General features: G+C 39.7%; 22 protein-coding genes and 2 long non-coding RNA genes across 54 annotated transcripts; 15 read left to right on the forward strand and 9 right to left on the reverse strand.

Annotated features, from left to right (window-relative positions):
- The first annotated feature begins 1,660 nt into the window (after positions 1-1,660).
- Positions 1,661-5,371, forward strand: nac (GDP-fucose transporter nac). Its single transcript, XM_065494902.1, has 6 exons — positions 1,661-1,888; positions 1,944-2,148; positions 3,088-3,226; positions 3,294-3,380; positions 3,755-4,047; positions 4,876-5,371. Exons 1-6 carry the CDS (start codon positions 1,758-1,760, stop codon positions 5,092-5,094), a joined length of 1,074 nt encoding a protein of 357 aa, XP_065350974.1. The 5' UTR covers positions 1,661-1,757; the 3' UTR covers positions 5,095-5,371.
- A 5,319-nt stretch (positions 5,372-10,690) lies between these two features.
- LOC135945000 (FGGY carbohydrate kinase domain-containing protein) lies at positions 10,691-15,585 on the forward strand. Its single transcript, XM_065492328.1, has 9 exons — positions 10,691-11,057; positions 11,133-11,244; positions 12,566-12,806; positions 12,860-13,167; positions 14,334-14,532; positions 14,591-14,735; positions 14,828-14,902; positions 14,960-15,237; positions 15,296-15,585. The coding sequence occupies exons 1-9, from the start codon at positions 10,869-10,871 to the stop codon at positions 15,372-15,374; spliced, it is 1,626 nt and encodes a 541-aa protein (XP_065348400.1). The 5' UTR covers positions 10,691-10,868; the 3' UTR covers positions 15,375-15,585.
- Positions 15,387-29,836, reverse strand: LOC135944998 (F-BAR domain only protein 2). Of its 9 annotated transcripts, none has more exons than XM_065492318.1 (20): positions 29,641-29,836; positions 28,807-28,898; positions 28,537-28,753; positions 27,098-27,355; positions 26,947-27,045; positions 26,788-26,884; positions 24,599-24,838; positions 23,413-23,523; positions 22,790-22,840; positions 22,483-22,588; positions 21,876-22,021; positions 21,684-21,817; positions 21,560-21,630; positions 20,294-20,481; positions 20,103-20,227; positions 18,352-18,728; positions 18,142-18,274; positions 17,884-18,086; positions 17,597-17,826; positions 15,387-16,623 (listed from the first exon to the last, which is right to left on the reverse strand). In XM_065492318.1, exons 1-20 carry the CDS (start codon positions 29,668-29,670, stop codon positions 16,550-16,552), a joined length of 2,982 nt encoding a protein of 993 aa, XP_065348390.1. In that variant the 5' UTR covers positions 29,671-29,836; the 3' UTR covers positions 15,387-16,549. The 9 variants fall into 9 exon arrangements, with proteins under 9 accessions (XP_065348390.1, XP_065348394.1, XP_065348393.1 ...); XM_065492322.1 differs by having other exon boundaries at positions 24,689-24,838; positions 29,641-29,835; XM_065492321.1 differs by having other exon boundaries at positions 20,294-20,409; positions 29,641-29,835.
- Positions 29,837-30,590: 754 nt separating this feature from the next.
- On the reverse strand, positions 30,591-107,016 carry LOC135945003 (proteoglycan 4-like). Of its 13 annotated transcripts, none has more exons than XM_065492334.1 (19): positions 106,772-107,015; positions 90,081-90,171; positions 82,207-82,275; positions 62,805-62,938; positions 51,487-51,687; positions 49,028-49,244; positions 47,845-47,953; positions 46,889-47,108; positions 42,458-42,588; positions 41,691-41,805; positions 41,224-41,314; positions 40,946-41,068; positions 39,746-39,880; positions 39,452-39,529; positions 38,412-38,591; positions 37,131-37,445; positions 36,630-36,659; positions 34,769-34,873; positions 30,591-34,076 (listed from the first exon to the last, which is right to left on the reverse strand). In XM_065492334.1, exons 1-19 carry the CDS (start codon positions 106,826-106,828, stop codon positions 33,670-33,672), a joined length of 2,808 nt encoding a protein of 935 aa, XP_065348406.1. In that variant the 5' UTR covers positions 106,829-107,015; the 3' UTR covers positions 30,591-33,669. The 13 variants fall into 13 exon arrangements, with proteins under 13 accessions (XP_065348406.1, XP_065348405.1, XP_065348408.1 ...); XM_065492333.1 differs by having other exon boundaries at positions 40,946-41,071; XM_065492336.1 differs by having other exon boundaries at positions 40,946-41,071; positions 49,028-49,175; positions 106,772-107,014.
- Positions 107,017-108,268: 1,252 nt separating this feature from the next.
- On the forward strand, positions 108,269-109,734 carry LOC135946219 (cell death-inducing p53-target protein 1-like). Its single transcript, XM_065494345.1, has 3 exons — positions 108,269-108,548; positions 109,354-109,480; positions 109,563-109,734. Exons 1-3 carry the CDS (start codon positions 108,302-108,304, stop codon positions 109,669-109,671), a joined length of 483 nt encoding a protein of 160 aa, XP_065350417.1. The 5' UTR covers positions 108,269-108,301; the 3' UTR covers positions 109,672-109,734.
- A 1,730-nt stretch (positions 109,735-111,464) lies between these two features.
- LOC135946507 (cell death-inducing p53-target protein 1-like) lies at positions 111,465-112,956 on the forward strand. The gene is made up of 3 exons (XM_065494735.1): positions 111,465-111,767; positions 112,597-112,723; positions 112,806-112,956. Exons 1-3 carry the CDS (start codon positions 111,512-111,514, stop codon positions 112,912-112,914), a joined length of 492 nt encoding a protein of 163 aa, XP_065350807.1. The 5' UTR covers positions 111,465-111,511; the 3' UTR covers positions 112,915-112,956.
- Positions 112,957-114,761: 1,805 nt separating this feature from the next.
- LOC135947155 (cell death-inducing p53-target protein 1-like) lies at positions 114,762-116,278 on the forward strand. The gene is made up of 3 exons (XM_065495791.1): positions 114,762-115,041; positions 115,462-115,588; positions 115,671-116,278. Exons 1-3 carry the CDS (start codon positions 114,840-114,842, stop codon positions 115,777-115,779), a joined length of 438 nt encoding a protein of 145 aa, XP_065351863.1. The 5' UTR covers positions 114,762-114,839; the 3' UTR covers positions 115,780-116,278.
- Positions 116,279-117,171: 893 nt separating this feature from the next.
- On the forward strand, positions 117,172-118,798 carry LOC135945010 (lipopolysaccharide-induced tumor necrosis factor-alpha factor homolog). Its single transcript, XM_065492353.1, has 3 exons — positions 117,172-117,497; positions 118,349-118,475; positions 118,562-118,798. The coding sequence occupies exons 1-3, from the start codon at positions 117,209-117,211 to the stop codon at positions 118,668-118,670; spliced, it is 525 nt and encodes a 174-aa protein (XP_065348425.1). The 5' UTR covers positions 117,172-117,208; the 3' UTR covers positions 118,671-118,798.
- On the reverse strand, positions 118,786-129,068 carry LOC135945002 (terminal uridylyltransferase 4-like). 3 transcript variants are annotated; one of them, XM_065492330.1, is made up of 19 exons: positions 128,926-129,068; positions 128,458-128,816; positions 128,279-128,395; positions 127,892-128,069; positions 127,687-127,837; positions 127,439-127,625; positions 126,781-126,904; positions 126,561-126,734; positions 125,107-125,546; positions 124,825-124,972; positions 124,582-124,769; positions 124,308-124,526; positions 123,547-123,693; positions 123,420-123,497; positions 123,142-123,367; positions 122,990-123,087; positions 122,089-122,455; positions 121,355-121,698; positions 118,786-119,702 (listed from the first exon to the last, which is right to left on the reverse strand). In XM_065492330.1, exons 2-19 carry the CDS (start codon positions 128,752-128,754, stop codon positions 119,589-119,591), a joined length of 3,597 nt encoding a protein of 1,198 aa, XP_065348402.1. In that variant the 5' UTR covers positions 128,755-128,816; positions 128,926-129,068; the 3' UTR covers positions 118,786-119,588. The 3 variants fall into 3 exon arrangements, with proteins under 3 accessions (XP_065348402.1, XP_065348403.1, XP_065348404.1); XM_065492331.1 differs by having other exon boundaries at positions 128,458-128,830; positions 128,926-129,033; XM_065492332.1 differs by having other exon boundaries at positions 128,981-128,999.
- Positions 129,069-129,702: 634 nt separating this feature from the next.
- Positions 129,703-145,211, forward strand: LOC135945009 (E3 ubiquitin-protein ligase ZNRF2). Its single transcript, XM_065492352.1, has 5 exons — positions 129,703-129,972; positions 130,183-130,428; positions 141,219-141,314; positions 141,367-141,472; positions 142,690-145,211. Exons 1-5 carry the CDS (start codon positions 129,843-129,845, stop codon positions 142,745-142,747), a joined length of 636 nt encoding a protein of 211 aa, XP_065348424.1. The 5' UTR covers positions 129,703-129,842; the 3' UTR covers positions 142,748-145,211.
- A 453-nt stretch (positions 145,212-145,664) lies between these two features.
- On the forward strand, positions 145,665-147,224 carry LOC135945011 (uncharacterized). Its single transcript, XR_010575387.1, has 2 exons — positions 145,665-146,033; positions 146,540-147,224. It is a non-coding gene; the product is annotated as an uncharacterized LOC135945011 (long non-coding RNA).
- rngo (DNA damage inducible 1 homolog rngo) lies at positions 146,570-151,246 on the reverse strand. Its single transcript, XM_065492349.1, has 5 exons — positions 150,807-151,246; positions 150,527-150,748; positions 149,178-149,432; positions 148,830-149,062; positions 146,570-147,178 (listed from the first exon to the last, which is right to left on the reverse strand). Exons 1-5 carry the CDS (start codon positions 151,069-151,071, stop codon positions 146,768-146,770), a joined length of 1,386 nt encoding a protein of 461 aa, XP_065348421.1. The 5' UTR covers positions 151,072-151,246; the 3' UTR covers positions 146,570-146,767.
- Positions 151,247-152,062: 816 nt separating this feature from the next.
- olf186-M (Ki-ras-induced actin-interacting protein-IP3R-interacting domain olf186-M) lies at positions 152,063-173,501 on the forward strand. Of its 3 annotated transcripts, none has more exons than XM_065492348.1 (13): positions 152,063-152,201; positions 157,858-158,018; positions 158,805-158,974; positions 160,050-160,108; positions 160,308-160,353; positions 161,637-161,898; positions 164,120-164,213; positions 166,117-166,263; positions 166,316-166,416; positions 167,558-167,940; positions 170,443-170,878; positions 172,934-173,053; positions 173,116-173,501. In XM_065492348.1, the coding sequence occupies exons 2-13, from the start codon at positions 157,986-157,988 to the stop codon at positions 173,176-173,178; spliced, it is 1,914 nt and encodes a 637-aa protein (XP_065348420.1). In that variant the 5' UTR covers positions 152,063-152,201; positions 157,858-157,985; the 3' UTR covers positions 173,179-173,501. The 3 variants fall into 3 exon arrangements, with proteins under 3 accessions (XP_065348420.1, XP_065348418.1, XP_065348419.1); XM_065492346.1 differs by lacking the exon at positions 152,063-152,201 and adding an exon at positions 152,490-152,517; XM_065492347.1 differs by lacking the exons at positions 152,063-152,201; positions 160,050-160,108; positions 160,308-160,353 and adding an exon at positions 152,500-152,517.
- Positions 173,502-173,602: 101 nt separating this feature from the next.
- LOC135945008 (leukocyte elastase inhibitor-like) lies at positions 173,603-183,693 on the forward strand. The gene is made up of 6 exons (XM_065492351.1): positions 173,603-173,745; positions 176,567-176,812; positions 177,145-177,358; positions 177,420-177,579; positions 177,688-177,970; positions 178,518-183,693. Exons 1-6 carry the CDS (start codon positions 173,740-173,742, stop codon positions 178,977-178,979), a joined length of 1,371 nt encoding a protein of 456 aa, XP_065348423.1. The 5' UTR covers positions 173,603-173,739; the 3' UTR covers positions 178,980-183,693.
- Positions 179,260-185,904, reverse strand: LOC135945001 (vitellogenin-1-like). Its single transcript, XM_065492329.1, has 10 exons — positions 185,804-185,904; positions 185,024-185,745; positions 184,202-184,963; positions 183,750-184,136; positions 183,071-183,693; positions 182,803-183,019; positions 181,737-182,745; positions 180,683-181,681; positions 179,599-180,617; positions 179,260-179,536 (listed from the first exon to the last, which is right to left on the reverse strand). Exons 1-10 carry the CDS (start codon positions 185,832-185,834, stop codon positions 179,396-179,398), a joined length of 5,910 nt encoding a protein of 1,969 aa, XP_065348401.1. The 5' UTR covers positions 185,835-185,904; the 3' UTR covers positions 179,260-179,395.
- Positions 185,905-201,597: 15,693 nt separating this feature from the next.
- Positions 201,598-235,332, forward strand: LOC135947435 (frizzled-2-like). 2 transcript variants are annotated; one of them, XM_065496303.1, is made up of 6 exons: positions 201,598-201,756; positions 225,631-225,827; positions 226,996-227,541; positions 229,635-229,994; positions 231,682-232,235; positions 233,974-235,332. In XM_065496303.1, exons 2-6 carry the CDS (start codon positions 225,663-225,665, stop codon positions 234,092-234,094), a joined length of 1,746 nt encoding a protein of 581 aa, XP_065352375.1. In that variant the 5' UTR covers positions 201,598-201,756; positions 225,631-225,662; the 3' UTR covers positions 234,095-235,332. The 2 variants fall into 2 exon arrangements, with proteins under 2 accessions (XP_065352375.1, XP_065352376.1); XM_065496304.1 differs by lacking the exon at positions 201,598-201,756 and adding an exon at positions 216,788-216,916.
- LOC135947152 (uncharacterized) lies at positions 207,395-208,302 on the reverse strand. Its single transcript, XR_010575593.1, has 3 exons — positions 208,128-208,302; positions 207,783-207,984; positions 207,395-207,658 (listed from the first exon to the last, which is right to left on the reverse strand). It is a non-coding gene; the product is annotated as an uncharacterized LOC135947152 (long non-coding RNA).
- LOC135946361 (mucin-2-like) lies at positions 212,905-215,017 on the forward strand. The gene is made up of 4 exons (XM_065494571.1): positions 212,905-212,926; positions 212,990-213,040; positions 213,106-214,334; positions 214,955-215,017. The coding sequence occupies exons 1-4, from the start codon at positions 212,905-212,907 to the stop codon at positions 215,015-215,017; spliced, it is 1,365 nt and encodes a 454-aa protein (XP_065350643.1).
- A 1,164-nt stretch (positions 235,333-236,496) lies between the features above and the next one.
- On the reverse strand, positions 236,497-237,501 carry LOC135945621 (UPF0587 protein CG4646). The gene is made up of 5 exons (XM_065493424.1): positions 237,373-237,501; positions 237,130-237,216; positions 236,933-237,071; positions 236,762-236,871; positions 236,497-236,699 (listed from the first exon to the last, which is right to left on the reverse strand). The coding sequence occupies exons 1-5, from the start codon at positions 237,373-237,375 to the stop codon at positions 236,550-236,552; spliced, it is 489 nt and encodes a 162-aa protein (XP_065349496.1). The 5' UTR covers positions 237,376-237,501; the 3' UTR covers positions 236,497-236,549.
- A 4,025-nt stretch (positions 237,502-241,526) lies between these two features.
- On the forward strand, positions 241,527-250,561 carry LOC135946345 (uncharacterized). Its single transcript, XM_065494556.1, has 6 exons — positions 241,527-241,722; positions 246,066-246,225; positions 246,676-247,209; positions 247,272-247,374; positions 247,789-248,195; positions 249,969-250,561. Exons 2-6 carry the CDS (start codon positions 246,082-246,084, stop codon positions 250,272-250,274), a joined length of 1,494 nt encoding a protein of 497 aa, XP_065350628.1. The 5' UTR covers positions 241,527-241,722; positions 246,066-246,081; the 3' UTR covers positions 250,275-250,561.
- A 998-nt stretch (positions 250,562-251,559) lies between these two features.
- Ugalt (UDP-galactose transporter) lies at positions 251,560-256,338 on the forward strand. Of its 5 annotated transcripts, XM_065496310.1 has the most exons (9): positions 251,575-251,687; positions 252,223-252,313; positions 252,369-252,489; positions 252,566-252,626; positions 253,363-253,389; positions 253,449-253,568; positions 253,891-254,105; positions 254,417-254,805; positions 255,679-256,338. In XM_065496310.1, exons 3-9 carry the CDS (start codon positions 252,397-252,399, stop codon positions 255,890-255,892), a joined length of 1,119 nt encoding a protein of 372 aa, XP_065352382.1. In that variant the 5' UTR covers positions 251,575-251,687; positions 252,223-252,313; positions 252,369-252,396; the 3' UTR covers positions 255,893-256,338. The 5 variants fall into 5 exon arrangements, with proteins under 5 accessions (XP_065352385.1, XP_065352386.1, XP_065352382.1 ...); XM_065496313.1 differs by lacking the exon at positions 252,369-252,489 and having other exon boundaries at positions 251,560-251,687; XM_065496311.1 differs by lacking the exon at positions 251,575-251,687 and having other exon boundaries at positions 252,376-252,489.
- A 30-nt stretch (positions 256,339-256,368) lies between these two features.
- Positions 256,369-261,498, reverse strand: Kap-alpha1 (karyopherin alpha1). The gene is made up of 9 exons (XM_065496306.1): positions 261,341-261,498; positions 260,845-261,030; positions 260,253-260,465; positions 259,979-260,199; positions 258,781-259,044; positions 258,427-258,631; positions 258,220-258,363; positions 257,600-257,756; positions 256,369-257,119 (listed from the first exon to the last, which is right to left on the reverse strand). Exons 2-9 carry the CDS (start codon positions 261,028-261,030, stop codon positions 256,935-256,937), a joined length of 1,575 nt encoding a protein of 524 aa, XP_065352378.1. The 5' UTR covers positions 261,341-261,498; the 3' UTR covers positions 256,369-256,934.
- Positions 261,499-265,317: 3,819 nt separating this feature from the next.
- Positions 265,318-270,410, forward strand: LOC135947438 (S-adenosylmethionine synthase-like). Of its 2 annotated transcripts, none has more exons than XM_065496308.1 (10): positions 265,318-265,470; positions 265,933-266,029; positions 266,298-266,375; positions 266,519-266,641; positions 266,747-266,859; positions 268,313-268,456; positions 268,512-268,730; positions 269,498-269,680; positions 269,735-269,868; positions 270,210-270,410. In XM_065496308.1, exons 1-10 carry the CDS (start codon positions 265,357-265,359, stop codon positions 270,310-270,312), a joined length of 1,308 nt encoding a protein of 435 aa, XP_065352380.1. In that variant the 5' UTR covers positions 265,318-265,356; the 3' UTR covers positions 270,313-270,410. The 2 variants fall into 2 exon arrangements, with proteins under 2 accessions (XP_065352380.1, XP_065352381.1); XM_065496309.1 differs by lacking the exon at positions 266,747-266,859 and adding an exon at positions 266,977-267,089.
- A 36-nt stretch (positions 270,411-270,446) lies between these two features.
- Positions 270,447-272,656, reverse strand: LOC135947437 (rRNA N6-adenosine-methyltransferase ZCCHC4). The gene is made up of 8 exons (XM_065496307.1): positions 272,219-272,656; positions 271,831-272,035; positions 271,728-271,781; positions 271,578-271,671; positions 271,344-271,526; positions 270,932-271,292; positions 270,705-270,874; positions 270,447-270,646 (listed from the first exon to the last, which is right to left on the reverse strand). Exons 1-8 carry the CDS (start codon positions 272,286-272,288, stop codon positions 270,473-270,475), a joined length of 1,311 nt encoding a protein of 436 aa, XP_065352379.1. The 5' UTR covers positions 272,289-272,656; the 3' UTR covers positions 270,447-270,472.
- Between the last annotated feature and the right edge of the window lie 8,507 nt (positions 272,657-281,163).

A 281,163-nucleotide genomic window follows, 5' to 3' on the forward strand; every position in this document is an offset into this window, starting at 1 on the left:
AATTATATTATTTTATTATTTGTAGCGGTGAAAAAGACATAGGATTTTTATTCTTACCCAAAAAATATTTTTATATAGAGATCTTGATTTTTAAAATCATTTAATTTAAAAATCATAAATGGCAACAATTTTTCTATTATTTTATTTTAATGGATTACGCGTTTTGGGGTGGCTATTCTGGAAGAAATGAACCTTCTCATGACAATGGTCAGACTGTAATTTATTTCACAATACGCATACCAGATTAAACATAGAAAATATCCTTTAAAATGAACAATAGAGACACCATGATGAACATTTTTATTCTTCTAAAATTTAAATTTTACAATTACAAACTCAAAATAAATTTCAATTATTTCCCAGGAATTTCTTTCACATTACCAATAGTAAAGGAACAAATAAATAAATAATTAAATAATGCATAATATATAGCAAAATATTTTTGCGATTTTTGCAGAAAATTAAATTTAAAAAAATATTTGTATGTAATTATATCCTTTACAAAGAAAACATCAAATAGATATTCGCATTAATCATTTTACGCGTTTGTTCAGATTTATATAAAATTACTAACTAGATCCAGTTTCACATTTAACAGAATTGAGAGAATTTGGGGCACTTATAATAAATGCAACTTCAAGATATTAACATTATGGATGGTTGTGAGGAACGTAAAGCCTCTGTCAAGTCGAGGAAACGAGGATGGCTCCGAATCTTATTAAAAATAAAAACTTGGAAATTTGTGAAAGTAACTTTTCTTTAACTTGAAATCGTCCTGCGGTAGGGAGAAAAACTAGAGCGGATTCCAAGGCAGGGAATGGAAACAGGAAACAATAATTCTTGCATTTTCCTAGAATTCCGGCAGGACATGGAGATATTTTTCAGGAACAGGACAAGAAAGTAATTTTGTTTCAAAACAATTACAATCTTGGTCTCTATAATGATCTCATTAATATCGGGAAAAAACATTTTAGAATTAAAATAAAATAGCTTTTCAACACTGTTTTACGACTTTATTTTCTTCAATGGGCCTACATTTTTAGCTTAAAGTGTTCACGTACAAAATTTTCATCAAAAATATTGTTGTTTTTAAATCATAACCCTAGAAGCAATTACTATTGAAAAATTGCTAAGACCATTTTGCCCATTTTGTAAGATGTATGGAATTGAATTAAAAATCTTAAAAATAAAGAATTCAAATCAGAAAAAACAGGAATATTGACGGAACAGGACAAGACAGTAAAAATTTCAGACTGAACAGAAAATTTGTTTCCAGAACAGAACAGGAATAATTTTTTTTAAATTTACGATCTATGTATTTAAAACTGTTCCTCAGCATATACTGATTTCATTATTGCGCATTATAGAAAACTGTTGCTAAATTCCCACAAGCAATAAGCTCAATGAATTACTTTGCTATAGCCAACAATGCAAAATGTTCTTATTAACTGTTGGCCCGTGTTGGCCTGTAAATCTCTGCTTGATTCTTTTCATATCAAAAGTTGACACAAAACATGCAATCTCGGAGCAAGCAGCGAGCATAAGCTTTTCCCGGGCAACGGGCAACCTCCTCTCCTCTCGCCCCTCTCGTTTCCATTCCCCCGACGGTTACGCCCCCTTTTTGATAACAATTTGTTTACATCTGTTTCCCTACCTGTCTGCAGTTTTGACGTATAGTGCTGCGTGTTACGTGCATACCGGTGACACTCGACTGCCACGACCGTGGGCGAGATAAAAAGAGGAGTCAGTATGCTCGAATGACTGACGAGGAGGAACGCGAACCTCTGGCAACTCGTGAAGCGTCCGCCCCTAAAATGGGCTACGACGGGCCCAAAAACTCGCTGCTGGCCAGCTACGTCAACATCGCACTCGCCGTCTCCGCCTATTGGTACATAATAATTGGACATTATTTTAACACACTTTTCCTGATTATTTTATCTTAGGGTCGTGTCAATTCTGACGGTGTTCGTGAACAAGGCCCTGCTGAGCGGCGAGACGGTCGACCTGAAGGCACCGCTCTTCATCACCTGGTTCCAGTGCGTCGTGTCCACCTTCATCTGCTTCGTGCTCAGCAGCCTGTCCAAAATCTTTCCGCAGCATGTCACTTTCCCTGAAGGCTCGCCGTGGGATACTTCCATCATGTGGAAGGTTGGTATTAAATTATAGTCTCATTTCTTTTTTAAATTTTTAAATAAAGCTTATTTGTGAATAATAATTTTTTGCCTCTGAAATGAGACTTAAGCTAAATTTTTCCCTGGTTGCCATTTAAAATTTTTGAGAAAATCGGCTTGCACGTTTTAATCAAGCATTAATTATGTCTCTCTACTGTAAGACCACGATTTATTTCAGAATTGAGGGGAAATTCAGCTCAAAATTCTCATTCTACCAGATTTATCGCGATGAGTAACTTAAATTTGGGTATTCTGATTTTTCCCAAAACATTTTAAAGGTTCTCCAACTTCCAGTTGAAATTTTCAGTCGAATTTTGCGAAAATAACAAATTTGAGACGATTTTGTTCAATGGGGAAAAACTGGAAATTTAATCAGCAAACAATTTTTGACGCTAATATCAACTGGTCAATTTTATTAAGATCAAACAAAAACCATCCCTTTAAAATAATTAAAAAATAACTTTCAAGACTAAAAAGTACTATTTTTCATCTTCTCACTTTTAAATTTTCATAATTTTTCTCCGCCCGGAAGCAATTAATTTCCTTTTCTAAAAAAGAGGGCGTAACTTTCGGGGCACTTTTGGTCAGAAGTGTATGCAAAAAATATGACGAACTTTTCAGAAATCATTTTTTTATTAAAAAAATCACTGTTATTACACTTTAATTATTTGCCTGTAAAGCAAAGCAAAAATCAATCAAATCTTAAAATATGTAGTTTCAAGTGGTGCGACACGACTTCAATAAAAAATTTCTGTGCCTCTTATTGTTAGTGATAAAAATAATTATCTAATCAAGAACAAGGAAAGACGTTTTAACAGGAGAATAATAATCGGTTTACAATGGTGCACTAAAAATAAATTAGATAACAATTATTATTACAAATTGTGATTTTTTTCATTCAACGTCATTTTTGCAGATGCTGCCGCTTTCGATTTTATTCACAGCCATGATTTCGTTCAACAATCTGTGCTTAATGTACGTCGGCGTGGCGTTTTACTACATTGGACGCTCTCTCACAACTGTGTTCAACGTCATCCTGACTTATCTAGTCTTAGGTAAACCGAAAAACGTTTGTTTTGTTTCTCATCAAATAAAAGCGACTTTTTTATTCACAAACTGCAGGCCAGAAAACATCGACGAATGCGGTCATGTGCTGCCTGGTCATTGTCATGGGCTTCTGGCTCGGAGTTGATCAGGAAAATGTTGTTGGTGAGTTCTCATTTTAAAATATGCAGCTGTTTTTTTTTAATTTTAACTAGTTTCTTGCAGGAAATGTTTGCACCTCAGTTTAAAATTATTTTCTCATGAATCTGACTTGAAAAATTGTCAGAGAAATTTTTGTAGAAGCAGAAAATGGCAATTTAAAAGAAAAAAACTGCCCAGTAGAGGAAATTTTGGCCACTCCGACCGCAAATTTTAGATTTTCACAGGGAAAAATGGAATAAATTGATTTCTTGCGTTTCTCTCGCAATAAATTGAGGGGTAAAAACCAGTGGTGAAATTAATTCTACCCTGGAAGATTATTATTAAGTTTTTTTCAATCCATTTCTGCTTTTGAACATTATTTGTTATCGAAATTCTAGGCTCGCTGTCAGTGATCGGAACGATTTTCGGCGTGCTGGGCTCCCTGGCGCTGTCGATGTACTCGATTCACACAAAGCGGGTGTTGCCTTACGTGCGGCAGGAGATCTGGCTGCTCTCTTACTACAACAACTTCTACTCGTGCTTCCTATTCTTGCCGCTGATTGCCATTGACGGGGAATACCACGCGATCGTCAACTACCCAAAACTCTTCACCGCCTATTTTTGGTTCCTCATGACTATTGGTGGCGTCTGCGGATTCGCCATCGGATACGTCACAGCCCTGCAAATTAAGGTACCAAAAATTTTAAGTTTTATGGCGCTGACTAAATGAAGAAAAATTTAATATCAAAAATAAATTTGAATTTACTTGAAACACCGATTTGCTCGAGTTGTCAAGGAAATGGGATGATTTTGGATCTATCACTGCTCCCCAATGTCAGAGATGGCAAAAGGTGGTTATTCAAGTGACTTAAAAAGCTCAAAGAGCTCAAGGGGCTGGTTTTCGCACCTTTCCAGCGGCTTTAGGGATGTTTTAAAGGAAATAGCTTGATGCGGGGAAGCGAATATATGGCCACGCACCTCTGCGACCACTCTGGGAAGTTAATAATAATAATAGAAATATCAAAAAGAGACCGACTGAAGACTGAAGCCACGTTTTCGGATGTTCCAATTGATTCCTGACGGTCAAATATTGCTTATGACGTGTGAGCAGAGGCGCAAAACAATTTTTGGTCAGAAAGATGTTTACCCCACCTATTTCGACCCCCAGGAATCAATTCTAATATACGAAAAGTTTGGTTTTAGCTGATCTTTAAATGTATATTGAATTTTTTAAATGTAATATCATGAGATACAGATCGAATTTACCAGAATTCGTATATTTAAAATGTGATAATCTCGCCAAAAAATAAAACGTTTAATCCTAAGAGTTTTGTTTCTGAAGTAAAGTAACTGCAGGGTCGAACAGTTCCTCTTGACAATTTTGTTAGCCTCTCCATATTATTCGCCTTTATGGGAGTGACAAAATATTATATAATAAGTTCAAGTCCTTGCCGTTAAGAGAAAAATATTTTTTGTCTTTCTGAAGGTGCTTCACTTGTTTGTGGACGTCTGTTTTCAGGTTACGTCGCCTCTGACGCACAACATTTCAGGGACAGCGAAGGCGTGCGCCCAGACCGTGTTGGCCACTTACTGGTTCCAGGAAACGAAACCGTTCCTGTGGTGGGCGTCCAACTACGTGGTGCTCTTCGGCAGCGGTGCCTACGCCAGGGTCAAGCAGAAGGAGATGGAGGAGAATCACAGGAGCAGTCTGCTCAGAAACCAAGAAAAGCCAGTCTGAGGACGACATTTTTGTAGGAAACGATACTTTGTCTGGAATTAGCAATGTTCATAGTTGCTCAAATTGGTTAAACTTCATTTTAGAGGTTGTTTAATAAAAGTCATTCCAAAGAATTTGCTATCTTGTCTGACAGTAATGTATTTATTAAAACTTTCCTGCGCTCGGAGAGCCTTGTATTTTTATAATGCGTGTGTTTTGTTGTGCAACCTGCGCACTTGAGACTATTATATACATGTTTGTTTTCTTACAGTTGTGAATAAACACGAAAGCCACAGCAGCAGTCTGGCGTGTCATTTGAATTGGAAATGCCACCGCGCTGTACACTTCTTGTGTATGCAGACAGTCTGTGAACCATTAAAATGCGATTGTGTACAAGATACCCTCTCAATTTGTGCAAATCGAGGTCGACACTCTCAATTTCCTGACAAAATGGATTTCATTAATTAGCATTGAAGAGGAGTGACACTGCTTATTTCAGGAAATTCTTGTTCTCTCGATCATTAGTTTGAAGCTAGATTCACACGAATAGCTCGGATAATTTACGGCAGTATTTTCTGGGAATTTTCATATCCATAATAAAAATCACCCAGACTTTCGAATAAGATGAATCGAAATTGGTCGTGAATATAAGGCTAGTAATATTCCAGAAGAAATTCAGCCAAGCAGGGCATAGGCATAAAGAACTAAAATCATTGAGGAATGTGCGTATTTGAGAAAAAAATATTTCCAGGAATTAATACAATTACAAAACGGTTTGGAGAATATTGGCAACATTTTGTGAGCTGTTCAAACAACACGGAATTCATCCTTACAAGAGGAATACGCAACTATTAAATCTGAAAAAGGTGCATTTTCGCTACAATTTCATAAAAGATGACAATTTTACAGTGAAATAAAATAAGCTCCCGTTATTTTTGGATTGCTAAATCCACACCAATTTGAGTCAAATTTTTATATAAAAAAAATTAAACTACCATGATGATTTTACGAAATGTTGTCGGATTTAAAAAATAATTGACATTATTTTGGAATACACTCGGCGTGTAAGTTGCTGATTGTTCCACAACTTCTGAAACAAAAGTGCTCTTGGAAAATTGAATGCAGAAAAATAACGGCTTGTTGTAGAGCTTAAATTTTTTCCAAGTTAATTGTCACAAAACCAAGCTTTATTTTGGCCATTTCAATTTTTTTTTTGCATTTAGGTTAGTTTAAATCAACTGTTCGTAATACTTACGTACCTGGGAAATGGGGCAGAGGAAAATATTTTTCTGCAAATTTCATCCGCTTTCCGACTTTGCAGAGATTTTTTATGTAGCTAAATTATAGAGTACCCCTTATAATTCGTCAATATATTTTAAATTTCAAAAGTCCTTACATCTGAAGAAAATTTTCAAGCCCCGATTCTTTGCCACGGACGGAAACCAATTAAGAAAAAGCTTTATTGCGCAAACACTTTGGAAATAAAATTAGATATCTAATTTTTTTGATTTTTGATTCACTCTTATCTTCCTCCAATTTGATTTAAATTGGACAGGCTTTATGATGTTAAAATGTCAGCCAAATCGATTGCTCTTTGAAGCCTATAATGAATTGGGCTGTGAATTATAGATGCGATCAGCTATTTTTTATCCCCAATCGTTGCGGGATAATCAAATAAATATACTAAAAAAATTTTGTTTCGCACGCTCAGGTATAACGCTTGGTGTTTATATACTGTATTAGCGGAGTTTTTCAGTCCAACAAATTCTTTGATCATTTTTTAGTGACGAAAGTGATTTTTGCAATAATGCCGACAGAACTGTCCTTGTTTCGGTGTTATATTTTTTTTAGACAGTTTTTCATTTCCATTTTCAAATCATTATTTTCTTTCTGTTATTTTTTAAAGTTCGTGGATTTAGTACAGTTCCTCCTTAAAAATAATGCCCAATTAAAGGAAAAAATTTCAATAAAAGTGCCAGAAAACAACGTGTCATGTTTCAAAAACCCATCTGATGCCCGGAAACCATTTAAAAGAACAATCAGATATGTTTGTAAATTAAGCAGTTTTAAAGTGGAATGATACTGGGCAACAATTGAAAATTATTTAAATTGTTGGATGCCTTAAACAATTGACCGATAAACAATTTTTTCAACAATATGCAATAATAAAAAATGACCTTCCTACAATAAAAATTCAAATTTTGCCAATTTTCTCCAAAATTTACAGTGCTCGAAAACATTTTCTTGGCATATTCCGATTCCTCTCGTCGAGATCTGTCCAACGGTGTATGCCACTTATTGGGGAAACTCTTGGTTTTGAAATTAAATCGGATTTCAAGTAAGGAGACAGCCTTTACCATTTGAAAAGCACGGTAACTTTCCAGCCAATTTTCTCAAAAAAATTACAGTGCTTCTTAGGTAAATTTAGGCTTAAACTGAATCGTAAGGGACGAGTTTATGCATTGGCTACAAGCATTTTCCAGGCTTTTGCAGTATCATTCCTCTTTAAAGAGGATCGATACAGTGCGACAATGAGAAATTATTTGAATTGTTGAATGCACTAAGCAGTTCTGTTGCTCGAGAAACAATGTTCAATAAAAAAAAGTACTGTAAAAATTCAAATTTTTCGATTTTTCTCCAAAATTACCAGTGCTTGACCACATTTTCGTGGCAGATTTCGATTCCTCTCGTTGATATCTGTCCAACAGCGTGTGAAAACTTTCAGGGAAACTCTTTGTTGTAAAAAACAATTAGGATTTCAAGTTAAAAGGAGACAGTCGCTCACCATTTACTAACTAACGCTGCTAATTTTGACTTCAAATGATTTCTAAGGGACGAGTTCTTGCATAGGCAACAAGCATTTTCCAGGATTTTCCAAAAATAACCAGCCCTACTTGAAAAAAATGGCCTCGTACCATTCCACTTTAAACTTTACAAATGTTATTTATGACATTCGGAAATCATGAATAAGCCACAGGACCAAATTTTAACAAATTTGGAACGCTCGAACGCTGGGCTCGAGCGAGAATAATCATTTGAGCAGACGCAGATTTAAATACATATTTAGAAGGGCTAATTTGTGATGCGCATCGACACACATCTCGCAGAGGCGAACCAAATTATGGAAAGCGCGGCGGCGATGCGAGGGGCAGATAAACGCGCCCGCCTTTGCATAACATATATTTATCTCGCATATACGCGACACAAAAGGTGTCAACGAGATTCTGCAGCTGCCTGGCGATTCGACGGCCGAATTAGCATGTGGTGGTCGGCATTTACATTTCAAATGCGCGTCCGCGGCGGCTCCGCGTCCGCGGCCGCTCATCTCCGCCCGGTCAGTCCGCGCCGTGCCGTTGCCTGCCGCGGGTGTCCGCTCCTTCCGGTGGTTTAGGTGTTCTCTGGGTGTTGGCTTGGCCTCTCGCAGTCGCACCCTGAGTACACTCTGACTGCCTGAGGTTACCTTGCCCTGCCTACCTGCGCGCCGCCTCCGCAGAGGTCTGCACTAGGTAAATGGCTCGATATAGCACTGGCTTTCGGAAAATCTTTCAAAGGTGCATATCTACCATTTCCTAGTGGAGGTCTCTACTTCCGTAACACCTCGTCTCTCAAGGACCACCAACATATTCAGCAAATATTTTTCTCAGGGTTGCATTATTTGCTTAACACCCGTTTTTACCACTCAATTTCTTGCGCAAGAATTGCAGGAAATTAATTTATTTCATTTTCCCATGTGAAAATCTAAAATTTGCGGTCGGAGTGGTCAAAATTTCCTCCGCTGTACAGATATTTTATTTTTAATTGCCTGTATTTCTCCAAAAATTTATCTCTGACAATTTTTCAAGACTAGGTTTTAAGTTAATTGACCAGTTGCATAAACCCTTAGTTATTAAAGCCACCAACAGATGGCGCAACCACAGACTTTCTTAACAATTTTGTTTTAAGGCATTTCCGCTGCGATTTCAGACTCAATCTAGCTATTTTACTTTCTTTAATTAATTTGCTTTTTTTGACGTGCTGAAAACCAAAATCGGTTCAGCCATTCGCCGTAGAAACGTAGGAAAAGATTTTTTTATTTCAAAAAATAGTTTTTCACGATTCTACGGCGATTGGCTGAACCGATTTTGGTTTTCAGCACGTCAAAAAATGGCAAATTAATTGAAGAATGCACAGTAGCTAGATTGAGTCTGAAATCGCAGCGGAAGTGCCTTAAAATCGAAAGTCTACGGTGGCGCCATCTGTTGGCGGCTTCAAACACTTAGGGTTTATGCAACTGGTGAATTATTGAAAAATAAGATAAAAACATTGCCTGCAAGAAACTGCCTTTTTTTGCCACTGCCCAGCATTTTTTTTTAAAAATGCAGATTTTTTGCAACCCTGATTTTTTTACGTTTTTCTTTTTTGATTATTTTTGTTCCTATCGTTTAATTAAGAAGGAATTGATAAAAACAAATTGTACCTCTTGCTTTTATGATTTTGACTTGGAAACATATTTATTGGACTTCTCCTCATTGACTGAAAGTTGAGCCGCACTCAATTTTCAAAAAACAAGGGCAAGTACGTTTTTTAAATTTCATGATTTTTATTTGGACAGTTTTTAATGTATTTCAATTTCTGCAATTGTCCTTTATAAGAATAGCAATGATTTAAAATTTTAAATCGATAGGAGGGCATTTTCTGATGATAGAGAATTTGTCCTCGTTTGTTGAAAGTTGAGATTTTTATTTTTCTCAACGGGTTTCGGCTCCAACTGGCACCTATATTCATAATAAAATTATAATAAATAATCTCACCCTCAACCAACGAGGACAAATTAATTAATTGATTAATTTTGTAATTTTCTCCTATTGAAATTTATTGTGAAATAAACAACTCATTATTGAAATTAAGAAACCTTTTGACATATTGTGTGAAATTTTTATAAAAAATTTTGCAAGCTCTAACATTACAAAATTCCAAAAAATGCGTGTTTGTAGAGTTAGTACACCTGCTGTTATTTATTTCTCAGTTTGACCTGTAAATTTAATCCAAAAGGAATTCTAATAATAGCGAAACAAATACTTCCAAACAGTTATTGGAAATTTAAATTACATTTTATTTAACAACCTCCCCGTTCTTCAGAGGAAATAATAACCAAATAAACCCCGGTACACAATTTTAGCATTTTATTTTAATTTAACACCTTCAAAATATCATCACCCCGTCCATAAATTTCCTTTCCGATACAATTGGAAATTTTTAGCTTAAAATTAACAATGTGTATCACACGATCCTGTTAGAAAATTTATAAAAAATGTGACCGTGTATTTAATCTGTAATTGGCCTGCTAAAGATTAAACGACTCGAGGAATTGTATATGATCGAATATAACATTAAATGATGTCTCTGTTTATCTGAATTTAAGATATAAATAAAAGATTAAAAACAAGAAAACTTCAAAACCAAAGCAAAAATAAAATCGAACCAAGACATTTTTTATTCTATCACTTTCGTTTCGTCTGTATCGTGTGTGACCTCCTTCCCCTTAGTTTTTTACAACACACATCTGCTTAAGAAGATTCTCCCTCTGCTGCTCTCTCCTTATCAATTGAGATCGCCGCCGGTTCACTTGTGTGTACTCTCTCTCCGTCTCTCCTCGCCTTGGGTGCGCGCTCAGCTCACACTCACCACTTGTTTTGAGTTGGACTTTCTTGCTTTCTATCTTTCTTTCGCCGCGGCAGCAAAACAACATTTTCAAGCAGCCTGCTTTCGACTTATTGACAGTTTGCGGCACAACTCATTGTCAGGAGGAATTAGGCATGTCCGCGCAAGAAGACCTGTTCGTCGGTGTGGACGTGGGCACCGGCAGCGCCAGGGCCGCGCTTGTGACCTGCGGAGGCGAGGTGTTGTCCGTCGCCACCAAATCCATCCAAATTTGGTACCCGGAGCCGCATTTTGCCGAGCAGTCGTCGGAGGATATCTGGACGGCCGTTTGCCAAGTCACAAAGGTTTTTAATTTTTTTTTCTGCTGGAAGATTAATTTTTAAATGAATGGAAAAACTTATTTAATGGTGTTTTAATAGGAAGTCATTGCTCGCTTTGATATCAACAGAATTAAAGGAATTGGTTTTGATGCCACGTGCTCGCTGGTGGCTATCGACAAACAGGGAAACCCTCTCAGTGTCAGCCCATCAGGTACAAACTAATTTTTATTGGAAATTGAGTGCTGTTTCTTCAAATTAGAGCAAGAGATGTAGATCATTCTGTATATTTAGATCATGTTAATTTAGTTTTTACCACAGGTTGTTGTCCTAAAAGTCATAAAACATGATTTAGTTATATTAAGAAATTTCCATCACACAAAAATTCCCTGTCAACAACGATTGGTATTATTGTAAAATTAAATTGCTTTTATGGTCTTAGTTAAACTAAATAATTTGTATTTTGAAAGAAAAACAGCTGTGTTGGAGTTACGTATCCTGCCTAAAGAACTGCTGACATTGAAAAAATGGGTGGTCGACTTTCAAAGGCGCTCATTCCCAGTCACTCCCTTGCCGGTTCGAAATATTAATGGCTCTGACCCTTGCTGTGCCTTCTTTTTGTCGCTTCCTAGAAGTTGAAGCTGCTCAAATTGGGAGGTCTGTCGGCCTTGAAATGTTTATTCACCAGCCTTTCCCAAACTATATGCTAGCCTATTCGGTTTGCTTCCCAGGGTGGCGGTCGCACGGGTTTGAAGGACCACAAAACTCCCAAGAAAGGGGATTATGTATTTTTTTTAAAGAAAAGATTTATTTACGGAAACTGCAAAGGTCCATTCCCCTTTCTTGGAAGTTTTTTTTCTTTGGAAGCGTGTATTTATTCAGTTTTTACTCTCATTACTATTACAAAGGAGAAAAGTAATTTTTCAAAGCTATTGTGAATATATCCATTTATTTAATCTAAGACAGAATTAAACTCTGCAAAGTCAAGGTCAAGGGATTATGTTGTTGTAAAATTATAGTTTACAGTAGAGGCTACAACTGGTAGTTGAGCAGGAAATTTGTGTAGAAATTCGGTAAAATATATACAGCACTCGTAAAAGTTGCTATATTTAAAGAGGATTGATACCGCAAAATTCTGGAAAATCCTTATTGCCAAATGCATGAACTCATCGATCCCTTAGAATTCACTATGGGCCAAAATTAACCAAAATACAGGTGTACTTTTTTTTAAAAGAGGCTGCAAAACTGTCTCCTTACTTCAAATCCTATTTTATTTCACAAAAAATAGTTACCCTAAAAGGTTTCATACGCTGTTTGATAGATCTCGACGATGAGGGATCGAAATCTGCCAAGAAAATGTGGTCAAGCGATGCAAATTTCGGAGTAAATTGGAAAAATATGAATTTTTTTATCATTCAACCAAATTTTCGATTATTTCCCAGTATCAATCCACTTTACTCTCCTTTTTCATTAGCATCTACCAAGAAACAACGTAACTATACACATATTTTATATTTTCCTCTTTTGACCTTCAGGCAAACATGAGCAGAATATCATTATGTGGATGGACCACAGAGCTGAGTCTGAGGTCAAACGGGTGAACGACACGAAACATAGAGTGCTCGACTTCGTCGGCGGCAAAATATCCCTGGAAATGCAGATTCCGAAACTGCTGTGGCTGAAAAACAACATTGGTGCCGACTATTTCGAACGCGCTGGCCACTTTTTCGACCTGCCCGACTTCCTCACTTGGAAGGCAACAGGCGCCACTTCCAGGTAATTTTTCCAAAATTTTCACAAACATTATTATTATTCTTATATCCGTGCAGGTCTCTGTGCTCTTTGGTGTGCAAATGGACGTACCTGGTGGAGGAAGGCGGTCAGGGACGAGGCCACTGGCCGCGCGATTTTTTCCAGCAAATTGGTCTTTCCGACCTGCGCGACGAGCAAATCGGGACGGACGTGCGTATGCCGGGATCTCTGGTGGGAAAACTGAGCACGGACGCTGCCACACAGTTGGGACTGCACCCTGAGGTCAGGGTGGGCACCTCGCTGATCGACGCGCACGCCGGAACCCTTGGCATGATCGGCTGCAATGCTGCAGAAGGCGCTTCCCGGAATTTCACGGAGAGACTCGGTGAGCGCAGGCTTCGCAAAAACCCGCATTTTCCCCAAAATTACGAAAACATTTTTTTTATTCATAAAGAAACATTAATTTGTGATAATACAAAATATAATTATGTAATTATATAGTGGTTCACGACCAAGAAAATAGTTTAAAGTGGAATGATACTGGGCAACAATTGAAAATTATTTAAATTGTTGGATGCCTTAAACAATTGACCGATAAACAATTTGTTCAACAATTTGCAATAATAAAAAATGATCTTCCTACAATAAAAATCCAAATTTGGCCAATTTTCTCCAAAATTTTGAGTGCTCGAACATATTTTCTTGGCATATTCCGATTCCTCTCGTCGAGATCTGTCCAATTGTGTATGCCACTTATTGGGGAAACTCTTGGTTTTGAAATTAAATCGGATTTCAAGTAAGGAGACAGCCATTGCCATTTGAAAAGCACGGTAACTTTGCAGCCAATTTTCTCAAAAAATTACAGCGCTTCTTATTGTTAGGTCAATTTAGGCTTTAACTGAATCCTAAGGGATGAGTTTATGCACTGGCAACAAGCATTTTCCAGGCTTTTCCAGTGTCATTCCTCTTTAAAAATAAATTTTAGTACAAAAAATTGATTTTTTTAACAGTGGCGAATTTTTGCGCATAAAAATATTGAAGTAGAGCTTTACAGACCAACAATTTTGAACATTTTGGATTGTTGGCTATAGCAAGTAGTTCACCGAGTTAATTCTTTGTGGAAATTAGCAACAGTTAATCTCTAAAAAGTGGAATTATGAAATCAGGACTGAGAAATATGTAGTTAATTTCCAGATTTAGCCAAATTTCTCTGAATATTAATTATTTTTTCACTTCATTTGGATCCCTTTCGTAGCAATCTATCTAATTCTCTACGAATTTTGAGGAAAATCCGCTAAATTGTGGAATAAATCGTGATTTTACAGCAGGGAGACAATTTTTGATTACCATGCAAGCTTTTTAACCGATTTTCTCAAAAATTGAAACGGCGCTAGTGGGAAATTTTGAACTTTTTCCCTTATTTTTAGATTAAATTGCAAGTAGAGTTAAAAAAGCGATTGTTCACAAAGCTTAAACTTAAAGATTGCTCACAAATTTAACGCTTTCATTAAAGTTGAATTGATTTTCACACTGTCTAAATTTAAATCCAAGGCCTGATTTGCGGCACTTCTTCCTGCCACATGGCCGTCAGCGAGGACAGCCTTTTCGTGCCCGGTGTTTGGGGTCCGTATTTCAGCGCCGTCCTGCCCAACATGTGGCTGTCCGAGGGCGGTCAGAGCGCGTCGGGACGCCTCCTGGACCACATCATCCTATCCCATCCGGCAAAAGAGCTCTTCAAAGACAAATCATTGTAAGGCAGAAATCCAGTTAAGATTTTTTAACGTGATAATGTTTAACTCTTTTTGCAGACCCGAAATAACTAAAGAGCTGAACGATATTGTGGCAAATCTGGGCGCTGGAATGGATATGATAAATTTAACTAGAGATGTGCACGTCATTCCTGATTTCCATGGAAACCGTTCGCCGCTGGCGGATTCAGAGAGGAGTGGAATGGTGAGCGATCTGCATCGATTTGCACTCTAATACAGAAAGAAAAGCAACACACGTTTCTGTTAAGGATTAAATTTAAAATTAAAATTGTTTAGATTACAGGCCTTACTCTCGACACCTCGAAGAAAAATCTAGCCATTTTATATTTGGCCACAGTGCAAGCGATTGCGGTAAATAAATCCGAAATTATTGGAAATTCTAATTTACAAAACGAAATTTTGTCGTAGTATGGCACGAAACACATTTTGGACGCGATGCAGTCGCACGGCCACAATTTCAGCTGCGCCCTGATCTGCGGCGGGCTGGCCAAAAACGCTCTTTTCGTGCAGACCACCAGCGACGTGCTGGGCATTCCCGTTCTGCTTCCTCAAGAGCTGGAGTCTGTGCTGCTCGGGGCGGCCATCCTCGGCGCGACGGCCGCTGGGGCCTACCCCAGCGTCCAGGAGGCGGCCACCAAAATGTGCGGCGGTGCGGCCAGGATTGAACCGACAACTGGCTCCCAAGAGTGAGAGAAAAATCCTCAAAATATATCAAATTGACTAATTTTATAAAAATTGTCGTAGATTCCACAGACGAAAATACGCGGTCTTTCTGAAAATGCTGGACGACCAAATAGAGTACAAGAAAATCATGGAAAAATAAACGCTTGTCACGATATTTTACCTTCAGATATTTATTCGTGGGATAAAATAATAACCCTTCTATAGAGTGACAATAATAGAATGCTTATACAATGAACATGAGGCGCGTGTGTATGCATTGTGAAACATTTTTACAAGGTAGCAGCCGTGAATATACATCGAAACGAGTGGACCTCCCATGCCACGCTGAATAAAATCAAAGTAATCATAGACGCTATAAACTACTAATTTACAACTTACAAGGTCTAAAAAGTAACGAAACAGCCTGATTAATAACGATTTCGCTAACTGAGATGCGCAAGAAACTTGAGAAATTAATGTGTAACAAATTAATATTCCAGTTCCGGCTTAAAATTACATCAAATGTGGGCGATAAAAACTTTTCCAGTAGAAAAAGGCGCGGTTAGAGCCTTGACAAGGAAACATAGTCTAGAATAGATAACTATAGTTTTTGTTGAATTCACTTTCTCCTCCAGTATCACAGAAAACGATTTCTTTTTACCAGCTTGTGAGTCGCGGCGCTCGCAGCCGACAAGAAAGTAACATTGGCACACACGCTGAGGATGGATATATTTAAATGCCCTTGCCGAGGAATCCTGCTCGGGGTGCGAGCCGCGACCGCTCTCCACAAAATTACAAACACGGAATGCACAACAAATTTTGTGAATTCGCAATAATTGAAAGATCCTAGCAGCATTAGTAAAACGTGATTCTGGCAGTCTTCTCTTGTATTTCTCTCTGGACACATTCAAATTAATCCGCCGACTGCATCCAAAATTCCAAACAGGTGCCCATCCAAAAGGATCGTGCCCGATCAAGAATCTTTAGTTTTTATTTTTCTACAAGTCAGTCTTGCCAACCTCAACCGTCCAAATTTTGAAAAGGGCGCAGTCTAAGAATGTTTTGGACACAGTCAGCACTAAAGTGCTTTGAAACCCGTGTGCTTTTTTTCCCGTTCAACAAACCCAAAAGCTTTAATTTCGATCTTATTAATTTCGACTTGATCTGCACTGCAGAAGAAACATTATTTTTAACCTCAGTGAATTCTCAATTTTGCGGGGGCTCGTCAAATCACATTTCAGGCCAAACCGAGAGGAGCAGAGAGGCGGTGGCCAAAGCGGCCACCAGCACCATGCAGACGCCCAAGCAAGAGCCCTCCTCGACGCAGGCCAGATGCTAGCAGGCCGTCGGACCCGGCGGCGCCGCGTAACGGTACCTCGAGTCGAAATCTCCATCACAAATGTATTTCCCTGAAAGATTAAAAATAGGAATTTGTTAGTCAGGGTGCTTCCTGGGGGGTCATACAGGGATATCATAATAAAAAATTGGATTCCGCCTGCTAGACCCTTGGGGCCTTCAGACAGGCGCTTTGCGCCAGCCCTTCGTCGAGGCGGGGAAATTGACCAAAAGACGGCGCAGGCAAAACCACAAAAATAAAGGTCGCGCGCCCTGAGAAAGGTCGGTGACAAGCAAGAATGAAAAATCGCCACCGAGTATCACAAAATGCGCTCGAAAGTACTGAAAAAGCATGTAAAAATAGCCTAGGAAGGGATCTCAGGTCAGGGTACCCTGAAAAAGGTCGTCTGAGAACCGCAGGTCAAAGCCCTTCCCGAGACCTATCCGTTGAGGGTTCGCAGTCGACGATCGGACAAACGGCCGAATTTTTATAAAAATAAAACCATTTTTTAACTCCGGCTTTTTCGAAAATTCGGCCGAAAAAATCGTAGTAATTCGAAAAATGGTCCGATTTTGGAAAACCAAACACAGGCGGATGTGCCCAACCGAGGGGCATCGACTGGTGCCGGAATAAGCGTTGTCCGTCGCACAGGGCCCCGCATGGGCCCCGAAAACGAAAGGTTAAAATGTCACAAATCGCGTTTTATTTACTTTAAAAATTGATAATTCTGCTGATATGGGCCGTATAGTGGAAATCCAAACTTTTTCAGACTTGCCGTGAAATTCTGCGTCTTTTAAATTATATTGCCGCCGCCCGCCCCCAAAATCTGCGCTATTTTAAATTCAGCAACTGGCCAAAATCGGTTTCTGAATTGAAAATACGCCTAAATTTCTTGGGTTTTGCGCTGAAAACTAGTGTTTGTTGGACTCGCAGTGAAATTATGCGTCAAATAGGCCCAGAAGTGGCAGTAGTACATGAGAATAAATAATATTTATTTCATCAATATTTTAATCGCAGGTAAGATAATTAAAAAAAAGATTACTCACCAGAGACGAATCTTCTCTTGACAAGCGACAGTCTGTATCCAGCGCCAGTAAGCTCAAACTCGGCTCCGGAAAGGGTAGTGCCCTCGCAATTGAACTGGGCGGCGATTGTACCCTGGGAACCGGGTCCATTGCTCAGCTCGAAAATCGCTCGCAGAGATCCGACTCCATGGTTTTCGCTGTGCTGCGACAACTCGGTGAACTTCCACATTGCTCGGTTGCTTTCCGGCACCCTTTGATTACCAGATTTAAATTATTATTCGATTGGGGGCAATTATTTTGAGACTGACCAGAGCCCACTGGGTTTGGATTGCATTGATAAGACACCGCCATCAACAGGGACGGCCACAGTGAGGTTGAGCAAGGATGAGGGTGATGCCATGGCGTGGCTGTTGTACTTGTAGTCGACCTTCAGGCCAGTTTGGTTGTCATCACACTTCCAGTAGGCGACCAATTGGAACGGGCACGAAGAGGCACCACTTTTTGATTTTATCTGATTCCACCCACCGATCGGATTAGATGCTCGTTACAAAGAGTTTAATGCTTACTTGGTATTTCAAAATATCCACATTAAAATAAGAGGCAGTAGGGTTTTGATCATATTGTCTCCTCAAAAGCGCGGTCAGCGCACCCATGTTGAATTCGTACGATGAAACTTCTGTCGTTGTTTGAGACGCGTCCCTGAAAAATATCATGCCAATCGTTCAAATCTCTCAACAACAACAACGCACAACCAGGTCTTTTATTGTTCAACTCACAGTGTGATGAGCTGCCGGTTGGGGACAACATTTTCCAGGCGATGAGAGTTCTTGACTTTGAAGGAGAGCTGCGCTGGCGACGGATTGTTGGCCAGGATGGTCACGATGCCCGCCGGGAAGGAGAGCATCATGTCGCCAGACATCTTGACCTGGCAGCGGGTCTCGTCCGAGCCTCGGAAGTAGGCGTGAATGATTTCGTGGAAGGCGACGGCCAGGGGAACCGTGTCCGCCATGCCGATCGTCAGTGGGGACGGGCCCCGCGACGAATTCAGCACGCCAGTCGAGCGGAACTCGAGGCTGTTGGTGCTGTCGGCGCGCGCGATGTTCGTCGGCGCTGGACTCGCCGGACTGATGCGACCGCGCAGTTGTGGAGTGCCCTGAAAGGGAAGGTTACAACTTTATTAGAAATCAGGGCCCTTCGGGTAAACTGTCCCTCAAGGCAGCGAAATTGACCAAAAGACTTAAATATAAGCGACGGCTAAATCGCCACAATGTCCTCAGGTCGCGTGACCTGAGGAAGGTCGGTGATAGGCAAGGGTAAAAAAAATCGTCGACGAGTATTGTAAAATGTACTCAAAATTACTGAAAAAGCATTAAAAACCAGTCTAGGATCGGATCTCAGGTCGGGGTACCCTGAAAAAGGTCACTACGGTACCACAGGACGAAAGCCTCGTCCGAGACCTGTCCGATGAGGGGCCGTGGTCGACGATCGGACGAACGGCAGAATTTTAACAAAAATAAAACTATTTTTGCCTGCGAACACTTATGAAGCCGAAAAACAGTAAAAAATTAATTTTTATTTTTCTATGGGCGCGAAAAATCTGGAAATTGGTTTACAGACTGGCGGCAGTTCTTTGCGTGCGATAGATTCGGTAAAACTCTTTTAAGTTTGCCCCATATGGAAAAAACGCGGATTTCGGATTTCCGTTGTTACCCTTATGGAAAAAGTGCAAAAATCACGTTTTTCAAACTTCAAAATCTATTAAGTCCTAGGATTTTGATCGGATCAGCTCGTATTTGGTCTCAAAACGTTCCCAGATGAATTTCGCGTCGGTTAATCGGGTGGTGTGTCGAATTTTTCCCCAATCACGAGATATGGTGACCAGAAGCCGGAAATTGTCGTAAATATTTTTTGATTAAATAAATAAATTATCCAACGATGTTGATAAAACTTTCACTCAACTTGCTCAGTCTAATGCCTAGCTCAGATGGCTAGGCGAAATAATATCTGGGAAAATCCGTATCAAGGTTTTTTTTAAATTGTGACTTTCCCGAAATTTTGGCAGTAATTATAATTTTAAAAATCGAAAAATGGTCCAATTTTTGGAAACCGCACACAGGCAGACGCGCCTCACCAAGCGGCATCGATTGGTACCTAAATCAGCGCCGTCCGGCCCATAGGGCCCCACCTGGGCCCAAAAACAACAATTTGCAAGTGTCAGAAATTGTTTTTTCGAATTTAAAAACTTAAAACTCGGCTCCTACGTTTCGTAGAGTAAAAAAACAAAGTTGGTTAGACTCGCCGTGAAATTTCGCGTCGAGTGGACCCAAAAGACGCCACTGCCCGACTGAATTTTAGTTTACAGAATCACCTCCCCGCGATGAAACGTATCGATTGCTCCGGCTTTGCACCGAAATGCGCAACTTTTCCGATTTTTTTTTTACAAAGAAAGATAAAGAACCAGCATAAGGCGTCCCCGACTCGAAAAAGTGTACACCCTGTGGTAGATAGTAAATAAAAATAGCGTTACCTCTCCCCTTCTGGAAGGCGGTCTTGGAATGGCAATTGAACCTGCAGTAGGAGTCGGTGTCTGTCGCTGCTTCGGCGGAAGGGCTGGCTGCATCTCGCCGACCTCAGCAAAAATATCGCCCAGATCTGCGCAGGGAAATAGATCAAGATTTGCTGCTTGGCGCGCATTTCGCATATCGGTGTGCAACAAACCTGCGTATCTGGTTGTCTGAGCCTCGAGTTGCGGCATGGCGGGACTGCCTCTGGGGCTGGGCAGCGCTGGCGGACTCTGCAGCTGCGAGTATTGGCCTGCAGACACGTTGGCACCACTAGGCGTGGATGCCACAGAGCTTGAGGGACTTTGAAACAGTGTCAAGCCTAACAAGTCACTACTAGGCTTCCTATCAAGCAGAACACAAAAGAAACATTCATTGCGGCTACTGCACATGCACATTAACATTGATTTGAAGTGGAATGATGTTTTTTTTTTAATTTAAAAAATTGTATTACAGGAAAGTGAAGCCAAACTGAATAATTTTTTCAAATAATTCTAAAAGTGCCCCAATTTTTCGAATTTTACCGGTTACGTCCTCAATTTAGAGCAAAGGAATTTAATTGCTTTCGGGCTGAGAAAAAATTATGAAAATTTAATAGTGAGAAGATAAAAAATACTTTAGTTATTTTTTTTAAATTGCGCATTTACGAAAGGGATCTGTGTTTGGCCTCATTAAAAATCACCAGTTGATAATAGCGTAAAAAACTGACTATATTCAGAAAGCTGATTGAATTTCCTGTTTTTTATAGAGCAAATTTTTCTAAAATTTACGATTTTCGCGATTTTCGCATAAAATTAGTCTGAAAATTTCAACTGGCCGTTAGAGCCTTTATTTATATTTATTTATTGGGGGGGGGGGGGATACCCAAAATTATGTTTTTATTTAATAATCATCTCGGAAAAATTGATTTTTTTTCGTTTAAATAATTTCTATGATATTCAGAGCTAAAAGGATTTAGCGGGAAATTTACTATCATTCCTCTTTAAAAGGTGTGCTAAAACAAACACGGCTGGACTTTCATCCACCTCCCTTTTTCTCCAAATCCTTAAGTTAATTCAGAGTGAAAAGTTGCGATTCAAGCATTTGGCGTGACTAGCTAAGAGCATAAATTGCGAGGAGCTACAGGAAACTGAGATTATTGCATTACAAATTCTAAGTTGAGGTTAATTGCAGTATGCTTACAAGGAAACTCTTGGATTTCAACGTTTTAATTCTCGGCAATACCATTGAATTCCTGAGATATCTCTTTAACACGATTTCAATTATTTCGCCAAGCCCTACAACTTCAAATCCTAAGGTTTCCTTGCTAAGCACCGGTTGTCTACATGTCTACTAGGTCGAGATATGCAAAAACATTGCGGCAAAGCCTCACAACCAAATTAATAATGATAAGCTTTAGGCTCGAAAGTGTGGAGTTAAATACCCTCCAAGCTGCTGGGACACTGATTGGCTCCGTTTCATCCCGTCGTTGTCCACGCTGGAGCCTCTCCTTCCCTGTTAGCAAATTTGTAGCAAAACATTCGATACATTTCAGCAGGTAAATTTACAATCATTTGGCCGACAGACGAAAGATTCATATTCTCAACCGTGGCTCTCAGCTCGTCGACACTCGCGCTCATGACTGTCGAGCCGTTGATTTGCGGCTTGATTTGAACGTGAATTTTCCTTTCCCGGTCGTCCTCTATTGAAAGGAGAGAAAAATTAACATTTTTCAAGGCAAGAATATAAATTTTCAGTGCCTGTATCTGTGTCCGAGCTTGAGTAAAAGTTGTTTTTTTCGTTTTCCCACGTGTCAACCTTAGGCCGAATTCGATAACCCTCGTCGTCCACTTCCGGCGGGGGAGGAGACCCGGATTTCCTACTTGAACCGTCATCCTTGTCCTCTCTGTTTACATAATCAACAATTAAAACAAAAAAACACAGGTTGTACGAGCCTTTAGTGTTTGAAGCCGCCAACAGATGGCGCCATCATTATACTTCTGTAATAAATTTATTTTTTACGAACTTCCACTGCGATTTCAGACTCAATCCTGCCAGTGTGGGTTCTTCACTTTGAATGCTTTCTTTTGACGTCCTGAAAACCAAAATCAGTCAAGCCATTCGCCGTAGAAACGTTGGAAGAGATTTTATATTTAAAAAAATAGCTTTTCACGATTCAACGGCGATTGGCTTAACCAATTTCGGTTTTCAGCACGTTAAAAGAAAACAAATTAAGTGAAGAATTCACAGCAGCAGGATTGAGTCTGAAATCACAGCGAAATTGTCTTAAAATTAAATTTATTATGAAAGTATACGGTGGCGCCATCTGTTGGCGGCTTCCGCAAGTGGTGAATTCGAGAAACATACCCATCAGATTTATCCTCCTTATTGCTGTTGTTGTCCTGCGAGTCTTTCTTCGAGTTCTTTTTCGCCTTTTTCTCTTTTTTCTTTTCGCGCCTACTTCTCAAAAATCCTGTAAAATTCCCGCTTGTTTAGTCGCAGAGCTAATTCGCAGGTTTGTGATCTCTACAACTAGACAGATAGAAATAAATCTAGTACAGAATACTGACTCGGCCGCGCTGACTTTCTACTGGCCGAGCCAGGGTAGAGAAAAACATACAGTGAGTGTTCGGTACAAAATTCATTCGATCTAGAGTTGAAATAACAGAGGAACCTGTTGTCCAAGTGGAGATACTAGTGTAAGGGGAGCGAGGTGGTGAGTCCTCTGATCCATCAAGAGAGTCAGCAAAAGAGACAGAAAATAAATCAGTAGTCAAAATATGACAGTGAGTGAGCGAGAAAATGATTGGATGGATGGCGACTTGAATGCTTCCAAATCAAAGTGAGATGAGACATTCCTCTAGTCTATTCTATGTCAATAAAAATTGATTCTGATATCAGTGAGAGATGCAATAAATGCAACTGCAAATCATCCCGCCTGCAATGATTCAAACTTTAAATTAATTTTGACTATAAACGGGCCGTGAACATTTATTGTGCTGGAATTTTCCTCCACCACAGGAAACAAGACATTAGTTAGTCACCAGGGTTAGTAAATGAATGTCTTACGTTCTTGCTCACCAATACCTAAAAGAAATTTGGCCGTGTTACTTTAGTAGAGAAACCCAAAGAGAGCTGGTTGTAAGGAAGTTAAATAGGCGGAGTTGCAGCCATTCTTGATGCAGAGCATGCAGTCAAATTACTCAAGACAAGGGATGCATTCATGAGTTGGTTTTTTTTTTGTTTCTTTCTGACATTAAATGAATTGACTATAAATATAAAGTTTTGTTTGTATACTCTGTGTTCCACGCAACGGATTCCGAACTAGAGAGGCGGCGTTGGTGGTTGCGTTATTGGGCCCGGTGGGACTGGTGGGCGCCGAGCTCGTCTCGCCGCTTTCTTTCACTCCTGCAAGCACAACACAACTCTAACCCCTGAACTCGAGACAACTCGAGCTCTACTCTCGTGCCACCGGGTGACAAATAAACATAATCCTTCTTTTCGTTTTTTTAATATTGTTAATAGTGTTGATTTGTCACAAGGTTATTTACACCAATGGCACGATACGTGTTAAATTGCTACAAAAAGTGGTGTTTTCACACAAATAAATACATTGTGTTCCAAGCGAGTAAGCCCACAGTAATGTGAAGCGAAGAGAAAGCAAAATTGAAAATTTAGGCATATGTTGAAATTTTTTTAATTGATAGAGGTCTCAGCCAGCCACGCCAGCCGTCAAAAATTAAAAAGTGCAGGAGAAAAAAATTTCTTTCAGCCCTTTAGGCCATTAAAATGGAATGATAGCGATTTTTTATTTAAAAAAATGATATAACATGAAAAGTTAAATCCAAAATCAACCAATTTTTTCCATACTCTGCCCCAAAATCAAAATTTTTTAATTTTCATTAATTGCTGGTGAGAAAATTTAAAAGAGAAAAGTAAAAAATTTAATTTCATTTTTTTAAATTGCAGATTTTTGAAAGGGGTCTTTGTTTGGCCTTATTAAAATTCACCAGTTGATAGAAGCGTCAAAAACTGTAAATATTATGTAAAACTACTGTTTTTTTTAACTATGAATGATCCTTAGGACCAAAATCCGTAAGCGTGTTAAAGGATTTGGCGGGGAAATTCACTATCATTCCTCTTTAAAATCTCACGGCTGAGTCCTCTATTAATTATTGATCTTTGAAATGGACAAAACTTTGCTTTCCTTGCCGGGATGCTACACAACAAACCAACAACAGGGAGAACAAACTACTAACACCATGCAAAACAAAAATCTTTACAAGACACCAACCCCGTAAATAAAAAATCTTATTTTTCAGTCGATCAGACCCACGCCTTACCAATTCCCAAAACTAAAATAGCCCATCAATTTGAGAGAAGGTGCTGTACACGAATCAAAAGTGAGTCTGTCAATCAAACTTTAGTCTAATAATAAAAATACCAGCACGATAAATAATCGAGACGTCGACGACGGACATACCCTGGGAGTTAGGCATGAAGAGATTGAGAAGGGAAGTTGTGCGGCGGGATGGTTTGCTTTGTTTTGTCGGCCTGCCTGCCTCTAGATTACCTGCTGCAGATTCTTTTTTCACCGGCTTATCGCCACCTCCGTTGGATTTCTCGTCCTTCAGCGAGGACACATCCCCACCTTGCCCACCCCCCATGCTGCCGCTCGAGACTGCCCCGCCAGACACGCTCACTTCCTCAAAGTCGATTTGCTCTGGAAGTTGAAAGAAAATTGTATGTTAGAACAATATAGTCGTAAAAGTCTTGGTTGACGCAAGTATATGCTTCTGTAAAATAGTGACGTCAACTTAAGGCAGCTAGTAAACTGCATAACATAAAAAGCTAAATTGGCTGATGCAATTCAAGTTAAATCTCTTATTGATGAGAATTGAGACCACTTAACAAACATCTCAGCCTCGAGTCGACTGGAATATTAATGTAAAGAGAAAAAATCGGACATTTCTAGTTGAAGAGTCTTTTTTTATTTTTTTGGCGACCCTCTGATTACGAACTAGCGGAGACTTAAAACTTTCACAAACGATGGTTCGGCGGCATATCCGGAAAAACTCCTGGTCACATGAAAAAAAAAATGAAAATTTAGATTTTTTCGGAAATCTGACCGAAAAAAATCGTATTAATTCGAAATATGGTTCCATTTTGGAAAACTGCACACGGGAGGAAGCGCTTTACCAAGGGGCATCGATTGGTAACAAAATCGGTGCCATCGGGCCTCGTAAACTACAGTTGGCAGTGTCACAAATAATCGCGTTTTATCGACTTTAAAAATTAATAACTCGGCTCCTATGGGTGTTAGAGTAGAGCCAAAGGACCAGCTCTTGTTCCTGCCCCCGCAGCAGGGTAATTTGTTGAAATGCTAGACATTCGTCCCGTGAAGTAAATTACCGCCCGCTGGAAAGATGCAAATAAGGGAACAGGCAAGTAGCGAGTTGGAAAGATTTCGCAATCCTCCCAAATCCGAATGGACTCGTCATTGAAATGCAAAAGGAGTCAAAAGTAGACGCAAATCAGCCTGCACTCAACCCCAAATATACTTCAAATTCCGAATTGAATTCATGAATAAAAAGATTATTATTTTCAACGAGGAAAGACCGATATTTTTGTTACGACATAAAATAATATTATCAAACGCTCTTTCAATGGAATGTTCATTTTAAAAAAAATATAGTTACTTCTCTGTCAATTACTCGATGCAATTTTGAATCGCACTAGCGGCTAGAAACCAAATTCGATGCTATCGTGAGGATTTAAACACAAATATATTTATGTTGCTTCAGAGTGCATCCGAAAATGTCTGACTGCATTCCAAAGAGTTCTTTTGAAAGAAGCGCAACTTTTTAAGGAATTTCATTAAAAAAATTCCAGCTCAGTAAGTTTTCCAGCTATTTCTCAAGGAGATATGACCAACAAAGGATGCGTTTAACGTCCATAAAAATTCTTAATTAGCTTATTAAATAATAATGTTGACAAGAAAAAATTGCTTTTTCTGTGTATCCACTTTGGTTAACAAGTGGTCACGGAGGAAAATTTAATTGTGTAAAAGGCTTTTGTATTTTGTATCTCATACAGTACAACTGATAAAAAAAATTAATAAAATAATGCTCCGGTGATAAAACTTTTGCCCCTAATGCCTTCCTATGTCCGATGAAAAATAAATCAGGAGATAGTGAGTTGTTCATGTTGTAAATAAGACTGACCGCAGCAGTTTGTTAAAGAGGCAATAAAATAAATCTTATTTAATTTAATATGCTCTCAACCAGCAATGGAAGTTTAGTTTCATTTTTCACGTGAAATAGATCCAATTTCTAAAATTAATCCTTTTTAAAAAGTTTAAGGGATAAAATAAGATATCAAGGCACTTCGCCATTTAAATCCCTTATTTTTCCCTTCTAGAATTTTTCCGTGACGTTCGGAGTATTTTTAATTTTTTGAATATAGCTCAATTAATTACAAAGAGGGGATTTTTTGTGAGAAGAAATTTCTATCGCAGGAAAATTCAAGTTGCGGCGGGAGTTTAGATTCAAAATTCTCTGCATCTTTGGAAGTGTCATTGTGAAATAGTGTTGACTTTGAAGATAACATAAAAACGTCACCAACACTTGCTAATTTATCAAAACTGTTGAAAAAAAAAACACGACACTTTACCTGGTTTTTCCAATCCAGTATATTTGTTAAGAACAAACTGCTCCAAAAGCTTGTCGACTGTCATATCAAGGCAAGACCGTTTGAACTCCATGTGCACCTGGTTTATTGAGTCAAATTAAAAATTTATCACCAAATGTACCGTCATCAAAGAAAGCTAACCTGTCCGATTTGATCGTGATTGTTGAGAATATCGTCGGCGTACGTGTTGAGAAACTCTTTCATTTGCCTTACGTGCGCCTCCTCCACATCTTGGAAGTGCTGCGAGCCATTATTTGTTAAAACGCCTGCATTATTTGATAGTGACACTCACCTTGCACGCGATGTACATTTTCTTTTCAAAGTCCTCCTTGGTGCTGGCGTACTTTTCCACCAGGGCCTTGTACTCCTCCTGCGCCTTACGCACCTTCACTTCCGACTTTTCAATGTCCTTGGCCGAGCCGTTCTCTTTTCTCAACTTGTCTAGCTCCAAGCTGCGCTGGGTGTAAGTGTCCTTGGCCTTCTGCACGGCCAAGGTCGTCGTCTGTATCGACTGGACCACCTCCAGTGTTACAGACTCTTCCTCCTTGACCTGATTTCAAGAGAGGCAGGGATGAGTAAAAGCGGGATTTGCAAAAACTCGCATTTTTTTCCGAAAAAAGCTGCATTGCAAAATTTTTTGCTAAAATTTTGCGCATTTTTAAGAAACACATGCATTTTTTGGGAAGATTAAAAATTCTTGTGAAAGATGACCAAAACCTGGGATTTTTGGCGCGAAATATACGACATTTTCAGAGTAAAATTCGGACAAATGCGGACAAATCCAAAACAGGCGTTTTTTACAGCTGGTGAATTTTTGCGCATTGCAAATTTGGTACACCCTGAGTGAGAGTCACATTGTGGATTACTAGAATTAAATACTTTGGACGTGGAAAGAGGATGAATAAAATTTAAAGGAAAGTAAAGGCATTAAAAAATTCATCGACAAAAAACAAGTGATTTAAGTTGCCATCAAATAACAATGTAGCAAAAAGAATGAAATAAAAATGTATTATTCTGCTTGTTTTTTTTTGCACCAAACTAATAGAACTCAATTTCTAATTTTAGTAGAGTTGTAATAAAAACAATTATATTTATTTACAGGGTTCAGGGCAGCAAAATAGCCGCATTTAAAAGAAATGCAGTGCAGTGGTAAAAAGCGTTTTTCTTTCAATTTTGGAGAAATTGAGGCAGCAAAATGGCAATTTAAAAAGAAAAAACACGCACAGAAGAAATTATTGACTATACCGACCGCAAAATTTAGAATTTCGCAGGGAAAATATGAAATAAATTCATATCTTGCATTTCTTGAGCTAGAAATTGGTAAAAATTGAGTGGTAAAACCGTTGGAAAACAAGTGGTGAAAAAACAGGGTTGTCAGGGTTGCATTTGTTTACCACCCGGTTTTTTCACCACTGGTTTTTCTTGCGCAAGAAATGTAAGAAATGAATTTATTCAATTTTCCCTTGTGAAAATCTAAAATTTGCGGCCAGAGCGGTCAAATTTTCCTCTAATGTGCAGATTTTTCTTTTAACATTGACATTTTTTGCCTCAATTTCTCCAAAATAATTTTTTTCTGCGATCACACGTTTGTTCTTGCACGGATCACTTAAAATTTTTTAACATGTGCAAGAAACTGTTTTCCTCGACTGCCTTATCAATAAGTTCCAAAGTACAACAACTTTATGTGCTAATGGAAACCAGCAAGACAATAACAATGCATTATTAATTAACCGTTTTGTGCTTCTTGTGAAGCTCTTCCGAGTATTTGGTCACGTCTTTGACCAGCTCCGAGATTTTCTGAAACATCTGTCCATGTAAACTGGACAGTTTTTCAGACGAGTTCCTGAGCAGGGTCCACAGAGGAGAAAAGGTGCCATGGGAAGTGGTGCCGCTGGCCGTTTTCGCATGCTTCGTCAGCAGTTTGCAAATGTTTTCCTCGATAATGGCCCTGGAGCAACATTTTCCTAATTATGTCCTGGTCACCCTGTTTCAAATTCGAACCTTTCTCTCAGGTATTCGGACAACTCCTTGCTGGCGATGACGCCATGCTTCATGTTATGGTACAACACATCGAACCCGCTGTTTTTCTCGCCCTGAAACACGAAAATCACTCATCAGAGGTCAAAGTTCAATCAATTGCCGTGTGCGTGGATTGCGGAATGAGACGGGGAGCGATTGGTCGGACAATCAGGGCATTCATAATAGACTCTCTGGGTCTGGAATTTGACCGAGCGAGCGCCTTTTTAATTGGCGCGTTGCGTCACGTTCAGCGCTCGAGCTGTTTATCTGGAGGATGTGCACAAATAGGCAACCAGTCGGGCTTTCATGCAAACACCAACGGCGGCAGCTGCTCTCTTATCTGCAAATTAGTTTGCCCCAAAACGAAAACGCACTTTACATACTTGTTCCACACCGATGCCTGTGCAAACAAAATAAGCACTCTGAACATACGTACGTAATTAGCGAAACCGGCGCTAACAGTAAACACACGAATGAAAATTAGAGGCCCGAATCAACGGAATCAACACAGATTTGGAGATTTGGGCTGCGAATTATCCACGCTGAAGGATTTCAGTTCAAAACACTAGAGACCTGAAGCGAACAACACAACACACACGTCATAAACACGATGCGAGAGTCCATCTGGCGGTTTGACCGGCCCGAAATTGCTCAGGAAGCACGGCCAGCTCCTCAGGGTGGCCTACCTTGCGGCGGGACAACATTCGCGGGGCCCGACTGGGGCCGCGGGCGGCCCAATTATACGCCTCGAGGGAACTAAACCCTGCGAGAGGGGTGTGTCTGGTTGGTGGAGAGGCGAAAGCAAGCGTCGCGTACCCAAAAATAATCGCTGAAGTCGACCGTCATGATGTCGTCAGAGGTGCAGAGTTGGCGGCACCCGCTGCATCGCCTCTGCAATTATTTTTGGCTTGGCCACCGACGCCGACGTCCGCGTAGCTTGTCCTCCTGAATGAGTTCGCAAACGCAATCGCCACAGTCGCCTGACGAATCAGCTGCGTTGTCGCGAAACACACTCCCAACTCCCAAACCGTCCGCCAGGGGCATCGATCTCCGATATCCCATTCGATTATAACGCCGTTGTTTCCCTCCAAAACGTGCTGCGGCCTGCTAAATGTACGGTTTAATTGGAAGAATTCTTGAATTTTCACAATTTAACTTTAAGATTTGTAAATCGTCTCATTAATATTAATATTTAAACAATCATCGCTCATTTATCGATACGCCCATTTTTTCAGTGATGATAAATTGACCACGTGATGGCGCATGAGTCAACGCTTCCGCCAATCAGAGAAGAGGAATTGTGGCGCCAATCGGACGTGAGTCTGAAAGTTTACTTTAATAATCCAAGACGAAATTACCTCTGCAGTCCTCCTCGTAGACAGTTGAAATAGGCTATTACATCGGTAATGAGGACTTTATTGCCAGACAAAATTGATGGAAATAAGTATTCTCTCGCTCATATGCCTCGAATTGAAGCAATCCATATAATATTGAGCCTGTTAGACGAAAGGGATAAAAATACACATAGCTGGTTTGTGACTGGATTTTTTTAAGAAGAACGTTACTTGCATAAAAATTATATCTATTTAGGCAATTTAATTCAAATGTGGTTTTATTAAATTAAAACCAGAATAATTAAAATCACAATCAAGGCCACAGGCCGAAGTTTTTCAATCTGTGATTTTAGCAAAATTATTTTACGTTGATTCTTCCATTTTTACAGGTTTATTTTTATACAGGTGGATAGTTTCAATTAAAGTCAAAAGTTTATGAAGCTGTAATATTTTATTTAATCAGAATAAAATAATGGCAATGAAAAGATCGAGATATATCATAATCAATCGTCAACTATTATCATCGTCAGTTTTCCAAATACATATTTTTTTCAATTGATAGTATTAGTCGTCAGACTGCATCACACCATTTTCTTTGGATTCTTAATCAATTAATTTCAATTGTAACAGCATCACCAATTTCCCATATATATATAAGTATTTTCTTAAGAATTAAAATGCAATTCACAATACCGGCTCACAAAACACGAATATCGTGTGCGTGAGAATATCACACACAAAATACCTCGCGCTGGACTTTTCCCGAGGAAAAATCCACCATTGAAATTTCTCTCCTATACACATACAAAAATGAGTTTTTATTATTTCTTTTTTTTTCTTCGTAATATTCGATCGGAAAACCAGCGTGAAAAATGGCCAGCAGGAAAGCACAGTAATTATAATAATTTAATTAACACAGCGAGTGTGAGTACGCGTGAGTGTGTCTACGAAAACGAAAACATTGGAGATGGAAGGGTGTGTGTCGTATCTTATTTTTTAATGCGGGGCGGTGGGAACAAAAGCAGAAATGAGTCGCTGCCGCGCTGTGCAAATTGTGCAACACAAACAGGACAAGGACAGAGATGGCCTCTGGAAGCAGACGGACCCTGATTTCGCCCTTAGAAAAGCAGTCACAGTGGATTTAAATGTTTTAGACGTTCGTCAAAGGTCTAGAAATAGCGACTTTTTCTTTTTTTATGCATCCAGATGGAGCAAATGTATAATAATTTTGCTGATTTGCCATTAAAAGGATTTTAAATTGGATTAGAAGCGTCTCAAACCTAAAAACCAATAGTGATGCCATCTTTTAACAGTTTCCTGTTGGAAATTAGGAAATAACTCGTGCAAAAAGCGATTTTTAAACGACATACACGGGTGGTGTGTGGATTTTTTATTTATTCAGGGTCCGTCATAAGTTAAAAAAAATCAGGCAGTTTTTTTTACAAATATACTCAACGTCTCACGTGGAAATTCATTGTGTGCGCGCAAAAACGCTACGATTTTGTCAGGGCGAGGCACAAGGATTCTCTCTTACATCTTTTAATATTCACACACTCTCTTTCTCTCTCAGCTAAAACGTCCCGAAAACCAAGATTTTAGCAACTATAAATGCGGCTTTTAGAATTTAAACATAAAAACGTTGACGGCGCGGGTGATATGGACGTCATATTTCCAAAAACGCTCACGTGTTAAAAATTCTGTAATAATCATTTATAAATATGCACCTTATTTGTGTTACTTTCAAAAGCGCAGGACGAAATGTTCACCTTTCTGACTGAATAAATATGATGCGATTATATGCGAGAAAATAATTTAAATAAAAATGTCCTTCAGCGCCTCAAGCAGAGTTCCATTTTCGTTTTTGGTGCACTGCTGAACCTCTCGGAAAGGAGCATTATTTTTTTTTTAATTTTAACACATTTTGATACGCGCGGCGAGAAAGATTATAATATGAATGAAATGAACGTTAAGCGCGAAACACGTTCCTTTTCATCTGAACTAACGCAATGCGCTGCATGTTAATATCGTGTGTGTGAGAGGACGCAGTTTCTTCCTTGAAGAATAAATATAGATTAGCGTGATCGCGCTGCGTGTGTGTGTGTGTGTGTGAGTGTGTTTTCTCAGTTATCTCTCTGCCCTTAGTTAACATCGTAGGCCTAAATCTAAGACTTAATCAATTATACCTTTTTAATCGAGTTTATTACATCGCGTCGTTCTCTCGCGCCCGCTCCCGAATTTTTGGAAAAATTCAAACCCTCGTCAGCACATATGGATATCACGGATTATGGATCCTGTCTGTTTCATCGTCTTCGTATATAATTAGCTCTACACCGAAAAACAATTATCATATAAATATATATACGCTTGATTTTACACATTTATTCCGCGCGGAGATTTCAATTCGAAACGGAACGAGATGAGTGTGTGTGTGTGTAATTTATTTTTTGTCTGCATCCTAAAACATCATTTTTATCCGCTGCCGAAAGGTTTATATGCACGGTAAAGACACGGAAAGCGGCACGGAAAGGCTAAAAACTAATTTTCCATTACACAAGGTTGCGTGGTACGTGGCAAAGTAAAAATCTGAACTCTCATCTGCTATACTTGACGATTGCGCCAAGTCAAACTGGCGTTCGCGTCTCTCTCGTTTTTGAATGAATCAAATTTTAGGCTGATTTCTCAATTCAGTGCAGTGGTGTATGTATATATTATCTCGTAAAAGTAGGATTTCACATCGTCTCCCTCAACTCGGGCAAGAAAAGCATCAACCAAACTATTTTACATAAAACGGTGCAATTAATAATTATTTCAAAAGCATCACACGAGATTTCTGTCTACTTTTTTTAGGTTCCGTCTCGGAAAACTCGACTCGTTGCCACAGCAGATTTTGAAGGTTAAGCTCATTCCCTGAACCTAATTACTTACTTCGTTAATTATCTCAGAACTGCCTGCACCATGTTAACTCTATTTCTCCAGACTCGTCTGTCGGATTAAGGAACTTATAGTGGGTCTGGGGTGGGGAATTTTCGCAAACAAGCATCAAGGTCGAAAGTACGGGGCACATTACACGTAGAAGAAAGGGTCGCCTGGTACAGAGTACTGTTTAGTTTAATAAGCACCATCAGGATCAGGAATTTCCTATCTTATTTAGTCAGTTTAAGAGGCTTGATACCTTTTGCAACCCCTCTCGTGAGTCGGATTAAACAGAAACTTTCAGAATTTAAAGTATCAAACAACTCAAAACCAACCAAATTCGTCTGATTCGTTATTACAGAGGGAGAGCAAGTTAGAGCCGAGTAAATTTCATCGATCCTCCCTGAGAAAATCGGACAAACCAATTGAAATTCTCTTTCTGATAATATTTATTCTTTTGCGCTGATTTGACCGCTACTGAAACTCTACGTTTTCATATTATGAAGGGCTGTCTCTCTTCGGAGTAGCAAGAGGGTGGTAGTCGCAGGAGGGGAGGGGGGAGGCGGTCGTGGTGTTGCGGTGTTCAGGGGAGGGGCCTCTACAACTTGTTGGCATCCTTGGTTCCCCAGAACTTGTCGAACCGGTTGCGCGCTTTCTCGAGCACGTCCGAGGCGACCGAGCGGGCCGAGGGGGCTTCGAGGGGCTCCGGGGCTTCCAGGATCCGGTAGCCGGAGGGCCTGGCAGGTGCGGCGGGCGCCTCGGGGGCCTCCAGCACCGTGTACGGGCCGGAGGAGGAGGTGGAGGTGGAGGGGGCGGGCGGGGGCTCCAGGTCGGGATCGTCGAGCCGCTTCAGCGTGGTGCCGGCCACGGACGGCGGCTCGGCGGCCGCCTCAGGGGCCTCCGCGGCCTCCGCCGGCGGCGCCACGGTGCTCTTCTGCGTCGGCGGCGTGGCCTCCGAGTGGTCCGAGCTGTCTTCGCCGTTGACCACCACCGCCGGGGCCGCGTCTGGGGCGCACAGAACGGGCGGGGGTCAGCAGCCGCACATTTCGCCGGATTTGCAGCTTCTTCTTAATTTGTTTCGTGCTTAATTTAATGCCAATCGTGGATGCTTTTAGAAAACTGCAAATCCTGTGTATGGTTCACATAGTATCTCGGTCAAACGTTTTTATTATCTGAGGGCAGGGGGTGGGTGGAAAAAGCGAGAAAGAGGGCGATCCCAAGCAGTTTCTGAGCACACAAGCGAAGAATAATGCAAACAAATGAGATTACATAATAGGAACTAAAGGGAGCGAGGCCAATCTTCCAAAAAATCAAATTCATGACTTCTCGCCAGTGCGAATTTTGTGCAAAAAGCCAGCATAGGAAATGTTCAAGTTACTTCCGTTAGCGAAAAGCTGGTTTAATATAATATACATTTTGACAAAGTGTCTTCCAGTTCCAATTTGTTTTCTATAAAATAATATAAACTCCATCCATGGGGACGTCTGCAAAAATCAAAACAAGGCTAAAAATCATACAAGAACTTAGAATTTTGCGTCAGTACAACATATTCGCAGCGTTTTTTTTTCTGCCAAAAACAACGGATACATCAGCAAAAAGTATTTTTTTTTGGACTCGTGGTTATACCAAACCGAAAAAGCAAATTTGAAAATCAGCGCCCGTCGCTCGCAGATGCAATAGTTTCCTTTAGGATGTACCTGCAACTCCAATCTCTTGCGGCCCTTCGAACACCGCGTCCAGGGAGGAGGAGGCGGGGGCGCCCCAGTGCCTCGAGGACTCGCCATGGGGTCTGCTCAGTTCACCTGCAATCACCGAAATTTCGGATCACAAAACTTCGTCTAGCATTCCAGGCCCAATATAACACAGAAGAAACAAATTAATTGAAGCTGACGCAGTTTCAGAGGTATTCGTGACAAAAACCAGTATTTTATTTTTAAAGACAGTCTTGGACGACGTTTCTGAGCACACCACTCGATTCTTGAGGGTCGAATTTGGTAACGTGGATATTTTTGTCCAGTCAAAAAGTCGAGCGTGACTTGCGTAGCACAAGAACTTTTTTTACCGCTAATTCAATAATGAACCTATATGCGAGAAATGCGCATGCGTCAAGCTGGTTTGAGCACTTGCAGAGCCTGTGCGAATGACTTCTTTGTCAGCTCTGACGCATGCGCAGCTCTAGCATTTATTGATTTGCCTGTAAAAAAGTTCTACTCGTTGCGCTCGACTTTTTGCTCGGAAAAAATATCCAATTTATTTAATTCGACCCTCAAGAATCGACTGATGTCCTCAGAAACCTCGTCAAAGACGGTCTTTAATTTTCATTGTCAATATATTTGATTTTTTTTATAATTTGGTAACCTGGTTTTTTTCTAAATACCCTGAAATTTGGATACAAGTGATATAGTAGAAAGTGGTGGTTAAATAAATCGCAAAAGAACGAGATATGAATGAGAGAGTACAAATCAATCGTAATCAGCTGAAATATAAATATAGCAGCAAGATAACATGCGGAAGTGTTTATTGAAACTTTCATATATAAGCTTTTTATTAAATTCTGAGAAATGAGCGCTAACTAATAGAAACGAAGTGTCAGTTTTATAATATTTCCCAACAACTGCTGCAAGGGTATAAGCACATGGTTTAATGGGACAGAAGCCTCCAGCGAATTTCCGACAAATAATACGTTTTGTTCGAGCCCCGTGTGTTGTCAGAGCTAGGAAGTCTGGCACAAAAAGCAACAGAGTGTGAGGCAGTAAATTCCGTCTGCACAGCGATAGAATGGTGAATGGATAACAGTGGGTGTTTTATTGCCAGAAGTGATAAGCGCCTCTGAAAGGGAGGAGCCACCCGGGCAGGATATGAGAACGCGTCTCGTCGGTGCGCGTTTTAAAAAAGTTATATATGCACATATACTAGATCACGTTGCGCGCTCCAGAGCAGGAAATCAATTTTGATATCGCTCTTGGGGGTGTATTTCTCCGATACAGTCGCGTAACATTCGAGACATTTTTCTAAATACACTAAATACTGGATTTAAAAAAAGAATAAATCATTTTAGAGGCCAAATGACAATTTTTCAGCTTCAGGCAACTTCGATTATTTCAATAAAACAGTTCAATTATTAAATAAAAAATAGAGTCTAAAAAGAACCACAATTATCTTCAGCCTTAAATTAAAATCAAAGCACCCTGAAACATAAAATTTGAAATTTGCCTCATCCCATGTCGACTTTCAGCAAAATTTGCACAGAATAAGTTTTATAGGAAAAGATATAGTGTTAGTTTTTGTCCATTATCAAAACGAACCACAATAAGCAGCGAAAGAGTTCCATGCAAAGCTGTGGTGGGAATGAGTGAGTGTTGATTTAGTTCATATTAGTAAAATTCCTAATCTTTCGATTTTGAATGCAGCACTCTGATTTTTCGTCAGATGGCTGCTCCTTTTACAGAATAAGAAAATTTTGAGTATTATAGTTTTTAGTAGAGACAGAGATTTAGGCTCCATCTAGGGATCAGCGTGAAACACCAACAACACTATTTACGCAGAGATTTGCCATACCTCGGGCTGCCTTGCTCGCTTGCGGCACAGCTACGAGGATAAAGAGAACACACAAAATGTGAAATAGTTGATTGGATGAGACGGTAGGACGCGTTGAAAATTTTTTGATTCGTTTCAAAAATTAATTAGTTTTTTTTAATAATTTTACACCGCGGTGATTTGGCAAGAAAAAGGAAAGGATGGTTATTTTAAAAGGCCAGATCCTGGTTCTACGTAGGCACAAGAGCTGATTAATAAAATTCTGGTATTTATTTTTTTTTTAATTCAGCACTCCCGTTGAACTGATAGAAAAAATATCATAGAATTTATAGAGATTCCAGAACCTTTTAAATATTTTTTGGGTCAAATTAAATTGCTCTAATCAGAACCAGAAACGGCTGAAATATGGCGGAACGAATCTAGCGTTACGCATTCCTGATGAGGAGAATTTGGTCTGATAATTTAATCAAGAAACCTTATTTCGAGTCTTTGAGAAAGGATCGGAAGAAATGTCCAACTCACCTTCGCGGACGTTCTGCGTGACGGTGAAGGTCTTGCCGGTGTCGAGGGGCACCGTCCAGTTGACGGGCTCCGGAGAACGCATGATGATCTGCTCAGGGGACTTGACCCTGGTGGGCTCTGGCGGCGACTTGACCAGCGGCTCGTCGTCGATCAGAGACACCGTGTTGTTGGTGTCGGGGCTGAGCAGCTCCTCCGGGGGCGGCAGCTCCTTGGTTTCGGAGCCGCCTGCCGACGGCGGCGTCGGCTTTTGCGTGTGCACCGCCGGCAGGTCCTGTTGGGCGACGGCGCCACCGTCGCACGTGTCGCCGCCGGAAGCTGCCAAAGACACCAGAGTGAGCGCGGGTTGGTGCGAAATCGGTGGATGCCGTCGGACGCTTTCTGCCATTTTTGCCGGGTTTTGAAATAACTTTTTGATATATTTGACTGCATATTTTATTTTATAACACAGTAGGTTTTGGTCACATTTATGAATATATTATTTTTTGTCAGCTTTTGCGTGCAAAAAAGTCACAAATCTAGGCTTTTTTCATAAAGCTTTTGTACTCTGCTCAACAAAACGTGCTTGAAAAGAAGCAGGTCTAGTTCGATATCGGATTCAGTTCCTCCATCTCGGCTTGGCGATTTTTTCGACCGGTTTCTGCTGCGGTTGACTGACTTTTTGTCTGCTACAACTACTGGCGGCTGAGCCGACTCTTAAAGTATTTGGTCGCGGTGGGACCGAGAATGGCCGAGTTTTCGCGGCTGAAATCAGTTCAACTGGAATTTAGTCCTAAACTTTGGAGTATATATATGTAAATAGGTTTCCTAGTTAAATATATGTATGTATAGATAGGCACACCACGGCAAAAATAACAGCAATCACTGCGGCATCCACTGCATGTACAGAGAAAAAGGCGGGATTATTGAGTGTCGCCAAATTTAGTACGGTTTTGATTTGCACATCAAAAGCCGCTCTTCAGAAAGTCTGAGAGAGTAAAATAAGTATATAGTCCTTTTATTAAATCTATTAAAAAGCTTGGAAACGAAAATTGGCTCCACCACCATGCAGAGATTGGAAAAAGTATTATTTTACTCTCCGAGTGGGATGATTTTAGGGATGAGAATGATGATTGTGAAGTAAGAGATGAGAAAGAGAGAGACACCAACCAATGTATTATTTTTTCTCTACGTCGACTCTAGTTTTTCTACCTCTCAAAAGTGAAAAGAGGACATGCGAAGGAAAAGTGCTGCTACTATGTAACACTACCGGCTTTCCGACAACAAGCATCCAAGGGTACTCACTTTTCTCGTCGTCTTTCTTTGGCTGCGTCAGCTGCTTTTTGGCCGGCTCTGCTTTTTTGGTTTTTGCACCGCTTTGAGCGGCGCCTTTGGCAGACTTGCCTAACGCTTTGTCCTCGCTAGAGTTTCTCATAGCAACTGAACTACTTTTGGAACGGGTTGCAGATGAAGTATTGAGGGATGCTAAAAGAAAAAACAGCGCCGGTCATACCAACTGTGGCTATAATAATTAGGGTTGCGTTGCTTTTAATTTTTTGCGCATTTTGAAATTTCTCCAACCCCAATTACTACGATTTCTAAAGGTGGGGGTGACTACTGCTCTACGAAACGGTTTTGAGATTGGAAATTCCTCGCAAGTCCAAGCCATTCTTGATGGTTCTTTCGAACTACAAAGAGATGGTGTAGCAACTTTTCGGTGGTAAAAATCAGTGAGAGAGACTTTTCCTCGCTTTTCAGTTGGCACCTCATGAGGAATGTCGGGGGGTGTGTGTGTGTCATATGTGTGTGGTGTGTGAAAATGAGTGGAAAAGCAGCGGGTCATCACCAGTCCAGCAAACAGACAGGGAGAAAAGGGCGGGGGCGGGCAGTGAACATCCAGTCACAATGAAACATTTATCAGAACTCCGGCCGGTCAGCTCGGGACAACCAAAGCATCAGAAAAACGACACCGCAGTAATAGAGAGCGTGTGAGAAAAATCTGTGTGGCGATTTTGGTCTCGAAAATGGTCTACTCTGCTTCTATTGGACAGTTAGAAAAGTGATGCATAATATGATGAAACAACATCTAAAGCTGTGTGGGAAAAAATGAATCTATACAACGTAGTTCTAAAACTGCCGCACATTTCCATAACGTGTCCGATAATCGGCTAGCTGACAGTTCGTTCAACTCGGTCACGCGCAGGCAGGAGGATTTGGGGTACTAATCTCGGCACTCTAGTCATGGCCATCATCGCAGCCGAAAAACACGGAAGAGAAAGAGAGAGAGAGAGGAAATTCAAATGAGAGAGACAAAAGATAGAGAGGAAACACGAAAGTGCCTTTACTTGCTGACGACTGGTTGCAGATTGATTGGAAGACGGCCCTTTTGAGCAGGGGGCTGCTCTCCTCCGAACCCCCAACCGCTAGAAAATCACCCACCAGAGGTTAAATTCGTCCGTCCGAGCAACGGCAATTAGTTTACTGGTGAGCGGAGCAGTTTTGAAATCTGCCTTTTTTTCTCACAGCAGATTTCAAGACTCTGAATTTGTCTTTTTGCGAGCTAGGTGATGACGCGCGTGCTTTTTCATTCCGACAGAGGTGAGAGCGCTACGTTTGTGCGAAAGCAAGGGTGCACTTACTGGGACGAGGGCGTCGTTCGGCGGGGGCGGTCACTTTGGGCGCGGCGGAGGCGCTCGAGGTGGAGGCGGGCGTGCGTGGCTGCCGCTTCGGCGATCGGTTTTCAGACGCTGCTGGACCGACCGACTGCGAACGAGCTGAAATTTTAGAGACTATTTTAGTTATCTAACATGCTGTTTATGAGGAAAATTGAAACTTGTCCAGTAAATTTCAATTAAAAGAGTGTCCAACAATTTTAAAAGGAAATCAAACATTTTGGAATGTACTTAAACTTTAATAAATTGCTGAAAAGGTGAAGTAATTTCATTTGAACGAAGAGAAATTTAAATTAAATTAATATATACGAATAAATAAAAAATGGAGGCAATCGTGCACCTCAGGGAACTTTAAACTTTGTTATAAACCCTTTAAAAGGATTTAAAATATTAGTTTAAAGATTATCTTTTCCAACTCGGTATTTAATTTAACCATTTTGTTGGCTATGTAAAATACCAGTTCTAATAGCAAAATACAAACAGTAGTCTTCAGAAATCACATTTAAAACGGGTTTGGAAACCCGAAGATTTTATAAAATTTAATTCAAAAAGACAAGCGTGCACAAACTTTTCACAATTCAAACGCTGTAGAAAATGTTTTTATAAAAAAATGCAGCCGAAATGGTGTTTTCTGAACAGGGTTCGCCAACTTTGCAATGCGTAAACATGCACAACTGTTTGTTTTTGCGCAAAAACAGCTGGAAAAACCACCAGTTCAGGGTTTTCCGCATTTAAAAGGTCACATTTTGAGCCAAAAAATCTGCAAATTTGGAAAATTACTTTGGTCTCTTGATGAAACAATTTGTAATTAATCCATTCATTAGAATTTTTGATCATGTTCGTCGGGAAAATGCGCAAAATTGCAGAAAAATCCACAACAAACAGTTTTTTACAATCCAGTGATTTTTGTGGTAAAAAGCGTATTTTTACGAACCCTGTTTCTGAATGAACAAAAGCGCCGAAATAATGAAATGCAGAACGGTCATGCCGGTTGCATACTTAGTGATTTTGCAGGCGTTCTATCAAAGCATCACGAAAAATTGCAGCATGAATTTTCTGGCTTTATTTGATTTTAAAAATGGACCGCAATTCAACAATATGAGAATATCCTGCTGATCATCTAGTTAATGCATTTCTGGCGCTAGTTTAGTTAATTCAACCATGTACCTGATCTGGGGCTGCTTTTGGGGCTGCATTTGGAGGGACTTTTGTTGCTCGAGTCCTCCTCCTTGCGGCGTGGCACGGCGGGCTCCAGTTTTTCACGAGTCGGCGACACAAGAAGAGAGCCATCTTCTTTAAAGTACAACCACAATTTCACTTAAATGTGGATGTTTCTTTGAACAAATCATAAAACCGGGAAAACCAGGAAAACCAGGGAAACAGGCAAACTCTGACTAAGATCTAGTTCGACATTTACAGCGAGAGAGTAAAAGGCGAAAAATTACCAGCTCCTGTGGTTCGCTCGAGGTGGTGCCTCACCAGGAACTCCTTCCGCGAGCGGGGCTCCCTCTTGTCGTCAACGGCCCCTTTGTCGACCTGCGAACGGAAAAGGCTGGCGTGAGAATCGGCTCTGGCAGGGTGACGACGAGTTCAGAAGCAGCCTGCGTTCTTTGCATTGCAATAACTCGGTTTTATCGCATTTCGTCAGTCAGACAGAACAGATTAAAGTGCGCACGCAAACAACGAGAATAGAAGCGGACACTAGAGAAGCGAGATGTGGAGGGTTGCGAAACGAAAGGCCACTCACCTGGGCGTACGCTTTAATAATACTTTTGCTCTAAAACACAAAACTGCACGAGAGAGAGAGAGAAAGAGGAGAGATAGACAGAACTGAATCTCGGAATGAGCGGGCCGAACGGCCGTTAAGAGTCGCGATTCGGCTCCGCCGTTCTGAAATGCCTGCTTTTCCCACCTGAGCGCGCAAAACGCCGTCGACGCGGTCGGCGCGGCCCGGAACCCGAGCCAAGCCCTTCGTTGGTGAACTCTTTTTATTGTTCTCCTTCTCCTTTTCTTCTTTTGTGATTGCCCTGAAAAAGGAAAGAAAATCGGTAAAAATGTTCATTCATTAATTTAAAAAAGTCTTAACCTCTGCACATAAATGCGGAGTAGACAAAATACACGGAAAATATGTTTTAATAATCAAATACCCCAAAATTAAAATGATATTTTAATATTAGAAACACATTCTTTAAAGCTGTTACTTGTATATACAGTTTTAAATCTCTATTGGGTTCCAGGATTCCAAATAAATTAGTTTGATTTTTTGGGTTAATGAAGACCAAAGTCATTTTTAAATATTTAGTTTGATTTGAGACATTGTTACTTGCTTTTTAATGAGATTTATAACTTATTATGTAGTGCAAATAAAATAAATTGTTTGCTTTTGGCATAAAATCATGTTTTATTTGTGTATTAATAAAGTTTTAGACCGACGTGAAGCATATTTTACTCAAGAAATTACGAATTTTCGAGCTAAAATTCAAATAAATAAAAAGGTTCGTACATTTACGACTTTAATTTATTTATTTAACTCCATTTTTCACGTATTTGGAAGTTAAAAGCTCTTTGAGAGATATATAAATAACATTTTTCAGCGCATCTAATTAATTTTACAGTCTAATTTTTATTGATATTCTCGTTACCAAAATAAAAACATAATTCAGTTAATTTCTTTATTACCTTGGTGATGCAGAAGCGAGGGAAAGAGCCGAGAGCGAACTCCTGCGCGAAACCTGTTCCCACAGCACGACCTGCTTGCCGTAGATGTCAGCCAAGTGTTCAGGCACGAGCTCTGTGCCCCATCCTCGGTGCTGCAAAGAAACCAAAGTCAGCACAACTCTTATCATTGGGCGTGGCGATTCAATTAAGAAAAAAAAATTTGTGGATCGATCCTGTGACAAATTCTCGTCTTTTGGCAGAGAAAGGCACACTATTTTGCACCCCCGCCTCGCTCGTTGGGACGTAAAGTCGTAAACACACCATTTGGGCCAAATTCCGTGCATTCTAATCGATAAAGTGACTCACCGGTCATTAATCACAAAGACCACCACCACTGCGGTTCGTTGTGCATGTGGAATTCAACGGTCTTTTGTTGCCACTGCACGGAATTAGACCATTCGTTTCGAAACGATCAGTCGCCAAACGCGATTCATAATTCATGCCGAGAGGGGTGCGAGCCGAAGCCATGCAAAGTTCCTTAGAAGGGGCTTTCACACTTTCAAAGAATGCGGTTTGGTTGCTTAACAAAAATTAATAAAGTGACTTCTGCATGGTTGGTGGTGGATTTATTCCGAACAAAATGTGTAAAACAAACGGTTCAATATGCGCATAAATTAATTTTCAATGCATGTTTTCCTTGAAACCCTCACACGAATGCAATTAATACTTTTAACATGCCATGAAATTTTATTATTTCGCATTATTAAAGTAAACAGAAAATTTGTGAAAAATCATTTTTAGCTTTTCTCGAAATACGATCTAAAAATTAGGAAGGAGGAAATCGGCTCAAAAGTTTGCACACTAATCAAGCGGAGAGCACTCTCTCCTTATTGGAAATCATGATGTATTACGCTATAAGAGAAATTGACCTCATAATTCGCACGCCATTGGATAAATTGTGACAAAAGAGATAGAAATCAAGAGAAAAAAATCATTGACAAACCGAGAAAATCGGCAAAAACTGTTGCTAAATTCCCAAAAACAATAAACGCAAAGAACTATGTACTACTTGTTACAGTCAACAAGGAAAATGTTCTTAATTGTTGGCCACTAAAGCTCTACTTTAATGCTGTCTGGCTGGCACCGAGTTTACTCGTTTCCTCTTTTCGATTGTTGCTCATAAACTAGAGAACACTCTACGTTTTCAACTAACGCTGATTCTCTGCAGCTTATAAATAAATTATGAACTTTGTTTCCGAGGAAAAGAACTGCACTGCTTACGCCTGAGGGACAGAAAAAGCCGCTGTACAGAGAGAAATCGTGTTTGTGTATATAATATTTTCCTCACAATATTTCTCTCTAGCCTGCGAAAACCCACGCAGAGTAAATTGAAATCAGTCCAACGATTTTGTAAAGCATTTGAAAAAACCACCGAACGATTTTAAACAAAGATTTATTCGTGTGATGACTTTTATCTCAAAAATGCAAAAATATAAGCATCTGCTTTTCTTTTTCTGTAATTCTCGATGATGCCGTATCAGAAGATCTCATCAACTTTCTTACAAAAATTGTAACAATTTGCAGATGGCTTTTCCTCATGGTCGTGGAAAGCGATTGGCCGTGGCTGCACTCAGATACTGAGAATCAAAGCAATCAAATAGAGAACAAGTGAAGAATTCCACTGGCTCTGCTGCTCTTACAAAATTCATTAACTTGGTTGCTTTCTACACATCAGCTCGAATAAGACGCCATTTTTCTTTTCCCACGCATTTCGAACATTGTCGTCCTGTGTCTGCGACATCCTGGACGTTACGAAAAGTTTCTAATCGAATCTAAAAATCACTTAACCTCCTCCGCCAATTGAGCAGAATTGGATAATCCGTCCGACAGCTGGAGCCCAAAATGTGCGGTTGAAAGTTGGTTGGAACAGCATCCGGCGGCATTATTTGTGGATCGTGGGGGTACATTTGCCCAAGTAGCAGCTAGCCGTGAGCCGTGAGAGAGCGTGTCGTGACGGCATGCAAGACTCGTTTCAAACATTTTATTATTATTCTTATTAGTGGCGGTGGCGAGTGCCGGAGAGGCGGCGAGCGCCTTGTTCTTATCTCTCGCTGATGGTTGGGCGGAATAATATTGATCTGGCGACGCTCGCTTTTGCCCTCCTCTCGCCCAGCTGACTCCTCCAAAGTGAGTTAGAGACTCGTTCTCGCACCCCGCAAACAGCCCAATGCACGGACAAAAATAGGTGACACGATATATTCCACAAGAAAATAGTCACAATGAAAACAGAATGCTATTTATTTTCTGTTTACTTGTATGAATTTAGTTCATCTGAGAGTAAATTTTGTGTTTTTGCAGACTGAAAAACTAGAAAAAGGAACAAATTTCCAAGCACTCCCGAGATTTTAGAGAGTTAAATTGTTGATATATCGTTTACGGAGGACAAAATTGGCATGCAATTTAGCAAACGATACGAAATCTTATTAGTAGGTTACGTCATAGAAATAAATCGTCAAAATATTCGTTTTTACGGGTTTCATGATTTTGGAAAACTTTGAGACCTCTCAGTATCTCATCTTTCTAGGGTGAAATTTCAAGAATAGTATTTGCTTTGCATTCCTCTAGCCAAGCTCAATCGAACTAACGCCAAATTTGAAGTTAAAGTTCAATAATGTTAATTTTAAACTAAAATTAAAATTTGGGAAAATAATTCCAGTTTTTGGGAATTTGAAAATTTGCTTAAAGTTGTCTTATGATATGTGTAAACTTTTTGTAAAATTTCTTAATGGCGTTATTTTTTGTTTTCGAGTAATTGCACTTCAAAACTCGAAAAACATGAATTTTTTCGACATTTTGTGTTTTGCAAATATTTTATACCCCAAATCTCAAGTTCTAACTGTCAGAATTGCAAAAACTATCCACCGTTAGACTCGTCTCGACCTCTCCTGACTAGCTGAAAGGTGCCCACCCTCTACCCCTTTCAACCCCGTCCTAAAATAAAAATGCACGTTTCCTCATAACTTGAAAATACAGTATTTTAAATTATCAAAAACACTGATATAGCAATTGAGGGTGGAGGGTGAGCATCCCTAAACCCTTCAGCTGGCCAGGGTACGTCGAGACGAGTCTAACGGGGGGTAGTTTCTGCAATTCTGTTGGTCAGAATCCGAGATTTGGAGTAGAAAAAAATCGCAAGACGAAAAAATCATGTTTTTTATGTTCAATTTCTCGTAAACAATAAAAAACACACACGACTCTGAAATTTCCTCTCACGTTCAAACAAATTATGTAACAACTTTCAGGCACATTTTAAAAATTCCAAAATCCAGAATATAAACGAATAGGAGACAATTTCAAATTTAATCAAAAAGGAATTTCATACATTTTCAGTTCTATCAATTTAGGTCAGGGATGATTTTTACGCGTTAAACACGTATGTGCGTTTGTCGAGTGGGTGGGTGGAAAATCGCCCATCCACCCCCGAGCGATCGACCCACTGAGTGAGCAAGCCACCCCTATCTACTAGCAGCTTTTATTAATGGCTACCACGCCCTTATTACATTTCTCGTTGGCAATCGCACTACTTGCCGAATATATATTTGATCGCGAAATTTACATCGTCTGGAAGTTACTGTAACAGGTGCGTTCTTTGCTACTTTTCCGCTGCACGCGCGCACTCACGCACGCACCGCCCCGGCCCAAAATGGTAATTGGAGCGGCGCCAAATTGAATAATCAGCATACGCGGAAAGACGCGGCAGCGGCAGCTAAACAAACTTGGGATTAACCAGCGTGCGAAAGCGTTTTAAGATCATAAATTCGTCGGAAAAGAGCGGCAAAAGCTTTTAGGACCTCGTGGGAGGTGCTTTTATTATCGCGTCGTAAAATTTTTAAAAATATTGCACTTCTTACGCACTTGAATTTGTTTGGCTTAAGTGTGTTTTTCCAGGGGGACGAGAGTAGAGAGTAAACAGCTGTTTATCTTGCACGACTAACAATTTCACGGCGTGGATACTCATCTCAAGAGTTACGGTTCGATATAAATCAGCCGGCTGACGGCTAGATTTCACTTTACGCACGGTTAAGACGTTTATATTTATTGCTTTTTTCCAAAATCTTTACGACGTACGAGCTCTCATGCCACTTTAAATGATTGAAGGGCAGTAAAACCAGTATGAATTTTTTATTCACATTATTATTGGAGGAAAACCAACTGTAGATTTTAATATATTTTATTTTCAAATAATTAAAGGAATTAAAACATCAGTGTACGAGTTGCGTAGACATCCAACAATTCTGATTCATTAAAATATAAACCCAAAGCCCCAATCAAACCGCTTTTTTAAGTTAATTTCTTGATATATTGTCAGCTTGGCTTTTCAGATATTTATTTTTTCCCCCAATTAAAAGCTCTAGTCCAAATTTCCCACGAAAATGTTTTTTTTTAGCTTACCTTGTATTCTCCGGCCTTTTTCCTGAGTTCAATGACCTCGTTGTACCAGGGGTCATTGCTGGGGGTGCCTATCTCAGGCGCAGGCACTGGACTGTCGCGGGCAACGGGCTCCGGGACCAAGAGGTCGGCCTCGTGCTTTCGCTTGATGAAGCCTCCATCCACGTATTCGTATTGGGAAAACGGGCGGAAACGCTTCTTGTACTCGGTTTTGAACTCCTTCCTGCGAATCGAACACGGAAATTAGCTTTACTTCACAAGGAGTTTCGGGAAATAAAAATAAAACTCTAGATTTGATTTGTTAGTCTTGTTATTGGAGTTTTGATCTTTCTATACTATAGCTTTGTGCGTCTTTGGGGAGATGCGTCCGCGGCCCAATTTGTCGAGAGGCAGCCGCCGATCGATTTCACTGCCCACCTGGCTGACGTGCACTCACCCGATATTAATAGCCCGAATAATGCACCCCAATAATTTTTCCTCTAGTCAGCCTTTCCATTCGTTCAATCGGCGACTGGCCCGCATGCCATTGCGCAAAAACAAACAATCAATTCTGGGCTCGCTGGGCGAATAGCCACTGAAAGACCATCAATTTTAATTGAAGATAAAAGAATCACGAACGGGGCTGGGGTGGTTACATCCGATGGCTATCGGGCTAAAAAGGGCCGATTAGTCTAGATAACAACAGAAACACACGCGAAATAAAACACAACAGGTTCGAAATAATTTATTTTGAAAGATTAATGAGATGAACTGATGCGAAATTTTATTTTTAGTGGTAATGTCCGCCCAAAAAAATTAGAGTCTGGCAACCAGCTTTAATTTTGCAAATAGTGCGGTTTCATTAATGTAATATTCGTGCCAGGAAAATGAAATGCTTTAAATTTTGCGAGGTCGCGGTTTCACTGGCTAATCCCGCACGTTTCGTGTCGGATTTTCATGCAAGGTTTGTGCCTGCTTGCCTCTTTTTAGGCTTCTCGAGGGTCTCTTCGAGGATTTTGTCTTCGTTCCCGGCGTCGAGGACGTCAGCGTGCTGTGCGTCGACCAGGGGCTCAAGCTCGGAAGCGGCCGCTGCAACAAAAAACCAGTCACCGGCTTTGCTCAGCCATTTTTCTCGCCGCTCCTGGCGAAATTCGCGCGCGGCTCCGTGCCGCCGCCGTTGGCTTTCGGGGGAAAAACACTGACTTTCATCTTGAGCGATTTTTCTGCCCTATTTTTGCCCGGCAGACGTTGGACACCGTCCAACAGCAGCAAAATGTGAATGTGAGGAACTAAACGAACCGACCGACGTGACTGCTCAGTGCACACAAAATCACTGGCAATTTGTTCGCTGTGACGTGATCGTTTCTGGCATGGCTGCTTTTGGAAGCAGAGTTTCATATTTTTGTATGTACTAAAAAATGTGAAATATTGTCAACACAAAGCGGCAAAAACTGTCGTTGAGATGGCATGATAACCTTGTAGTCTTTATTGATTGAGTCGTCATGAAAGAGTTTTTAAAAAGATATGAGGAAATCTACTCAAATATAAGAGAGTTGGAAAAAACAAACTCTAGTGCGCACGCCTCTCCTGGATGCCACGTTACGTTTTCGATCGAAACACAAACACAATTCAAATTCGTAAACAACTTCAGTTAATCGTTTCATAATTTATGGTTAGTGTTTAGGATGTTTTAAAGGCAAAATTAAATTGAATTTTATATAATTAAAAAGGAGAAAGTGCATAAAAAATTTGCATTCTGATCTAGCTGGGAAGGAAAATTATTCATATATGAATTCACAGGTCAGGTCAGGTCAGGGTCTGCTGCTTAGTAGGAAAAAGGGGGAATTTTTAAGAGTGCAGCAAATCCAACCTTTGAATTATTCACTTAAAATCTGACCATTTTTTATTTAAGGCCTAATCTTCTGCGTACTAATGCCAATCCCGGTAAATCAATGGGGAATCCAGGTGGATTCAATGTTCTTTCTCCCTGTGCCGCGGTGGATTGGCACCTGGGGCTAAAATTCCCCAATTAAAAAACCAAATTTATTTCAAGCCCAAAGATTTAGAATTTTTAGGAAAACAGGAATTATACCGTCGAGCTCATTGTCAGAGGGTTTTCCCGCCAAAAGAACAAGAGTGGTTGGTGGTGGCTGCGATACTGACCTCGGTGCTCGTCGAAACGCCTGGCCTTTTGGGGTGCGGCGGCGTGGTGGACGGGGACGGGCGCGTGGGCCCTGAGGGCGCCCATCGAGAGCGACTTTCTCGGCGGCTGGGGGGCCTCCTTGGGCGGCGGGGGCTTGGGCCAGGCGAACTGCAACCGGTATTCGGTGCTGATTCGAGAAGAGGCGGGTCTAAAGGGCGGCGGGAAACTCGAAGTCATCTTTGGCAGGGCCCAGCAGAGAGGTAATAGCGATCAGAAACGACAAGCATGACTGGCATGCGGCTGGCTCACAACAGCTAGGGTGCGATCGAGGGCTGCGCGCCCTCTGACCACCGCAACCCCCTGCGCGCGAGGGGGTGGTGGGAGCGGTGGGGGCCCGGCCGCGCTTGCTTGCTTGCTCGCTCGCTCGCTCGCTGGCTGGCGGCTGCGGCGACGAGCGGGGCGCATTGATTGTGTGCAGCCCCGCGCGTCTGGGGGTGGGATTCGGGGGGTGATTGGCACACTGACATGCAACACACGCGTACGTGAGGCGAAGGTGCACTGGGGCGGGTCGATCGCAGCCGCGCGCCGTTTAATTGCAATTCGCTGGAAAAGCAGCGGCACGTGAGAGCGGCTCACGCGCCGGCCGATCGTCCGACAGCGAGTTTTTGTTATTACGAGCCTAATCTTTTCGCAATCTATGAGTCGGGAGGGAGGATTCTATAGTCCGGGAGCAACTGTACATTCTATAATATCAGGGAAAGCAGCTCGCTCTCATGGTTTTGGGTCTGCGACGGAAGCGACGCCCTTGTTGACAACTCAGGAAATAAGTTATGGCGAGCAACCAACGTGCAAGTTGTCTCTTCCAAACTTTCTTTCCATCCTCGTAACAGGAAAGTCTCTTGAGAAAAGGTCAAAAGTTACGTGCGTTTGTGTGTGTGTGTTTTATTCCCGACACGGAGGTGTATCGGAAAACGTCGATGGTGCTTGATCGATTCCGCTCATCACCGCCAAACGCACCGACAGCCTTGCGATTCGACCTTGACGCTGTCGGGCACATTCTATTTTTATGTTACTGCTAAATTGCATCTTTTATTATGGCAATTCGCGTTTAAAGACGCCAGCAGATGGCGCCACGATTCACTTACAATTTAAGGACACTTCTGCAACAATTTCAGATTCAATCCTGCTACTGTGTGACTTGAATGCAATAAAGTTTTTACCCTGTAATAAAAAATATAATAATTCTGTCAGGGTCAAAAGGGCACAGACCGACAAGACATCTCGTTTTGCTCCTTGATCGGTCCCAACAATATTTTTAGTGGTTAAAAGGGTGCCAGTCTCATTTCCTTACGAAAAATGTCATATAACCACAATTTTGATCCATTTTTTTTAAGAATTGAATGATTATTCTCTTATAAATTTATGGGAAATGTGTTTAATTTTATATTTTCCAAAAGGGATGAAATTGTCATATATCTATATTTTTTAGCTGTCTATACATTTTAAATCTCATTTTGGAGATTTTCTAAGAATGTTAATTTTTTTATCTGAAGTATTTTTAAAATTTTCCACAAGATCTTTGAATAGTTACATAGTTTATTGAGGTAAATCAAAAGCAACCTAGCCAAAAAGTTCAACAGATAATATAATTAGTTTGAGGACACCGTTAAAAAGTTGAGGGAGGTAAAAAACTATGTAAGCCAAATCTTAACACTGTTTTTAATCGTAATTTAATTTATCGTATGAATTATTTTCTGAGATATTCAGTTGGATTTGTTATCTGTAGGATATTTAATAATTTTCGTTCCGGACATTGTCATTAGGAACCCGTTAAAAGTATGCAAATCTCTCATTTTATACAGAAAAAAAACCAAATTTGTCTTCTTTCACCAAATTAGAGGAAAATTATTTTCATTTACGTCTTGAGCACGCAGAGAAGTATAAGATTAAATCTGAAACCTACCTAAAGTGCCATAAAATTGCAACTGAAAGGTGGTGCCATCATCTGTTGGCATTTTACACCACACATTGTAAGGATTATTTAATCAAAATGACCGATTTTTGTAGCTTTTAAACAACCAAACCCAAAACCATGAAACAGCTGCATTGGTTGTATATATAAATAGAAGGGTCACGTGCATCAAACACATCAATCACAATAAAAAGTGACTCTCTTTGGCTCTAAAAGAGACAGACAAAGAACACGACAGACAAATGTGAGACAGACAGGTGGCGACACCGACCGACTATCATTGCCTACAACTACGGCCGGCGCAGACAGCTCTGCGCCGGCCAGGGGACGGACTAATCTGCGGTCTCACGAGACACGAGAGTGCGAACGAGAAAGATAGATAGAGATAGAGAGAGAGAGAAATAGAGAGTGCCAGGCTCGTCTGCTCTGTCTGACCGCCACGAAATTTTTTGTTTTCGCTCGAGGGCGAGACAGACATCGGCGGCTATAGTGGTATTGGACGGATACCGTGTCGGCGTTCTCCTGCTGCGGCTGTTGTTGCTGCTGCTGCTGCTGCTGCTGCCTGGCGGCCATTATCTTGCTGTACTGCAGCCGGTACTCGGACTGGAAGGCGTCGACCGAGTCGGAGCCACCGCCGTAGCGCGTCGGCGGGCCCTCCGACTTGCTCCTCCGCGACGGCCGCATCCGCCGGCCCGTCCGCTCCTCAGACTGAAACACACGCCGGCACTCGGCTCTAAATACCGATCCGACAGCCACTCGCATGCACTGCGTCTAGTCGAGAAGAGAGGGAGATGCAAAAGTAGAATCCAAACAATTCACTCTAACGGCAAAATGTGTGCTTATCTACATGTCTGCGTATATAAGATAGTGTCCGCAGGTTTTTCTTTTCGCGCCCTGTGAAGCTTGCTTGACCTTTTTATTTAATTCGGAGTAGAATTCGTTGTTAGAATCGACAATTTAAATTTTGAACTGTTCAAAAGTGCTGCTTTTTTCGACATTTTTAGGAGCAAAATTAGCAAATTGTTTTAAGCTCACGATGCAACCGTTAATTCGTTGGTATTTATTGTATTTCATTTGCGGATTTTCTTTGTGTAATATGGAGTTTCTGATAAGGGTCCGAGTTTACCTTTGAAAATCATAGAAATTATTAAAATGAAAAAATCTCGGTTGATTCTCGAATAAATTAACTTAATTTTGGGTATTTTTATTTTTCCCTCAAAATTTTAAAGGTTTTTTAACGGCCAGTTGAAATGTTCAGACGAATTTTGTGCGAAAATGGCAAATTCGAGATGATTTATTCAGTAGGAAAAAACTGGATATTTAATCAGCTTTCTGAATGTAGTCATTTTTGGACGCCACTATCAACTGGTGAATTTTAATGAGGCCAAACACAGTCCCCTTTCGAAAATCTGCAAATTTTGAAAAAATAAAAAATAGCTCTCAAGACTCAAAAGTTTCTATTGTTTATCTTCTCATTGTTAAATTTTCTTCATTGTTTTCACCCCGGAAGCAATTAAAGTGGAATGATACTGGGCAACAATTGAAAATTATTTAAATTGTTGGATGCCATAAACAATTGATCGATTAACAATTTGCAATAATAAAAAAATGGACCTTTCCACAATAAAAATTCAAATTTTGCCAATTTTCTCCCAAATTTTATATTTTCTTGGCATATTTCGGTTCCTCTCGTCGAGATGTGTCCAACGGTGTATGCCACTTATTGGGGAAACTCTTGGTTTTGAAATTAAATCGGATTTCAAGTAAGGAGACAGCCATTGCCATTTGAAAAGCACGCTAACTTTCCAGGCAATTTTCTCAAAAAATTAAAGCGCTCCTTAGGTCAATTTAGGCTTTAACTGAATCCTAAGGGATGAGTTTATGCATTGGCAACAAGCATTTTCCAGGCTTTTCCAGTATCATTTCCTTTTGCTAAAAAAGAGGGCGTAGCCGGTAAATTCGAAAAATTGGATTTTGGGCCCCTTTTGGTCAGAGGTGGTCGGTCTGGGATAATTTTTTTAAATAAAAAATCCCTATCATTCCATCAGATGGTACAGTTGAGCAATTAAGGGAAATTTTAAACGAATAACATATTTCGTTTAATTTAAATAAAACATTTTTTGCACGTTCCAACATTGAAGTTCTATTTAAAGCAAACAAAATTGTTTGTCCACTCGAAGATAAGAGGAAATCCAAGACCGTGAGGATATAGGATGTCGTGCGAAACTAATAGGGTCAAACCCACACCCTTTGCAAGCAAGCATCTTTTCAAGGTCCATGTAACTTTTTCTGCGAGCCCTTACGGAAGATTTAAAAACCATTGCAACCATCGTTATGTCTGTCCTAATGCGATGCTCTCGGCCATTCCTCTCCCGACAAACCCCTGCAGGAATTGAGGGTATGCAATCCGCCGAGCAACCGAGACGTGCGGGTTGCAGAAATTCAATCCCTTTTTTGCTCTTTCATCTGATTATTAGATACTGCTATATTGGCGCACTTGAGATGCAAAAAAAGAGTGTTTACAATTCTATTCTGTTTGTATCGAGTGCGAAACCCGGCGGGAGGCGCTGGCAACACAATCTCGATCAAATGTACGTGGCTGCGAGGCGAAAAGGCTGGAGAGGGTGCGGCTCTACTCCAGATTAAAAGCCACGTCGACAAAGATGGATCGCCAATAAGGAGGAGGAAGATATAAACAAATAATGAGAATTTGTCGGGGGCTAACCAGTTGGGAAAATCGATTGAGGAATGACCCATATTAAAATGCAAACTCGCGCGCCGGAAAGTAAATATACACGGCGGAAAATGTTTATCTTTTTTGGAGTGAATCCAGTTTGCTCGCTCGGTGGTGTTAAAATAAATTGCCGCTGCTTCTGGCGTACTCCTCCACCTGCCTCGATTTTGCAGCTTTACGGGCGACACCGCCTTTCTGGGTTTTTTTAGTTCGTGTATAGTTTATGACGCCCTCGCTGCGAAATAAGTTCTAAGCGTCTCTGTAATAAAATTTTCAGAGCAGTGAGCCTAATGTTTTCGAGAGAGCAAAACCAAAAACTTCTTAAACTTAATTGAAATAACTTTTGATTCTTCAAATTGATATTTATTTCTCACGAGTTTTACACTGTTAAATAAATTTAGTAGGACAAAATTTCACTTTCCTTGCGGGTTTACCGCCATCGCATTAATCTCTTTTTTTAACCTGCATCAACAAAAAGCAGCGTGAAAAAGGTTGAACGCTCGCTTATCGTCTGCTGGATTTCTGTACACGCAACTGTGAAAAAACATGCTGCAGAGACTGAAAGCTAAAAATGTGTGTCGCTAAAATACCAACGCTACGTAAAGAGCAAATAGAGAAAAATGACAGATTAGCTCTGCCTGGCAATTTGTACTAGGGCCGCATGCTGAAGAGAGAGAGAGAAAAAAACGGACATATTCGCATGCTCAGAATGGAGGAAATAATTAAAAATCATGTCCCCTTCTTCTGATCGTTGTTGTGTGCACTGGTAAAAAGCGTGCCACGAAATAATAAGAGGAGTGGATGATGGGAGCCGTGTTGGGAATGCTCGCTTTTTATCCGCTTTTTCTTTCACGTCAAAAGGAAGGACGTGCGCGAAACAAATGATAAAATATATTCGCTTCTCACGACGGGCACTGTAGTGCACGGACGGAGACGACGACGGCTAGCCCCTTTGGCGGACACATTATGTGGGTTACACAAGCGGCACTGCGGCTTTCTTTGTCCCCCAATAAAATTTGTCAGGAATTTATATATCTCTCTGCTTCCATTCGATTGCGTATGGATAGGCACAATAAATACAGCAATTTATGCTCTGACGTCAACACAAAAAGCTCATGGTTACTAATTTGTTTTTATTTTATTTCTGCGGGAGTCCTGATTTAATTTTCAATGCCAAAAAGTAAAAAGCAAAATTTTAAGACTCATTTATTTCTTAAATATTCTTTTGATACACACTTTATTTAGAGTTTATTTAGTTTTAAAATAACTCCAATTTAACCACAAAGTAATTTATTTAATTAATAAAAAGATTTAAAACTTAAAGATAAATATAAAGATTTTATAAATACACAATCTGGTATGAATTTAAAAAGTTATGGTTCTGTACAAACAATTCTGGGGGTGTATAGAAATGGTATAATTTTAAATTAATTCATGGCAAAGTAATAGAAGAACACATTTTATGTAATCAGTAATTCGTAGGGATTGGGGAGCGGTGCACCAACTGCAGTAAAATATTTTCAATTATGTTTCATACCGCAGCAACTGCATGTCTGTCCATGTATTATTACCGCATGGAAGCGTATCCTGAGAGGCACGGAATAATACCAAGGCCGACTTGATAAATACATTTTTAAATTGATTACATCTCGAGCAAGACCGATTTAATTTATTATACGAATTTTAATATGATTATGCATTTTCCATAATGATATAAAAAATATTTAAAATAGAAAAAAGATGCCGCAAAGTTAGCATGGGTTTCAAATGGAATAGGACTGTCTCCCTTTTTGAAATCTTATTTAATTTGAGATTCTCCAAAATAATGCCTTAAATCTCGACAAGAGAAGTCAAAATCTGCCAATTATGCTGTACATTTTTGGAGAAAATTGGCAAAATGTTAACTTGTATAAAATGTAGTAGGTTCAGCTGCTTATTTTAGCCAACAATTCTATTAATTTTGATTGTTTCCCAGCATAAACCCACTTTAAAAACAAATTCAATAAGAAACTGTAAGCTGATCGAAGCTTACAATTTAATTCCCAATTTAAAGTTTATTAAATTTATAAAAATTAAAATACTATTTAGATTTAAACTAGAGCGTCTGTCGGGATTATTTTTCTATCCCAAGTTTGCCTTTTCCCGGGGTATGACCTGGTCCCAGAAATTTTCTTATTTTTTTTTTGGGAAAGCCCGAAATGTGGGAAATGTCTCAAAAATTTTACAAGATGTCAAAAATTGAATAAAAAATAATCATTTTTCTCTTGGTTCCTTTCCCTCATCGGGATTCCTGCATGTCCCGAAAAAAACACACCCGATACGTTTCTCATAAAACCGCATCTACTTCCGCTCGGGAATTCCCGGGGTGCCTGAGTATTTCCCAGCCCGATGGACGCTCTAATTTAACAGTTGCTAAAAGCGTCCTTTTTTTTCACACGTTTTCCCCTCAAAATTTGCGAGTCACGGCGGCCAATCCCGATAAAAGGTCAAACCCGCGCGCAAATTCGGAACAAATAATCGATCGTCGGAGGTGCCAGTGTGCCGCACGGCACCCTCTGTTTGTTGTGGCCTACATTGCGAGCGGCCAACAATTATTACGGCAATATGTGGTCCCCGGCCGGCCGGCCGGACAATCGCACGTACCAGAAAGCCGAGCAGAGCCATCCTCGTCGTCGCACGCCGCGGACAGATGGACAAGGTGTGCGCACTGCAGCAATTTGCCTTCGGAACTGACTCGGACTTATCGTGGAAACCTGTGCGGCGGCGGCGGCAGCGGAGGCACTCACTCACACACACACGCTGCGTTTTATCTGCGCCCTCCCCTGCGCCGGCTCATTTGCATTCGAAAGCACGACGCTTGGCTAACTTTCTTCGCCGGCTAATCAGATCGGCCAGTCGTCTTAAGGGCTGCGCTAATTGAGCCTTGAAAGCGCTCAATTTGCAGCCCTTATTCTCAGTTTTTTTTTTGTTTGCAGAGAGGATTTCCATCGCTTCAACGCCTTGTTAATTTGGACCGAAATTAGCGAGGCAATCAATCACTCTCCAATTTTGTGTCTAAATTATTTATGTTTCAAATATTTAAATTTAAATTAAGTGTTCATTGAGATAAAAATTTGAGCAAAGAAATTTATTAAAAAAATTTAGGATTAAACTCATTGTCGGGTGGATGTTTTCTAATTTTAATTTAATTTGTTACTTGTTTCCTGATTAGTGTATAAAATGGTGAGTAAATATAATTTTTAATTGTATGTTGCGTTTACTTTGCGTGAGAGGAATTGGGTGTGGTCATGTTATCCGAAAAATGCTAAATTCATCAATCAACGGGTTTCAAGTAGACCTTTACCGTGAAAATATTAGCTTCCTAAAAATACGGTTTGATGAAAGGGAAGTTTTTCACACCCAACAATTATTATAAAGCTTATATTTGCATATTTGATCACCTTTTGTCCTCCTTCAAGTCCAAACAAATTTAATGTTCTAAAAATATGTTCTCTCTAGCTAGAAACCTCGACATTTTTTTCTCAACGGCAATTGAAATTTCCTAAACTAATCAAATTTAAATATAACATTTTTAAGAGTTAGTCTCTCTACTCTTTGTGAGTTACAAACATGAATAGCTGTTAAATGTTAAAAATGCGAGGAGAAAATTGATTTTGCACGCCCGTATTCTCGACAACAGCTTTTTTGGTCCCTTCAGAGCAAAAAAAAATCCGCAACACATAATTAACTGCAGAGAGCTCATAATTACTGGCTGTTGAGAGCGCGAAAAACAATTTTTAACCATCAGGAAAGGTGAGAAATTGAACCCTGCGGCGTTAGCCCTCAAGTGATCGATATCATTGAATTCCTAAAATTAATTCAAGCATTTTACTGACGCCGACAGGCTCTAAATTTGTAAAATCAGCCCACCGTTAGAATGGGCAAGTCGAGAGCTTTCAGAAAATGGGCAATTCAACCTTTTGGAAGTCATCAGGGTGCAGGGTTTCATTTTCTTTTACCACCCGGCTATTTTCACCACTGCTTTTTACCAATTTCTTGCACAAGAAATGCAAGAAAAAACGAATTTATTCCATATTTCCCCTGTGAAAATCTAAAATTTGCGGTCGGAGTGGCCAAAATGTCCTCTACTGTGCAGTTTTTTCTTTTAAATTGCCATTTGCTGCCTCAATTTCTTCAAATATTTCTCTCTGACAATTTTTCAAGTCGAGTTTGTGAGAAAATAATTGGCAAATTATTAAAAACTGAGGTACAAACATTGTCTGCAATAAACTGCTTAAAAAGTAAAATAAAAACTGCTTTTTACCTCTGCACTGCATTTTATTTTTAAAATGCGGGCTTCTTGCAACCCTATCAGGGTGCCTAGAAACGAAATTATAAGCATATACTAGGTATAAGAGAAGATTTGTAGACAAAAAATGCAAATAATTGAATGTCATAAATGCGTGGGAGCTATTTGTTTGTTCCAAAGCGTTTGTAATGCAACTCGCACAGCATCCTGACCTAATTCCTCGATAATTTAATACATTCAGCGAAGTTATCCAGTAAACAGAAGCCTTTCCATTCATTCTATCAAATATCAAAATCCAATTACACTCTTGGAATGAAAGAAAGAAAGAAAGAAAGAAAGCTTGGCCGGCCGGAGTGGAATCTGCGGAGCAATTCATCCGCTAAAACGGCCAATCTGCCAAAGTCGCCAGACGCCGTGCAGCCGACCTTTGGGCAGGCTCTCAACACGTCGTAAAACGATCCGAGGGAGCAAAGAACTTTTCTCCGTGGGGAAGAAGGCTCGAGGAGATTATGCAACTCGGCCGGCATCTGCGTACGTGGAGCGGCTTGCAGAAATGCCGCCGCGATCGATTTGATCCAATTTCACTCGGCTTTCCGCGCCGACGACCGAATCAAACTTTCATTTAAACGCTCTCTGTGCCGCGAATTGAGAGAGAGGGAGGATGAAAAGCAGTCTGCTCGTTAACTCCCGCGGATGCCACTCCAGTTCCGAGCTGTTCATTTGGGCTGATTGACGCGAGAGCTGTTCTCTTATTTACGAATGCTTCGCCAGACTTTCAAGCTACAGTATTGGAAAAGGTAGAATTTTTACAGAAATAATTTTGAACTCAAAGGGTTGAGAACTTAACTCAAACGATTGGTCTAATTTACTTTTACACGTCAAATGAGGAAAACTCTTGAGAAAAAGTTTTCGCCCGAGAGGATATTGAATATCAAGACTTCTTCATCCTCGTTGATTAAACTCGGTGGCATACCAATGAAAGAGGGCGGACAGGATTCGCAGAAACTGGCCGAGCTTAATTAAATATTTCTGAACTCTACTGGATGAAGTTTTGTTATTCAATTTTCTCTCAAGATATATCCAATTATTTCGGGAGCTGAAAACCCATCCATATCGTTTCAGAAGGCAGAAACCCTCTTGAGAGATTGAATTGAAGAGGTGTGGGGGAAAATCATGATTGAGTGGCTTTTCAATCGAAATCTGTCTCATAATATGCGCTAGAAATGTCAATTTTATGTTTAGAATTTTACATCCACTGATAAAAAAAGACGAAGACATTCGAAAGTGTTAAAATCTGATCCTAAAGCTCCTTTTAGAAGCTTATACTTAGTAATTAATTTACCTTAAGCTTCTAAAAATAAGCTTCGAAATAAATTAATTGAACAAAAAAAACCCCTACAAAACTCTTTCATTCAATCTTTTTAAGATGTCATCTGGCTTCTGAAGCGATTTGAACGAGTTTAAAATGGATTATTTGGCAGTTTCCAGAATAATTTGATATTTCTGGAGTGAAAATCGAATAACAAGATTTCAGCCAAGTTGATTTCAGAATTACTTGCAAAAAAAATGGTCAAAATTTCACATCTCTACATTATCCAGCATTTTTTTCTTTCTAGGGGGGCAAAAATTGTAAACTTTGAGAGCTATTTATCAGCTATTTATTATTTTTGTCAACGAAACGAAAATCATCTCCAATTGGGGTGATTTTTGCAAATAAATTGGTGTTTAGGTACCATTTTAAGACGTTAATGAATAAGGTTAAATTTCCCACGTTTAATGTGATATCATTTTCTCAGCGGTTAATTGAATATTTCACCTTTTCATCTGCAGAGTAATTAAGCTAATTGGTAGTTTATTAATAGACTCTGATCAATACTGCTCAGTAACCAATCAGGCTGTTTCTATCAGCAGGAAAATATTGATATTAAATTAGTTTTTCCTTATGAATCAGTAAAATTTTTGAATTATCCACATTTATTCCAATTTTGTCCCAATAATTAATATTTCGAGGATTTTGGCACGACGTTTTTTTTTAATCAATGAATATGAGCCGATAGACAATATTAAAAAAAACCTGGTCAAGCAAACTTTGGGCCTTTTAGGCTCTCGCGATAATTTACAATTTGAGACGGAATCGTTGCGAGTCGGCGTGCCCCATTTTCTGATCCGCAGCGTCTGGAGGAGGCGGAGGCGGGTACCTGATGCCGCTGCTGCTGGTGGATCCTGCGGAGGCAGAGCAGCAAGTGGCCCTCGGCCGAGAACTGCTGGGCCAGCGGCGGCCGCCAGCCCCACGTGGCCGCCGTCTGGCCGTTGTCGTTCTCCGAGTCCTCCTCGGCACTGCTGCTGGTGTTGTTGTTGCTGTTGTGGCCGCCGATGACGCCCGAGTTGCTGTTGTTGTTGACCAGGTCGGCCGACAGCAGGATGCTGTTGAGGTTGCTGGCGTTGCGGTAGTGCAGGTCCATCGCGCGCGGCAGATGAGACTGGGATGCTGGAGAACGCGAGACTGGCTGCGACGGCGGTGGCGGCGGCGGCAGCGGCGGCGGCGGCTCCAGGATCGATGCCTCCTCGCTCTCGTCGCCGGCACAATCACGCGCACTCGCCGCCCCGGACGACGCCCCCCGCTCGCCCACTCAATGGGCCCCCCCACTCGGCCGGTGAGCCCCCTCTTGTGCCGACCCGACGTGCATATACGTGCTCTAATTTATTGTTGCTGCAAAATGGACGACGCATGCAAATTGTGTCGTCGTCTTCGCCCCCCACGCTGCTGTTTCGTCTTGATCACTTCATCCAGGTGTGTACACAGCCGATGGGATGGAGAGATTAAAGCAGCCACCCTCGCTTTCTGCTGCGTGTGCGGCATATGGCCAATTTATTCCATCATGCCACATTGTCCTCAATAAGGAGAAAACTTTATATTATATGGTCTTGAACAGGAGATGCGGATTGAAACTTTAAAATTAGTAAAGATGAAAAATACTATACACAATTTTACTAGCCATTTGTGTAATCTATTCAAAGGCTCCACCGCCACCGCCATTCATTTTTAATTTTTATGGCCCAGTTTCTTTGAATGAGTCGGCTTGGTTATTTAAGACGGTAGACTGTTTTGCTGTGCATTCCATCAAGTGAGCACTGTACAGAAACAATTTAGAGCAAAAGAACTATCCAAAAAAATATTAGAAATCATCAAAAACGATTTACAAGTATGGAACATACCATAAAAACGCACAAATCTTGAAGTTTTTTAAGACAAATTATATTTTGTAAGATTTGAAATATTTTTCCTAGTCTCTTTGGCCGCTTCTAGTTTTGAATGCAACATTCAAAATCGAAAACCAAAATTAATCCTGAACAATAAAATTTGCACGGTTGCAAAAAATACCTTTTTTGACAAAACATTGCAGTGTAGTGGTAAAAAGGGCTACTTTTTCAATTTTAAAACCAGTTTCTTGCATTTTCTCATGACCTCGACTTGAAAAATTGTCAGAGAGAATTTTTTGAAGAAATCGAGGCAAGACCTGGCAATTTAAAAGAAATAATTTGCATAGTAGAGGAAATTTTGACCACTCTAACCGCAAATTTTAGATTTTTCACATGGAAATATGGAATAATTTCCTGCATTTATTGCGCAAGAAATTGGTAAAAACCTGGTGGAAATGCAACCGTGAAAATTTTAAAATTAATTCCAAGGGAAATTTTTCCACACAGACTTTTCTCTTGTTGAGCATTGGAGTTTTGGAGCGTGAAAAACTCTTGTTAATAGAAAATAATTCTACTCGAATTTGACCTTTAGGCCATTTTTAAAATGTGAATAAATTTGCAATCCCCAAAATAGGGTGTAATATCAAAATAATAGGATGAAATTGGTTAAAAAACCCTTATAATTTTCGCCAAAGTGCTTGAAAAAAACCTTTCAGCTCTTTTTAATAAGGAAGGCGCTGATTCCACTTCAATTTCAGATTCTAGACAGAAATGTTTGTCATTTAAAAAAAAACATAAATCAGTGTTAGAGTAAATTGCCAAATAAACTACCGGTGGAGCCATGTTTAATCGGATTTGAACTAGAATTTCATGCAAATGGCCAAAAAATGGAGTATATCATATCATCAAGTTCTCCTTTTCCAAACAAAAAGGAAAAGAAACACTTCATCGCTTCCTTTTCCCTTCCATTTTTTTTTTCACAAACAAATTATTTATAGTTTACGGAGTGAATAAAAAGCTCGTGGCAGTTCACTCTGTTCCCAGCGTGATTCAACAGAAGAAGAGACGAGTTTCCACATGACAGCGTGAAAAATGATGCGAGCAGTCGCACACGGCCAGTGAAGACGCACGGCGGCGGATTTGTAGCGATGCGCAGATTCATTGGGCGTGGAGGCAGCAGTAAATCGCGTTTGCATAATTCAGTCGGCTAACAAGTTGCTGGGCCAAATCGGGAACGACAAGAGGACGACGCCGACCAAGAGACGACCCATTAAAAATTCACCTATTCGCACTTTAGAAACAAAAGAGAGCCAATTTTTCACGAGGGTGGGACGAGAACTTGATATATAAATAAATAATTTGGTGTGTATAACATATTTGATGCAGCAGCCGAAAAATAAATAACCAAAATACGCATTCCTATATATGAATATGGATGTACAGGTGGGCCCGAAACTACTAACTACAGGGGTTGCTCTGCCAGCTAGGGGTTGGGGTCGTCATGCGCGCAGCGGGGTGCTAGCGTAATTAATTAGGTTGTTAAGATGAACGGTTTGCAAGAAAAAGTGGGGTTGCAGTCATAATCCGTGTCGAGGTACTCACCCTGGCGCGGTCAAAACCCACGGTTGAGTCGAGTGAGTCGTCTGAGCCCTCGGACATGATGAACTCATGAGTCCTGTAGGCCAGCTCAGGGTGTTTCTTTTTGCGGGATAGGTGCGGCTCCCACGGGGAAATCGCTGAAAACAGAACAGAATTGCGGTTGTCAAATGCGAGAACTCCTGAAAACCTATGGGATGGACTACGAAAACGTCAAATTTTATTCTAGTCCTAAATATCCATCCCCGGGGGCTTCACCCCCAACTGCCACGTCTAAAATAATTACTATGAACCAAGTTGCGATCAAATTTGACCGTAATTTACTTGAACCGTGGTTCCCCGTCACTCTCGGGAGCCAAAAATTTCACGTTTTTCCGACTTCGAGTATCTAAAAAATTACAAAAAAAGGTTTATCGCCATTTTTCGTATTTAAATTATACGCGCAGTTCCAACGCCAGTCTGGAAATCTATTTGCAGATTTTTCGCGTTGAAACAAAAATTAAAATTAATTTTTTACCGTTTTTTCGCTTTGCGCAACTCGTAACGTTCATTCGAAAATAGTTTTATTTTTGTTAAAATTCGACCGCTCGTCCGATCGTCGACTACAAACCCCCATCGGACAGATCTTAAACGGGTCTTTGTCCTGCGGTACCCTAACAACCTTTTTCAGGGTACCCTGACCTGAGATCTGCTCCCATACTTTTTCCCGCCTTAATAATATGAATGCGAGAGTGCGCATGCGTCAGAGCTGGTTTGAACACTTGCAGAGAGACCGCCTGTACGAATGACTTCTTTGTCAGATCCAGCCAGCTCTGACGCATGCGCAGTTCTCGCATTCATATTGTTTTGGCGGTAAAAAAGTTATACTAGTGCTACGCACGTCACGCTCGACTTTTTGGACGGAAACAATATCCACTTTACCTAATTCAACCCTCAAGAATCGATTGGTGTGCTTAGAAAATTCGTCAAAGACGGTCTTTAAGAAATTTATGATTCATGAAAAAGAAAAGAGTAGAAAATTCCCCCGTCTAAACATGTATTTGCGATGAGCTTCGAGCAATTGAAACACCCGCATCCGAGTGACACCGTTTTCCGTCACTCGCGGGTAACTAGGCTTGATAAATATTTTTGCAGCTTGTTTGTAAATCATTAGGCCGAGTATGTGTGTCTTTCTGTCGTTTGCACCCGAGCCCGGATCTTTCTCTCTCCGTACTCTTTTTTTTCTATGTCGGCCGACGAGTCAGCAGCGCTGAGTCTGCAGCCAGATCATCTTTATTTCAAAAGGCAATTAAGAAACAAAGGAGCTAATGAAAGAGGCGCGCAGACTGCTCCATTTTTGAGCACCTATCCGCGCGCCGGCAGCGCTTCTTCGCCTCGGCTGCCATTTTGCCAGGAACACACGTTCGGCAGCAATTATCGCCCGCCGGCCGTCGTCTTCGAGTTTGCGAAAACAGCGAAGATGCGCGTCCTTCCTGCCTGGAATTGCATGACGCCCCGCGTGCAAATAGGACAATTAAATTGTAATTGTGTGTTTGATCGCAGGGCGGAACCTCGATGGAGGTGTTGGTCGTTAATTCTTATCTCTGCAATGAACGTCGCGAATTTCATTTTATGGAACGGCTTTGGCGGAGCAGAGCGGTGTAAATGCACAATTCATTGTTGTTTTGATGATTAATAAGTCTTTTGGTAGCGGGATTTTTGTAACAACTAAATGCGAATTTCTTTGTTGCAAGAAAAGGGCAACAATTCATTTCGGAAATGAAAATTTAAGTGTTTCTTGAGCGATACGCAATTTACCAGGACGATAACATGGTTCTTGCTTCATCTTATTTACATAAAAAATTAAATATTTGTAAATAGGTTTGGCTGGTGAGGCGTTTCTTATTAAAATATTCTAGAAATAATTGGGAATTTTCTATTTTTTCTCACAATAACATTAAGTGTGGTCGAAATAATCTCATTTTTCATGAAAATCAGAGCGCCATTGGAATTTTTTGAATTGGCCGCCAGGTTAGCCGTCAAGAGCTAAGAGATTAAATTGTGACGTCATCACTGCTTAGGGTGGTAAAAATAAGGATGCGTCAATTTTTAAAGGAATTTTGTTGAACTTCGTGTTGGATTTTCCTTTATTTCGTATGCTTTTTAAACCAAATAAAACAAATCGATTCGGAAACAACAGAAGTGGCATAATTCCAATCATCAGCGGCCTGTACATGTACACTGATGACGTCACAATATGAACTGGCTTCTCTCTTTGTCAAGCGTGGCAGCCGTTTCAAAAAATTCGGCCTTTTGATTTTCAGATTTTTTAGCTTAAAATATCAAATAATATTTTGGACAGACACGTACGTGTCCTACAATCCCCGTTTTCAACGGCAGGCAATTTAGAATCTAAAATGCAGTGATGGGTGTTATTTGTGAAAAATACTTCTTGGTACTTTAATCACAGTCGAATAATTGATTATTGGTGGGGTATATTTAGTTTGATATCACTCATGCCCGATTGTTTGTAATTGTTATCTTCATTCACTCATCTGAACATTAAAAAATCCCCCGTTACTCTTTAAAATGGATTTAAAAGCAATATTTCTGATAACAATTCAGTTGATTGCCTTTGAAACAAACTTTTACCCGTTCCAATATACAAAAATTGAGGTATGTTTTAGCGTCTGCAAGAATTTTGGTGCGAATTTTTCATGAGCGGCAGTAACGACCTTTTGGTGAAGTGCGTTGCTCGAAATCCACCGCATAAATCGCATTTTAATAACAGCTCGGCGCGGCAGCAAGCAGATATAATTTTTCCTGTCGCGTACTGCATGTACAGACCGTGAATTCGGCCACGTAACGCGAGAATGAATTCGCTCGTTTCGCCCGGACGAGTTAATTTGTTAGACACATACACTCTCATTCGCGAGGAGAGTCACACGAACACTTTCGGACAACCAGATGAAATGGCGCTGAGCCGGAACGAGCGAAAAGAGCGAAAAACGAAAGCCCCTTTCGAAGCCAGGCGCGTGAAAACGTGATTTCTGTAGAAGAGACATTCGTGCGGCACTTGATACGAAGCGTCTGATAAAAACTTTATAAATGCCAAGTTGGAGGCAGTTAAAAGCTGAAAACATTTTTAAAAGAAAAATGTTATACGTCTAGAAATGTTGTCACAGTCCATTCAATAAAGGGATAGAGAGGATTAATTTTGTCACCGGAAAAATATGAGGCTGTTTTCCCGGAAATCAAGGTGAAATCTACCCCAGTCAGAAATCCCGATGGATCTAGGTGGATTCCTGGTGGATTCAATGTTAATTCTCCCTATCCCGCGGTGGATTGGCCTTTGGGGTAGGTAAATCAGACTCTTGGAGTTTAAAATATTGAGATTATCTCAAGTTAGAACATCAAAATTTGCGCCAATTTTCCTATTTGGACGGCAAACAACTTGGAAACATTTAAACCACATTTTTGAATTTTTAAAATTTTGAATGAATTTTTTAATGTTTCAGAAATGGCCAGTTTTTTTAAGAATGGGATGTAATATTGCCCCAAGGGAATGCAACATGTTAATCAATTTCCAGGGTAGTGAAACTTTAGGTTTTCAAGATATAGATTGTCAGAGGTTGAAAAAAGGTGGATTATTAGAGTTTAGATGAGAAAATCAAAATTGAAAGATCTGTTGATTTAAAATGTTTGAAGTCACCTCTGATAAGACCATCAGAACAGGTGAGAAATGGTACCCTGGCGTCAGGAAATCCCTCCAGGATTGATTTAATTATATAAATTCCCATTATTTGTATCTAATTAAACGACGCCTGACGGGCTCTGTATTGGTTCGATTTGCAAAATTTACACACCGTTGGATTCACCAAGTCAAGAACTTTCAGAATTAGTGCAATTTAACCCTTTGGAAGCCCTCAAGGTGCTCAGGCAAGGCCCTGATGTGCCCATAATACATTTTCCATTATTACTCTAAAAATAAAATTGAGTGAAACAGTTATTTTATGTTTTATGCATAATTAATCAAGAAAAACAGGGAATTAAATTAATAAAAACGATGATGACGTTTGTTTCTAATTCTGATTTTGAAAGGGAACGTTCCAGTAGCGATTCTCCCAGAAATATGATACAGAAAAGAAAAGTGAGTGTGCACAGTGATGATAATTATTGCGTGTGCCAAAGTCACCTGATACCTGTGTGCGTTCGCTCTGCTATCTAATTAAAAGACGAACTCTCATCGTCGGTCTTCTCGTTGCAACACAGATCAAAGTGTATAATACGAGAATCCGCGATTCCAAAGAGCGGAAATCGCCAATTACACAGCCCCTCCTCACTTTTCCACTCAATTACCTCGCCGAGTGAGAAAGAGAAAATCACGCAAAATTTCGAAAAGCGTCCAACCTGTGCGGAAAATTGGGTCGAATTCCTTTGTCTGGCGTCGGATCCGGTGGGAATTCACGGGGAAAAGCTGTACAGCAGAGCCGGTCGCGTCGGGCGCACAGTTTGCTGTCGACTATTGCTCTCAATGAGGCGCGCTGCCGCTGCACTCTCTCGCAAACACACACACGGCGCGGACACGGAGAGAGGGAGATGAGGCAAGCGAAGCAAATCGGAGCTTTGTGAAGCCTCGTCAGTACTCAGTGACGAGCAGCGTTCATAGCGGTAGTCGCGGCCGATCTCATTCGACCGAAATTAGCAAAAAATCGACTCTCCATACACACGCTGGATAAAGAAAGACTTCACTCACTTACTCACTGGAAAATTGATGCTTTTTATTATTGAATTTTGCCGGATGTTGCGTTAAAATGAAAAAGATCTGTGGTATAGACCGAATTATTGTTCAATGAGTAAAGAATCATTTTTAAAAATTTCCTTTAAGAGGATTGCACTGGAAAATCCTAAAAATGCTTGTTGAAAATACCTTTAGGATTCAGTTTAGAGCCAAAATTGTTAATTTAATTTAATCCTATTTTATTTGACAACAAAGAGTTTGTTTCCCTTAAAAGATTTCCTACGCTGTTGGACAGATCTCGAACTTCTGCCAAGAAAATGTGGTAAGCTCTGGAAATTTTGGAGATTTTTTAAAGGTCCTTTTTTATTATTGCAATTTTTAGAACAAATTCTTTATTGAGTAACTGCTTAATCCATTCAACAATTCAAATAATTTCCTATTCGCACTACTTTAATTTAAAATGTTTATTACATTGCAGACCTTGGGCTTCGTATCCGATGTTAATTTTATTATGATAGCAGTGTTTCAGGTTTTTTGTACTTTTAGAGAATTATTTCAAAAGAATTTAAATTAATTTAAATTCTTAAAAGAAATAATATTATTTTTATGTTGAATACATTATTAATTAGGATAAATATAATTATTTAATCTTGATTTTCTGCTGCAAATTTATGAGTAAAAATGGTCAAAAGACAAGTCGATTCGGTAAGTTAGCTAAATCCACCGCAAACTTCTTAATTGTAATTAATTTTTAGTGCAAGATTAAGAACAACCTTGTATTTGACATACCATTTCAATTTACATAATACTAGCACTAAAAATAAATTTAGGAGGAGTACTCCGTTAAAGTTTAAGCCACCCTGCTCGACCATAGTTCACTAAGTTCTCTTACATTTCAATTGTATGCTAATTTTCCCATTTTAAATTTGCATGAAAATTTAATGCGTAATTTTACGTCCTGAAGTTCAATTTTGTTCCAGAACGTAATTCGCAAAAGAGCCGGTTGAAGCAGACACATGAATTGCTTTTTACGAACAATGCGTCAGGCAAGCGAGGTAAATTAATGACATAACAGATACGAAACCGAGATAACGAGATAATTAGAACAGATAAAAAATGCGCTGCAAAGTATATTAATGTTGCTCATAAAAATAGCCTCTCATTTTCATGCCTGAAAAAAGAAGCAATATAATATTACATTTTTTCGGATTAAAAATATGTTTTATCCGAGAACTCTGGAATAAAAACGATAATTTTACTGTTACAAATATTTTTAATGGGTCGAGGAAGAAAAGAAGACAATCCAAGCTTCCTTGTTTGTTTTCCTGTCCTCACACTGCTTTCACGATTATAATTTTAGAATCGGTGAAGAGTGAATTTCGAAGAAAGACCAAATTAAGCCGAGCACGAAAGGCAAGCACTTTGTGAGTGGGCCATTGCGTTATTTCGTTTTCAGCTGATTATTTGTTTTGTCGGCCGACACTCGGTTTTTACACACTGGAGTATATTGTAGTCGTGGTTTGCAGCCGATCTCGGCTCGCGATAAGGTGGCTGAGCAGCTGAAACGGTTTATCGCCGAGCCAGGAATCAGTCATGGGTGGCAGAGCGCGCCGATTTTGCTTCTCCCGCGAGAAGTGCATCTTCCGCTGAGGTCCCGGCCCAACACAAATCAAAGCCTATTATGCTGACTATGAAGACTGAAAAAATGCATTATTTAAAAGAAAGCCCGGCCGCGACAATCATCACGACAACTCGGGTAATCACGCCCAAGCACATCCTGTCATCGGTTAATTAAGCTGAACGTTCTTTCACAAGGGTTTTTGGCTCTTTAACCTTGATAATTTACTTACAATTAGGAATTTGCTGTAAGGATAATATGTACAGATGATTAGTATCTGTTATTGTCGGTTTTACTTTTTTATAGGAAATTCTCTAATTGTACCAAAGCAACAAATGACGACTCTCTCTTCATGAGGTTTCAGAGAATGGGAATTTCTATATACTCTACTTTTCTTTATCTGCCACATGCTTAGGAAACCACTAAAATGATATAGTATTTTTTTAAAATTTATATTTGATCTGTGCAGAAAAATTATGAAAAATCATTTCTGAGATTGTTTTCTAAAAATTCCCCTTTGATCAATTACTGAGAATTTCGCATGCTAATGAAGCGGTGAGCATAAATTTGTCTCCTGATTTATTTCCCGATTTAGGGAATTTTTCCTCGAACCATTGAATAGATCGCGACGAGAGGAACATAACTCATGCGAATAATCATTTAAAGTGGAATGATACTGGGCAACAATTGAAAATTATTTAAATTGTTGGATGCCATAAACAATTGATCGATAAACAGTTTGTTCAACAATTTGCAATAATAAAAAGGACCTTCCTACAGTGAAAATTCAAATTTTGCCAATTTTCTCCAAAATTTACAGTGCTCAAACTATTTTCTTGGCATAATTCGATTCCTCTCGTCGAGATCTGTTCAACGGTGTATGCCACTTATTGGGCAAACTCTTGGTTTTGAAATTAAATCGGATTTCAAGTAAGGACCATTTGAAAAGCACGGTAACTTTCCAGCCGATTTACTCAAAAAATTACAGCGTTTCTTAGGTCTATTAAGGGTTTAACTGAATCCTAAGGGACGAGTTTATGCATTGGCAACAAGTATTTTCCAGGCTTTTGCAGTATCATTCCTCTTTAATTTTTCGAGAAACTTAAATCTGAAATCCGTCTTGGTGCCGTAAATGTTTCGAGCAGCTCAACAAACACCTAAATTTTCATTGTCGATTTGATTGTTGCCCCATTCTTGCAACAAGGAAAATCGCGTTTGGCTGTTTAGCTATATATATGCAATTTTTACAGCACGCCAGGATGAATATAACTGTTACGTGGACCTGATTTTATTTTTTCACATTGTAGAGACTAATTGTTGCTAAATTCCACAAACAATGAATTCAATGGGTGTCTTGTCAGAGCTAGAAATACAAAGTTTGATCATTGTTGCCCTGTAAACAAATCTGAAAAATAAATTTTAGAGAAAATGAATAAATAATATGCTACGAAATTTAGATAAATAATTCATTTTCATTGATGCTTTGAACCCGTCTTTGTGCATTTGAGCTTAAAAGCTAGAACTTACCCAAGTAGCACCGTTCTTTTTTTTCTAGAAATTTGGCTAAGTTTCTGAAATTTTCTTACAGTATAGCAATTTATGAATTATTTTATTTTTTAACGCCAATAGAAAAGATGGATTTAAAATCAGTCATAGGGATTTTACAGATTGCAATAAAATATAAGTGATTACAGGGATTGGCAACGAGGTTATTTCGGTGGTTTTCAATATTAATCATCTTAAAAATACAATAATAACTTTGAATCTAATTTCTTTGGCGTGCAGGACCTCGCCTTTGTTTGCATTAACGTTCAAAGTGTCGATTGTTTTTTAATTAATTTTGCCGTGCAAATTTTATGATTTGCTTTTTAAAATAATCAAATCAACCGACTTGCATGTACCAACTATTTTTAAGCCCTCTTTTGTAATGTAATTTTGGGTTTGGAATTAATTATAATTAAATTTTAATACAATTGCAAAGCAAATTTTCATTTCGCAAGATATTTTCGAATTGATTTCAACCTCCGATAAAGGAGGAAAAATGGCAAGAAAGGCTTGAACTTAATTTTATTGATAGGCAGGCTAATTCAGTTGATATGAAAAGAGTAAAAAATATATAATTTTTTCATAAGAATTATGAAATAAGTTGTAATTCTATATATATTCGAAATCTTTAAGTGAATCACAATTTATAATTTATTTTATTGAAATCAAATGTGCCCTCTTGTAACTGTATTTTTAGGCAATAAACAAAATGTCTTTGGTTTCCCCACAGTCAATTATCTCGATAATCTCACATATGTCGAGTATATATCATTATTTTAATGCCGCTATCGAAGTTGAGAACGCGGCTGCCATCTGTGTCGGTTGCGCGGAAAATAGAGAGCCGGCCGGGAAAGTTCAGCTCCACCACGCTGTGCGGCGGGTCTGTCTACTCGACTGGGGCTGCGGGGTAGTTGCCGGCGCCGTGGTGCTCGCGTGAAATTGCAGTAATGAAATATTTAGCCAGCCGGCGAAAAGAGATTCTGGCGAGAGAGAGAGATCCATCGAGAGCTCGCGCCGCCCCGTAATGGCGATATTCCCTGACGCTTTCTTTTCAAATATTTACCACTCTATTTCGAGAGGACCGCCTCATCGTGCGTGTAAATTGTTGAATTTTTAAAAGAAATCACCTCTTGAAATGAAATGACCTTTTACCAGATTTAAAATTTAGGATGGCGAAAATTTAACTCTCATTTCTTGATGATCTCGAAATTGTACAAATTTTAAAATGTAAAAAATTGCTGAGCCAAAAGGAAGACATTTTGAGCAGATTTTTCAACCTCGACGAAAGTAGACATAAAAGTTTAATTAATCTTCAACATGATATTTAAAAAAAAATATCTTAACGGTGTCTTAAAAGTTATGAATTTTCCAAAGTTACCGGCGAGGAATTTCCACGACATAGATTTGAATTTTTGTGTCAGGTTTATTCTTGGTTGAATTTTGCTTTATTATTTTATTTAGAACTTGCTTATTTGAAATAAATCAAATGTATTTTACTTCCACAACAAAAAAATCTGATTGAATAACAGAAAATCACATGAATAAAAGATGTGGATTTGCATCTGCCAATTACGATCTGGAGAACATTCGCCGCGCGGTTGAAGACGATTCCATCGCTTTGAAAAGCAAAAAGGGATGCACATCAGCAGCAGCACAAAAGCCCATTGAAGACCGAGCAGGCATAAAGAGGCTAATTAACTTATGATAGAGTCGAGATTAATGTCACAGTCGCCGCTCAATCCGACAACCGGCACTTCTTGCGACAGTGGAGTGGATCACGTTAATGCAGAAAAAAAGCGCTCGCCATATTTCATTGGCTGCTTTGAAAATACGCATTGATCACGTTCCTGAAAGAAAGAAAAAGAAAAAAAGACACTCATTGCTCCAATGTTTGTCTTTTAAAGAGGATAGGAGTTCTGTTCTCTGTTATTTGCTTCTCTTTATTAAAGGGGAAAATTAAAGGAGCGCATATAAATTACAAAAAAAATGTTTCGGTGTTAATTAGTAGATTAAATTTTAATCTACGCAGGTGGTGTAAAGAATTTTAAAGTCGTGCATTAAGAGAATTATTTTTGTTCAAACAAAATTTTGTTTTTTAAGTATGATTTATGCAAACCGACCGAAATTAAAAGCTATTTAATTTTATCATCAGACTTTCGTGATATTATGAGAAAATGATTAATCAAAAGTTTTGATCTAAAGCATCATGGTGAATAATTGAGGCAAACCTTAATAGTATGGGATTTCCGTGTTAATTTTTGAAAATTAGTGAATTTTTGTTCAATCATTGTGAAATTTGGTATGCAGACTCTCCTTTACAAGACAAATTGATCGATATATCATATTAGTAATTTTTACTATTTCTAGATTTTTACGAATTTTATAATATTTTTGTATTTCTTTAATTTTAATTACGTTTTATTGTTACAAAGTGACCTTAATGGGAAAATTAAATGGTTTTTAAGAAATTAAAAGTGAGACTCGCCAATAGGATTGAATTTGAACCAGCCCGTTGGCTCGCATTGTTAAGGCACTCTCAGGAGTGTCAAAGCAATGAGAGGTATTTGAGCAGTTCGGAGATCTAATACTGGCTACCCAATGTCAGAAATGGCAAAAAGTGGTTAGTTTAGTGACTCCTCGAATTGCTCAAATTGCTCGACGGGCTGGGAGGCGCACCGGCGCCGACTCGCTACTTGCTGGTTTGCACCTTTCCAGCATGCGTGATTTGGCTTCACGGGACAAATGTCTAGCGTTTCAATGTAGTCCTCGGTGCGGAGGCAAGTGGCCCTTGAGTGGGCTGGGTCCCTGTGCGGCCTGGTGCGCCCATGTTATCCGTTCAAGGTGTTATTGGGACCCGGGTTTCAGCATTCGTGCTAGTGCAGTGCGCGCCCTTCCCGGTCCTCCGGTCCTCGGACAGGGATAAAAAGAGCAAAAAAAAAGAATCGACAAAACAAAAATCACCTTGATTGAACATTAATTAAATATATAAATGTATTTTAAAGTTAAAAAAAATTTCCTGTAACTCGAAAACAATGCTAGAGAGAGCAAAAAAAATTTACTGGTGGGGTTCATGTTTGCATCACATAAGAAAACACGTTTAATAAAAAAAATAGAAGTCAGGCGCGGTCATAGCGTGAGATTTCCTTTTAGCAGATTAATTAAAAAATATTAAATTATTGAATACTACATTTATTCTAAATTTAAATGAACCTGCTTTTAAAGTGGAATGATACTGGGCAACAATTGAAAATTATTTAAATTGTTGGATGCCTTAAACAATTGACCGATAAACAATTTGTTCAACAATTTGCAATAATAAAAAATGACCTTCCTACAGTAAAAATTCTGATTTTGCCAATTTTCTCCAAAATTTACAGTGCTTGAACATATTTTCTTGGCATATTCCGATTCCTCTCGTCGAGATCTGTCCAATTGTGTATGCCACTTATTGGGGAAACTCTTGGTTTTGAAATTAAATCGGATTTCAAGAAAGGAGACAACCATTGCCATTTGAAAAGCACGGTAACTTTCAAGCCAATTTTCTCAAAAAATTACAGCGCTCCTTAGGTCAATTTAGGCTTTAACTGAATCCTAAGGGATGAGTTTATGCATTGGCAACAAGCATTTTCCAGGCTTTTCCAGTATCATTCCTCTTTAAGTTAATCAATTGTAATTAATTTGAATTGTTGAAATTCATTGACACTTGATCAAATTGTTATTTTGGAAATTATCTCGACAATACACATATTAATCATTAATCAAATTTGAACCAGGCAACAGTAAAATTGTACAATTGGCCAAATTTGTCGTGAAACTAAATTGAATTTCGATTCCTCTCGTTAAATTTCCCTCCTGACAAAATAAATCCTGATTTTGTATAATGAGACAGTGTAAACCGCGTGATTAGTGTGCAAACTTTACAGCTAATTTTCTTAGAAACTTTTAAACGGCAACCTGGGAGAACAAGAGCTTGTCCCAATTATACTGCGTTTTTTCTGCATTGTGTTTCATGAAAAACTTGAAATGTTGAATGTATTATTTTCTATTTTATAAGGAGGGAGAAGGGAACTTGAAGAAGAATGATACCGGAAAAGCCTGGAAAATGCTTGTTGCCAATACATAAACTCGTCCCTTAGGATTCAGTTAAAGCCTAAATTGACATAAGGAGCGCTGTAATTTTTTGAGAAAATTGGCTGGAAAGTTACCGTGCTTTTCAAATGGTAAGGGCTGTCTCCTTACTTGAAATCCGATTTAATTTCAAAACCAAGAGTTTCCCCAATAAGTGGCATACACCGTTGAACAGATCTCGACGAGAGGAATCGAATTATGCCAAGAAAATATGTTCGAGCACTGTAAATTTTGGAGAAAATTGGCAAAAATTGAATTTTTACTGTAGGAAGGGCCGTTTTTTATTATTGCAAATTGTTGAACAAATTGTTTATCGATCAATTGTTTTTGGCATCCAACAATTCAAATAATTTTCAATTGTTGCCCAGTTTCATTCCACTTTAATAGAACAATTCACTTGCATGAATAGAAAAATATAGAATTGTCGCTTTTCAACCATTTAAAAGCATTGAATCTGCAGATCGCTCCATTTGCTGCATAGATGAAAGACCGCGACTGTGGCAGCTAGCAGACGAGCCAAACACAATAAAAGACCGACACACCATGCGATAATATAAAAGCAGATTGTGCAGAGAACCCGCTCGAGTCGGCGCAAATGCGGAATTGTTGCGGCAGTGAGTGACAATGCACGGCTTACAGCCAATCGTGGGTGGGTGGATGGATGTGCAACAATAATAATTGCGCCCGAGGCATGAAAAACTAACTCGCGTCGCCACAATGCGGGCCAGAGACGAGTGTGAGCGAGAGTCAGTCGAGTGTTTGCACTTAAAGGGGATGTTTTGGGGACAAATAACACACACACATCCAACCAGACACAATCGATATAATGGGCTCTCTCTCTCTCTCTCTCTCTCGCGGATGAAGTCCAATAGCACCGCGTGGCAAACAAAGGACATGGCCAATATAATTATTTCAACGGGCATAACAACCGCTTAGTTACGCGCCAAAATGCGTGTTTTGTGTCTGCATTTTTAATCATGACTTTAATGCAAAGGTGAATGGACCGTTATGATGGCGGTGCCAAGCCAAACGCTGCGGCTTGATCGTCAGACAACTATTTTACGGCCGTGTAAATGCCAAAGTTGATCTTGTTTGCGATTCACAGGTTTCCCTCGGGGTATTTGTCGTGGTGATTAACTCAAAGTGCATGTTTGTCTTCATACGCCATATAATTCCTGCGGTCAGAAACAGACCCTCCAGCTCTGTGCATAATGGTTCGTTGGGTCAGAAAGGGTGTCACATAAAGAAATGGTTGCCATGGACAAAATTGGCCGTCAAATTCACATCGGCTGGCAGACGACGCGTGAAACTCTCGTGAAACGGCTCTGACAGAAGCAAATCACTGCTGCTTCATTATCCCTGAAAACCCTTTCATGCCGTTTCACAAACGTGGCTGGCAAGTCCGGAATGAATAGTGAGAGCCTCTCGAGTTCTGGATAAATAAAGTCATATTTTATGCAGATTTCTTTGGCTTTTCAAGAGGATACTGCAAAATCCTTGATATGCATTTGCATGAACTCATCCCTAAGGATTCAGTTGAAGCCAAAATTGAGCTGAAGTAGCAGTGTAAATTTTTTAGAAAAGTGGCTCAAAAGCTTAGCATGCGTTTCAAATGTCTTCTTATTTGAAATCCTATTTTATTTCTCAACAAAGAGTTTCCTTAAAAGGAATCGAAATCTGCCCACCGGGGGCCGGATTCACGCGACGCGCGGATATGGCGTCGGTTACAGTATGGCGGGAAAGTGACAAATGTAATTTGAAATTGGCTTGGAAAATATATCATGAAAATACCTTCAGCACGAAGAATAATTGTACTGTTATTTATTTACTAACAGCTGATTAGCCCCGGTAATTGGCTAATCGACCGTTAGATGGCACATCAGGTTAATGGAAATGTAACAAAATACGCGGGAATGAAATTATTAGGTCGGCACGCCTCTTTTTCGACGCTTCTGATTGGCCGCTTGACTGTCTCCTGATTGGCCTCCATTATTTTGACGCCATATTGACTTCTGACCGGCAGGAACCAACACAGATCGCAACCTGGCTGGTGAATCTGCCAAGAAAATGTGGTCAAGCGCTTGAAATTTAGGAGAAAATTCCAAAAATTGAAATTTTTGCTTTACAGCAAGGTCCTTTAATTTTATTCTCTAAATTATATTACAAATTGTTTATCGATGCATGTTTTTGCGTCCAAAAATTCAAACAATATTCAATTTTCAACCTTTAAAATCTCCATAGGAAACAACAAGGATCATTTTCCTTTTTTTAATTCAGTTAAAACAACCTGCCATGAAATGCAATGCATCCTGCTCGAATTGCATTGATCTGTGAAATAGCTAATCAGCTGTACCATGCAATTACAGCTTCATCGCGATGCAATCGAAGCCTGCATTAACCCATCCGCCGGGCGGGTTGAGTATTTGCCAACGAGTGCTCAAGCGGCCGCAAACACCAATCAATTATCTCGCGTGCAAATCATTTATCGAGCAGGTCATCAAACAGGACGTTGCTGCAGCTGTGAGCACCGTGCGTCTGCGTATCGACCGCACAGAGGCAGCCGTTTGTTCGTTCGTTCGTTCGTACGTTGTGCTAACTGCTCAACACACACATCATCATATCCGAGGAGGAATCGATTCGGCCATACACCAGCAGCCGAAGCCATTCTCGCCCGCCGATATACACACACACATATTCTCTGCGACGAGCAACAAAATTTGCACACACAGCAGCGCAGTGCGAATTTGATCAGCACCCTATCTTCCCATTAGCGATGGTTCGCCGCGTTCTCCAAAGTTTCTGCCCGCCGCGATCAAAGCTGATAGCGTAGTTCCCATGCCGCGAAAGTGGTTTTCTCGATCGCGATGCGGTAGTAGCTCCGTTGCTGATTTATGCAAGAGATAGTTGAACGATACTTCTCTGTTAATAATTTAATGCTTGTTTGAGAGCACGTGATTCATCTACTGCATATATTTATATCTTTATTAATACCAACGGGGGCCGGATTGCGATCCTGGGTTGATTCCCGCCGGTCAATATGGCGTCGAAATAGTGGAGGCCAATCAGGAGACAGTCCCATGCAGCGGCCAATCAGAAGCGTCGAAAAAGAGGCGTGCCGAAATAATAATTTCGTTCCTGCGTATTTGGTTACATTTCCATTAACCTGATGTGCCATCTAATGGTCGATTCACCAATTACTGGGCTAATCAGCTGTTAGTAAAGAAATAACAACAATTATTGTGCTTTTCATGGTAAATTTTCCGAGCCAATTTCATTTTATACGTTTTTAACTTTCCCGCCGTACTATACCAGACGCCATATCTGCGCGTCGCGTGAATCCGGCCCCCGGTGTGATTAATATTGAATATTTGTAATGTTTTCCCTGTATTCTCAATCAATACTTGACATTTTTATCACTAGTCGATTTAATTAACAGTCAGTTAAAAAGCCTAGTTGACGAAAGAGCAGCAAATATTTAAAACGGGTAAAACGCTAATTTTATAAAATCTAAATTTTAAAATGGTTCTTGGTCCTTAATAATATTTTTCCCTGCAGACTTTAGTTCCTATAAATGGACAGAAAAAATCCTACGCGAGCAGTCATGATCACAGCGTCATTGACAAATAATTCAAAAATTAACAAACCAGTGAGCCACACTTGGAACCAAAAATATTTTATAAAAGTGTAGACATTTTAAGAAATTGAGCCACCAGGCATATTCAAATGAAAGCTGCAATATAGAAATTGCGGCACAGCCACGGGGTCTAGTCAGTCGGACCCTGCTCAAAAATTATCTTTATTTAATAATTGAAAATTGAAGTATTTTATATTGCAATTTTTTATTTTAAACATTATTTAATTTAATAAGTTGATTTTAATATGAAAATTAAAGTCACCATGATTAATTTTATTAAATTTGATTTAAATGCAGTAAAACTGGTATTTTTACGTTAAAATATTGTTTTTTTAGTTTGGCATTAACTGATCTTAATCAATATAATTTTTCTAATGCAATCTTCATAATGCAATATCTGTACCTTTAGAATGGATGAAATACACTGTACATAAAGAGATCTTAGGTATCAGTTAAAATTTAAATTTTTAACATAAAGAATAAAAAATGATTAGAAACAGCAAAAAATTTTTGTTTTCATGGAAGAATTACTAAAAAAATATTGTCGATATGGCCTGAGGCTGAATATTTCTTGTTTACCTGGCTCCAAAACAAAAACCTCATTAAAATTAAAATTCCTTCTGATTTATTCCATCTTGTGCAATTGGTAGACTTAAATTTGTCAAAACATCCACAGCAGCTTGAACTCTCAAAACATTGTCCTCGTTCCCAAGAAAGTGCGTTATTCATCCAAGTATTTTATAGCACTTTTGATCCCTCCCCCGTGTTTCCAACCTTTCCAAGACAATTAGATATCCCCCAGAATGTTCTTAAGGTTAAACCATCCAGCTGTTCCATCCAAGTTTAATGCAACGGTGCACGCCATTGGAGCAATGCGATTTGCATGCATGCCATCGGGAACAAGTCGATAAAGTTTCACTGCAGCGCGGCAGTTTCCGTCGCGGGATTTGTTTGTTCGGAAAAGCAGCAGCAGCAGCAGCCGCCGCTCCTTTAATCTAGGCCTGCATGAATTCCCGTCCTCTTCCAAACAGCTCGTGTTGCATGTTTCATTATTGTGTTTGTCCTGCTTTCGTGGCGCCGACATCAAGCCCACATGCATATTTATCTGCTTTCAACACCAAGTGCTCCAAGGACATGAATTGAAATAAATAAGATGCATTTTTCATTCTCGTTTTGTTGTTTATGGTATTGGCTTTTGTTATTTAGTATACTAGAGGGTATTAAGTTTTGAATCTTGAATTATTATCCTGCTTTATTTTCAATAATCAAATCAAATGCAGGATGCAGGTAATTATTGTCCACACCAGGTTTTAATATTTTACATTTGTTTGCCTTCATTTTAATTAATACTTTTTACAAGTTAGTTAAAATCAATTTCTTTTCCATTTTAAAATATGCTCTTACTTAGCCTCAAATGATACCATTTTCAAAATTTTAATGTTTTTTCTAAATATTTTGGTTAAAATACCGCGTTATTCCTTTTTTACCGCCAAAACTATATGAACCTATGTTGCGAGAAGTATACGCATGCGTCAGAGCTGGCTGGATCGGACACAGAAGTCATTCGAAGAGGCGGTCTCTCTGCAAGTGCTCAAAACAGCTCTGACACATGCGCACTTCTCGCATTCATATTGTTTTGGCGGGATATAAAGTTCGCGCGTCGCGCTGGATATTTTAGTCGGAAAAAATTCTAATTTAACAAAAGAATCGATTGGTGTGCTCAGAAACTTCGTCAAGGACGGTCTTTAAAACAAACTCGAACTGTCATTTTGTGATTATAAAAGTTCCACCTGACAGTCTTTAGTAATTTTTAATATTTCAAGCCAATCTCAAACTTTCTCGTGGAGACTCTGGAAGCGGCCACCATGCGCGGCTCAGATTGGTGACGGCGCATGGGCTAAAATTATATCTTTAGGATCTAACCGGATACTAGTAAAAAACAGCCGGACAGAAAAACTGCCAACTCTGACTAAAAGCAATTCCCTTAAAAAATAAATCAGCTTCAGATCTGTCAGATAAATAATAAATATCAGCTATAGAGCATCTAAACACATTGATTTTGAGCAAGTGCCGATCTTGATATGATCCTGCACAGCACACGTGACAAAACCAAATTCAATTAGGCGTGCGCTAATAAATTCCGAGTTTGGGCTGATTAAGAACGTGTCGTCGCCTGCGGGAACGAGATTGCGTGTTTTCCGTCTGGTGGTTCGCGCCCGCAAACAGCGCAGAACACAGCAATAAAGCAGAAAGTAGTATAGTATTCTCGCTGCGTGTTGTGTTTTCTGCTGTGTAATGTACACAGCACAATGTCCCATAAATTTCGAGAGGGAAACTGTAACTGGAAAATTCAAAATGGATATATAACCGTCTCTTCTATAAGAGACATTGCTGTTCAAAGTGTGTTTTTGGGATAGGATTTTTTTTTGTTTGGAAAATTTTGTTTGAAGACCGTCTTTGACGAAGTATCTGAGCACATCAATCGATTCTTGAGGGTCGAATTAGGTAAAGTGGATATTTTTTCCGATCAAAAAGTCCAGCGCACAGTAAGAACTTTTTTTCCCGCCAAAACAATATGAATGCGAGAACTGCGCATGCGTCAGAGCTGGTTTGAGCACTAATTGCAGAGAGACCACCCGTACGAATGGCTTCTTTCTCAGATCCAGCCAGCTCTGACGCATGCGCAGTTCTCGCAATAATATTGTTTTGGCGGGAAAAAAAGTTCGCACGTCTCGCTGGTCTATTTGGTCGGAAAAAATGTCCATTTTACCTAATTTGACCCTCAAGAATCGATTGGTGTGCTCAGAAACTTCGTCAAAGGTGGTCTTTATATATCCTAGCATACATTTTTGTGTTTTAATAATTTAAAAAAATAAAACCCTTCGACATTTCGAGCCCTTTTGTTTTTATTTTGTAATGTCCCATTCAGCAATATTGATCGCTTTCAGAGTAAACGGTTTTTCTCATTTCAGGGCAGTCTGTCCGGATGATATGTGCTCTTTAATTAGTCAGACACGGGTCGGAAGAGGAGTGGCGACAGAAAGCGATTTTAAAGGGCAAGCAGGGTGCACTGCTGGAGAAAGGGCAAGCAACGTAAGGAAGAAACACGAGCGAGTGAGCGACGCCGGAAAATCGATCGGATAATCATGAGGTGCGGCTCGTGCGCTTATTTCGCCGACGGAAGCCTAATTTTCCGGTCAGCTCGTGCATCGAAACGATCCAGCTGAAAATGTACGGCGTGGCAGAAGGAACAGCAGCAAGCCGACAACCCTGTTTTTATTATTGACAAGTGCACAAAATGAAAATAAAACCCAAATGTCGCAATGCGGTAGTGGGATAATTGATCTTTTTCCTTTGTTTTAGGAAATTTCTGGGTTTAGCGTTAATATTAAGCTTTTTGTCAGTAAAATAAATTATTTAAAAAAATGCAACTGACCTATAAAACTAATTTTAATCTTTTGTAACTGCCATGTCTGAAAGCAAATCAGTTGTAGAGCATGTTTCCCCTGTTTTTCTATTTAAATCCCTTCATTCAGCGTCCTCGTGATCATTTCAGTTAAGCTCTCGTTAGTACCGCATGTGAGAGCATAATGAAGTTAAGAGTTAAGCATCCGGCATTCCTCACGTGTTGCGCCGGTTGCATAATCAGGATAAAGGGAAATGTCGGAGGCAAGCTTTCTCCGCAAATGAAACAATATCGATCTCGCAACTCGGATATATAATCAAGTTTCTGCTGCTTGAATTGAATATCTCAAGGACTCACAGGCGCCGTTGGTGTTGCTGACCGGAGCAGCTTCTTCTTCCGACCCGGCCTGCGCATTCTGGTTGCCTCCTGGAACACCAAACAAACACTATAGAGATTAGCTTTTTCATGGTTCGTGCCGGAAGATAAATATAAAAGTTTATGAAGAAGACTTGAAGGGGGAATAAGCTCATCTCTTCTTCATTCTGTGCGAAGTATATTAAATAAATTTTATTTCTTAATTGGTTAGACTTTGTCTGGATAGTTGTGGGTTTTAGTTAATTTGATACTTGCACAAACCAGTGAGTTACACTTCTTCTATGCTAAATTAATGATTGAAAGTGTACAAATTTTAAGAGAGAATGAGCCACCAGGCAAATTCAACTAATAGCTGCAATTTTTGAATTGCGGCACAGCCGCGGATCTATAGTTCTACAGACCCTGCTCAATGATTATGTATTTAATAATTGAAAACGCAAGAAATTTATGTTCCATTTTTAAAATTTAAACAGCTAATTAAATTGTTTATTTTATAAGTTGATTTTAAGATAAAAATCAAGTAAAAATTATTCATATTACTGAATTTGATTTAAATACGCTAAAACTGGTATTTTTCTCGTTTGGTAAGTATATTAAATAAATAATGCTATTTTTTAATTGGTTAGACTTTTCTGGATGGTTGTGGGTTTTAATTAATTTGATACTTGCATATACTTAGAAAGGGATACTCAAGCAACCACAAACAAATATGAGAAATTTACTAGAGGCATGAATTTTACATGATCTTAAAATCGTCTAAAACCGCCTCAAATTGCCAGTAACATCTAAACGTGTTTTAACATTTCTAAAGCCATTTGAATTGGCTAGAAATCGAAAAATCTATATTTTTCCTTCTCGCACTCGGAAATTTTTCTCATGGTTTCGTTTTAAGCGGATATATTTCGTACAGTAATTTCCTTTTTCCTTATAATTTTTTATAGTCTTCATATTTGAAAGTAGGTTAAATCTGTACAAAAACAGTCTGAATTGTCCTCATTTTAGTTCCAATATTTTTAGAAGGTTTTCAATTCCACTTTCCAGCTAATATAAGAATAAGCAATCGTTCACACGTCCTTGCAACGTGGAAAATTCACTTCTCGTTCGTTTCGGGGGTTAAAAAAAGCCTAATTAATTTTCAGGTATGATTAAAATTGGGGTCAAAACATTCGCGAAAAATATGGATAGCAATTTCTTGATTCAAATGATTTTTCTGCATTTTTAAGTTCATACATTTGGCAAATTTCGCCTTAAATATGGTAAGTGTCTTTAAATTTTGGACAAAAATGTGCAATTGTTCAGCAAAAACACATGGGCTGAAACGATACCTTGAAACACCGTCTAAAACTGACTAAATCGCTACAAAAATCAGGCATAAAAGTCGAATATTTCGGCAGAAATAAAAAAGAGTTTAAAAAACCACCTTAGAAATTACAATACTTGAAAAAACCCTAATGAACCTTTAACACGCGCAACGCATGAACCTTTTTGTCCTTACTGCGCAGGCGTCATCCCTCTGACGTCACAGCCATGCTTCGTGCTTGGCATTGACAGCTGAGAGAGCTGTGACGTCAGAGGGATGACGCATGCGCAGTAGCGACAAAAAGGTTCAAGCGTTGCGTACTTTGCGCGTCTGCTCTCACGTCACATAATAATTTTCGATCGAAAAATTATTTTTCCCACCTATTTTGACCCTCAGGAATCGAATAAAACATGATGTGTAAATTTGGTTTCAGTGCTGGGTCTTTAAAAAAGCATGCAAATGAATGAATAAGAAATATATTGATTTTCTTTAGTTAGTTTCTAACTATCTCGTAATGTTTTTACAAGGAAATATCCATTTCTAATGTTCTCCAGGAAAAGAGAAATAATTCCTCTCGATTGGCCACGCAGACTGTTACAATCAAAACAGACGAATTATTTGTCTGCTTGTAAGAAATTATTTCGGTCCTAAGCCTGGTAATTCAACAACTCTCCTTTTATAATTCTGTTTTGCGTTCTGATGAAACAAACTAATCTTGAAATGGAAATAATAAGAAGTGTGTAGCCAGTTTGTGTGCAAAATTCTCCGCCTGTGCGAAAAAGGGTTGGTCGAGTAATCCTACCCTACACCATGAATACATTTAGGCCGGCGCGCAGCTCGGCGCTTAATGGACTTTCCAATGAGAAGGTAAGCTCCACTCCTTTTGTTTTTCGGCACCTTTCGCGCAACCGAAATCCGTACAAGCTTACTTTAGCCGCAGTGGCAGCGAGAAAATCGAGCGAACAAAAGCGCGGCCATTCGTTTTTTTTTCTCTCTCTTTCTCGCAACGTACCTTGGCGCGCGGACGGCGAGCAGAAAGAACTTTTTGGCAATTGATATTTGGTTCGTCGAATGGCTTGTCTGAAAGCGGCGAAATTTATTTACCTCTTGGTGTTTGTTTGCTTTGAACTGTTGACGAAGATGAAAAAGCGATCCCTGCATTATTCATGCCGGCGTATTATTTCTCAAAAGTGAGAGGCTCACCCGTTCTCTCGGTGCAAATCAAAGATTGCAATCAACACCTCCTCTGGGAGATGAAAATTTCTCAAAGAAAGGGCAAAGGAAAATGGAGCTTCCTACTTTATGTCGAGACCTTCTTTCACGTCAGTTAGAATTTCACGCAAAAAATCGTTTTTTTAGAGGATATAAAATAAACTGAGAACATTAAATTGCGTACATTTTTCTCCAAGTTGTTCTCAAAGGTAAAGAGAGAAAATTTCAGACTAATTTTGTGCGAAAATAGAAAATTTGAGAAAAATTTGCTCAGTTGGAAAAAAACGGGAAATTAAATCAGCTTTCTGAATTTAAGCAGTTTTTGACGCTACTATCAACTGGTGAATTTTAACTAGACCCCTTTCGAAAATCTGAAATTTTTGAAACTGATGAAAAAGCGCAGTTTTAAAGCTTTTAAAGCAATTTATATTATTCTGGAAACGAAAAATTAAGATATTTATTCAAGCAAGTTCCTCTTTGTCAGTTTTGAAAAAAAATCAGCAGAACTCTCAAGACTCAAACGTACTATTTTTTATCTTATTACAATTAAATTTTCATAATTTTTCTCATCCCGGAAGTAATTAATTAATTTCCTTTGCTCAAAAAAGAGGGCGTAACCAGTAAAATTGAAAAAAGGTCGGTTATAGGGTTAACCTTTCATGTTGTAAAATTTTTTTAATCAATATTCATCATCATCCCACTGATCTAAACCAATAACCAAATAAGTCAACAAAAATTTATAATCTGCATTAAAATTCTGATTTCAATCTCAAGCTTTGTTCAGACCAGTTAATATCAAAATCTTTAATTTTTTACTTTAAAAACGGATGAAACTAAGAAGAACTCATGATTTATTCAGAGAAGTAATATAGAAAAAATAATTGAATTAGCTCAATTTTCGTTTGTATGGTTTTTTTAAGAAACATTATACATTTTGCACCATCTGGGAGTGAGTTTTTTAACCAAAAACGCAAATTAGCACAAAGTTCCCAGGAATTAAAAAGTCTCTGCTCCAGTTTTTTTCGAGTCAAACTTCTTTCATGACAACCTAAATAATTGCCTTGTAACAAGCAGGGACGTTATTGCAAAAACAGCTTCCATTCTCCTTTTTATTCTTGGTTGGTACCCCTAAAAAGAGTGAGTATCATAACGAAATCCCTCAGCAGAAGCATTTCGCACGCCATCTCGGCTTCCACACGAGCTTTTTGCCCCAGTATAAAGGGTTGAAAGCCTTTTCACTGGCGAGAATTCTGGGAAGGCAAAAATCATCCTCGGGCTCTTTTCATGCCGATTTCTTTCGCCTCGCAACTTGAATGAAAATTGGTCCGTCCTCTCGCGGCGGCGGATCAATGCTTTGCGCCGGAAATTCGGTTCGGTCACGAAATATCGAATCCGCGTCGGTAATTTTTCCACGAGCGCTCGTGGAAAAAGCGCCGTCAAATTGCGCGCTGTCATTGACCTTTCCCCTCTCCCGAATTTATGAACAAGTTTGTGTGCGCGCAACAGACTCACATAATAATGCATGCATGCGGGCTTTGTTTTCGGCGTCCAAGTGGCTGTGGGCAAGGCAAACAATAGAGTTGTTGGCGAAAGTTGCTGCGATTGTCAACGCTCTGATAAACTTCGGCTCTTAGCATTGTATACGCTCTCTCATAAAGAGTTTATCCAATATGGGTTGTTTCTAATGTGATTTATACCTTCACGAGACAATAGAAATCGCTGGTGAAACACTAACAACCAGTTTATCGATTGAAAATTGTAATATACTTGGAAAATTGTAATTCCTCGGGTTAAAAGAGTTAAAAACGCACGAATTTGATTAATTTTCCATTGCTCTTCACCTCAACTGGAAGGAGACGGTATCCACAGACAGAAATTTGGGTTAAATCAAAAGGATTAGAGGAATTATTCCATTCCTTTTGAAGGCTCCCAAGCACAGAGAAGAAACATATAAAAAATCACTAAAAAATATAATAATTCTTGCATAGAAACCGGCTCAAAATATTCGGGATGGTAAGAAAATTTAACCAAATTATTTTAGCCTCAAGCAGTCAGTCTAAGACATTAGACAATCGATTAGAAAAAAAAAACATAACAGTGGATTTAGAATTCAAAACTTACTTTTTAAATGATGTCAAATTACTAAAAGGTTTTCTGTCCTTTCAAAATTCTTCAATTCAATTAAAAGTAGAAATTTCTCATCCTGTTGAGTAAGTTATTGCCGACTTCCAAAAGATTTTGAACCAAGAAAAATCGTTTTTGAAGAATATATTCACCTGAATTTAACCTCTAAGCTCTTATGAGCACAATTTTGTCCGTCCGGGGTGAAAAACCAGGTTTTTCAAAATGATAGATGTGTTGTTTGATTTTTTTCCAAAATCCATTACAATTAACTGATGAAAAAGCGCCGTTTTAAGGTTTTTAAAGCAATTTATATTATTCTGGAAACGGAAAATTAAAATATTTATTCAAGCAAGTTCATCTTTGTTGATTTGAAAAAATCAGCAGTGAAAATCTCGAGCTGTAAAAGAAAACAATTTACGCGCCTGAGAACAACACCCTTTCTCAACGTTAATTGATTTATAGAACAAAAAATAAAACCCTGTGTACAAAAACTCGGTATATAAATCCTGTGGATTTTTATTCATGTTAGTTTTACCATTTGGGATCCTTGTGTAGAAAACAGGATGCTAAAAATTAAAATATAAGTTAGAAGGGTTGTAAAATTGTGGATTTTCCTATTTTTAACGTTTTAGGAACGGTCGATTAATTTCCGTAAAAAATCTCTGGAGAGTTTGTTAGAAATAATTATTTTTTTAGCTATGGACGGACACTAGGTCAAGGTCAAGTGTCACTCTTCTGTTAATTTTGATTTCTTATTAAATTTTTGGAAATGAGCACAGGGAGCCAGGTTGCAATATGTGTTTGTTCCCGCCGGTCAGAAGTCAATATGGCGTCGATATAATGGAGGCCAGTCAGGAGACAGTATCCAGCAGCCAATCAGAAGCGTAAAAAAAGAGGCGCGCCGACCGAATAATTTCATTCCCGCGTATTTAGTTACATTTCCTTTGGCCTGATGTGTCATCTAACGGTTGATTCACCAATTACCGGGCTATTTAGCTGTTGGTAAATAAATAATAACAAAAATATTAATTGTGCTGACAGTATTTTCTTGATAATTTTCCAAGCCAATTTCAATTTAGTCTGTAACTTTTCCGCCGTGCTCTACCAGACGCCATATTTGCGCGTCGCGTGAATCCGGCCCCCGGTGCCAAATACACTTTAAAACTGGGATCATTTCCGTTGAAAAATTCCCAACCCTACAAATTAAGTTACACCAAAAACTAGACATTCAAATTGAAGTGTTTTTATGGATTAATTCGCCAGCCACAAACACATTTAAAAACTATATTCTGGCGTTGCTCGGTGCCGGTGCAGCCAGTTGAGTGCAATTACCGCTCGGACCAAAACCACATTACTTTAAACTCATAGCGCACAGAGCACAAATAATGTAAAGGCGGTTAAAAGCCTGTTCGCAAGCCCTTTACACGGTTCGCCTCGCCTCGCCGAGAGCAAAGGCCGACGTTTACAACAAGCATTGCAAAACAAATCGGGCCGTGGGCGTTTATGTTGCCTGGCTGCCGAGCGCGCGTGTTACGCATTTCCGCTCGAAGAGTGCAACAATTTTCACCAGGCCTGCACCAACCGACCGCCGGCCATTTGCCCGCCGCAAATAATTTTCGCCGCTGCCAACGAGTGAGCAGCGTTTGCAGTCGGCGCCTCGTCCTCTCGCTGCCGGCGGCAGCGGCGGCGGACACATATTCAATGTCCACCTCTTACATCTGCCTTCTCTCTCCTTGAAAAAGAAGAAAAAAATCTACTCCGCATGTCAAAACAGGCGCGTTGGAACAAATTTAAAAGCGACGCCGGCGCAAACATTAATTTCCTGCCAACTTTTCGCTGGCGACACGAGAGTTTGTAATTAATTTTTACGCCTCGCCTTCTCGTTAATTGTGCTTTTTCGCCCTGCGGGGGATTTACGTGTACAAAATAATTATTTCCCTGCGAGTTACATTCAGTGGTTTACTTTATTTTTGCAACTTTAATTAGCGCAGATTGTATTTTCTACCAGGAAAGTGAAAAGGGTTATTAAAAAATGATTATCATTCGCTGATCAAAGAGAAATATCATACCTTTATGTACTTGGCTGTTATTTTTTGACGGTTTTAGTCAGTATAGAAAGTTTTCAACTATTAAAAGTGCGTAATTTGCTAAAATATAATTTATGGGAAAAATTATTTTCAAGTCTGTGCGTCTATAGTTGGTTAGGAAGAGTGTAGAATATTATTTTCTATGATTGGGATTTATTTTAAGGGTTTGCAAAACCCGTGTTTTTCCGGGATACCCACTGCATTGGAAAAAAACTGTTTTTAGAGTTTATTTTGCAATTTTGCGCATATTTTTACTGAAGATAATTAGGGATTTTTACAAAATCGGAATAGTAGCCACTGGTTTCACCAAAAGACCAAAAAATGTAACACTCATTTCCGATTTTTTCGGCGTGAAATGTGTCTTTTTCGGAATAAATGCGGAAAAACCACAAAACTGGTGGTTTTTACCAGCTGTTTTTTTTTGCACAAAATACCAGTGGTACATTTTTGCATCATTGCAAAATTGTTGTTCATTTGCATTTTAAATAAAAATTATCAAAAATCCAAATTTCCATTTTTTGCCAACATTGGGATCGCCAAAACTCGGGTTTGAGCCATCGGAATTACAAAAACTGCACACCGTTCGACTCATCTCAACCTCCCCTAAATAGACGATGGGTTTTAAAGGTGATCTGATCGCCCATAAACCCCAAATTCTTCAATTAAAAATTGATTTGTAAAAAAAATGCGATGGAATTTCTGGTTTTGCTATTTATATTTTTATTTTTAACCTTTTCACTATTTATAAAAGGTAAGAGATGGTAGTTTGGGGAAAATTTTAATTATTAATTTAAGAGATTTGTCAACAATAGAGCTATATTCTTTCCTTTAGGTCCAATTTTCTCATTTTGTTTAACACCTGAAAAAAATCCACTTTCAGAAGAAGACGTTTCTTGCTTTATTATGCGCCCTCGGGCATATTATTCCGTCTCTTCTGTACACCATTAATATTGATCAAATCTTGAGATGAAACTCGACACTCGCTAACGATCAAGATCATTTTTCGCTTGTTCCAGTACCAAATGGAATGGCGCATATTCCACTTAAATTTTTCTGCGAGAAAGGCTTTCAAGAACATTCCATTTTGCAGCACCGTTTTGCATCGCGTATTTTTTTTTATTTATTTACGTTACCTGAGGCCGACTGCGGTGGTCTGCGCACCACTTCCTGCCGCGGTCCTGTGTACTCGTGCCATCGGTACGTGCTTCTGTACTCGGAGTGCAGCTGAAAGCATACAAAATCATCGGGTTAGAAATATTTTATTGCAGTTGTGTTGAATTCTCTAGCTTCAAATGAAGAATTTAAGAAAAAAATAATAATAAACGAAATGTCACGGGTCACCGGACAAAATTGACACGAGGTCAAGCAAAATAAAATAAATCTGTCTTTATTAAAACATTGCGTCCTGTTAAAAGTGCTTTCAAGGGGTTTCTGGTGGTGCAATTATGAAAATAAGGTCTGCTTTGGATTCCTCTCGCTGAACACGATCGAACTAACACTACGTCAAGGTCAAAGGCCACTTCTGATAATTATTACAATTTTAGAAACGAGCTCAGGATTTTGGAAATTTGAAAAATGTGCTTAGTAGTTGCCTTCTGTGGAAATTTCAAAGCTATTTTCTTTTCAGTTTTCGAGAAATTGCAATTCAAATTAGAAAACAAGATTTTTTATATTTCGTGTTTTGAAAATGTTAGCTACAGATCTAAAAAATTAAAATAAAACGTTATAGAACTTTTGCAATTAATCCTTACTGTCATTAATAACAAGCATTTTAGCGGTAAAAATTGACTGAAAATATTTTTTATTTTAATTATTGTCAGGAACGAATCTAAAAAATTTTAGTTCCTGAAAGTCTTATTAATTTTGCGTGATCTTCCCAAAGATTTTATGTAAACCACATCGTACCCAGAATATGCAGAGCAATTTTTTCTGAAAAGTATTTGAAAAATTCATGTAAGGAAATTAATTTATTTTTCATTGTTTTATAACGAGTTTTCCTGACGGTTTGAATATCATATTTTGTGGTCAGAATATTCAGTTTATCGGATTTTTGAGCGATTATCATGAGAATTTGGACAGCCCCATTATTCTTCCTGGCGGAATATCGAAATAATGAATGCGCGGAATACATAGAGGAACCGTGCGACCGCAGCAAATAAATCAGCGGCTGGTATTTTTTTTCTTTTTTTTTTGGCTCGGATTAGTCGAAGAATTAGCATGAATTCTCGCACGCAACTGTTTGCCCAAGGGAATAAACATATTTGGCCGCGTGGAAAGGCAAGTGTGTAAATTCTAATCTCAAACATTAGTCGTACGGACGACCCAATTCGTAATCCGCGCGTCACAAAAGCGACACGAATTATTCATTCGGAGGGCTTTCTGTGCCGTGCGTGGACGAAATTTATGCGCCAAGATGCGAGCGAGTATTCCGGCTGCTCCTCCCGCACGGCCATAAATTGTGAGCCTTATATTGCACAACACGCGCGCTGCAAGCCACTTTTGGATAAATTCCGCCCGCGGGCAGATTCCGCTTTGCTGGCTGCATTAAGGTGTGCGCCTCGCAATTTACGACACGGAGCAGTTCACTGGCGGCAACTTAATTTCTGCACCACTCCACTCAGCGCCGAGGAGTGGAACTGTAAACTTTTGACTGCTTTAAGTGCTACTGCACACTTTAGCTCACATTTAACTGGAGCAAAGTGAGGCGCTATATGTAACGATTTAGGGATATATTTTATTTTTGCGCGAAATAAATATTTTTAATTTAGCCCAGAATGATTAAAGACTGTCTTTGACGAAGTTTCTGAGCACACCAATCGATTCTTGAGGGTCGAATTAGGTAAAGTGGATGATTTTCTGACCAAAAAGTTGAGCGCGACGTGCGTAGCACAAGTAGAACCTTTTCCCGCCAAAACAATATGAATGCTAGAAGTGCGCATGCGTCAGAGCTGGCTGGATCTGACAAAGAAGTCATTTGTAAAGGCGGTCTCTCTGCAAGTGCTTAAACGAACTCTGACGCATGCGCAGCTCTCAGATTCATATTGTTTTGGCGGGAAAAAAGTTCGAATGTCGCATTGGTTATTTTGGTTGGAAAAAACATCCATTTAACCCAATTCGACCCTCAAGAATCGATTGGTGTGCTCAGAAAATTGTCTTTAAATGGATAAAAAAGGTTTGCCTGCATAAATAATGAATGACTTATGCAACCTGAACGTTTGGTCTGCCCGACGGATTGCATAACTTTTATAATCTTGAGATTTTGAATATTTATTTTTGGCGGGATGTGCGTTGAAATTTTTTGTTCCCGCCGGTCATAACCAAGATGGCGTCGAAATGAGGAAAGCTTTGAGCTTTTCTCTTTTAATTCCTGAGCACGAGTGTGTTTCTCTAATCAGATTACCGGCGTAATTAAAATTAATCTATGCAATGCAAATTGTATCACAATTTTGTCCTATAGCCTCGCTTCTATTCACATCATATTCATTAGCGCGTTTCAAAGCCCCAGCCGACGCCATACCTCTTTACTGTTCAATTTTCGATTTTAACCAACTGGAAACTGGAGCATTGATCAAAGAGAAAACGATGAAGGCAGCTCAAGTGAATTGAGATTTTTTAATCTCTCTTTTTTCCACAAGTGCATGCAGATTATTGACAAAGGCAAAACAAAGCGTTGTTTCCATTGTACACAGACTGCAATAACGCTCGTCGTTTACCAATTTCCATTCATTACAGCTCGTAGCGTTTCCCAAGTAATGTAAGCAAAAAGAATTCCTTTGTGCGCAAATAAAACTGTATCGACGTTTGTCGAGGCCAATTGTCTTCTTTCCGAGCAAACTGTGCGGCAGGAGGGACACACGAGGCAGGGATTTGCATGTTCCTTGGGCAAAAGGACCACGCCCAGTGTGCGGAAAGAAAAATCGGCGAGACTTTCGCTCAAACGAACACGTCAAATTGAAAGGAGCCTTCGCGGCGGACGAACGATCGGTCGGTTGGTTTTATTGGCGTTAAAAATGTGCTCGCGCACAATACGAGCGAGAGCGTTCGCGGCGCATATACATACATTTTCCTAGCACCCGCGCCGTGCGTCTCACTCTCGCAATCCAGATTATATTTATGACCTTTTTAAAGCAGACTTCTCACGTGAAAAATGCTTCCGAGTTCCGTGACTCTCCGCCAGACAGAGATGAATTTGGATGAGGCTGAGTGGTTTTTCTCATTCTACAGGAAGTCATGAACAAGAATTGATCACGTTTTTTATTCTCAAGCTGTGAATTAGCAATTGAATCAACCCTCGAAAATTTGATTCAACAAGTTTTGGATTCGCCTCCAGCACCTCTTTGAAAGTTGGAATTGAGTTTAGAATTAAAGGCGATCGTTTTTTATCTGTCTGATTTGCTTTTAGACTCCAAGTGAGCACGAAACACGCAATTTTCAGACTTTGACCCGGGACACAGGCATTGAACCAACTAAACAGCTGTCAAACTCTTTACGCTTATAGAAAATTAAGACTTTTAAAACACCAAACAGTTCAACTTACATCGGAAAGTGAAATATCGGTATTTTTTCGATTTTAACAAATAAAAAGTAATATTATTGATCTGAAAAAGTTGTAGTTACCTTTCTCACCACTGACTTAATGTACGTTTCTGGCGTTTTCGGAACATTCCGAATTTTCCCCGAAAATTTTCTTGAAAGCACAGAGGAATGACATAGGATTTTTAATCACTGCAGCCGTGCCAGTGGTCATATCATCATTAAATTTTAAGGGAAATAATTAGTGTTTTACTACCGCAACCCCTAACTAACGCCCCTTCGATTTTCCACCCCTTAAAATGCACTTTTCGATTATTCAACTTATTGGGAAACTTGAAATTTGTTATGTAGAGTTGAAATTGACTCTTCAGTTTAATTTTCATTCAGGGTTGTTCATATTTCAGTAATAAAACCTCAAAACAACCCCCAATCACAAGAAAATGCCAAATCAGGTTGAAATTAAACTTGCTAGCGTCGATTTTTTTGTACGTTTGGGTTGTAAACTCGAAATTCATTTCATTATCCACTAAATTATCCCCAACTCATCCTCTCCCACTCCTCTAAACTCCCCCTAATAACAAAAAGTCTAAATTAGGCCAAATTTTATTCTGAAAATGTGTGTATTTTGCTTATTTGAGCGATAAGAGACACCTTCAATAGGCAAAAAAATTTAAACCTTCTTAAAAATGATAATTATTCCATTATTTTAGTTTTAAACGGTTTAAAAAGTTGCTCTTTCCAACGTCTTGATTTTATAGTTATGAAAAATCAAAATTCAAATTACCAGTTTGAAAGACAAAATTTATTTGATTTAAAATCTCAATTTTCTTGTTGATTTTTCGTATCTTCGCAATTTTCTTGGTTTTGTTATCAAAACCCAAGGGTTAAATCAAATTATACCGACAAGTTTTGGGCTGTAAAGATGATTTCAAGGACAAAAATGTTTCTCTTTGGATTTTTCATCTTGTTTAGATACGTAATCAGTTGCTGATATTTCCAAAGGGCTTGGGAATAATTCCATTATGAGTAATATTAATTTTCATTGAAGTAACCATCTAAATTTGACTTTTAATAAACTAAATAATCGTGTTAGAATTTTACAACCTACTAAAAACGCAAAGTTTTTTGCAAGAAATCGCTAGGAACAAATGGCTAAAAATATCTACAGCTTTTGAAACAAATAAAAATACGTTTAAACACAAATCCTCTTTTTTAAAATCTTTCCCATTTAATTAAAAAAATCAAGATTTACGAACAGTTTTAGAGATCACGCTTTCTTTAAAAAATGTTGATCATGCTCATTATTTTTATTTTTAAACTTATGTAACAATTTGGCCGAAAAACCACCTGGACGTTTTTGCGCATTTTGTGCAAGAGAGTGTCAATAATATCCACTCACATCACAAGTCAGCACTAGCTGTGCAATAAATATTCGTCAATATTTTCCGCCTGACCGGTGGAGAGCACTACTTCTTCTTATTTAGTGCGCGGTTCGGTTCGGGCCCGGCATCGACCTGCAGCCGTTTGCGTCACTCCGTGTCAGCGCCGAGGCAATTTCTTCCGCGCACTGGATTAAGAAGGAAAGCTCAAACAAATGCAGAATCCGTACATATGAGAGTTGGCTGAGTGAGGGGCCTCGCTGGCGGCGGGTGGCTGCCGGGCCGACGCTCGCAAATGAAAATATTGCTTACAGGGGAGTTGGCTGGCAAGCAACCAGCCAAATTCGAGACAAAGCGCCGATTTTTCAGCCACCCTAATATGGAGTTTTTGCCGCCGTGCGGGAATTATTGTCAAACGACAACGGTGGCGGCCATAAATCTTAGCTCTCTCGGCCAATAAAGAAAGCCGCCGCGAGAGAAATCGAGATGAGCTGGCGTGTCGTCGAGAGGGTTGTAAATGGTGCGTCAAAATTCTCGAAAATGTCGCATGTTGGGTCGTAGCAGAACGAATGACCGCAATTTCTGGCTTTATAAAGAGAATAAAGAGGTGAATATTAAATTTTTACATGTCTAACAGAAACAGCTGACGTGAGTTGAATCTAGTTAATGTCAAAAATCTATTTCTGAATGTTAGACCGGCTTCCAGGGGGAAATATTTTATTTTCTGTGTTTTCGATCTTTATGTCAGACGGTCTTTAGTGCATCGTTTGGTAATTTACACTAATTAATGGAGGCTTTTTAATTATTTTTATTTTATAAATTAAAATTATCTTATGTTTTGTGTATGTAAATGTTTCAAACAATGAACAGAGGTTTATCTTCTTGAAGTTTTTATCTCATTAGCGATAAAAAAATGTTAACAATACAAATGGCCGAGATGAATTTAATCCGCGTGACGATTGACGTTCTTGAAACGAAAATTCCCAGTTTTTTATATAGTTAAAAGCTGCAATTAACATCCAAAGAGCTAATTTTCAAACTCATTTTGAACCCGCATTCAGATTCTGGCCCCTACTATAGTTTTAGTTTGCTTATTTTTTTACTCTACGATCTACAATTAAAAGAGGCCAGAGGTTTTTGACAAAGAGCAGAGTTAATTGAAAAATCACGACGCAAGTGTAACATTTTCTCGTACCTCCTCAAAAATTAAATGGCCTGAAACGTGTCTAAAAATTTACAATCAACCTAACGAAAAATTATTTTGTAAACATTATTGCAGAAAATTATTATGAGTAAAATTTGTAAAATTTGAATTAATCTTCTTAGACATGCAAATTTTGTTCATAAATTTCTTGCGCAAGAATTGAAAGAAATGAATTTTAATCTATTTTTCCCCTGTGAAAATCTAAAATTTACGGTCTGTATGGTCAAAATTTCCACTATTGTGCAGATTTTTTCATTTAAATAATTGCTATTTGCTGCCTAAATTTATCCAAAAATTTCTCTCTGGCAATTTTTCAAGTAGAGGTCATGAGCAAATAATTAGAAAATTATTGAAAAACTGAGGTGCAAACATTTTCTGCTAGAAACTGGTTACAATTGAAAAAACGCCTAATTTAAAGCAACCCTGAAATTAATTATCCAATAATTTTCAGTTAACGTTAAAACCACTTGCATGGAAACAATCCTAATATCAAATTTCCCCCTAATTAACTCCCCAGATCACCCGTTTAATTACAACTTCATTTCCCAAGCGCTGCCGCGCCGACACTGCCGCACATTCGCAACAAACTCATTAGACTCCATTAACCGGACCAACAGCATGTTTGGCAATTCAAACGAAGAATCAATTCGATCGCAGTTTGAGCCAGCCTTGAATGCAGAGTGTGTTGCACGGCAATTAGCCGGGCGGACATTAAAATGGCGCCGCCGGGCTGGAATTCGCTCGCAAATTGCCCGAATGATGCATAAGGTCCATTAAAGGCGGCTCGTTTGACGAGGACTATACCGAGCACCGAAATTTGCTGCTCCGAAGTGCTTTAATTTGGCCCAAACCCCTGGCTTGATGCATGGTCGCCGCTCCGCGGAGGTGATAAAAGGCTGGCGAGACGCACGAGGGCCTCTCAGAGACACGCGGGAATCGATTTCCCAGCAAAATTCGGCGCAATGACTCCGGCGATCATCTCTCGCCGTTCAGTTCATCGTAATTGATTTCGAGGGGACACTCCGTAAGTACTTGCCCACTCAGACCAATCGTTTCGATTCTTCTCGGCTGTGGCAGAATCATTTACTATATATATACAAACCTGGGTTCGACAAAAGGGCGGACAATCACGAAAAATATTATTTCGTACAACAGATCGAGATTTGTTCTTGTTGGTTGTTGGTCGCAGAACCCCACAAATATTGGTTTATTTTTTAAGAACAGTATTTTTCCATAAGAATAAGAATCAGCTTCTTTTTAACAAGTGTTGTTTTTTGTGAGCCGGATCAGCAGTAATAAAACTGCAGATAATTTTGGAATATTTTGTGGCTAGAAAATTTCTTTCTGGTGCATATGGATAATTTTTTAATAGAATTTATTTCGACTGCGTATAAGACACACGGATTGCTTATTATTAGTTTATTTTCAGATTGGCAATAAAAAATTCAGCACACCAGTTGTATACGCCCTTAGTGTTCGAAGCCGCCAACAGATGGCGCCACCGTATACTTTAGTAATAAATTTAATTTTAAGGCATTTCCGCTGCGATTTCAGACTCAATCCTGCCAATGTGCATTCTTCACTAAATATGCTTTCATTAGACGTGTTGAAAACCAAAATCGGTTCAGCCAATCACCGTAGAATCGTGGAACACTATTATATTTAAATATAAAATCTTTTCCACCGTTTCTACGATGAATGGCTGGACTGATTTTGGCTTTAAGAACATCAAAAGAAAACATAATAAGTGAAGAACGCACGCATTGACAGGACAGAGTCTGAAATCATAGCGAAAGTGCCTCAAAATTAAATTTATTACTAATGTATACGGTGGCGCCATCTGTTGACACAACTGGCGTAAAACTTTTGAAACCCTCAGCTGCCTATTTCAATGCAAGTTGAACGCAAAACCTCTATTTACTATACACTGTTTTTCGTGCCTCTCCTTTTAGGTTAGGGAAAAACACTATATCAAATCGTTATCTTTTTCATTTACGTAAATTTGTTTATCTCAAATATAAATCCAAGTACATCTCGATATCAAGAAGAGCGATTGGACGAATTAATAAAATTACCTTGGATGCAATCCCTCTTAATATTTTAAACTTTCCATACATACATACCCCCTCGAGCTCTTAAGCTTGTTTCTTGACCGCGGTGGTAAATGACCCATCAAATTTATTATATCAAAAGTTTATTTTCAAAGTAGTGCACAATGCTGTGAATTATGAAGTAGAGTCCCGGCAGGGCGGCTTGGAATCATGGTCTGGGCAGAGGGGTGGCACGCGGGTAATCTAACTTTTGCTTCATTTGCATAGCAGACGGGAGCCGGGCCAAGTAGTGTGTATTTGCACAAGCTAAAGAGAGGGCAACCGCATTCCGGGAAATAAGGCGCGCAACGAAACGACAACTAAGATAGGAACTTCACCACCCGTGGGCGGGGCGCAAAGGGATAATCAGCCCTTTTGATGAAGGCTCATACATTGAAGACAAATTTGTTGCTTGTTCACTCAGCACTCAGTGAACTCATTCGGCTATGAAGTTTGACGCAGTGGCAATTATGACATAATTTTGATATTCAGCGCAGTGTCAATAAGGCACTAGGAGATATATTTGAGCATTTCAGGGGTCTTTTACTGGTTGTTAGTTTAGTGACTCGAAATGCTCAATTAGCTCAACGGGCTGGTTTTCACACCTTTCCAGCGGCTTTAGGGACAGATTTCTGACGTTCCAATCAAAGGACTCGGTGTGGAAAGGTGAAAAGAGGGCCACATTGTGCCCAAGTTCCTCTGCGCAGCCACTTGGGCACCATCATGTTGTATAGCGCATGGGATTTGCTGAGCAGTGGATAAAAAATCTCTAAACTCAAAAGAGGAAGCTTGTCTTTACTTTTAATTTAAATTGCTTACCATCCGGTTTTTTCACCACTGGTTTTTACCACTCAATTTTTACCAATTTCTTGCAAGAAATGAATTTATTCCATATTTCCACTGTGAAAATCTAAAAATTGCGGAGTGGTCGAAATTTTCTCTACTGAACAGATTTTTTTCTTTTCAATTGTTAATTGCTGCTTAAATTTCTCCAAAAAATTATCTCTGACAATTTTTCAAGTCGATTTCATGAGGAAATAATCAGAAAATTATTGAAAATTGAGATGCAAACATTTCTAGCAAGAACCTGGTAAAATTTGAAAACAAAAAACTTTTTTAACACTGCAATGGCATTTTTAAAAAATGCGGATTTTTGCAACCCTGATTTAAATTACTCCCCCCATCAGGGAGTTCAATCCAGCATAATTAAAAAAATAATCAAATTTATTGAATAAATCCTTGCTCTGGTTTTTTTTTCAAGAGGTTACTTGATGAGCAGCAAAAACGGAAATTAAGGAGAAAATATCTCGTACAGTATGCAGCAGCTGTTTCGAAAATATTTTATGTGCAAGGGATTTGAACCCAGCACTGGGCATGAGAAACGGGCGACTCTGCACTCACAATCAGTTGCTGAGAGCAATCAAAAAGAGAGCATGTCAAATCCCCTAAGTGATAGCTTTCCTCTCGTGTGCTACAAAACGTCCTCTTATAAAATTCACGAGCCTGAAATTTCCATCCAATTTATGAGAAGTTCGTATCAAAAAAAGGAGAAAATTTATATTAACGCATTTTTTAAATGTGGTAGCGGGAAAATTTTTCTCGTGAGCAGCGGGGTCCAGATTTACGATAAAATTGGTTCATATTGCGCAGATCCAAGATGGCGTCTGAATGTGGGAAACAAAAAGCTCTCGTTGGATTGCCGTACGAGTGTCAAGAGTTTGTTTTTACGATCCAAAAGACACAATTAGTACAAATTATGTCACAATATTGACGAAAACTTGTTTTTTTTCGCGCAATTTCACCGTTGACCGTTTTTTCGCGCCAGACTCCACCGGACGCCATATCTGCGCGTCGAACGAATCTGGCCCCCACTGCTCGTGAGCAAAATATCTACGGTTAAAAATGTGTTTGGCAAGGACTTACACTTTTTTAAGGGCACAAGAATATTAAATTTTGATTAATACGCTCTCAAGAGTAAAGACGTTTAGTAGTTCATTCATTTTATAGCAGATTGGTGTGTTTCTGTTTTTCAAGAAATAATACATCACCTCCAGAATGATAGATTGAGCGGGATTTAGATCCAACGAACGGCCACGTTCCTGTGATCCTGTACACACGCCGGTGCAAATGTTTTTGTGATCGGGTAATGTGCAATCCTTATTCGAAGGCGCGCAAGGTGTGGCCAATCACTCTGTCAGAGGCCGAGCAGATAAACCGTGTGTAAGGGCTGTTCCTCGCGCGTATCAAAAACGACCAGCCGTTTCCCCCGGGGACTTGGATGGCTCGTTCTTTTTCTGCCTCGACTGCAGCCAGCCAACCCTTTTCTCCCGGCCGGTTTTTCACGTTCGACCTTACCAACGGACTGAACGGACGCATTTTGCTGCTATTTCTCAACTGTGCACGCCGGAGGAGCCCGGCCGGCAAGAAAAATGGCGAAATAGCAATTCCGGTCAGTTCGGGTGCCTTCGGGCGTGGAAAACTGCGCCGGCTGCATTTTTCGCGACGTCGCGAATCTGTCGCAAATATCGCACACGTGGAAATTTAATACCTCGACTCGAGTGCGGGGGGCGAAGCTTTTCAACGAAGGACTTATTCCACTTGAGGTATACATATGCAAATAACTTTTATAAAGACTCTTGGTGTTTTTCCAGCTATGGTATTTTAAGCGGCTTTTATTTCAAAAATGGTTAAAATAAAAAAGGTTTGAGTTGCGATTTTGCTGGGCAGTTGAATTTTTTTCTTGAGCTTCCAAACAAATTATTTCAAGCCTAAAATATGATTTGACCTGTACTCCAGTGCTATAAAATAATTTTTTGAGTATGCCTGTTTCACAGAAATTTTTATTCTTTTTGGAGAAGGAAAAAGGAAATGTTAGATCGGTCTCGGATTTTGCATATTAATCGAATCAGAAATTTTTATCAAATAAACTTCCTCTAAAGGAAAAATTCAAATGAACAAGGCAAACATTTATTTCATCTTTGTCTAAACTCAAAAGGGATAAAAATAATACTTAGATCAAACTCGTTAATGATATTTTTGCACTTTAATTTTTATTATTTAAGATCAAAATTGGAGTAAATTGAAGGCTTTCTCAGAAAATAAAATGAAACTTCCAATTATATCCTGAACTGCGTGGATTGTTTTGAAAAAACGCACTAAAACAAATTAAATTTTATAAATTATCTAAAGCCGGCTCCGAAAATCAGCCTATAATTTACAGCCCTCGTTTTCAAGCTCTCTATTTTTCATTAGTTGGAATTATTTGGCTCCAGCACCATTTTCACAGGGTGATAGAGGAGATCTGGTAGGCACCAGTAATAAAATGGCAGTAAAATTATAATGGGAGGCGGCTGCAAAATGGATAGCGAGCTGTCAGTCGTAAAATGGGTGAATTAAATGGAGCTCCAAGCCGATCAGCCTGCTGATGCTGCTGACTATATTCCTTTGCTAGGCATGAACATTAATAATCAGCCCCGGGAAAATTTAATTAATGACCACGATTTTCCTGGCAGTCCGTCAAAGCGTCAAATTACTAATCAAAAGGGAAAATAAAAAATAGTGTCCAAACGAGTGTGGATAAAAAATTACCCTGTGGAACGAAGAGTGCATTATTTGTTTAAAACGTTGTCATGCCCAGTGTGTGTGTGTGTATGTCTGTGTCTGTTTTTTGCGGGTGAAGCTGCAAAAGTGAGGGTGGGCGAGAGGGCGCAAGGCGCGGGCGACGGGCTAATTGAATGCGCGTTTGACGATATACATACAAACATATACATATCCGCTTCGGCGCCGTGGATTTTGCAGTGAGCGTCGCGCTAACACACTCGTGAGCGGCTTGTATATATAAATAAAATTTTTGTCCCCAACAATTCCACTGTGCATTGCCAGTCAATTTTGTTTTTCGCTACTGGCGAAATGGAGTGCGGCTGCCGATGCCGAGGGGATCGTTGCGTTGCTCCATTGACAGACGGCCGGAATTGTGTTTAATGAACTTAGCACGAACGTCAGTCTACATTAGGGGAATTGCTTTATCTGTCTGATGAATGCTGTTAGGACTCAAAATTTGCGCCTCTACTTTGCGTCACATGTATCTCTTTTCCACATTTTGTATAGTTAGAGATTTTGGATAGATTTTTTTTATAATATTTTAACTCCTTTAATCCCCTGATTGGTTGATTTAATTATTTTATAACGCTGAAATTACTCTTTACAATAGGAGAAATCAAAATAGGGATGTTTCCTTCAACTTTTGGCACCCAAGTTTTTGATGTGCGTGGAAAAACTGTAATTTTTGCTGTCAAAACAGCTGAAATCGGTTGCCGAAAGAAGGGGGAGTAACCAAGGGAATACAATATGGCGGCGCAGACACAGCAGGCAAGAATGCACGGCTCGCGGCTCATATATAGGGGGCGTGGTGCGCATCCATATTGTATTCCCTCGGTTACGCCCCCCTCTTAGGCTGCTTTGACCCCCAAACATTTCAAAAAATCGGCCAAAAAATACAGTATTTTTAATACCAGAAACCCGGTAGAAGGAAACATCCCTAATGGACAATTTGCTCAAAAAAATACGAAAATGAACAGGCTACAGAAGTGAAAATCTACCAAAGTACTTTACGGGTTCTGATTTTTTTTTAATTCTAACAAAACAACAATCGCTCCATAAAAGTCTCTAAATTTAGGCTTTGTTTGGAAAAATAGCTCCTTAATGGTGACAAATGAATGCAAAAAAAATAGTAGATAATGTATATCTCCTCCATCACTTAACTCGGTAAATCAGGTCAAGCTAAACGAATTAAATATAGGTGAGCCAACTCAAACGTTCCCTTTGGAGTTTATTTAATCAAAAGCTGGTAAACGAGAATATATAAATTCTAAATTACACTCACTGTAAAAATACAATTTCCCAATTATAGAGGTAAAAAAACTAGAATTTTAGTACCAGGGAACATGCAGTATTTCGATTCAACTTATTTTTCCAAACAAGTTTTGAGTGACAATAATAAATTTTTAATATTACTTTTTCTGTCTGCGCTGCGACGTTTCCTGTTATCGTTTCGATTCAGAATGCAAGCAAGTTTGTCTCTATGCGCAAAAATCTGGGACGTTTTGCGAATTCCACACACAACTTCATGCCTTGATAAACTTGAGCTGAAGGAACGCCGCGACGCGACGGAGCAAAAAAATAATAAAAATCTGCAGCGCGCGCGATGGGTGTGTGCGGGAACAATTTTGGCGCGTGGCCAAAATGCCATCCGCCGGGCAAGAGGGCCGTTTCGCTGCCGTTTGTACCTGACAATAATTAGCGATTTATCTTCCAGACCGTGAGTGGGAGGACTGCGTACACACCAGAGTGTCGGCCGCCGAGAATCCCGGCGGCCCGCATTGCTCTCCGCACTCCACCATAGACATGTGTGTGTGTGTGTGTGTTCAAGAGAAAACGCTGAATCTTTTTTTTCCTTGGTGACCGTATATAAAATGTGCGGAGTTATGAGGGCTTTTCACTCCCTTTTCTAAGCTCGAGATCGTGAAAACGGCATGAATGAACGCAAATTTGTTTGCTTCATCAGAAATTATTGAACTTATTGGGCGCATTTTATTCCAATTTGATGGAAATTAGAGTATAGAAAATTAAACCGGTTTTCTTGCCTAGAATCAAACTTAAACAGGGTTGCAAAATATGCATTTTTTATATTTCTACGAGTTTTTTTTGTGCAATATTTGCACCGCAGTTTTCAATAATTTTCTAATTATTAGCTCATTACCTCGACTTGAAAAATTGTCAGAGAGAAATTTTTGGAGAAATTGAGGGAGCAAATGGCAATTTAAAAGAATAAATTTGCACAGTAGAGGAAATTTTTACCACTCCGACCGCAAATTTAAGATTTTCCAAGAGGAAAAATGGAATAAATTAATTTCTTCCATTTCTTGCGCAAGAAATTGGTTATAAAACTGGATCAATCTGGATGGTAAAGCAAATAAATCCAACCCTGAGCTTTAAATAAATTTGGAATTCCTTCAAATCGACTCCAGTGCTTGCAGAAAATAAGTTTTTTTTATTTAGAATATCTCAAATTGGTTTATTTTTTCTTTAGAATGCTTTGAATTTTCAACCTAAATCCCAAGATTTTAATGAGCATAATTTTCAAAGAGTCACCTTCTCATTTTGTGCTAATTGTAACTAATTCTAAAGAAATTTCCGCCAGTCTGCATTTTCCACGCCCGTCTACCACGGTGAAAAGGCGGCGCCATCCTAATTTCTGTCGTCTCTCTCTCTCTCGTAAAAAATAAAAACAAGAGCTCATATATCCTGTCCCACACGTACATATTGGAGCAACCACACCCATTAATCATCGACGGAGTGCACGTGTGCGAAAATTCGCAATTGACAGGTGATGAATTAGGCTTTGGTTGAAAACGGGGTTGCGATACATCCGCTTGTTCGACGGCCGCAGCTCTCAAAAACTTTTTCATTCTGCGGATTTTTGTGCAGGCATTGATTGATAAATGAAAAATCAAATGGTACTTGACGTGCAGACAACATTAGCCACCACTGCCAGGGATTTTACAAAAGAATACGGCCACAGCAGTGCTGCTAAAAGCTAAAAGCAGGCCCGGATAATTGTCGATGTGACGGACGCGGCTGCAATTAAAAAAAAAATCGAATCTAAAAAAGTCGATCAGTCTAAAAAAAGACAATGTTGGTGATGATTCTCAGGGGAGCCAGTTAAATGTTTTGGACAGAAAATGGCAGCCAATTTAATTTACGGAGCTCACATTAATTTCAATGGCTTAATATTTGAATTGTTTTATTTAATCTTCTTGATTGACACTCAATAAAATAATTCCTAAGGATTCAGTTGAAGCCCTAATTGACTTTTTGAGAAGATTGGTTGTGTCTCCTTACTTGAAATCCAATTTTATTTCACAACAAAGCGTTTCCCTAAAAGGTTTCATACGCTAATGGACAGATCTCGACGAAAGGAATCGAAATCTGCCAAAAAAATGTGGTCATGCGCAGGAAATTTTACGAAATATTTGAAAAATTTGAATTTTGGATTATTGCAAACTGTAGAAAAAATTGTTTAATTAATAATTTTTAACTGTCGCCCTCTATCCAATGCAACAAAACTTTGTTTATATAAGATTTTACATAAAAAAGAGAAATTCTTCTCCGCACAAATCTCGTCTTGAAGTGTTTAAAATTGAATGCAGCCGTGCTGAAAACGCAACCGAAATGTTGTTTTACTTTCGCTCTCACCAGCAGCCCTCTTTCTGCTGGCGTAGCACCATTAAAAATTCATTTCCATCTTTTTACGAGAGAAAAATCCTGCGGCAAATCTGACTCGGCGGTGGGTGGACGTGTTTGTGTACCGAGAGCAAACGCTCGCGCGCACGCCACCACTGACGCACGCAAAGCAGCGAGCGAAATAGTTATTAATCGTCTGTAAATTACACGCGGGGGACTGGCGCGATCGCCAAATAATAATTAATCGGCAAAGGCGGATATACGCGCGCGTGATTTTGCGCCGCAGGCAAAGGTCAGTGCCAACTTTGCTGCATCAGCTGATTGGAAAGGCAAAGGTTTGCTTTTCTCTCTATATTTTTTTCTTCCTGCTCTGAAAGAGCAGCTCTGTCCTGTCAGATTTAGGTCAACTGCTATCCGTTTGAGAAAAAATAAAAAATAAATCCCACAAAGAGATAGATGAGTTTAGATGACCGCTGGAAAATCTATAGTATTTTTTTTAATTTTCTTGTTTTCAATCGTCCAAGAAAAGGCTTTCACTGGATGGGAGTTGGAGGAAAATGAGATGTTAATCATCGTCGTGTCATAATGTTTTCTTTCTTACCGTGAAAAGCAGAATTGAACGAGAACAATTCGGATTTCTTAGCAACGTAATTTTTAAAAATCCTAGAAAATAATACGTCTGTGTTTTTTTACAATTATACCGTCGGATTTTGTGGAGAAATTAAATATTATTATATTACTTTGCTGCACCCTCCCAGTGATCTGATTTTTTTCCTTGCAGTTGAACGTCCATCCCATTCCCATTTATTTATTTTTTAATATGGCAATTTTTTGTTTTAAAACAATTTTCGTATTTTATTAAGAGCTATTCATTCTTGGACTTGCATCAGAATTAAACATTTTATCATTTTTAAATATACAGACTGGTTCTTTCATAAAAACGAAAAAATTCACTTGATTTAATTATTCAGGTCTTTCAAATTTTGACGCATAAAAAGGATTTGGCGTGAAAAGCGAAAAAGAGTTTTGGTTATTCATTCTAAATCCAGAACAATGTGACAGGCTATTTTTGCTGCAAAAGAAGCCTTTCTAGGTGAAAAGTAAATAAACATTTTCTGTGGTATGCAGACGAGGGACAATCTAAATGCAAATTAAAGTGAAAAATAGGTCTGAAGCAATTTTCCCATCTTCTCTACGCACTAGAGAGAAACAAAAGAGAGGAGAAATTTTGGCGAATAGTGCCGCAGCAGTTAATGCACCTCGGCCATTGCAGGCAGAGCCCCGCAGAGAACGCACCCTGTTAGGGGCGCCGCCCCCTCGTTCCGTCTTTTACGGTCATTCAGTCGAGGACATAATCTGGGAATGCCGTGACTCACCTTGTCCACGGGCATGGAAGGGCACGCGCGGCACAGGTTCCAAAAGGAGCCGATCATGGGTGCTGCTGGCTGCTGGCGTCTCGCGAGATAAAAAAACAGCCCTGCCTGCGTGGAGGGTGCACCGGGGGTGAGAGCAGAGCAGATAGAGAGCGTTGGCGCCCGAGAGAGCGAGCGAGCCGGCCTAGAGAGCGGACGAAATGCTTTTGGCCATGGCCACTGCGCCACTACCCCTGCTTGGCACGCGCTCGCTCGCTCGCTCACTCGCGGCCGCCCCCTCCCGCCCGGTCTGCCCTCCAATCGATATCAGTCTTGCTTCTCCCCGTCAGCCCCGAGAGTGCATTGCATTACTATGCCGGCCGCCGCTCGTTCATGCAGCATAACACACACGCCGCAGCACGCGACACACGACATACACACACTCACTCCTTTCTCCAGGCCGGGCGTCGCCGCCGCCGATGTTCCTGCTGCTGCTTATGCGGCTCTCGCATGCAACAAGCGACCGCCGGCGTGCGGGGGAGGCTCAATTCAACCCTTTTTACTATACATACGGCCGCACATATTGGACTTCGGCTTTGGCTTCGCATCGAATGTTATTGTATGGCCTGGTTGCACTGCAATTTATTTCAAATCAACTCTAGTTTCTACAAGGGAACACAGCGTACAATATATAAATACAGATTCCCCCTGGATCGTTTCATTGTAGGAAATGATTTCCTCCGATTTCGCACAACATAGAAATGACAGAATTTTACTGATACAAAATTTGAATGAAAACTAAAAGTTTAAAGACCGTCTTTGACGAAGTTTCTGAGCACACCATATGATTCTTAAGGGTCGAATTAGGTAAAGTGGATGTTTTTTCCGACCAAAAAGTCGAGCGCGACGTGCGAATCTTTTTTCCCGCCAAAACAATATGAATGCGATAAGTGCGCATGCGTCACAGCTGGTTTACAGAGTTCTTTGTCAGATCCAGCCAGCTCTGACGCATGCGCACTTCTCGCATTCAAATTGTTTTGGCGGGAAAAAAAGTTCGCACGTCGTGCTAAAAAAATATCCACTTTTTTACCAATTTCGAACCTTAAGAATCGATTGGTGTGCTCAGAAACTTCGTCAAAAATAGTTTTTAAGTTAAATAGAAGTCGACAAAGGTGCTGTCCAGGAGGTAGACAAAGCCAATCCAATTAGTAAAACAAATGCATCACAAAAATGAAACTAAGAAATCTTGCTTGAGTGTAGGAATGAATTTATTTTTCTACATTACCACTGCAATAGAATAGACACTAATTTCTCAGGAATTAAAACACTTAAAAAAAAATGAAATGTATATACAGTTTTAGTTTCTTACTCACGCACAATATACGTCAGACTATTGTTAATTTTCAGGTATTGCGTCAATACAGAAGCGCAAGTAGTATATAGCTTTACGTTTCCGCTTATCAGTCACATATCTCGGTAGGTATATAGCCGTCCAGTTTTCAAAGCAGTGATTCACTTGCAGGCCTTCAGTAAGTGCTAAACCACATTCCGAAGATGAACCCTCCGCCCTACGAAGGCACAACGGGCGAAAAGGGCCAGCAGCCGGGGGTGTACCCTCCCACCGGCGAATTCAGTGGTGGACCACCGCCGCCCATGGGCTTTCAGCAGCCTCCGTATCCGCCAGACACCCAGGCCCCGATTATGCCTCAGCCCAACAATCCTCCACCTCAGCCTCCAGGAGTGGTTATTACGCAGCAGCCAAGCGGGACAACTACTGTCCTCCATGTTACCAGAGGTCCCCGTGAGTGCCGAAAGTCTATAATAATTACCTCTATCTAGAGTGAAGGAAAAATTTTATTTCAATTTGAATCTTAATTTTTGATAGCACTCATTTTTTCCCTCTCCTAAGGGTTTAAAAATTTGTTTTTAAAATTCTTTTGATTGAACTCCCTTTGACAGGAATTCATAAAACATTATAATTTTATCAATATATAAAAGATAACGTTTTTTTGGTCAGACCAATAGTCTTATGGATCTGTGCCCTTTCTGAGAGGTTTAATCTTTGAATATCTTTTTTAAAAATAAATCATAAAATTTATTTATTTAAGAGTTCGTTAATGTCCATCTCCTTCTTCGTGTTTTGTTCCCGCCGACGTCGAAACAGACTGGGTTCAGGGGAAAGATTCTACTATAGGGTGAAAAGCTTAAAAGGAAAGGGGAAGAAAAAAGAACGCCGCAAGTATTGGAAGAGGGTTGTTTATAAAAATAGGAGTAATTGAAAAGTTGTTCAGGGCTTTCTATCAATTATTTGCTGTTAAATTGTATATTTCGATGCATTTCTACAATCACACCAGTGAATAAGGGCATTTAAATATTTTTAGTAAATTGAATTGGCAATAATTGTTATTTATTCAATCAGCTCCTAGAGATTTTAAAATTATTGATTGATGAAATCATACAGGAACCATTCTTTGATATTTGTTTTGACGCTCTAAGATATATGAGTAGATCCGAGAACCTTGGTGTGACTAAAGTCCACGGTTTTATTAATCAATAACAAATTTGGTGCTTTCCCAGAACATATAAAAATTCCGACTTTATTACAGATAACGCACTGCCACCTGCTTCATCCCGCTACGAGTGTCCTTCGTGCAAAGAGGACATCCGCACCAGGGTCGAGTACAAAACAGGAACCAAAACGCACATAGTGGCCCTTTGCTTGTGCCTTTTCGGGTAAGCATTTTCTTCCTTTCTTGCCAGATAGGTTATCTGCGTGCGTATTTGAATTGCGACTAATCTCATTGTCTTCCACTAGCTGCTGGTGCTGTGTACCCATTCCTTATTTATGCTCCAACGACTGCAAGGACGCGCATCACTACTGCCCGCACTGTGCCGCGTACATCGGCACCTCGGCTAAAGGATAATCTTTGTTACGCTGAAAATTAAAGACTCAGTGGGTCCACTGATGATTTCTGCTTAAGATATTGCAATTTAATTATAAATTGGTGAAAATGTAAAAGTAAAAAATTGATATTTTAACGTTAATTAATTCTGGGCTTAAAAAAGCAAGCAAGCGTTGCAAAATATAATTTAGGAAGACAAAAGGTTTTGGAAATACAAAAAAAAACACCGCGATAAAAAAAATCTAAATGCACAAAGCATTTTAGAATAGGCGACCCTTATAAGGTAAATAAGTCGACAGTGGCCCTGTTCAGAAGGAAGACAAAGCCGACCAAAAAGCATCACAAAAATGACACTAAAAATTCTTGCTTTCTCATGTACGCCTTGCATAAGGAGGAAAACTGTGCCTCCGAACAGTCTTCCGCTGCGGGTTGCATATCATTCTATTCTTTAAACAACATTTACCAAGACTGTAATTAAATAATTGAGAACTAGGCCTCTTCACTCAACATTGTGTTCCAAATTGTATTTTGTATTTTTCCACATTTTTTTACATGAAACGTAATTGAAATATTAAAAAATGCAGGTTCTTCTGCGCTTACAAAATCAAACCACTGTTATTGCTGCAGCCTACATCAACAGTTTGTGCTGTTGGAGGCTGGAGGCTGTAGGCTTTCTGGATATCAATGAAATAATTTCATAAACACCAAATCGACCTGCATTTCAATCGAGCTGTTCTGCTACGATTGGGACCCTTTACGTGTATGAGGATGGACGATTCTTTACGTTTAGTGGACATCTCGGACGTGCCAAACCTCAACCAAATACTATTTTAGCAACAAGCACACGAAGGTCGACTTCAGCCCAGGCAGCAACATGCCCAATTATTAAACATTAAATTATGGCTCAGAGGGACAATAGGAGCTGATCGATTTCAAGACTGTTCACCGCGGTGCCAGGAAGCGCTGTGGTCTCGAGATTTCGCACAAGAAACAAGGTCAGATATTTTTTTAATGAATTTAATTTTTTTATCCCTGTCCGAGGACCGGGAAGGGCGTGCACTTCACTAGCATGAATGCTGAAACCCGGGTGCCAATAACACCGCGAACGGATTGAATGGGCGCAGGAGGCCGCACAGGGACCCAGTCCACTCAAGGGTTACTTGCCTCCGCACCGAGGACTGCATTGAAACGCTAGACATTCGTCCCGTGAAGCCAAAGCACGCATGCTGGAAAGGTGCAAACCAGCAAGTAGCGAGTCGCCTCCCAGTCCGTTGAGCAATTTGTGCATTTCGATGGTCATTAAAGAAAAAGTGAATTTGACACTGCCCCCTTTCCAACACGAATATTTAAAATATGTGTGTTGCTCTATATAATACCTTTCTAGTAAATAAATCAATACATATTGGCTAAGCATATCGAGTCATCTTTTCTCTATTAATATTTTTTTATTTAAAAATGAAGCTGAGCTGTCATTGAGATAATAATTTGCAGATAAAATCGAAAAGTTCATCCTCCATACAAGTAGGAAAATGATTTATTATCAAAAAGTGCACAAACACGGATTTGTCCCGCAGAAAAAGTTCCAGTGCGAGTAGGAATGAAATTATTTCTACATTACCACTGTAAAAGACACTAATTTAAAACATTTTTGAAGGATAATTAAATGTCTTCATAGTTTTATTTACCTACGTCAAGCTATTGTTAATTTTCAGGTATTGCGTCATTACAGAAACACAAGTAGTATAGATTTACGCTTCCGCTTATCAGTCACTTATCTCGGCAGGTATATAGCCGTACGTCCAGTTTTCAAAGCAGTGATTCACTGCCAGGCCTTCAGTACGTGCTAAACCACAGTCCGAAGATGAACCCTCCGTCCTACGACGCCGCAACAAGCGAAAAGGGCCAACAGCCGGGCGTGTACCCTCCCACCGGCGAATTCGGTGCTGGACCGCCTTCGCAGCCTCCGCTGCCCATCGGCTTTCAGTATCCGCCAAACACCCAGGTCCCGATTATACCTCAGCCCGACTATCCTCCACCTCAGCCCCCAGCACAAGGAGTGGTTATCACGCAGCAGCCAACCGGGACAACTACTGTCATCCATGTTACCAGAGGTCCCCGTGAGTGCCGAATGTCTAAAAAATTACCTATCTATCTAGAGTGAAGGAAAAACATTTTTTTAATTTGAAGTGCTGATACTATCTTAATTTTTGATAGCAGCCATTTTTTTCACTCTCCCAAGGTTTTAAAATTTTGTTTTTCAAATTCTTTTGATTGAGCTCCCATTGACAGAAATTCAGAAAAAAAAACATATTATAATTTTATCAATATATATAAAAGATAACGAATATTCTAGTCAGGCCAATAGTCTTGTCGATCTTTGCACTTTCTGAGGGGTTTAATTTTAATATCTGTTATTAAAAAATCAATCATAATATATATTTATTTAAGAGTTCGTTAATGTCCATCTCCTTCTTCGTGTTTTGTTCCCGCCGACGTCGAAACAGACTGGGTTCAGGGGAAACATTCTACTATAGGGTGAAAAGCTTAAAAGGAAAGGGAAAGAAAAAAGAACGCCGCAAGTATTGGAAGAGGGTTGTTTATAAAAATAGGAGTAATTGAAAAGTTGTTCAGGGCTTTCTATCAATTATTTGCTGTTAAATTGTATATTTCGATGCATTTCTACAATCACACCAGTGAATAAGGGCATTTAAATATTTTTAGTAAATTGAATTGGCAATAATTGTTATTTATTCAATCAGCTCCTAGAGATTTTAAAATTATTGATTGATGAAATCATACAGGAACCATTCTTTGATATTTGTTTTGACGCTCTAAGATATATGAGTAGATCCGAGAACCTTGGTGTGACTAAAGTCCACGGTTTTATTAATCAATAACAAATTTGGTGCTTTCCCAGAACATATAAAAATTCCGACTTTATTACAGATAACGCACTGCCACCTGCTTCATCCCGCTACGAGTGTCCTTCGTGCAAAGAGGACATCCGCACCAGGGTCGAGTACAAAACAGGAACCAAAACGCACATAGTGGCCTGTTGCTTGTGCCTTTTCGGGTAAGCATTTTCTTCCTTTCTTGCTAGATAAGTTATCTGCGTGCGTATTTGAATTGTGAATAATCTCATTGTTGTCCACTAGCTGCTGGTGCTGTGTACCCATTCCTTATTGCTGCTCAAACGACTGCAAGGACGCGCATCACTACTGCCCGCACTGTGCCGCGTACATCGGCACCTCGGCTAAAGGATAATCTTTGTTACGCTGAAAATTAAAGACTCAGTGGGTCCACTGATGATTTCTGCTTAAGATATAGCAATTTAATTACAAATTTGTGAAAATGTAAAAGTGAAAAATTGATATTTTAACGTTAATTAATTCTGGGCTTAAAAAAAGCAAGTAAGCCTTGCAAAATATAAATTAGGATGACAAAAGGTGTTTGAAATACAAAAAAACACCTCGATAAATATCTAAATGCACAAAGCATTTTAGAATAGGCGACCCTTACAAGGTAAATGAGTCGACAGTGACCCTGTTCAGAAGGAAGACAAAGACGAGCAAAACTAGTAAAATTATCAAAAAGCATCACAAAAATGACACTCAAAATTCCTCATGTACGCCTTGCATAAGGTGGAAAACTGTGCCGCTGAACAGTCTTCCGCTGCGGGTTGCATATATATCATTCTATTCTTTAAACAACATTTAACAAGACTGTAATTAAATAATTGAGAACTAGGCCTCTTCACTCAACATTGAGTCCCAAATTGCATTTTGTATTTTTCCACATTTTTTTACATGAAACATAATTGAAATATTAAAAAATGCAGGTTCTTCTGCGCTTACAAAATCAAACCACTGTTATTGCTGCAGCCTACATCAACAGTTTGTGCTGTTGGAGGCTGGAGGCTGTAGGCTTTCTGGATATCAATGAAATAATTTCATAAACACCAAATCGACCTGCATTTCAATCGAGCAGTTCTGCTACGATTGGGACCCTTTACGTGTATGAGGATGGACGATACTTTACGTTTAGTGGACATCTCGGACGTGCCAAACCTCAACCAAATGAATTTTAGCAACAAGCACACGAAGGTCGACTTCAGCCCAGGCAGCAATATGCCCAGTTAAACATTAAACTATGGCTCATAGAGGGACAATAGGAGCTGATCGATTTCAAGACTGTTCACCGCGGTGCCAGGAAGCGCTGTGGTCTCGAGATTTCGCACAAGAAACAAGGTCAGATATTTTTTTTAATGAATTTAATTTTTTTTATCCCTGTCCGAGGACCGGGAAGGGCGCGCACTTCACTAGCATGAATGCTGAAACCCGGGTGCAAATAACACCGCGAACGGATTGAATGGGCGCTGGAGGCCGCACAGGGAAGCAGCCCACTCAAGGGCCACTTGCCTCCGCACCGAGGACTGCATTGAAACGCTAGACATTCATCCCGTGAAGCCAAATCACGCATGCTGGAAAGGTGCAAACCAGCAAGTAGCGAGTCGGCGCCCAGCCCGTTGAGCAATTTGAGCATTTCGATGGTCATTAAAAAAAGTGAATTTGACACTGCCCCCTTTTCAACACGAATATTTAAAATATGTATGTTGCTCTATATAATACCTTTCTAGTATATAAATCAATATATTGGCTTAACATATCGACTCATCTTTTCTCTATTAATATTTTTTTAGTTAAAAATGAAGCTGCGCCTTCATTGAAATAAAAATTGCAGATAAAATCGGAAGTTCATCCTCCATACAAGTAGGAAAATGATTTATTATCAAAAAGTGCACAAACACGGATTTGTCCCGCAGAAAAAGTTCCAGTGCGAGTAGGAATGAAATTATTTCTACATTACCACTGTAAAAGACACTAATTTAAAACATTTTTGAAGGATAATTAAATGTCTTCATAGTTTTATTTACCTACGTCAAGCTATTGTTAATTTTCAGGTATTGCGTCATTACAGAAACACAAGTAGTATAGATTTACGCTTCCGCTTATCAGTCACTTATCTCGGCCGGTATATAGCCGTACGTCCAGTTTTCAAAGCAGTGATTCACTGCACTGCCAGACCTCCAGTGCGTGCTAAACCACAAGATGGACCCTCCGTCCTACGACGCCGCAACAGGCGAAAAGGGCCAACACTCGGCGTCGCCCTATCCTCCGGCAACCGCGGGGATGTACCCTCCCACCGGCGAATTCGGTGCTGGACCGCCTTCGCAGCCTCCGCCGCCCATCGGCTTTCAGTATCCGCCAAACTACCAGGCCCCGATTATACCTCAGCCCGACTATCCTCCACCTCAGCCCCCAGCACAAGGAGTGGTTATTACGCAGCAGCCAAGCGGGACAACTACGGTCATCCATGTTACCAGAGGTCCCCGTGAGTGCCGAATGTCTAAAAATAAGTTATACCTAGAATGTAGAAAAAAGCATTTTTTATATTTAATTTGAAGTGTTGATACTATCTTAATTTTTGATAGCAGCCATTTTTGTCTCTCTCCTAAGGTTTTAAAATTTTAAATTGTATATTTCGATGCATTTCTACAATCACACCAGTGAATAAGGGCATTTAAATATTTTTAGTAAATTGAATTGGCAATAATTGTTATTTATTCAATCAGCTCCTAGAGATTTTAAAATTATTGATTAATGAAATCAAACAGGAACCATTCTTTGATATTTGTTTTGACAGCTCTATGAGTAGATTCGAAAACCTTGGTGTGACTAAATTCCAGGGTTTTTTAATCAAGAACAAATTGGTGCTTTCCCAGAACAAATAAAAATTCCGACTTTTTTACAGATAACGCACTGCCACCTGCTTCATCCCGCTACGAGTGTCCTTCGTGCAGAGAGGACATCCGCACCAGGGTTGAGTACGTGATAGGAACCAAAACGCACTTAATAGCCGCTCTTTTGTGCCTTTTCGGGTAAGCATTTTCTTCCTTTCTTGCCAGATAAGTTATCTGCGTGCGTATTTGAATTGTGACTAATCTCATTGTCTTCCACTAGCTGCTGGTGCTGTGTACCCATACCTTATTTATGCTCCAACGACTGCAAAGACGCACACCACTACTGCCCACACTGTGGCGCGTACATCGGCACCTCGGCTAAAGGATAATCGTTGTTACGCTGAAAATTAATGACTCTGTGGGTCCACTGATTATCATATCGCTTAAGATATAGCAATTTAATTATAAATTTGTATCGATAAGGTTGGCTGAGCATAAACAAAATACAACACAAATATTTTCCTCGTTTCTACATTTATTTATTTTCTGAAAAATCGAAACCAGCCAATTAAAACTTATTTTTAATGCATCATAAAAGTGACACTAAAAAATCTTGCTTTCTCATGTACGCCTTGCATAAGGAGGAAAACTGTACCGCCGAACAGTCTTCCACTACGGGTTACATATCATTATATTATTTAATCAAATTTTCTGTAAACAAGACTGTATTTAAATAATTAATTAATAAATTAATCACTCACCATTGTGTTCCAAATTATATTTTTGTATTTTTCAAATTTTTTACATGAAATGCAATTGAAATATTAAACAAATGCAGGTTCTTCTGCGCTTACAAAATCAAACCACTGTTATTACTGCAAAACCTACATCAACAGTGCTGTTGGAGGCTGGAGGCTTTCTGAATATCAATTAAATAATTTCATAAACACCAAATCGGCTGGCATTTCAATAGAGCAATTCGGCTACGATTTGGACCCTCTATACGTGTATGAGGATGGACGAAACTTTACGTCTAGTGGACGTGCAAAACCTCATCCAAATGCATGAGCTGTACGATGTTCTATATTTTAGCAACAAGCACACGAAGGTCGACTTCAGCCCAGGCAGCAATATGCCCAATTAAACATTAAACTATGGCTCATAGAGGGACAACAGGAGTTGATCGATTTCGAGACTGCGTTCACCGCGGTGCCAGGAAGTGCCGTGGTCTCGAGATTTCGCCAAAGATACAAGTAGTAGTTTAATTATGGTCATTAAAAAAGTGAATTTGATTCTGCCCCATTTTCGACACTTGAAAATTCATAACATATAAGCTACTCTAATGCCTTTCTTGTAAATAAATAAATTTAATATATATGGCTAAACATATCAACTCATCTTTTTTCTATAAATATTTTCTTAGTTAAAAATTAAGCAGTGCACTTTCATTTAAATAAATATTTAAGAGAAAATCGAAAATTTCATCCTCCATACAAGTCGAAAATGATTTATTATCAAACAGTTCCAGTGCAAGTAGGAATGAAATTGTTTCTACATATTACCACTGAAATAGACACTAATTTCGCAGGAATTAAAACACGTTTAAAAGAAAATTAAATGTTTCCCATTTTAGTTACTTATTCACGCACAATATATATACGTCAGACTAATGTTATTTCCAGGTATTGCGTCAATACAGATACGTTATTTCCGCTTATCAGTCGCTTATCTCGGCAGGTATAAAGCCGTACTACACGTCCAGAGTTGTCAAAGTAGTGATTCACTGCCAGACCTTCAGTGCGTGCTAAACCACAGAAGATGAACCCTCCGTCCTACGACGCCGCAACAGGCGAAAAGGGCCAACACTCGGCGGCGCCCTATCCTCCGGCAACAACCGCGGGGATGTACCCTCCCACCGGCGCCGGATTCAGTGCTGGACCACCTTCGCAGCCACCGCCGCCCATCGGCTTTCAGTATCCGTCAAACCCCCAGGCCCCGTTTATGCCTCAGCCCGAGTATCTTCCACAAGGAGTGGTTATTACGCAGCAGCCTTTGATAACCGTACCGAGCGGAACAACAACTGTCGTCCATGTTACCAGAGTTCCCCGTGAGTGCCGAATGTTTAAAAATAAGTTATATATCTATTAAGCGAGTGTAGAAAAAACGTTTTTTTATAATTAATTTGAAATGCTGATATTATCTGAATTTTTGATATAGCAGCCATTATTTTCATCCTTTCCTGAGGGTTTAAAAATATTGTTTCTCAAATTCTTTAAATTAAACTCCCACACAACACCTTTTCAAAAATATATAATTATTTAAAGATAACATATTTTTTCATAATGGCAATAAATTAAACCAGGCTTCATCCTCGTTGCAAAAATCGTCGTTTTTAATCTAATCGTTTAATTTATTGCCATTATGAACACAACCTCAAGTGGTCACCTATTTCAAAAATATTTTTTCTTGTTTATCTGTTCCCTTTCTCAGGTTGATTTTTTTAATATCTTTATAAGAAAATCAATCATGAAGTTTATTTATTAGTTCATTAATTATTCATCTTCTTCTTTGTCGTCGTCCAAAGATATTGGATCCAGAGGAAAGATTCTACTTGGGCGAAAAGCATAAAGGGAAAGGGAAGAAAATAGCTCGCTGAAAGTATTGGGCGAGGGTGGTTTCTAAAATATATGAGCGGTTTAAAAGTTGTTGAGGGCTTTTCTCTTTGAATTTGACTTTTAAATTTTATATGTTTCGACGCATTCCAAAATCACACCAGTAAATATTTCGGATGAAAGGAATAAAATTATTTTTAATTAAATTGATTAATATTGGCTGATGAAATCATAAGCTCTCTAGGAATTTTGAGTTAAAACCTTGGCATGACTGAAGTCCAGGGTTTTATTATTCAAGGACAAATTTGGCGCTTTCCTGAAATTAAAATTCCGATTTTTATTACAGATCTGCCCCTGCCACCTGCTTCTTCCCGCTACGAGTGTCCTTCGTGCAAAGGTGACATCCGCACCAGGGTCGAGTACAAAACAGGAACCAAAACGCACTTAATAGCCGCTCTTTTGTGCCTTTTCGGGTAAGCATTTTCTTCTTTTCTTGCCAGATAAGTTATCTGCGCGCGTATGTATTTGAATTGTGAATAATCTCATTGTTGTCCACTAGCTGCTGGTGCTGTGTACCCATTCCTTATTGCTGCTCCAACGACTGCAAGGACGCGCACCACTACTGCCCCCACTGTGACGCGTACATCGGCATCTCGGCTAGAAATTAATTTTCGTTACGCTAAAAATTAATGACTGAATGATAATTGTTGCCTATGATAAAGCAATTTAATTATAAATTTGTATCGACGTGGTTTGCTGAGCATGAAAAAATACAACAAAATGTTTTCCTTGTTTACTACATTTATTTATTTTCTGAAAAATTGAAACCAGTCAGTTAAAACTTATTTATTTTCTTAAATGCATCAATTAAAGTTTTTATTTTTTCTGACTTGTCATCTCATTTTCATACGTAGATTCCTTAAAAAATATATTCATTGCGAGAGATCAGATGGCAAAGTTACAATTTTCTCTTAACATGTTTAGATACGCATTGTACGCAATTACAAGATGGTATTTTATTCAAAACAATTTTTTTTCTGACAGAAATTCATTCCTATTATTGGCTGCCTCTGTGCAAGAGGCATCTGGTTCGAGAAGCACACATCATGCTTGGTGATCAGCAGGTACATGTAAATGTTATTGAATTCTCTTTTGCTAAAACAACAGTCTACGGAAAAATGTCAAAAGTACTAATAGGAACCGATAGTTGGGGAATTAAAAAGGTTGAAAATTAAAATAAAGTCAGCTGCCGAGCCGTAATGTTTTGATTCTGCACAAGCCGCTCTAACTCGCAAGTGCCGCGGTGTTTTTTCTACGACCCGTGACTACTCGAAAGGCACAAAAATGTGTCAATGGCGTAATCCTAGGGTGTAAAATTATCAAGTTAAAAATCGAGAGGTCTTTCCTTCGGCAGATAAAGTAGCAACAGATTGAAGCGGTGTTTGATAACGGTTAAAAAGTGGCGGGCGGCCACCAGCAACAGATTTTGCGCCACATCGCAGATGGATGAAACACGTTGATTATCTGGGTCAAGAATCTAGAAGCCTTTGTTGAAATGGACAACTTTGTCAGAAGGGAACTCAACCCTACTGCTGGGGCGGCATCGCCTGCGGTGGCCCCATGACTCTGGGCGGACCGTGCGGGAACATGACATTGTTCGGCTGTTGCCCGCCTTGCATGCCCGCTGACGGGTGCCAATTCTGCAACAAATCGAATAAATAGTTAGGAATGTATTTTTTGTTTAAATCGCTGATTGTGATTTATGTTGATTTTCAGCTACTTAAGAGAAAATATCAAATTGATATCTGCTGATATTCGAGAATATTTTACGCAAATGTTTTGAAATCGATTCCTTATTGCTAAATTCCTATTTTATTTGTGCCGCTTCTCATTTTAAATTCGAGAGAGTTGCTCCAGACCAGAATTCAACCGCACAAGGACTTAAATTGGAATGCCAAAAACACTTATGCCATTAGGAGTAAAGCGAAACAAAAATAAATTACCTCGACTTGACCATAAATCAGACTTTTGATAGTTCCAAAAACCAATTTTTCACTATAAACGAAACCCTTGAAAATAAAACTATGTATTCTAGTTTAATTTAAAAATGTAAAATTGAAATTCTGGAAGAAAAATATTAATTTTTCACCAAAAGCTAGAGGTCTCAGCCAGCCACGCCTTTTTTCGCAAAAAATCGTTTAGATGGTTTTGACTGAATTATTTTAATAAATTTATTGGACTAAAAATATCTCAAAAAAATTTCCGAGAACGAGAAGGAAAAATTGAATCATTTTCTCTGGTTTTCAGCCAGTTGAGATGGTTCAAGACTATTTAAAGACACCTTTTGGACGCTTCTCAATGATTTTGGGGGATTTGGCAGTTTTAAACGATTTTAATTAGGGTTAAAATGGCTTTAAATTAGAATGAGTCTTAACTAGCCACGCTGTACCACGCTAGACGGCAAATTTAGGATCACGTGGGAAGCCGCCAGCCGCTATGAATCTAGCTAAGCTGCGCAAACCGCCCATGAAAAAGGGTCAAAAATTAAAAAGTGCAGGAGGAAAAATATCTCCCGCAGCTCTTCGAACCTTCTAACTTTACGTTTAAAATTCAACACGATTCGTATTTAAAATCTCATCCTTCAGAGCTCCTAACTCGCAAACACCATCAAATTTAGGAATTTCCTTGGACAGCCTAATTCAATGATTGGAAAGAGTTTGAATTTGAAAAAGTCACCATCAATTTATCACAGTAGCCAAATAGTTTCCTTATCAGCTGCTGGCTAATTCAGATTTTTATTCAATTTTAAGTCGAAAAATCGGTTGACTGAATTTTTTCGGCTTAATGACAGGCAGATAGAGTGGCTTTTAACGTTGAACGGTTGCATTAAACTTATTAAACCTCTGTTCAGCGCATCCCGTGGGCTCTGAACGGATAATATGGGGCCAGAGGAGCTTGGGCCCATTTTTGCGCCTCCCCGCTCTGAGGTCATTGATTTAAACGCCAGACTTGTGTCCCTAAAGCCGCTGTAAAGGTGCGAAAGCCAGCAAGTGGCGAATCCTGGCCCATTTAGAGCTATTTCTGCGTCTTGAGTCATTAACCACATTAAAATTTAGTATTCCAGGTAATTCTTGTCACCATAATTTTGATTTTTTTTCATTGGTCGGAATTAATGGCTACATTATCACTGTTTAGGTCTGACGTTGAATTTATTATTTTAATAATTTAAAAGTGTAAAAAATTTTAAATTAAAGTTGGAGCTGATTCCTTCTTAATTTTTTATCATTCGTTACTTCCCTAATTTCATGCAATTAAGCTAGATTTTTAGTATAAGCATTTAAAAAATAATAACCATTTGATGGGCAACAGGGGCACCAGAGAAGAACTGCGGCGGAAACGGGTTTGGTGGCATCCCATTAGGGAAGGCGTGTTGGTTGGCGGGTGGTCCACCGCCGCCGCCGCCTCCGCTGCCCATTTGGCCGGCTTGCGGGTGGAAGAAGTGGGGCTGCGGGGGTTGTGGGGGCCGCTGGGGCGCGAAGCCAGGCGGCACCTGCATCAATGAGGGGGCGCCTCGCTGCTGCATCAGCCGCATGAAGTTGTCAAATGCCGGCGACGAGTTGGCGTTTGACGGGCCCGGCAGCCCCTTTGTCGGGCTCGGGGGCAACGGCGGGGACGGCGTGCCCAAACCTCCATTCACTGAAAAGCGAATTCAGTGCGTTTCAGTGTCGAGAAGAAAAGAAGCGTTTTGGGGAGTAATTTCTATATTTGCAACCAGCTTACAGAGGGTTTGTTGAAAAAGCAAAGCACATATTAAGAAACATTAATTTGAACTAAATTCTAAGATCATCATGCACCAGAAATAAAACAATCCATGCTTTACATGCACAAATAATATCTAAAACTAATTTTACACAGCGTTTTTACATTATAGTTTGACGCCTTTGAAATTTTAGACAAGCTCAGCGTCCGGGAGGCGCCGATGGAAGGTCAGAGTATTTTTTAATTTATCCTCGAGTTCCTTCCTGCGCAACACCGACTTTTGCTTGCGCTTACTTTTGCGTTGGGCCTTTTTGAGCTCTGCTTTACCTTGCTGGAATGGCTGCACCACTGTGTTTCCAGTTTTTCCAAACGGCTGCATCAGCGGAGGCGGACCCATCCGCTGTCCGGCCGGCGCTCTGAGCGCGTGGCTTCGGTCCGGAGTGCTTTGGCTCTCAGTGTTCTCCCGCCTTGGGGCTTGGAAATTGGTTCTCTCAGGAATGTTCCTGTTTTCCGTGACCTCCCTCCTAGGCTGCTGTTGCTGCTTGTTGGACTTGTGGCTCTTGGACCTCGGCTGTGGCGCTGGCGGTTGCCTGGGGCAGTTGCGCGCCAGATGGCCTATTTTCTTGCAGATGCGGCAGCCGCGGTCGTTGGGCACCTGGCCTTCCGTCAGGTAACGAGGGTCGAACAAATAGTCCTGCGAAATATTTGATTTTAATTAGAGACTTTCAACATGATGTTTTGAAATTAAAGAGGAATGATAACGAATATTTATTTTTCCCGAAAATTTTTTAAGTTTCTCTATAACAACCAGTTCAAATTTTTTCGAAACACATAAATTTGAGAAAAATTTGATCAATTGGATAAACTAGAAATTAAATCAGCTTTCTGAATTTAAGCAGTTTTTGACGCTACTATCAACTAATGAATTTTAATTAGGCTTAACACAGAACCCTTTCGAAAATCTGCAATTTTTAAAAAATAAATAAAACTTCAAGACTAAAAAGTACTATTTTTTATCTTCTCACTATTAAATTAACATAATTTTTCTCACCCCAGAATTAATTTCCTTTACCCAAAAACTGGTTAAATTCGAAAAATTTGATTTTTTTGGGGCACTTTTGGTCAGAATAATAAGAAAAAAATTGGTCGCTTTAAGATTCTTTGTAATATCTTTTTTTAAATAATAAAATCACTATAAATCCACTTGAAAGTAATTTTTGCAACTCACCCCAACACTTCTATAAGCGGTGTAGATATCCTGCTTGGTCACAGGTGTTCCAAAGTGCATCCTGCCCTTGCGAAACGCCTTGATGATGAAGTTGTTCACTGCAAAGCGATGCTAAGTTAGACCAATTCAGATTCTAATCAAAGACTCCTTACTTTTCCTTGAGAGACCTGAGCCAAGGTTGTGACTCAAGTCAAAAGGGTCTTCGATAGCGATGCACTTGTTAGTCCACAGCTTCCTGAAGCGCAGCAGCTTTTTCTTCTGTCGGATGGAGATGACATGCTCGTTGTAGTCAAACTCTTCAGTGTAAAATTTGAGCAGCTCGTACCAAAGCTCACCAACGGAAGTTGTGTTCTGTCCGTAAGCAGGCCACACTTCATGCTGTGGAATATAAATAAGTAATTCTGCTTTTAATCAAATCAACTGCAACTACCAAACTGTCCAAATCGTCAAAGAACCAGGTATTCCATCCATCAATCAGTACCTCGGGTGCAGTGTCGCCTTTGTAAAGCTGAAATGGAAATTAGATATGCAAGGGTCAAGGCAGGCATTGATCAAACCTCTTGCAAAACTGGAATGACGGGAGGCTCACACTGCTGCAGGAAGTAGATGGCCATAAGAATGTAGGCGTATGAAGACAAGCTGCCTCTTGAGGCGTCACAAATATCACACAACTTTGCAAAGCGTTTCAGAGTGTAGCCCAAGATCTAAAAATGCAAAAATATTCAATTAACACATCTGTTAAAATGGTGAGAGAAATTTATAGAGGTCTCAGCCAGTCGCCAGTGAAGAAGGGTCGAAAATGAAAAACTTAAATATAATTCAAAATTTTTCCAAAAAAAGGTTCTCTATTTGGCCAGTTGAAATTTTCAGACGAATTTTGTGCGAAAATAGTTAATTTGAGAAACATTTTCTCAATAGTAAAAACACTGGAAATTTAATCAGCTTTCTGAATTTAGGCAGTTTTTGACACTACTATCAACTGGTGAATTTAATGAGGCAAAACAGACCTCTTTCGAAAATCTGCATTTTTTAAAAAAGGAAATAATTTTCAAGACTCAAAAGTACAATTTTTATCTTCTCACTATTAAATTTTCATAATTTTTCTCACCCCCCAAGCAAGTAATTTCCTTTACTCGTAGCCGGTAAAATTCGAAAATTGGATTTTGGGGCACTTTTGGTCAGAAGTATATATAAAAATAAAATGATAGGTTACGCTTTTCATGTAATATCATATTTTTAAATTATAAAAATTACTTTAAATCTCACGGCTGAGACCTCTAGAAATTTTGAATCAGTAAATAAGTAAAAAATAGCTCACCTTAACCCTTGGATCGATTTGTGTGTAGAGTTGCAACATTTTGGTGTTGCGCTCAGCCAAAGAGTTGTACAAACTAATATCACACTCGACCCTGATGCGAGGGTAAGTGAACTTGATGATCGGGACTTTGGCAGTAGTTATGGTTAGCATATTCTGGATGTGTTCGTAAGTCTTCAGCTCGTTGCTCAGTTCATCAAAGAATCCAATATCAGTGTTGCCCTGATGGCAAATATTTGAAAACATAAGCAAGCACGGGACAAATTAATGTACGCACTTCTCCAGTGGCATTATTGGTGAAAGTAAGGTTGATGTCCAGGTCAGACTGCTTGAAGCCAAAACCGTTGCACGATGAGCCAAACAACTCAAGCTGGACGAAGGGAAACTTCTGTTTCAGATGCTCCTGCAGACTTTTGACGAATGACTGTCTCTCCATTACTTCTTCATCAGACGGCAGCCAATTTACTGTTTAATTTAAAATAAGTACAGCGGATCTAGAAATTTAAAAAAAAATCCTTACGCATTTCCTGCTTGCAAATAGTGTCTAATTCACGTAGGAACTTGGTAGACATCGGGGGCAGGTCTTGCAGGGGGGGAAGGAAGGTGTCCGGGCAGTCGTTGCGTGTGTGCCCTTCCATGAGGCAGATGTTGCACACCACCGGTACATCCTGAAGACAGAGTATTATCATCAGCAAACGTCATAATGTACAATTGTATTTTGTTACAAGACGTCAAGATGCCGAGATTCTAATTAACGGCAGAAAAATTATTTCAATAGACAAAAAATTCCACTTTAACTAACCTGAGCAAATCTTTTGGGGTCGAAGCTGAACCTGTAGACCTCCTTTCTCAGCCTGAGGCACATCGCCTGGGCCACCCTGGGCGAGACAATTTTTGAGGCGTAGAATCCGTACCTCAGCTCTTCCTTGATGCCCATTTTGTCCAATCCTTTTTCCAATTCCTCCACTGAATACACTTTCTTGCTCTCGTTTGACGCGTAGAAGTGTTTCACGTCCCTGTCCATCATGTCGATGGCACCTTGCTCTGCGCGCACCATGTTCAGTTGCATTTCAGGAATATGCATGAACCTTTCCAAGGGCAACTTTATGGTACCCAACAGAGGCCCGACGTCAGTTTGTGGAACTGCGAAGTACTGGTACGCGTCCAGGAAGCACGTCATGATGTAGTCGTACGTCGTCGACACCAAGTATCGCGACACGTTGCGCTTCGAAAGATAGGGATCTGCGAAAAAGAGGTATTTGTCTTAGAAAAATATTTATGGAGAGCAAAATAGAAACAAGCGCTCGCTGCGCGCACCGACGGATGCATTGGCAATGCGTCGAAATTTGTAGGACAAATCGCGAAAAGTGTGACTAATCTCAGGGTGGGAGACCCTGATAAAGGTCGTCAGGGTAGGTCAGTTGGTAGGGCTTATCGAGACGATTCGTTTGAGACTTCGTGACTTGAAATCCATCGATCCGTTGAATTGTAACAGAAAAAACACCAATGTCGCATGTGCACTTTCCGAGTCGTAAGGCGGAAAGCAGTAAATAATGAAAATTAATTTTTCTATGGGCGTAATTAAGCTCAAAATCGGTCTCCAGACCTGCATGTGCGGTGGAGCAGCGATAATTATCACAATCTGTGTCAGTTTCCGGTAAGAATGATGGATTTTTCATTTGCCATGGTATTTTTATAGGGAAGTCCAAAAACCACGTACGTTTTCTGAACTTCTAAATGAAACGGTTTCTAAGATAGTTTTCAATAATTTTCTAATTATTTGCTCATAACCTTGACTTAAAAAATCGTCTAATATAAATTTTTGAAGAAATCGAGGCAGAAAATAGCAATTAAAAAAAAACAGGAACGGAAATATTGACCACTCAGACCATTTTCACATGGGAAAAATTGAAAAAATTAATTTCTTGCACAAGAAATTGAGTGGTAAAAACTGCAACGCGCCAGCCGGAAAGTTTTGGGTCCCGTGGGTAGCCAGCAGCCGCCGATGAAAAAGTGCAGGAGAAAAAAGGTATTCTGACCCTTCCAGCCGTTAAGCACTATAAATCTGTACGTTTAAAATATTGCCAGCCACCGGGGAAAAAATTCTTTTCCATTTTCTTGAAATCTAATGGGGACTTTTGTATTTTTTTACGTCCCCTCTATCAAATCATTTCCTGGGCAGAGAAATTTTGTATTTTATATGCGAAACATGATTCAAATATTTTCAAATCAAGCGTAAACTGTCACGAGACTTACCTTCAATAGCAATCTTTCTTGAGTTCCAGTGCTTGTCACTTTTGGTCACTAGTTCTTTAGCTCTAATGCAGACACAGTTTTTCGTTTCTGGGAACTCAATGGCGTAGAACTTGAACATTCTATACCACAGCTCTCCAAGTGACATGTCATTTTTGGACTTCCAATCTGGAATGCCTGATTCAGGGATAAGCAGCAAATTCAGCATTGCTAAAAGTTTTACCGTCTTGAATGTCCTTGATTACAGGCAAGACCGGCGACTGCAATTGCTGCAGGAAGTAGACCAGGAGCAGAGAATACGAATACGAAGGCAGCATGGCCATTTGGGTGTCGTCTATTTTACACAGCTGTGAAATTCACAATCAAAATCAGAGTTGCAAAAAATGCAGTGTGCTGATAAAAAAAGCGTTTCTTTTTTTCAATTTCAACCAGTTTCTTGCTGGCAATTTTCAGTTTTCAATAATTTTCTAATTATTCGCTCATGACCTCAACTTGAAAATTTGTTAGAGAAATATTTTGAGAAATTGAGGCAATTTAAAATAAAAAATCTGCACAATAGACGAAATTTTGACCACAATGACAACAAAATTTAGATTTTCACTTGTAATGGAATAAATCGTCCTAGTCCCAGTAAAATTGCGCGACTTTCAACAACCAAACGCGAATTTCCTTGTTGCAAGAAAAGGTCAACAATCAATTCGACAGTGAAAATGTGGGTGTTTATTGGACGTTGCGCAATTTTACCAGGGCCAGGCCGAAATTCATTTCTTGCGCAAGAAATTGAGTGGTAAAAACCAACAGTGAAAATAACCGGGTGGCAAGCATAAATGCAACCCTGATAGAAATGAAGAATCAGGACGTCGGATAAATTTTAAACATACCTTAGTCCAAAGCCGGAAACAACTGCCAAGTGGTTTGACCCTTGGATCAATTTTAGTGTACATTGCCACCAATTTGCAAGTGTTGGTAGCGTCGTGGTGGTTTAAGCTGAGCACACAGTTGAGGCTTCCGGACTTGTTCTTGAATAGAATTGAGGGAATATCATTGTTGAAGTCAGATTCCACTTCCCTGCGCAAGACAAAATTTTTGATTAAACCTGCGAATGCGAAGGGCAGCTGGTTGCAATTACTTTGTCAGGTCAGAGGCACTCAGGACTTGGAGAGCTTGCTGCAGCATATCAGGTGCCAACAATTCCTTGGCCACAATAAAGTCCAAATTTAAGTCAGCCTTTTTCAGTGCAATTCCAGTCAAGGAAGATCCGTACATCTGCACTCCACAACCTGCAAAAGAAATTGTCGGTCATCAATTATAAAAATATAAATTAATAAAAATACCAGGTAAATTCTCAGATATCAAATTGTTGATTTGAGAGGCGAAAATGGACCTGTTCTGTATGTCAGCCTCGGTAAGCCCCTCCTTATGGTAAGTCTCACTCAAAAGAGCTGTCAGAGCTTCGAAGTGGCTCTCCACCGGGATGGGCAGATGTGCGATTGTCGTCAACTTCGCTTCAGCCTGCACATTTTAATCAATTATTTAAGCTATCAGGGCGGTTCTTAAGATCGAAGTAAAAATTTATGAGCTGACTGGCAGGTCATGTAGCTCTATTTTTGTCATAGAAATTTATTTTTAATTTGTAAAATCCGAAAAAATTGCAGTTCACATTCCACAGGAGCTCAATTCTTGCATCTAAAGCTAAAACGTTCGACTGTAAGTTTACCCACCTTCATATTGTTACTGTGCTTTTGCTCTTGGGCGTGCTGTTCGCAGTGGTTGAAAGACATGCAGTAGTAATTGCAAAGCCTGCAGTAAAATTGTGCGTGTGGATGCTGAGAGGCCCGCTGAAAGAAAAAATAATAGTTACAATTTAACAACAAAACCACACTGTCTGAAACAATTTTACTTTTATCAGGGTCACGAGGAAGTTGGATTCGAGCCATATTTGCTTGGGCACGTCCAGCTTGGGCGGCTGCAGTGGCTGCGATTCCACGCATTTGGGCTGGTGCAGCAGCCCAGGATTCTTGCGGACTATTAGCTGGTCGTCCGCATGGGCGGCTTGTTTGCCGCCGCCACTGTCGACCGGGGCCTTTTTCTGAGCGGGTTGAGGGTGATTCTGGCGTCGGGCGATACTCGTCGGCTCCCCGGGACGCCCCGGAGGCCGGCGGCTCCTCGCTTCTTCGCTGGGCGCTTTGCCATTCATGGTCTCTGCGGTTTAAAGTCTCACGTTTGAAATGTGCGGTCACGGCCTACATTCTCTACGGCCTGCGAAAATAAGACTTTTCTTAGTTCGCGAACAACAGACTGAGCCTGTCTATCGGCTCTACAGGTCAATGGACAATCCGCTGCGATCAGAGCGCATGGCACCACTCACATTTCTCAGCCGCTAGCAAGAGAAGGCCAATTTTCCTCAAGATTTGGTTGTTTACCAAATAGCCAGGTGGACGGCCATGTTTAGATTGAGGAGCTAGAGCGCTGCGAGTGGGCCCGAATTATCGATAATCGGGCACGATAAAAATTCCAATTGACTAAGTACGCAGGCCTCAGTCGGATAATTCTCTTTGGAGTGTGATGGAATCTATAAATTGTTTATTGCAGGCTTAAGTGACTCGCGCGGCAATTGATAATAAATGTTTAATTATCTCCCTTGTCATCATGATATCGATTAACAAAAGTTCGACTTATTTTAAGAACATGCTTTTGCGTGGTACATAATAACACGAAAAGAAGCGCAAAACGCAAAACAACCCGAGCGCCATCTTCACTGGTGCTCAACCAGTGCGCTGAAAATCTCAATTTCAAAGGAGTGATTTTAAATTAAGTTCTCATAAAAACGATGATACAACGCAAAAAATGAATCAAAACTCAAGTACTTCAAAGTCTTTGGGTTTGCGAAACGCAAGTCAAGTTTCCATAAAATTCGCTAGAAGATTTTTGGGGTGTTCGGAATGGAGCTGAGGCCTTCAAATTAAAGAATGCATGGAATTGGACGAATAATATTTTGAAACAATAGAATATTCTCATAATTTTATTCCAGTTTCTCTAAAATTCCAACAAAGACCGGAGTTTTGCAGACTTGAAAATTAACAAAGTGTTAATTTCGTTAACTCTTTCAGGCACGCACACACATGCGCGCCACCACCACCAGACGGCGGCAGGGGCGCGATTGTTGGCTGGCTGAGACGGACAAGTTCGGCAGAAAAATAGTAATGGTGCGCTGGTAGGTGCGATATGAAGTCGGATTTTGGGCCTCGCGACCGCGCCTAGGGCGTCGGACAATGGTGTAGGCGGATGGGGGCCAAGCCGAGCACCGCCGCCGGGGGCGCCAGCAGCCCCAGGGCCCGAACCTTCTCTGCCTCGTCGAGCGCCGATGTTGTGAACGCGAGCGCCTCGGGCTTCAGCCTGCTCAGGGCGCTGCCAGGTGAGTCTCCCTTCGCAACAATCGGCTCCGTCCTTGCCTCAACGAGGACACCAGTGTCAGACGGGGGGCTCCCGGGGTGTCCCCTCACGCTCCCGTTTGCAACAATTTATACATCGGACGGGGCAGCGTGCCAAAAAGTTTTTGTGTTGGGCCCACGTCGGAAATTCAGGCTCGGGATGCAATCTATCTGACTTGGGTCTTATTTCGCAGACCTTGCAGGCGCAGTATCCAGCGACCGGCTGCGGGCGCGATCGCTGTCCAGCGTGCCGCAGGAGGCGGCCACGGGGGGCGGCGGCCGCGGCCTCGCCATATCCGAGAGTCCCGGCGAGACGGACTCGAGCTCCGAGGAGCAGCCGGAACAGCAGGTGGCCGCCGTCGCGGCCGCCGGCCTCGGCATCGCCACGCCGCGCGTCTACGCCGCCCACTCGCTGCCCTCGCACATCTGGAACCTTAATGGTGAGACACAAAAAATCTCCTTCTTCGCCAACCAGACAGGTTTCACGACATTTGCTCGAGTTGAAGGCTAAGTAAAAGTAAACACCAATGCTCTAGGAAGCGGTGCTGATAAGATTAGAGAGGCAGTCTGCTGTTCCCATGTTGTACGGATTCAAATCAATTTTATGGAAAATTTTCCAACGACCTGGAGGCTTTAAAAAATATTTTTACCAGACGTATATTATTTGGAATAATAGAATTTATGCTTATATTTTCATATTATTCCCGCTAATAATTTAAAAACTGAAAACCTATTGTTTATTTTGAATCACATCACGCGAGACGCACAGTTTCCTTTCGCAATAATTGGACCTTGGCACTTGAGCGTGCGACTCTCACTTTCCTCGACAGAGTCAATGGGCCGAGGAAGCGGAAAAGTGGCCCTGCGGCGGTCAGGCGGTGCGCTCGCTCGCTCGAACTAGAAGATACAGCGTCCCGTCCCGTGGGCGAAAGGGTTGTTGGCGTGCGGGCGCCGAAGCCCCGATCGGCCGGCACCGCACTTGTTGTGATGCCGCCGCCTCACTTCTGCGTCACTCAGCTGCTTCCTTTATATTATTCCCGTTTCGCCGAGCACGTAACGAGAAAATCTGGCTGCCTTCCTTTGATCGCAAATTAGCAAATTTCGAGGGCGTGCGGGAGGAGCCGATTGCTTAACATTCGTAGCATTCGTGGAAGAGCGTTTTGTTAATTGGGAATCCGGAGAACTGGTACGCGTCTTTATTCTGGGGAATTTTTTAAGAGATTTTAGAGATTTCCCGGTCCAGGTCGCTTCGGCAACAAGCAATGGGGTATTTTCGTTGGAAATTATTTGTTGCACAATACCCATCGCGCAACCGATCTCAAAGATATTATTTGAAAGCAATAACAAACATTGGGTATTGTGATAATTTTTGTTTACGTCCTCTGCTGCGTCAAAAACATATTGTGGAGAAAAAAAAACTTTAGTCAATCTCCGAACTACTCATTTGAGTCAACACGTTTTGAATTATTATTTTATGACTAACCAGAAAAAAATTATTTCTTTGTCGCTTGGAAGAATGACCGGAGATCTATTCGCTCGTTACCAACTTTAAACTGCGTTCCACTCATTTCTACCTGTGCTGACAATGAGTCTCGAATTATTTTCCTTGGTTAGCACGCAGTGATGAGTTTTTGAAAGGCTTCTGTTAGACGCGGCAAAAGTGGCTTAAGCGGAAAGTACGCACGAGATAGACTTTTGCAATTCCAAGTAGTGCTTACGGACTCCATAAGATATTTCTTCTAGTAAATTTAAATTGGGATCGTTTCAATCACTCGACCGAGCCGCGCATGATGGCCGCCTTTAGAGTCTCCGCGCAAAAGTTTGACTCTTTAATAAATAATAAATATTGCAAAAAACATACATAGCAGGGGGAATTTTTTTATCTAAAAATGACGGACGAGGAGAATTCACTGCCCATTATTGCGAGACCATGGCGAAATGTTTACATTTTATATTCACGGATCTGTCACTTGCAATTGTTGAGAAATCACGCTGCACTCAACGAAAACCCAAATTCTTATTGTCGAATTCCCCTTGCAACAAAAAGAATGAAATTCGAGTGATTCTGACTCCTTACCTACCTCAAGGCTCTGGGAGCGGCCATATTATTACATATAAAAAGTCGTATTGCGTACTGTTATGCAAAGAGGAGTAAGAGCACAAACCTAGTCAAACATTGGGTCTATTGTTTGTGGAATGAAGCAACAATGTGCATGTGCAATAATCAAATCAGGATCTAGAATCAGATAAATTTCATATTTGTATAAAGTTTACGAAAAATCAGGGTTGCAGGAAACTCGCATTTTTAAATAAAATGCAGTGCAGTGGTTAAAAGGTTTTTTTAATTTTTACCAGTTTCTTGCAGGCAATGTTTGCACTTCGTCAGTTGTCAATAATTTTCCAATTATTTGCTAATGACCTCGACTTGAAAAATTGCCAGAGAAAGATTTTGGAAAAATTGAGGCAGCAAATAGCAATTTAAAAGAAACAAAATCTGCACAGTAGAGGAAATTAGCTGCAAATTTTAGATTTTCACATTGAAAATTTGGAATAAATTCATTTCTTGCGCAAGAAATTGGTGAAAATTGAGTGATAAAATAAAACCAGTGAAGGAAAAACCCGGGGATAAGCAAATGCAACCCTGCGAAAAATTGAACGGTTTGTTAATAATTTCGATCCCTCTCGTCGCGATCTATCCAACGCTATGCAAAAAATATACCTCTCGTGAAATAAATCATGATTTCCAATAGGGAGACATTGCTCACCGTTTAATTAACAAGCAAACTGTAGAACCGATTTCCTGGTAAATTATAATTTAAATGGCTGCCTGGCTAAATTTAAGCTGTTTCCCAATTTTTAGAGAGCATTAATTTCAAGTAAAGGCGAAATGGATTTCCCATACGCGTGCTGTAAAGCTTTACTACTTTAAATGCATCCAAATCGTGTGTGTAATAATGATAAGATAAACTAAAACTCAAGCATCCGACAAATATTGACATATAAATTATTTAAATAAATTAGAGAATTGAAATATTTAGAATGGCTCATGCCGAGAATAAACAAACCAAAAAAATATACACTACGTCGTAAATTCTTTCATACTCAAGCCTTTCTAGGTTAACCTAAACACCTCTCTCGTTGTTTGATGTGCTCATCTGAACAATTTTTCTCGTTTTTATCGTGTTTAAAAAGCATTGACTTGCAACACTCGCCGCAACACGCGTGCCGGCTCTTTTTTTCCAGCTGGTGTTTGACCCATTTTCTTTCTTCCTGGTCGGCTCGTCGGGTGGAAGCACCTCTCGCGCGCGCAATTCATCGCGGCCAGGTTTATTTTTGATTTTCCATTTATTTATTTGCGCGCTCGAACGACCTAGTTATGCAGTGCGAACGTTTATTGTTGCTCTCGAGCACGCGGGCGGCGGAGCGACGCGCACCTCGTTTCTATCGCGCTCCTCCAGCAGATGCGGCCTGCCTGCCGTTTTTCTTTTGCGATCGCGTTTGTTTGCATTTTGAAAAGACACCGCACCGCCGCTCGCACGCGTTGCTCAAGCAGCGCAGCTAGCCGTATTGTTTTTGTGACGCCGACACACGCTCTCGGATTGCAAATCTGCATCTCGCGTTGCAATCTTCTCGTTTCGACACGGAATATTTTCATCCCTGGGGAGTCCATTCCCCATTCCGCGGTGGCGGGTCGTGGCACGCGTTTTGCTGCCCTTTTTACGCTTTTAACAGATTAAAACCGACTCTATAAAAAAGGCGAAGTAGGCCTGTTGCTTGTTTAACATGGCATCGCGAGTTTCAACGTATTGTTGAAAGCCAGAATGTTTTAGTGAGTTGGTCATAATTTCACTTGGACGAAGGAACGTAATTCCGTGAATTGATTAAATAAATAAATTTGGGCTTGGTACTTTTCCCGCAGGCGAGGTTAACTTTATTTATGGCATCCCCTGATAACTAGGGTGGCAAAAATGCAGTGCATTTGTAAAAAGCGTTTTTTTTTTAAATTTTAACCAGTTTCTTGCAGGCAATTTTTGCACTTCGGTTTTCAATAATTTTTTTATTGTAAACTCATGACCTCAAATTGAAAAATTGTTAAAAATAAATTTTTGGAGAAATTTAGGCTGCAAATGGCAATTTAAATTAAAAAATCTGCACAGTAGAGGAAATTTTGACCACTCCGACCGCAAATTTTAGATTTTCACAGGTGCAATAAGGAATAAATTAATTTCTTGCGCAAGAAATTGGTAAAAATTGAGTGGTAAAACCGTTAAAAACCAGTGGCGAAAAAAACAGGTGGTAAGCAAATGCAACCCTATGTTGATAATTATTTAAAGAGTTTAATTTAGTCGAAAAACTAATAATTGCTATACACTATTGACATCCTGAGGTAATTCTCAGGCCTAAATCAACTTTAATCAGTATCATCATGGGGAAACAATGTTGATTTTCAAATTTCGTCTTAAATTTTTATTGAAAATCTTTCGAATCAAACATTTTGTAGACTTCTCTATTGTTGTCAACTCAATTCTGTGGTTTATTTGATGCCCTAAAAGCTTAACAATTAATCGATAAGGAAATTTCCCAGACGTCTAGGACTTTTTGCCTCTGGACTTTCAGCAATCAGTCACATTTCGCGGCTGGATTTAGATCACATGATAGCGATTTCATAGCATGATGCAAATTAGCTTCTCCGTCAACGCTACGCACGTGATCGATACACGTTTTCGTACGAAGTTTACAAGATTTTGCAAGACCGTGTTAATCACTCGTGGCCCTCGACGTCACCTTCTCTTTGTCATGCATGTGCACAAAATCGAAGTCGACCAGCAGCGTCACGATACCTCGGTTCGAATAAAATGATTTTGCGGACGTCAGCGTTGGCCCCTGCGTGAATGAGCGCTTCGCATAATGAGAAAGAGAGATGTATCGATTTGCAACACGCCCGCCCGCCCGCACCCGACTTCTTTGCACGCCCAACAAGTGCTATATAATATAATTTGCTTAAGGATGATGACCTTAAATTTGAAATTGCTCACAGCTCAAATAATGAACGTTACGTTTTTTTTAACCAAATTCCCTTGACTGGGAAACTGGCTACTATATTTCATCGCATGAAGATGATTTATTTTGGATCTTGAAATTGTTGCTCTGCCGCTTTTTGAAATTCTTCCTTTTTATCTGTACGAAAGAGATATCTTTGCTGATTTTTCTTGACGTTGTTGTTGAAATATATAGATATATTTCCAAAGAATATATTCTCCTGTGTTTTAAATAATTTTTACGCTGTTTTATGTAAATGTAAAGGAAGGGACGCAGTTTTCTTTACAATTTTTCGCCAATTGATGGATTTGGACATTCCGTTCACGCTGTTAAAAATTACTGTTACATTCGTCATTTTCTATACATTTTATTGAATATTGCCTCCATTTGGGTGTTTTGAACTTATTGATTTGAGAAGGATTTTTCATGTTTAAAAATAACATTAGTTGCGCTGCAAGGGCCACATAATATTTCGTTTCTCTTTGCACTGCGGATTAACATTTTCTTTTTAAGTCGATCACTGCTCGCTTAAGCTCTGTTTATTTACAAATTTTCTTCCCTTTTGTGAAGGGATGCTTTTTATTATTATCGTTTGCTAGGAATCTCAGGGTTAAATTATTTGTCAACGAGGCTCCGTGAAAAAATATTGGAGAAGTGGCTTTTGCTGCCAGAAAATTGATTCAAGCTTAAGAGGTTTTTTTTAAAGATTAGAGAAATTTCTATGCAACTAGCTTAGCTATTTTCCAAATAAAAACGCTAAAAAATGAATATTTTACAAAGGCTGGGAGACATTTTCAAAATCACTGTTGCTGTTTCAGTGACAATTTGCATTCTCTGAGGTTTTCGTGGCACATTCTTATCTATTCCGTCTTATTTTTCACTACTCCGAATATTTTCACTGTCATTTCTCGGTATTTTTAACAATTCGCGATATTTTGCCTGTTTTTGTTCATTTTAGCGCTTCTTGGATCTCATTTTCCTCCATTTTTTACTTTGTAAAAATGCAATGTTTTTTCCTGAGATTAACCGAATTTCTGTTTTGTTGAATGCTCTGGGAGCTTAAGTGCAAAAACGTCTACTGTCTGTTCTTCATCGGGAAAAACCTCCAATTTAATTTCAGCACAATTTATATGTCGCTCAATCAAGTTTCCTTCCTTCTTGCTTTTCCGCTGCATGAGTCTCTAATAAAAATATACTTTTTTCGGCCAGTGAGATACATAACTTATTAATTTTTTTTTTCTTTAAAACTAATCTGCAGCTTCCAAATTCGTATCGGGCTTTTGAGCGTGCCGGGTCGATCGGTCCACTTCGCTGGCCAGTGTTAGAATCCGTTTTCTTCTTACTCTGACCAAGTACCAAATGAGAATTCTTTCGACGACCCTCCTTTATGGCACTCTGAACGCCAGTTATCGAGTATTATTTACTGATCGCTACCTATCATCAGGGCAAACCCCTGAGACCGTTACGTAATATTTCCGCCCAAGTTTTTCATTGCCTTCTCCAGAAAAACTAATAATATTTACACGATTTACAGAAATCCGTGCGACACAGTCACTTTGGCTTTTTTATTTGTTACAAAATTTCGCCATGGCAACAAACTCCATTTTTTCAAGCTCAATACGAATGCGAATGGATCATTTTGTCGTTTCACTTTTACACTCTTCGCGTCGCGTGATTATTACTACGCTACGCTTAAGGTCGTTTAATCGAGTGTCACGTGAAACGTCGAGATAGTTTCTTTTATTCCAAACCGGCTCAATGAGACGCGCAGAAAAAAGCTCGCTGCATTTCTTACGCAACTTTCACAGATGGTTTAATTGCAGGCTCTAATTTACTTGCAATTTCGAGCTGAGACCTTTGTCGCGCTTCTTTGTTTCTAGATTAGATAAGAGACAAGTGGATCAACGCTCCTTTATTGTTAGAAATGTGCTTATCACGTTTTACACTTCATTGGAGAGACTTTTGGCATAAGTAGGACAATAATTCATGTTGCATCATAAATCAAAAGTTTTTCTGCGTTTTAAAGAAAAATACTGGAAAAGCCTGGAAAATGCTTGTTACCAATGCATAAACTCATCCCTTAGAATTCAGTTAAAGCCTAAATTGACCTAAGGAGAGCTGTAATTTTTGAGAAAATTGGCTGGAAAGTTAGCGTGCTTTTCAAATGGTAATGGCTGTCTCCTTACTTGAAATCCGATTTAATTTCAAAACCAAGAGTTTCCCCAATAAGTGGCATACACCGTTGGACAGATCTCGGTGAGAGGAATCGGAATATGCCAAGAAAATATGTTCGAGCACTGTAAATTTTGGAGAAAATTGGCAAAATTTGAATTTTTATTGTAGGAAGGTCTTTTTTTATTATTGCAAATTGTTGAACAAATTGTTTATCGGTCAATTGTTTAAGGCATCCAACAATTTAAATAATTTTCAATTGTTGACCAGTATCATTCCACTTTAAGCGAATTCGGATTAAACTCTGAGCTGGCAAATTTCAGGATAAAAAATCTACCGGAAGTCAGCGCTTTATCTTTTGTATTTTTGTTATGCTTGCCTTGTGAGATTGCGACGTAAAACTAACCAAAATTATAAAGTGCTGAATTTATATTTATTCTTCATGTACAGGTTGCTCAAAGTTTTTTGTGTGAAACAACCAAGTAACCCGATTCCTCTATAAAAATTTTCTAGTGTTTTTCTCTTTAATATAAAATTTTATTTACCAACTGTGGTAATTCAAGGTAAAAATGTGTTAAAAATACCTTTGGATATAAGCCAGAATCTTTAGTTTGCCACATTAATAAAAGGAAACACATCGTTGGCGTGTGATTAAAATTCTGTCAACCAGTTGTGAATCTATTTACTGAAGATTTACAAACGTTTCTTTTCTGAATTTTCCGACAAATTGTATACAATATTTTTGCTTTCTGTCTTTAGAAACACTTTTGTGGCCGTTGTTGCCGTGATATTTTGCCGCGGCTCTCTTTCGTCGACCTCAAAATTTTCTAATCTCACTAAATGACACGATTTGGCCGCGCTGTTGATTATTGACCTTAGTTGGCGCGCGAGCCGGACGAAATTGAATTTTTTGTTGCACGAGGAGAACAGGCGGCTAGCGGCGGGGGTAAATATTGAATGAGCTTATGATGAAATCACCCCGCCTTTTATTTTCCATCTTGCTGTACCACAAACGCCCACGCTCTTTTTCGCAACCTCGTGCGTGCAGATTACATGATGCCGGCCGCTTGGATCATCCTCTCTGACATAAGCGAAAAAATAGAGAATAGTAATGAAACAACGAACGTGTGTGACATGACTTCTATATTTAGACATGCGCTCACTGATTAATTTCTCGTCTTTCGGATTACTCATTAGCCATATAATCATAATGTTAAAAGGATGCTGGAAATTACTTTGGGAACAACAAAAAATGCTGTTTGCAGTGAAACGCATCCACCTCAGTGTTCAGCGAGCCGTATTTTCCTGTGATGTTTTGCAGAAATTTCCTGCTCAACTTGCTCCGCTGCTGGATGAGCAGGAAATTTCCGTATTATCACAGGGAAAAAACGGCTCGGTAAACACTGGAGATGCGTTTAACTCATCCACTCATATCAAGAGCTCCTCGAGTGCATAATGCATTCAAATGCATCTCAAAATAACTGAAAGGAATCATCTCTCAATCACATTTCTGCGATTTTGCAAATCTCGCCGCAAGAAATAAACCTTCAAGGCATTGCATCATCGTTAAAAGTGTTCATTGAGGCGTTACAAGATGACAAAAGCTAGCACCTGATCCGAAGTATTTCGGCCAGTGATCGTCAGGGTCGGTGAACCTTAGAACAATGTGTTACCGGCCCTGATGGACCGACTCTGAAACCGTTGAGCAATAATCAAGGTGACTTTTCAAGCTGGGAAATTTTCCTCGTTTATTTTCTGCCAATATAATTTTTGAGTTTAAAGTTCGTGACCGGGGTTGAGGAAGTTAACTAGTTAAGTTTTGCCGGCTTGTTAGGCGTGATTCGCACATGCACGACTATCTGCGTGTGCAAATGAATTATTTCTGCGCTTCCCGAGCCGACTGTTTAAAACTGGCGATACAGATTAATATTTAAAGCGGGCAAGTTTAAACGGTCTCACCCCACGAGAGTGGCGAAATAATTCAACGTGCGGACAAACAGCTGCTTTCGGCCCGCTCAATTATTCACCGCAGCCGACCCGAGTGGCCGGGGGTGGACCGGACAGCATCAGGACACGCTTTTGCCACGCACGTGCCTTTGTCGCACTTCCGATTATATACGCACAATTTTAAACTAGATGAATAGCCCCAGCGGCGCAATTTCAGAAAATGGAATGCCGGCGGCAGTGTCATGCATATAACAGACTGAAAGTGTGACTTGGAAGTTCCCCTCACGCATCGGAATTCCCTGATTACGAGCAAGCTTGTTGAAAGGGTCTCGGCTCGAAGATTCAGGGCTTGGCATACCTTGTATTTTTTTCTTATTGTTATTTTTAATAGGAAATTGGGAAATTCAGCCTTGGTAACGCTATACATAGTTTCCTAATTTTTCCAAGCATATTTTTATTTTCAATCTTATGTTTTTGACATCCCATTTATTATTTTATTGTTTTGTCAGCTGGAAGAAGAAATTGTTCGTACTGGAAAGGTGTATATAAAAATATAAGGGTTGATTTCAGATTGCAACGTCTCAATCTATTTCAGAAACTAAAACTGATGCTTTTTGCTAGAAAAATATAATTGACACAATTTTCCAGGTAAAAATAGCAATCCTGGATGTACTTTTAAATAATTTTTAAATCTCGGCCAGTCTACGTTGCCTTGAGAAAGTATTTTTAAACTCTTTGGCCTTTAGTAACGCTAAAATATTAGTTTTTCTCCAGAAAGAAAAAAATTTGTAGCTTATGCATGAGTAAATCCATAATAATATCAACACTTTTTACGATTCTTTTAAGTCAACCAAAGTTTTCGGCTATGAAAAGTCCACTAACATAAGAAAATTCCGAAAATAACAAAATGTTGGCAGTGTTGGTATCGACTCCAGTATGAAGAGTCCGCGTCCGCACCCTTATTGCAAGCAGACGTGTGTCGTCCGTCCTCTTTGAAGAAAAAAGTTTGTTATTGCGATTATTTTTATATCGCTCGGCCTTGGCAATCGCGAGTGTGCGTTGTTGTCATTGCACAAAACGAAACCAGTTTCTCGGCGGCTGTCGCCGCTCGCTCGCGCGTTAATTGTCGCCAATTTTGGCCGCTTTTCCAGCCCGACGCAGAGGCCTTGAACTTTGGCTCGTCGGCCGCAAAACTCATTAAATTATCCCGCGGCGGCCGTTTGCTTGTTGGCTCCACTTCAAAATTTCGATCTGCGTTTGCGTTGCCGCGAAAAATGCGACGCACTTTCGTGAAAACCCAGTGGAGTAGTGGAGACTTTCAATTGAGATTTAATTTACCGATCTCTTCATCTTATCATAAGAGAATATCTAGATTGGACTTCATTCGCTAGCAAAATCACGAGGAGGAATTCAAGTTAATCGGAATTCCAAAAAGGAAAAAAATATTTAATAACTATTCAAGTTTGGTCGGTGAGGCCAAATCAAGATGTCGATTTTACTCGACAACCATTTTTGACAGCGATGCCAACTGCCAAGCCCGTCCTTTTTTAAACGCATATATTATTTTCCCCAACGAAAGTTGAATCTCCATCGTGCCAATTAGTGAAGCGTTTTGGAGACCCGCTTTCGGCTTTCGATTCGGACAAGGACGGTCGTTTGTTGTGTCGGTGCACCTTGAAAAGGCTTGGTTTTGGCGTTGAGTGCCAGCCGCGCCAGCTGATTCTCCACTTCCGCCTCGTAAAACAAATTCGATCGAGCCACGATAACACAGCACATTCAGTCTGGCGTCAAGGCCGTTCGATATGAGTGTGTGTATGTGCCTCTAAACTTTCAGGGACTTGATAAACAACTCTCATGCTCATTGCGTGTGTGCCAATGAATAAATAATCCGATCCAAAATAAATAAATAAAAAATCGCCCATCAATTAATGTGTTATTTCAGGGGGACAAGTTTGCAGGAATGTCAGCTTAAAATTGTAATATATATATTAAAAATAGTATAATATACAGTTATTTTTGGACCGAAATCAATAATTAGATTGTAATCGCGCGGTGACTCGTTTTGTTCCAGGAATCAAGTGTCCAGTGTGCTCGAAATTCGTTCTGCCGGATGACATTGAGTGTCACCTTGTTATGTGCCTCACCAAACCGCGTCTCTCGTACAATGGTAAGACGATTAAGAGTGCAAATTAACCGTCGCCTCATTTGCTGCCTTGCAGAGGACGTCTTGACCGAAACAAAGGGAGAGTGTGTGATTTGCTTCGACGAGCTGGAGCAAGGGGACACGATCGCCAGGCTACCCTGCCTCTGCATATATCACAAGCAGTAAGTAGCTTTGTCCCTCGCCCCGACCATTTTTAACCAGGGGTTGCAGCAATTTTCGCCGCAAACTGGAAACCACTGTTGCTGCGCTGATTTTTTACTTGTTTAATTCAGCTCAAAAATTATGTTTTCAATCCTGCTCATTAAAAACGATTTAAGTTGATTATTTTTTAATGAATGCAGGGATTATTCTACACATTGCATATAATACAACGACTGCAGGGTTTTTTCCATTAAAGCCTGGCTAAAACTGCATTTTTTATATATTCCAATCGATTACTGAGGGTTAAAACGGGTGGGGTAAATTATTAATTATTTTTTCAATTAAATATTGTTTGTGACGTGCACTGCGCGCGCAAAAGCAACGTGCGCTTTGCTTTGCGCCTCTACTCGCACGTCACAAAACGTTTTTTGAGCGGGATAATTTCGACCCACCTATTTCGACCCTCAGGAATCGATTGGAATTTAAAAAAATAGTTTCAGTCGATCTTTAAGGGTGGAGGTTGGGCGCCTTCAAGAGTTGTGTTATCACCTAGCTTACTTAAGCACACGGTTCCTTGACCAAACTGTTTTACCCGTGTAAAAAAATCACCAAATCCGCGAATTCCACCGCAAAACCCGAGCAATTGACGCATGGCACACGCGGAATGGTGAGTTTTAAAATCAGAATCTTTATCCGACAGGTAGAAAAATTAAAACAAAGTTAACAATTGCTCAGATTTTGGCGGTAAAGTCGCCTAAAATACGCAGAATTTTACGGCGAGTCTGAAAAAGTTTGGTTTTCCACTCTACGACCCATGGCAGCCGAGTTATTAATTTTTAAAGTCGATAAAACGTGATTTGTGATATTTCAAACTTTAGTTTTCGGGGCCCAGGCGGGGCCCTGTGGGTTAGAAGGCGTTGATTGTGGCACCAGCCGATGCCCCTCGGTAGGGTATGTCCGCTCGTGGGTGGTATTTAAAAATCGGTCAATATTTTGATTAATAACTAATTTTTTTCTACCGAATTTTAGAAAAAATTAAGTTTTAAGAATTTTTTCTATGGTTTGGAGTTTTCCCAAAAACCTTACTAAAATAAAAAAAATTGCCAAGAAACAGACCAAAAAATAAGTCCGGGCGTCACCCTAGAAATAACAAATTCCACACAACAAGTTAAAATTTTCCGTTCGCTTTTGCAACAGGTTTTTTTTCTAAAATAACATTTGTTTGCTCTTCTTGCAGATGTATTGACAAATGGTTCAACATAAACCGCTCGTGTCCAGAGCATCCTGGCGACTGAGACAAAAACTGTGCAGATTCCCGAAAACTGTCCTCTTACAACATTTCTGCGAGTGAAACAGTGATCCGACGACTTGTTTCTTTATAATTTAACGTGATATTAGAAGCGTAATTGAAATAATTGCGAGAAAGAGAGCGAGTAAATCAGCGAGCCTGAAGAACGATGAGAGGCAAGCGGAGGCTACTGCTGCTTTTGCTGCTCAGAGCTGATTTCAGTTGGCCCTTCCATTACTGGTTAAGTTGTCGTCTCGAATACTCCTGATGAATCCTTAGTTAAATCTTTGTTTCCCCTAATTTGCTGCCATTCGACAAACACAAGAATGCGGAGAATAATTTTTATACATTTTCTATGTGGCATTTTTGTATTAACTGAAGTCGTCGTCAAGTCATTACATTTTAAGTTGGCGCTGAGCCGAGTTTGCTTTCTGAGATTCAATTCGCAAGTACGGTTTAGTTCGACTCGTTTCGCGGACGGCCGGATCCGCAGCCGGATTCGGCGCCGTCCGCCTGATTTGTGTTGACAATTATGTGCAAGTAAATTGTGCCTTTGAATAATTCTGTAGCAAAGACAGAGACTAGTGAGGAAGGAGAGTGCGAAAGTGCCAGAGTCTGAAGAAAATACACGTTTTTCGGCTGCTGGATCGACGAAAACTTTGTGAACATAGACTTAATGGTTTTTAACCAACCGACCGACCGACCGCGAGTGGTGACCAGAACTGAATAAAACATTCAAGCTTAACAAGCTGTGTAAAATGAGAAATTTGTCGGATGTGCTTGTAGAGCGATTGTGCCGAGTGCGCGCCCGACACCCACACAGGAACGCGCGCGACTTTTCCTCGGAATTTGCTGCCAGTCAACTCAGTTGTGAGTCGTTATATTATATTTGTGTTGCTACTGGCTCCTGCGTTGAGCACACCACCAGAGATGCCGACGCCCACTTCCCACTTTAGGGATGATTCGTTTGGCCGGGTTTTTGGTATTAAAAAAAATACTAGATTCTTTTATTTGCGTGAAATCAAAATGTTCTTCGTCGAAAAAGCCGAGGGACAACAATATGGCGGCGCACCACGCCCCCTATGAGCGGTGATCTGTGTCCGCGCCGCCATATTGTATTCCCTCGGTTACGCCCCCCTTTTCAGCGGCTGATTTTGGCTGTTTCGACGCCGAACATTTCGGTTTCGCGTACATGAAAAAATCGGCTGAAAATCTAGTATTTTTAACACAAAAACCCCGGCCGAAGGAAACATCCCCTATCGTGTGGTGTGTTCCCTCGTGCATCCCTGCTGGCCCACACTCGACTTTCTGCCCATTGGTTATGGTTACCTGATTACTTTTGTATCAGCCGCTGTAAATTAAATTATTGTCTAAGTTAACGCCCGCGCTTAAATCTCACACATGTTCCTAATTGTATAATGTAATTTTACAGAGATCGAATACCGGTATACTATAATTTCGATTGGTGGTGCTATTGTAATTCATTTCATGTTCACAACTGTAGGCGAAAAAACCTGCACAGACACTACAGATGACGGAGAAAAGCTGTCATTGCCGTTGCTTTTGCGCATCACGACGTATTTTGAATAAAAATTAAAGAAAAATTCGTATATCTTCTTACACGAAAATTCAAGAAGGAAAATTTATTTGATTTACTCTTAAAATTCACTGCTATATGTAAAATAAATTTTCATAAAATTACCTTTTGTAAGTATATTTCTTCTGTGTTTAAATATTATTTCTCGTTTCTTTGCCTTAAAAATCCTGTTTGATTAGGGCAGCATTCAGAATTTTGGTGTTAGAAGAAGAAGAAGGAGGGAATTCTGCGTTTTAATATTTTGTAATTTTGAATTGAAAAGACCAATGATCAGCCTCCACAAAGCAAGCAAGCACACGAGACAGTCTACGGACAAATCGCCTCACAAGTGTAAAAATAAAAGGAGAGAAAATTAATTGTCAGCTAGAGCAACAAGTACCAAGCAAACGAGAAAATTCAGTGTCGCTCCATCCGTGTGCCAGCACTCACTCTCTAATAATTATATCAATGCTCGGCTCACCGAGTTCAAAAAAACAAACAAAACTTCACCTCTCTAGCGCGTGTAGCCTCAAAAAGGAGGAGTTTCAGAAAATAGAAATGCCAGTTAAACGCTCAAAATTTTGCACCGTCGCCAAAAAATACGTGTGCGGCGTACGTTTCCGCGGAAGACGAGAGGAGAAATATAATTGGATCACATAACGCATCATGTCAAAAGCAATCTTTACGTCTGTGTGACGAGAAGATCACTAATTGTTCAGCGCGCGCAGCTTAAAAATGCCAATGGACATTTTCTGTGAGGTGGAGACAACATTGTTGAAATTAAAACAAACAAAAAAACACGAACGATAATTTAAATGAAAAAAAGGATTAAAACAAAAACGTCGTTATAACCTAATCTGTGATTACATGACCATTAAAACGATTTAAAATGTGACCGTTGTGTTTCCTTTGTAACTTTGTTCCTAAAGTAATTTCGAATTTAAACGCCTGTGATTTATTGACACTACATATTTCTCTGGAGAAAAGTGTGTTAATAGCAAAAATAACTTATAAATCCGGGATAGCCACCAAATTTCGATTTTTTTTTTAAATTATGAATTTGAATATTATATATTATGCCACTTTGACGTCAGTTTCTGGTATTGAACTGATCTCATTTAGAATTGTATGCGGAGCAAATGTGCATCTCTCTCTCTCTCTCTCAAACACGTCCCGTCAGAAAAAAACGCGTTGTGTATTTTATTCTCATTATTTTTCAAACTCTGTCGACTTTATAGCATGAGCTTTGACTTGGACCTTGATCAAGGTCCTTTCATCCTATAATTCTTTAAAAATTACGACGTCATTTACAAAATTTACAGTCGTGAAGGAAGAGAGTATATTTAGAGAGCCTTGCGGCGGGAGCTTGAGCATAATTCTACGTGATATAGCTTGAAAATTTTCACTGCCCTGTCATTTCAATTAAGTCCAGTTGATGAGCGTCCCATACAGAAAACTCTTATTTTTAACTTTTTGCCGAAAACTTTCTAGAAAATTCCAGATTTTAAGTTATTTCTAAAAATATATGCAGAATTAAAATGGCAGGGTGAGTGATTTTTTTTCCTAACAATTTCTGGCACCTGTTTATCGTGTTTTGGATTGAAGTTCAGATGCTTGCTGATGATGACGGCCGTTTATTTGTTTTCATTTCATACAGATTTTCTAGAATGCAACACATCTTCCTCTGCTCCACCGCGACCTGGAAGCCCTTTTAAACGTGAGTCATCTCTCCTCGCTCAAAGTCAAAAGCCAGCACACCACGTTTAGGAAATTTAGCCATCGTTTCACATTTTCACGCCCTTATTTTGACTAATAATTGAGATTTTTTGCGCCTGAATATATTTCCCACTAAAATTCTTAAAAAATTGCCTCTCCTAGAAAATAGGTTTCTGAAAATTCTTTCAACTTTCTCAATGAGCACCAAAATATTTTTGACAGTTTCAAGAAGTGCGTTTTAGCTTTAGAATCCTTTGATTCTTCTTACAGATAAAAAGCTTAAGTAGAAGGCTGCAGGAAAACAAATTCTAAGAGTCTTTTAACTTTAAACCGCAGCATAAGCTTTTTCCTTTTAAATTTTATTTTCAACGCCATTTTGAACTTTTAATTTTACCCAGAAATAGAAAGATTTCAACTCGAGACTCGCTTTATATAGTTTTTTTTAATGCTGTTCAATTCTCTTCTAGTTCAAATATTTTTTAACAAATATAACTCTAATTTTTTTAGCACGACAAGAAATTGCAACGCTGGGGAAAATTGATTTTTGTTAAATAGCTTTATTGCAACCCCACAAGATACAAAATAAACACAGTCAGTATTACAACCCTGAAGGGCCAGCCGCTCAAGCTGGACTCGTCAGCGGAGAAGTACAGTACAACTATTTCGAAAGTTAATAATAGATGCTTCATTATTTGCAATAAAATAGTCTTAAACGTAGCTGGATATCACTCAGCTTTAGAATTTGAGGCTCTTGGCGAAGAGGGCGGCCGTGGCCTGCGTCTTGTCACCATTGAAGCGTCGCAGCTCTGAAATTACTTGCTCGCGAGAGAAGCTGAGGGCCATCAGCTCTTTGACCGTGGCCTCCGAGAAGGAGTCGTTGGGCATGATGGTGGTGGCCGGGTCGGAGAGGCGGCCGCTCGAGCTGGCGCTGGGCCCGGCCGCCGTCGCCGACTGGCTCCGCTCCATCGCCTCGGCCATCTGCTGGTGCTCCGCCTGCCTCCTGCTCTCCTCGATGATCTTCTCCTCGTCCAACGTGTCCTGCCCGCTCAGCCGCGCGCACTCGGGCAAGTCGCTCTCGGAGAGAAACGGCGTTTCCGTGCCGGTCGTGCCGATGTGGAGGATGTTTCTTTTCAGGTCGATTGTGCACTGAAAAATTCAAGATGGTTAAAGTGGATCAATTCAGGGCAACATTTGTATATTGTTAGAATTATTAAATGAAATAAATTATTTGTTCTACACTTTGCAATAGTTAAAAAATTTAAAGATATTAAAATTTTCTCCAAAATTTCGATCGCTTGACAACATTTTCTTGGCAGATTTCAATTTCTCTCGTCGAGATCTGTCTAACAGCGTATGAAACCTTTTAGGGAAACTCTTTCTTGTGAAATAAAATAGGATTAATTTCAAGTAAGGAGACCTTGCCATTTAAAAAGCATTGCATCTAAAAAATTTACGCTGCAAACTTAGCTCAATTTTGGCCTCAAAAATCCTAAGGGATGAGTTTATGCATTGGCAATAAGCATTTTCCAGGATTTTGCAGAAACTGGCGGAAATTTGAAAAAAGTCAGGCTAATTTTGTTCCGGTAAATCGCATTTTTCTACAATTGTTTTTTTTTATTATAAAAAAAAGCAAAACCAGGAAAGCCCAACAATTAAACTTTGAATTTTCATTACAATTCTTTCTACACTATTTACAAAAATCCTAGGAAAACGAACCCTTTTCCAAATTAATTTTAACTTCCTGTGTTAAACGGAAAAATTAAACGGATTTTTAACTGTTGTTTAGTCTTGATTTTGGTCAAGGTTCTATTTTTTAATTCAAGTAGAGCTGGACAGGCAAACAATTAAGAACATTTTGCATTGATTTTTTATGTGAAATTTTCTGGGGAAAAACTAGCCGTAGAAAACCCGGAAGAATCCTGATTAGTGAGTGTTTGTTAATTGTAGCCTCATTTTTAGTTCTTTTCTCTCCTTACGAATAGGTTGCGGCTTTTAAATTGAAATTTATAGCCAAATATCTCAACGTTAATGAGAAGAAAACGAGCATGAACATTTAATTAATGAATTAATGGAGCAGCAGTTTAAGATTTTAAATGCAGCAAATGCTTGCAAAGAGTTTAGCTGTTCATTTTTGTCAGGTCGCAAAGAAATCGAAACTTTCCAAGAGGTCGTGAAAATCGAATCTCTTGATAAGAGCGTTGTTTTGTTTGAATAAAGTACGTGCTCAAAGTAAAACACGGTAGGAGCAAATTTCCAAGTAAAAGATGCAAAACAATTTTAGTGAGGTTTGAGGTAACGGTTGCACCAAAAATTTTTTCACTATAAAGGGGAATTTTTTCTAAATTAAAAATAACAATTAAACGACATCGGCATTTATGAAATTTAAGGACAACACGATACAAAAAAGGGTGCATATTTCATGCAATTATTTTCGTCTTATCGATCTTTGATTTTTAAGAATCTTGATGAAAAAGGATTACTATTATTTTCGTTGCATTTTAAATTAAAAATTAATGTTTTTATCATTAATTCAACATTGCGCTGCGCCAGCCGCTAGTGAAAAAGGGTCAAAAATTAAAATTAAAGGAGAAAAAATGTCTTCCGGCCCACCAAATTTCACGTTAAAAATATTGTCGGCTGCGCCAGCTGCCGGTTAAAAAATATTAAACTTATTTTGGAGAAATAAAAACGAATTGATTGAAAAAATCAAGCCAAGCATCTCGCGGCTGAGACCTCTAATTATTGCCTTCAATTTCTAATTTAGCAAAATAAAAGTTGAGAAAAAAGTGTTTCTGACCTGATGCCTTTTGAGCATATCCAGGCCCAAGAGCATGTCCATCTTCTGCTGCTCCAGGATGGAAAAGGACGAGGTGAGAAAGTCTTTCTCAATCTGGATCTGCACCATGTGGACCCGGCCAATGATGCGCTGAATGCCGACGCCCTTGGCGTAGCCCGACCACCGCTGGTCCACCAGACGCATGATGTTGCATCTCTCGGCGCACTCGGAAGACATGATGGTGGTTTGTGCTCCTGCAACGACACAACAAAAACTACATTAAAATTTACATCTTGCATTGAACTCAAATGAAGTGTTACAGGAAACAATAATTCATTTAATCGAGACAGAATTTTGTTTTTAACTGACCTGAGTCAATAAACGCTTTGACTGGGTGTCCATTGACCCTGCAGTTGATATAGAGCATGACGACCGTGCCAAAGGTCTCAGGGTTGTACTCCATAGCCGCCTCCATGTTAGCTTCAATGTTCTTCTTCCGAATCTCCTCGGCAATCAGTCTTTGGGCTTCTGAGTCGAAGGGATCGGCGTTCAGCATCCGCAGACGGAGGCGCTCCTGCTCAGCCTTGGCTTCCTGCTGCTCCTTTAGCACTTGCGCAAATCGCTCTGTAATCAAACAATTCATTTTAATTCTAATTTTGTGCCTCTAAATACAATAAATATTTTCAGTCGGAAGTTATTCTTAAATAGGAAGTGCAAAAAACGCGTTTTTCAAACTTAAACTCGATCTAGTCATAGGATTTTGATTGGATTGGCTCGCAATTCATCTAAAAAAAATTCCCAGACGAATTCCGCGTTGATTCACCGTGAGGTTTGTCGAATTTTTTGCCCCAATCGCGAGATATGGCCGGAAAAACGCCAAATTTCCACTATATTCGACTGTAAAAAGAAAACTGTCCCGCAAAATGTTCTTGGCACTTACCGGGAAAATCTGGGACACAGTGAAATATTTTTTTAACATTTTGACGTTCACCAAAAATCATAGTAAATCATAGTAATTCGAAAAATGGTCCAATTTTGTAAAACCTAACACGGGCGGACGTGCCCCACAGAGGGGCATCGACTGGTGCAAGAATCAGCCCCGAAAACCAAAATTTTGTAATGTCACATACCATTTTTTCACCTTTAAAAATTAATAACTCGGCTCCTATTGGTCGTTGAGGCTAAAACTAATGGTCCCTGTAAATTTCTGTCTCGGATGGACTCAAAAGCGACCCCCGTCCGCCCCCGCAATAGACAAATTTTTTAAATTCACTTCTTCTCGCACCGAGAAGCGTCGATCGGCCAGGTATCATGTGGATATTTGCGTTTTGAGCGATTTTTTTACCCAGGAAGATTAGGGCCTCTATGGGATAAGTGGCTAGGCTTTGACTCATTTTGGGTCAGGCTACAAACAGTGCAAGCGGCTTTTCTAAACTCGAAAATAATCTCCACGGCACTCGTATAATTAATTGGGAGTGATTGAATTTATTTATAATTTTATTATTAATATCTCTGGCAAGCATTAACAAAAATAAAACAAATGATAACAATATCCAGCATGTTTTGTCTTCATCTAACTAACAAGGAAAACACACCTTTTGATACGAAAATTAAGACAAAATCCATCCCTGAACTTCTCAATTAAAAACTTTTAGAATTAGAATAAAAATTAAAATTCAGAAAAATAAATCCGGAAAAACCCTGATGTTTTCTTGTACCTAAACTTCCTGAAACGAGGGCGTCCGAGAGCCTTGGGTTGTTCTGTTTGAGCAAGGACAAGGCACTCGGGTCCGCGAGCAGCATTTCCCTGATGACCGCCGGGTTGTCGGAGGACGCAGCGGACAGCCTGGCGGAGGAGGGGGAGGAGGAGGCCGCGGCACCATGCGGAACCTGGATGTTGCTGAAGTCGAACGAGGGCAGTCCCGCGCCCACGGCACCTCCTGAAGAGCACAGTTGAGAACACGTGGGCAGCACGTTTTTTTTTTGTATTTCAGTTACCTGCAATGGGGGGCGCTTGGGAGGGGAGGAAGCCCTGCTGCACAGGGCCTTGCTGCATGAAGAGCATGTCGCCGTCCTTGATGCCGTACTCCTTCAGGGTCTTCTTGTCGTCGTTCAGCGGCTGGCCGTTGAACGTCAGCTGGATCTGGTTGGCCGGAACGCCGGACTCGACCTCGCAGAAGGCCTTCAGGTTCTCCAGCTCCAGGTCCTCGCTGACGTTCAGCGGGAACACCTGGTCGGTGACGGTCGCCACTGTAATATTCATGGTGCTAGCTTCCGACCCGTGGCTCCTTTCACTAAACCGAGACTAAAATAGAATAGTCAAAATTCGAAAATTTATAGTGCGGCTCAGGTCCGCCGTTCGTCTCAAGCCTCGCGTTACCAGGCAAATAATGCAAGCCGCAGACTTTGGCAACAGCAGATGATAAAGCATAACACACGCTCACTTGTTTTTCCAAGCAGTGGTGCCAACTTGATAGATAGTTGGACTGGACCAGATTTCTACTTGTTGGCGGTGCTAGAAGATTTTCCTACTAGAATTCTTGAGTTTTATTGTTGTTTTATTTAAAATTGTTTTGTTGACAGGAATTTTGAGTGATCTTTTGGGTTTTGGCATATTTAAAAACGGTAAAAACTAAGCATAAAATAATATTGTTGGACTGAAATTAACAATAATTTGAAATTTAATACAAAAATGTTAAACAGATTTAAAAATAGAAGAGGACGGAAAGTTCCGAAAGTTTAAAAAAATAATAATAAATAATATTGAATTTTTAGTGGTGCGAATTTTCGGACTTTAGTGAGTGGCGCTCTTTAAATAAAACAAATGACGACTGCCTGTTTAACGGCGTTGTTGTAATTTATAAGAATTTTAATATTCAGAATTTTTCGAATTTTTAGTCCGATACTTTACCTAACGATTTTCAAATTTGCATGCTTATATAACAATTCCATCATGAGGATGCTGCGAAATTCGTTATATATTAATGGAGGACTCACACTTCCTAGCATTGAGACCGAGAAGCGAGTTGTGTAAAGTGAACGAAAAGCGTGAGTTTACCATTACTAATGATTTTCGCTTCTTTAATATTGAATAAAGATTTGAACGGCGAATTTTGATTATTTTTTATTAGCTGCGTAATTTCTGTTTACCCTCTCAGACTACATTTTTGCAATTAGTTGCGTTTGCACGCGCGTTTGGCGCGCCGAACCTTTTCACGGAGAGTAAATGGTTAATTTCTCGTCCCGGCGGGCAGGTATCGCTGGCGTCGGCGAATCGCTCGCCTTGGCTGGATGGAAAGTCGACCGTACCGTAGAGCAAAAGAGCAGCAGTTGCGCGAGTGGAGTGAGCAGCAGTCGGGCCGAAGTGGAGCGAGCAAGCTGTCGAGCCGCCAGGTGAGTTGCCGACGATTCGACCGCCGAGCGGGGGTTGTCCGGGCGTATTGTGCCGCGTTGGGGGCGCGGGGGTGGCGCTCGGAGGCCTAGGCACGGCCCAATCAGCTGACTCGCACCCGCATTAACAAGTGGTTATTATACATATATTTTACTGTGCCAAGGTAAAGAGCGCTTGTTGTTACATTTATTTCCAGCATAAATTGAAATACGGTCCGCGTCTCGCTGCTTGCCAAACGATTAATTCGTAAAATGTGTGTATTATAAATTAATTTTTTCCTGCCCGTTCGGCGGCGGCCAGCCGGGATGCAAGGCCTAGGTTGGTACTCACTCTCGCATCGTACATTAATTAATTATTATTACGCTATAATCGTTGTTGTTTCTCCACTCTCTGCACTGTTTCTGCTACTACTTTCTTTCCATCTTCGTTTTCCAACCTTGTCCGCGCGCAGTTCGATGACATTTGCTCTGGCTCTCCTTTGCAAATGCAAAGGTTAATTTTGCTTCCGGGTAAAAGACGTGAATTGGAAATCTTTAAACAGCATTAAATTTCTTCGATTTAGCAAACAGCCAGGAATAAATTAGTCCCTAAAATTAGGTACTGATTTTGTTAAATATTCCAATTCCCAAAATTAATTTTATATTTTACTGTCCTTAAATTACCAGATTAACGTGTTTTTGGTTTTAATTGAATTTAAATTTCATTGCCTAAAACCGAGGAAAAACACTTTTCTCTGTAGTTAAAAATAGCTGGGTTTTTTCTAATTTTTCAAGGAAAAAGGAAACTCCTTGGAAGAAATTGTTGAATTGACAATGAGTTATTAGATACTTCCAAGCTAAATTTATTTATTCAGCTCCTTCTGGAACATCATTTGAATTCAATCGTGATGACATTTCTCAAGTAGACTGCTTGACGAGACAAATCGATCGACGTTCTGGAAAAGTCTATAATTTCCAGACTGTAGCCGGAAATATGGCAAAAGAATTATTATAACGGTGTGAGATAATGTTAAAGAATTTCTTATCTGACTACCTGGTCCATTTTTTTATTAAGATTAATTTTAAAAAAAAAATATTTACATTTATGCATTTAACAAATATTTCCAGCTTTGTAAAATGACACTATAAATTTTTGTCAACATTTAATAAGCAGGAAATGTAAAGTTTTTCCTCTTTAACCCAAAAAAACTTTCCACGCCTGGAAATAATAATTTTTCTGTGCATCAAAAGTGACCCGCCAATCGATTTGTCTCATTGAAAGTAATTGCACACCAAATTTCAGACAAATGGAGCAAAAAAATGTATTTTTAAAATCAAATTTGAAATTTTGGACCATTTTCTTAAAATCTAAAAATATTCCTAAATTCGTCTAATCGAAAAATTTCCATAGCAGTACGTAGTTCACCTCCGAGAAGGCTATACGGATTTGATAATTTCGCCAAGAACTATATAACGTTAAATCTTAAGTTTCCTTATTTGTTAGAATTTTAATTGAAAATTGCTTATTTTTAATCCGGTATAATCCGGTATAGAAACTTATCAGAAATTTTGCTCTTCGAATTGCCAGATTAAATTTAAAAAAGATTATTTTTAATTTTCATTTTCGTTACCTTGTGGTAAAGAAATAATGTTTTCTATTATTTATAAAAATAAGTTTGTCAGTTTGATAAATTTATAAATTTTTTAAACACGCTTTTTCATGCCAGTAAACTTCCGAAATAATATTTCCTCTTCAATCAGAGGAATATTCCTGTCAAATTGTATAAAAATCAGGGTTGAATTTGCCACCCAGTTTTTTTCACCACTCAATTTTTACCAATTTCTTGCTCAAGAATTTATTCCGTTTTATCCTGTGAAAATCTAAAATTTGCGGTCGTAAGTGATCAAAATTTCCTCTACTGTACATATTTTTGTCTTTTAAATTGCCATTTTCTGCCTCAATTTTTCAAGTCGAGGTCACGAGCTAATAATTAGAAAATTATATAAAACTGAGGTGCAAACATGGCCTGCTAGAAACTGGTTAAAATTGAAAAAAACGCATTTTACGACTGCACTGCATTTTAAAAATAAAAATCATTTTTTAAAAAAAAAATCATTTTTTTTAACCCTGCTTGAAACAAAAGTGCAAATCCATGCCATCAAGCCGTCTGGTATGGATTTACCGGGCTGTCTCGTAATATAAACCTTGCCTTCGCGTCGCACTTTTGGCAGTTCCAACTTTCATGCGCGGGATTTCCTTGCCAAGTCGTCGTCGTGCTCCGTCAATACATTCAGATTGCACTCGACTCGCGAGTGCGAGTGAGCAAAGTGCAAATAAACAATGTTCACTCTTTTTTTTCGTTTCTGCCAAAACGACGTTGGCTGAAACAGAAAGGCAAGGCCGGCTGTCCGCACGCAGGAAAGAAAGACCTTGTTTGTCGTCTGCAGAATTTGTATGTCGCCCACGAATCAAGCAAAAGTTTGACATATTTTGCTATCTCGAGCTGATAATAATTTAAACCTAGTTTCAATTTATTTATTTTCTGGAATATGATGGTAAATAAATTAAAAAATCAATTTTTCATAATCTTTAAATTAAATCAATTTGCTTTTATCGTTCAATAAATGTTAGAAAAATTGATTTTTATGAAAGCAGAGCAAATGTCGTCCTGAGCCAATAAAACTTTCAACTGCATGCGTCTTAACTGACAATGAGTAAATAATATTAGTTGTCGTGCAATAAAAAACCATTTCATTAATTGGAGAAATCTCGTGATTACAAACACCCGCGAGTGTCGGTTTCCTCTGCATAATGTGTTTATTGGTGCACTTGAACCCCACTTGTTCAACCAATGAACGAACGCTGTAAATAGCAACGTTTTGTGCATGATTGAGTGTCGACACATGCACTAAACACGACACGCACACACATACTCATTCAGCTAATACAAGGGGCGCCCTGTTTTCTCCCAAGCCGTTTAATATTCGCGATAAGTAGTGTTAACTACTCCGCTAGACTCGAAGAAATTAAAGAACGATTGAATCTCTTGTTACCCCCAGAATCCTGAAAGAAATTTAATCCGATCCATAGTTGTTCCTGAAGCCAAATCTAGGAGCGTTAATTCTATCCTAATATTTTTTTAAATGAGTCATTTTGAAATAAAATGTAATCATGCGACTAAGAATTTGTAATTATTTTCTGCAGTGTATTTTTGTAAAGTCAAAAAGTTACTGTGAACTCTTTTTGATAAATAGCTGCTGAGCACCAGCCGAAAATTCGTCCTAAATACACCAGTTGAATAAGCCCTTAGTGTTCAAAACCGCCAACTGATGGCGCCGCCGTATACTTTTGTAATAAATTTAATTTTAATGCATTTCCGCTGCGATTTTTTTATTTAATCCTGTCACTGTGCATTCTTTACTTAATATGCTTTCTTTTGACGTGCTAAAAGCCAAAAACGGTTAAGCCAATCGTCGTAGAATCGTGAAAAACTATTTTTTGAAAAATAAAATATTTTCCTACGTTTCTACAGCGAATGGTTGGACTGATTTTTGTTTTCAGCACGTCAAAAGAAATCATATTAAGTGAAGAATGCACAGTAGCTAAATTGAGTCTGAAATCGCAGCGGAAGTGCCTGAAACTAAAATTTATTACTAAAGTATACGGTGGCGCCATCTGTTGGCGGCTTCAAACACTAATGGCTGATACAACGTGCGTATTGGCTGGACATATAACGTTTTTCCCAATAAAAATTTAAAAAGACCTAAAATAACTCTTCAAAGAATCAAGCTATAGATAAAGAGAAAACATCTACTAATAATTCTCAGCATGAGAGGCACAGAGTGACTTGTTATTCCTTTTTAAATATTTTCATTAGCTCCGATTTTGACCGCGATACCTTTTTTAATCTGCTTACCTGGCTTCAGCCCATAAGAAAAGAATTTAACTGTGGGGCGATGCAGGCTGTCCGGCGTCGAAATTGATGCATGCACAACGACATCGAGACGGTGGTTTAATAAAGTCGTGGATATTACAAGACGTGCAGTAGGGATCATCGGTGCGTCGTGCTTTTTATTGAAAGGCACTTCGCCTCGACCGACGCCCAGATAAAAATATAATTGGACACGTTTTATGCTAACAGCTCCCCCAAGCGTGTGATCTTTCTTTACTCTCAAAAATAGCTAGATTTCTTACGTTTCTCTTTTTAAAGGGCATTTTTGTGTTATGCCTCAGTGCGAGCGCACAATGGAGGTTTTTATTTTAAAGAATAATATTATGCTTTCATTCACCATTTCTGTTTTTGCGCCAGCAGGAGAAAAGTTTTTCCTATATTTTTACTTCGCTGTTTTCGCGGATTTTATTTTATTTTTTTCTTATTAAAATAATAGCAGATAATGGTTACATTTTATTCGATTCAGTTCAATCCCCAACAGGTTTTCCCAAGCAAAACATTTGGGTTTTGCAACGTTAGCTAGCAATGACGTCAAACTTGGGAATAGAGGGAAGTGCGATGTTAAAAACAACCGAATTTACTTTTCGCATGTTTACTTCTAATGGTCTTATCTTGTTTTCCGTCTGCATGTCGACCTGGTACTCATCGTAATTGCTGCCTGCGACTTGAGACTATAAATAAAATAAGCCTACTGTAAATCCTAAAATTAGCTCCTAAGATTGTAGTGTAACTAATAATAAGGTACTTTAAAAATAATTTTTTATCTACTAACCAGTAGTAAGAAAAGAAGAGAATGTCATTAGTCATGAAATCTCCAATAAGAATCGGTTTGAAGGATTTTCTCTGGGTCTTGTTTCATATTTTCTTAGCCAAAAGTGGGATGTAAAATAAAAAAAATTTGTTCTGTTAAGTCCCAGGGTTTTTTTTACCACTCAATTTTTACCAATTTCTTGCGCAAAAATGAATTTATTCCATTGTTCCCTTGTGAAAATCCAAAACTTGCGGTCGGAATGGCCAAAATTTCCTCTACTGTGCGGATTTTTTTTCATTTAAATTGCCATTTGCTGCCTCAATTTCTCAAAAAAAATATCTCTGACAATTTTTCAAGTCGAGGTCATGAGCTAATAATTAGAAAATCATTGAAAACTGAGTGAGGGGCAAACATTGCCCGCAAGAAACTGGTTAAAATTGAACAAAACTGCTTTTTTACCTCTGCACTGCATTTTAAAAAAGCGGGTTTTTTGCAACCCTGTTTTTGGAATTGGAATTGGAATTGTGTTTTTAGTCCACACTTCGAGATTTTTTAACAGTCAGAAAGAGCTCTTAATTGTAGTAGCGTTCCCACCATTTTTTGTTGATATGAATCATTTTTAAAGATCATAATTTTAAAATCTATACTGTCCCCTTCTTGCTGTGAAGATCAAATAAATGGCAGTTTTTAAGCATATCCCCAAATAAAATTAGAACAGACAAAAATAAACACGCCAATTAGAGTCGAGCCCACCCTGTATACAGCATGCAAAACGCATATGATACGCACGCACGGCAAGGTTAGGGTACATTTAAGACTTTGAATAAACGCTGTGTGTGTGTTTGCCCGCTGGCAATTAGAAAGAGAGATAAATTGCACCTTGTTTGCATTCGCGCACCGGCGTGCGTACACACACACACTCGTCTCTTGTCCACTCGGCGTCCACGTGATTCTGACTTGCGTCGCTGTTCCGCAGACGCCAAGACACCAGCCAAGCTCCAGCAACGGCTGCAGGGCTTCCTGAGGTCCTTCGAGGCGCCCATCCGCAGGTACCTGGCGGCGCAGTTCACCGCCAGCAGCGATGACGCTCCTTCCGCCAGACACATGAAGGCACCAGACACGACCAAGGAGGAGCAGGTTCATTTTTTAATTCATTGTTTTACATACACGCTAAAGGGCAAGCCTGGGAAAGCATGTGTTTTGTTGTGAAAACGGATTTTAGTTTTTAAAACTGACTGTTGCTAGAAACACAATGATTTTTACACGGCCAAAAGAATTCTTTAGTCAATGAATTTTATGGATTTTTCAAGTAATTGATTGCTAAATTCTCCTCCACAAACAGAGCAAATCAAATCGATCAAATAAAATTTATGCAAATTCAAAGATAAAGATTTAAACTTTAATTTTACAAACTTGATTTCATAATTTTTAAGTATTTAATAATTTAAATCCTAAGGGTCGAAATAGATGGGGTTTATAATTTTTCCGATCGAAAACTTTTTGACGTGCAAGCAGATGCAGTAAGCAAAACGCACGTTGCTTTGGCGCGCAACGCATGAACCTTTTTGGTCCCTACTGCGCAGCCGTCGCCCCTCTGACGTCACAGCTCTCTCAGTCAGCTACCAATGCCAAGCACGAAGCGTGACTGTGGCGCTTGCGCAGTAGCGACCAAAAGGTTCATGCGTTGTGCGCGTTTTACTTTGCGCTTCTGCTCGCATTTTACAACAAATTTTGTGATAGATAAAATTATATGCCTCACCTGTTTCGAGTTTCGACCCTTAGAAATCGACTGGAACATTAAATTTGGTTTCAATACTTCTTTAAATTTCTCATCTTATTTTTTACTCTCCTGCGGGAAATTTGTTTATTTAAATCTTGGAAGTTCTAAATAAAAAAACTTCGGATCCATTTTAAACCTTTCAGGGTCCGGTGGCTGTGGGGAAAACCGCCGGGCCTGCTGAGGAGTCTCCAGTGCGGCGGATCGCACTCACGGCCTCTGAGGATTTGCCTCCCCGAAAGTCGCCAGTGACCGTTCAGGAATGGGTCGACTCGCTACCTCACCCTGGCGAGGTGCCTTCTTCGCCTGTGATCCAGTAAGTGCCAAAATTGAAAAAAAAACACGAAATTTTTTCTCATTTCGATTCTCCAAATTGTGTGACCGGTTTTGTTGGCTTATTTCGTGATTTAACTCTGCACATTGTAAGTCAAACTAGCTCTCTGTGTGGTTGCTCCCGTTCTCGTTTCATAGCCCAGCCAGTAGCTTTGATATTCGCCCCTTTGTGCTTCAGTTTACTAAACAAAATTATACAAGACCGGACGGTGACCCTCCTCTGATGCTAATCCGCTGCAGCGCGGCTTCTATCATCACTCTGCTGTCATTTTACAGCTGTGATTTTTCAGTTGGCAGTCATACGCAGTAGTTTCGGGATTCCCTTCGTTCGTTTAATTATTTTTTTAATTGAAACCGCACGATGAAAAATATGGGTCAAGAATTTCCTGAGATCCAAGGTTGCATTATTTACTTATATGACCTGGTTTTTTTCACCTCTGGTTTTTACCACTAAATTTTTTACAAATTTCTTGCGCAGGAAATTAATTTTTCCATTTTTTCCTTGTGAAAATAAAAAATTTCCTCTACTGAGCAGATTTTTTACTTTTAAATTGCCATTTGCTGCCTCAATTTCTGCAAAAAAATTATCTAACAATTTTTCAAGTCAAGGTAATGAGCTAATATTTAGAAAATTAATTAAAACTGAGGTGCAAACATTGCCTTTAAGAAACTGGTACAAATTTAAAAAAATGTTTTTACTACTGCACTGCATTTTTTTTAAAAAAAAACCTCTGCTGAGATCCCAATTCGAAATCCCAGTTTGTTGGCCTTGAAAATTCATCCACTGCTGCTGCATTACTCATTTTCGCGTGGCAAACTCTAATCTGCTGCTGCTTATCCGCCGTCGATAAACGACTGTTTTCATTTCCTGGCTGCTGCAGCAGCCGAGGATGCGTTGTTCGTTTCAAGGACGCGGTCGTCCAGCTCCGTTTTCCCTCCAGAATCTCCCTTGAGAGTTATTTTCCGCGAGCCGTGCTTTTTTCTGGTCGGCGGTGCATGACTGAAATCAGCGAGCGAGCAGCAGCAGCTTTTGCGACGAGCGCCTTTTCTTGTTTCAGACGCAGACACGAGGAGACCTCCGGCGAGCACGCGGACACCTTGGCCCTTGGCGCTGAAGGTAAGTGCAAAAAACCCTGGCAGGGCGCTCACACAACCGTGCACGTCACTTTTCGGCTAACTATAGGATCGATTTCGGTCCGTTTTCCTGCCAAACAAAACAAAAATGTTAATTGTGTGTGCGTCCGCGCTCGCACATTCACCTGCTGTAAAAATTTGTCGTTGGCTAAGCGCGCCTCCTCGCTGCTTTGTGCTTGCAGCTGAGCTGATCCTCAGACAGACGCCGCCCTCCATCGTTGTCCAAGGGTGAGTGCTTTCCATATGCTTCTAAACATTCGTTGCACTGTACACAAACACAATAATCGTCATCTAACACTCGTTTTTCCTCTTTAAATTAAGGACACTTGAAGGACTCCGCCATTTTTCTCTACAAAAACGATTTCTCTAAATAAAACTGCAAAAATGAAGGTATTTTTCCCAAATTATTTTTTCTTAAGACTTTTTAAAAATATTAATTTTATTTTATTAAGGTTTTAAATTCACATGTCGTCATCAGATTTGAACAAAATTATTTGTAGCGAGATTTATGTGTCGAAAATTTATGAAAACATCAAAATCAATGTTTTTTGGACCCTGAAAAACGAAATTTAATAAATAGGGCAAAATTTATGCAGATTTTTAACATTTTATTACGCAAATTCGATTGGAAGCCATGGTTCGAGGGGTAGGATCCACCCCTTTGATTTTCATAACTCAATTTTTACCAATTTCTTACGCAAGAAATGAATTTAATATATTTTCCCCTGTGAAAATCTAAAATTTGCTGTCAAAATTTCCTCTACTGTGCGGATTTTTTTTCTTTTAAATTGCCATTTAATGCCTCAATTTCCCCATAAATTCTCTCTAACAATTTTTCAAGTCGAGGACATGAGCTAATAATTAGAAAATTATTGAAAACTGAGGTGCAAACTGGTTAAAATTTAAAAAAAAAACGCTTTTGACCAAGGCACTGAATTAAAAAAGTGGGCTTTATTTTCAACCCTGCCCCTTTGTCCCCCAGTGGTGGAATTTTTGAGTTAAATTAATTTGGTCAGAACTAAGTGTCTCGTTTCTTATATTTTTCGCCACGAGAAACTCTCAGTTATAGACTTTCTTCCATAAATATATGTAATAGCGGTTATTTTTTCTGTTTGTCTGGTCTACCTTTGGGCGTTAAAGCAAATTGCACCTTTGATTATGATAATTAGGCAAAAAATATAATTTCAATTCCCAGAAACCACTGGGGAGAGATCAACCATGCGCCAAGAACTCGACCTTGCGTTGTTAAATTTTGTGCCTAAATTGATTCAACCTTAACGGTTTTCTAACAAAACATTAGTAAAAACACATCCTCTGTAAAATCACTCTTGTTTACTTACTTACTTCATACACGAATAGATTCACCATCCAATTCCAGCTCTGTGCTAATTGAAATTCCACCTAAATATTGACCGATGATTTAACACAGAAGCACAAATGAGAATTACATCAGCTGATAGGAAGTGGAGGCGAAAATAACTTGAGGATTTGTTCCTTGTTGTGTGTTTCAGCCCGCAACAAGCCGAGGAGGAGGTCGACTGCGAGGTGCAACTGCGTCGACGTGAAGCGTTCAAGTCTGGCGAGCGCGTCGCGTCGTTCGCGTCCGACTCGGCGGCGTCGAACGCTTCGAGTGCCGGCGTCGAGAGCTACCTTGAGTCGCGAAAGCCTGACCCGGAAACCATCCTGCTCAACCTCGGCTTCGGCGGGTCCCAGGACTCGGCCAATGAACTCGGATTATCCAGGATTCCGCAACGCTTCCTTCAGCCCTCACAGGTGCAGTTCATCTTTTTGTCCCTGGGAAGGGGTTTAAGCTGCAGAGTTTTTATGTTTTTATGAGTGAACACGGAACTCTATTAAATTAAATTTTAAAAAGTAGTGAAACAATTTCTCTTATTTACGTAATATGTTTTCTGCTTTAAAATGTAACAGGATTTTCCTTACTTTGGGTAGGTTTCGATTACGTGAAATAGATAAAGAGAGGAAAACAGTTTTTAAAGTGGAATGATAGTGATTTTTTTATTTAAAAAAATGATATTGCATTAAAAGCTAACAATTACCGACCATTTTTTTCTTTTACCTCTTGACTAAAAGTGCCCCCAAATCAAATTTTTCGAATTTTACCGCGGCTACACCCCCTTTTTTAGCAAAGGATATTAATTGCTTCGGGGGTGTGAAAAATTATGAAAATTTAATAGTGAGTAGATAAAAAATAGTGCTTTTGAGTCTTAAAAGTTTTTTTTTAAAAGGGCATTGTTTGGCCTCATTAAAATTCACCAGTTGACAATAGCGTCAAAAACTGCCAATTATCAAAAAGCTGATTAAATTTCCAGTTTTTTCCTATTGAGCGAATTTTTCTCAAATTTACTATTTTCGCACAAAATTAATCTGAAAATTTCAACTGGCCGTTAGAGAACATTTAAAAATGTTTTGGAAAAAATCATTTCAAAAAACATTCCTCTCTAAACTAACTTAAGAACAAATTTTTATTCTGAGCCTCCATGCAATTTAATGCTTTTTGAACTGCCAGAAAAGTATAAAATCAGTCCAAACCCGTCTAAATCGGCCAATAATCCATAATAAGTGCATGTTTTGATGTTGTGGACTTCTAAATATTTTCCAGATAATTCTCTGCTTGTGTATTCCTCTCATTTTTTACCATTTTTAATGAGTTATGATAAAAAGGTCAGTTTTGGTTTTTTGTAGGCTATACTTGTCTCCGTTTGACTGATAATATTGCTTGATCCCCCTTGTTTACTCTTAAAATATCCATCTTTGAGATATATTCACAAATATACGTAGCCTTGAGCTACATTCTTGTTTGACTTTGGTGGTTTCTCCACCTTAACATGCGATTTGTTGACCTGAAGCCTTTTTGCAACTCCCATTACTTCGGAATTTTTATCACACGCTCTTTCTATTTCAGAATTCCGCGTTTTGTTTGCACAAAAATTTGAACAAATGAAAATGCAAAATGTAACCTCTTGCAAAACACCCGCATATAAATAAAAAAAATCAATTTTAACCAATTTCTTGCAGGCAATGTTAGCTCCTCAGTTTTCAATAATTTTCTATTTATTTGCGCATGACCTCTACTCGAAAAATTGTCAGAGAGAAATTTTAGGAGAAATTGAGGCAGCAAAATGGCAATTTAAAAGATAAAAATCTGCACAGTAGAGGAAATTGTAGATTTTCATTGGGGAAAAATGGAATAAATTCATTTCTTGCGCAAGATTTGTAAAAATTGAGCGGTATAAAACGTTAAAAACCAGTGGTGGAAAAACCAGGGGGTAAGAAAATGCAACCCTGATCTGAGTTCGCCTATTTTGACCCCTAAATGCTATTCAATTTTAATAAATTAATTTATTTGTGAGTTCAAATGCACTATTTTCGATTTTTTTATTTTTTGGTTATTTAACATCAAATATTTTAAATCCGCTATAAAAATGCTTTTGGCTATTGCAATATAATGTGTTTTTTTTATCAAAAAATACTGGTTTTTGCGAACTCAGTGCCTGACCGTGATATTCTTTTCGCCAAATAATATTATTAAACGTGTGATTTGATATTTTTTATATGAAACTTATGTGCAACGACAGGATATTGACCTCCAAATAGCGAAATAAGCTCACGTGTTAAGTTCAAAAGGGATTAATCTGCTCCATGATGCACATGATGTTTTAAATAATGTCGCATTTTATAGCAAGCTCATATTTTAAACATTTTGAAATGCCTCTCCGTCTTCTGTTCGAGTTGAATGTTAAAACTACAATTTCTATTCGCAAAAGAAAACTCGAGAAGGGCATCATCACTGGAGTTGTCTCAAAGTCCTTTCTTTGTCCTTATCTATCTATGCCACGCATTGTCTCGTTGGATTTTCCACAGTTTTAATTTCTTAATTATATCCCTTTGATCCCATTAAACTCGATAATTAGCATCAATTAGATGTTATCATTGCCGAGCCAACCTGATTTTAAGCAAATGCTGAATTTTGCAGGTGAAGGGGATCTCAATCAACCAATTCTACAACATCGAGCGTTTGCAGGCAGAGACCTTCGAGACTGGTTTCTACGGCTACCGCGGTTTGACAGGTGAGCAGCGCGCGCCCCCCGCCCGCTTCTTTCCCTCACAATCAGCAGCAAACGCAAGATCAGGCGGCTCTGTGCGGTCGTGTCCGGCGCCGTGCATTGACAGCGACGTGCCGCAGCGCTTCCGAAAGCGCACCCATTCGCTCAAGAGGCGCCGACGGGACGTCGAGGAGCTGGCGGAGGAGATCGTCGCCATCCCCAACAACGTCGTCAATATCAACTGACCTAAAAGAGAATCAAACACACTCGTTCATGATATTAGTCGCTCATATTTTCCGACACTGATCGAACCGGAGATTGATGGATGAAAAGCAATCAAAATTTATGAACCGCCGAAGCTGTTGAATAAATTGTAATAATAGTTTATATACACTTAAAGGGGTTTATCTTGAAATAATTTGCACCTCAGCCAGATGGAGGTGAGATTGAATGCCAACTTTTCTCTGGTTGTGTAAAATTTTATTTTTATTTTGCCTGAAATTTAATTTTTATTAATTTATTGAAATAAACCTTGTCTACTCTCTGTTGGGATGGGTCCTCAGATTTTGGGTAGTGAAATTCAATTTTACACGGGCTTGAAGTTTGTGATTTTTTGAAAAAGTGCTATTTTACGGAAAATTGCAACGTTGGTTTAGATTTAGATAAATAATAAACCTTGGTGTCCAAAATTTTCTACTTCTGACGCCAAACAATTTGCCTGTGGTGACCAACTTCGTCAATGTCACGAAAATCGGGTTGAATATTAAAAAAACCAGGGCTGGGAATGGATTTAAATCGTTTTTTGCAGGTTTTTTGGCGGCTAGTTTCTCCTGGGTGTTTGCAAAAAAATTGGAGCTCCTAATTTTTGCCTTTCTAGCTCTTTGGTCGACTTTTTTATGCAAAATCATAAAAAAATTGTATAAAAAATACCAAATGCTGTGATTTAGATTTTCAGATACTGTGTGTTTAACATAAATATATATTTTTGAATGGCAAAACTGTTCGATTTCGAGTTCTTTATACTAAGAGCAATAAACCGGACGAAACTGGTAGTAAAACCCGCAAAAAACCACTGCACTGAGAGTTTGGGAAACTCCCGGGAGGTAAAAAACTGCTTTCCTTTTGGCTCAAATAGTGTTTACTGTTAGTATTACGACAAAAGAGGTTACGATACGGAAGTGAAGTCCAGAATTCTCTTTCTTGTTTTGCGAAAATCGTTTGAAATGACACCAAGAACGCTTCAGTCCCGAAAAATTGTTAAATTTGGTCGAAAATTTCACCCCTGGGAAAAGGGGGTTGGTCAAAACGACCCGAACACGACCTTATAAAGTCACAATTAATCATTTACAATTCAGATTGAGTCAAAAGCCCTCGAAATTTGCATTAAAATTTGATCAAAATCCAAAAACCTCGATTTTAAGGTAAAAAAAAAACACGCTTTTCATCGTTTTGAATTTTTTTTCTAAAAGAGAAAAATCCGTCACCAAATTTTGATATATTATTGCAACGTGAACATTTTGGACGCCGAGGTTTTTTATTTATCCCAATACGAGTAAAAGTTACAACTCTCCTAAAAAAATCCCCATTTTAAAAAGTTGCAAATTTTGAGCCTCTGTGAAATTGTTTTTTTATGGAATTTTGACCAAATATTTCGTCAAAATCTGAGTACATCTTCCAACAGAGGGTGTCGACAAAGTTCATTTCAATCCGTTTACCTTTATGTTGCATTTGATGCTTACAAAATTAAAATGATATAATTTTTACTCTCACGTATCGTCTTGCTGTGTTAACCCGCACTCCATTTTAATTTTAACTCAGTCGTTTTTCACATTTTTAGGTTTGCTGATTTTGCCGTGTTTTATTATTTTCGCTTTGAATGTGCGTGTCCGTAAGCGTGTGCTTTCTAACTGTGCGTCTGCATCGGCAGGTCCGTCGCACAAGCCGTCGCCGATCGTGGCCAAAATCATGGAGAGACTGAGGCACCACGAGCGTTCCAACTCGGAGGGGTCAGTGGCCTCGGCGCCGGCGGCCCCGCAGACGGTCCCCTCGACAGCGGCGACGGCCGACCCGCCTGGTAATTGATGCGCGTGGCCCCATGAACGAGCCTAATTTGCTTGTTTTCGCAGATGCAACAACGCATCGCTTTGCCAGGGCGGCGCAAAAAGTGCAAAACTCCAAGAGTGTTCTCACCCGAATCCAAAGCTGGAAGTCGGACAGTCAAAATTCTGTGAGTTTTGAATTTTTACCGTAAAAGAGTCAGCCCTCTTTTCCCCGGCACAGGTAACTTTGCTGCGAGAAAGAATTAATAATAATCATTGCTTGGGACAGCTGTTTTCCACTAATTCCAAATCTTGACATTTCTGTCCTTGAGGTGGGAGTGGCTAACTAAGATCTAAACCAAAGCAGGCTTTAAATTAGGTGAAGAGAAGGTGCATAGACCTCATAACAACAGATTTAGTGTTTAGTACATTATTATTTGTCTAAATGTCGGTGATGTGAAGCATAAGGTCTTAACACAGTTGAACCGTAAACACTTTAATTGGTGCAAATGGAGTATTGACAGCAGCTGCAAAAGAGTAATTCCATTAGAATCAAGTCGTTGCCAGAAATAATGACGTCACTTGTGAAAGTTCAAAGCTCAAACACTGGCCAATATTTCTGATCTGACTTTTTCCATTTTGCTCTGTTACACAAGGCGGTAAAATAAATTTCACTTAGTTATCATTTTAATCACCAGAAAATTTTGAATTTTTGAGCAGTGAATCTATTAAACTTTTCTTTGTGTCATGCGGAGTCTCTGATAGCCATAAAAAGGGTCCGAGTTAACCTCTATAAATCATAGAAATGATTAAAATGGATAAAATATTTTACTGAGATGATTCTCGAATAAATTAACTTAGTTTTGGGTATTTTGATTTTCCAAAAAAAGATCAGTTGAAAATTTCAGACGAATTTTGTGCAAAAATAGTAAATTTAAAAATATTTGCTTGACAGGAAAAACTGGAAATTTAATCAGCTTTCTGAATATAGGCAGTTTTTGCCGTTACTATGAACTGGTGAATTTTATTGAGGCCAAACATAGACCCCTTTTGTAAAACCTGCAATTTTTGAAAAAGTAAAATTATTTAAGACTCAACAGAACTATTTTTTATATTTTCACTATTCAGTTTTCATAATTTTGCTCCCCCGGAAGCAATTAAATGGTAAAATCAGAAAAGAGGAGCACTTTTGGTCAGAAGAATTAAAAAAAAAAAATAATCGGATTACCTTTTCACGTAAAATCAATTTGTTTTAAAATAAAACAACACCATCATTCCACTTTAAAATTACATAATTTCGTCTGTTCTTATGTCTACATTATTTTCCAGTCGGCGGCGAGCGTGCTGAACGCGGACAACCGGCGTTTCCTAGAGAAGCAGGCGCTGTCGAAGAGTCCGGACGTGCCGCGGCGCATCATCATGGGCCGGCGCTCGTACACCTTCAGCGGCGACGACCTGATCGAGTGCAACGAAATGACTGCCTCGCCGCCCCCGGCAAAGGTGCCGCAGCAGCCGATTCGCTTCCCGCCGCCGCTCGTGCACAAGGACTCGATCCTCTCCTCCACCACCAGCTACTCGGACGACTCGGACGAGTCCGAAGAGGACTTTCGCCGCCGCTCTTTCCTAAAACGCACACGCCCCCTCACGCCGCCGCCGGAACTGCCTCCCACCATCCCGGTTGCCGCCTCCACGCCTGCCAAACCCCCTGCCAGGTTGGTTTTTCGCTTTTAATAGATTTAGGCGTTTTGGACTTCTATTTTCTTGGGAGGAAACTCTTATAATTAAATAATTACAATCGTGTAGTATATTTACGGAAGACTCATGAACAAACTACCAAGAGTTTGTTCAATCTTTTTTATAATTTAATTTGAACTATGGTCAGGGTTGCATTTTGCTTACCACCAGTTTTTTTTTAAACCCCTAGTTTTTACGACTCAATTTTTACCAATTTCTTATGCAAGGAATGATTTTTTTCCATATATTTCTCATTTCCCCTGTAAAAATCTAAAATATGCGGCCGGAGTGGCCAAAATTTCCTCTACTGTGCAGATTTATCTTTTAAATTGACATTTGCTGCCTCAATTTCTCCAAATATTTCTGTCTGGCAACTTTTCAAGTCCAGGTTATGAGCTAATAATTATAAAAATATTGAAAAATTGCCTGCAAGAAACTGGTTAAACTTGAAAATACCGCTTTTTACCATTGCACTGCATTTTTTAAGAAAAGCGTTTTTTTTGCAACCCGAAAATGAATAAAAAAAATCAAATTTTAAATTTAGGCCATTTTTTTAAATCTCTAAAAATTGTTAAATTGATTATAATTTTTCACTCTAAGAGTCAGCTAACATTTTTCCGTTTTAACCATCGCTGGATGGAATGGGATTTTCTATTTTTCTTACCTTACATGAATAATTTTAGTCCGAACCAAAAAAAAATATAAAATTAGAATCCCTTTTTTAGAAGAGAGTCAAAATCCGAATTAATTAAGTTTTTGCACTTTGTTCCATAGACATAGAAAAAATTATGGACATCTATGGCTCATAACTTGCTTATTTCCTTGCAAACCTGTTATATCTGGTTATTCCAGTAGCACGCGTGTGTGTGTGGTTGCGCCTGATAAAAAGTTGGCTTTAATCAAGCACGTAGAGGAGAACTCATATTTACAAAACAAAGTTTTAGTAGGGCAAACAGAAATGAAAGCTTTTGTAAGTATTGCACTGGTTTCTCTATTGTTAGCTCCAATCTAACTATCTTTTTGCTACCTTTTCCTTAAAAAGAAATTGATTTTGATTTTATTGTTTGAAATTAACAAACTTTAACTCATAAATTCAGCTGGGTAAAAATTAGCTTCGCTTCTGTCAGAAAATAGAAGAGTTATTAAAAGTAATCAGAATTAGAGATATACAAATTTAAACTTAATTCATATCTTTAAATTATTTTTCAATAATTTTTCTACAGCGAAAATAGAGCTGATGTTTCTGTAACAATGGTCAGAAAATTGGAATAAATTGTCTCGAGCATTCGAAGACTTATTAACGATTAATCAGATCAGAAATGAATAACTGGAAATATTGAGAATAATTAAAGGAAAATTAAAAAATTAACCGCTAATCGACTGGTATCGTCAAATGGAGTAAACTGATTGAAAATCAGTATGCTCAGACTAAAACTGGCTTTGACATTTGAAAAAATAAAAAAGTGGACTTTACAACAAATCAGCTAAAATTTAAAAACCGAAAAACTAGAATACATACATTTAAAAAATAAAAAAACTGGTATTTTGCAATTGTTCAATTTAGATTAAGGGGTATGTTATTATTATTAATTCATCTCAGTCCTTCGATCTGGTGATTTTTAAAGACAAAAAATATAGCAGCTCAGATATAGATGGAAAACTAACCAAGACCAAAACAAGATTCATAAATATTGGCAATTTATTTTCAGTTTTAATCAATATCTTGCTTTTTCAAAGTTATTTTTTATCCATCAGAGTGACAACTAATATGTCCTGAAACATAAACCTGATTTAGTTTGCAAAAAGCCTTAGGTAAATATATTGATAAAAGAGCGAAAGCATCAATTTTTGCTCTGGGCAAAATTAAATATTTGTCGAAAAGTTCTATTGATACAGCCAAAAAATATTTGACTTAGCCATTTCTCCTGTTGCCCCACAATTATGGCAAGCACTTAACTCTTAACGACTTCGACAATCTCCAATGTGCCAAGACAAGATTCTTTCAGAAAGCTTTATGCGTAGATAAACAGATGAAATATAATCATTATTTTACTACCTTTTAATTGATTTTATTGTTTCAAATTAATGGGCTTAGCAAAATTTAACAACTCGTTGAAATGGTTAAAGTATTTATTTTCCTTTAAAGAAACTAGTGATTATTTAAAAACCCAAAAATTAAAAATGTATTTAAAATTTAAAAAAACTTGCGCCTATTTTGCGACCATTATTTAAAGACAATTAATAAAGCAGTTCAGATATAGAATAAAACTAACCAAGACAAAAAATATTCAAAAATAGTGGCAATTTATTTTCAGTTTTCAATTAAAGACCTTGGTGCGAGGAGGCGAAAAGATGGCCACATTGTTAATTTGTTCTCCTACGCAGGATGCTCATTGGTTTTATTCCCAAAAGCCCCTTTCCGCTCTAATTTTTTTGCAAACTAAATCAATTAATATATTCTTGCACATTTGAATTTTCAGGATGGTGTCCACCTCGAGTTTCAGCTCTTGGGAATCGGACTCGTGGCTGCCCTCGCCGCCCGCAGGCCCGAAACTGGCGTTCAGCACCTTTTCCTCCATCGACGAGTCCTCGGAGCAGGAGCTTCTTGCCAGGGCCGAGTCCCAGGATGGCCTGCGCGTTAAGTCCTCGACCGAGGTGGCCACGGCCGCGGCGGCCGCTCTGGCCGCGCGGCGCGGCAGTCTGAAACGGCAAAGCAGGGTCAGCGAGGAGGAGGAGCCATCGACGTCGAGCGGCGTGGCCACCAACCCTCCCGACGGCGTCCTTTCCAGGACGGGCAGCGCCCAGTCGGACAGCAGCGGCTTCCAGGAGGAGTCGGCCAACACAGTCAGTCACTCAGTCTCGCCAGAGGAGACGGCTGAGGAGCACCGGTCTTCAGGCTCCGCTTCTCCGGTCAATGTAAGTGAACCGTTTTTTTTACCAGTTTGTTGCAGGCAATTTTTGTACCTGTTTTCAATAATTTTCATGACATTGACTTGAAAAATTGTCAGAGAGAAATTTTATGAGACTTTGAGCAACTTAAATGAACAAAAATCGCGCAGTAGAAGACATTATTTTGACCACTCCGACCGCAAATTAAATATTGTCACTGGGGAAGAACCAGGGCTGGGTATCTCCCGGGGAGTTTCCAAAACTTATGCATTGCAGTGGTTTTGTGCGGTTTTTTGCACCTCATGGTTTATTATTAAATAAATAAATCCCATATATGGAGTGGGAATGGGTTTTTTGGTTGTTGTTCACTTATAGACTTTTTTAAACATTATAAATATTGTAATTTTTCACCAGCACCCAAAATGCGGGAGAAACTAGCTGCAAAAAACCGCTTAATACAAATGTCCAGCCCTTGGATGAACGGAACAATGTATTTCTTGCGCGAGAAATTGGTAAAAATTGAGTGGTAAAAACAAGATTGAAATAATTTCTCTATAGTGTAGTTTTTTTTAGGATTTTTTCGATTTTTTTCTTAAAATGTTGTAGTTTAAATTGATTTTTTTCTAGGTAAATTGCTACAGTTCTTAAACCTCGTTCCTTTTATATAATTTAACTTTGGTAAGAAAATGAAAATTAAAAATATAAGCCAATTCAGAGCTATAATTGGCTGTCAGCTGCTAATCGCTGCTTTTTCATAACAAAAATAGTACAGCACAAAAAATCATTTTGTATAATCTACACAAAAATAAATAAATCCTAAATAATCCTCTGGGAGAAGCCATTTATTTACCTTCTATTTCACGTGTGTTTTACTTTTTACCCATCTTTTTCTTTCTAATTAAATATTTTGGCTGTGATATTTAGACGATCCAATATATTTTAGCCGCCAATCGTTATGGCACCATCAAATTAGCACGAATGGCACAACTTTAAAGCATTTGTATCTTTAAAACCACCTTCTCTTTTTAGTTAAAACAGTAATTTACAACTATTTGGACTGGTTTCATTTCTATTTTGGTTAAATTCCAGCAGATAATGCTGCCATTGAACATTTTCAGATGTCGCACACATCTTTCTCAACCTGAAATATTCACGCCTTGATCGTTTTTATGGAGGCGCAAAAAGTAAGGATTTTTTTATAAATAGTGTTGGAAAGAGATGGAAACTCTTACCACGTTTCCTGATGCAATTTTTTTTCAGTTCAGTTGAAAAATAAATATCTCGAAATTGTATTTTTTTTCTTCAAAAATAATATTTTGTATTTTTTAAGTTTTCGAATTTGGAACAACTCTCCTTAAGAAATTGAGTAAGTAAATTTTAGCAGCAAAGACGTGCCCATGGATGTCTAAAAAAACCGTCCAATTAGCAAAGAAAAAAGATCTAAAAATAACTACTATTTTCCGAGAAAAAAACGTCTAAACTTCACAGCCATATATGAAAAATGATTTAGCACCAAGTTGTAAAAATAGATTAAATGGCGGAGCAACGCATTTTGCACCTGACAAAAAAATAGGGAATTTTATAAAAGTAACCAAGTGACGAGGTTTTTAGCTAGTTATTTTTTTAATCTGATTTATAAGAATTTTAGTTTAAATTTGATGAGTTGACGGTCTAGAGGGAATTGAAGATTTTTTTACAAATTATCTAAACCTTTAAATATCCCAGCTTAGAATATCTTCTTGGACTGATTGCAAAATGACCAGGTTTCGTCAAAGCCCGCATTTTTCCGAAACACAATATGCATTTTTATAGAATGTCAAAAAATTCTCATTATGGATGACCAAAAATAGGGATTTTACAAAATCAGCATAAAAGCCACTGGTTTCACCTCTTTTTAACTCTCATAATTTTCCAAGATTTTTTTGGCGCGAAATTTGACTTTTCCGGGATTAAATGTGGAAAACCCCAACCCTGGTGGTTTTTCCAACTGGTTTTTCGTGCAAAAAACAGTGGTGCATTTTTGCACATTGCAAAATTGGCCAATCCTGAAAATAAGCCGACGATTTCAATGATTTCTTTCAGGCTGCCAGACTGATGGAACTTCAGGACCAGGCGTCAAAGTCCCTCGAGACATTCCGAGCTCAGGTGCTGGCTGAGACCAACCCTGAAAAGCAAGCACTGATACAAGTCAAAGTAGACCAAGTAAGCGTGTTGCGCAACCTTGCTCATTCCTCTGACAGCTAATTGCACGTGTTTTTATCCAGATATCTGGTGTTCTGCTGCAACTGCAGTCACTCTGTGAGAATTTCCAGGAGCAGGAAGGATGAAGCAATAATTAATTGTGATTAAATCTATTCGTTCAACATTTCCATAGCTTCCAAGAGCACAAAACGCATAGCCATATATACTCCCCTGTTTTTCGCCTCTTTAAGGGACCAATTTTTTGATTTGTTGCTATTGATACGATTACGCTGTTTTTGTTGGTTATTCTTAACGCATACTTATATTAAGATTTTCCCAGTCAATTGTTTTGTTGTTGTCATGTGAGAGTGAGAAGAAGAAGAAGAAGATGCATGTAATTTTAGCCTCTGCGTATTCGTAAGAGCGTTGAGATTTTCGAGCAATAAAAACTGGCGACAGAGAGCTGAAACGCGCCGCTGTTTCTTTTCTCACTTCATCCACCTCTGCAGAAATTAAGCACAAAAGGAAAGAAGCTGTAAAAAAACGAGTCTGTAGTGTGATTTGCCGACACAAAGGTTGGCAGGAGGGGAGCGAGAAGAGGGGATTCGCAAGGTTGGCGTTCCGTCCGTCAGTTCTGTGTGTGTTGGTCTCTAATATTCAGTCGGCGGGCGGATTCAGCAGCACCAAAGGCCAGAGGAAGAGCAGGCATGCAGGTAGGATATCGTTTCCGCTTTTTTCCTCGAAAAATGGCACAGTTTTCTAACCTACATACTAATTCCAATCACTCCTAATATTAAAAATTTTGTCCTGGTTTCTAATAAAAATTTTAATTTTAAATTTCGCTGCGCATTTTGGCACGTTCTTGGTGACACAACCGCTGTTATGAAACAATGCGACCGACTAATTTTAATCAATCGAACGCGCCGCGAGAAAGCTTGCCGACACAATCAATAAATTTGAATATTGGTGTGTGGGGCCATTGAGCTACGCGGCTGCCGACAGGAAATCCAAGTTAAGACGTCAGAGTGCGTGTGTTTTGTGTGGCCGGCGGCGGCTCTCTCTTAATTTTGCGGCCGATAATTGTCCATGCAGGCGTCACACGCGTTTATTTTTGTGCAAATGGGATTGGACTTTATGCCGTTCATACAGGATAATTTAAAAATAACAAGAAATTTTTATTTTAGTCAAATAAATGTTTTTAAAATATACACGTGAGAGAATCACAATGAAGAATCCCTTAAGGACTCGAGGCGTTGGCGGTTTGCTCTGCTTGCACACACGAGCACGCATGTCGTCACGATTAATCCGATCACGCATTACACCTTATAGACGTGTGCATGCGCCTAATTGCGCTAAGCGTGCGTACAAACAAGCTGGGGAATTCCAGCAGCAGTCTGGGCCAGGCGCGTTACATTATTATTATTATTGTACAACTTTAGATACCAACTTTTAAATTTGACCTGCTCCACAGCACGTCTCTCGCATGGAAAACCCTTCCGCGACTTTTGGCCTGTTGGGGCTCTCACTTTTTTTGCTCTATATTAGCCAAAACCTTTGGGTGCGTCAACCTACAGCTCTCTTTTAATAGATATTTGAGTTTGTCTTTAATTCAAACATAGAAGAGTTTTTGGTTCTATCATATGAACCCAGCACTTCCGCGTTCTCTTCGTGATTTTTGTGTTTCCACACGTGCCTGCGGCTAATTTTATTCGAATTCCCTTCATTGTTTGTAAAAGACGTGGGAGTGAAGCAGCCGACGCAAAATGAGAAAAATCTCGCAACTCATTATGCGTGTAATTTTCTTTCTTTCTGTCTTGAGCCTCTCTGTCTTTGGTTTTGTTGCGTAGAAAAAGAAAATAAGGCGCTCACAACACTTTTTTATAATAGTGGGACGTGTTCTTCTGTCAGGGCCTTTTGTCCGTCCTTTTACTCTCCACCTGCGGATTTAATAAATCGATTTTGCTCCACTTAAAGCCACCTTAAATTGAACATACCTACGCTGAAATATTCGCACGAAAGGTCACGTGAAGGTTACATTTTTGTTTTTAGGATATCGTGTGTGATCTTGAAGAGAAAATCGATTTTTTAACATTCCTCAGTGCAAAGGGAGTTTTTCCTCGATGTTGTATTTTAAAAGCACGTGTTTGTTAGAACTGATAAGATTTTATGTATCACAAAATGGATAGCTAAAAGATTTACGAGAGCTTGAAGCAGTTCTTAAAATTGATAAAATCTCTAAATCGTGATTTGGGAAATTAGTATAGCGCTACTTCATTAATTTCAAGCTTTAAAATCAGGAAAAAATTCAAACACTAGCATGTACAGCGGAAATGAAGGTTGGAACAACAATAGAGCAATAAAATAAAATAAAATTAGTATTCAGTTGAGGTGAGTTGCTTTTCGTCAAGATTAATTTCTATACTATTTAACCAAATTGTTTTAAACAAATTTAAAATAGTGTTTCTATTTTCTGTGCGCTACAAAAAGTTGATTTTTAATTTAGTTCAGCTGACGAAGCGACGAGGAGTGTTGGGAATTTATGAATGAATCACTGTTAAACAGCGTGCATTGAGAGAGAACAAAAGCAACTTGTGCTGAGAGCATTGTTTGCGGAGCGTGTCCGCGAATATCAAACATAAAGTAATTGCCAATTTTGACCTTGGCTGGGGAAACACTCCCATCTGCATACATATCAGTCGCGATTAGAAGTGGAAATCACTCAAATTCAGCGTCTGCGTCACGTTTTTCTGCTTCTCTTTTCCTCCATTGCTCTGAATAAATTAATCAAGGCTTTTTTTAATCGACACCTTTCGAAAATAATGATGAGCAAATATAATGACTAAGAAAATAACAATCGAGTATAGTTTTTGCCATGACTACTTGGATCCGGTGAAAACAGTATAGAAAATTTTGTGGTTTTCCCTGTCTTAATTGCGACCGCTGAATCAAACTGTAAATAGAGGAGTGACTGCTTTAATGAATCGGAAATAGCCAAATTAAATAGATGTTTGCAGCGTAGCCTTGTGGTTTGAGCATTTCATTGCTTCGTCATTCAACGCAAATGGCCCAAAACGTTCAACCAATTAAACTCTGAAAATATCTACTTATTATGTCATTCTGGGAAATCAATGATATATTTAAAAAAAAAACTAATGCCATTTCTGTCATTGGAAAAAATCCCATAAATGCTTGTATATCTCCCAGGCCTTGACACTCCCAGGAATTCTTAAAAAATGCAAGCCAATTAATTATAAACAGAATTCGAAAAACGTGTATTATTTTAATTAAGTAATTCAACGAACCTGTAGAATTATTAAGGATAGAATAATAATTAATGGGTCTCAAGACCCAGACTTTATATTTAAAATTCATTTTATTTAGATTTTTGTTACCTTTTCCGGCTATTTATTGTGAGACGTTTCTCCTTGATAGTATAAATAATTGTTTAATATTTATAGATAAAAGTTTCGATCCCTTCCTATATAATATATGTTTTTGGTGCGTGCAACACACTCATGCGCAGATATTTCGCAGGGGACGATAGCCACATTATTGTGCGTGTGCGTCGCCGCCTCCACGTCTCAAGCAATCGTCTTCCCCAATTACGACTGGCCAATTTATCTTGGCTCCAGGAAGTCGGTGCGACAGGTTCCCTCGGAGGACTACGAGCCCTCCGACTACGCAGACAAAATCATCTTCCTCAACAAACAAGTCCAAGAATACCAACCCGGCGCCATCGAACACATTTCAGCGCTCAGCCTCCAGAGATTCAGCATACAGGCTAGTGTTTTTAATGATATTTCTTTTGTTTTTGCGTCATTTTAAATTAAAAATGTTTTATTATTAAATTTTAAAATAATTTAATTATTTTTTTACCTTTATCGGTAATACTTCTGTTAGAAAAAGGTACCGAGGTTTTTTTATTTAAAAGTCATGTGCCGTTTCATAGTTTCAATGTGGTGAAAACACTTTTCTGTCAATTCCTACTTAATTAAAAATTAATTAGCTATCTGGGAATATTTATAACTGTACAAAAGGATATAAAAATTAGCTCTAATTTAATTCAAAGTATTTTTAACGTGTAAATTAACCTGCTTTATTTAAAAATTCAGCTTGATCTGGCCATCCGGCAAAATGACGTGCAGCTTCAGTCGGGCAACGTGGTCTTTTCGCCGCTGTGCATCGCGTCCGTGTTGGCCCTCGTGATGCTGGCAGCGAACGGCCGCACCAAGGAGGAGGTGTCACGGGTGCTCGGCCTCAGTCAGGTCGACGACGACACGCATTTCAAGTACGGCAGCCTCCTCAACGACTTCATCGCGGAAAACGGTCTGAAATTCTATCTATAGGTATCCTAGTTTGATTTTACTCAAATTTTATTTGGCGGCAGAAACCGAATTGCAGACTTTCTCGGGCAAAGCGGTCTTCCTGCGACAAGCGTTGCCGGTGAGCAGCAGATTTTTGGAACTCAGCAGACGAGCATACAACAGTGACATTTTCAGCTTGGACTTTGCCAATGACCCAGTTGGAGCTCAAATTTTAATCAACAAGTGCGTAAATTATTATTGGACAATTATTTAAAGACACTCTTTAATTTAAAAATATTTAAAATAATTTTTAAACTAATTAGGTTTTATTATCCTTGCATTTTTTTCCAGATGGGTGGCTGACAGGACGCACAACAAAATCGAAGACTTGTTTCCCGAGCCGCCAGTGAGTTCGACAAAGCTGATTCTGGCGAGTGCTTTGTACTTCAACGGAGCCTGGCTGCATCCGTTCCAGACCGAAGTGACCAAGTTGGCGCCATTCCAGGTGTCCCGCACCGAGACCATACAGGTACTCACGATGGCGCGGGAGGGTACCGTTCCGTTTGCTCGCAGCAAGATTCTCGACTGTTCCATCGTCGGCCTTCCCTACAAATCAAACAATAACTCGGCCAGAGTAAGTAAATTATTTTTGTTTAAAAAAATGAAATATTTTTTTATTTATGAATTCACCAGTTGCATAAACCCTAAGTGTTCGAAGCCGCCAACAGATGGCGCCACCGTAGACTTTCGATTTTAAGGCACTTCCGCTGTGATTTCAGACTCAATCTAGCTACACTGTGCATTCTTCAATTAATTTGCTATTTTTTGACGTGCTGAAAACCAAAATCGGTTCAGCCAATCGCCGTAGAATTGTGAAAAACTATTTTTTGAAATAAAAAAATCTTTTCCAACCTTTCTACGGCGAATGGCTGAACCGATTTTGGTTTCCAGCACGTCAAAAATTAGCAAATTAATTTAAAAAAACAAAATAACTAGATTGAGTCTGAAACCGCAGCGAAAATGCCTTAAAACCGCTTAAAACAAAATTTTTAAGAAAGTCTGTGGTTGCGCCATCTGTTGGCGGCTTCAATAACTAAGGGTTTATGCAACTGGTCAATTGTTAATTTATTTTTTTTCTCTTCTGGAAATCATAAAATTACAGATAAAATCATAATTTCCAGATTTCAATGTACGTGGTGCTGCCAAACCAAGAGGGCGTGGAGCACTTGCAAGTGCTGAAACACCGCATGCTGCGGCTTCCTGACGTCCTCAGCGGTCTAGTGGGCGCCACCAAGGAGCGTTCGGTGGTGCTGACCCTGCCGCGGTTCAAGGTCGACGCGGCCGTTCCTCTCAGGCCGGCTCTCAACGCGCTCGGTCTGACGTCGCTCTTCGATCCCAGCAGGTCCGACCTCTCAGGGCTGCTCGCCTCGCCAGAGCTGGGTCCGCTGCACGTGGACGAAGTGCGCCACAGAGTAACCCTGGAAGTGACCGAGACCGGCACTGAGGCCGCGGCGGCCACAGCTGCCGCTCTGTCGCGTGATGGATTTACTCCGCTGTTCAAGGTGAACAGGCCATTCCTCTTTTTCATCTTCGACCATGGATCGCGGCTGCCGGTATTTTGGGGGTCCATTGTTCGACCCTAACTGCTGACAGGCGCGTTCGCAAAATATATTGTGAAAAGAAATTAAGCGCGTAAAATTGTCATCTATTTCTTTAAAGTTTGTTTCATATAAGTTATTAATAAATATCATATAAGTAATAACAATTAATATATATAGCAAAATAAATTACTTTTAAATTATATATAAGATGAAATACTGTTATTTTAATGCATGTTTGAATTAAAAATACCCGACTGAGAGATTTAAACTAATATAGATAAATTTTACTATTCAATGTATTGAAGTCAAAATCATTGATATCAATTTTTTTCAGGATCGTATCCTCTTTTTATTTGCTTGCTACTGACAAATCACAAACACAGACTAAAAATTTCCGCTATGCGTGGTCCTCGGTTCGTTAGCTGCTGTTGTCGTATATATATACTTGGTGGAATAACTTATTTGCGGCAACCCTCGGGAATACGGCGCGATAGCTTCATGCTGGGTTCCTTGCTGCTGAAGTCTGGGTTCGATCCTCTCTCAATGCTCGCCTTCCACTGGCGGGCGACCTCAGAATCTTCAACGCAGTAGAACGAGACCTGGAACAGTATGATAGGATAATTAATAAGAGTCTCATCTAAAAAAATATGAAAAAATGTACCATTTTCTCACTCCACGAACTGGCCTTGCATTTAGACTTGCACTTGGGCATGGGACGCATTGAGAAGCAGATCTTGCCGTCAATCTCATCGACCATGGTCATGTGCATGGTGCAAAGGGTACGATCAGGGCGCTCAGGTTTCTTTTCTTTCTTGCTTTTGCTGCTGGAAGAGCTCGACGAGGAAGACGACGACGAGGACGAAGAGTCGCTGCTCTTGGAACTCGATGAGCTGCTGTCCTCTTTTGCTTTTTTGGTCCCGGCAGTCGACATTTTTGAGGAACTGGAGGACGATGAGCTACTAGAAGACGAACTGCTGGACGAGGAGCTGCTAGATGAGGAGCTGCTGTCGCTCGATTCACCCGACATCATTTTGTCGGTGATAATATCCATATATTTGATTTCTCTCTTGAAACAAGGAACGTCCTTGGCTGATTCCTGAAGGCTTTTGTCGGGCAGAAGCCATGAGTCGATGAAGTCCCGGGATTCCTTGACGATGCAGTTCTTGGGTGTGGTAAAGTCGGTAGCCTTTTCAAAATCAAAGGTACCGCAGAGACCACGAACTTCACCGCGGAACCTGTTGCCTGCGAACAACAGAGCGCGCTCACCGTCGTATAGCATCTCGATCTTGTGCAGAGGAGCAGAGATCATCACGAGATCGCTGGGGAGTGCCCAGACCCTGAGTAGAAGCCTGCCACTCTTGTCTTTCATCTCGGTGACGTCATCTTTCCTGATCGGCACAGTTCTCTTATTCATTTCAACCTTGACAGGAGTGGACCCTGCCTCTGATGGAGAGACCAAAACAACATTTTCTTTGCCCAGGATGATCTTGAATTCCTTGCGCTTGGAAGCGATTGCCCTAACCATGACGGTAACGTCCTTTGCCTCCCATTTGCGCGTCGACATGAGTGCAGGAGCCTTTTTAACAGTCTGCAAAAGGACGTGCCATTTGCTGCTCAATTTTACGGGGAAGGTCTTGTTGTCAAATGTGTTGATTGCCTCCTTATCAATGCTGCAGGTAGCTAAAAATATGAAAAGTAACTTAAAAATACAGCGTTTACGAAAATAAAGTGAAATATCAACTTACGCTCGAACTGCCATCTGAGGAGCTCTTCGCCTAATCTCTCAATGGTACTACGCCATGGGTGCTGAACCATCAGGGCGCGAGCAAGAGGGGGCAAGCGAATGTTGGTCATTTCGGCTTTGAGCATGGGCGAAGAGATTGACAAGTTCTTAGACGAAAGGTCTGGCTCATTGCGCATCAAGATTTCTATCTCATCCTTAGATGTCTCAACAGATATTAGCTCCTCCATTGTATGAAGACGAAGGAGGTATCGAACGTACTCGTAAGCCTTATAGGTAGCTTCCTTGAGTAATCTTGGGGCCTTCTCAAACTTGATGTTTAACTTAGAAGCATCGAGGAGACCGGCAGAATGAGTGACGTTCAAGCAGGCAGGCATAATCTGGTTGCCAGTCTCTCTCATCTCCTTAAGACACATTTTCGTGGCTGGATGCTGCAACAGGAATTCCCGGCGCTTCTCACTCTGCCACATCTTGCCCGTGATGTCAATCTTTGCTGCGCCAGCACCACATTTCTCTCCAAGCTCAAGTCGAGCAGCAATCAATGAGGTAGGGTCGGTCTTAAGCATCTTCTTGAGGTCGAACATACGAAGGTTTGGTAGTTTGGCTGAAGCATCCATGCAGAGTTCATAGGCCTTCTTGTTTGCTACAGGACTACGGTGCAAGTAGAGCAGCATCTTACTCTTCTTATCAACCGGTGATCCAGCCCAGCTAGCGGTGGCCAAATAGTTGATCTTGGTTGGAGCATCAAACACCAAGGCCATATCCAGCACTCTAGCTGTTGCCTTTTTCATATCTGATTTAGCACGCATGAGAAATTCTTTTTGGCGCATGGAGCTCATAGGAGAGGCATTTGAGGGGATGGCCTTGTTTTCTTCTCCGAGGAAAGAGCTAGTTGAGGTGTCCTCATCACTTCGAGGACGCATGCTTCGTGGATGGAGACGAAGCATAGAAGCAGACTCAAGACTCATGGCCTCTTCAGCTGACATTGGTTCCATGGCAGATTCTGGAAAGAAAATAATTAGATATGGATATTGCAAGACATTATGCAATAAAATTACTTAAGCTAGCAGAGAAGGTGACAGACTTGGACTCTGATCTTGGGCCATCAAAGAATAGGCTGAAGTTTGAACGTTGAATAGACTCCTCAACCCAAGGATACATGAGGAGAGAAACAAGATCATGTCGCATAATATTATCAGCCAGAGCCTTAGCATCAAGGAACTTGTCTTCGGTACTGAACTTGGCTTTGAGGGCAAGTCCAAGTGATTCTTTACCGAAGCTCCACTCTCCTTTCTTGGATTCACGGACATGAATAGGGTCGGTGTTCTTAAGTTTTGATAAGGGCTCAAGTTCAAGGATGTCGTGCTTAGCCGTGAAAGGCCAGACGCTGGCGTGGAAGATCATGCTCTCCCACTTAGGTGGTGTCATCTTTAGTTGTAAGTTCCAGCGCGGGGCATCTGCATCGATTTCCCACTTGAAGGGAAGGTTAACCTGGATATTCCTATCAAGACCAGAAGTGTATTGCTGATGGTCCCAAGGAGTAATGAAACTGATCTTTGAAGCCACCTTCGTGGACCAAACGAGACGAACATCAGCGATTGCAGCAATCTTTCCAGGTTTATCAAGGCTAGCCTTTGCTTCACCAGCAGCACGAAGAAGAGTCGGAGTTTCAAGAGAGAAGATAAATGGCAAGCCCATGGTCGTAGGGAAGGCGATGGTAACTTGATACTTGTTGTACAGCTTGGTCCAATCAAAGCTCTTTTTGTCTTTCATATCCTTGGCTGCAAGACTAGCCATTTTAAATAGATGGTCGATTGTTGCACTGTCCAATGTGAACAGGCGTTTGCCACCAAGCATTTCCACGAGGATGTTTCCTTCCAGTTTGGCATCACTATCTGGCTCGACTTTCATCATCTTGGCCATCATTTCAGGGCTCATTTCGCCTTCCATAGATTTCATATCTTCCATATCCTCATCCATCATCATAGAAGGGCTCCACCAGTGCTTCCACCAAAGTTCGTCAAGCTCATCGAGAAGGTCATCGATGCTAGATACCATGGCACCAAACTGGAGATAAAGATAGATATCGTGTACTGAATGTCATATTTCGGAATATTCACTTACTGCAAGACTTTCACGCTTGAAACCACCAAGGTTGCGACGGAGCGTAACGAAGAGAGATTTAGGAATGATGCTGTCACTGCTTCCGATGTAAGCTAGTTGTTGCGTGTAGCCGAGACCCATTTCCTTCATCATAAAACTGCGTAGCCAGTTTCGTGATTTATGCAGACCACTCTCGCTTGGGTTCATTAAGTGAAGAGCAGACCTGGCATTCTTAGCCCTGACAAAGGAATTAGTAAAAAAGCAGATTAAGTGAAGAAATTTTGCTTACAGTTCTCTCTCCTCTTCTCCAGCAGTAGCGTCGAGCATTTTTGCAGCTGATTCAATAGATGAGTGGACAGCAGATGTCACTTGAGAGTCGGTATCAAAGTTGGTAAATTCTGCCATACGCTGGAGCACATATGCAGGAGGTTTGGTCTTCATGAGCTGGAAGACGGCAGCGGAACGAAGCTCTTGGGCATCACCAACGTTGTGATAAATATTGAGCAAAACCATGCGAGCAATTGATGGCTGTGCACGTGCAAGTCTATCCATGGAAATGACCATAAGGAGACGCTGGAAGACAGTCATAGGTTCTTTCCCCTCAAGATATGGTTCAAAGACACGCAGAATTTTCGGATGGCCCAAGTTGCCCAGAGCACGAATTGAAACTTGGATCTTGTGACTGTCGCGGGCCTCAACGGCATCCTTCAGCAAGCGGGCTAACCAGGGGATATAGACCTTCGTGACGTCGGGTGCATTAGATGGAGACATGCGGCCAAAGCTATGTGTCGGGTAGCGGTTGTGTGCAGTCTTACTGCTAACTTGGGCCTGGAAGACAAGGTCCGTAAATGCAAGCAATCCAGTGCTTCTCAGTAGTGGCTGCTTCTCAACTTCCGGCGATTTAACCAGTGCCTGTAGGGACATTCATTTTATGAAAAATATTTGCAAACAAATTTCACGTGACTTACAAACAGAGCCATTATGTATTCAGCAGTGGGTAGGATTGCAGTCTTAGGGAGAACAGAAATGAGCTGTGCAGCTTCTTCGTCCTTAACCTTGCCGCTCATGATCCACTCCTTGATAGTCTCGAGAGCGGGACCAGTTCCAGCTGTGGCAACGGAATCACGGAAAGCCTTCCATGCAAGGAGCCTTGATGAGCTCTTCGATTCGGCCATTGATGACTTGGCGAACAGTTCGTTTGTGGCATCCTCAAGCTGCTTGGTGTTCATGGCGCGGATAAGTCTGGTCATCAGCATATATTTCGAAAGAGCATCTCGTCTGGGGATCTGATCAGCATCTAAAAGGTCGCTTCCAACTTCTAGGGCAAGTCGCTTCATTGTTCTCACTATAGCAACCTAATCGAAAAAGTAATTTTTAAAGCATAAGTTTTATTTGTAATCTGAAATGCCTCTCTAGTCACCTTGTCAGAGAGCCAAATAGCTTTGCCTTCAAAGCCAACAAAGAAGGGAAGAAGTGGAATCTTCGGAAGTTCATTCATAGTAGGCATCGGTTGGTGTTCCTCGCTGGAACTAGAAGAGCTGCTGGAACTGGAGGAGCTACTGGAGCTGGATGAACTGCTAGAACTGGAGGAGCTGGAGGAGCTGCTGGAAGATGAAGAACTAGAGCTAGAGTCTTTCTTGTCCTTTTTAGGCTTCATTTCATCCATTTTCATTTTCTTCTCATACATCATTTTTTTCTTGGCATCCATTTTCAATTTCTTCTTCGCCTTCATCATTTCACTCAATTTGGACATTTCCATGTCATCCATATCCATCTCATCATGCATGGAACGACGGGTGCGTTGCAAGAGATCTTCCTCATCGGAGCTCAGCATTGGCTTGCTGCTTTCGGAACGTTTGGAGTCGTTGGGAGTCGTGCTCATGGAGCTTGAAGCATCTTCCTCAGTCTTATCGCTTTCACGCATCATGGATTCGGAGCCACTGGGCAACACAGGATTGTATTCGTAGACCAAGGTTTTGACCAGCTTGGGGTTGGGAACATCGCGAGGAGATTCAGAAGCAGGCCGTACAGATTCGAGTGTAATGTTAACTCGAGACACAACCATGCCTTTTTGATTGTTATACATTAAGGGGCTGAGTACAATCTTGTCTGTGGTAACAGAAGACTGAATGACGTTCTTTTCTAAGGATCCAGTGAGAACGACGCGTGACACGGAAGAACGCTAAAATATAACAAATTAAGTTAAAAAATTTAAACACAGTGTTAAAATCATGAAACTTACAGCCATAAATGTTCCAAGCTTATTATCACTGGCTTCCTTCCATTCAGTTATTCCAGTCAGACCAAAATTAAAGCCAACGCGTGTATTGCAGTTGTTGAAATTCTTGGTCTTAACAATGTCGATAATCCGCCCTTCAGCCTTTAGCTTGGGCATTGGCACAAGTTCAGGCTTGGCTTGCATCACCCACTCCGGAAGGAGAGAAACATCGTACATGGTCTCGCATTCACCATTGATGGTGTCTTCCATTGTTTTGTAAGCCATGGTCATGTCGGGTAAGAGCATTTCCATTTCCTTGTCCTCTTTTTTCATCATCGAACTTCTGCGTTTTGTGTCAACCTGGAACTGGCTGATCATGCCCTTCAGGACGTTGACCTCCCAGGTGTGCAAGTCTTTGCTCATGGTCATATTTCTGATTGAACCCTTCCTCATCGCAATTTCGATCGGCTTGCTACTGACGGGCAAGCTCTTGAAATTGAGCAGTGATTCAGGTACTTCAGAGTCCCAGCCCAGAGGCAACTTGGTATGGACTTGAGCAAACTCAATCTTGGAGACCCTCCAACTAAGGAGTTCATCAGTCTTGGGTAAAATAGTGACGATTCCCTTGAGGAGGATACCAGTATACTGGTTATCTACTTGATGCAGCGCGGACAAGGTGCGACCCGAAAGATGGTAACGATATTCATTACCCGGCTTCCAGGTGATGTCGGCCAAGGCCGCACCAGCTGCAAACAAATAAAGGAAAAATTAATTGTTTAATTATCTTATAGAATTTCTACTCACTCAGCAAACAGACAACGAAGAGTCTGAACATCTTCGTTGCTCGGGAAGCTGTCCGTTGTGCCGACTGTTTGCCGAGGAGGGCCTTTTATAGTTACTAATAACGCAAACGAGATCAATTTTTATCAAGTGCTGATTCTGGCAAACGCATATCGCTGTCGAAGAGCACGCAGTCAAGCCGACCGCCCTCATTGTAAAGCGTATTCAGCAAACATTTAATTGTTAGACAATAAAAACTAGTTTACTTCAGCGCAACAATTTATCGACATGTTGGTACTTAAAAATAAGTATTTAAAATAATGGCTGGTCTCTGGTAAAAAGGTAATTCATTTAAATACAACTTAATTGATATTACATTACCCAGAGTTTTTCAATAGTCCCACGGTTTGATCTTTATAAGAAATGTTATTGCTAAGAGTTTTGAGTAAAAATTAACTGATATCTGTATTCAATTCCAATTGACGTGCAAGGTAAAAGAGAAAAAAGCGCACACTCAGAAGCATCCATGTGGCTTTGTTAAAAACCTTTAAATCAGATCACAGTTCCCAGCAGGCGCCAGGCTAAAGGCAGATTTTTTTTGTAAGACAATAAATGTTTATCATCTAGCCTAATCAACTTGTTCAATTTTGCCAGTAAACAAACCACCAGTTTATTTGATCTCGCGACCTCATAGTTGCACCATAAAATTAGCGTCAGCAATTAATCCCTTGACATGTGAGTTAAGCTGAATGCATTTATATATAAACAACAATAATTTTCCAGTAATAAAAGTCAGGGCTATATTTATGCAGATTGAGTTTATTTTACTGTCGCATCCCGAGCAACCTTTGCAACTGCGGCATATATTATTCCTGGGCCCTCTGAGCCTGTTTACCCAGTCCGGCAATGAGTACATCAACCACTTTTCCGGCTATCATATAAATTGCGTGCGTGCTGCACTTTCAGATAGCTAGACGTGCCGACGAGTGGTAGTTGCCTAGCAACCCTCGAGCAGGGGTGCACAAGGGATGCTGCGTTGAGACTCTCCTTGGTGGGTTGCGAAAAATCTCACGTGAGCTGCAAAGCAAGAAGTGAGCAAAGTGCGAGAGGCGGGAGAGAGACACGCCGCCGCATCCCCCATTAAATTCCAACCCTTGTGCGGTATTTCTCGCACACCTTCACACCCCCGAGGAAAAAATTATATAGATTTATGCGTGGCTGAATTAATGAGGGGCGTGTGTGTATATTCACATAAAACGCGGCGCATTCAACGACACGCAGGAAAGACGCCAGATTGGACTAATCATCTTCTCCGCGCGTCATTAGAAAGAAGATCCTCTTTTATTCTGTTCCACGTGAAAAGGACATGAATTGAAATTATGCTAGAAAATGAAATGGTGACGAGACAAGTGGATTCTTCATTTGTTTTGCGGGGGAGGGGTGTCAGTGTGGAACTGTGGAAGCAAACGCTTTTTAAATACCTGGAACAAATATTTGAGGGGTTTGCTGAAAAGGGTTTTTTATTTCAAATAATTACAGTCGTGCTTAGAGGAAGGTGGAAGGTACAGTTCTCATTTAAAAATTGAAGGTCAATCTTTGGGTCAATTCCAAGGAAATCCCATCAACAACAATTCCAAAATGAATAAATTTCTAACAATTACATAGTTTTAAAAGGATTTCTTTTTTAGCCCTCCAGAATTTGGGAGCGTAATTTTTGACAGTTTATCCGCAATATTTGGTGAGATAAAATTTGTTTGTCCTCATTTCATAAGCCTCAGAAAAAAATGATCGATGGAAGAAAATTCCTTTGTCTGCATTAAATAATGATCCTGTCCTTTTTTTCCTTTGACATCAAGACCGACTGAGAGGAAATCCAAAAGTATTCTCTTTTTCTGAGAGCGTTGTTGGAAAATGCAACTCTGTGAAAATTTTATTTTCCGAGCGCGGCACGTGCACATGCTTGTTTTTCTTTGCGTCCAACGATATACGCTTGGCAACAGCAAAAGTATGAAGTATTGCGGTTGCGAGTGCGTCGAGAGCGACTCAAAGAAGAATATTATTCAGACTCGTCGGCAAACGCAAAAGTGATAATTTGCGAGCCGTGGGGGTGCGCGCGCGCAAGATCAAAGGGCGTTAATTGGGGTCGTTGTGAGATTGGGGCTCTTCAGGCCTCTGCGACTCGCGGGCCCAATTAAACGCAGAGATATGCTCAACCGCGACGCAAAAGGCCCTTTGTGCACACATATATGCGACTTGTTTTGCACTGCTCTCTATGTACATTCGCAAAATAATAATCTCCACGCCAAGTGGACGGCCAGCTATACGTGGGGTGTCGAACAACCCCTGTGTTTTTATCTCCCTTATTGGCTGTCGTTTGGAATTAGGAATATTCTGATTTCAAATGCAAAAATATGCTAATTTTGTGTAGCAAACGCTTAACTATAGAAATAGATTTGTTATTTGTAGTGTGATTTTAGAGGAAAATCGTTCTTTATGGTAAAAAAACACATTTTCTGGGTTTAATTTTATTTTTTATGGTTGAGAAGCGATATTTGAGTCCAAAATTTTTATTCTCTAGTACCCCATCACCCGAAATTAACTGTGCTAGATTACGATTAAAACAAAAACAGTCGTGTAATTAATTTAATTTTTTACACACGGTCATAAATTGTATTTTTTTTAACATTTTCCCTTGGTGCGTGCGACCAGTGTTTGGAATTTAGACGTCTCAGATGCCCTTGTTTATAACCCTACGGCAGTGCACCTTTATCCTCCCTCTTCTTCCATTAAATCACGCCCTTCAACACCTCTTTTGTTCAATCCGCAGCCTTTGTGTAAATCTGTATGCGCATATAATAATTCCCCCGTAGCTGAGAGAGTGAGACCGCGACTTTGTTGTGAGCTGAGCAGCCGCGCTCTAAACTCGGCCACGCAGCTTGTTTTCCGCGCAAAGTGAAATCAAATAAATTGCGTATTTCGCAATCTGCACGGACATCAATGTTTGAGGCTTGGCTTGAAACAAATTTTATTTTTATTCAGCCTGAGCTATAATTAGCTGCAGCAGAGTAATGAGATTTGTAGGCAGCTGATTCTCGATGAATCAATTTTATCCAGACCGGTGATTGAACTCCAGCGGCGCATTGACCGATGCTAACCCTATTTTTGCGCCTTATCTCATGATGCCACCAAACACGCATCTTATTCAGTATTGAACGCTATAAATCGGTCATTGGTATTGCAATTCATGCGTTATTCAGAGTAAAAAAAATGAGGAATGACGGAATGAGTCAAGTTGTTACTCGATAGTGAGTCAAATGAGTTTTGTAATCAATAAATGAAGAAATAAACAAACAAATAATGCTGGGATTCTTTTAGAATTTTTTGCTCTAACTAAAAATTTGTAACCTAAATTCAATTGGCTGCTGAATATATTATCCAAGAAAAGAGATAGGTTTTGAAACTGATGGGGAAAACATTGCGACTGTCACTAAAAACGCTGATTAAAGCCCAAAAACCATTCCTCAAAATAATAATTAATTACACAATAGTCCTATCTGCAGGAAACCAAGTCAAGAAAACTAAATTTCAAAATAATCCAATGTTTTGGTGCCCAAAAAGCACGTTTTTTAAGCTGAATTTTTAAATAATTCGAAAACGGTTTAAAGTTATGCGTCAAAATTTTTCTATCGACGTAATATTAAATTTGGAACATTTTTCATGTGCATAATTGCGTCAAAGATATTCTAGGCATTCGATATTTGGAGGTGATTTCAAGAATTTGGCCAAATTTGATTGACTAAAATTAGTCCTCTTAATTAGCTTTCAAATGGCGTAGAGTTTTTTCCTTTTGAACTAATATAAGCCGAGATATATTCAAAATTGAAGCAGTAGTAGTTGGTATTTTCAAGAATCCGCAACTTTGTGCCCTGTAAGTTAGGCGATTTTTGAAATTAAGAAAAAATCAGAGACATTCCAAGAGGCAAATCAACATAATTTAAGTTTTCATTAAAATCGATTCCAACTTTAAAAATCCAATCGCTTCAATTTGTAGATTAAATTTCAAAACAAATTTTAGGGAAATGTCGACAGTTGAGGTTGGTTCTCTTCCAAATTATAATTAAAACCAAGGTTGCATTTGCTTACTACCTGGTTTTCTTCACCGCTGGTTTTTACCACTCAATTTTTACCAATTTCTTGCGAAAGAAATGAATTTATTCATTATTTCCCCTGTAAAAATCTAAAATTTGCGGTCGGCGTGGTCAAAATTTCCTCTAAGGTGCAGAATTTTTCTTTAAAATTGCATTTTGCTGTCTTAATTTCATCTCTGACAATTTTTCAAGTCGAGGCCATGAGCTAATAACTAGAAAATTATCGAAAACTGAGGTGCAAACATGTAATTCCTGCTAGAAACTTGTTAAAATTTAAAAAAATCCGCGTGCACTGTATTTCAAAATGCAGGATTTTGCAACCCTGATTAAAATGGACTTCGTCCTCGTTGTTTAAGTCCGTTTAAACCGTGATGGGATTATAAGAATTTGAGATGTCCTCTTTTTAATTATAACTAATTATAAAAATACATTTTCTCCATGCAGAGATTCGATCTTTCAAATGATGGCAGCAAATTAAAATGTTCTACAGCAATGAGTATCGTTATAATTCACGCTAAATTAATTAAACCGAGCTGACTTCTCTCTAAACCAAATAATGTTCGTCCTTTTGGAAAATATTTTTGCCTGGACTTCGTTTGAGAGCCGTGTCCACTTGACGTTTCGGGCCCGTGTGCATGCCGGGCGTGTGATTGGTTGCAGTACATCAGTGGGTAATTTGGAAAAGTGCTCTTTGAAGTCGGCGCATTCATTAGCTGCTCGCTCGCTCCCTTATCGCCTCGCCCGGCGTGTTCACTCTCTTTCTCCCCGGCAAAGAGCAGGCAGAGAAAAGAATCCAGCAGCAGCAGCAGGAGAAAGCAGGGCACAAGGCAGCTGTCTGCAAAAATACACCGCGTCTGAATATGCATGTGTGTGTGTGTGTGTGTGGCGAAATTCTTTCATCTCGTTTCCCTCGCACTGCCGCTGCCTGTTCTGATTGCGAAACAAGACTTCAAACGGCCGAATGAGGTGATGAATTTTTAAAATTGCAGCCCCGCACTTTTTCGCTTTGCGCCCTGTTTGAAGTGGCACACGTCTTTCGGAAAAGCTTTTTCACAAAATGCTGAATAGCCTCGCCAACCGAAAGTTTGTTGTCTTCGCGTATCTGCAGGCGCTTGTTTGGAAAGTGGAAACTTAAATTTAGCGGTGAAAAGACGGAAATTTGATTACGCTCCCACGGGCCTTTGAAGCGCATGCCGAGGAGGGAGCACGTGTTTACGGAATCAACACTATTCTTTGCTATGCTTTTAAGTTTGTCGAGAAAAGGGAAACTTTTCAAAAGAGAATTTTTAATGGGCTATCTGTCAGTCATAAAAAGCGCGCAGTTCCTTTTCTTCTGCGTTTTTTAGCAGCCAGATATATGGGAATGAAATGTTTAACCCTAAAAAACAATCGCATTTTCTGTCTGTGTTCTGATTTTTTTTTTTAATTTCTGCACATTTTTTGGGCTTTAGGTTCACAAGGAATTTGGGCCCGATCATGGCCATCTTTTCACCAGTCTTTGATTTAAACGCGAGACATTCCTCCCTAAATCCGCTGGAAAGGTGCGAAAATCTTGAGCAATATTTGCATTTTGAGTCTCTTATAATTAACCACCTTTTGCCATTTCTGATGATTGTACAGTTCGTGACATCCTTGAAATGCTCAAATATTGACTCAATGCTCAGCAAATTGACTGACTTTTTTCTTCCGATAACCACTTTGATCAGTATGCCATCTATAAGAACTCCTCAAATCCTTTGGAAGCAAAATAGTCGGATGAAACCGTTTACTTTCATAAAGTATCCAAGGAATCGAATCTTTCTTACCTGGAAAGGTAATATTTTATTTTATTTGAGGCTGAAATCCTCGTTTTTAATATCATAGAAATTTAAAACGATAAAATCTTTAGCTAAGAATTTTCTAATATTCCCAAAATTTAACTTTTCGAGTTAAAAAATTTGAAGAGAGTTTAACCAACAAGGCAATAATAAAATATGTTCCTCTTTTGGAAACTCTCACGATTTTTATAAACAAAATGAAGCTTAATTTGAGTCATGGTGCTGGATTTTAAACCAATAATACTTGCAAAAGGTGCTTCTTTTGTATTTTACATTTATTTGAGGTTTATGCACACCTGGTTTTCGTTATTTTCCAGTTTCCGTATTACAAAAATAGGTCAGGTTGGGCTCCACTGCCATTTTACAACTACTAAATATGGAAAAATATTACCTTAAATATTTTATTTCCCACTTTTTGAATTTTTCTCTCTCAGCTTCGAAATTTAGGCGGAGAGGCTGGCTGAATTTTGGCTCGGTGGCGGCCACTGAACATTTTTGCCGGTGGCTGGCGCGGCTGACAAAATTTTGAAAGTCAAGTATGATAGTTAGACCATTTTTTCTCTGGCAAAATGTACGATTTATTCAATTTTTTTATCGGTGGCTGGCGCAGCTTACAATTAGGTCTTTAGAATCATAATGAATCTCATTTTAAATAAATGTGTGAATTTATTGTAATGAATTGACCAGTTGCATAAACCCTTAGTTTTTGAAGCCGCCAACAGATGGCGCAACCACAGACTTTCTTAAAAATTTTGTTTTAAGCGGTTTTAAGGCATTTTCGCTGCGAGTTCAGACTCAATCTAGCTATTTTGCTTTTTATAATTAATTTGCTTTCTTTTGACGTGCTGAAAACCAAAATCGGTTCAGCCATTCGCCGTAGAAACGTTGGAAAAGATTTTTTTATTTCACGATTCTTTTTTTTTCACGATTCTACGGTGATTGGCTGAACCGATTTTGGTTTTCAGCACGTCAAAAAATAGAAAATTAATTGAAGAATGCACAGTAGCTAGATTGAGTCTGAAATCGCAGCGGAAGTGCCTTAAAATCGAAAGTCCATCTGTTGGTGGCTTCAAACACTTAGGGTTTATGCAACTGGTCAATTGTCAGAGATAAATTTTTGGCGAAATTGAGGCGGCAAATGGCAATTTAAAAGAAAAAATCTGCACAGTAGTGGAAATTTTGACCACTTCGACCGCAAATTTTAGATTTTCACAGGGGAAAAAATAGAAAAATTCATTTCCTGCGCAAGAAATTGGTAAAAATTTAGTGCAAAAACCAGGTCGTTTAAGTAAATGCAACCCTGATTGTCTTAGACCGAGTGTTTTCCTTACATTTAGTTAATTAGCCAGTCAAAGAGAGACAATTAAAATATTCTAAAATTTCATTTGCATCCAACAATCAACCCACTGTCTTGCTCTAGATTAAATAAAATTGAACAGAAGTATGCTAACAAATTGATTTCCTGCAAAATTTTCAAAATTTCGGCTCACAATTGAACACTCTGCAGATTTAAATTATCTCCAGCGGAAGTATCGTCTTGTGATTTGTCTGACGCTCGGCTTGGTTGCATATGTATGTGAGCTATTTGGTGAGCACACACACACCCACACACATGCCCAAATTACCCCTTTTTGCATTCGGAATTTGCGCGAGCGTGCAGCGGAGGAAGAGAGAAGAGCGAAGCGTAGCCTCGAGGGACGCGGACGAAGGCAATTTCAGCGTGCACGCACAAAGGCAGTTTTCGCGAAAATAACTTCAAACAAATTCGCTCCCTCGTAAAAAAGTGCGAGGAAAATGGAAAGTTTTCTTTGTGACGCGCGCGCCGCTCGTTGGCGTTGACAAGGAAGCGGATTGAATGGCGCGGCACGAGGGAAGGAAAGGCAGCGCTGCACAATGGGCAAATAGAGCTGAATGGTGTGGCCCGCGGACTTCAAAGCCGCTTTCAACTTTCAAGTGCTCACAGAACACAATGCGCCTGCAGGGTAAATAAATAATTTCTCGTGATGACACAGGTGTATATCATTTTTGGCATGATGATTAATGAATTTCGCCTTCTTGACACAAACTTCAAAGTCCTGTCGGAAATTTACTTATTAAATAATTCTCTTCTTCTTGCTCCCCATAAATATCCTTTAATAGAAAATACTGTTGCGCAATTAATGTAAAGCTTTACAGAAAATTTGATCAAAATTTCTTTTTACCTTTAATTGAAATTTAAATCTAAAAATTTCCAGGTTGCCGGTTTAATTGATAAATTTCACAAACAATAAACTACTTGATTGTATATTATCATAGCCAGCAATTTAAAATGTTCTTAACTGTTATAATTGGCTCTGCTTAAAGGCGTAAAAATAAAACAATCACGATACAAATTTAGTTTTAGTTTTGGTTAGCAGTTGTCATTTAGATGGAAATAAAATCATTTTAATTTGCTCGAAAGCCATACTCTTTGCTTTGATAGTGTATTTATGTCTGATTTTAATTTATCTTGTCAACGTCTATCCAATATGGTATTTGGCTTTGTGTAACAATTTTCTCTTCACGAATAAAACCCAGAAAAATTATGATAACCCGTAATCTCACTAACAAATTGAAAACTATGCATTTTTTGTGCGAATTTCCAGTAAATTTACGTGGCAGATATTAGCCATGTCCAAAATTTTATAGCTCCTTTAAATTTAAGGCTCCATCATCAGGTGAACCTTAGTACTCACTTTGAGATTTGAAACCACCAATAATTTATTTCTGACAAGCAGTTACCACTAACAATCAGTAATCTATTCCAATAATTTTTTTATTTGCCAAATGGTGAAAAATCTTCATCATTGGAGGTCTTTTGGAATATACAATTCAAGCAAAAAATTATAATAACAGTATACCGCGCAAAAAAGCAATGAAATTACAGACGAGGAATGACTATATAGTTTCGGCTGCTGCCTGAATACGTCAAAAGATGTTTAGCCTGCCATGTCTAGCGTTGTTTATTTATTTCTGTCTACTGTCTATTTTTTTAACCTTGTGATCCTTGTAGTTCATTAAATTCCACGTTTGTTTAATGTGGATCGATACATGGCAACAATTATTGAAAATTATTTGAATTGTTGGAAACAATAACCAATTTGTTCTGTAATGTGCAATAATAAAAAATGGCATTGCTACAGTATAAATTCTAATTTTTCTAATTTTCTCTTCACCAAATTTTTTTGGCAGCTTTCGATTCCTCTCGTTGAAATCTGTCTATCAGCGTTTGAAACCTTTTAGGGAAATTCTTTGTTGTGAAATAAAACAGGATTTCAAATAAGAGACAGTCCTCACCATTTGAAAAGCATGATAACTTTGCAGACACTTTTCTGCTTTGGTAAATTTTGGCTTCAACTCAATCCTAGGGGATCTGTTCATTCTATCCCAAAAAGAATTTTCCAGGCTTCAGCAATATCAATCCTCTTTAAAATGGAATATCTTGACTTCACCCACTAAAAATAATTGAAAATAAGTAATTCGTTTGAATGATTAAATTAGTTGGACTTTTTCTTTAAAGTCTTGAATATATATTAACCAATTTGTTGTTGGCGTCGTGATTTAAAAACTGAAATTCCTCACTGCCAAACACTAATTTATCACCGAGTAAAGTTTATAACGCGATGCTGAGAGTAAACGCCAATAAATCCGGCGTAGGCAAACAAATAATTTTGCCACTGCTCTTCTTTTCCCGCTGGACGCGTCGAGCAATTTATCGGCCGCTTCTTGTTAATTTCCCGCTTCGTTTTCGATTTGCTTTTCGCTGATAATTCTCTCGTCGGGCCAGCCGCGCGTCGCCGCTGACAAACAAATCGGCTGCTCCTAAATCTGGCGAGAAAAAATTCGCCTCTGCTCGCCGGGGCAAAAGGATGTTTGAGTGGCGTCTTGAAAGTTTAATTGCTCCTACAACATTTCCTCTCGCCAGCTTGCGTAATGAACATCACACGCACTTCTCTGCATCCGAAATTCTTAGGTCTTGCTTTAAAACTAAATAGGTGCGATATAAATATGCTTTTATTTTCATTATGCCTATATAAATTAGGGGTTTTATTCAAAAGACTCGTATTTTTTTGATAAATCGATAGAAATTTCAGAAAGATGTTTATTTTGCAAATTTAAATGGATTGATACAGGAAAACTATTGAAAATTATTTGTATTATTGGATGCAATAAGCAGGTGATCGATAAACAATTATTTTGCAAGAAAATAAAAGACTGAAAATTCAATTTTTTCAAAATTTATCCAAAATTTCTCCAAAATTTCCAGCACTTGACAGCATTTTCTTGGCAGATTTCGATTCCTCTCGTCGAGATCTGTCCAACAGCGTACAAAACATTTTTGTTGTGAAACAAAATAGGATTTCAAAAAGGAGACAGATCTCACCATTTGAAAAGCATGCTAAATTTGCAGCCGCTTTTCTCAAAAGGTCAATTTTGACTTCAACAGAATCCTAAGGGATGAATTCATACATTAAAACTAAGATTTTCCATTATTTTTCAGCAAAAACCCTCTTTAACTATGGCACGTGACAGCAACGAATTTAAGTATGAACAGAAGTTTGCTTTGTTTGCCTTTTTTTAAACATGAAATTTCAATTAAAATGCAGGGGAATAAGTAATTTATTGGAGCTGTTCTGTGCACAATCGATTTTTGGGGCCAAAATATCAGTAAAAGACGGTTTCTCTGCTGATTTTGATAATTATTCGGAGCTTTATTCAATAAATTAAAATTTAAGTTGTTTTTTTACACGAAAATGTTTCACTTTTAGTTAGTTAGTAAAATAAACAGTTGCATTATATCTTAAAACTTAAAATAATTCTTAATTTCAAAATTAGATCAATGTAAGAAATCCACAGGAATTTTCCTTCAATTATTTAAATTAATTTTCCCCATCCATTTTCTCATGGATGAGAATTGTTTCTTGTTTGACCATTAGCACACATCACAGATGGAAGGTTTTTTCAAAATCATTACAGTATTTTCTCGAGTATTTAATTAATTCCAACACTTTTAAGAACAATGCTCGTTCTAGAAAATATCGATTGGTTTTTAAAATATAAAATTTTCTGCTAGTTTAAGATGGTTTGAGATGCCTGAAAATATAGTTATATTTATATCTGTTTCTTTATTCATGCACATTACATAGATCAGATTAAATTTAAGTTACAGGAACAAAATGGCAAAAAAGTGGCAAGCAGGAACTGCATAACCGACCGAAACAATAAATTGTAATGACGCTGTCACGTGTCGTTAAATGACTTGAGAATTCACGATTCATGCTCTTTTTATTCCCATATGGTGATTGGAAGTGTATAAAATGAGGTATTCATTGCGTGGAACATTGGCATTTGACAAGTAAATTGTTTTATATCAGTTGAAATTGATGCATAGTGATTTTATCCATATTTAATCAAAAATTTAATTTCACACAGCAAAAATAATTATGCCCCGGTGTGCTCATACTAACATTTTTATTCCATGGCATGACGACGATTTTGTCAAAGTTAACAACGTCGCCACCGGCGCTGGTTGCTATTAAATGAATTCGTCGAGACCCTTAACCAGACGAGAATTTCTCTCTTCAGAGATTCCTTGCCTCTGTTTTTTTTCATTCAGTCAGGCCATTTTTTAACCGCAATTAAATATGTTTATAACACCTTCAAGTTTACAACAATTGTGGCAAATCTCCATGTTACTAATTGTCTGGCTGTTCGCACAATGCACTGCTGCGCCTGGTGACGAGTGCTTCGCAACCCGCCGAGCATGCACGCCGCACCGGTTGCCAAATGAGCCTCGACGCAGCAGTGTTGCACTGCAAACAAGAGAATGTTCATGCATAATGTGTGTCACGCCACGCGCGTACATTTTTGAGACGCACGTTGACGCTGGATATTGTGCTTAGCTGCGTGCGTGTATGTATGTACATTTTGTTCTTGACTTTGTAATGCACTCTGACGCGTGAGGTCTTTTTGTTATGAAACGCACATTACGCCGTCTTGCACCACTCTTCAAATTAAAATCGCGTGCCGGTGACTCCCTGAGCGAGTGTATTTCCATTACGAAAAAGGCTGCTTTTTTCATTTGGCTCGTTTTGGCGAATGGCTCATGAATGTTCAACGTGTAAATTCTTTTTTGGTGCTACAAAATGTTTCTAATTAGTTTTTTGTCGAGCCAAGAAGGTCAGGGACGGCCAAAGGTGACTCGAAATGCTTTCCAGCGGCTCTAGGGCTATATATCTGGCGTTTCAGAACTAGATATTGTAAAAAATACGGAGGAAATATATTAATTTTTATTGGTAAAATGAAAAATTCATTTTAAATTGATTTCAGTCCTGTACTAAAAGCGTAATTTTTAAGTGTTACTAATTGGTTGAAATTTAGTGGGCAAAATTTTAGACATAATGCCCTCTAGAAATCGAAGGAAAATTTAAAGAGTGCAGCAGAATTCACCAGTTGCGTAAACCCCTAGCGTTCGAGTCCTCAATTTAGTTTCTTTCGATTTCAATGAACTTTTGCGCTGAGATTTAAGACTAAATCCTGCTTCTGTGCATTCTGCTTCTATAATTCTTTCTTTTGGCGTGCTGAAAACCGTAATAAGTACAGCCATTCGCCGTAGTAACGTCAGAAAGTTTTTTTTTATTTCAAAAAATATTTTTACATGATTCTACGGCGATTGTCTTAACCAATTTTGGGTTTCAGCACGTCAAAAGAACGCACAGTGGCAGGATTGAGTCTGAAATCGCAGCGGAAGTGCCTTAAAATTAAATTTATTACGAAAGAATACGGTGGCGCCATCTGTTGGCGGCTTCGAACACTAAGATTTTACGCAACTGGTGAATTAACCTAAAATTTTATAATTAAAAACACTATATAGAGATCTTTTGAACGATTGAAAACTGTATAATACTGAATTTATACTAAAAATAAAAGAAAATTCGTCGTATGGTCCCTTTTCTTCGTATTCAATTCTTCTTAACTCTAAATTTTAGAAACAAACAACTCAAATTCTGTAGCAAATTTCATTTCATAAGCTCGTGTTCCATCAGACATTGGAATTTTGTGGAGGGTTCCATTAACAAAAAATTATTTCCCGAAGCAGTTTTATCCTTGCTTATGAAAAAAAAATATTTTCAAGCCAGCGAACGAATAAATAATATTTCATATACATGCTAACAGGCAATAATAATTGAATTTTTAAGCTCTCCCGAGAATGATTCGTAAAATGCGAAGCATTTGATTCACATTGCTCTCGCAGTCGTGGATTGGATAATTATTCCAGTGGCTGCAATTGCTAAAATAAAATAAAAACCGCTGTCAGCATGTAGCGTAATAATTTCGTTTGCTCATGGTACTGCTCTGGTTCACTACATTTGCGCATTAAATGGCGGGATTCGCCGAGCGTGCAGTCGCGCCCGATTAGTCCGCCGATTTGAAAAGAAAATTGATTTTCAGCTCGCCGCAGTTTTATTCCGATGAATTTTCCGCCAATCGGGGTGCGCCGCTCGAAGCACGAATTTGGTTGAGTGACGCTAAATGTCAGAATATATTTATAAATGTCAAGAGACTGCACGGCGCTCCCTCCTCGATAAATAAGGTTCGGCTTGGCATCTGACAATATGTGATATGCGCGTATATAGATTCCATTTCGTATAAGGCAGAGCGACGCAACCATAAACGATCTCAATTCCGTGAATTGAAGCTCAGTCAGCAAAGGAGTAGTCAAGAGGAACTTTTTAATGGCTAATTAATTTGATCATATTATTTGTTTCAATTTGTGGGGAGAGGTATTAAAATTTATTGAATTAAAGAGGATTGATATACTGCAAAATTCTGGAAAATCCTTGTTGCCAATGCCTTAGGATTCAGTTGAAGCCAAAATTGACCTAAGTAGAAAAGTGGCCGCAAAGTTAGCATGCTTTTCAAATGGTGAGGACTGTCTCCTTACTTGAAATCCAATTTTATTTCCCCACAAAGAGTTCCCTAAATGGTTTCACACGATGTTGGACAGATCTCGATGAGAGGAATCAAAATCTGCCAAGAAAATGTGATCCAGCGCTGGAAATTTTAGGGAAAATTTGAATTTTTACTGTTAACAATGTCCTTTTTTAAATTGTAGAACAAATTGATTATCGATCAATTTAAATCGTTAAATTGTTAAAAAAATCACGAAATTTAGAGATGAAAATTCTTAGTTATAGTTTCCACGCAGATTGACTAATTTTAGTAAAAATAAAGTAGTATGATGATATAAATGGACAAATTTAGAAAAATTGTTTGAGGAGATTAATGAGCTCATGTTCCCAAATTCTATGTAATAAAATAAAACTCCGATCCAGGAGAAACTGAATTTTACTGCACTTTGCCATTGAAATCCTTTTAGCAGGCACAGAATTTTTGTACATATTTATTGTCCCTTTTGAAATTGATTTCGTAATATCAGGGGCAGTTTTTCATTTGAAATTACTTTTCAGGTAAGTAAAGAAATTGATTTTTCTGGCTTAAGTTGAATTTTTTAAGTGGAATTTCTATCTAATTACAGGGAAATATAATTAAGTACTTTTGGTGAGGCCTTACCGAAAAGTAATGGCACAAGAGCGTGAGATATTAATTCTATTTCACAATTTTTCGATTTGTTAGTCTTCCATGCCTGACTTTTCACTCTTAAAATCAGTAGAAAAATGCGAGAAACCTCCATCTCTGGTCCATTGACTGACAGCATCACTGGACACGACACTATAACCAAACAACATGAAATATTTTGCATCTTTTACGAATCTTAAGGCGCTGGCCACCGTGGATTTGGCTAACAATAAGCTGCGGCAGCCACCGATAAAATATAGGAATGATGGTGATCTTAAAAAATGATATTACGTGGAAATTTAACGCTAACCGACCTATTTTTTCATACAATTTCTGACCAAAAGTGCCTCATAATCTAATTTTTCGAATTGAATATGAGCAAAGGAAATTAATTGCTTCCGGGGTGAAAAAAAATATGAAAATTGAATAGTGAGAAGATAAAAAGTAGTACTTTAGAGTCTTGAAAGTTATTTTATATTTTATTAAAAATTGCAGATTTTTGAAAGGGGGTTGTGTTTGGCCCAATTAAAATTCACCAGTTGATAGAAGCGTCAAAAACAGCTTATATTCAGAAAGCTGAAGAAATTTCCAGTGTTTTCCCTTATTTTTGCACTAAACTGGCTGTTAAAAAACCTTTAAAATCCTTTTTGAAAAATCAGAATACCCAAAATTAAGTTGGTTTATTCGAAAACCATATCAGGAAAATTATTTTATTCATTTTAATAGTTTCTATGATTTTCAGAGATCATAGCTTTTTAAAAAAAATATCAGCCTCTGCACTGAAATTCGGCAAAACCAGCAAGCCGTTGACTCAAAACTATGCAGCTGAGACCTCTAAAAATCTTATTTATTATGTCCGTACATATATGTAAAAAATGTTTTAATTGGATATTGCTGTTTTTTCTTTTTTTTTTTGCAAAACTATTGCTATCAAAACCTCTTGGTGATCTATAGCATGAAAAATTGCATCGTAAAAATAATCCGACTGATATTATTCACTATCCGCAAAGAGAAAATCAGTAGAGGCAACGAATTCGAGATCAGGTGCACGCGGCCGTGAGATGGAAATGGTGAAATTGCGCCGAAATCGGTGTGCGGATGTGCAGAGGCGGCGGCGTTTGTGTGTGAGCAGCGGCGGCCGGGTCCCGAAGGGCGCATCCTCCGTATCGGGGGTAGAGGCGAGTTGTGGGCGTGTGTCGTTTGGGGGAGCGGTGGACGCATGCGAGGGGTTGTTGGTCGGCTCGCCGGAATATCGATCGTCCAAAGGACGCTGAGCCGCCGTGAGCAGCACTTTGCCAGCGCTCGGGCCGGTCGGTCGCTGTCGAATCGGGCTCCGCACGGCCCCCAGACCCCCACGGTAGCAGCAGCAGCAGCGGCGGCGGCGGCCACCTTCAGGGTCCACTCGTAATATCAGGTAGGCGGAATTTTTGTTTGTTTTAATTTTTGCCAATTTATCTTTCACAGAAGAGGGGGATGTAATAATAATTTTCGCACGCCGCCACCGGAGGAGCGTTTGTTTTAGGGATGGGCGCAGTGCTTTTGTTGCGAAGTGCGAAAATTCGCTCTCGCAACGTGTGTGTGGACGGGAAAGGTGCGGGAAATTTTGCCGCCGGCATCGATTTCTTTCTTCTCCAGCTCGTTTTGTTCCTTCACCCCTGGTCTCGACCAAGTGTTACTGCAATCTAAATGGAATGTAAAACCGGCGGGTTTGTTGTTTTTCGAGCAGACTTCACTCTGGTGATTAGTGTCAGAATACGAAAACGAGACCCCGCTCAGATTTTTTTAAAATTCCGAAGTTTTTCTCTTGGCTCGAACGATGAGTCACAAAATTAAACCTGTTTAAAAGGGGAGTTAACAGTAATTAAAAATTGCCAATTTGATGAGAGGAAAAAATAGAATATACCGAATTTATTTAATTTCGAGCCCGATAATCGGGTTTATTTTTGCAGAAATTTTCCATGTAGACAAATTGAGCTGTGTGACTGTCTGAAATTTATTTTAGATTTATTAATTTTGGCGTTCTCTTTTGTTCCATCTTTTTTGTGCGGGTTTTTCCTCAAATCTCGCTCCTCGAGACGCACACACATACACATTTTGTTGCGCAAATCGATACTTTTACGACTTCTAGCACAAACCTTCAAAAGCCTTTTTGTTCTCTTCTTTTTCGAAATTGTCACACCACTGCTTCTCCCGCATAAAATATATCAAAGGCGCACCAGAGATCAGAGACGCGCACTGCACAAAAGCAGGTGATATGACGCGTGTGAGCCATCTGGATCTCTTCTCGTGTGCGTCTCTACAGTCGATATCCTTACCTGAAACCCCCTGAAAAAGGTCTAGGGATGTCGTAAACAATCTAAATGTATAGGGTAATTGGGCGTAAAATTCTAGAGGAGCGAATTTGCCTGGCATTTAGCCACACAGGGGTGCGTTTCAATCGATTTTGCAGCTTTACAAAAATTGCACCGCATTGTTTTACAGTTGTTTTGTGTGTAATGTCTCCGGGATTGCGTGCTGCAGCTCTTAAAAATTTTAACACCCTCGCACGCAAATTGCATGTTTGTAGCGCGCGCGTTTAGCAGGCGCGCGGCGCGGGTGAAAAATACACACACGTACTCGCACCCATGCAGTCGCCTTGCTTAATTGAGCTGTAAAAGTTTAATGACCGACGAGAAGGCTGATGCGGTGCATTTTTCCGCGTGACCGGCTGCACTGTGCGCCGTAACGAAAGAAATTGGCAATCACAACTCATATGACAAATCAAATTCCACACCGAGTGAGTTTAATAAACGAGGTTTTTCACTTGATTTCGGTTCTTTTTGTCACGATCTATCCAATTAAATAAATCAGATTTACAGTTACAAGATGCAGACATTTTAGCAGATTTATTTGGAAATTTAATCAGGGTTGCAAAAAATCCCTGCAGGCAATGTTTGCACCTCAGTTTTCAATAATTTTCTAATTATTAGCTCATGATCTCGACTCGAAAAGTTGTCACAGAAAAATATTTGGAGAAATTGAGGCAGAAAAATGGCAATTTAAAAGAAAAAACCTGCACAGTAGAGGAAATTTTGACCGCTCCGACCGCAAATTTTAGATTTTCACGGGAAAAATGGTGAAATTCATTTCTCCCGCAAGAAATTGGGAAAAATTGAGTGGTACAAATCAGTGGTAAATGCAACCCTTATTTTAATTAGTGTAATTTAACTGTATAAAGAGGAATTTAAAGGTCTCCGTTATAAGATGGTTTATTTTCAAGAAAAAAAACGAGTTTTTTAAAAACCAGGTGTGAAGCATAAAGCTCCGCGTCGGACTTGTTTGAAAGAAACACAAACTCTCTTCCAGTATGTATTTCTCTTTTTGTGTGATCCTTAACCGCTGCTCTTGTAAAAGCAGCCCACTCGAGGGAAAAAAACATTTTCCTATGTGGGTATAGGGGTACACTTCTCTCGAGCGGAAAAACTGCTTGCTGCCCGCTTAGCAAAACATCAATACACCGACTGAGAGACTGCATGAGAGAGAGAGCTGGAGCGCACACACACACAAAATCTGCTTGCCGTCCGGCCGTCTGCGAGAAAGAAAGTTTCGCTCCTCTGTCTGGGTTTCGGCGCGTCTGCCACACAGCAGAATCGATCTTATGACACTGCACTCTGTACCATACACAACAACTCCCTCCTCCTCCGCACCAAAGCGGGGAATTCTCTCGATGGTATATACCTGCTCTTCGCTTAACAGGGGTTAATTCAACATCCATGCCAGCGCCACTTGCTCGCTTGCTCACATCGATTCGGTATAACAAACAATAAATTCCTCCGGGGCACTTTTTACACTAGTCACGTTCATTCATTCAGAAAACTCACTCTCAAAAAGCAAATAATAACAATCATAAAAGGACGATATATGTATATCTTACCTCTCGGTTTTGTAGTTTTTTTCTAACAATAAGTAAATTGATAAGAATGTCATTTGTGTTTCATCAAATATTAAGAAAAGACGATCTAATAATTAAGACTGACACATTTGCAATAAATCCGCTCCAGGTGTAATTTAAAAAATTCAATTCAATTCACCAGTTGCATAAACCCTAAGTGTTCGAAGCCGCCAACAGATGGCACCACCGTAGACTTTCGATTTTAAGGCACTTCCGCTGCGATTTCAGACTCAATCTAGCTACTGTGCATTCTTCAATTAATTTGATATTTTTGACGTGTTGAAAACCAAAATCGGTTCAGCCAATCGCCGTAGAATCGTGAAAAACTATTTATTGAAATAAAAAAATATTTTCCAACGTTTCTACAGCGAATGGCTGAACCGATTTTGGTTTTCAGCACGTCAAAAAAAAGCAAATTAATTAAAAAAAGCAAAATAGCTAGATTGAGTCTAAAATCGCAGAGAAAATGCCTTAAAACCGCTTAAAACAAAATTTTTAAGAAAGTCTGTGGTTGGCGGCTTTAATAACTAAGGGTTTATGCAACTGGTCAATTCGTTTTTATTTTCTTTAGTTTTTAATATAGAGCTTTTATCAGAAGATAGGGTTTTTAACTTCCCCTGAGCACAAAATGTTTCGACTTAGAAAAAAATGTAGCTTCTGCGAGGTGCGAAGGGTTAGTTATATCTCTTAAAAGTCTTTGTTCAATCACCAGTTTTGCACCGGAGGCCAAGTTCACGCGACGCGCAGATATGGCGTCTGGTAGAGTATGGTGGGAAAGTTACAAAACGTAAAATAAAATTGGCTTGGAAATTTATCATGAAATTAAAATGAATAATTTTGTTGTTATTTCTTTAATAACAGTTGATTAGCCCGGTAATTGGCGAATGGACCGTTAGATGGCACATCAGGCAAATGGAAATGTAACAAAATACGCGGGAATGAAATTATTAGGTCGGCACGCCTCTTTTTTGACGCTTCTAATTGGCCGTTGGACTGTCTCCTGATTGGCCTCCATTTTTTCGACGCCATATTCGATTCTGACCGGCGGGAACCAACACAAATCGCAACCTGGACCCCGTTGCATTTTTGTTATTTTGTCTATTTTAAAATTCTAATCTTTTTGCAATGTTTTACAACATTTTTACCTCCTTGTTTCAATTCAGCGTTCAAATTGTTGCGCGGAGCTGGTTTGCTAGAACGAAAGGGCAGGTGCCAAGCTCACCTTTTCTCACCAGAAACCCGATACGCGGGGCCAAAAAGCTGAAAAACTAACTCCGGCGTGTGCGGTTTTGAATCACCCGAGAGCGTCGTGGCACCTAATACTCGCGCCTGCAAAACGAAAAAAGCACCATGCTCTCACACCTCGGCTTTCGCGATCGACTTCCTGGCACCTTGTCTGCCAGCCCACTTGTAATTGACACTCTAACTTTGGCGAAAACGCTTCATCCTCTCACATTGACAGCCCTTTTCGCCCTAATGAGCTTAAAACTTTACTCTTTCACCCCACAAATGAATTATTATTTTTTTATGCTTGAAGAATGCAGCCTATTGTGTAATAATATAGACGTCAAATAATAATAATATTTTGACAGCGAAATGATTGGTCCCTCATGCGTTGTATGCTCTCGAAATTCAATTACGATATTCTTTACGAGCTCGCCGACACCCCATAAATACCACCCGCACGCCAGCTGAGCGGGTAAAGGGTGCAGGAGCAGGCAAAAAAACCGGCTAGAAAACGGCCCATAAAAGACAAAAGCTATATCAATAAAAGCAACACAGCCACTAACGTCCCATAAAAGTTTAATTTCCTACTTTTGCGGCTGGTACATGACCACAACATTATCGTATGTATGTATGTATGAATTATTTTTATGTACAGAAGCAGAACAGCAATTTCATGCCTTGCCTATAATAGTGGCAATAAAATGCAATGATAAATAGATTCTCGTTAAAGATTGAAGTTGTTAATAAAATTAAAATAGGCAAAGGAAACTTTAATTCAAATAGTATTCCCAGGTAGCACGAAATGTCACCCAGACATCACTGTGATGTCATACCGAACATCACTATGATGTCTGTATGACATCAGAATATGTCACAGTGATATCATTTTTAGGTACAAATGTCCACTTTTCTCATGTCACTCTGATATCATTTTCTAACATCTATTTGACATCACCCTGATGTCAGGGTGATGTCTTCCTGAAATCACCCATATATCATATAGACAAATGGCCGCCGGTGGTGGCCGCCCTGCCCGTGGCCGCTCTGCCCGTGGCCGCTCTTCCCATGGCCGCCCTGCCCGTGGCCGCCCTGCCTGTGGCCACTGGTGGCCGCCTCCACCGTGGCCGCTGGTGGTGGCCGCCTCCACCGTGGCCGCTGGTGGTGGCCGCCTCCACCGCGGCCGCCTCCATCGTGGCCGCCGGTGGTGGCCGCCTTCATCGTGGCCGCCGGTGGTGGCCGCCTCCTCCGTGGCCGCCCTGCCTGCGGCCGCCTGTGGTGGCCACCTCCACCGTGGCCGCCCTGTTTGTAGTCGCCTTTCCCGCGGCCGCCGCTGGTGGCCGCCTTACCCACGACCGCTGGTGGTGGCCGCCTTGCTCACCGCCGTCTATGGTGATCGCCTTGCTCACGGCTGCCTGTGGTGGCCACTTTGCCATTGGCCACCTTTCCCGCGGCCGCCGCTGGTGGCCGCTTTGCCCATGACCGCTGGTGGTGGCCGCCTTGCCATTGACCGCCTATCCCGCGGCCACCGCTGGTGGCCATCTTGCCCACGGCCATCGGGGGTGGCCGCCTCTTTCATGGCCACCCTGCCTGCAGCCGCTGGTAGTGGTCGACTTTCCCGCGGCCACGACCGTAGTGGCCGCATGAAAGTCGACCACTACGGTCGTGGCCGCCTTGCCCACAGCTACGGGTAGTGGCCACCTTACTCGCGGCTGCCAGAAATCACTTCGCCCGATTACATCTCAAAAGATGCTTTTGAGGGTGATACGTGAGTAGTTCGGGATCGAATAAAATGTTCAATTTTTTTTATTCTCATAAATAGTAACTTTAATTTTAAATTATCAGGAATATTGAAATTTCAATCAAAAACAAATTTTTTTAGATAAAGGAAACTTTAAGCTTCCCAACATTTTAATAAAAAGTTAAAAAAATTTAAATTTGCTCTGCAAAATAAAGAAAAAAATATTTTCTAAATATTCTTATTATTTGAAAACATCTGTTGGCGTGCTCTGATTTAAATAATTTGATTACCGTACCCATAAGTTAGAATCAATCTCAAAAATCCCGGACATTCAAGCTTCTCGAGTGATGAGTGGTTGACAAGGGAGGCGGACAGCGTCAATTTCGATGACGGGCGGCTCATCACGTTGTCAGTCTTAGCCTTAAAATAAAAAAAAAACAATTTCATTCCTTCCTTTGAACATTGACAAAAGTTATACATTTTTTCTGCATTAAACTTCTTATTTAGTGAAAAAAGTATGAAATAATCGAAAAATTTCACTCACGGCTGCGTTGAAAATGTGTAATCGGGCAAGCGGAGGTGTCCATGCTGAGTTACAGGACACAGACAGGCTCCCTGGTCCTCGATCGTCCTTCTGAAGGTTGAAAAGGGTCCGGGAAGTGTGATTGACGTGTTGGTTGACGAGAAGTTGACACCATCAGTTTAGATCTCGGGCCGCTCATGACGATGCTAGTCTCAAAATTAACCTAAAATTAAATGCACGCACTATAAAAATTCCTCAACGTGAAGTTATTCTAAGAAAGCCCGATCAAAACTTGAAGTTTGACACCAAAAAGCGTGTTCAACTTTGCAAAACATATTCGCTTGAGCCGCCTAACGCCTAACTCACCTTTTGTGACGGCTTGGTGCAAAATCCAGGTGCTAAACGGCAAGGATGTCCTGTAGTCTGTTAGCTGCTGCAATTTCGGAACGCCACACGACCTAACCGTCACTTTTTAAAGCGCTAAAAATGTTCTATCCGTTGAAAACAAAACGTTCGCACAATCAAACATGGCCGCGCAACTTCTGGCTCTTGATCGCTCAGCTCGCTGTATCGTCGGTGCTGCCGATGCTGCCGCCTGGTGGCCGAGCGCTTGAATGTGGGAAACCGCGCGCGTCAAATTTTTCTAAGTCCACATCGCAAGTACTTAGCTTGCGAGTGGGCCAGAAAATTAAAATTTTCGAAAAATTGTTTCAGATGAGCGCGAATTATTCATTTTTAGAGCTTTTGAGGCCAGTTTTAATTTTGGACTGTCTGACATCATAGTGATGTCAGACAAACATCACAGTGATGTCACACAGATGTCAGAAAATGAGGTGGGCCAAAAAAATTAAAATTTTCAAAAAATTGTCTCGGATGTGCGCGAATTATACATTTTCTGAACTTTTAAGGCCATTTTCAATTTTCAAGTGTCTGACATCATAGTGATGTCAAACCAACATCACAGTGATGTCAGTCAGATGTCAGAAATTGATTTTCCAAAATTATTGATTTTTTGAAAAATTCTGACTGGACGTTCTTTTTAGAGCACAAAAGAGTCTCAAAACCTATTTGGAAATTATTTCTCACTTCTAATTTGGTTTTTATTGCAAATGTCATTTTCTGATATCACGAAAGTCAAATTATGACATCATAGTGATGTCTGAGTGACTTTGTGTGCTACCTGGGTTCATACTTCTGAATAAATTACCGTTTTGTTTTAACCTTGTGTAAGTAATAAAAAATGTCTGACTCGAATTTTTTAATTCTGTCCTTTGGAAATTCCTCTAAATTTAGAATTCTGCTTAAAAAAATATAGATTTGTATTTTTTTCCCATTAAACTAAAATTTCGACTCGGTTGGTTCGTAAAAATATTTTATTATGATAAATATAAATAAGCGCCCGTAAAAGGAGGGCTATCAATTATTCGTAAACATTATGTCACCATCCTGTGTTTAATAAAAAAATACAGGTCAACATTTATCCACACAAAATCAATTATTCCAGCAAATAAGACTGAATAAATTAGAATACAAATGGCCATTTAAAAGAAGAGCCAATCCAGCAGTCACAATCAGTGTGAAACAATCGCAGCCGCTTATACACTTAGTTTCCTTATTGAATTAAAAATCAGACGCCTGTAAATAACACACACACGAGCTCTATAATTCAGTTTTATGGACTCGCTCGTTTTATGATCTCTCCCAACTCGCAGCTCAATTCATAGCCAGGTCGGTTTGTATCAATCCACACGCGGCGGGCGCATTCGGAATTTGCTGCATGGAAATCGTCGTGCGCTTTATACGATCGTGGTCACGCGAACCTCTTTATCATTTTTCTCACGGGGCTGGAAATTAAAATTCCACTCTGGCCCGCTCGATAATGAGAGCGGGAGGGGGAGGCTGTGCGGCAACCCTTGCCTCCTGCACATGCACGACAGCCAGCCAGCCAGCAGTGCACAACACAGTATATACACAGGGGTGGCAGATGTCACCCCGATTAAAGAGGGGGTGGGTGCCGGCCGCAGCAGCAGCCAGCACGCGACACACACCAATTGTGTATGTGTGTGCGTATATATTTTGTAGTGTGTGCGCCCGCGTGCTCACTGCGCTCACGTAAGTGCACGTAACCGTATAGAGAGTGAGAGAGAGAGAGAGCATGCACAGTGACAAAAATATACATATTATGCCTCGCTCTCTGGACTGTAACTAATACGGAGTGCATGTATCATGATGAACTGTCGCCAACTGGATTTCGACAAATAAGCGACATGACTGCTAAAATCTGGTGGATTCATGAAAATTCATGCAGAGCTAAAACAAAGTTTCGTACTTGTAATAATTTCGAGCAAATAAAAACAATTTTGTAACGACTACTGCCATTTTTAAAAATTAATTTTACCTCTTTGGTTTTTTTAGGATGTTAATTTGAAGTTATTAATCCATTTTTACCGGTTCCCGCGCAGGGTTCGCCAATTTTGCAATGTGCAAAAATGCAACACTGTTTTTTTATGCAAAAAAGTCAGAAATTTTGGAAAATTACGATTATAGTTCAAATTTTCGGTCTCTTGGAGAAACCAATGGCTTTGGTAAAATCCCTATTTTTGGTCATCCATCATGAGAAATTTTTATCAATGCGGAAAAATCCGCAAAAAATAGTTTTTTTTACAATGCAATGGGATTTTTTCCAATAATATGCGGGTTTCTGCGAACCCTGTTCCCGGGGAAAGTTTTGGAGCCGATGAAGAATGAAAAAGACGTTAAAATGGTTCGGAGAAAAATTCCTTCGTCGGGGGAGGAAACTTTCCATTAAATTTGCTTTGACGTGAAAACAATTTATGACTAAATAATGTTCTCGAAAGTGCGGGAGAGAAAATTCCTGCGGCTCACCATCGATTGACCTTTCTTTTGTTATATATTCTACGGGTCTTAAAATTTGCATTGTTAAAAATTATACAATAGATACCTGCAAATATCTGACCTGTACATTATAAAAGAATTTTTGACTTGAATGACAAAAATTAAGTATAATATGATAAAAGACCCGCTGTCATACAGAAAAAAATTTATGAATTTGGTGACAAAAAGAAGGTCAGTCACCCCCGTGTGAATTATCCCGTTAAATAACATTCTTTAACGTATTTCGTTCTAAGACAGGGCTGGGAAGTGTCCCAAACTCGCAGTAAATTGTTTTTTGCAGTTTTTTTTTTTTTTTAAAGAAATATATTTATTTTGAAAGCTACAGAAGTCCAGCCAATTCCGGAGAATTAACGGCTGGTGCTTATTCTGTTACACAAGGCAGCATGATTTTAGTACATTAGTGTGCAAATTACATCAATAAATTATTTTTTTAATGCAGTGTCGTCATTGAGAGTCCATTCTATTTTTAATAAGCCACTTTTTGATGTTTCGCTTCACAACACATTTGTCAGTTAAATTTTTAAGTTCACTTGGTAACATGTTCCAAAGTCTTGGCAAGATACATTCAGATGTTCGGTTAAAATATTTGTTCACATGCATTGGTTCCACAACTGGGGCAGAAAGCAATATTCGAGTATTATACTGGTGTGTTCTCTGAACACCAAAATCGCCATCAAAATATTTCACACTCAGTAAATTCAGTTGGTAAATTTTGTCAACAGGCAATACATTCCAAAATTGAAAGAAATCCTCCACTTTTTGTCGGTCTTTTTTAGAGCACATCTTATACAATACTTTCTCTTGGAGGTTCAACAAAGGCGTCAAGCTAACAGCTCCCCATGCGGTTATGCCATAATTGAAATAGGAGTGAGCAAGAGAAAAATACATAATCCTTCTCACACTGTGAGGCATATTTGCCTTTAAATAATTAAATTCACAAATAATTTTACGAAGTTTTTTAGAAACATGTTGAATATGAGCCTTAAAATTAAATTCATGATCAACTAGCACACCTAAATACTTTGTTTGAATCACTTGCGACAGTTTCCTGCAGCTACAACCAATACAAAAGTTATGAATACAGTCTGTATCATGGCACACTATTTGCAGCTGGCAGTCTTCTCGCAGCCGCGGTTGACAAAAAAGTAAACACACGGTCTTTTTCGTGTTAATTAAAAAACCATTATCATGGCAGTTTGTACATACCAGTTTCGTGCTGTGTATTTGCACTTAATAAAAATAGCTCGAAATAGACCAGTTTTAACATTAAAACATATGTTAAACAGTATCGAAAAATCTGGGATTTACAAGAGTTTAGTATTTTTAAATTAATTTTTCTTAAAAATTTTTATTTGAATCAAAGTTTGCAAGAGAGCTAAAAAGGCAAGCTCCAATTGATTATGTTATTGATATCATTGCTTTATTTTCAAATTTCACTTCCTCGCGCTACAAACAAATGTAAAATTTCCTCTTTCAACTTGGGAATCGTTTTGCAATTTTTTTAAACGTCATTAAAATCAAAATGATTCAATTATAAGAATTATGAGAGGGAAAAGTTTAATTAATTTGTTCCATTTTTGCAGTTCTAATTTCCAGTCTCATCTTACAATTTGTATTCCCTTTGATCGAATTTCCGATGTGACAGCATTCGTCTGCTGAATTGCTTTCGCTTTTGTCACATCCTGATATACCCATCCATAAATCTCGCGCTTTTGTTGACACAGCTTTGTCGTAATTAAAATAATGTTCCCGCCTGTAAAGATAGATGGTCCCGTTTTATGGCGCGCCGCTTTTATATTGGCAGACATTGATTTGCTCTTTATTGGCGCGGCGCGCGGTCTGATGACTCACACCCGGGGGTCTCCTATTCCTTTTCTCACCCTCGACTACTAGGACAGACGCCCCGCCGTGACGACTCAATTATCGCCTTTCACTGTGCTTAGCAGCAGCTAACATAAGACGTCAGATTTTCTTGCTTTTCGCAGATAAAAACCTAGATTCCTCGGTCTCAAGGAGACACCGAGATGCCTAGAAGCTCACTCTGTCAAGCCGTGCATGACACGTTGTGCAAACAATAAAAGAAAAGCAAAAGGAGATTTCCTCCAAGATAAATTCAAATATATTTTGAATTCCGATAAGTCACGCGCGTTTTATCACAGAGCCAAGGTAACTTATAAAGGTGCGTTTGTAGACTCAACGCCCAATCCCACTGGGAAAGCGATCAGAGATGTTACGAAACCTTTTACTTGGTGAGTTGATTTTATATCTAAAATATCTCCTGGGGATTTGAAATGTTAATTTTTGGGCCGCAGGTATCGCTCTTCTACAGGCAGTCTCTGCCAGCTACATTCCTTCGCAACAAGGTGAGAATTCAATCTCGCAGTTTAAAAAAGTCCAAATTTAAACAGCGTTCTTGATTCCTCAACAGATGGACCTCCTCCCAGCACTATGGATCCCCTTCAACTGTCTTCCACTTTCTTGCCATTAAGAAAATTGCGTCAGGCTATTGACGTTACTACCCCTGAAGTCAAAACCACAGCCACTGGAACTCCTGCGGCCACCACTGTTCCTGGAGTCTCTGATGTAACCACTCCTGCGGCCACCACTGTTCCTGGAGCCTCTGATGTAACCACTCCCGCTATTTCCTCCTCTCCTGGCAGCCCGATAGTCACCGAATTCACCACCGTTTCCTCCGTCACCGAGGTCACGGCAACAACCAACCAGGTCAACTCTACAGTAGTCGCAAACGTCACAGTCAGCCCAACAGGCAACCCTGGTGACGTGAATGCAACTACGCCAATCTGCGAACCTCCGACTGTCCCACCGATCATCAATATCACCAGACAACCCAACGTCACCGTCCAGGTCACCACAGAGATGGTCAACAGCACCGTTCAGGTCACCACGGAGATGGCAAGTAGCACAGTTCAGGTAACCACGGCGAAGGTCGACGTCAGCACCACTCTGGGCGTCACAGACACAAAGCCAACCACTGCCATCAGCGGACCTGCTGTGGTTACCACTCCTGTGAAAGGCCGTCTCATTATTCAAGAGGCACAAACATTCCCACCACGCCTACCACCCACCCCTCTGGACGTCATGGACACAAAGCCGACTTATGAACCAAGCGGACCTGCTGCGGTTACCACTCCTGTGAAAAATCGTCGTCTCATTATTCAAGAGGACAGACCACCCCGACCACGCCCACCATTCCCACTACCCTACCCTACGGACGCCACGGACACTACCATCAGCGAACCTGCTGCGGTTACCACTCCTGTGAAAAGCCGTCTCATTATTCAAGAGGACCGACCACCCCGACCACGCCCACCATTCCCACTACCCTACCCTACGGACGCCACGGACACTACCATCAGCGAACCTGCTGCGGTTACCACTCCTGTGAAAAGCCGTCTCATTATTCAAGAGGACCGACCACCCCGACCACGCCCACCATTCCCACTACCCTACCCTACGGACGCCACGGACACTCCCATCAGCGGACCTGCTGCGGTTACCACTCCTGTGAAAGGTCAACGTCTCATCATTCAACAGGAACAAACACCCCCACCCTTTACCTTCTATAGGTCAAGAATGGTACGCTCCCTGTCTGCCAAATCCGACGATAACAAAATGTTGTTCTTCCCAACACATCAGGTACGCTGTTGTTCAGGGCCTTTGTAAATTCAATTAAAAATTGCCTCTCGGTCTTTCAATTGATTTTATCTCTTTTGAAAATAATTTAAACCCCTCTATGGATCGGATCTGAATTTCGTACTAAAATCCTCGTTTTTTTCCAATTCCCCAGCTGTAAAAACCCTTAATGTTTGAAGCCGCCAACAGATGGTCACTGTATACTTTCGTAATAATTTTATTTTAAGGCACTTCCGCTGGGATTTCGGACTCAATCTTGCCACTGTGCATTCTTCACTTAAATTTATTTCATTAGACGTGTTGCAAACCAAAATCAGTTCAGCCAATCGCCGTAGAATCGTGGAAAACTATTTTTTGAAATAAAAAATCGTTTCCAACGTTTCTACGGCGAATGGCTGGACTGACTTTAGTGTTCAGCACGTAAAAAGGAAACATATTAAGTGAAGAATGCACAGTGACAGGATTGAGTCTGAAATCACAGCGAAAATGCCTTGAAATTAAATTTATTACGAAAGTATACGGTGGTGCTATCTGTTTGCGACTTCAAACACTAAAGTTTTATACAACTGGTGAATTCTAGTGTTTTTCTTGTTCAGCAAAACTGATATTAATATAATTTTCAGATGAGTCCCGAAGAATCTGACGATTCCCTGGAAGACTACTCTGCCGAAATTGAACTCCTCTGATAATCCTTCTGATTACAACCGAATAAATTCCAGGATAGATTTTCTGTTTTCAAATCAAATTGGACTTTTTCAATAAAATTACGAACGCATGCATCTAAAAACTCCATCATTTTATTTCACCACCTGCCAAATATGACACGAAGAATAAAACCGCCCTAGTTTCTTTTTTACGGTAGGCGGCGATTAAAACTTTCCGCGTGAAAAGGCGAGAAAAGCTGCTTGCTGTTCCAGGTTTATGTTTGAGTTCGCAAAGCAAACACAGAAGCCGTAGAGCTGCGTATTTTTTTTGCGGAGAGAGGCAAGAGCAGGCACCTTTAACAGAGGAACACGCGTATATTTGCAGATAACACGACGAGGCAAATAAATACTCTCTGCCCTTGTCGTATACGCAAAATTCGAGCCTTGCTAGCTGCTAGGGGAGCAGCGCGCAGACGACAAATCGCGTCTGCAATCAGCCGAAATCAAAACTTTTTGACACACGTCTTCCTGCCTGCGGCTAGAGCTTGTGTTTGCTTCTCGATGTAAAAGAGTCGCGTTATTCACGGGAGATATGCGATAATACATATAATGCTGGTACGTGCCCACGCTGCTGGTGCCACTTACGAGAGGATTTGGGTTTAGAAAAGACTTGACGCTGATTGAATTGATAATTGTACACAATCTTTTAAATTGAAAGAAAACGTCAGTGCTATCTCGAGAGCAATTATTGGATTTGAGCGTTTAACAACTTCTTGTCACGGGACGAGGAATGAAATCATAGATTCAATTCAATAAATAAATGTAAAAATAAAATAGAGTAAACTAGGTTTGTTTTTAAATTTGAAAAATTAAAAATTCATAAAGGGAAAATGTCTGGATTAAGATTTCCCTCAAACTCTCACTTATTTAGCTCGTAAAATAGGGGAAATTAATGGAATTTGACGCTTGTAACTTTTTTAAGAGATGGTTGTGGTGGAAGGACAGAAAATGACCACATTTTTATTTGGCCACTTTCAGTTTTCCGCCCTTAGGAGGCTTCCACATGCATTATTTATTTTGATTTACAATTCAGACACGGCCTGGAAGCCCTAACAACTGCTTTCCATAGTTTAGGACTATTTTTTAATAATTTTCCTCCTAAAATTTGTAGGTATAACTTCAATCGCACTGATTTATTTCTCGTTTTCCCCTCCGTGTTGTTTGTTTGATTACACTTCCGACGTTTTCATCAATTTTTATCTTTCCCTGCTACAACAAATGGATCCATTCATCTTCCTCCTTTTCCATAAGTGTCAAATCCAAGCCCCAAATAAACCAACAGATATTCTTGTTAAAAAACACCGTGCTAATTGCTTCAACAATTATATCTTTAAAGACTTGAGAAGTATTGGCTGCTAAACGGATTGGCCCGAGGCCGTTTGTCGCGATCAAGATGATGGAAGAGGTGTGCGTTGTTATCACACTTCATTAGCGAGGTGTCTACACCGGTAAATTGGATTGTCAGGCGCAGAAGGAGCGACGACGCGATAAAGAGGCAAATCAAAAAATCTCGCGCATTATCAGTCCGGGCGCTGTCAAACGCGCGCTGCTATCAACCATCAGTGCGGCTCTCCGTCGCTCATTGGACCCCGCACGTCCCTTATCGCGCACAAAGGAAGTCTAATAATAAATTAATTAGGTGCGAATAGAGAATAATCCGGCCACGAGAGTGAGAGCCAGCGCCCGCCCGCCCGCCGCTCGCCCGCTCTCCTTCCCCCGGCCTGTCCAAACATTCGCCTTCTCTCTCTCTCTCTCTCTCTCGGAGAGACGGAGACGCTCTCATATCGCCAGTCAGTCGGAGACCGCGCTCAGACATGGACACTTCTCCCCGAACGCACGTCTGCACGTGTCCCGCCAGTCCGACAGCCACGAGCACCAATCGTATGTAGAGATTTTTTACTATTTTTATTAACCGTCGATAATTTTAAAATGGATGGATTTTACACATACTTTAACAAGATGTGAAAGAGAGGATTATCAGCTTATCTCATTCCGTGCGAAAACTATACGTGCTGAAGCAACAAACAATGCGGTAATGTTTATTTAAAGTGCAATATAACGACTATAAACAGAGACGTAAGGACGGTTTTAAACTTATGTCATCAATTCTGAAAATTAGGTTGCAAATTTTAGGCTTATTTATCAATCCAGAGAAATTTCCCCTCTTCAAAAATGAGTCTTATCAATTTTGGCACTCATTATCAACACTTAAAACGAGGCTCTCCATAAACTATTCCAATGTTATTTAAAATCAGCTCGGTTTTATCTCGTGGATGAAGCACCTGAGTGCTTCTGCTCAATCAGCATCAGCTTAGTTGACTTTTAACTTGAGACTGTGCTCGTTCCATGCAAATTTTTACAGTAAAAAAAAACAAATACGCTTTGATAAGTTAACATTCTCAACTAATCCCAAAGGGCTGCAGGGAATTTTAGATGGTTGCGGCAACGATATTATTTGTTCTGGTTTTAAATGGCATTTGGGAATTTTACAAAATTGTTTACCATCTGAAATCCTCAGTCGATTCTATTTGATTCCTCAGGCTATAAAATTTATACCTAAATATGTAAAAAAAATAATGTCACATAATCTATCCATACTTGATACAAATTTCCATCTTGCGTGGTGGTGTCAAATAAATGAAGCTTTCTCTTCGCGGACAAATGAAGTCAATATATGTATTATAGTGAGTGAAACGGATTTTCCTCTCGAAATGTGGCCGAAAAATGAGACGGGCACTTGTGGCGTGATTTTTACAAAGTGGTCATTATATTGGCAGCTTGCTCACTATCCGCTTCTCAAACGAGCAGCGCATGAATTTTTCATGCCACTCGCTTTATTTTACAATTGTAAAATCAACTGGCAGACTCGACTCTCGTCCAAACGTAGCACAATGAAGAAGACAAAGGGTATATAAAAAGTTACGTCTGATTTATTCACTGTAAATCACAAATGTGCGCAGGCAGCGCGCGACCCGTACGTGAAAAAGAACAATGTCCGCCTAGAGAGAGCAGATTGCGATCAAATAATAAACGCTTGATTTAATTTGACACCTGGAAGTGGTGCTTTTAATTGCCAATGAGCAAATAAATTTAAATTTGTTTTTCCCAGATGATGTTTTTAATTAACATGGTAAACAGACATGTGTAAATCTTTTTGAGTAAAATTGCTTTAAATGTGTGGTTATTATTTTGGAATATATTGCAATTGTTAGAAATGACGCTATGATAAAATTATGTCTTTAAAAAAAACAGTTTGCGAAATATTAAAATTAAAAAAAGGTAGCAAATGAAATATAGTTTTGATAATTTCCAAAAATCCCTGATATATTTAATTTATTTTAATAATTTTGTCACTTTTTTAATGTTTTTAAATTTGTTCGAATATTGTGTCAGTTTGCGAATAATAAATTTATAAAATGTATAAATATCTCGTGTGTCATCACTATTGATAATTTTATGAAAAGAAAAAATAAATATTGAATGGTACAATTTTGCTAAATCCTTCGTTTATATTTCATGAAGATCGTTATAAATAGATTTATCTTAACACAATAAATTATTCTCAGCCGATTCCAAATTTAACACAGTATTTTCAGCGTTTTTACACGTTTCACTAAATCGTATAGATGATTAAAAGATTTCAAATTCTCAGCAACAGATTTTGCAGAAAATCGCTTAAAAAGTGTTTTAATTAACAATCCTGTTATATGTTAGCATCGCCATGAAATAAATTTTTAAAAAATGGTAACTCATACAAGTCAAACAATGGCTTGCACCGAAAATACATTTTTCGGAGTCAATCCAAATCTTTTTGCAACTCATGATATTTTCTCTAGACGTGCGTTCTCCTTTTTTGCAATGCGAATCGCTAATCCGACTGTGCGAAAACAAGATTATTTGGTCGCGGAAAAAGCAGCTTTTGCATTGTTTCGGCGCGTGGGAATGGCTGAGAAATCATTAATTGTAATTCGGCGCCGCGCGAAACGCGCGCGGTGCAGCCGGTCGGCGGCAGCGGCGGCGGCAGCGGCGGCCGGGGAAGCAATAAATTGAAATGTCAGCCAGTGTGTGTTGGTTCGGGCCTGCTGGTCACATGACGCCCATAATTTACGGTATGATTCGCGATGACAAGAGATTTATACCAACAATAACAAGCGCCGTGCGGCCGCCGAGCCGCAAAGTCGCGCAGTCGCTCCGGCCAAAGGGCAGTGCGCGAAAAAAAACTACATAGCTGCTAGTCTTGCTCCTTCACCTATCGATCTGCCTCCGCAGTCCGCAGACAGTTCCCACGATTGTTTTGGATCCGCTCCAAATTGAGCCGAATGCAGTTGGCGAGACTGGGGTTTTGCTTAATTTTAAGAATTAACCACACAATTCCAGATTTTTTAGGGGAATAATTTTATATAAAAATCATCTCCTATTTTTGGAAAATAATTCAGGCGTTGAAATGTACCAACGTTAGATTTTTCAGTATACAAGGAGAAAATTAATCTAGTTAAAAATATGAATGGATTAAATAGAATTTCAATCTGAACTGCTTGCATTTTAAAACTGTTTGGCCCGAAAATATTTTTTGTATTTCGTATGCAGTTATACATTCCAAAATCCAAAATAAAAATATATAATTTGGAAACCGGGGGAAACCAGTATTTTTGTAAAACATTTAGCTATCGTTTATGGTTGTTTTTACTTCACCACAAGAAAAATCCTTCTTTAAAATTTGAATTTTTACTGTAGGAAGGTCTTTTTTTTGTTGCAAATTGTTGAACAAATTGTTTATCGATCAATTGTTTATGGCATCCAACAATTTAAATAATTTTCAATTGTTGCCCAGTATCATTCCACTTTAATCCACATTCTCTTGAATATATATCAACTAAACCTGAAATAACATTTCTCAGGTGCTTTAATTTTAATAAGAAATTGGGAACAATCTGAAATTTGATTAAATAAAAAATAATTGTTGAGCAACGAAGCGTTGCAACAAACGCGTGTTTACGAAATTGAATCAACCCCTTCGTTTGTATAGAGATTAGTATCAGGTAATCCTTTTGCCCCATTCCTGATCTACCGTCGGTCCTAATCCGTACAAGTGTTGTCATTTCTTTAACCCTGGTGAATGTTTGGGAGAGGGAGTTTTATCGAACAAAGAGAGCAGGTGCATAGCGAGGTTAGGACAGGATTTCGTCGATTCGTGCACTCAGAATCGAGTGCATCAACAACGAGTGAATCCATGCTCTTTCAAAGATCGAATCGAATAAGTGATTACAACAAAATTTCCAGGTAAACCTGCGGGGTTGAAACACGTGTTTATTATTATTTCTCAGAAAATATTTCACTCAGCCGTTGTAAAAATGGTCTTCAAATTAAAATGGTGCGCCAGAGAGTTGCAATAATTTATTACAAATCGTAAATTCATTAATTTGCTTTGGGAATTTTTGGACAACAATCTTACAACTTTAAATTCTATCAAAAAGTTCGAATATGAGAGTGAAATGTATGTATTGCGATGCGGCCGCTCTGGGGGGAAAGAAAGAAATATGCTTCATGGCAAAAGACAGACTAAATATTTTACGGTCTTTACATGTAATAAATGTTATTTTAAACTAACTAGGGAATTTAAAATAGGAAATTTTCTTCTGCGGTCTGGAAGGAAAATTTAAAAATGTGTTAAATAGATTGTAATCAATCGGAGCACTGTTATTGATCTTTTTCCGAAATATTTAAATGATTTTTACAGGTTGTATTGGTTTTTAACGGTTTTTGCCACTAAATTTTTACTAATTCTTCCGCAAGAAATGCAAGAAATTATTTTTATTCCTTATTTCCCATGTGAAAATCTAAAATTTGCGGTCGGAGTGGTCAAAATTTCCTCTACTGTGCAGATTTTTTCTTTTAAATTGCCATTTGCTGCCTCAATTTCTCCAAAAAAATTTCTCACAAATTTTTAAGTCCAGATCATAAGAAAATAATGAGAAAATCATTGAAAACTGAGGTGCAAACATTGCCTCCATGGCTAAAATTGAAAAAAGGGGGGTTTTGCAACCCTGGATATTTATTTGAATGGCCTAAAGGAAATATTAATTGATTCTCCTTATTGTGACAACGATATTCTGACATATTTATTGCCATTAGACAGCGATCAAATAGAGGCTTAAATTTATAGCTATTGTGCATTGTCTTCCAATCAATTAAGAACCATAAAAATTCAGTCCACGGGCATTAACAAGGAGGGTGTTTCGATGTTTCACTCCCCCGCCGGACAGGCACTTTTGCAATGTGCGCGGCCGCAGCACAGCAGCCGTTGAAGCATCCGCTGTTCCATGTCGGGATGCATCTTAATGTGCTCATTAATGGCTCGGCTATCGAGCTAGACGCGATGACCCGACGGATCGATGGCCACGAGCACCACGAGCACCGCGTCTTCGAGAGTAATTTGTCAAACGAGCGGAATGAATGCCAAATAGCGAAGAAAAAAAAATTGTGTGGAGGCAGGGCAGAGAGATGCTTTTTATTTTATCGCGCTGGCTGACTAGCTTATCTCGATTATCCGCCGCTGCTTGTCACCTCTGCTGATTAAAACGCGCACTTTTCGCGCTGGCTGGCTCAATAATCTCTCACTCAGATTGATTTTTCGTCGGTGCTGGAGAAGCGTTCGCGCTTATTTCGAGCCGCGCCGCCGAAAAAACACTGACGGAGGCGCGTACCTTGACGAGAACGGTATGTGGAAAGCTTGAAAGATTTATCCACTCGCTGCAGCCTTAGGCTAACGAAAAGCAGCCCTTGCTTGCTTGCGGCCCCTCCTCGTGCATGTGTGTAATCATATATTAGCGCTCTGCCATAGTGTCCAGCCAAAAGTACACACACACACACTTTATTTTTCTCTCCAGAGAGAGCAGCCACGCGACCCGTTGCGCTGGCAGCTCGAGTTTATGTCTATTTAATTTGTTTGTTGCTCTCCTCTCGTGACGTTCGACAAATTTATCTCTTTTTATATGTATTAAATTTGTTTCTTTCAGCAACTACACATATTTATATGGTCTGTTGTAAATAATCGTTTTCCCTAATAACAGTGCTTTTGATTCGTCAGTTTATCAAATTTATCTCGCTATAATAATCGGTTAAATCCCTCTCCTAAAGATAAAACATAACGTAGTAGAATGTCATATCACTGCAACTGTTTGAGTTTGGAAACGATTAGGAAATAAAACTGATCATTTTCAGCATTTAAATTTTTAATTAAAAATGTTGAGGCTGTCCCAGGATTTTAATTAAAAATGAAATGTCATTTCCACGTGACAGGCATATGTTCGCACTTAGTTTTTATCAAGTCAAAGCAAAGTTCTTGCGTAGTAATGAGAAGCCACTTGAGACTTTTTATATATACGCGATAAAACGATGGTGAGAAAAAGGCTGCCGTATCAGCCACAATTTCGAAACCTCATTACGCGCTCGCCAAAAGTGTAACAAGAGTCAAGGAGGATAATCTCTTTTCTTTTTGACGGACTGACAGCTTTGAGTGGGATGAGTAGATAATTACACGGCCTGAAACACGACGTGATCAGATTCAAATTAAGATTTGTCGCTCTCGAGTGCAGTTTTTAATTCGTGTTTCTCGTACGATCTGGACGAGTGCGAGAGGTAGATAGATAAAGAGCAGAGAGCGACTCTTTGCTTGATTCGCTCGCTCGTATTTGAATGCAAGTCGGGCGTAATCTGACAGCTAATCCCTCATTTACAGCCGCAGAGATAAAAAATTGGTAGCGTTTCCAAATATTGGTCTTTCTCGATTTGATAGCGCGAGCCCCGTGAAATGGGGTGACGGCTGACTCTGGGAAGTGATTTTCAAACTGATTCTATTTGTAATTTGTGCTAGAAATTTTTTTCAATGCATTGTGAATTAAATTTAAAGTGGATTGATATACGGTGACAGTTGGAAATTATTTGAATTTTTGGATGTAATCTAAAGAGGACCTTGAAACTGTAAAAATTCAAAATTTGCAGTGCTTGACTACATTTTCTTGGCAGATTTCGATTCCTCTCGACGAGATCTGTCCAACAGTGTATGGAACCGTTTAGGGAAACTCTTTGATTTGAAAAAAAAATCAGATTTCAAGCATGCAGCTTTGCAGCCACTCTTCTAAAAAATTTACAGTCAACTGAATCCTAATTCATGCATTGGTAACAAGGATTTTCCAGAATTTTGCGGTGTCAATCCTCTTTAAACATAAATTTTAAATAAAAATGTGGGTTCAGGAAGCAGCCGTCAACAATTATGAAAACTAAAATTATGATAAAGGGTTGTGCTTTGAAATAACTGTTCTAAAATCTACAGTTTATTTCGTAATTAAAAAAATAGATCTACTGTTTTCGAAATACGGAGGTTTAAAGGTTTAAAAAATATTGCATTTTTCAGTTTGAAATTTAAAATTACGTGATCAGTTGATTTTTACCCTCGGAACATGTTGGGGGTTCAGGAAAGACCATCAGAACAAGTAAGAAATCGCATCCTGGCGTCAGGGTATAGCCCTCGAGCGAACGATTTAATTAAATTCCAATTTAAAACACACTTTAACGACTCCTGTATTGGTTCCAATTGTGAGATCTGCACACCGTTGGAAAGGCCAAATAAAGAACCTTCAAAACATGTTCAATTCAACCCTTTGGAAGCTACCAGGTTGCTCAGGAAACGTCCACCATCTCCCTGAGTACCCGTAAGGTGCTCTAAGGGCCAATTCAGGGTCTGATTGCACACATTCTGAATTCTTTTGAGTTATTATTCTAATATCAAGACAAATATTGGCTAAAATTTCGTCAAAATAATTTATTTTGATGAAAATACAACTGAATATAAATATCCTAGATTGGAATGATAAAATTTTTAAATCCTTTAAGCCTCTGACATCATTTCCTTTATTAGAGGGTGTGATTTTTAGTTTCTCCTGTTAAGTTTTCTTCCTAAATAGTGATTGTCCCTTGATGACACACAAAAAACTCTCATATACATACTAGGAAATCCCATTTTAATTAGGTTTTCACGTTTCCTACAATTGCTTAGAAATCCCGCGATTCCTGTATTGCATTCAATATTTTTAAAATTCCAAGGAAACAATCTTCCTGAATAAATTGTAATTAAATGGGCGCATATGATTTTCATGCATCAATTGATTTTGTGAATTGAAAAACTGATAGGGCATTAATTTGGACAAACTTTTCGATACTTGCGATTTCCACCAAGTTAAATGAATCAGCTTTTTCTTTCTGTGAACATTTTCGCAGTGATTGCGGCCATTGAATTTTTCTTTCACCTCAAAACCAAGAAGGGGTTAATATTTTCTTTTGAGCTGAGAGCGCAGCGTGTCCATCGGCAATGGGCGTTATATCTAATTGGCCGTGGCCGGAAATAGAAGCTAAGAAAACAAACCACCTTGGAACAACAACCACAGCGACAGATGCAGTTGAAATAAATTAACAATGCGCCTAATCCCGCTCACTCGGCTACTTATCGTGCCCGTTTTATTTCTGGCCCGGCGGCCGGCGCTGCAATGACAAATTCGAGAGATTGCGTGGGCGCACAAGCGGGGCTCATCAATAATAATCTTCGTTGCGTGCTGCGGCTGCTGCGGCAGCGGCAGGAATTCGATTCCGGTGGCACCTGGTTAGCATTAGGCCGCGTGCGATATTTGTTTAGATGAATTGTGTTTACAAAGCGCTAAAGCTTTTAACACTGGGCGCATTAAACAAAAAGCAGCCCCCGCGACACACACACACACACTCACACGAATCCATCCACTCACCCTGAGTGAGAGAGACGCACAAGCCAACCAACCAGCCAGCCAGACGCTCCAGAACGAGACCAGACTTTATAGAGGGCCGTAAAAACGATTGCTGTTATTAGCGAATAAACCACTCATGGCTTGTATATAATGACCAAAAATTCACTTCTTACTTTGGATAAGCAGCAGTTTTTCTTTTCTAAATTATTTTGATGTAAAACGCTGTCAGATTTTCTTCTCTAATATGAACATTTCGAACCGTTAACCAAACCGTCCATTCATTTGACATTGGCAGCAAAACAATTGTGTAAAAAATCCAGGAAACAGCTTAAAGACCGTCTTTGATGAAGTTTCTGAGCCCACCAATCGATTCTTGAGGGTCGAATTAGGTAAAGTGGATGTTTTTTCCGACCAAAAAGTGCAGTGCAGCGTGCAAACTTTTTTTCCCGCCAAATACAATATGAATGCGAGAACTGCGCATGCGTCAGAGCTGGTTTGAGTACTTGCAGAGAGACCACCAGTACGAATGACTTCTTTGTCAGATCCAGCCAGCTCTCACGCATGCGCACTTCTCGCATTCATATTGTTTTGGCGGGAAAAAAGTTCGCACGTTGCGCTGGACTTTTTGGTCGGAAAAAACATCTACTTTACCTAATTCGACCCTCGAGAATCGATTGGTGTGCTCAGAAACTTCGTCAAAGACGCTCTTTTCAAAATGTCAATTCTTATTGACATTAAAATAACTATGTAAAAAATTTGAGGAAACGCTGTAGACATTTCTGTGGGCCGAAAATGACAATTTTTTTCTCCTGCGTGTTTCAGGTCAGCCGCAAAAGCAGCAGCAGCAGTGAGCGATGTGGTCGGAGTTGCTGTTGGTGCTGTTTGCACTGGTGAGCGGCGACGCCGTCCTTTCATTCACGGAAAATGGTCCGCGATGCAAGGAAATCACAATTCCGATGTGCAAAGGAGTGCGATACAACTACACGTCTATGCCCAACAGCCTCAACCACGAAACTCAGGTAAGCCAAAACTAACACTTTTGTCTCCAAGATGTTCATGCTCACAATCAATCAAATAAATAATTCATAAATTAAAATTAATAGGGAGAAAGCAGGTAAATTAGTTGACAAGAAGACAAAGTCGAATTGAAATTGACACTTACTTTTAAAGATTTTGTTTGATATTTTTAATATTGATTTTAATCATGAAAAAAAACTTATTTTTGAGATTTTAGTGAATTTTTGTTAAGGAAAATTAAAATTACGGACTGAAAATTAACAGTTAAAATTAAATAGTTCGAAAACTCTACATATAAAATTTTATCATCATTAGAAATTTGAAATTGTCTACTTACGCAGGTTAAACTCGAAATCATCTTTTAAGATTTTATTTCTGTAGTAAAAAATGTGTCACTTTTTAATTTTATTGGCGCTTGTAGTAACGGCCACGTAAGCTATTTTTTAATATTTTTTGTAAGACAGAACTCGACGAGGTGAGGAATCGAAATAATGCCAAGAAAATGTGGCCATACGATGGAAATTTTGGAGAAAATTTAAAAATTTGAATTTTTACCGTAGCAAAAGATCCTTCTTTGATTATTGCAAATTGTAGATTAAATTATTTATTGCTTCCAACAATTTTCAATTGTCACTCTTAATAAATGCACTTTAAATTTTCTGCTTGTTTGTTGCTAGAAAGAAAATTAAAGTGGAATGATACTGGCCAACAATTGAAAATCATTTAAAATTGTTGAATGCCTTAAAGAATTGACCGATAAACAATTTGTTCAACAATTTGCAACAATAAAAAAAGGACCTTCCTACAATAAAAATTCAAATTTTGCCAATTTTCTCCAAAATTTAGAGTGCTTGAACATATTTTCTTGGCATATTCCGATTCCTCTCGTCGAGATTTGTCCAACGGTGTTTTGGGGAAACTCTTGGTTGTGAAATTAAATCGGATTTCAAGTAAGGAGACAGCCCTTACCATTTGAAAAGCACGGTAACTTTCCAGACAATTTTCTCAAAAAATTACAGCGCTCCTTAGGTCAATTTAGGCTTTAACTGAATCCTAAGTGATGAGTTTATGCATTGGCAACAAGCATTTTCCAGGCTTTTCCAGTATCATTCCTCTTAAAGAAAAATATAATTTTCATTGAATCAAACGCCTTTGTTCGGATGTTGACAGGACGATGCCGGTATGGAAGTGCACCAGTTCTGGCCTCTGGTGGAGATCGGCTGCAGCGGGGATTTGCTTTTCTTCCTGTGCAGCATCTACGTGCCGATCTGCATCGAGGACCACTACCTGCCGCTGCCGGCGTGCCGCAGCGTGTGCGAGAGGGCGTACGACGGCTGCGCCTCGCTGATGGGCAGCTACAACTTCAAGTGGCCCGACCACATGAACTGCGACAAATTCCCGCGGCACGGCGAGAAGGACGTCCTCTGCATGGAGAGGCCCGAGGGGCTGTCCGAGTCGAAGGCCACCATGGCGCCGGCGGTGCCGCCCAAGCCGTCGCGCAGACCGAACACGCAGACCAAGTGCAAGAACAAGAACGGCAAGGGCTGCCCGCCGCTCCACGAAAAGGATTCGTGGAGCGACTCAAAGTCCTGCCAGTGCAAGTGTCGCAGCCCCATGGTGCCCATCGGCAGGGACAGCCTCCTCTACAACCGCAGCGTCGCCGTGTCCACCGTGGACAACTGCGCCCTGCCCTGCTTCGGCGTCTTTTACTCAGAGGTACGAAATTGCATTTTTAAATACTGTTGGGAATTTATTCTATTTCTGCAATTAATCATTAAATTATCGTCCGGAAAATGGTGCATAAAATCTAATTGTTTAAAAAAGGGACCAAAATGAATTAAATTAATTTTTCTGACAGGGAAGCAGTTGAATTAAAAAGTTAAATAATAAAATTTACATAGTTTTGTGGCCCTCTCACCATTTTTCGGAGCAATTTAGTCGGTCGTAGACAATTTTATGTTGAAATTGTTTACAACTTGCTATAAAAAATTATTTTGCATTTTAATAAAAAAAATTGAGAGCTTTTAATTTTTTTTTTAAATTGTGATTGCCAAATTTCGGGTTTGAGCAACCAGAATTACTAAAACTGCACACCATTTGACTCATCTCAACCTCCCCTAGATAGCCTATGGGTTTTGGGGGTAGTAATAATCGTCTACCAACCCTAAATTGGCATTTTTCTACCTCTGTAGGGAAACAAAGATTCAGTAAAAATGCGATGAAATTTCTAGTTCTGCAATTTTTAACCTTTTCACCGTCTATAAAGGGTAAAAGGGGTAGTTTTTGGAATATTTTATTAATTTAAGAGTGTTTTGAGCAGTGAATAAGCGCGCTGAAGGTGCAATCGACGCGATTTTAATCGTTATTTCATTGCACGTGATGGAAGGGGGATGAGGGTTGATCACCCCCAAAACCCATTGGCTGTCTAAAACACGTCAAAACAAGCCGAACTGTGTGCAGTTTTTACATTTCTGACGATTAGAACTCGAGATTAAGCCTGCGTAATATTACCAAAAATTGCAAAAAATAAACTTTAAATTTTTGCCAATTTTGTCATCGCCAAATCTCGGGTTTAAGCCATCAGAATTATAAAAACTAAACACCATTCGACTCGTCTTAACCTCCCCTAGATTTCCAATGGGTTTTTGGGGTGATCTGATCGCTTAACAACCCTAACATGCCTTTTTGTCTCCGTAAAAAATTAATTATATTAAAAATGCGATGAAATTTCTGTATCTGCTATTTTGATTTAATTTATTTACCCTTTCCACTCTTTTTAAAAAGTAAAAGATGGTAGTTTGGGGTATATATTTTATTAATTTAAGAGAGTTGTGATTAGTGGGTAAATTTCTGTAAGTACATAGCGACGCGATTTTTATTGTAATTGCAATGCATTAGGTGGAAGAGGGAAGAGGGTTGATCACCCTCAAGCCCCTTTGGCTATCTAGGGGAGGTCGAGACGAGTTGAACGGTGTGCAGTTTTTGCAATTCTGACTGTTAGAACCCGAAATTTGGTGCTGACAACATTGATAAAAATTCGTGTCACTCGTGAAATAATTAAAATAGTAAATAAATAATGGCAAAACATATGATTCTGGGCGTTCCATTGGCCAGAAATTTTGTTTAGACCTCGCTCATGGTCTGCCAAAAATACAACACAAATTTGTGTCTTTCTTTATTTCTTCGAACACTTCCTAAGCATTTTGAAAGAAAAATCCCTCCCATGGAATTTATATTTAGAAAACAAAGAAAATTACTCTTAAAACCATTTCCTATTCCTAACCTTATCCTCGTTTAAAGAGGAATGATACTGGAAAAGCCTGGAAAATGCTTGTTGCCAATGCATAAACTCATCCCTTAGGATTCAGTTAAAGCCCAAATTGATCTAAGGAGCGCTGTAATTTTTTGAGAAAATTGGCTGGAAAGTTAGCGTGCTTTTCAAATGGTAATGGCTGTCTCCTTTCTTGAAATCCGATTTAATTTCAAAACCAAGAGTTTCCCCAAAACGCCGTTGGATAAATCTCGACGAGAGGAATCGGAATATGCCAAGAAAATATGTTCGAGCACTGTAAATTTTGGAGAAAATTGGCAAAATTTGAATTTTTATTGTAGGAAGGTCATTTTTTATTATTACAAATTGTTGAACAAATTGTTTATCGGTCAATTGTTTAAGGCATCCAACAATTTAAATAATTTTCAATTGTTGCCCAGTATCATTCCACTTTAAATCGATTTTTCTGCGGATATTTCAACAATCATGAGGAATATTCATATAAATTCAATTGCCATTTTTGTGTCTTGCTGTGCAGGAGGAGCGAGAGTTCGCGTCTGTCTGGATAACCGTGTGGTCCGCCCTGTGCTGCGTGTCCACCCTGATGACGGTGACCACCTTCCTGATCGACACGCAGCGTTTCAAGTACCCTGAGCGGCCGATCGTGTTCCTGAGCGCGTGCTACTTCATGGTGAGCATCGGCTACCTGGTGCGCGTGGGCCTCGGACACGAGGAGGTCGCCTGCCACGAGCGCATCATCCGCTACCACTCGACTGGCCCCGTGCCGTGCACCCTCGTCTTCCTGCTCGTCTACTTCTTCGGCATGGCCTCCTCCATTTGGTGGGTCATCCTCACCCTCACCTGGTTCCTCGCCGCTGGACTCAAATGGGGCAATGAGGTACGAGTCCCATTTTCTTCTGATGTTTCTGCATGGCGGGTTATTAGGTTGAAAAATAATTTACATAAATTTGGGAACCACTCGAATTTAAAAATTCACAGTCAAAATTTTTAAACTAAGACTGTCCGCGTGAATTTAATTTTAACTGAAATAGCACTGCTGGTCTGGAACTCTAACTTCTCAAATACTCGGTTTCAAAAAGCCGCATTTTTCTGGAAAACCAAGGGCATTGCAAAAAATTGTTTTTTGTTGCGGGTTTTTCTACAATATTGCGCTTTTTTCCCGAAACATGGGCATTTTTACTGATGATGGATGACCCAAAACAGAGAATTGTACAAAATCAGTAAAATAGTCAATGGTTTCAAAATTGTAACACTTCATCGTAAATTTCACAAATTTCAGACTTTTTTGGCGCGAAATGCAACCGTTTCGGGGTTAAATTCGAAAAAATGTGGAAAACCCCAAAACAAGTGGATTTTCCAGCTGCTTTTTGTGCAAAAACCAGAGGCGCAATTTTGCGCATTGCAAAATTGGCGGGCCCTGTCAAATTGAATCTCAGGATATTTTTTTTACAAATTAATATTAATCATAGCAAGCACTGTTTCCAATCAAATTAATTTCATTAAAGAAAACCACAATTCCAAGTCACCGCCGCTAACAGGAGTTCAGGAAAAACGTGTTAGACTCTCACTCGCCTCTCGCGTCGTGAAAGAACAAAATATTAGTATGGAATGATTATGCCACCCGCACTGAATGACTGTTCGGCGGCACAGTTTCCCTTCCTTTGATAGGCGAATGTGACAGCAAGTTTTAAAAATTATATATCGCTTTACTAGAATTTTGTTTTAGTCACCAGCATATACAAAGAATTCGATAAATTTGTAAATATTTGACAAAAATTGTTATTTATAGTACAAAATAAACAATTAATCAAACTACTTCTCCTTTTCCATGTTGTATTTTGGGCTACGTGCTCACCGTTTTTTTTTGTCATTTATAAATTTCCGCGGGAGATTGGGAAATGACAGGACACAATTTGCGACGCGTTAGATATTTTCACTATATTTCTCTAAATTATAAACAGGAAGTTGAAAAAGTGATTGGTTGCCCTAGTTAAAAATAAAATTAAAAAAAAACGAATAAAATTGTGTGCAAACAGTAAAAAAAAATCTCAGTTAATAAGACATCAATGTGAAACTTTTACTTTTTTAAAGTTGGATGATGCAGGGCAACAGTTGAAAATATTTTGAATTTTTTGATGATATTAGCAGTTGATCGATAAACAATTTGTTCTACAAAATAAAACCTTTTGCAACAGAAAAAATTCTAATTTTTCCAATTTTCTCCGAAATTTGCAGCGCTTGACCACATTTCCTTGGCAGATTTCAATTACTCTCGTCGAGATCTGTCCAACAGCGCATGAAACCTTTTAGGGAAACTCTTTGTTGTGAAATAAAATAGGATTTCAAGAAAGGAGACAGTCCTGACCATTCGAAAAACATGCTAGCTTTGCACCCACTTTTCTTAAAAATTTACAGCACTATTTAGGTCAATTTTGGCTTGAAATTAATCCTAAGGGATGAGTTCATGCATTAGCAACAAGCATTTTCTAGGATTTTGTCCCTGTCAACCCTAAACAGAGATCACTCAGAAAAAGTGACTAACTGAGCTGAAATTTTTCTGACAGGCGATCGCCGGCTACTCGCAGTACTTCCACCTGGCCGCGTGGTTGGTGCCGACGGTCAAGTCGGTGGCCGTGCTGGTGATGAGCGCCGTGGACGGCGACCCGGTGGCCGGCATCTGCTACGTGGGCAACCAGAACGCGGACAATTTGCGCATCTTCGTGATGGCGCCGCTGGTGGCCTACCTCTTCCTGGGCACCTCGTTCCTGCTGGCCGGCTTCGTGTCGCTGTTCCGCATCCGCAACGTCATCAAGCAGCAGGGCCGCAGCAAGGCCGACAAGCTGGAGAAGCTGATGATCCGCATCGGCATCTTCAGCGTGCTCTACACCGTGCCGGCCACCATCGTGATCGGCTGCCACTTCTACGAGTCGCACCGCGACTGGCTCGCGCCCTGGACCTGCCCGTGCCACAGCCAGACGCGCCCGCTGCCGCTCTACTCCATCCTGATGCTCAAGTACTTCATGGCGCTGGCCGTCGGCATCACCTCCGGCGTCTGGATCTGGTCCGGAAAGACGCTCGACTCTTGGCGCCGATTCTGGTTCCGCATCACAGGCCGCAGGTCAGTGTAAAAAACACTCTTTAACTTTGGAGACTTTTTAAAAACCTGTTGACCCACGAATTTTTGGTTTGGAGGTAAATAACACCTTCAAAAAATTTACTCTGTACTTTTTTGTGCCCCTGAAAACGTTTAAACTCGGAAAATAATTAATGGAATGCCCGAAAATTGACTTATTGATTATTTTAAACAGTTCACTAGTTGGGTAAGCCCTGCGATTTTAGACTCAATCCTGCTGCTGTCTATTCTGCCTATAGAATTATTTATTTAGACGCGCTGAAAACAAAAAATCAGTCTAGCCATTCTCCGTAGAAAGGTGGAAGAGATTTTTTTATTAAAAAATGGTTTTTCACGATTCTACGGCGATTGGCTTAACCGATTCTGGTTTTCAGAACGTTAAAAGAAAGCATATTAAGTGAAGAATGCACAGTAGCAAGATCAGGGTTCGCAAAAACCCGCATTTTTTCGGAAAAACCCACTGCATTGCAAAAAACCTTTTTGCGAGTTTTCTGCAGTTTTGCGCATTTGTCCGAAACACGTACATTCTTATGGAAAAAATGCTCATGATCCGGTTAACCAAAAATAGGATTTTTCAAAATTACCAGAATCAGTATTAGAGCCACGGGTTTCTTCAAGAGACAGAAAATTGTAACTCTCAACGTAATTTTCTGAAATTTTAGACTCAATTGGAGCGAAAATTGACTATTTTTGGGTTAAATTCGGAAAAATACGGAAAAACCCAAAACTGGTGGGTTTTTCCAGCCGGTTTTTTGCGCAAAAAACCAGTGGTGCATTTTTGCGCATTGCAAAATTGGCGAACCCTGAGCAAGATTGAGCTTGAAATCGCAGTGCCTTAAAATTAATTTAATTACGAAAGAATACGGTGGCGCCATCTCTTGGCGGGTTTGATTTTGCTAACCCGACTGGAAAAATTCCTTCATCTTTTGTGAATTTTACCCAAACAAAATTTTTAACAGTTTAAAACTAATTTATAATTTTATCTTTTTTTAAGTTGATTATTTTAATTTTAGTTCTTAATTCGAAATCAATTAAGTTTGTTTAATGAGAAAAGGCTCGTATTTTCAAGGCATTCTCAAGTGATTTTTGAGCATTTCATTTATCTAATAATGGCAGCCATTGTCAGAGATGTCAAAAAGTGACTCAAAATGCACAAATAGCTCCACTGGCTGGTAGGAGGCGCCACTGGCTGGTTTCCGTACCTTTATAGCGGCTTTAGGGACAAATTTCTGGCGTTTCAATTAAAGAACTTGGTGCGGGGAGGCAGCAAAGATAGTCACATTAGGCCCAAGCTCCTCTGCGGCCTCTCAGGCCCCATTTTATCCGCTCAGCGGTGTTATTGGTACTAGGGCTGGGCTTGGGAATAAATTGTTTTTGGCAGATACAGTTTTTTTGCGGCTAGTTTCTCCCAGATTTTTTAAAACAAATTTTGCCTTTTTAGCTCTATTGCCAATTTTAAAGGCAAAATTCGCAAAATTAGTCTTGGATAATTTTTTATTGACGAAAATATAATTTTAAAATACTAAAATTTGTGATCCCCAAATTTTCCGAAACCATTTAATGGTAAATCTGGTATATTTTGAGTTCTTTAAATTAATTGCTATAAAAACCGCAAAAAAACACTGCACTGCAATTTTGGGAAGCTCCAACCCTGATTGTGACCCGACGGGGTGTGCTGAGCAGAGGTTAAAAAAATGTTTAACAATTTTTGTCTGCATTTCAGGTACTTGATAGAGACAAACACGGCGAAGCGGTCGATCGTGGCCAAGCCGATGGCCGTCGGCTACTCTCCGGCCGTGACCGCCTCGACGTTGAAGCAGTCTGCGCCGCTGAGCCACGTATGACATAATGGAACCCCCCGTTTTGCGTCTGAGGAGGTTGTGGTGGACTCGATCATGGTGCAGACCACCAAGTCTACGACTTCCACCCTGGGCAACAAAGTGGAGGGGCTCAGCAATTACGGACCTATCTAAGCGCCGAGTTGAAAAGAAGGACGCTAAGAACGTGCATTTATAGCAGCGAGCGTGTGTGGTTTATAAAAAATGAATTCGCCGGTGCGAAAAGGAGCAATATACATATATATACGTACGGGGAAAAAACACTGAGACTTCAAAAGTGGACATTGCTTAGTTGAATTTTCGCCGACTCTCAATATACATGGTTACTTGTTGAGACACGTTGTTTTATGTACGTTATCGCCGGACCTTTCGTGAGTCTTATTAAAACAGGGAGCTAGTCGTAATTAGCTAAGGAATAAAACACATAGTGTTATATTAATCAAAATCTTCGTTCATCCGGAAATTACTGAAATTTAAACGTTCAGTAAGCAAGCTGAGTTTATCGGTGTTTTATTTCGTTTTCTTCGTTTCTCTCTGTTTAAAACAACGCACTATGGAGAAGCACAGAAATACATATTATATATTACTCTATCAAATAGTGTAACCACCACGACCCAACAATAATAGCAACCTTTATAGCGCATTTACAACAAATATTGAAGTAGTTAAGAAATTTTTTGATAATGCCGCATGAGTATTTTTCCAAAGGTGGAATAAATTTTATAGAAAAAAATCGAAACAATAACTGTAAAAAGAAAAGCAACACGTGGCAAATATGTAGAGCGATAATTCTTCTTCCTATATACTCTTCTACTGTTTCTCTCTGTCTCTTTCTCTATCGATCAAACACACATATAACCAATCAATATGAAGCTTGAACGGTTGAAATTATTAATAACGCAATTGCGTCATTGTGGAGACGCAGTTCGTTTAACGAGGCTGTACTTGTAGGATCTGTGTACTTAATAGACAAATGAGCGAACCACGCGGTTAATTGAATTAAATTGAACACGTGTGTGTGCGTATAGGGAGCACAGCACACAGAATACACACATACATCATCATCATGATTGCTAATTGTAAGGCTGCTCGTGTATCCATATCGTAGTCGTTGTCACCAGTCAGTATACGATATTAGGTAAATTACTTCTTCAATTTATTGAATGGCGCAGAATGTACATCAACGCATTTGAGTTTAGCGCGCTTAGACGTAATTACAAATAAAAATGGATGACTTCATAAAATTTCGTTTCCTTTGAATTATATCCTGCTAACCAGGGAGAGCATAAATATGTAATTTTACCCTCAATTGTGTTCATTTTTGTGATGGTTTTTTTAAATGTAGACACGAGGCGATTGATGGGTAAATTTTTACTTCACAAAATGATCGCATATTTTACCACATTGTAATTTTTTCAACTGGCTCAAAGAATTGGAAAATCAGGCCAAATAAATAATGCAGCCCGAAGAAGAGCTGAAGTAAGCAATTTAAGCGTAAAATCGCCTTCAAATATTATTTTGGGTCGGAAAACATATGGAATAACACCAGATTCAGCAAAATTCACCCCCTGAAAATGAGGGTTGATTTGAACCCCCTCAAAAACTCATAACTATTCAAAAGAGATCACTTATAGTTACAAAATCTAACCGAAAAATGCGTGAAACTAGTGCAATTGAATTTATAATCTAAATTTGTGGCAAAAAACAGGTTTTTCAAATTTAATTCGAGAATTTCTCAAAAATGCGGAAAGCCATAACACAGTTTTTAATAATCCTTTTTTATACAGTAAGACACATTTTGGCAACCTCAAAAGTAAAATAATTATTCCCTTTGATAAGCAGAAATTTGTTAAAATCTTAGGTCGAATTTTAGTGACGTTTGACCTACGAAGTTTGTCAACGTGGCAAAGTTGTTGGGCGTTTAATGATGATCATTTTAGACCCTTTAATTATCAAATTATTTTTACTCCAACTTATTTAGTAACAATTACCTGAAAAACTACGTTTTAAAAATTGGCCAACTTTGACCCCCTGTAAAGTACGCAATTTTTTAATTCTGACCAAAATTCTAGGTTTGAACCTACGTCCACTAGGGCAACACCCGGACCACACAAAAAATCCACCTAGTTTAGATCCTGCCTCATTTTTAAACATGGGACGAAATAATAATTTCGTAGCTCGAAAATGATGGTAGATTGAAAATTTGTAATAATAATCGTTAAATTTCACGTTTGAGGTAAAATATTTCCGCGTCATAACAGAACGTACTTGTAGCATTGTAAGCTTAGTTCATAATAAAATTGAGTAATTCCAAACACCAGATTTAATTTAAAATTTGTCCTGATATAGATTTATTTTTTTAACATGGATTCGCTTCAACCAGATACATAAAATAAAAAATCAGTCACTTCAAGGCGAGGAAATTTTAATTTAAAGCAGTATAAAAACGAGAGTCGAAAATTTACTTTTCATGCTCACGTACGAACTGGAATTTCATCTCAGAGATGCCGACTGGCATTTGACTCTTTGGGTCGTATTCCACCCAGTCCTCGGAAAGATTGATGTTTTCAAAGGTTGTGTTCGAATCCAAAACCTTCACGTCCCAACCATCCTATGTGATCAAAAATATTATTTATTAGTTATAAAACCAGAAAAAAATAAAAATCGTCTCACTTCAAAAGAAAACTGGACAGGCTCGATTCCTTTGCAAGTGAAGCTGACAATAGTTTTGAACTTTCCACTGTCCTCCTCTGTGTACTCTTTGTAAGAGCCTTTGACGACATCTAAATGACATTAAAATAAATAAACAACTTCAATTGTAAGAAATGAAAATTTTTATAATACCAATATAGCCAGGTCGTTTGCAGAATTTGCATTTCATGTGGAAGTTGACGTCTCCCTGGACGTCGCTGTAGTGGTCACTGTCCATTTCACTTATTTGATGCCACGTTTCGTCCTCTGTTCCGCAAGATCCACATTTCACCTTTAAATTTAAATGGTTTTAATTATTCATGACGGAATTAGTGAAAAATTAACACAACCTTTAGGCACCAGCTGAAGGACCCGTCAGACTTTGGTTTCAACGAGTCTATTTGCTCCAGTTCGCAGGAAATTTGTAGTCCTAGCCTCTATACAGCAAAATGCATTGTAAATTAATTAAATCACGGCTCCGCTCATCTTGTTTTTATGGGAGAGAGAGAAAAAGGAAAAAACCAAAATATTTTGACTTATTTTTTTAGCCACAAAAATTTATTCTTTAAATTTTGACTGGAATAAAAACTTGCCATTTTCTGTACTTCCTATAAAATTCTCCAAATTTAAATCAGAAAGCCTCGTGCGGTGACAGCGTGAGCTTTGTTTACGTTTAATGCCTTCGTCAGCTGAGAAAGGGGAGTTCAAACCGAAGTTATGTTAAATAAATATTTTTGTTCTTGATACTGTAAAAACATCACAAAATTACACCGAAGAGAATCATAAATAAAATTAAATAAATATGTAATATCTGTTGATTGGTTTAAGTAGCTTTTTTAAGTGTTTTTCGTTCAGTATCTTATCAGAGAACAAATTCCTTTCGGTACTCTCCTCTTGGAAGAACAAGCAAAAAGTTCGTGCGTTGGAATCTGGATGGCGCGATTGATCAGCACTGTAAATCGCTGGGATCCGTGTTGGAGCCGCCTGTACCGTGAGCCATGGAGATTATTTAATTTATTTATACTAAAATTATTTATTTAAATTAGTTTGAAATAAAAACTTTCATATTTTCGCGTCATTTATCAATCGTGGTATTAAGTTAGTTCAAAATTTAAAGGAAACAAATCTCCGTGGAAAATTTATTTTGTGTCTGCTGATAATGAAATGACGGGAATTCCCGGTTTCCTATTAAAAACAAGTAAAGGAAAAATCCACAGATAGATGACGTATTTTCCTTGACTCGAGGAGCAGCAGCAGCAGCTCCGGGGAAAGCGGAATGAGGAGGAAAACGAATGAAAAAAGGGCTGTTTTTCTTCCTCGTTAAGGTTCTTGTGGGAGGAGAGAACGTGTATAGAGAAGTAGAGATATGTGATACGCGCGCATTTACGGTGAGTCGTCGGCAGAGAAAAGGGAACCGCGGGGAAAGGCGGATGAAGAAAGAACAGAGAGAGAGAGAAAAGAAATCTCAGACGTTTCAAGACACATACACGTTCATGTGGGACGTAAAACATTGTCATTTTTTTATTTTCAGTTCGTTTTATCGATTTTATCGTACTGTTCGTATATCTGTAGATTGCTTGCTGCCTTCAGCGAAATGTGAATTTAGATCACGAAAAAAACTCACTAGAAAGTGAATGTTTGAAAATTGATTTTATTTAGACCTTTTTAATCGAGACTCAATTTTTAAAATAGGTTTAATTGTAAATTTTTCCATTAAAGATCGTCTTTGACGAAGTTTCTGAGCACACCAATCGATTCTTGAGCGTCGAATTAGGTAAAGTGGATGTTTTTCCGACCAAAAGAGTCCAGCGAGACTTGCGAACTTTTTTCCCGCCAAAACAATATGAATGCGAGAAGTGCGCATGCGTCAAAGAGCTGGTTGGATCTGACAAAGTCATTCGTACAGGAGGTCTCTCTGCAAGTGCTCAAACCAGCTCTCACGCATGCGCACATCTCGCATTCATATTGTTTTGGCGGTAAAAAAAAGTTATAATTGTGCTACGCACGTCGCGTTGCACCTTTTGGTCGAAAAAATATCCATTTTACCTAATTCGACCCTCAAGAATCGAGTGGTGCGCTCAGAAACGTCGTCAAAGACGGTCTTTAATAGAAAAACTACAGTTAAATCTAGACATCCCTATTTTTAAGTTTAAAATCAGTTCTCTTTACCAAATTCTTTTTTTAAATAATTTCAAAACTGACGAGACCAGGACAACCCTGTATAAATATGGAAAAAACGGATGAATAATCTTCTTTTAATTTAAACTGGAAATGTAATAAAATGGATGTTTTCCCTATTTAATTATCTTCTTAAAATTTAATTACTTCGGAAATATTTACAATGAAAAATCCAGCATATTTTTCTTAATATCCTGCTTCATTTTTTAATTTAGCAACATTTCATCTAGAAAAAAGTTCAAATATGGACTGTTCGTGTTGAGACAAAGCAGAGCTCTTTACACACAGCACATGAAAATGATTTTGCCAAGAAAGAGCTGCAGCCCCGGCGAGGCTGGTTGAAAGTTTCACTTCTCTTCTTCTTCTTCTCTCTGCTTCGCGAGGCGCACTCATTGCTTTTATTCCATACTTTGCTCGCTCGGACAGCTGCGGGGGTTGTGGGGGTGAGGCGGGGAGAAAGCTGCAGTTCTCTGGCCGTGGAATGGAGAGTGGTGCGGCTCGGGAGAAGGAAAGACGAAGAGAAAAGGGAAAAAGAGCGCCATAGAGAGGAGAAAAGAGAGAAAGAAAGACCACCAGCAGCAGCGCAGCAGCAACAGCACAAGGAAGAAGAGAAAGACGAAGGCATCAGCAGAAAGAAGCTTTAGATCTCTGAACCGATACCCCGCGATCACGATCACAGAAAAGCGACAAATTTCACAGACACAAAAAACGGGAAAAAAGTCTTTGTGATCCTTGAAAGGTCGAAATTAGAGCGTAGTAACCAAAAACCGCGATAAATCTTTGGTAAAGCGTTGCCACGAATGTTTTACGACATAATGCGCGAGGAAAGCGGAAATGAAAGATAACAAGAAAATAAAAAAAATGGTTCAGTTTAGTCATCCGTCGAATAACCAAGTTTTATTTAATATGTTAAATATTTACATGCGAAAATGACTGAAATCCGTGAACAATGGCAAAAAATGACAAGCAGTATCTGCACGAACGCCCGAAGCAAAAAATTGATTCGTCGCTGTCACGTGCCGTTAAGAAGTTAATAAATTAAACGCTCACAACATATTTTCTTTTGTGAACAAAGTACTTGAGACAACTCTGCAAATTATCTTTGTAATAAGTTATTTATGATGATGAAATGTCATGATTGATTTTTTGTGAGCAGCCATTTTTCTCGAAATTCAGCTGAAAATCAGGGAATTGAGTTAATTTACTGAATAAGCAGCATTTAATTTTACAACCGTGCTCTAAATTATCCAGATTTGGTTAACACGATCATGTTGATGGATTCAGATGGTTTACAAGAATAAATTAAGTGGTTTGTAAACAAAATTTCACTTAGTGTTGTTGTTTAGGTTTGAAACATTGTCAATTTGAACAAAATTTGCTCTTGTAGTTCTCTGTCGCGCCCTAAAATGGCTAAAATTGTTAAAATGTCGAATTAATTTAAAAACAAAATCTGTAAAAGTAGCAAAACTTACAAAATTCAAAATAGCCGAAATGTGACAGGCGTATTAAAAACTTAAGACATGTTTTTCTTCAATTATTGAGAATATCTAAATCAAATTAAAAAAACCTCGTGTTTTTTGCACCCTAAAGATCGAGATTTTTTAGAATTGGGCAATTTTTGTGCAGATTTCGAGCGGCGTTGTCCCACGTTGGATCGAAATTATTTATTTTGAATTTTGGAAGTCATGGTTGGGGGCGGAATTAATTTCATATGGATTGCGCCACGAGAAACTCAATTCTATGGGTATAAATATAGTGTTTTTTTGAAGCCTCTGCCCGAAATGAAAATTACTGAGCCAACAAGCAGAAGATGTTTTGGCCAGGGTTCTAGAGATCGAACAAAAAATGAAATGAAATAAATATTGAAAGCTTTTAAATCGGATTTGAATTTTAAGAGCTCTCGTTGTTGGATTATATTTCCTTTTTGAAATTGAGGGAATTTTGATACCGTGCAGAAAATAAATTTATTTTAAAGTTACACAGATTACGATCAGGAAAGTGTTAAAACGGATTAAAGATGAAGGAAATTCAGGAACTTGCTGTGACGCGTGTCTGAAAGGATAAAAAAAAATACTAAATGATCCATCAGCAGAGCGTATCTATATTTGATCTAAAAAACCAAAATAAATGTTTTAATTAAGAGGTTAACTCTCCATATAAAAGCTGCGGTTGTTCGTCATAAGTAGCGATAATTGTTTTGTTGACTCTCCAGCCTTTTTGAATAAAAAAATTACTAAAAATTCAATATGGAGCAAAAAAATCGAAAATTTCCTACAATTCATATCTTGCTTCTGGATAGTTCTGCCGGCTGAGGGGGTGGTTGGCTTAGGGGTCTATCGGGCTGTTATAAAAATAAAAGGACGAAGAGAGAGAGAGAGAGAGAGAGAGAGAGAGAGAGAGAGAGAGAGAGAGAGAGGCGAGATAGCAGGCGGAGAGCTGGTGCTGGGCGGCGCGGCGCTCACGCAGCACACAATAGCGCGCTGTGCTGTGTGCTGTGCGAGCGGCGGTGGCGGCAGCGAGAGAGAGAGAGAGAGAGAGAGGAAAAGAGCGAGTGAGTGAGAGAGCGAGCGAGCGAGCGCGCGAGAAGGACGGGGGAAAAGAGAGAGCTCTGACAAAGACTGGAACAAGTAGGTCTTAGCTTAGAGAAAATAGGTCTTCTTTGCTTCCCTGCTCAGTTCCTTTTTCGCCGCTGCATGAGAAGCGTCCGCTCCGCGCTCGGTTGGATACCTTTTTTCTGGAAGACAACTCGGCTATCCAGCATCCCGGTGAGTCGCTGCCTGCTTTCCATTCTATATAGTGTTTGCTTGATCTCCGGACCAGAGTCTGGTGATTTCGGCTTATCAGCAGTCCGCGCCGATAAAAAATTCCGAACGAATGCACTGCCCTGCTCCTGGTTATCTATCTCCGTGCCAAGCAAGGGTTTCTGCCCTATCTCCAACGAGATTCTCAATCAAAAAAGAAAAAAACTCAATAATTTAAAAACAGTTTCACTTTCACTCTTCATTATGGTTAATTTGTGCTTGCTCAAATCTTAAAATAAGGCGATATTTAGCTTCAGCGTCGGTTTTCTGATTGCGAGACACAAAAACTGTAAACTGGGATTTTTATTTTGGTTGCAAAATTTTATTCAGGGTTTTTTGGCACTTATTTTTAGATTTGATATGGTTTTTGCGGTTTTTGCTAAACACAACACTACTTAATTTTTTAAAATACAATCTCGTAAAATTATCTCTCACGACACTAGGAAAATATTAAAATTTGATTTCCTATCCTGCATTAATTTAATAATATGAAAATTATATTTAGTTTGAAATTCACGAAAAACAATCACTAATGGCAGTGTTTAAATTTCCATTCAATTACACACCTGAGCAGACTAACTATAATTATGAAATTAAGCTCAAGTTTTGCAAATCGATTAGAGCGATTTTCCACGTGTGCGCCGCTCTTGCTTTCATTTCATCAGAGCTCGTTATAATTGACTTCCGCGTTCGAAGAGAAAGAGAAACAGCTTTCCATCAAATTAAGCAAACGCGTCCATCTACGTCCGTTCGCGCTTCAAACAGAGGTTGAAAAAATAATAAATTCAGACTCAAAAAGTGCGAGACAAATACCCAATAATAATAATAAAAAAAAAATCAAGAAAAGCACTTTTGCCGCCGAGCTCGTTTTAATAACAAGAGTGAAATTCACACCGACAATTTCTCTTTTCTTATTCGCCGTTCTCTCTCCTCTCATGCTGCTTCTGCTGCATGTGTAAATCGCAAGCAGCGACTCACTTTCTAATTTTCGTCCGACGATTCACACTGGTCTGCCATGGCAGCCGCGCGGAGAAAGAGCTTGCTCTCCGTTTCGTCGCAGTTGTGCCGTGTGTGTGTGAGTGTGTTCCCTGACCCGCGCACCAACGCACGCACTCTCGATTTTCGTCACACTTTTTTCAGCCCGAAACCGCCGCGGGGCATTCCCAAAAGAGCATGAAAGTTAATTTGCAAAAAAAAGAGCGGGCGAACACGCCGCGCCGAGACTTTTATTGCCGCCTGCAAATCAACGACGTTTTCCTCTTTTCTCTTTCACTCTCCGTATGGCACTATTGATTTCTTATCCAGCTCGAGCCTCTTTTTAATCTCAATTCTGGCTTATTTAATGAGATAACGGATAATAGGAACGATCAAAAGTTAAATTGGTTTTAATTTGATTCGAATGCAATTAATTTAAAGGGTTTCCATAATGTTGAGATGAAATGAAACTACTGCACAAATTTGAGTTAATTAATAATTCTAATAATTTAATTAAAAACTCGGTGCTATAGATTTAAATGACGTTAATTTGAGCTGTGTACGGAATATTTCGATGCTCAGTCTTAAAAAATCTTTAAGAATAGACATTGGAATGCCATGATCATTTTTTTAATTCTTCTATAAACACAGAATTTTCAGAAATAAGAAGAAAATAAAAATATTATCTATACATTATCTGTTATGAAATAATTTTAATACTAAAAATTTAAGATGACACTTTTCCTTCGTGTGATGATGAATATTTTGATGAAATTTAAATTACCTTTCCTTTTCCCTTCGTAAAATTTAGGTTATGATGAATTTAAAAATTCTCCAATTAATAATTTGAAAGTTTCGAGCACAGAGACCGATTTTCCGCCGGCAATTATTTTAATTGCGCTTTAGCAGGAAGCCGAACAATGCGCCAAAAATTGGATTTATGACTCTCATTTTCACCTAAACGCACGTACGTGAGGCAAATTAAAGAAAACAGCGCTGTTTTTGACGATTTCTTGAGCAATAATAATGTATTCATACTGATCCGCGGAGCATGAAGAATCTGCTCTTTCTCTCTCTGTCTCGCTCCCGCCTCTTTTAGGCTAAAATCGCATTAAGAAACGTTTCAACACGCAACGCGCGCGCGCGCGGCGCAAGAAATGAAAAGTGATCGAGAGCAGCCGCGGAGCGCGAGAGAGAAGATGATTTCTCTCGTTCTTGAATGAGTGAAAACGCGTTTTGTGTTGCACACACTCACACCGGCGGCGGCGGCGCGCGCAAAGAAAAGGGAAATGGCAAGCGATTATTTCGTTACTGGGTCACTTGGTTCTCCTCTACCTCAGCACGTGGCTAAAAAGCGAACTTGAAATCGGAGCTGCCAATTTGGAGGTGTATTCAATTAATTAGCAGATCGTGTTCATTTAATTTCACTTTTGCAGAAATACCGCTTTTATAAAGAAAAATTAAAATCAGAAGGAAAATAATTAAGAAAAAATTGCAACTAATAAAATAATTGATCTAGGTTTTACTCGATTTAAATCTATCTGTGCATATCTTTTCCTTGAAGAAATAATTAAAAACTAAAGAAAATCCCAGCGGGGGCCAGATTTGCGGTAAAATTTGTTCGCACTGCGCAGATCCAAGATGGCGTCTGAACGTGGGAAACAAAAAGCTCTCTTTGGATTGCCGTACGAGTGTCTAGAGTTTGTTTTTACGATCCAAAAGACACAATTAGTACAAGTAATGCAAATTATGTCACAATATTGACGAAAACTTACTTTTTTCACGCATTTTCACGTGACACCGTTTTTTCGCGCCATATCTGCGCGTCGCCCGAATCTAGAAAATCCCGAAAATACTGGCTAATTTCCTGTTTTTATTTTATTTTTTAAAAATTAGCTGCCAATTTAGAAATGTAAAAATTCTGCGCTGAACGCTGATTTCCGCACAGATTTGGCCGAGTGCCGGCGTCCGTGCGCTGGCCACCGGCTCTTTTCTCTTTCTCTCTGGCTGAGTCAGTATAGCAGTAGCAGCAGCTTTTGATTTTTTTATTCCATGTTGTGCTTGCTCGCTGCCGTTGTTTGATCAGCTTTGTGCTGACGTGAGGAATACAGATTACAAGAAGAGGGAAAGTGCGCTCACTGGGTTGATGCGAGCGCGAGCTGGTTCGGCGTTCTGCACAGATTCGGAGAAATTTACTTTTCATACCGGCTGAGCAAGAAAGTAAACACGAAAATCGCGCAATGAATCTCTCGCGTCCGCGCACTTGAGACGAAAACAAAGAGCGCCGAAGAAAGTTATCCTTTTTCCACTGCCTGTGACTTCAAGCGGATATTTTCCTATTATTTCGCAGCTTTTTAACAATGGCTTTACAAAGTCGTCTTCTATGATGAGCAAAAAATGTGAGCGTGAATTGGAAAAGAACTGCAGAAATGTTTAAACGTTTTAAACAGAAAGGAGATAATTTTTTCTATTATTACAGGGTCAATTATTGAACAAATTCTAAAATTTGTGCAAATGAAATAAACAAATCGGCCCAGTAGTTTATTTTTCTCATACTTTAGCATTATTTTAAAGCTGACCATGCAAAAAATATGTTTTAAAATTTCATTTCTCCTTTCTAATAAAATAATAATTTTTTAGCTTAATTTTTACTCTCACTGTTCACGCTTTTGAAAAGAAAAATCCGCCTCCTTGAACCGATTTGATTCCGTTCCAGTTAACAGTTGTTACACCAGTCGTGTCGTCTTTTTTGCCGATCGAAAGTAAAAAGAATCGCTTAGCCGCCGTCACTTAATTCCTGGCAAAAGAAAGATGCACGCGTACGTGTTGGTCGCGAGAGAGAAGAAAGTGTTTCTCTCGCTCGCCGCCGCGTTATTGTGCTTTTGCCACTGGTGAACAAGGAAAGGAACAGGACGACGGTGAATAAATATATGAATTTGAAAGTTTCGCCTGACGTCACACGCACTGCCGGCCTTTCTTGTGCAAAAGAAACGCGAGATGATGGCTCTTCGGCGCGCGGAAGCAGAAGGGGAAAATCGAGAGCGAGCGAGCGAGCGAACGCGAAACGCTCGCTCCTCCGCTTCGCAGCCACTTATTACGTGATTATGAGGACACCCGATCAGAAAGTTACATTATTAGGCATTGTGCATCATCATTAGCACCTGCCAAGCCATCGGCGTGCGACCGAAATGCACCGCCCAATTAAAATCGTTTTTCACTTTCGTCTATTGTCGAAAATGTACGATAATATATAGGAATAGAAATATAATTCATTTGCCTACCCGATCGAGACGAAAAGTGAAAATTTATAGCTAACCAAAACCTGATTTCAGGACTGCGCGGCGTTAAATGAGTACCAACGGCCAGCACTTTTGCCTAAGATGGAACAATTATCAAGCGAACATGACATCAGTTTTCCACCAATTGCTGACGGATGAGGCTTTCGTCGACGTCACCCTCGCCTGCAATGAAGACACGCTCAAAGCTCACAAAGTGAGTATCAAAACAATTTGTTCATTCAATCAATCAATCCCGGAAAGGGATGATTTTAAAAATACTGCCGTATTTAACAAGATTTTAATTTTGCTTTAATATACAGCAAAAATAAGTCGTTAAGTCTTTAACTGTAAGAAACAAAATATTATTAGTCTTTTTACAATTTTGAATCAAAAACACTATAAATTTAAAGCTGATAGACATTAAAAATGTAAGAAATGCATTAATAATTTGTGGTTGATTTTTGCTTGAAACATTTACATGCCTCAAAAAACGTAAAATATTTTTCTTTCCCTCTAATCTGCGCGGATTCCAAACCGGATGGGTGGCTTAAAGTGCTCCTTTTGATAAGAAAAAATATTGTCAAACGTCTTTTTACTGATCTGACCTCTTAGAGCCATTTATTATTATTTTCTGTATCATTTCTAACATTTGAACATTTTCCAGGTCGTTTTGTCGGCATGTTCGCCGTACTTCCAGAAGCTGCTGCTGGACAACCCTTGCAAACACCCTGTGATCATCCTGCCCCAAGAGGTCAGCTTCCTAGACCTGCAGTTCATCATCGACTTCGTGTACCGCGGCGAGGTGGACGTCAGCCAGGACGAGCTGCAGAGTCTGCTGCGGACGGCCGAGCAGCTGAAAATCAAAGGCCTGTGCGACGTGGCCGCCCGCGAGATGGGCCACCACCACGGCTACCGGCCGCACCCCATCCACCCTCACCACCCGCACGCCAAGGTCAAGTTCTCCAGCTTCAAGCGAAAGCTGCACGACGCCGAGCCGATCGACTACTACAAATCTTCCAACTCGGAGATGGACGACTACGACGAGGATGACGTCGACGTCGACGACTACGACGACGACATGGAGCCCAAGAACTACAGCAGGAAAGACCCCCTGGTCGACGTCAACGCCAACTCGACGCAGCAGAAGTCGCACGAGCCCCCTCCCGTCTCAAGGGTTGATGATCCACCTCCCCTAAAGGTCATTAATACCGGGAATTTTGTACTGATCTGGATTTTAATTTAAATATGTGAATTTTGCAGCCAAAGGAAGAAAACCATCAGCCACCAATGATGGTTACTCCAGAACTCCTTGGTCTCATTCCAACCTCAGCCCTAAATAATTCCAGCCTCAACCTTAAATCAGGTAATTAACTGACAATGATTTTTAAGCTGGAAATTTGGAAGTATGCAACCTGCTCAACATCACCGTCGGGACGGTTGCATAAATGTTGACGACTCATTGAAATTTCTAAAATAAGACAGTTAAAAATTAAAGAGAATAATTATTCTAAACTAATTTTCAATTTCGAGTAGCACCTGATGTTTCCAATTTATTTTTGGTCTTTTTATAAATATTTCTAATCAATTGGTATTATAAAATCATTAAAGCTTTTCCTCGGATTCTATTTCCAAGCAGAACATCTCTCTCCAGGTCAAAATAAAATCAGAAATTATTTACAAAAAAAGGAAGAGTGTCCTGATTTCTTAAACCTATTTTTATAGAAATTTAACTTTAGTTTCATTTCATTTTTAGGAAATCAATTTTGTATGCTTCCAGTCCCAAATGAAAACGAGGTGATCATGACGCACAAGAGCACCAAGCACTGGACGCAGGAGGACATGGAGCTGGCTCTGGAGGCGCTGCGGACGCAGGCGATGAACCTGACGAAGGCGTCGGCCACCTACGGCATCCCGTCGACGACGCTGTGGCAGCGGGCGCACCGGCTCGGCATCAACACGCCCAAGAAGGACAACGCGGCCAAGACGTGGAGCGAGGCCGACCTCGAAGTGGCCCTCAAGGAGCTCAGGGCGGGCCGCATCTCGGCCAACCGCGCCTCCAAGCAGTTCAATATCCCCAGCAGCACCCTTTACAAGATCGCCAGGAAGGAGGGCATCAAGCTGTCGGCGCCGTTCAACGCGTCGCCCACCTCCTGGAACTCGGACGACCTTGCGAAGGCTCTTGAGGTGAGTCGACACGAAAATTATTATAGACGTCGGGAGGAGAGGGGTGATAGGGAGAGGGGAAACGAGAGGAATGCAAGGAGGGGAAATATGTGTGGCAATTAATTCCTCTCCGTCAGTTATTATTTTGTTATTTCCGTTAAGGCTGATTTCAGATTAAATTCACCAGTTGAGAAAGCCCTTTTAGTGTTCGAAGGCGCCAATAGATGGCGCCAGTGGATACTTTAGATTTTAAGGCACTTTCGCTACGATTTGAGACTCAATCATGACTTGCATTCTTCACCTAGAATGTTTTCTTTTTTGAGGCGCTGAAAACAAACCACCTAGAATCGTGAAAAATAATTTTTAATTCACCAGTTGCATAAACCCTAAGTGTTCGAAGCCGCCAACAGATGGCGCCACCGTAGACTTTCACTTTTAAGGCACTTCCGCTGCGATTTCAGACTCAATCTAGCTACTGTGCATTCTTCAATTAATTTGCTATTTTTTGACGTGCTGAAAACCAAAATCAGTTCAGCCAATCGCCGTAGATTCGTGAGAAACTATTTTTGGAAATAAAAAAATCTTTTCCAACGTTTCTACGGCGAATGGCTGAACCGATTTTGGTTTTCAGCACGTCAAAAATTAGCAAATTAATTAAAAAAAGCAAAATAGCTAGATTGAGTCTGAAATCGCAGCGAAAATGCCTTAAAACCTCTTAAAACAAATTTTTTTAAGAAAGTCTGTGGTACGCCATCTGTTGGCGGTTTCAAACACTAAGGGTTTATGCAACTGGTCAATTACAGAAAAAAGCTTTACTGATTGCGTGGTTTGTTTCTACAGTGATTGGCTGGACCGATTTTTAATTTAGGCACATCAAAAGAAATCATTTCCAGGTCTTATAAATGCAAAGAAGCATTCTAATCGAAAGTAACCGCTGGCACCATCTATTGGCAGCATTGAACACCAACTGAAGCATTGAAAAATTAAATAATTATTGGTTAAGAAAAAATAACGATTCAGTATTCTAGATTGCACAAATTTTTAATTGCAGGGTTTGCAAGAAAGCCTCAATTATTGTTGTTTTAATCATCTGTTGAAAACTATTTTTAATTGGTTTGCCAGATGTTTTCTTTCTTCCTCGACTCTAGCTGATAGGAAATTTATTTTGAACAAAATTATAACCGAGGGGTTTTTAGTTTTTGATAGAAAAACTTCAACAGCCAAAGGTTTATCTCAAAACTAGTGCATTTTTAAAATTTGTATTTAATTAATTTAAAACCTACAACCGCTTCGCACTCGAGGTTTGGTTTTTAACGATAAAAAGTTGGCGAAGTGTCTAAATGGTTGGCGCGGCGTTGGAAAAGTTGCTCTGGGGGTGTGTTACCCTGATAAAGGTCAATCAGGACCCTTTGAAAAACCCCGAATAACCCATTTTCTCGATTTGTACCAAGTTTCGACGCGTTCAAAATCTCCTCCTACAATTTTTTAGATAAATGGATGAATTTTGTGCCAAAAGACGCAGAGTTAATTACCGCCATTTTTTTAATTTTGACCCTGAAATTTTTAAAACCCTTCTGAAGGTATTCAGGTGGGGTAAAAGAGCTAAAATTTTATTCCTATTAAAAATTTCCCCATTCGATTGCGGGGAAAACTTTATTTCGACGGGGGAGGGGGGTGCGGTAACCGCCTTCGGAAAAAATCCTCCCGCCGACGCGTTTAATTCCACCAAAAATAATTTTCCTCCAAAATGCTCTTCACTGTAACTGAAAAACTGTTTTCTGCGTGTGTTTTCAGGCGATTCGGAGAGGTGCGTCCGTGCAGAAGGCGGCGGCCGAGTTCGGCATTCCGTCGGGCACCCTGTACGGCCGGTGCAAGCGCGAAGGCATCGAGTTGTGCAAGAACACTCCGGTGCCGTGGAGCCACTCGGACATGTCCGAGGCGCTGGAGGCCGTCCGGGTGGGCGACATGTCCATCAACCAGGCGGCCATCCACTACAACCTGCCCTACTCGAGCCTCTACGGCCGCTTCAAGAGGGTCAAGTTCGACGACAACAAGATGGACTACGATGTGTTCAACAACAGCTCCAGCGACCCGCACTAAAATATAACCTCGCTACCAAACTGCCAGACGGGACCTTTAATAATTATTCTTCCATCTTCTCTTTGAATGCGGGACTCACAACCTTGTATATATTCGAATTGTACAAAGATTTTTATCTAGTGTGTATTGTAGGATGATGGAGCAGGCGCTCTGCGATTCTTTTTTTTGTGTAAATAAATTTAGATTCTTAAGCGAGGTCTTCATCCCAAATCTCTCTTTTTGTTGTGAAAAAGATGTAAGAATGAAGTAATAAAAGCAAAGTCTTTTTGACCTGTGAAAAATGGAAATGTTCATTTTCTTTATTTTTACATTACTGGGTGTTTTCAGGAGGGTTTCGATCTCGTCTGCTTTTTTCAAATTTTTGGTTAAACATTTTTAAATTTTTTTAGGGCTCTCGGAGATGTACTAGAGGAGGTTTCTAATTTCTCACTGTTCACCGGATATAGAAAATACGGAAAATACCTTTTTTTAAACTTAGACCATTCCGTAACTAAAAATGTCTAGTCACAAGACAGACATTGGGCAAACATTTTCTCCTATAAACCTAATAAATATTAATGTGACGAATTATAGGTAATAAAAAATTCAACAATTTCCAATTATGGAAAATTGAGCAACCATACAATTAGTCCGCCATATAATTAGGAATCTTTTGACACCTAAGGTTCTATTTTCAATAAAACTTGAGATATTTACGATTTTACCGGCCCGTTTTTAGAAATTCATCTCTGATTTTCCGGGAAAGTAACATCCAGCGAAACTTTGTTATAATTACGCCTCTATAAGACCCCGAAAACACACCAAAAAATCATAAAAATCGATGAACAAAAATTCGGAAATTGCAGACCATATATCAAATCTCTCCTGGAGACACCTCACTAATAAATAATTCAGTCATAAAAAGCCAGAAACTTCAATCCACCATTTGGGAAATTTAAATATAATGTGATTTAATCTAAAAAGTCAAAAAATAAAGACTGCTTTAAATAAGTAAAGACGGAATTCGATGTTTTCTGTCATTTATGACGAATTTCCTTTCCCGCAGGCACTCTCAAATTTTGCTTTGACCACGCCCAGGTATTGAAGCGATTCCAAAACCGGTATCAGTATTTTCTGAGCCAAAAATAAACACGAATAAAAGGGAATTAGATCAAGAATTCTAGATTTCAAATTAAATTCGGCTGGTATTTGTTATTTTTAAATAGTTTTAAGTGTTCTGTATATTACAATACTAGCAAACCTGAATTTAAAACCGGTTTTTTCGGTTCATAACCGCCAAAAAGAATTGTTTTTATTCAAGGCCGTCCAGGTGGAATGTTGACCCGCTCTTTGTTGACGTGTTGACTGCCGTCGACCCTGCTGTTTTCCATCAAATCTCCTTGCCATACTCACGAGGAAGGAAAGGTTTGAAAGGTAAAGTTTATCTTCAACTTCCTGCCCTGCTTCTCCTTTAAAAGCCCACCGCCACCGCCAGTTTTATCAATTCTCAACACTCCCGCTGTAAAAACGTGTCAAATTCGCCGCTACGTGCCAAGTTGTAAACAGAAAAAATGTTTGACCATTATTTACATTAGTATTAGTGCTCATGGCTAATTTATATGGTGAAAATACATAGCTTTGATTGCGTTATCTTGTTATCAATCTACTAGAATAATAATTGACAGCTGTGCAGGCGTCAACAGACACGTCTGAGAGGTGAAAAAACTGTCTTAAACTCCAAAAAAATGTCCAAGGATGAACTTAAACCTTAAATAATTGATTTCGATTGAATAAAAAATTTTAAATTGTGACTATGTAACCTGAATCCTTATTAAAAGCTATTTTTTCCTTGTCGGCGGATTTTTTTTGCCGTCATAATCAAGACTGAGATTGACTATCTCTATGTACACCACTCTCTCTTGTCAAAACATTAAAAACCCCTTTTATACATTTCTCTTATCATTTTCAGCGCCCGTGGAAGTGAAGTCGTGGACGCCGGCATGCGTCATCAGAGTTTCTATCAGGATGACAGCAGGAACATCAAAATCAGCATTGCCAAGGTTTTAAACAAAGCCGTCCCATTCTCAGAACCTTTCGAATATACACTTGAGACAGTTTGCAGTTGATCTGAATTGATAAGCTCATGTGGCGTCAGCAGAGGGTTTACCGATCTTATAGCCCTGCTAAGGTGCACCAAAACAGTGTCGACACTCGCGTTAATATCGAGGAGCAAAGTGTAATTTATTGAAACTGAACGAACGTGCTTGCTTAGCAGAAGCTGTTCTTTTCATCGGTCTTTGTTTTGCTTACAGGACACTGGCGAGCTGCTTGAGAAAATAAATTCCTCCGGACAAATGCCTACGCCAACACATAGTAAGTATTTCATTCGACCAGAATGGTTAATATTTTTACGGCTTGAATTTATTGTTTGCTTATACTAACATATTATTTCAAGACAATGAAAGATACTTATTATATTTGAGAAAAACTGAATGGCTCTACTCATTGTCAGTGGGGAAAATTAACTCTGGATGTTTAGCTAATAGTGGAAATTCCACGAGGAAAATTAAATAAAAGTGGTTCTCGTTCTCGTACCATAAATCAGCTGTTTCGACCTTGCAGTGCTCTAACTCCAAAAGAAAATTTACTACCGCAAATCAGCGATCGTCGAAAAAAGGATCTTGTTCCTCTGCATGTGAATCAACCTTTCTGAAGAGCAATTTTCCGAGAAAATGAATTTCTACTTTTTCGAACATGAGATTTTATGCAGGAAAAATTCCCTTGTACCTTTTTGACGGCTGCAAACTGCTTCCCTATTCAAAAATGATTTACCAGAAATTCTCAAGTTGGAAAAGCAGCATTAAATTTCTCTGTCTTTGAAATGAAGCTTTTGAATACTGCAGGGCCGAAACAGCTGCTGTACAGTACAAAAAAAAAATTGAAATATTTTTAATAATTGTCACATAATCTCTGATTTCCATATTTAAATGATTAAAACTGAAAGAATATCCCAGCCATCACTGTGTGTTTGCTAACGAGTGTGCTGTTAATTTTTCAGGAAGCAAATGTATTTTCAATTACACCCTTAACTGATTTTTGGTTATTTTAGCCGCACTTTTTACCATCTCGCCGTTTGGTATATTTAACACGCTTCTCTTTTTGTAATGCATTTTATGCTCAGCTAAATTGTTACAGCTTCCGCGAAATGGCTGGGATACATGAGTCTGTTGGTGCTCACCGTACAAAATGCAACTCTTGGAATCAGCATGTCCTACGCCAGGAGGAGAGAAGGCGATATGTTCCTTTCATCAGCAGGTACAAATTTTCCGCAAAAAAAATATATTTGCGTAGAAGTCTCAGCCAGCCACGCCAGCCGCCGGTGAAAAAGGGTCAAAAATTAAAAAGTGCAGGAAAAATCTTGCGGCCCTTCGGGCCGTTAAGCAATATTAAACTTCGCCACTAGGCAAAAAATTCAGCTAAACCGATGCCGCCAGCCTCTGCCTTAAATCTCGCGGCTGAGACCTCTATATAATTGAGTGAATTTTGCCTTTTAAATTAATTTTTATGCATATTATTTAAGCCATTATATCATTGACCATCAAATTTAATTTAACCATTTGAATTTGAATTTTGGCAGCGGTGCTGTGTACAGAAGTGGTAAAACTGATCACTGCCCTGATTCTGGTCTACAAGGAGGAGAAAACGTTTGACCGATGGAGACACAGTTTGCACAAGACAATTATACTCAACCCGACAGACACGCTGAAAGTGTGCGTTCCCTCTTTAATATACATCATCCAGAACAACCTGCTCTACGTGTCTGCCACGCATCTTGACGTCGGAACCTACCAGGTGAGAGATCTACTTGCGCAAGAAATTCAGGAAATTATTTTTTTCCACTTTTCCCCTGTGAAAATCTAAAATTTGTGGTCGGATTGGTCAAAATTTCCTCTACTATGCAGATTTTTTATTTTAATTTGCCATTTTCTTCAAGAATTTATCTTCGACAATGTTTCAAGTCGAGGTCATAAGCAAATATTTAGGAAAATTAATGAAAACTGAGGTGCAAACATTGCCTGCAAGTCCTGCATTGTTTTAAATGCGGGAATTTTGCAACGTTGACCAAAATAAACCGTTATTTAACAATTAATTCTTCATCTCAGGTGACGTACCAGCTCAAAATCCTGACAACAGCCTTTTTCGCGGTGCTGATTCTGCGCCGGTCGCTCAACAAACTGCAGTGGTCCTCTCTCGGGGTGCTCGTGCTCGGCGTGGTGCTGGTGCAGTTGGCGCAGGTGGCCGAGGGCAACGTGACCCACCTGAAGCAAAACCGCACACTGGGCCTCTTAGCTGCGGTCACGGCCTGCTTCTGTTCAGGCTTTGCCGGCATTTATTTTGAGAAAATCCTCAAGGGCTCGGACATTTCGGTCTGGATGAGGAACGTGCAGCTCTCTTTCCTGTCTATGCCTATCGGGCTCATCACCTGCTTCGTCAACGACAGCGCCACCATCATGGACAAGGGATTTTTTGTTGGATTCGACTCTTTTATTTGGTGAGGAAATAAATTTAGGATAAATCGGATGAATTTTCAATAGAGGTCTCAGCCGTGAGGTTTAAGGCGACGGCTGGCCATTTTCTCTGCTGAATTTTGAGGAAAAAATCCCTAAATTGTGAAATAAATCAGTGCATGATTAGCAGGGCTGGGCATTGGAATAAATAGTTTTTTGCGGATACGGTTTTTTGTGGCAGACAAATTTTGAGCTCTCTTGTCAATTTTTATAAGGCAAAATTTTATAGAAATTTACTTACGATAAATTTTAAATTTATGAAAAAAATCATTAAAACTACTAAACGCTGTGTACCCTAGATTTTCAGATACCGTTTAACATAAATATATAAGTTTTTATATGTAGTAGAACGGGTCTACTTTGAGTTATTTATATAAATTGCAATAATCTGGTAAAAACCGCAAAAAACCACTACACTGCAAGTTTGAGAAACTCCCTGGGAGATTCCCAGCCATTTTTACGCATGATTTTGATCCCTCTCGTCGCAATCTACCTGAAAGTATCCAAATTTTGAGTAAAAATTTCTAAATTGTAAAATAAATCGCGATTTTACGAAAAGGAGATGCTTGCCGCTTGATAATCAGGCAAACTTTTGAACCGATTTTTTGGAAATTAAAACGGCGACCTGGGAGAGTTTTAGTTTGTTCCTAATTTTTAGATAGCATTTCAAGCCTGAAATATCTGTAAAGCCTTAATTTTTAAGAAATTTGCTGTTTTTTCTTGATTAAAAAAATATTTTTAAAGTTTTACAGGCTTGTTTTAAGTTTTTATTTTTTCAAATTTGCCAGGGGCGTCAAAATCCTTTTCTCCTAATACAAATTTTTGTGTCAATTGTTATATAAATGCTGTTTTTGCAGGTTCGTAATTGCTCTTCAGGCCCTTGGCGGCTTGGTGACGGCGATGGTGGTCAAGTACGCAGACAACATCCTGAAAGGATTTGCCACTTCGCTGGCCATTGTGATTTCTTGCATCGCCTCGATCTACATGTTCGACTTTGTGGTGACCTTCCAGTTCGCGGTGGGTGCCTTCCTCGTGATTTGCTCCATATTCATGTACGGATACAAGGTGTGACCGAGGCAACACGAACGATGCAACTGAGCAGTGCCAATTTCGAGAAATCTATATATATAAATTCGTTAAGAATTGAGATGTGTTCTTTTATAATACTGCGTATCAGATTTTATTATGATCAATTCGTGCACAATCCAATTTTCCTAAGATAGAACTGAGATGTACATACCTACGGCGACTTAAATTATTATTTTTTTTTTCAAATTGGTCCCCGTCTCTTGTTTGCAATTTTGTTTGTGTTGGCGATCTGTGATGGAAAACAGATGGGCTGGCCGTTTTTGGCCACACTCTTTTTCCCCCGACTGTGCGAAATCTCTCAAGTCGTGTTTTCGTAGTGTTTAACCCCGTGGTGTCGGTGCTTCTGTTCTAACTTTGAACCTTTCGTTCCATTTTGTGACTTTTGTTTTATTTATTGAATATAGAGGCAAAAATTATTGCGTCAAAAATGTCGTTTCACTGCAAATAAAACCCAGATGTCTCCTTCAGTTAAATTTAAACAAATTTTATTTGTCCGAAACGGAAAATTACAAAGGAATTTAGCATAATAGCAATTTTTACAAAGTCACTGGTGTTGGTATCTGTTCATAAATTAATTTTGTTGTGTGATTAATAATAGATTACCTACAGATTACGTTTTCAACACAGCACCTAATTGCATTTCTTAAAGAGTAACTCAACAATTTCAGTTACCGAGACAAAACTATACTAACTTAGAAAAAGATCAGAACATGGCAGCTCTTTTGATTTCTCTCCAAAAAAAGAAATTAAAAAGCACCTCTTTCAGATTAAGTCATCTCACTCGTTCATTCGACAGTAATCGCGTAATAGAAATTGTAACCAAGCCGGTTGGACAGAGCTGAAGAAGGGTAGGGCGAGCAACGATCCATCTCCGTCCAATCGCGTGTATAAAAACAGGCATATTATATCTCTCTGCTCCAATGCAACAACTGATAACTCGTTTTGAAAGCAGTGGAGGTGACGGAACTGAAAACAATGTGTCCTCGACTCTTGATAAACGCCGGAGATGTTTGTCCTTTTAATTTTAAAATTGAAATCCACCCCCGGGCCCCTGCTGCGACGCTCCGAACTGGAACTGGTTCTGGTCGGCTGAAGGCGCCACTCGAACGTCCTCCTCCTCGCTGCCGAAGAAGTGTTCAATGATGTCAAACGCCTTCTGGTAGATTTCCATGTTCTCGTGCGACTGTAGGAATTCGATTTTGTCCAAACCTGGTAAAGCAGAGAGGGCAGATGTTAGAAACCTCAAAATGCTAAATTGTAAATAAAAAATCAGGCTGTAAAAAATTAGAGGTTAGATCTATGTATTTCAATTGAGAATAAAATGAAAATTTGGGAGAAATTGAATTCAAAAGTAGTGTTCTTAACCAGAAAAATTTCATTCAAGTCCAAAAATAATTTTTTTACGTTTAAATAGGGTTTTTTCGCAACCCTATTTTCAAAAAAAATCGTTACAAAATTTTATCCAGTTTCTTGCAGGCACTGTTTGCACACGTTTTAAATAATTTTCTTATTATTAGCTCACGACCTCGACTTGAAAAATTGTCAGAGAGAAATTTTTGGATAAATCGTGGCAGAAAATGGCAATTTACAAGAAAAAATCTGCACAGTGAGCAGCAGCAATGAAGGATTGTAAAATTTAATGAATTAAAATATCTCTGGTTGCATAATTTTCAAATGGAAAACACTCACCATAGCACTCCTCGATCATTACAGCATAGTAGTTGACGCTGTTGCCCTTGGATTCCTGCTCACCCATGCGCAAAATGTTTTCCAGTCCGTTGAGGGCAACCTGCACAATTTTGGCGTCTTGCACAGTCAGCAGGTCACACAGAGGAGGGATGCAGCTCTGCAATTTTCAGTACATTTTAGGATTGTGAATAAATTTAATTCATGTTTTAGTCTTTAAATCGGAGTTAAACATGTAGCAAGCGAATCCTATCATCTAATAGGCCAATTTGAAGTTGTTGCAATTTCTGACCGCCATTAACCATTTCATCAGCACGCTTTATTCACTGCAACGTCGTAGTTAGATGCCAAAGAACTCAGCAACTTTCTAATTTCTACTTGCACACCACTAATGAATCCTGCTTAGATGGCAATCAAAAAATCGCAATAACAGCATTGATGATTTTAGTAGACAAAAATTCACTTTCAAAATAAGAAGATAGAGTTCCCCGGTTTTACACCAGGGCATTAGTAAACCGATTTGTTTTTAAAATGCAGGCTTATGTGGCAATTCTGTCCTGCCTAGTGGCTCTTAATAAAATTCAAGTGTATTTTTAATCAAAACCGAACATGGCAAAGCTTACCTGGCTAGTAAGGTAGAAAATCTGCTCTGTCGATCCACCTGACGTTGCATTTGTAATGGCCCAAGCCGCCTCTTTCCTAGTTTTGAATTCAGCCTTGCTGAGGATATCGATGAGCACGGGGAAAATGTTTGCGTCTATCACAGCCTGAAAGAAAACAACACTCCAGTCAAGATCTTTTGTTCGTGCGACCTGACGTCGATTAATAACCTGAATTTGTTGCTTGTTTCCGGCCGTGATGTTGGAGATTGTCCAGCAGGCCTCTTTGCGAATCGTCTCTTTGGGCGAGGAGAGCAGGTGGAACAGACACGGCAGCGCCGAGCAGTTCAGGATCATTTGAGTTTGCGCGTCGTCACCGGTCACAATGTTTCCGACAGCGCGCAGAGCCGCCGATACCACGTTGTGCTGGTTGTGCCTGAAAAAATGGAATTTAAAGATTACTTCTTGCACTCCTTTCCTAGGATTTATTGGAAAACTTCACTAAAATAAAAAATTGCAATTTAACACCATTTAAGTTCAAAACAAACTTCTTATTAGACCAAAAAGAAATAAATTAATAATTACATGAGCAGTTCAACAAGTCGTCTGCACACGCCGGCGTCGATGACAGCCTGGATTTTTTCATTGGGTCCGTCGCTGAGGTAGGAAAGGGCCCAACACGCGTCTGCCAGAACGTCAGCGTCATTGTGGAAGAGTAAGCGAGAGAGCACCGGCAGGCACGGCGACACCTTGTGGAAGTCCGGCGGTGGATTCTTGCCGCGACAAAGGTTGCTCAGCGCCCAAACTGCATTCCTCGTCATCGAAACTCTGTTTGTCTTTCCTAGCAACCTGTAGGAACAAAAATATTTCGAGAACTTTAATAAAAGTCCGTAATTTTTTAATAAATAGAAATATAAAAAAATCCCCATGAACCCTAGCCATCTGAGCTAGACATTACATGAAGCAACTTAAGTGAAAGTTTTATCAACATTTTACTCTGTTTATTTTTTAATGGATATTTACGTTTTTTTTTCGGCTTTTGGTCCCATATATTATATTGCGTTTGGGGAAAAAATTGACAAATCCAACGGTTAATCGACGCGAACTTGATCTGGGAATATTTGAGACTAAATTAGAGCCGATCCGATCAAAATTCTAGGACTAGAAAGATTTTTAAGTTTAAATACAATGATTTTTGCACTTTCGCGATAATCCAAGCCTTGCCATTTTTTCAAACCGGGGGACTAAAATGGGTTCTCACTTAAATCATCGCACGCTAAGGACCACTGCTGGTCTGGAAATCAATATTCAGATTTTTCGCGCCGATAGAAAAATTGAAATTATTTTTTTCCCTGGTTTTTCGGCTTCGTGACGCCAGTAAAAATTGTATTATTTTTCTTAAAATTCGGCCCTTCGTCCAATCTTTGACCACGACCACTCATCAGACAGGTCTTGGACGGCGCTTCAACATGGAGTACCCTAACGACCTTTTTCAGGGTACCCCGCCCTGAGGCCGGTTTTTAATGCTTTCTCACCAATTTCAAGCACAAAACTCTGTGACGATTTTTCACCCTTTTCTTTCACCGACCTTTCTCAGGAGACGCGACCTGAGATCCAGCCCCGGAATTATTTTTGCAGTCGCTTATGGTCAATTTCGACCTCTACGGACACTTGTCTGAAGGGCCTAAGCCACTTGTGGTGTAATATATAATATAAAAAAGTAATAATAACAAAAGCCAATATTTACATGAAACAAAACCATATTTTTTTCTCCAGTACTCACTGTAGCAGTGGCACTAGAATGTCCTGTTGGATGACATGGTCTCTGCACTCGGGCGAGTCGCCAGCAATATTTCCCAGTGCCCACACCGCCTGCTCCTGCACGTCCTCATTGTTCGAGCTGAGCAGCTCGATGAACAACGGCACCGCTCCAGCGTCGATCACCATCCTCGTCTGCAGGGACGTGCCGGAAGCAATGTTTGTCAAGGCCCACGCAGCCTCAAACTACAGAGCAGGGCAAATTAGGATTTATATTAAAAAAAAATTTGGGTGGTTACTTGAAGGGTGCCATTTTGGCTGTGGAGGTATTCGACGAATCGGGGGACAATTCCAGTGTTGATGACCTCGTCGATCGGCGGATTCGGTTCTCTCGAGAGCAGCTTTCTGAACTTTTGTGTCGCTAAAAGCTGGTCTTCTGTGTTGCTGCTGTACAAGGCCTGCACCATTTCAGGCGTGATCCCACTCTGCGACACCTGAGCCACCAGGTCATTCTGAAAATTCAAGCGTCCTTTGAATCAAGATAATTGAGCTTTCACTGGCAAGATGGATTCAACTTTGGCTGACCTTCAGGATTTTAGCAAGTTAAATTCATCGAAACGAGCGTATACACTACAATATTAATTCAATCCTTGTTACGCAGTGATCAATACTTTTGAAACAGTTTATGTGTACTAATAAAACAACAACCTAATCTCGAGTCTAGACTTGCATTAGGGATTCATCTAGATGTCCTCAAATTAATGCTTCAGTTTGCTGTGTATTATTTCTATTACTCATTTAAGAGTGGACAAAATAACCCGTTTGGACGGTTGCCAATGCAGACCAATAAAAATAATGCATGTGTGTACAATGATGGCAATGTGTACGGACCTGCATGGAAGCGGTGGAGGTCGGCTCGTCCGGCTGCGTTTCCAAACTGATGTTGACATTTCTGCGTTTGGACAGCTGCTGCTCTCGCTTCTGTTTCCTCAGCTGGACACCTTCCTCCTCTCGCCGTCGCCGCAGTTCCTGCGAGTCGAGGCCCGTGTTTTTGTACTTGAGCTTGTGGTTGCTCATCTGAAAGGCCGAAAACGGTTTAGAAACTTCGAGAATTCCGCTCGGATTTTCGATCGATTTCGGCCGAACGAGGTGCTCGGACGCTTCCGATGCGTCCGGCCCTGTCGGACACGGCACCTTGTCAAAGGTAAAAGGGGCCGAAATCGATCAAACGTCGTTTAAATAGCCGAGAAGGTGGACGACTCCATGCAGCATCCTTCAATCGGCCTTGGGCGCCCGGGTTCGGACGCCGATTCGGCCGTCCGACGGGACTAACTACAAGCGGAGTGCGTCCGAACACTCGAACGCAACATCCTGCTGGAATACTAACCGTGTTAGCACCGGATCTGGCGTTGAATTTTGCTGGAAAACACTGTTCAAAGGGTGAATGCTGAGGAATGCTCGAGGAGAGTAATGGCCGCAAAATTCATTCGATCACCGCAGTGGCGCCAAAATCGCCGCCAAGTTTGAAAGTTGGGAAAGCTGCTAGGAAACAGTACAGTGCCGCCAACGCCAAAGCGACCCAAGGTAGAACAGAATGCCACATTTTCGTAACGATGAATTTCATGAATTTATATATATTATGATTGAGAATTTTTCAAATTTTATTTCAACAATATTAAAGTGGAATGATACTGGGCAACAATTGAAAATTATTTAAATTGTTGGATGCATTAAAGAATTGACCGATAAACAATTTGTTCAACAATTTGCAATAATAAAAAAAGACGTTCCTACAATAAAAATTCAAATTTTGCCGATTTTCTCCTAAATTTACAGTGCTCGAACATATTTTCTTGGCATATTCCGATTCGTCTCGTCGAAGTCTGTTCAACGGTGTATGCCACTTATTGGGGAAACTCTTGGTTTTGAAATTAAATCGGATTTCAAGTAAGGAGACAGCCATTACCATTTGAAAAGCACGCTAACTCTCCAGCCAATTTTCTCATAAAATTACAGTGCTTCTTAGGTGAATTTAGGCTTTAACTGAATCCTAAGGGACGAGTTTATGCATTGGCAACAAGCATTTTCCAGGCTTTTCCAGTATCATTCCTCTTTAAAAAATATTATCTACCTGTAACTTCCGACAGAAGATTTAAATTTTAATTCGTCTTGCTAGTGGTGATATTGCGCATTTTCCAACAACCAAACGCAATTTTCCTTATTGCAAGAATAAAAATGGCAACAATCAATTCAACAGAGAAAATTTGTGCTTGTTGAGCGATGCGCAATTTTACCGCGACCCAGATGAATTTTAAATTTTTTTATCATTTTACGCTGCAATATTTGATATCATTAAGATTTGCGAAAACAAAAATAAAATGAAATGGAATTCTTTTTGCCTATGTATAACAAATTGAAGCTTAATTTTCCTGAGCAATACTTAATCTCGCATATTACGAACATAATAACTTTTTAAAAGCAATAACTGAGTTAACTTGATAATTATTCTAATCTGTTCATATTGTGCTAAATTTAAAAAAAACTCAATTCTAAAATTTGTAATATCGCATTTTTTTCTGGGCTCTTGAAAAGAAAAGCAGATAAAATCGATTTTTATAAATTAATTTAAATATATAAACGAAGCTAGATATTTAGAGGATAAACATCCAATAACATTATTTCCTCTCTAGAGCTTTTGAATTTAGCTAAATTATTATATAGCCACAAACCTTTTGAACAGTCATCTTACGGTTTTCTGTTTTTAATTTAACCCACTTTAGGTTGTTTTTAAGTTAAAAAGATACATAAAATGCAGTCCAAAAAAATATGCGATATTATTTTGCAAAGGGTCAAGTTTGCGCGTTTGTGCAACCCTTCTCTGACGTCAAGAGAGCTTGGCCGCCTGAGGTCAGGACCCGAGGCCAGCGCGAGGGTCAATCTGTGTTTTCTGCTCCGGCGTTTTTTTGTTAATAACATATATTTATCGGTCTCTGACGAAAAGCTAGCCACTCCGCACGATTTCCGCCTCTTCGCTTATTGATTCGAATGGCTTTTACCCAGCGAAAGCGAGAAAGCGGCCACGGAGTGATTGATTCACAGATTTTTCAATGGCGTGTGCCCTATGTATTATTCTGACGTGGATCTGCTGTGTTTTCGAGAGAGGAAATGAATGATATCTGGAGTTTGTTCGGTTACAGCGAGGAGAGGAAAGGCCTCTGAACTGGCTTATCACGGCGCATGTTGCCCAATCGCGAATAGGGTTTTCATCAAATTTCAATTTTAAATGTTGTAATGAGGGGAATGCATATCAATATCAAATAAAGACATTGAAATTCAGTTTATTTAGGAGGTGGAAGTTGAAAATGTTTAATATAGATAGAGTAAAAAATTTGGGATCGATGGTCAAGTTTCTAATATGACATAAGTGGCACGACATTTTTAAATTTCACTCCCTAAAAATTACAATTAAATTAATAGTCACTTTGATTCTGGCGATGTCGCGTTTTGCAATTTTATATGATGCAAATTTTTGCAAAATATCCTCATAAGAGTTACATAATTTGACGTAATGCGCGCGTAAAAAACTGTCATTGCTTTACAAAAAGTGTCATAATCTTAAGATTGGCAACAGAAGAAAATTACAACATGTATTTGTCCAAACCCTTAAGATCCAGATGTGACTCCTTGTATCATTTCACTCAGCTGTTACCATTACGAATATCTTGCGCAAGAAATGCAAGAAATGAATTTTTACATTTTTCCTCTGTGAAAATCTAAAATTTGAAGTCGGAGTGGTAAAAATTTCCTCTACTGTGCAGATTTTTTCTTTTAAATTGCCATTTGCTGCCTCAATCTCTTCCAAAATGTATCTCAAGTCGAGTTGATGAGAAAATAATTAGAAAATTATTGAAAACTGAGATGCAAACATGGCCCGCAAGAAGCTGGTTAAAATTAAAAAAAAAAAACTATTTCTATCACTGCATTTTTCGGGGTTTTCGCAACCCTGGTCTCAGTGCCTGAACAGTGCTTCCAAGTTCAATATAAAATAAAACATAATGTACTTCCGTGTTTGGATCAATCTATCTTCGATTTTATCTATTCTATGAATGGAAACTCCAGTGCATTTAAACGGACATTTGTCTGAATTAATGTTCTCTCATTATTGAACAAACCTCTCTATCATTGTTTTTTATTTATTTATTTAGTAATATTTTTGTTTCGGATGTGAGCAGGTATGTGGAAACGTTCCTTTGGTAACGGTGTTGCTTTAAAAAACATTAATGAGAAGCATCAATTCTTTAAACTGATATTATTCTCTGTTCATTATTTTTTTCTATTTCTATGCCTGCCGAACAAATTTGGAAAATTTCACTTACCCTTCAGTGATCTACTCTACAATTTTAATACCTTATAAATAATTAATCAGCAAAAACCTACTCTAAAAAGAGATAAGTGAATATGTGAAAAATAATTCTAGCACGATCTCTACCAAAATGTACACTGATTTAGCCCCTTAGGCATCATGAACATGGATTAACATGATAAACTCTAGAATTTTGGCAAATCAACAATTAAAATTAAAATTTAGACCCACGAAATAAAATACAAAAATGTAAGGAGAGAAAATACGGCTATATTGCATCAAAAAACCTAACTGGGCAACAATTGAAAATTATTTAAATTGTTGGATGCCTTAAACAATTGAACGATAAACAATTTGTTCAACAATTTGCAACAGTAAAAAAGGACCTTTCTTACAGTAAAAATTCAAATTTTGCCGATTTTCTCCAAAATTTACAGTGCTTGAACATATTTTCTTGGCATATTTCGATTCCTCTCGTAGAGATCTGTCCAACGGTGTATGCCACTTATTGGGGAAACTCTTGGTTTTCAAATTAAATCGGATTCCAAGTAAGCAGACAGCCATTACCATTTGAAAAGCACGCTAACTTTCCAGCCAATTTTCTCAAAAAATTACAGTGCTTCTTAGGTCAATTTAGGCTTTAACTGAATCCTAAGGGATGAGTTTATGCATTGGCAACAAGCATTTTCCAGGCTTTTTCAGTATCATTCATCTTTAAAAACTAAAAAATTTATCATTTCAAATGGTTATAAAAACGTCCTAAACTTCTATTTATGTATTGCTTGAAAAAGGATTATATAATAAAAGATATGTAATATAATATAGGTATTGCATAAAGTAAAACAAGGAGCGCTTTGAACAAAAGTTATGTCACCAATATTGGTCGTTTAGTGTTTTAAAAAATGTCTATTTATGGTACCTGCTCGTACATGGTTTATAAATTAAAATTTTATGGAATTCCAGAGACATTGATAAGACGCTGGAATTTGGAGGATTTTCGGCACTGAGTGTCATATTATCATTATCAGAAGCGACCATCTATGGCTGCTGGGGTCATGTGCTGCGAGGCTTTAAAGCGGCAGCAACCATCCTGCCGGCTCACTTTTTCCCCGCTCAAGTCATCTGCACCGCTCGTCGCTCCATCAGCGTACAAGGTTCGTAGAAACGCGTTTAAACTTTGATAACCTTGACCTTAGAAACGTTCCACCCCTTTAAATAAAATGGAAAAAATACGGCAGATTGAGATATATGTATATGCAATTTCTCAACAAGCGAGACACGCAGGTTGCATAATATATAACACTGGACCCTTCCCGAATAAATTCTTTTCAGACGCGGGAAATTAATTTTGAATTGTTTGAAAGCAACGCATTTTATTTTCTCTCTTTAATTAATATTTAAATGTCATTAATGAGGCTCGCACTGCTTGTTATCTCATCCTCACGCTCAATTTCATTCAATTCTGACGAAAGGCATCAGCGGCGCCGCGGTGAGCACCGCGAGTACTTTGGCCCTTTCGCTCTTTTTGCTGCGGTCCTTTCGGTGCTCACGTGTCGCCCGCTGTTAATGAGCATTTTGCTAATTGTCTAACCGGCAAAATGCCTGCACGCGGACAGATGAACGGCTACAAGAACCTGGCGGACAACGGCAATGGCACCCTCAGCTCCGACTCGTTCCTCTTCACCTCCGAATCCGTCGGCGAGGGACACCCAGGTACGTTTTCTTTTTATGTTCTTGTGTTTAGGGGTTGCGTGTTGTTATTTTTAAATCCAATCTTGGCTACCGGCTGCGACGAAGAAGAGCGCCTAAATTTTAAAAACTGAATAATTATTATTTCTAATAAAACCAAACTGGTTCGTGGCATTATTTTTTAATGCGGTTTGACCAAACGAAATGTCAAATAATCACGCAACCTCAATGTTTTGATATCATAAACTCTCAGGTTTCTCAAAGGTATTTATTATTTTAAATTGATTTGCAGACAAAATGTGCGACCAGATCAGCGATGCCGTGCTTGACGCTCATCTGAAACAGGATCCCAACGCCAAAGTGGCATGTGGTGAGATCAAGTCGGATTTTTATTTCGTTACCCGTGTTGGATATACACTGCAGAAGTTGTTACGAAAACGAATCGAGCAAAAAATTCTCTTGAATGAATAACAGCGGCGTCCTATATATTTATCGCAACTAATTGTTTTCCAGAGACTGTTACAAAAACTGGCATGATTCTGATATGCGGCGAGATCACATCAAAGGCCAACGTGGACTACCAAAAGGTCGTCAGAGAAACAGTCAAACACATCGGTTATGATGATTCGTCAAAGGGTAAACAGTTTTAAAACCAACACCCAACAAGTGTATCGCACACAAACTTTGTTCCCGGCGCTCTTTTGATATTCGGTAAAACCCTTCAAATAATGCCTTTCGCAGGCTTTGACCACACGACGTGCAACCTTTTGATCGCGATCGAGCAGCAGTCGCCTAATATCGCCAAGGGCGTGCACGTCAACCGAGGCGAATTGGACATTGGTGCCGGCGACCAGGTCCAACATTACTCTTTTAAATAATGCTTACACATTTCGACTGGGGATTTAATTGCATCTATTGGGAAATATTGGAGCTAATTGCAATTTGGGTGCATGCGTGCTGTACTTTTGCAGGCCTCGACCACAAAGTGTGCGCCGTTATCAATATGATCGAGGGACAGTCCCCGGAAATCGCCAAGGGCGTGCATGAAAATAAGACTGAGGAGGATTTGGGTGCTGGAGATCAGGTGATCAGTTTGCGGTGGAACCAATAAAAATTTATTAAAAATGCATGAAATTGGTATGCTAATTGTGCATGAAAATTTTCTAATAATTATTTACGGCTGTGAAAATGACGGGTTTTTTCGGGAAATAGTCAATTATATTTGGTGCAAATTGTGGAGCTAAATGGGTGATAAAAACGATGTTTTTTTCTCTTTGCATGAAAATTTCCTGGTGAAAATTTCTACTGTAGCTATGACAAATCTACAGATTTTGATTAAATTTAAACTGTTTTTAGATGCTTCAGACGGTTTTAAGTTTGGATTAAATGACTTAAAATTGTATGATTCGTGCTAATTAGATGTTCCCGCAACGATTGGAAGCTGAGAAAAAAATAGTCGATCGTTTAAATTTCACAGCCCTGTATGAAATTTTCTATCTAAAATAATTTTGCATGAAAAATAACTATTTTGTGTTTAAATTAAAATGCGAGATAAAAATTATTTGTTGCGGAAGGGAAAATATTGATTTTTGTAAGATTTTGTCTGAAATACTTCAAATTCTTGTTGAGCAAAAAAATTTAAATTTCAATAGTTAGATTTGTTATAGCCGAAAAATTAAAAATTTTTAAACGGCTTGCAAATTGGGTCACATAAGAAGTTTTAATTTTTGACCCCGAAGAATTGTAGCGAAAAATCGAGCAAAAATTCATTCAAAATCCCACAAAAAAATAATTTAGTTTTAAATAATTCAATAAAGTGGCAGGGTTCGCAAAAACCCGCATTTTTCCCGGATAAAAACAGACTGCATTGCAAAAAACGGAGTTTTCTGCAATTTTGCGCATTTTTTCGAAACACATGCATTTTAATCGAAGACCAAAAATTGTCACGATGAATGATCACAAATAGGAATTTTTACAAATCAGTAAATTAGCCACTGGTTTCAATAAAAGACCAAAAATTTGTAGTTTTCCATAATATCTGACTTTTCGTAGCGCGAAATTTGACCTTTTCGGGGTTAAATTCGGAAAAACCCAAAACTAATGGTTTTTTCCAGCGGTTTTTTGCGCTAAAACCCAGTGGTGCATTTTTGCGCATTCCAAAATTGGCAAACCCTGCTAAAAATCAGCTTTGATCAAATTGTTAAAAAAGCATGATTGCATGATTATGTAAAAATTAACTTGGACTTTTTTGGAATATATTTGTTTATAATTATTTCCGTTAAAAATATATTAATTCAATTTACCCAGGGTATTATGTTTGGCTACGCGACTGACGAGACAGAGGAGTGCATGCCTCTGACGATCGTGCTGGCCCACAGACTCAACCAGAAGCTGGCCGACCTGCGCAGAGCCGGCATCCTTTGGTGGGCCCGGCCAGACTCAAAGTCTCAGGTATTTTAGACTAAAATTATATCCACCCCGCGTTCCAAGGCTTAGTTCTGCGTAGGTGACCTGCGATTACAAGTTCGTCAACGGCGCCTGCGTGCCCCAGCGGGTGCACACGGTGGTCGTCTCCATCCAGCACAGCGACAAAATCAGTCTTGAACAACTCAGGGATGAGGTCGAAAACAAGGTCATCCGCACGGTTATCCCTGCGAGGTACATCGATGACGAGACTGTCATCCATATCAACCCGTGCGGAGAGTTTATTGTTGGCGGACCTCAGGTGACTAATTTAATAATAAATAAATTAGTCTTGACAGAGGGGCAGAAATTGCGATGAATTATTTAATTAATAATTGTTTTGGCATTAATTTCAAGTGAGACAAAGACTGTGTGACTTTCTTGGTCTTTGAAAAGGAGAGCATTTTTTCTCCACTCAAAAAACCCGCAGTGCAGTGGGTTTTTTCCTTTCAATTTTAACCAGTTTCTTGCAGGCAATGTTTGCATTTTTTGCACCTGTTTTAATCATTTTTCTAATTATTTGCTCTTGACCTTGGCTTGAAAAATTGTCAGAGATAAATTTTTGGAGAAATTGAGGCCGTAAATGGCAATTTAAAAGAAAAAATCTGCTCAGAAGAGGAAATTTTGACCACTCTGACCGCAAATTTCAGATTTTCGCAGGGGAAAAATGGAAAATATTAATTTCTTGTGTAAGAAATTGGTAAAAATTGAGTGGTAAGCAAATGCAACCCTGCTCAAGCCTCTCTGGGGCAGTGAGTAAATACCAAATTTTGTATTTACTCGTGTGCAAGTCGATTGCTCAATATGAAATTTTTCCGCAAGCACAGCATAATATAAACTTATTCATTTTTGGGATTGCGCAAGATCCAGCTTGTTATTTGTTCAGGTTTATCGCGATGAGCAAAGAAACCCACGATGTTTTGCACAGCACTGATTTTTATCACCGTTTAATAACCTACAAATGACTTTCTTTTGTTTCCATTCGTTATTATTTGTAAAACACAGACGTAATACAGCGATCGATTCCAGGGTGACGCTGGCCTGACAGGCAGGAAAATCATTGTGGACACTTATGGCGGGTGGGGTGCTCACGGTGGAGGAGCCTTTTCGGGAAAAGACTTTACAAAGGTGGACCGGTCGGCTGCGTACGCGGCCAGATGGGTGGCCAAGTCCTTGGTGAAGGCCAAGCTCTGCAAGAGGTGCCTGGTCCAGGTGAATAATGCTCGAGACATCATCATGTTGCAAAGGCTTACAATTTTCGTTCAGGTTTCATACGCCATTGGTGTGGCCGAGCCGCTGTCCATCACAGTTTTCGACTACGGCACTTCTGAGCGCACTCCTGATGAACTCTTGGCCATCGTCAAGAAGAACTTTGACCTGCGACCGGGGAAAATTGTCAAGTGAGTGCCATATTTTAATTTAGACATGTTGAATTATCAGTGTTCTGGATTTTGACCAGCCAGAGTGGTTCAAACCAGGCGATTTTTGCCGGCATTTTTAAAATCGGTTTGAATTTATGGCTAATATAATTAATAAGTTTAATTTAAAATTCAAGGTGAAGTATTTTTACACTTAAATTATTCTATTTAGTTACTTTCCTTATTTTAGATTTTAGCCAATTTAGCCGGCTAAAAACCAGCTTGGTTGAAATTATTTTTATCAAGCCGGAATTTCTTGAACTGAATATTGAATATTTGATTAGTTTTCCGCTGAAATAGGCTTAACTCGAATTTATTTGCAGGGAACTGAACCTAAGAAATCCAGTGTACCAGCAGACAAGCTCGTACGGCCACTTTGGCAGAGACATCTTCACGTGGGAGCAGCCCAAGAAACTGAATTTGTGAACAGCTCATCAATGACATACACTGCAGTGATTTTTTGAATGTTTTTATTCATTTAACCGTCGAGTTTTTTAAGGAAATATATAAAATATCAAACTTGGCTTCACGCTTGCTTTGATTTTTATAACTGTCACCCTACATTAATTAATTATTTATTTTAGAACTAATCCTGACCTTTTTTGAGCTTCCGTGGAAAATTAGGGGTGTCCACCAGCTTTCTCTTCTTGTTGCTGCACTCATGGGGCTGAGCTACGCATTTACCGCAGCTCCCACAGTGGATCCACCTAGGTTTCACACATCTTTGGCACGTGCTGCAGTGTTTGTACGTTCCACCAGCCTGTAAGCATAGGTTTTTCATAAAACAACAAACCGACCAAATAAAAAGCTCGCAGTACCTTTGACGGGCAGCTTCCACAAAGGTTGCAGTGAACATTGTCCTTGTGAACAAACCTCGAGCACTTGGAACAAAAATTGTAGCCCTCATCTTCGGGATGGACAATCAGATTCAACGGGGCATTGGTGAAAATTCTAACTGGAGAACCAGTTTTCCTTCCTCTCCTACTATCTGTGTGTGTTTTAAAAGGTTTAGCCTCAATTCATCAAAATAACAATCAATATTTACCCGAATTAAACATTTTGTGGTCAGAGTAGTCAATTCGGTAGTCGAGCATCGCAGTTCCTGGCAGCGCATGAGAAATGTAGGCTTCCATAAAATAAGGGAACACCCAGAAGAACAGCACGTCGCCGACGCAGCCCGTCTCTCTAATTTCGGTGACCAGCTTCTTCAAAGTGCCGGCGATGGGCTCGACTCTGCCTCCGAACGGCGGGTCAAGCAGAATCGCCACAGTCTCCTCGGTCGGCAAGGTTTTTAGGAAACTCTTAAATCTAGTCTTGCTTCTGGACCCATCAGGATCCTCCACCGTCTCCATGAAGTGGTGGTTGAACATGTTGTACCAACTGAAGTTGCTTCCGTAAAACACACCCTGACAGGAATATCATTAAATTAAGGAATAATTTTTTTTAAAGTGCCTTACATATCTCCAGTCAAAATCCAGAAGGTAGTAGTTGATTTTGAGCCTTTCTATCAGTGATGGGGTGCCAATAGAGATGACAGATTTCACACTGAGCCTGTCCAAAGTTGAGGTAATAAAATTGCAGGTCTGCTCCGAAAAGAAGAACTGTGCCTCCTTCGTGGTCTCTTTCATAGACTTCAACAGCTGACATAATTTGAAATTAGATTTATTTTTAAAAACCTTTTAGATTATTACCTTTGTAGGACGCCGAATTATATCTTTTTTAACCTGTGTCTCGATTTTGTGACCCTTGTGCTCACAATTTATTTCAGATTTATCACAGATAAAACTGAAATTAAAATTAATAAAATTACAAAATTAAATTAGAGTTTAAAGAAATAATACCTGGTGCACGAGTGACAAAAAATATTCTCTTTTCGTTCCTTCAGCATTCTTGATCTGAATTAAAAAAATTAATAAATTAAATTAATTAAATTTCTCTCCTCACTTTTGATATTTTTCCCAGAACGAGACAGTCACAAGACTCTTGCACCTATCAGCCAATTTCTCGATTTTCTCCTTTTCCACGACCTGGTCTTGGTCTGTCGACACCGACACGAAAAACTGGCACTCCTTCCTCGACCTGAAGGCGGCACACGCGAAAAATCTGCTCGTTTTGCATCCCGCGGTCTTCTCAAACAATAACATCGGCCCTACAGCGTTTCAGTAGTACATTATCTTTGGAATAAGGTTAATAATATGGGGGACTCACACTTTCCGCTCACTCACACTTCTCGCTCTGATGGGAAGATTCAATGTTAATCCCTATCCTAGCGAGAAGTGTGAGTTGGGCCAAAATGGTGAGTCTGCCATAATTATCATTGCGACTTGTTTACCATGCGGACATCGAGGACAGTTGTCTAGATGGTCGCTGGACAGGACTTTGTGGCTCTCGGCGCTTTTCATGACTGCCGGGTTGCAGCAGGAAGCAGAAACAAATCAGAAATTAATGCAGCAAACCGGATCAAAATAAATACACGTGTGTTCTGTGTTGGTTGAGTGTTTGTTATTATTTTTCTGCGCGAGCAGGGTTGCCAACCGACTGCGGCGGTGCGAGGCGGTGCGCGAGGTGACACTGACCCCTTGGCCTTGGGCTAGAGGCTCACGGCTCTTCGCGATATTTTTATTGAATAGATTGACGTGGCCTTTGGGGAAATTATACGAATTGCGCATTTTCTTTCTGAAGTGTTTGTTGTTGTTGCTGTTACTGCTTTTAGTTATTTAAAGCAGTTTATTCTGAAATATATGACTTGGACATGAGTGAAAAATAATCGAATTTAAAATATTTAGTATAGCTTATTTTAAATCAATCGTCATTTTTTTGCTGTCAGTGGTATTGAAAACAACAAATCAATTGAATTTTAAATAATTAAACTCCTTTGTTCGCAATGATTGTTTGATTTTTTAATTTTATATGTATTTGAAAATAATTTTTTTCATTCTTGGAGAGGAAAATATTTCGCCGAAACTGGTGTTTTAATTTTTATCTTTCTCCACCTTTGATTGATTTTGTTACAAAGTGTCTGATAGAGATAAAAAGGCGCCTTTTCTTTTTCTTCGCAGCTTACTCATCGCATCTCATAATCTTTGACCGAGTGCGCAGCAGGTTGCAAACCTTCCAGTATCCACGCCGCGCGTTCATCGCCCTGCAGCGTCATTTGTGCAACCTCGCGCGCTTATTGTTTGTTAGTATTAGTCATGTTGCTTCGCGGATGCAAACAGGGATCTGATCTAAACCTTGAAACACGAGCATTCATCTCAATGGAGCGACGTAAAACTATACAGTCAACATAAGTGCGTAATAGTTACTTATCCTGTTCGTAGGACAACAACAAATAATAATTAAATCCTCGCAATAAGGAATCAGATTAATTGGCCTGATTAAACAGCACTATAAAATAATTAAATGAGAGTTTATTAAATTTACTGAAATGATTTTTTTAAATTTGGAATTAACTTTATTTAATTTAGAGCACCAAATTCTTTACAAGTAGGAGAGAAAAGCCACAGGAATTTCTGCGTCTGTGTGGCCGACGAGGAAAAATAAATGAATTTATCCTTGGGTGGCAAAATAAAAAAAGCGCGATGCGAGTAAAAAATGCGGTGTCTCGGTGCGGCGTCAGGTATGGTGGGAGCTGAGGATTCAGGCAGAAAAGTGCGTGTTTTCCGCGACGACAAAAAGGCTGAGGCAGGCGCAGGGGCGATTGCGGATCGGCGTGGCGCGTCGGCCACGTAGGCGTGGTGGTTCACGGCCGTTCACCACTTGGCTGACGACCTTAAAACAACAGGCTGTGTGTGTGTGCTGCTGCAGAGCAGACTGCTACTCGGATTCCTTGGAATCAGGCGGGCAGCAGCAGCAGCGGCGGCGGAATGCAATGCCAACCGGCACGCCGCGGCCGCCCCAACGCCTCTGGTCGGGCTCAACAATTTATTTATTCTCCTCTTCTCGCGCGCACTTGAGAGCAAAGAGATGCAATAGCAGCAATCCGGTCGGTCGGCTACTCGGATCGGCACCTCCTATTCAGGGCATTTGCAAGCGTAATACCTTGCGAGCAAAACACATACGCGCGATCACACACACACCGCACTTAGGAATGCAGCGAGCGAGCGATTCTCTCCTTGAAAGGCGGTTGCAAATCGTGTAAATGGCAAACGCAGCCGGTGAGATCTGTCGCGGGTGCAGAAATTAGGAACACCTGCCGACTGATAACGGGGAATTTCGCCTCCTTGTCATCAATAATAAGCAGCCAGCACTTCGCGGAAATTTGCGATTCAAAGTCTGCTTTTTGTTTACTGACAAATTATCAGGCCGTCCTCTGAATTTTTTCGGCCTTGTTTCCAAATACGCAGCAGTGCCACTCAATTTCGCCCGGCTTTCCCTATCTTTTCCTTTGTGCTGGTTAAAAAGGTCAATTTGGAAAAGCCTTGAGATGCAAATCGTAGTGACAGATGACTTTGGAAACTTGGAGAACAATAATTGTTGATTATTTATTACGTAACACTGCGGTATTAAATTGGGTTTTGATATAAGGATGACAATTTTCAATAGTAAAAAAGGACCTTGCTTAATTTTTTTCAAATTTTCTACGAAATTTACTTGGCAGATTTCGATTCTTCTAGTCGAGATCTGTCCAACTGCGTATGAAACCTTTTAGGGAAACTCTTTGTTGTGAAATAAAATAGAATTTCGTGTAAGGAGACAGTCCTCAATATTTAACATCCACTTTTATAAAAAAAAATACAGTGCTATTTTGGTTTCAACTGAATCCTAAGAGATGAGTTCATGCATTGGCAACAAGCAAGAAAATTAATGACAGAAACGTCAATTTGAATTGGCGAAGAATTAAAATTTAAGGCCTGATGCTTTTTTTATTAAAATTAGGAAACGTAATCGTGTTTAATCTTTACAAATTTTATCGAATTGCACATTGCACACGAGTAATGTTGAAATTATTACTTTTGTTTGTGTCTGCTCACTCGGGCAGACTGATTTCGTGCAATTGGAGTACCAGAAATATATGTATAATCAGTGCCCGGAGACAAGTTAGCCTTGCATACCAAATAGCTGAATAACCAAAACATGTACAATGACCTTTCGCCGCTGCTGTCTGCCTTTTTAATTGAGCGGCCTGCTGTTGTTCCCAAGCAGAAGAAACTAGGCGAGACAGCACAGGCGAACAAAAAACTTAAACCTGACACCACGAGCAAAGGCCATCAATGGGAGCAGCAAAAGGAATATAAAAAACCTGTATGGGAGTGTAACAAAAACGTGATTTAAATAATCTTATCCTTCGCCCCCGTTATAAATTAATAATAATTCTTTCCTCTGTTTGAAGTAAAACTGTACAGGAAAATTTCGAGATAAAAATCGTCCGGTTTTACTGGCAATCGAACAGGGTGGTTTTTACAGGGGTTGAAAGATCAACGTTTTCACCCCCGAAAAACACATCAAATGAATCTAAAATAAAACCCGATAAAAAATTACACCATAATTCGCAAACCGTGTTGGCTAGATCCGTTTAGCTTTTTTAGAAATTTAACAAAATTTGAAATTTAATTGTTGCTTGGCCCTGATTTCATTATTGTATATTTTAGAAATAATTGTTGCTAAATTCCACTAACAAGAGACTCAATTAATGAACCTCTTTGATATAGCCAACGATGCAAATTGATATTAATTGTTTAATTTTACCCTTTGCAAATATCTTCTTCCCGTCCATAAATAAAATAATTAAAAAAATCCAAATTTGGCGCGAAAGTAAATTTCCCAGAAGTCATGACACACAATGCAAAACGGCAGGAAGAGACGGCCTCCAGCTCCCCCACTGACTTTGTGAAGTCGTCGGCGCGTCCGCCGCCCCCGAAGCAATCTGCGAAAGGTCAAAAACACAGGCACTCCATTTCCCACACCTCCGCGCGCCGTTGTTGTGTGTTTGTTTGCGCCCACTAAGTAAATTACGCACTCTCTCTCGCCGGCCGAGAGCACGGCAGCGGCTGGGCAAAGGGGGCGATTGCGAAAGGCCATAACGAAATAGGCAAGCGGGATTTATTTTCGACGGCGAGACGCATTCCAGGAGGGCGGCTGGCTGCTGGGCATCGGCCTGGCCAGACCGAGCCACGCCAGAGCCAGACAGACGCGCATTACGTATCAGGGGAGACGACACCCAGCACCCAGCCCGCCAACGAAAGAGAGCTGCACAGAAACAATATTCGTTCGAGATTCGAGTGCGCGCCTTTTCCCTGTGAACGTGAACGCAAACGGCAGACGCGTCTCGTAAAGAAATCTCCCGGGCCGCCGTACGTCCACCAACGCCGGCAGAGCGTGCTATTTTAAATAAACGTCTGTCCCATTAAGTTTCGCGTTAAGGAGGAAATAAAGCAACATTTCAAAATTTATCGACTATCACGCGCGATGCTGACGCCACAACCTCAAAAATTTGGTGTTGGGCTATCGCGGCTTTTAAAGAGGATTTATACCGCAAAAGCCTGGAAAATCGGGAACTTAAGATTCAGTTGAAGCCAAAATTGACCTAATTTTTTTTTAGAAAAGTGGCTACAAAATTAGCATGCTTTTCAAATGGTGAGGACTGTCTCTCCTTACTTGAAATCCTATTTTATTTCACAACAAAGAGTTGGACAGATCTCGACGAGAGGAATCGAAATCTGCGAAGAAAATGTGGTCAAGCGACTGAAATTTCGGAGAAGCAAGTTCCTTTTTGGATTGTTGCGAATTGTTTATCGATCCAACAATTCAAATAATTTTCAATTGTCACCCTGTATCAATCCACTTTAATTTATTGTTTACTGTTTGAACCGTCTCGTTTTCACAGACACATTCCAAGTTTTATCACCTCCAAATAATTAAATCAGTTCGATTTTTATTCCTCCAATTAATTCAGGACGAACTAGGAATGGCAGCTGTCTGTCATCCTCTTGAAGCAAATCAAAATAGACTTCAAGGGTCTATCTGAGTGAGAGGACTAAAAGGGCTTTTCCTGCTTGAACAAAGAGCAGAAAGTGTTAACTTCAATTTATTATCTCTGATCTGCTATAGACAGTGTGTTATGCCGTAAAGATGCCCTTTGCAATTGCGGTTATCTTGCTAAAAGCTAAACTCCGTCTCCGAATATCACCACTTTGAACGAAAATTGAAAGGCCCTATCCTCAAGACCCACTTGAGGGAAACTGCTGGCTCAGCATCTCGGGTTTTGAAGCCGAACATAATGGACCGGAGCTTCCGCATGCCTTCAGAAATTCTAGAATCGAAATGTCAAGCAGCTTACTTATTTTTAAGCCATTTTTGGCACACAAAAGTGCCTTTTACATCACTTCTCTCGCTGTCAAACGCAAAATAAGCAAGTTAGTGCACCCAGTGCGCCATCATTGTTACATTCCCACGGGTGTACGCCGCGCCATGAAAGTGTGGACCACGCTAAACCAATTGAGAGGAGAGGAGTCTCGTGGGAAAAGGCGCGCTTCGCGCCCTTTTAAGGCGCGAGTGTGGCTCATGGGCGGTGGCGCCGTCGGCGGCCGGAATGCGAGGCTCACTTGCTTACTAACTAGGACAAAAAAGAAGCCGCCGCGGCCGCGCCAAAGAGCACTGCACCGCGCGCGTCTGCCGTCTATTTATTTATAATGGGCTACCTTGCCCTCTCGCACGCCTTTCAGAGCCCACGTGTGCGCGCTTGCCTCCTTTGTAATTAAATTAGCCGTCCGCTCGATCGATCTCGCGGCGAACTGACTGACTGAGTCGCCATTTTCGATCATGCATTATCGATGCACGCGAATCGACACGCGTTGTTCTAATATATACATATGGATGCGGTATACCGTTTTGATTTGTTCGTTCGGGGGCGACCGCTCTGGGACGCACGTGTGCGCCTCTGGTGCCACCGAAAGGGTTGAATGCTAATAAACCGATTTTGAATACTCGCAGGACACTCGGTTTGAACGGATCGATTATTGCGGTTGATTAAAAAGGAAACAGACAGGATAGATTTTGTGGTTGGTGCGTTACGTGGGTATTTTTATTTCCACAATCATTCGTAATTGGTCTCATTGTCAGATTCAAACTCAAAGTAATCAAGAGAAAGGGTTAAAGAGGATTGATACTAAAAAATCCTTGATGCTAATGCAGAAACTGTCTCCTTACTTGAAATCCTATTTTATTCCACAACTAAAAGGTTTCACACGCTGTTGGACAGATCTCGACGAGAGGAATCAAAATCTGCCTAGAAAATGTGGTCAAGCGCATCAAATTTTAGAGAAAATTTGAATTTTTACTGTAACAAAATGTAGAACAAATTGTTTATCAATCAACTACTGCTTATTGCATCCAACAATTCAAATAATAATTGTCAATCGTTGCCCTGTATCAATAAGTTGACAAAGCCGAAGTGAGCCTGGAAGACTAGCAAAAGAGACATCACAAAAAATAAAATATTTGTTCTCATTTGTCATGTAAGACGCCTTGCAAAGGGAGGGAAGCTGTGCCGCCGAACAGTCTTTCAGTGTGGGTGCCATTCAACTCTTTCAAGACGTGACAAGGTCAAAAACAAATAAATTACACCAGAGCAGGTACAAAAGTTCCTAATAAGATATGCTCCAAAATTTGGATCGCTTAGAGCCTAAAAAGAGAGAGGGGAGAAAGTAATGGCTGGCTCAGGTCGCTTGGTAAAGCGGCTCCTGCTTTGCCTTGCGATATCAGCGGTTTTTCGGCCCAGCAGAGCCTTTCAACGAAGCAAGAACACCCATGAACATCCGTGGACAAAGTTTCGACCACCGGATGGTGCGGTTCGCACCCCTGTTGTCCACAGGGTGAGTGTACCTGTTTGGATGCTGCTAGTGCACTATGGAAGCATTGAAGTGGCCGAGAGTCGTGCGGTATGCAGACAACGACGGCGGCGTGAGAGCGGTGTGCTGCTGCAGCGTGCTGCTCGGCACCTGCTTTTCATGCCAGGAATGCCCACGGCGCGCCGCCCAGTTTACTTTCTTCTGGGTAGCGTAAATTCTCATTGTATGACAACCGCTTATTTCTGTTTCGTCGGAACTGGAGCGTATTTCCTCATCATCCTAATTTCCATGATGGACATCGAGACCAATCCTGGCCCTGCTGACGAGCCCATTAGCATGGAGGCGCTCAGCAGGCTTCTCGATGAAAAACTAAAGGTCACCAACAACGCGATCGATGGCCTGAAGAACGTCGTGGAGGGTTTTGGTACTCGATTGACAAAAATGTCGGACAAAATCGAAGAACTAACAAATGAAAAAGTGGCCCTTGTCGCGCGGGTTGATCGACTAGAGAAGCAACTCGCCACTCAAGAGGGCGAAAGGCGACGCAGAAACGCGGTGGTATTCGGCGTCCCAACCAGGGACAACCTCGAATCAGCGGTTGATGACCTGATATTTGAAAAATTGAAGCTGCCAAAAAAGCCCAGGGAGGAGATCGTTGAGAGCTTCTTCCGCATTGGAAAGCCTGATGGACAAACGCGGCCAATTGTGATTAAATTCTGTAGCCAGGCGCAAAAGAGCAGCGTGATGAAAAACTCCACCAAGCTGAAGGGAACAAATGTAGCCATCACTGACGATCTGACCCCTGAGGAGAGGACTGTTCGTCGCGAGCTTCTCAACGCGCGCAAAGCCGCTATGCAGGCAGGCATGCAAGTGAAAATCCAACGAAATGACTTAATCGTTAATGGTGAAAAAATTACTATCGTGGACATACGAAAAGTGGGCTGGCTCGATACCCTTCGGCAGCCGCGGCAGAAGATCAGCAATGATGGCGAGAGCGTGGCAAGCACATCGCAGAACAACAGGGGCCAGGCGGCGGCGGCGAAGAAGCGCGACCGCCAGACTGCCATGCTCTCGCCCGACAATCCGCCCCTCGTACCCCGAGCAGGCCTGCCCCAGGGTTTTGCCACCGCGCCCCTCAACAAAAAGAAAGCGTCCAGCCAGACAAAGGCGGTGGGCAACTCCCAGGGGGGCAGGAAGGCTCGGAGTCTCGAGAGGGTGACGAGGTCAACGAAAATGGACAGCCGAGAGAGCAGCGAGGGCTCCACCGCAGAGTGAAGACACCTGAACTGGTGCTGAAAGGTGATATCATAAATTTTATATGTGATGAAAAAGTGAATTCAAATTGTTATTTTAAAGCGATCAGTGTTAATGCTCAGTCCCTCGCCGACATTGACCATATGAGATTGTTGCGGCACCAGGTGTCACTAAATTGCGTAGATCTAATAGCAATAACTGAAACATGGTTAAAAAATAAACACAACCTCGACAAGCAGTTTGAAATTCCGGGCTATCAATTTGTTCGGCATGACCGACCAACAACACGAGGCGGCGGTATTGCTTTTTACCTGCGGAAAAATATTGCCTTTAAAATAATTTCAAATTCAGATCAGACTGCCTCTAATTCCGCGGAATTTTGTATTTTTGAAGTCGTTCTCAAAGGCTGCAGAATTCTAATTTGCATAATTTACAGGCGACCACTCTATTCTGTAAATTTTGAGGCATTTTTTATTGAGTTACAAAAATGCTATGCCAATTACGAATTTTGTATGTTGATGGGTGATTTCAATTGCAACTTTAAGCAAAAGTCGCTGTTGCTCAGCTCTTTGTTAAATAATATGCGAGATTTGGGCTTGAATAGGCTGCCGATCGATGACACTCATCTTGCATACAACGCGGTCACTACGATTGATGCAATTATCTGTTCCTCCAATTTAAATGTCGTTGATTGTGGAAAAATGCACAACCTTTTATCGAGTCACTCTATCCTCTATGTGGTTCTCGAAATTGAAGTCTGTGATAAAACCGAGAGTGTGATACTTATCCGTGAGTTTCACAAAATCGAGCGTGACATTCTGTTGAGAGAAGCGCGTGGAGTTGAGTGGCATAAAGGGGCTGAAAATTTGTCAATTGATGATTTTTTAGCCAACTTTAACAAAAATTTGCTGTCCCTCTACGACAAGGTTGCGCCGAAGAAGAGAGTCACTAAGACAGTCAAATTCAGGCCAAGTTTGCCTGCCGACATTGACAAATTAGCCGTGGAACGTGACAAAGCGCATAAAGTAGCCAAAAAGAGTAAAAATAAGGAGTCGTTTAAAATATTTAAATCACTAAGAAATAGAGTCAAGCAAAAAATCCTAAATTTCCAAAAGTCAGTTATTTATAATTCACTCGATAAAGCGGGCGCGAGCAGGCATTTATGGGGCAAATTGCGTTCTCTTGGGCTTATGAAAAGCAAGGCTAGCAGTGCGGATTTCCCCCTCTCGGTGGA

This window comes from Cloeon dipterum, chromosome X, assembly GCF_949628265.1.
Source record: "Cloeon dipterum chromosome X, ieCloDipt1.1, whole genome shotgun sequence".
In the NCBI taxonomy this organism is placed as follows: domain Eukaryota; kingdom Metazoa; phylum Arthropoda; class Insecta; order Ephemeroptera; family Baetidae; genus Cloeon; species Cloeon dipterum.

Bases quoted from the DNA above. Each gene is read 5' to 3' on its own strand.
- nac (XM_065494902.1), top strand. From the start codon at position 1,758: ATGACTGACGAGGAGGAACGCGAACCTCTGGCAACTCGTGAAGCGTCC. The intron at 1,889-1,943 runs GTACATAATAAT...ATTTTATCTTAG, and splicing joins CTCGCCGTCTCCGCCTATTG to GGTCGTGTCAATTCTGACGG. The intron at 4,048-4,875 runs GTACCAAAAATT...GTCTGTTTTCAG, and splicing joins TCACAGCCCTGCAAATTAAG to GTTACGTCGCCTCTGACGCA.
- LOC135945000 (XM_065492328.1), top strand. From the start codon at position 10,869: ATGTCCGCGCAAGAAGACCTGTTCGTCGGTGTGGACGTGGGCACCGGC. The intron at 11,245-12,565 runs GTACAAACTAAT...TTTGACCTTCAG, and splicing joins TCTCAGTGTCAGCCCATCAG to GCAAACATGAGCAGAATATC. The intron at 12,807-12,859 runs GTAATTTTTCCA...ATATCCGTGCAG, and splicing joins GCAACAGGCGCCACTTCCAG to GTCTCTGTGCTCTTTGGTGT.
- LOC135944998 (XM_065492318.1), bottom strand. From the start codon at position 29,670: ATGACGGTCGACTTCAGCGATTATTTTTGG. The intron at 28,754-28,806 runs GTTCGAATTTGA...ATGTTGCTCCAG, and splicing joins TCCGAATACCTGAGAGAAAG to GGCCATTATCGAGGAAAACA. The intron at 18,729-20,102 runs GTAACGCTATTT...CTTCCCTTTCAG, and splicing joins CGCCTTCCAGAAGGGGAGAG to GGCACTCCACAACTGCGCGG.
- LOC135945003 (XM_065492333.1), bottom strand. From the start codon at position 106,828: ATGATCGGCTCCTTTTGGAACCTGTGCCGCGCGTGCCCTTCCATGCCC. The intron at 82,276-90,080 runs GTAACGTAAATA...TTGGTGTTCCAG, and splicing joins ACCACCGCAGTCGGCCTCAG to GAGGCAACCAGAATGCGCAG. The intron at 51,688-62,804 runs GTGAGTACCTCG...CGTGTGTTTCAG, and splicing joins TGGGTTTTGACCGCGCCAGG to TCTGAGGAGCGGACGGGCCG.
- LOC135946219 (XM_065494345.1), top strand. From the start codon at position 108,302: ATGAACCCTCCGCCCTACGAAGGCACAACGGGCGAAAAGGGCCAGCAG. The intron at 108,549-109,353 runs GTGAGTGCCGAA...ACTTTATTACAG, and splicing joins CCATGTTACCAGAGGTCCCC to ATAACGCACTGCCACCTGCT. The intron at 109,481-109,562 runs GTAAGCATTTTC...GTCTTCCACTAG, and splicing joins CTTTGCTTGTGCCTTTTCGG to CTGCTGGTGCTGTGTACCCA.
- LOC135946507 (XM_065494735.1), top strand. From the start codon at position 111,512: ATGAACCCTCCGTCCTACGACGCCGCAACAAGCGAAAAGGGCCAACAG. The intron at 111,768-112,596 runs GTGAGTGCCGAA...ACTTTATTACAG, and splicing joins CCATGTTACCAGAGGTCCCC to ATAACGCACTGCCACCTGCT. The intron at 112,724-112,805 runs GTAAGCATTTTC...GTTGTCCACTAG, and splicing joins TGTTGCTTGTGCCTTTTCGG to CTGCTGGTGCTGTGTACCCA.
- LOC135947155 (XM_065495791.1), top strand. From the start codon at position 114,840: ATGTACCCTCCCACCGGCGAATTCGGTGCTGGACCGCCTTCGCAGCCT. The intron at 115,042-115,461 runs GTGAGTGCCGAA...ACTTTTTTACAG, and splicing joins CCATGTTACCAGAGGTCCCC to ATAACGCACTGCCACCTGCT. The intron at 115,589-115,670 runs GTAAGCATTTTC...GTCTTCCACTAG, and splicing joins GCTCTTTTGTGCCTTTTCGG to CTGCTGGTGCTGTGTACCCA.
- LOC135945010 (XM_065492353.1), top strand. From the start codon at position 117,209: ATGAACCCTCCGTCCTACGACGCCGCAACAGGCGAAAAGGGCCAACAC. The intron at 117,498-118,348 runs GTGAGTGCCGAA...TTTTTATTACAG, and splicing joins CCATGTTACCAGAGTTCCCC to ATCTGCCCCTGCCACCTGCT. The intron at 118,476-118,561 runs GTAAGCATTTTC...GTTGTCCACTAG, and splicing joins GCTCTTTTGTGCCTTTTCGG to CTGCTGGTGCTGTGTACCCA.
- LOC135945002 (XM_065492330.1), bottom strand. From the start codon at position 128,754: ATGAATGGCAAAGCGCCCAGCGAAGAAGCGAGGAGCCGCCGGCCTCCG. The intron at 126,735-126,780 runs GTAAAACTTTTA...TCCCTGAATCAG, and splicing joins AATCAAGGACATTCAAGACG to GCATTCCAGATTGGAAGTCC. The intron at 124,973-125,106 runs GTTAGTTAAAGT...CTCTGTCTTCAG, and splicing joins ACCCCAAAAGATTTGCTCAG to GATGTACCGGTGGTGTGCAA.
- LOC135945009 (XM_065492352.1), top strand. From the start codon at position 129,843: ATGGGGGCCAAGCCGAGCACCGCCGCCGGGGGCGCCAGCAGCCCCAGG. The intron at 129,973-130,182 runs GTGAGTCTCCCT...CTTATTTCGCAG, and splicing joins CCTGCTCAGGGCGCTGCCAG to ACCTTGCAGGCGCAGTATCC. The intron at 130,429-141,218 runs GTGAGACACAAA...GTTTTGTTCCAG, and splicing joins GCACATCTGGAACCTTAATG to GAATCAAGTGTCCAGTGTGC.
- rngo (XM_065492349.1), bottom strand. From the start codon at position 151,071: ATGAATATTACAGTGGCGACCGTCACCGACCAGGTGTTCCCGCTGAAC. The intron at 149,433-150,526 runs GTACAAGAAAAC...GTTTGATTACAG, and splicing joins CCTCGTTTCAGGAAGTTTAG to AGCGATTTGCGCAAGTGCTA. The intron at 149,063-149,177 runs GTCAGTTAAAAA...GTGTCGTTGCAG, and splicing joins CAAAGCGTTTATTGACTCAG to GAGCACAAACCACCATCATG.
- olf186-M (XM_065492346.1), top strand. The intron at 158,975-160,049 runs GTAAGTGCCAAA...TTCTTGTTTCAG, and splicing joins CCTTCTTCGCCTGTGATCCA to ACGCAGACACGAGGAGACCT. The intron at 167,941-170,442 runs GTTGGTTTTTCG...TTGAATTTTCAG, and splicing joins CCTGCCAAACCCCCTGCCAG to GATGGTGTCCACCTCGAGTT.
- LOC135945008 (XM_065492351.1), top strand. The intron at 177,359-177,419 runs GTCTGAAATTCT...ATTTGGCGGCAG, and splicing joins CGACTTCATCGCGGAAAACG to AAACCGAATTGCAGACTTTC. The intron at 177,580-177,687 runs GTGCGTAAATTA...ATTTTTTTCCAG, and splicing joins GCTCAAATTTTAATCAACAA to ATGGGTGGCTGACAGGACGC.
- LOC135945001 (XM_065492329.1), bottom strand. From the start codon at position 185,834: ATGTTCAGACTCTTCGTTGTCTGTTTGCTGA. The intron at 185,746-185,803 runs GTGAGTAGAAAT...ATTTGTTTGCAG, and splicing joins CTTCGTTGTCTGTTTGCTGA to CTGGTGCGGCCTTGGCCGAC. The intron at 183,020-183,070 runs GTAAGCAAAATT...TTCCTTTGTCAG, and splicing joins GGAGAAGAGGAGAGAGAACT to GGCTAAGAATGCCAGGTCTG.
- LOC135946361 (XM_065494571.1), top strand. From the start codon at position 212,905: ATGTTACGAAACCTTTTACTTG. The intron at 212,927-212,989 runs GTGAGTTGATTT...TTTGGGCCGCAG, and splicing joins GTTACGAAACCTTTTACTTG to GTATCGCTCTTCTACAGGCA. The intron at 214,335-214,954 runs GTACGCTGTTGT...TATAATTTTCAG, and splicing joins TGTTCTTCCCAACACATCAG to ATGAGTCCCGAAGAATCTGA.
- LOC135947435 (XM_065496303.1), top strand. From the start codon at position 225,663: ATGTGGTCGGAGTTGCTGTTGGTGCTGTTTGCACTGGTGAGCGGCGAC. The intron at 227,542-229,634 runs GTACGAAATTGC...CTTGCTGTGCAG, and splicing joins TCGGCGTCTTTTACTCAGAG to GAGGAGCGAGAGTTCGCGTC. The intron at 232,236-233,973 runs GTCAGTGTAAAA...TCTGCATTTCAG, and splicing joins TTCCGCATCACAGGCCGCAG to GTACTTGATAGAGACAAACA.
- LOC135945621 (XM_065493424.1), bottom strand. The intron at 237,072-237,129 runs GTTGTGTTAATT...TTAAATTTAAAG, and splicing joins CCTTCAGCTGGTGCCTAAAG to GTGAAATGTGGATCTTGCGG. The intron at 236,700-236,761 runs GTGAGACGATTT...TTGATCACATAG, and splicing joins CTGTCCAGTTTTCTTTTGAA to GATGGTTGGGACGTGAAGGT.
- LOC135946345 (XM_065494556.1), top strand. From the start codon at position 246,082: ATGAGTACCAACGGCCAGCACTTTTGCCTAAGATGGAACAATTATCAA. The intron at 246,226-246,675 runs GTGAGTATCAAA...AACATTTTCCAG, and splicing joins ACACGCTCAAAGCTCACAAA to GTCGTTTTGTCGGCATGTTC. The intron at 247,375-247,788 runs GTAATTAACTGA...GTATGCTTCCAG, and splicing joins CAGCCTCAACCTTAAATCAG to TCCCAAATGAAAACGAGGTG.
- Ugalt (XM_065496310.1), top strand. From the start codon at position 252,397: ATGTGGCGTCAGCAGAGGGTTTACCGATCTTATAGCCCTGCTAAGGTG. The intron at 252,490-252,565 runs GTAATTTATTGA...TTTTGCTTACAG, and splicing joins TTAATATCGAGGAGCAAAGT to GACACTGGCGAGCTGCTTGA. The intron at 253,390-253,448 runs GTATATTTAACA...AAATTGTTACAG, and splicing joins TTTTACCATCTCGCCGTTTG to CTTCCGCGAAATGGCTGGGA.
- Kap-alpha1 (XM_065496306.1), bottom strand. From the start codon at position 261,030: ATGAGCAACCACAAGCTCAAGTACAAAAACACGGGCCTCGACTCGCAG. The intron at 259,045-259,978 runs GTGAGTACTGGA...TTGTTCCTACAG, and splicing joins ATTCTAGTGCCACTGCTACA to GTTGCTAGGAAAGACAAACA. The intron at 257,120-257,599 runs GTGAGTGTTTTC...CTGCTTTACCAG, and splicing joins AATGATCGAGGAGTGCTATG to GTTTGGACAAAATCGAATTC.
- LOC135947438 (XM_065496308.1), top strand. From the start codon at position 265,357: ATGGCTGCTGGGGTCATGTGCTGCGAGGCTTTAAAGCGGCAGCAACCA. The intron at 266,030-266,297 runs GTACGTTTTCTT...ATTGATTTGCAG, and splicing joins CGTCGGCGAGGGACACCCAG to ACAAAATGTGCGACCAGATC. The intron at 269,869-270,209 runs GTGAGTGCCATA...ATTTATTTGCAG, and splicing joins CGACCGGGGAAAATTGTCAA to GGAACTGAACCTAAGAAATC.
- LOC135947437 (XM_065496307.1), bottom strand. From the start codon at position 272,288: ATGAAAAGCGCCGAGAGCCACAAAGTCCTGTCCAGCGACCATCTAGAC. The intron at 272,036-272,218 runs GTAAACAAGTCG...GAAACGCTGTAG, and splicing joins CTGTCCTCGATGTCCGCATG to GGCCGATGTTATTGTTTGAG. The intron at 271,672-271,727 runs GTATTATTTCTT...TTTTAATTTCAG, and splicing joins TTTTGTCACTCGTGCACCAG to TTTTATCTGTGATAAATCTG.